This window comes from Sinohyriopsis cumingii, unplaced genomic scaffold (assembly GCF_028554795.1).
Source record: "Sinohyriopsis cumingii isolate HCF-2022 unplaced genomic scaffold, ASM2855479v2 utg002115l, whole genome shotgun sequence".
NCBI lineage: Eukaryota > Metazoa > Mollusca > Bivalvia > Unionida > Unionidae > Sinohyriopsis > Sinohyriopsis cumingii.
The window spans coordinates 140,037-428,394 of NW_028316133.1; the positions used below are offsets into that span (position 1 = coordinate 140,037).

The window sequence follows — 288,358 nt, forward strand, 5'->3', positions numbered from 1 at the left end:
GTGTGTGTGTGTGTGTGTGTGTGTGATTTGGATTTTTAACGTGCTACTTTAACACATTTTCAGTCATATCGCTGTCTGCAGTGTGGCAGTTAATAGTGATGTCTAGCACTGTAGCATCACGCTGCAGACATCTAGCTTCACGTCCCACCCAGTCACATAGTGAGCGCCAACCACTTAGGCCACCTGAGCGGTCCACGCTGGTATATAGCATTGAAGAGTAAAACTTAGAAGAAAAAATAAAAAAAGATTACAAATAATAAAATAAAATCCATGCAAGGATACAATAGCTATAATTACCTCCCTAATTATTATCACTCAAAGGCTAATTGTCAGACCGGGTTCCTTTTGCGGCAGGGCCGCATCCGGGGGGTGGGGGGCAGTCCAGGGCGTCCCACCCCACCCCGCTAAAAAGTATACACAGTTGTAGTCACTTGTCACTTGAAATATGACCATCGTTTTATTCTTGCGCAAGTTTATTGGGTATTATGCACACTTTGAGCAAACAGAAACAGAGGTATTTTAGGGTACCCTTTCGAGGAAAGTCAAGGCCCTTTTTGAAATTTTGGACCCACTAACAAAACTTAACCTGATCTAGACATTGGTGGTGATGGTGATGGTGGTGGTGGTTGAAGGTGTGGTCATTTACTGGTGTAAATTGTTGTTTTGTTTTGTTTTGCTTTTTTTAAATAAAAGGACAAACAAACAATGAAATGGTATTCAATTTTGCTTGTCATTAAAATTTTATTTTCATATGTAAGAATATTGTTCATTACAATGATACAGGAACCGCTCTTGTGGCCTAGTGGTTAGAGCGTCCACCTCGGATGCGGGAGGTCGTTTGTTCGATCCAAAGACTTACAAAAATGGTACAAACAGCTGCCTCGCTTGGCGCTCAGCATTAAGAGGTTAGTGTTAGGACTGGTTGGCCTGGTGTCAGGATAATGTGACTGGGTGGGACATCGTGCTACATGTCTGCGGCATGATGCCTCAGCGCTAGACATTACTATAAACTGCCACTGCAGACATGGTAGCGATATGACTGAAAAATTGTTAAAGCTACATTACAAATCCAAAACACACACAATGATACAGTATACGATTCATCGGAAAAGATGTACACCAATAACCCTAAAGGTCTCTTTTATTTAACGGTCATCTCGTCTGAATTACCATTTCACCTCTCTTTGAAAATCTTCTGTTAAGGTCACATGCTCTCTGTCGCAAAAGGCGGATAGATGTTTGCTAAACAAACACGATTGTTTTACACTGCCGTTACTCGTGAGCATCGACCGTGTCGCCTCCAGGCATGCAACTGAAGCGTTTGTTCTCCCCCAAAAAGGCGTTGTTTTTGGTAAAGACATGTCACGTGAATTGATGTATAAACATGTTTTATCTAGCTCATATTCCCCGCGCTCAAGTCAATCTGTCAAAATAACTTTCAACTGGCTAATCCCTTCGTTGTTATTCTTTGTTGTTGTTGTTGTTGTAGGGTTTAACGCCATTTTTCAGCACACGATAGGCTATACATGGCGGCCAGTATTAATGGTGGAGGAAGAACCCGGGAAAACCCTGGAAAGAACCACCAACCCACGAGTAGCTACTGGCAAGCTTTCTCACATACCCACATTGACCGAATCCGAGAATCGAACCCACGCAGACAGAGGTGAGATGGCTGTGATCCGTAACGGAGAGCGCTTTAGACCACTCGGCCACTCCGAGACCCCGTTGTTATTCTTTTAAGAACGTGAATTACGACACAATGCTGCTTAGAAATTTCGTTGTTGGGGTAAATACTCGTGGTAAATCGTCGGTCCTATACCTACTCCACCGCTTCCCGCTTTAATCAAAACTCATTTCCCTTACCACCACACCCACTCCGTGAGGGTGGGTGGGTGACCATAGCAAATGTATTCATCAAAATATTTTAAGAGAGAACCAATTTATAACCTGAATTTGCTTTAGTTTATCAGATTTTATATATTCAACAGTTTCTTTCACCGTTGGCTGATACTGGTAGTTTATGGTTTCAGATCGCGTTCTTTGTACGTATTGCCTATAATGCGAAATATCATATTCAGCTTTCAAGCACTGCTCATTTCTGTCCGATAGGCACACTAAGATTATTATAGTTAAACAACAAGAACAACGCTAAGGTGATGTAGAGGTATGGAAAAGTCTGCAAAAGCTGTATGCACCAATTAATGCATTGTGGTCGAGTACGTACCAAATCCACATTAAATATCCATCGACGCTATGAAGAAAAAAAATGCAAATATGCATTTAGTCAAAAATATAGATAAAAAGACGAACTCGTACACATTTGATTGAAATACATCATGGACAGTGCTGTAAGCAGATTTAGAACTCTTACCGGTACGGTACGGACAAGCCCGACCCAATCTTTTCGGTACAGCCAGTGGCGTACTAACGAGGGTCAGGGCGGACGGAGTGATTGCCCCAGTCTCCAGAGGTCTTGGGGCGCCAAAACCCTTTGGGCCTTCATCGTCGCCCTGGGCGCCATTTTCCCTTAGTACGCCACTGGGTACGGCGTATCTTTCTGGTACAGCTTATTTGACCGTACCAGCTTATCTGCACTATTGCGGTCATGGCAACACTACTTAAAAGGTACCATACGGTACCATAAGTCATTGATACAAATGTGAAGTGTCAGTCATTGAATTCGATACTTTATATGTTTGGCTTAGTTCTGTAAGATACATCTGCCTATAGGTACACCACAGATTCATCTGGGCAAGCTACATCGGTAACATTTACAGAGAAAGAGAAAGGTGGAAAGCTAGGGAAATATAAGAATGAAGCCCTATTTCGTCAAATTCTGAATGTTCTATTATTCGTTGAATTTGTTAAAAAGAAATCAGGGCCAGATCAGGTCAAGTGTTGGATGGGTGGGAGTGTTTTCCCGAATTTCAAAAGAGTCCCGACCTTCCTCGAAAGGGCACCAAAGCAAAGTCTGTGTGTCTATTAACTCAAAGTGTGCATAATACCTAATAAACGTGCGCGCGAACAAAATGATGATAGAATCTGAAGTGACAAGGGACTGTAGGTTTGTGTGCGTGTATTTTTTTCGCCTGGGTGGAGGTCCAAAAACGCAGCCCACCCCCTCTCCCAATCCCACCCTGGAATGTATGCCAGTTTAAAAAAAATATATATATATAAAAGGAATTTAAAAGAGCTCTGAAAAATTTAAGAATATTTATGGTTGATTGAAGTAATAGTAACAAGAACATCTACAGTAATAAAGATAGGATCTGCTGTGCAATATTGAAATTTAAAAACTATAAAGATATATACATTATTCGTTGATTCAACGTAGTTCATTTTTAATGAATATAAAAGAAAAGTTTGAATAAACCTTACCAGGATATGCAGCACCATTGTTTAAAAGGTGAATTAGTTCAGATTGTGAGAGAGTAAAACATTTGTCTCTTTCATTTTCTCTTCCTTTGACCCGAGCTTTTGTTTTATTACGAATAACCTATATGTTATGAAGAATAATGTTATTGTTCTAAATTCGTATTTTCTCCAAAATTTATTCCACTCTTCGGCCAAAATGTCTAAAATGTTCATAAAGATTTGTTTAACGGCTTGTACAAATAAGTTATATCATATTCTGTTAGATTTCGAGATTTACATTTCCTTAAATTCGTTATAGTGACTTAAAGTTTCATTTTTGTTTTCATGACTATTATCTTCATTTACGTAACTCTTTCAGTTTTGGAGGCTTCATTCGACAGTTCCGAAAGTTCGATTTTCTACTTAAGTTTTGTATTTTTTTATTTTTTTTGTTGCTGTTGTTTTTATATATATATATTTGGCGTTTTTTGTCGCATATTGATAACATTTACGAATAATTACTGACACTTGCGGCTAAAAAATTGTAAAGCATAAATAATTTAATTTTCTCATTACTTCTTTTTAAAAATTATGTCGATGCGTTCCAGGTTTTTTTAAAAGAAAGTTCCGTTGTGTAAATGTGTACTTATGCCTTGATAAGGGATGATTTTGTGAATAAGATTTTTCGAATTAATCATTAGTTCCTTATGCACGAGTACAAATTAACACAACATTTTTAACGATGATCCCAAAACTGTTTCATCATCTTAAGGTCTGCACATAGTAGAAACTTAGGATCGACGTCTTTTTGTCATACTGACTGTTTTAGTTGGTATATTTGCATGTTTGAGGAAGCCCGTTGCCTTACAAAGCTGTTCTAACTTCTCAAGTACTGTTTTGTAAACGGACAAGCGGTGTAATTTGTGATTGCGAAAATGAACGAGCTTAGAGAGAGAGAGAGAGAGCGAGAGTGAGAGTGAGAGAATAATTCCAGCCTTAAACGAGTGAAGAAGTTGTTGTTAACCCCCGCCCCCCCCCCCCCCCCGACCCCGGTAAATGCCCCAACCTCATATTTACAAACCAGTTTATCAAGAATAACAACAAACCGAACTGAGAACCCCCACAACCACCGTACCCCCACCCTTCGCTCTCCTTCTTACCCCGCAGTAGGTGCCCCTGCCGCATATTTACAAGCCAGTTACTACTTCGCTACGTCTCGGCTAGCATAAAACTCTTGACCGGTAAAAGTGGAATTGTTTGTGACAAGTATTGACCTGCTACAACAGCAAATTGATATCTGACAGGATTCATTCGTTTCCATGGTAACCGAAAATATAGATTCAGGTGTTCATCAGGAGAAGCGATTCTCAGGTACATGGACTTACCGTAAATGTTAGGGAACGAGGGAAGGCCATATAATAATAAATACACAGGTCTTAAATTATTCCTAAAGAGTTTTCAACATTCTGATTATTTATAGATTTATTACATTTCTTAATTATCACACCATGTTTATAGATTTTTTTTATTTATTTGTCTTCTGTGTGAGTGAAAGAGAGAGATTATGTCCTCAGAGAGAGAGAGAGAGAGAGAGAGAGACGTCACTTTATACGAGCCGGGAAGAATTGTATTAGTCTGGAACTTAACGATGAGATGACACCAGAACGAGCTTTTTCCCTGACTGTTATCTATTGCGTCAAGCAATGCAGGTTACTTGCATTGTTGTTTTTATTTTATTTGGGTCTATTTATTTTCTGTTCGACAAATGAATGTAAATAAGGCTAATCCAGACGGCTTACTTATTAAAAAAGACTGATACGGAACGGATGAAACTCAACGCTATTTACCTGTTTCATTAATATGTACAGGCATTATACGTATTAAAGTACTTTACATACGCTAACTGGTTTACAATATCCTTGACAAAATCTCATGTCAATTTGACTTTCAAATTACAACATATCTGTATGAACTTGATACATAAAAAATCTATAGTTGATTTAAAAAAAATATATTGCACATCCGGGATAACGAACACTATTCAGGATCAGTAAGAGTACTAACCGTTTTATACTGGATGCGTGGGTCAGGATTGGAATTCGTTTAAAAATCAAAACAAACAATTTCGGCCCTTTCTTCATTCGATAGGTTTTGCTCCCTGTGCCTGCCAGTCTTTAATCAGTTTCGACAAAACAAAATATTGTGACTAAAATGGAATATTCCAAATTCTGTATTTATTCATGAACGTGTGTTGAATTATGTCCCTTTCTACTCTTTAACTGTGAGGGACAATATATATGACAAGTTTGTTCCCGCTAGTCTTGCGTGTGAAATGGTGCGGAACTGTGGATACTAGAGTTTTGTTGCATGGAATAATAGTGGCAGAGAAACGTTATACAAACAAATTAATCATCACGTTTCAATTCAGCGTCTCAGCCCAAATTTAGTGTCGGATCCAGTAAGAGCTGGGGGAGGGGGCGCTAAGTCTGTAAGGGAAAATGGTTGGGAGGTGATATAGTCCTACAACGTAAAGACCAGTCACACGATATTTTTGTTCTGGAGGTGTGTGTGTGTGTGTGTGTGTGTGTGATGGGTCTTACTGCCTAAATAACGGCGCTGTGTAGCGTATTTTGATGTCAACTAACAGTATAACGAAAGTCAAATTTTCAGAAATATCACAACTGGCAGCCAATAACGACGCTTTCCTACAAAGTAAAACTATAATGATTTTGTCAGACTTGACGTACCCAAATGTCTTTTCTCTAATAAATTCAAATTCTCACAAAAGAAATGGACCTGTTTTCAAGTTTCGTTGGCCGACATTTCAGTTGTCTGGAAAGTGATGAAAGCTGGGAATGCTGAAATTGGGTTAAGTTGAAATATTATTCTTCAACGAAATGAATAAAAAATATATTATGCCTATTAGAACTGTAAAGCAACTTTTCATTTCGTTTAAGAAACATATCCGCCACATGAACCTACTTAAACATATTTCAGCATATCTCGACTACCGTTGCATTGCAACAAATTCAAATGTATGTCAGCGGAACATGAAAATGAGTCCATTTGCTAATGTCATATTTTCAGTCTGCCAGGAAACTGCTCCAGTGGCCTAGTGCTTAGAGCATCTGCCTTGGATGCAGGAGGTTGTGGGTTTGATCCCCGGCCAAGTCATACCAGAGACTTACAAAAATGGTACTGACAGCTGCCTCGCTTGGCATTCAGCATTAAGAGGTTAGTGTTAGGACTGGTTGGCCTGGTGTCAGGATAATGTGACTGGGTGGGACATTGTGCTACATGTCTGCGGCATGATGCCCCAGTGCTAGACATCACTATAACCTGTCACATTGCAGACATTGTAGCGATATGACTGAAAAATTGTTAAAGCTACGTTAAAATTCAAAATCACATCACACATCAATCCGCTAGGATGAAGACAGCACAGTAAGTATATTAATTACACATACATTAGTGGAAGAGTATCGATATATGCTGCCAAATGTGTGAGATATTCCTGAAACTTTGACTACTTGTTCTGATGTCAATGACATCGGAACACACTATACAAGGCCATTTTTGGGATTGTAAGACATAGCACTAAAACAAAACCAACATGTGCTATGTCTTACATTGTAAGACTGGGAGGTGATAGGGCTAAAATATGATGCAGGTTATAATGTAAAACAAGAATACATGGGACCTAGGCACAATGGGGTGGCAATATCATCCGCAACCCATAGTAAACTCGTCACTGAATTTGCTTTAATTTACCATTCATAGACTTGCTTTTGAAGAGTTTGCAAACGTCTTTGCATGCACATTCATTCAGTTTTTGTATTGGCAATAAAAAGTGAATTTTTTGTATTGGCAATAAAAAGTGAATGAATCGTGCGGAAAACTCTACTGTCATTGTGTTATGGCATGACTGTGTACTAAATATAAGACAAACGTTGTATAATTTTGATTATTGCAATCTTTGGGGCAGAAATTTAGTGGCAACGATAACAGTCTGGACAACCATATTTTCGTGGCTGGTTGCCCAGATTACAAGTATGGAATTCAGAATTTGACTACAGCTATACTTAAAACAGTTTTAAGACTTCATTTTTGACACTTGTTCTAGTTAAGTGTTTGCTGTGGCATGACCATTAGATGCGAACCATATCTTGTACACTGACCTATTTTGAAGTGTCATTACCAGATGTTGTACATATACTATAGATGCTTCCCAATCAGGTCACTAGCAGATGATATTCTACCCATTTTACCTGGACGATGGGTGACCTGGCAGTTTCTCCTATATGCGATTGCCAAAATTTACTATTTTTAAGAAGGCACACTGAAGGAAAGTCAACTTATAAGTTACAAATATAAATACAAACAGAAAGCATGATTTGTGTTCTGTTTATAAATGTAATTTTAGTAAAATTATCTTGAGATTAAATGAATTTATTTCAGCTTCCAAACTCCGTATAAATTCAATGGGAAATCTGCTTGCTGACCACAAACTGATGATACCCGACACATTAACCCCTGGAGGTTTTTGACGTTTTCGCCTGAAATTCAAGTAGGAAACACATTTTGAAAGCTATTTCTGAATAAATCCTAATAAATCAACTTCCAGGTGATTTTCCAATAACATAATGCCTAGTTGTATTAGAAACATCATTTTTCATTGGCTATTTGGCTCGCGCATGAGCAGAAGGGTAAAAGTTGGATTTTTTATAAAAATATTTTTGCTTAATGGACCCATTATTTTGATATCAAGACCACTCTTTATTCCAAATGCCTGTCTTATCCTACTTTTTGCAAAGGTTCATCTGTCTGTTTGCAGTTTATACCAGTCTGCCTTAGATCTGAGGCCTAAAAGTCTAAAATCCGGACACAAAATCGGATTCCGACCACAGGCGAATTTTGGGTGGAAAAAAATTGGGTCCAAAAAATGAGGTTTTTTTCCTCTGTATTTTATAGTGCAACTAGAACTTCCAGATTATTTGGTATCATTTTAGAGCTACATCTGTCTACCTTTCTATAATACCACCCACTTTAGTGAATCATACATGACCCTGACACTACAGAGCTTGGCAGTAGGCTACTACCTCCTGCCACGTATACTCATCGCCAGAGTTTAATGTGTTAATTACCAGTGTCTCAGTGAAGAGTTAATGTATTAAAGATGTGCACCAAGTATGACATGGTTACTGACTTTTTAATATAAATACTAATATTTGTTGAAACTGTCCATGTTCTGACATTACTCTTTGGAGAAGTTACAAGTGCAATATTTGATCTGAATATCTACAGTGTAGTTATAATTTATAAACGTATGTAGAATTTTTCAACATTTAATTGAGGAAAGATCAATGCAGAAAAGTATGTTTATCGTGTTCTTGAATACAACATTTTCTCTGTGAGACTTGAATTTCCCAAGGCATCTAATTACTGTTTATTCCAGAGGCTTTATTATGTGTTTCTTTATTACACTGTTTAATTGGTTTGATTGAGAAACATTTTTTTATGGTACTGCTCTGGTGGCATAAGTGGTTAGAGCATCTGTGACGTGTGTGAGGTCATGGGTTTGAACCCTGGTAGAGTCATACCAAAAGACATATAAAAATGGTACTAGAATTTGCCTTACTTTTAGGTGCTCTGCATTAAGAGGTTAGTGTTAGGACTGGTCAGCCTGGTGTCAGGATAATATAACTGGGTAGGACATGATGCTACATGTCTGCTATATGATGCCTCAGTGCTAGACATCGCTATAAACAACCACACCGCAGTCATCTTAGTGATATGACTGAAATATTGTTCAAGCTGCGTTAAAAATCCTAATCACACGTGCATTTTGATCACCAAATAAACAATGATTGTCATTAAAATTACAAAAGTACCAGGTGTAACAACAGTGGCTTCTTCATGATAATCACATGTCATTCACAATTGATAAATGACAAAGGCCAAAAATAGATGCCAGTAATAAATGTGTGATAATCACACCTCATTCAGTCATTCATTCATTATTGGTATTTTAGAGCCAAAGGTTGCAATTGAAGCATGAAAAGAAATTCTATTGTAATGTTTTGACTAAATAATTTAGAAATATCCTTCAGCTACCATTCTTTACTTGTATGTTGACAGAGTACCTGCCTCTCGTGTTTATTTTGAATTGAAAATGGCTAAGCTAAACATTTGCTGGTTAAAAGAAGATAAAAATGTCTTGAGTTACAAAGCTACAGATAAAACCTGCTCTGACATGTTCTAATAAAAAAATAAAAAAATACTTTGTGAGTCTGGACAAAGAAAACAAGTGAGCATAAGTAAATGTATTGTCTGGAATCAATACGATTTCTGTTACATGGATGACGCTTCCACAGGGTTGTAGACTGGTTTGCTGCATGGTTTGGTAAAGAATATGCTGATTTTTTAGACTTTATAAATTCTGATAGCAGTATCACACCTCTGATACCAACAACTGAAATTTAAGTTTGAATTAAAATTTAAATTTGAACTGAAATTTAAATTTGATGTACCTTGATGATGTAGTTGAAAAATTAGGAATACAATTTTAAAATTGAAGTTTGAATTGAATTGAAATTTAAGTTGGAATTGAAATTTAAATTTGATGTAACTTGAGGATATTGTTGCAAGACGATTCCAGCAATAACATTTTGAGGCTTCCATCAATAGAATTGGGAAATTTTAATTTTGTGGCTTGTAACCTCCTAAAATGCATCACTCATAACTTTTGTTGCAATCTGGTTAGAGTCTGCCATGGATGTGGGAGGTTGTGGGTTCGAATTCCAGCCAAGTCATACCAATGACTTATGAAAATGATACTAGCAGTTGCCATGCTTGGCCCTAAGCATTAAGAGGTTAGTGTTATGGCTAGTCGGCCTGTTTTCAAGATAATGTGACTGGTGGGACATGTTGCCACATGTCTGCGGCATGATGACACAGTGCTAGGCATCACTATAAACTACCACACTGCAGACATTGTAACAATATGACTCAGATTCTTAAAGCTATGTTAAAAATCCCAAAACACACATACACACCCATTGACTTCATGACATTACCCCTACACCATTTAGTTTCAGTACAGTGCATTATGAATCAAAGTAAAACATTGGCCTTAGTGTCAGTTTTCATTTCAGTTTTCCTTATATAATTAGAAACACTTTGTTTGACTATATCGTGAAAGTGGAAACATAGAAAAAGAAGTTTTAAATTCTGTAGCTGATTTATCACACAGGTGCCTTGAAAATCAAGTAAAAATGATAATTTTTCTTGTCCAATATAAAGCAAGATATGTCTTACTGAATGTATTTGGGTACATTACTAAAAAGATTATTTTATCAAATAATTCATCATGTAATTTTTGCTGTGGAATATATTTCCGGTTTTAGATTATAATCTAATTTTGAGGATGCTAACTGTGTTGAAAAGAAATGAGAAATTTTTGTTTTTCACCAGTTTTGGCTACATGCATGTCCAGTTTTGATGACATGGATAAGTACATAAACATTTTGAAAAATAAAGAATTTGGATAGAAGATTTCTTGATTTATATCGTTCTCAGAATTAGTCCCCATGGAATGTTGTAGACAATCTTTACTGTATAAATGTTGCACGACAAATGTTTTTACATTAATATAGGCCCCATGAAGTGCAAGAAAGGTATTTAGCTTTGTGTACCAAGTAGATTTACGTTCAGCTTTGAGAACTCTTTTACAATATTTTATGTCTCCATGGAAGCTGTTATATGTATAATTTAATAATCAATTGCTTGTATGAAATCAAAAAAAGAAGAAAACAAATATATCTGACTAATTCTGATAAAGCTCCTGGAGGTGATAAAAATGTTGTTTTCATCAATGTATTTTCCATCTTTTCCATGCTTATAAAATGGTACTGGCTATAATCTGGATATGTCATCAACATACTAATGTTCTCTCTGATCGTAAAATCACACTTCTGTTTTTCTAGGGCTGCCAGGAGAAAAGCCCATAAATTCAGACTGATTTTCTGCTGACTTTATGCCCCAGGCTTTGCCCAGCCATGCTTGAACAGCATTATATATCAAAGCAGATGGATGCTGATTTCTTATGGCCCTTGAAACAAAGTCACTGAAGTGTGAAGATGAAGCATGCTGGGAAATTAGGCTGAGGCTGTGAGGCATGAGAGCATGGTAATGGCCCATAGATTTAGCAAGGATACTTCAGTAGTTCAGAGGGTTGGGTAAGAATAGTGTGTTTTAAAGATTTAAAGTTGCCATTCTCATCCCCATTTTAATTTGTTCCCATTTTCATAACTGTATTTACTCACTTATAAGTCAAATCAAATTGCAAACAACAAAGATCCTGATCTGCTGTATGGTCTGTCCAGGTCTGTCTTGTTTGTTTTAATGATTACTCCTAAGAAACTGTACCAACCCAGACCTGCTGGCTCATTATGTGAGAGTAGATCTGGGTCTATACAGATTGCAATTGGAGTTGTCTTATAAGCAAATATATATATATATATATATATATATATATATATATATATATATATATATATATATATATATATATATATATATATCATATAGCATTGGCCCAAAGATTAGGAAAGAGTTTAAAAATTTACCAGCATTATTCCATTTTGATTCATCTTCACTGCCAAATCTGTTCATACATGTTGCCTTTGTTTTCACAGCATGTACTGTGGCTTTAAAAAACCCATGCACATTGATTTACCGTTACAGTCATATTGCATGATTCTTGAGTCTGTACCAGAAATGCAGCCTTAAGACATGCCCATTTCCAGAGATTAAACATTACTCTGTAACTCCAGTTTCAGCACTCCTTCACTATACTGCAATTCATTATACACATTTCCAGTTATAAAGTAGGTGAGGTCTTGGATTCTAATTTTATTAAATACTGAAATTATAAGTATAGTGCCATTCATTTTCACACATTTATTTTTATAATATAAGTGATATGATGGATTGTCATTTTGTTATTAAATACTAAAATTATAAGTATAGTGCCACTTATTATCAGACATTTCCTGTTTTAATGTAAGTGATATGATGGACTGCCATTTTATTATTAAATACTAAAATTATAACTACAATGAATTATTCATTATGACACATTTTCAGTTATAATATAGGTGAGGTCATGGATTCCCAGTTTATCAAATACTGAAACTATAAGTGTAGTGCCATTCATTATCACACATTTCCTGTTATAATGTAAGTGATATGATGGATCCCCATTTTATTAAATACTGAAATTATAAGTATATTGCCCTTCATTGTCACACATTTCCTGTTGTAAGTGGTTTGATGGATTCCAATTTTATTATTAAATACTAAAATTATAAGTATAGTGCCATTCATTATCACACATTTCCTGTTATAATGTAAGTGATATGATGGATTCCCATTTTATTAAATACTGAAATTATAAATATATTGCCCTTCCTTATCACACATTTCCTGTTGTAAGTGGTTTGATGGATTCCAATTTTATTATTAAATACTAAAATTATAAGTATAGTGCCATTCATTATCACACATTTCCTGTTATCAGGTAGGTGAGGTCATGGATTCCCATTTTATTATGCGTGCATCATTCTTATTTTAACATTGTAGCCATATAGTTTTATAAGCTTATCATTATAGTGTTCTTTGGGTTTTGATTCCGAGTCAGATACTTCAAAATGTAATGAGAAGCTGAAATGTACTTTATTATAAGGTACTGTCATTACAGAGAGGGTAAACTACATGGTACTGCCATGTATGGCATTATAATGAGGGAGTGCTTATTCTACTTATAATTTTAGTTGTAAATAATAAAGAATAATAAAGACCAGACAGTGAACATGTTATAAAGTGTTGTTGGTGACCCACTGCCATGTGACAAATGAATTTATGTAAACATTCAAAACTTGCTGCATACTCAGATTAGAATGCATGTTATGTGATAGCTGATTGACCTCTTCCATGCTAAACCTAGAGGTCAAATGAGTGTGCATATAAAAGCAACATAATTGTTTTGCAGTCATATTAGTTGTTTTGATGTATTAAAAATTCAGATAATAAATATTCTGATAATTGATGCTCAGTACGTGGTATATCTCAGACTTTAACATCAATGTCTTTGATTTCACCTGTCTGCATACTGTAGTGCAACAATTTCCTAATGCAGTATTTGTTATTTACCCCATTTGGACAACTAATTTTTACCCCAGAGTGTGGACAACTCATTTTTACCAGCCTAATCCTACTGCACACAACTCATTTTCACACCATTTCAGTCCTAGTGCAGATACACTTTTTGTCACTTCAGTTCAGCCCTAGTGCAAAGGACTCATTTTTATCTCAGTTTAGCCCTAGTGCAGGCAAATCATATTTACCCCAGTTCATTTCCACTGCAGACAACTCACTTTACCCCAGTTCAGTCTAGTGCAGACAACTACTTTTACCCCAGTTTAGTTTTATGCATGTGACTCATTTTAACTCTGATTCAGTCCGAGTACTCCAGTTCATTCCTAGAATGTTTGACCCATTTGACCTCTTTTCATTTCAGTCCAGCTACTAGTGATCTAATTTTATTTTTAGCGCAGGTGACTTAGTTTTATGCTAGTTTAGTCTTAATGGAGAAGACTCATTTGTACCATGGTTCAATCCAGGTGCAGTCAACTCATTTTTACCGCAGTCCAAATTCAATCCTAATGGTAGCAGGGTACAGTTTTGTCAATTGGCCCCAGCAAATTGAATTTCTTAACTTAAGGCTATGGTGTGACTTTTTCAGCTATTATTGTTTACTAATTAAAGATATGGATATACGTGTGAACTAAGTGTTTTCGGTTTGCGTTAGTCTTGAAACTGATGTCAGGCATGTACGCCTTCCATAGTTACTATGCAGTATGTTGATAGTGAAATACCATTAGTTGGCTAAGAAGAAGAGCTAGCCTCCCATAGCAGTAAACAAATGGGTTTGGGGCAAGTAGAATATATAAAAAATGGCTTGATGACAACTATTTTCAATTGCATCAGCCTGTTTAGTACACACTATTGTGCAGAATTGTCATCTAGAAAAAAGGCTTGTGTTTGCACTGTGAGCATCACATGGTCTCAGAAATGACCTTTGGACATGAAAATTGCAGGTATAAATTTGGGATTGGGGTGCATAAACGTCTTTTGTTATGAACTGCCATTGACTTCAGTCTTAGTGCAGGCGACTCATTTTACCCTAGTTCTATTATCATGCAAATGTCTATATTTATTCTTTGATATCATTGAATTAAAAGTTGGGATTTCCTAGGTGTAAAGCGTCAAATTTTGAATAAGTATTAAACCTGAATGCTGAATGCATTGAGCATTAAAACATTATCACATTTAAGCCAGAAAAATCTTTGTGAAGGGTCACTTCGACCTTTCTTCTTCCCCCACCCCATGTCAGTGTTAAACATGAAGAAAGACCAGCACCTACAACTCACTGAGATTTGACCGAGGCATCGTAACACTGTCCTGAGAAAGTAAACATTTGAGCTACCAACGATTAACACTTTATAGGAACCCATGTCAAATAGTCATTTTCTAAGTGAAATTGATATGCAACATAGTCCAGAGATTCTGTGCTGTCCAAAATCTGACAAAAGAAATGATTTTCTTGGGAAAAAATTTAGGAACCGCTATGTACGATTGGTCAGAGTAAATTAAGGTGTACACTTTGGAAGTAATGTGAATTTAAAGTGATGACCTTGGTCGAAATTCTTTTGTCCGAAAATTCCTGAGAGAGGAGAAGTTTGGCTTCAAGAAAGCCTAAAAGATTAGTGCTTTTCTCATTAAACAAGAAAAGGGAACCACGTGGCTGTCTTGTAAGAAAAGACAACTTTTAGTGCTAGGACACACAATTTCTGAAAGAACAGCATCAAGGTACGCAGTTTTTATTTTTCACGTAATTTTCTATTTTTGATTGTTTTATGCCAATGTGTTTGATATGAATAGGATCCATATTATGTATTGTTTATTCAATTTCATGGAAATCTGTTGATGCTGGAGTTGTTATGCAATTTATCTCTTTAATTTTACAGTCACTAGTTCATTGATAGACTTGACGGATTGCATGCTATCCAGGTTTTCCTATGTGTAGGATTTCATAGGGTTATATGAAACAATTTCCTTTGTCTGTTAGGATGATACTGATTATCGTGAGTTAGTGATAATTGCGTATTTATATCTGATTTTGTAATGCTTAAATAATCTTGTAGGTTAGGGATTGCTGTGAGCTAGAATTTTGTGAATTTTATGCAATAGTAATCAAGCATGTGGTAGCATAGGTAAAGGTAGTGTTAGTTACACTGCTGACATGTTAATTTATGGTCAGTTCAAAATTCTTTACTCTGAAAATTCCCGAGAGAGAAGTTTGGCTCTGAGGAAGCCCAAAAAGAATAGTGCTTTCCTCATTAAACAAGAAAGTGACCAGGTGGCTGTCTTTAAAGAAAAGACAGATTTTAGTGCTAGGATGCACAATTTCTGAAAGAGAACAGCATTAAGGAAACAGCTTTCTGGGAGAGACAGGACAGTCCAAAGACGGAAGTCCAGAAAGAGATGATGTGTTAAAAAAAACAAACAAACTAGGAAGTCCAGAAAGAGATGAAGCATTCAGAATAGGAAGACTAGAGAGAATAGGAAGACATGTGATACACTGGTCAAGAGAGGAAGGTGATACAATCAGTTGTGGACATTGCGCTCTTTTTATGACTCGTTATTATGATGAAATAAATCCAAATTAGACACTGCTATTAAATTCTGTTGACATAACTGAGGTTGTACTGGAGTTGCCGCTGTTAATTGTTATTTATTAAATTTTGTTATTTTTCTTGTCTAAGGGGGCTTGTATTGCCTTATTTCTTCCCAATAGTCTTGCTCGAGTTCTCTGTTGATATTCTATCTATCCACTCACACCAGGCCATAAAATCGAGGGAGGTCATCTTCTAGATAACTACCCTTCTTACCAAGAGTGCAACGTTACACTAGGAGCTTTAAGAAGCTTGGATTACTTTTTTGCATTCTTGTTGGTAATTCTGTGGCTATTTTTACAAGCATGTAGAATGATTTCCTTGGATTGTTTAATATTCAGAAGCAGGGCTCACCTTGGACAATCTTGACTTTTTTGCCTTGATGATCTCCATTTCTAAATGATAAAATATCCCAGAATTTTTGCAGTATTGAAAAAACTCAGAGGTCTTGGAAATGCTTAATCATGTGTATTTGGATGCAGATTTTTTTCTGGGATGCAGAAAATCATATATGCAGGAGTTCTCCTTATGCAAGCAATAGCTGGTTGACAAAGTCATATGTTTGCCATTCTGCTTCAACCACCTGCTGAGTGGGAAAATCTTTTGATCAATTGATCATTTTAGCTGTGCTGATATTTACAGTGATTGAATTCTGTGCCTGTTTTCAGCCCCCCAGATGTGCATGTTATCATTGTAAGAGTACATCAAATGAGTTTCCCAGTGTGTCCGTATAAATAGTGCATGTGACCTTGAAATCAAGACTCGTCAAGATTTGGACAAATTGCCATTTGCAAATTTGGATGAGTATTTTGGATTAATTGACAAAGATTGTAATGAGATTCAGAAGAGTGCTAAAGTTGTTAGAACTGATAGCTCAGATGGAACGTTATCCAAGTATAAGAAAGTGCAAGATGTCTTGCCTAGTGTTTGGAATAAGACATTTCCTTGGATTGACAAAATTTGGCCTCACTCTGATGGATAAACAAGAGGTATATGCCAGTAGTGTAAAGAGTTTTGAAAATTGAACTCGGTGGCAACTACTGGTTCTTCTCATCTGTACATTTAGATACTTTGCATATGCCTAATATGCTTGTGGACAGGGACTGCAACTTTTGCTGGTGGGACTCCTATTTTTATCATAGTAGGAGTCCTGAACTCCTTGTTATAAAATCCTTGAGGGGCCTCTGAACTTGGATAAGTTAGGGTATCTTGTGAAAGGTAATCCAAGGTTTTTTGAAGAAAAATATTCTAAGGTAATCCAAAGCTGTATGAAGTCTATTGCCAAAAAAGTATTCCAAGTTAATCCAAGGTTATTTGAAGCTAATTACCACAAAGTATTCTAAGGTAATCCAATGTTATCTGAAGCCAATCCCCAGAAGGTATTCTAAGGTATTCCAAGGTTATCTGAAGCCATTTCCCACAAAGTATTCTAAAGTAATCCAAAGTTATCTGAAGCTATTTCCCACAGAGTATTCTAAGGTAATCCAAAGTTTTCTGAAACCATTTCCTACAGAGTATTCTAATGTAATCCAAAGTTATCTGAAGCCATTTCCCACAAAGTGTTCTAAGGTAATCCAAAGTTATCTGAAGCCATTTCCCACAAAGTATTCTAAGGTAATCCAAAGTTATCTGAAGCCATTTCCCACAAAGTGTTCTAAGGTAATCCAAAGTATTTCATGCTTTAAATCTTAAGGAATCATAAGAAGCCCATATTTCTTTTCTCTTAAGAGTTGCAAATGCAATCTTCACAAAAATGCACCTGCAATTATTAGATTTAACCCCCCCCCCTTTGCATGAGAAAGTCGGGTAAGACAATTTAACAGTCATGAAGATGCCATAGAGATTTAAACAAAGTATGTATTAAATTTAGATGTGGCATTAGTGACATGACATAGATGAGAATTAGATAGCTTCACCGAATTTGCGTTTGCTAATTAAATTTAATAATTCTAAAAATTGCCCTCTCTCACTACATACCTACCTAGCTACCTATTTTTGACAAATTTGTCTTTTTCTCTCTATATCTATCTGTCTGTCTCTGTCTTGGAGTCTCTCAGCGTATATCTGCCCATACATTAATTGACCATTCAGCTATTATCCATCCAGCAGATGTACTGTTAAACCTGCATATATACTTACATATGTACATGCATGCATTCATGCATACCTACCTACCTGCATCCATCCATCCATACATAGAAAGATACATATATACACACATTCATACATTCATATTACAGTGGTTTATGAATGACAGTTACTATAAGAATTATAAACACATTTCAGATGAAAAAGTTCGGATAGGCTGACATTTCTTGTATTCTGTTGTTTTTCTTCCAAGAATCACCCGCAATACAGCTAAATTGTGTAACAACCTGACCCATAAAAGACATTATCTTGTAGATGAATAAAACAAGTTTGTAATGGCTGACTTGTCATAGAATTGTTTGTCATTTTGTTCAGAATGGTTGATTTTCTTTTGATATCAGACAATGTGTAATTAAAACCGTGTTGGCACGTCATTGCTCATGTTATTAAAGCTAATGAGTACTTGGGGTTCAGATCATTGGCTTGTCAAAAGCTGATAATATTCTCATGCTTTGTGGGTATCATTGAAAAAAAATGAACAATAAGTTTAAGGTTCTTGCACAAAGCAGAAAACATTGGTTCATTGAGTACTGTTGGATTTTGTAGTCCAAACATATAGGTAAATTAGGTTACCTTGTCAGTCACCATTAACACCATCTTTATATATGATGAAGCTGACCCAGTTTCAAGCAGCCTTGACCCAGATATGTCACCCTATACTATAATGGCAGATCATTGGTCAGGACAGCTGGAAATAATACGACAGAAAAGCTCATGGACTCTGATTTGATAATGCATTTAATGACCCCAGATCTAGGTCTGTTTTTTTGCTGACTGGTGTGTGTTACACATTGATAAATATATGGTAAATACATGTCTGCATTATATAATTTGAGAAGCAGACAGCTTATAGATTACATTATTTGAAAAGCAGTCAGTTACAATGTTATTTAGTTCAAGAAGCAGCCATTGTTTAGATTATATTACTTGTGAAGCAGTCAGTTTCTAGATTATTTCACTTGAGAAGCAGTTAGTTAATACATTTGGTAAAGAGTGAGAGAATTTTTAATGTTGTGGTGAATCATGAATATCTGACATTTTGTACTGTCTCAGTATCTTAGTCTATTCAGTATGTATTTTATACTGACTCAGTATCATAGTCTGTTCAAAGTGTATTTTATACTGACTCATTATGTTAGTCTATTCAATGTTTATTTTATACTGACTCAATATCTTAGTCTATTCAATGTGTATTTTATACTGACTCAATATCTTAGTCTATTCAATGTGTATTTTATACTGACTCAATATCTTAGTCTATTCAATGTGTATTTTATACTGACTCAATATCATAGTCTATTCAATATGTATTTTACACTGACTCAGTATCATAGTCTGTTCAATATGCATTTTTTATTGACTCAGTGTCTTAGTCTATTCAATGTTTATTTTATACTGACTCAATCTTAGTCTGTTCAATGTGTATTTTATACTGACTCAATATCTTAGTCTATTCAGTGTGTATTTTATACTGACTCAATATCATAATCTATTCAATATGTATTTTACACTGACTCAGTATCATAGTCTGTTCAAGATGCATTTTTTATTGACTCAGTGTCTTAGTCTATTCAGTGTTTATTTTATACTGACTCAATCTTAGACTGTTCAATGTGTATTTTATACTGACTCAATATCTTAGTCTATTCAATGTGTATTTTGGACTGACTCAGTATCTTAGTCTATTCAATTTGTATTTTATACTGACTCAGTATCTTAGTCTATTCAAATTGTATTTTATACTGACTCAGTATCTTAGTCTATTCAAATTGTATTTTATACTACTCAGTATCTTAGTCTATTCAAGGTGTATTTTATACTGACTCAGTATCTTAGTCTATACAGTATGTATTTTATACTCAGTATCTTAGTCTATTTAATATGCATTTTTTATTGACTCAATATCTTAGTCTATTCAATATGTATTTTATACTGACTCAGTCTTCTTGCAATCCATTCAGTATGTATTTTATACTGACTCAGTATCTTAGTCTATTCAATATTTATTTTATACTGACTCAGTATCTTAGTCTATTCAGTATGCATTTTTATTGACTCAATATCTTAGTCTATTCAATATGTATTTTATACTGACTCAATATCTTATTGTATTCAATATGCATTTTTATTGACTCAGTAGCTTACAATCCATTCAATAATAATAATAATAATAATAATACTTTATTTTGAGAAGGTAACTTAATTAGTTACTGAACTAATCTACCTTGAGGTCTTCTATCTGTTATGTACAATATATACAGTATATACAACATTATGTGAAGAATCTGGCTTGACACTAAATAATTAAGTAATTTTAAAATTAAAATTATCAAGCCTGGAACACATGCACAGGCATGTGTGAAAACATAATCATATATAAAACATAAAATATCATCCTGCATTGAAAAATTCAACTATGAAAATGATGCAAAATTACAGAAAAGCAGGCGGTCTTTTTTGTACTAGAACTGTTCAATTTTCTAAAGATTTCATCCATTTAAGACATTGATTATGAAAAGAAGAAATGTTAGGAGCCTGCCTTATGTCACTGGGAATGTTGTTCCGTACCAGTGGACCAGTAAATTGAAAACTTTTTATAAACAATTCCTTCTTTGGCCATGGTATAATGTAATTTTTTCTTCTAATGGACCTTAAATTTGGAGTACCATCAGCATCTCTTTGGTGAAAGATATTTGTTAGATAGACAGGAATGGCTTTTCTGGATACTTTATACATCAATTTGGCCTTTGTAAGAAATATTCTTTCATGTATTGTTAAAACCTTTATATTGTTCATTGCATCCTGAAAATTGTCTATACATTGATCTTGAATTAAATGGCAAGCCCTATTTTGGAGTCTTAAAAGTGTTGTTATGTTTGAATTAGAGGTATTACCCCAAAGTACATTACAGAAGTCCAGATATGGCTGAATACAACTTTTATAAAAGATGACTCAACTTTTATAAAAGATGACTCTGTTCTGAAGAGAATGTATGTTTTGATTTTCCTCAGTAGCCAGAGATAAGAATGAACTTTTTTTGAAACCTGTTTAATGTGAATAGACCAAGTAAGATTGTTATCTACGAATACACCAATAATTCTATCTTGAGAGGTCATGTTAAGGCTCACATTGTCAAATAGAACCTGGAGTTTGTCGCAATCTAGCCTTGCTCATTTTTGTTGTGTTGTAACTAGTAGGGCTTTTGTTTTTTCTATATTTATGATCATAACTGTTTTCCTTGCACCATACTTGAAGTCTTTTGAGAACATCTTGTTAGTTATTTTTGAGTACTGTTTTGGTTTTACCCATCTCAGACAGCGTAGTATCATCTGCATAGAGGTCAGTGGAAGAAATTGAAGTTCCAATCTTAAGAGGTAAATCGTTGATGAATAGAATGAATAACAGAGGTCTCAAGGATAGAGTCCTGTGGTACTTGGCAATTAATATTTTTACTTTCAGAAAGTTGACCATTTAAAGATACTTTTTGCACTCCATCGGTTAAGTAAGAAGTAAACCAGTTTAGGGAGTTTTCACTGCATTGACAGATTTGTAGTTTTTCAAGCAAAATTTCATGGTCTACAAGATCAAAAGCTTTATGAAAATCAATCCCATTTCTCCTTGATCTAATGCTTTCAGCCATTTATCAATCAGAGATACAAGTGCAGTTTCACAGGAGTGATTCTGCCGAAAACCAGACTGATAATCATGAATAAGATCATAAGTGTTCAAATAGTTGAGAAAAGAATCAAGTACATGTTTTTCTAGTAATTTGGAGAGACAGGAAGGATAGAGATGGGTCTATAGTTATTTACATCATCTTTTGTTCCTGGTTTATGCAATGGTATAACCTTGGCAGTTTTCCATGTTTGTGGAAATTTATTAGACCTAATACTTTCAGTGCAAATGAAAGCTATACTCTCTACAATTGCAGGTGCAGTTACCTTTAGTAGCCTTGGTCCAATCATGTCAAGTCCTGTAGCTTTACAATCATCCAATTTTTTAAATATATTTCAACACAAATTCTGGACTCATTTCAGGAATTTCAAACTTTATATTGTTTGGTGGTTTTTTTAGCACAAAAATGTTTAAGTTCCAGATGATTGGATGAAGTTCGGCGTTCTTTAAGTTTTTCAGCAATTTGAAGAAAAAAAATATTTGAGATGTCAGTTGGATTATCAGTATAAATGCTGCCATGATCGAGGATAAATTTCAGTTTTACTCTTATATTTGCCTGTACCAAACCCTGAAAATACTTTCCAGATAGCTTTTGGGTTATTTTGATTTTCATCCAGCACTTTTTTTGTAGTGCGCTTGTTTGGCTTGATGTATCATTTTATTAACTTTATTCCTCCAAACTCTATATTCAGTTTGATTTCCTACAAATTTTATTTGGTCTCTTTGCTTTATTGCTTCTGAAATTTCTGGAGAGATCCATCCTGGCTGGTGGTCTTTTTTCATCCTGTGTGTTTTTAAAGGGGCATGTTTGTTCACTATACTGATGAACAGATCTGCCCACGTATCTAAAACATCATCAATATCTTCAAAGATTTGGACTGTATTCCATGGAATCTGTGTCACATCTTCCAGGAGTATAAGAGTATCAAAGTTTTTAAAAGATCTATAAGTACCAGATTTATGGATATTATTTTTTGTTGATTTGCCATTGACTTTATGTGTTAGAATAATTGCAAAGTGGTCATTTCTACCAATCTTTGGAACCATTACTTCCAAAACATTTTCTTTTGTATTGGTATAAATATGATCTATAAGTGTTTTAGAGGTAGATGTTACTTTGGTGAGTTCATTTACAAGTTGCTCCATACCTAATGAAGCAATAAAATTCATCCAATTCCCTTTTATTTGATCAATGAGAAGGTCTGTATTTATATCGCCTAGAATGTAAAATTCTTGCTCTTCATTTGAAATTTTATCTACTTGAAGTTCAAATTATTCACACCAATCAGTATGTGATGATGGGGGTCTGTACAGAAAACCTATTAAATAGGGCTTAGCTTTTTCTGGAGTGATCTGTAGCCAAATGGATTCTATTTCATGTATTTCTAGGTCTTCCCATCTTTTACAAATAGTATCGGTTCTAACATACACAAAGAGCCCACCACCACCTGCTTTCCTATCCTTTCGATAATGTTTGTCATAGCCATTGATATATAATAAATTTTCATCCTGATTTTTTGTTAAAATTGTTTCTGAGAGTCCAAATAAATGGATATTATTATTTGGAAAGGTTAGCAGTAACTTCACTTGATCAATCTTTCCAAGAAAACCCAGAATATTGAAATGACCTTTGTGTAAACCTTTGCTAGAAAACTCCTAAATTCATGAGATTAATATCAGTGCTATTAGAGGCACTCAAGGAGACCTTAAAAGTATTAAAACTATGTTCACAGTGATCATCATTACAACTATCATTACTGTATAAAAAAATTAGTTTTTCTACAACTGCATTTTCTACTTTCCATTCCATATGCATTTTTTATTGACTCAGTATCTTACAATCCATTCCATATGCATTTTGTACTGACTCAATATCTTATAACCCATTCAGTATGCATTTTTTATTGACTCAGTATCTTACAATCCATTCCATATGCATTTTGTACTGACTCAATATCTTATAACCCATTCAATATGTATTTTTTATTGACTCAGTATCTTACAATCCATTCCATATGCATTTTGTACTGACTCAGTATCTTACAATCCATTCCATATGCATTTTGTACTGACTCAATATCTTATAACCCATTCAATATGTATTTTATACTGACTCAATATCTTACAATCCATTCCATATGCATTTTTTATTGACTCAGTATCTTACAATCCATTCCATATGCATTTTGTACTGACTCAATATCTTATAACCCATTCAGTATGCATTTTTTATTGACTCAGTATCTTACAATCCATTCCATATGCATTTTGTACTGACTCAATATCTTATAACCCATTCAATATGTATTTTTTATTGACTCAGTATCTTACAATCCATTCCATATGCATTTTGTACTGACTCAGTATCTTACAATCCATTCCATATGCATTTTGTACTGACTCAATATCTTATAACCCATTCAGTATGTATTTTATACTGACTCAATATCTTACAATCCATTCCATATGCATTTTGTACTGAGCGAATATCTTATAACCCATTTATTATGCATTTTATATGGCACAATATATTGACAAACCATTATATACGCATGTTGTATGCGATCTCAAATTATTTAAAATATTTCTTTCCATGATAGGACCACATTGCACTAATCAAATAACTGTGTCAGCAGTGTTGGATGTGGTTTATTATCAGACAAAATTATGAATAATAATTTGCTGATATTTTGTACATATGTGGGATTGGTTATTTCGTTGAGCAAGGGTTTTTGATCTGATAAATACGGTAAGTGACAACTACCAGCATTACCATATGTACTCACGTATAAGTCAAGTCCAACTACAAAACGGCACAAACCCAGATCTGTACACTTTGTTAGGAATAATCATGTGGCATGTCGGGGTTGTTATGCTGTCACTGTGGTAGGTGTGGGGTGGGGTGCTTCCAATATTTATTTAAATTATTATAGAAGTCCCACTCAGGCTCAAGTTTGGTTGGAAGTTAACTTAATGAAAGATAGATGTAAAGCTCTGCGCCCCCAGTCAACAATGTCTTAATGATTGAATATACAAAAAAGTGAAATTCAACTAATAACATTTTAATGCCAATTCAATAATCAAATGATTAAAATTCCCAAGTACTCTCCTTCCACTCAAACCTGTGATAGTCTGTTGCATCATTTGATTTGTAGTGTTAGATAGCTTTCCACCGGTCCTTGTATTCTACTCATCTGTATATTCTTCTCTCCTATTCCTCCAATTCCTTCTCCTCTTCCTCCCGACTTTCTCAAAATTCCTTCTGTCCACCGACTCCTCATTACTCCTCCTCCTTCTCCACTTTCTCCTCCTCGACTTCTTTTCCTCCTCCTCCTTGACTTTCTCCACCAAATAGACTTGTCAACTCCAACTGCTGTGCTAGTCTCACTTCTGTCTCCCCTCTTAGAGACTCGGGACTTATCTGAACCAGAAGTTCTGTCCCCCAAAAAGCTTCCTGTGAAAACAAGGATGGTACAATATTTTCCTATTGTTGACACTCCTTAAGCCTTCTTGTCTCACACTACACCCAGCCTATCATCAGATAATGGCTATTAAATTTCTTCGGTCATGCATTCATTCACATCGAAATACTCATACATTCTTGTATGGTAAAACAACGTCATAATAAAATCAAGGTAACAATTACATCTCATACATAAATCAATAAATTGCTATGATGTCATGTAGCGTGATGTCCCATCCAGTCACATTATCCTGACACCAGGCTGACTAGTCCTAACACTAACCTCTTAATGCTGAGTGCCAGGCGAGGCAGCTGTTAGTACCATTTTTATAAGTCTTTGGTATGACTCAGCCAGGGATTGAACCCACAACCTCCTGCATCCAAGGCGAATGCTCTAACCACTAGGCCACCAGAGCCTTGCGTAAGAGATTAACTCTCGCTAGCCTGTGGCATGTTTAGACAGCAACCATGTCTTGTACTAATACTATAGTTTATACATAACTTACAAACGGTTTGAGCAAACATGACAAATCAATTGAACAAAATAGACCTTGATCTGCAGATGCGTTACACTATGACTGATTAGGATCTTTGTTATTTGCAGTGTGACTTATGGGTGAGTATATATGGTAGGCTTTCCTTTAAAATTTTGGACTTCATCTTTTGGCCATCCATTCATTTTAAAAATATGGACAAACTCTTTGTACTTGTGTACTGCTCTGGTGGCTTAGGTAGTTAGAGCGTCCACCTTAGATGTGGGAGGTTGTGGATTCGAACCCTGGCCAAGTCATACAAAAGACTTTTAAAAATGTTACTAACAGCTGCCTTGTTTGGCGCTCAGCATTAAGAGGTTAGTGCTAGGACTGGGCGGCCTGGTGTTAGGATAAGGTGACTTGGTGGGACATCATGCTAAATGTCTGTGTCATGATGCCCAGTGCTAGACATCACTATAAACTGCTACACTCCAGAGATCATAGTGATATGACTGAAAAAGTTTTAAAGCTACATTAAAAATCCAAATCACACACACACACTTACACACACACTTTGTACTTGATTTCAGAGAGACCATAAGTTTTGAAAAAATTATCCAATTCTGTTCTTTTTTTGTTGTTGTGTGGTGTCTTAGAAAAATCTTTTGTCCATGACCCTGTTTGAAACCACTGTGAAATCCATATCAAGTGCATACATAAAAATAGCAGTATGGGGAAAGAAAGCACATATGAGCCTTCTTGTATTTATCACCTAAAAGTAAACACATTTGTATTCTTACCTCTGTACAGTTTAGTTCATAATTCACTGACCAGCATAATTCTATTTATTCATTTCCATTGTTCTAATTGTGTCCTTCAGATTTTTTAAAATAATTTCTTTTATAACATTCTTCGTGCATTGATTTTTCACCTTCATTGGTAAGCATAAATATGGAGGTATAAAAATATTCTTATTGAAAAGATTTTTGCTATTGCTATGTTGAAAATAAGCACATGTACCATCATCAATTTAAAAACATAAGCTGTTATCCCCATCAGTGATAATGCTAAGGAAGATTGACACAAAAGACGGCAAACATATCTTCAGGGGAGGTAAATAAGATCCAAACTTTTACTTATCCTTTCCTTTCATTTCTGCTTCACTTATTTTAAATAGGGAATATTTAATGCTAATTCTGTGACTTTAAAGCCTGTATTTATTGTACTTGAGTTGTCATGCAGGCCTTCATATCCATGTTTGTTTAATTGTCAGCATTTTTTTGGTGTGATTTGTTCTTATCAAAAAGAACTGGCATCCAAAGCTTTGCATATCTGTTGATATCATTGATGGAGAGTGTTGAAATCAATTTAATTTTACTTAATCATACAAAATTACCTATAACATACAATATTTGTGTGTTTAAGATTGTGTCCAGATCTTTAATTCATAAATAATGGGAGTACAGTGGCCCCCATCTTATAAAGTCAAAACATCTACTGCCGCAGGAAGGTGGCCATATAAGAGGGGTGATATTTTTATGGACAATCATTTAGATATGTGTAATAAATACATATAAATATGAAAAACCTAACTAATTTTTAAATATTTAATATTTTCATTTAAAAATCATATGCATATTATGAAATGAATGCGTTAACACATTAACCCCAGGAACTTTTTGTCATTTTCGCCTGAAAATCGAGTAGGAAACACATTTTGAAAGCTATTTTTGAATAGACTCGAAAACACCAAATCCCCAGTCATCTTTCAATAACATACTGCCTAGTTGTGTTAGAAACATCGTTTTTCATTGGCTATTTGAATCGCGCATGAGCAGAAGGATAAAAGTTGGGAGTTCTTTTCTTTTTTTTGCTAAATGGAGCCATTATTTTTGTATGGGGACCACTCTTTATTCCAAATGCCAATCTGATCCTACTTTTTGCAAAGGCTCATCTGTCTGTTTGCAGTTCATACTGGTTTGCCTTAGATCTGAGACCAAAAAGTCTAAAATCCAGACACAAAATCTGATTCCGACCACGAGGGAATTTTGGGTAGAAAAAAGCTGGGTCCAAAACATGAGGTTTTTTAATCTGTATTTTGTGGTGCAACTAGATATTCCGGATTATTTGGTATCATTGTAGAGCTACATCTGTCTACCTTTCTATAATACCACCCACTTTAGTGTATCATGCATGACCACGATGCTACAGAGCTCGGCAGTAGGCTACTACCTCCTGCCCCATTAATCGTCGCTAGAGGTTAAAATGTTAAAATATTAATGTTTGTTTAAAATAATTATGAATAATCATTGCTTATGTTTCAAAACTATTTAAAAACCCTATCAATAAGACACGATACAAACTTCTGGCTGTAACTTTCATTCTCTATCTTCATACTAATATGAATACCCCTACCTCATTTGCAGATGTCTCCTTCCGTTCCATTTTCATGCTGCTGCAGAATATATAAATGATGATGTTTTTGTGAATCTTTCTTTTGGTGCAAAGTGATTCTGTCTATAAAATGCTGGTGGTTGCTGGTCGGCAGTGGGACACATTGAATAGGAGGACCACTGCACTTGAAGTTGTATTGCATTGACTTTGAGTTATAATATGTTAAAACAATGTGACATTTTCACCAGGTCAGATTTTATAGAGCCATGATAAGTTGAGATGATTCAAAACTTCCTTTGAGTGGTAATTTTCTGCATGATTTTAGTTAATAATTTGCAGTCAGTTTGATGATCCAAACGTTTAGCCTCTAGAAAATATAGAGGTTAAAAACAGTTCGTGCCGCCAACTGCTGAAGTTAAACACGCAGGATTTTCAGAACCGTAAATTCTTAAAAAAGTGAAGATCATGGAAATTTCCCAAGACGGTCCTTGCGACATGTCTGGTCTTGGTGGGAGATATAGCATGTTGAGGTGACGAAAGCAAAAGAAATTCAGCTGAGCTTACTGACTTTAAATAAATCCAAAATGTATCCCAATGTCATCATTCTAATGCCGGTATCGTCAGGGATCTAATTAAATTGGTCTAATTTAGTTTAGTTATTGCTACTCAATATATTTTAGTTTTTAGCTCATGAGAATCATTAAGTACTCCATTTTTGTATTTTAATACTCACTCAGGCTGCAGCCTTGTTGAAAATCCCTTACTTGTAATGCCATTAATTTTAATGGCTCCATCAAGAATGTGACAGAGAGGGGGCACTGTCTACCAACCTTGGAGTGGCAAGCTGACCACATGGTTGGTTTTTCTCCATTACATGTCACATGTGCTGATGTTAGGAGCAATAATGCAAAAATTAAAGATGTTTTGGTGTGAATGTACCTTTTCCTTGTAATTTCTGTATCTGTTGCATCCGTCCCCACCCCAAATAAATAAAAAATGATAATTATTCAAATAAGTTCAAGCTTATGAGAGCGTGATTAATTTGGAAAATAATATATACCCAAAATAATAGGTTCGTAGAATTTGTTTTCAATTTCTTCAGATTCCTTTATTTTTTGTTTCTTAAATGCAAATTGTATCCTTAACTGCAGACAAAAATCCAATATTTATTTTTAAAACCCAGGGTCTGGTTTCCACTGCACATGCATATACCAGTGACTGAATCCCAGACTGCAACAGTGCAATGCGTGCATCACATAACTATGCTATCACTTGATGTCTCGTGGATTTTAATCATTCTGGTACATTTTAATTTCCTTGACAAGCAAATATGGCAAGATGCAGTTTCTGAAGCAGGATAAAACCATTTTAAAGAGCAAAACTAGTCAGTTGATGGACAGTATTTTCAACACATTGTTTTATTTCATGCTTTTTTGGCCAATACTTAGAATTACAACTGCATAAATTACATCGGTATTTGTTGAGCTCATGTTATCAGGAAGCAGTGCATACATAGCAGTCACTGTATGGTATCGTTGTTGACAACAATTTATAGTTGTAAGTTTTCATTTCCTGAACTATTGCTAGATTTTTGTCATACTTGCCATGAAGCATTATGATGGTAAAAATTCATTTGATGACATGCTCACTCACTCATTTGATCATGGGGTGAAGGTCATAGTCAGAAAATGTATGTTAAGGTTTTGTGTTGTTTTAACTCTCATGATGGATTTATTTCATACTTTGGAGTAATCCTCGTGAAGCTAAGACAATTCATTAAGCAGCATAATTACTTGCCCTTTTGGCCTCGAGATCAATGTCATTGTTATAAAAAATGTGTTTTGGTTTTGGTAAAAGTTTTTTAAGTTGTTTTTATTTACCTAAACCACATGACATCATGACACTAAAACAGATCTTTATGCGATTTGCTCATTCATTCTTCTGATCATGGGGTCAAGGTCACTTATTTTACAGCATTGCTCTGAGTATAGGCTCGATGTGCACACTGACAACTGTTATCACTGAAAGGTTGATTTGCTTAAAATGTTTGTTTTTGAACTTGTAAAGGATAAATTTTATTATCACCGTCACTGGGTAACAGGTTCATTGCATGGTTGTCAGAGTAGACCTCTGCGTTATTTCTTACAAGGGACAGCACTGTTGTACCTAAATTGTTTTTATTCAGGGTGGCTATATGAGGGCATAGATTTCTGATGCATACATCTCATTGCCATCAAAGTCTTTAGTGGTACTTTGACTTATCAGATTGTAAACATGCCCTACTGAAGTAAGTCCTATAATTAACCCTAAAACCAAACACCGTAAACAATTTATGACTCAAGGGAACAAAAATGTGACTACTCCAAAATACAAGGATTCCATTTATCTCACAAATCTCATTAATTTCCATGAAAAATCATTAAACATTTCCTGAAATTGTCCTGCTTGAAGTAGCTCCTTTGTGCATGAAGGGCGCATAATTGTTCAAGTTCACTGGCTTTTTTGTGGTTTATTGAATAGAGCTCTTGAGACGAGACAATATTGTATGGTTTTACATTTCCTAAACAAGCACTGAGTCGCTGATCTGTGGCAACCATGCACAACAAGCAGCAAATGGATGACTGTGCCCATTTCATCAGAACTTTCATTGTCTGGGCTGCTGTGTAAGAGATCAAGTTCCTGTATAATTGCATAAATATCTGCGTGACAGTAGCTCATATTGCTGCACTGAAGTCCTTTATATATTTTATATTTAGTTTTGAGACAGATTCAGGCTAGAAATTTACACAAGTGCAGCGTATACTGAGCAACCTTTCAAATCTTATGTATGTATGTGTTTGTGTGTGTGTGTATGTATGTATGTATGTATGTATGTATAGTTAAATCATCCTGTGATGTAAAAAGTCCCCGACTCTAGGTCATTTTGAATTGTGTGGCAAACACTGACCTTGTCTGTCTGTTCTTAAGCAAATTTATACTGTAAACATCTTCAAGGTATGTAGGAAACAAATACATATTTTCATGATGTACTTTCAAGTTTACTGTGAAAGAAGAAAATTTCATATTTCATTTCAACAGTTTATCAAAATTAAGCTGTTGGGACTAAACTGAGTATTTCTTTTCTTTGTCATTTGAACATGTCTGTTCATTAGTCTGTCTGTCTCTCTGCCTTTGTCCATTAGTCTGTTTGTCTTTCTGCTAAATTGACAGTTAAGTGGGAGACATTATGATTATACTTCTGAGACTAGGTCTGCATATGCAGAGAGATTATATGAGACATAAATTGGCGTGTCTCTGTCTTTGTGTCTGTCGATGTTGTATAAGTTCCTTGAGATCCATTTATATACCAAGAAATCATTATGCTTTTTTATCCATGGCTACTTTTCATTTTTTTTTTCTTGTACTTTTTAAATACTTTTTACTTTTGGCATCACAGTTTCCATGAGTGTATACCACATGTGTTTGAGAACTTAATTCGGGGTTTTAATGCACATTATCAGGCAGAAAAATTGCATGGTTAAAATCTGGTTGGAATTTTTATGTCAAGAAAATAAATCAAAGAGAACACCACTCAAGGAAAAGTTTGACTTTCATGGATTTAAATCTTTTATAAACATACTTACAGTTGATATTTATTGTAACTGACAATGCTCTGATAGGTCTTTGGTGGTTTTTAGCTCACTCAGGGTCATGAGGCCAAATGGCCCTAAATCCATCATTCGTTCATGAACAATTTTGCTTGTTACCACTCTTGAGTCCATATTTAGGATCTGATTTGCATAAAACTTGGAATATTGGGTTATACCATCAAAATCTTACACATGTTTTATAATGAGCAAGATTCATGCATGTTGACGAGGTGATCTCACACCGGATTGAATAACCTTGTTACCACTCAAAAGGCCATATTTTTGATCCAGTTTTAATCAGACTTGGAATATATGCTTATATAATTAACCTCTTGGATGAATTCGATAATGAGCTAAGTCAGTGCATATTAATTAGGTGAACTAGTATTTGATTGGCTGGGCTTTATACCACTCTGGATGCCCTTTTTCTGATCCAGTTTTAAACAAACTTGGAATAAGTGCATTTATCCTCAAGATCTCATACAAGTTTGATAATGAGCAAGATTCATGCATACTATTGAGGTAATATTGCATGACCTTATTACTCATAAACCATATTTCTGATCCAGTGTTGATAAAACTTGAAATGTGGGTTATAAGATCAAGATTTTGGATGGATTGGATAATGAGCAAGTTTCATGCATAGTAATAATCTTCAGCTTGCTAACTCTCATTTCTGATCTGATTTTGGTCAAACTTGGAATTTATCCTGATCTCTTTAAGATCTCAGAAATGTTCAATAATGAATACTAATGAGATGATCTTGTATCTGATTGGCTGAAGTTGTTACCCATCTGGAAGCCATATTTCTAATCCTCTCTTGACTAAACTTGGAATATATACTTATCTCATAAAGATCTTGTACAGGTTTGATAATGAATGAGATGCACTTATACCTGTCCAGTAGCCTTGTGGTTAGAGTGCCCACCTTGGTTGCAGGAGGTTGCAGGTTCAAACCCTTGCCAAGCCATACCAAAGACATATAAAAATGGTACTAGCAACTGCCTTGCTTAGCACTCAGCATTAAGACTGGTCTGCCTGGTGTCAGAATAATGTGTCTGGGTGGGACATGATGCTGCATGTCTGTGGCATTATGACCCAGTTCTAGACATCAATATAAACTGTTACATTGCAGCCATCATATTTATATGACTGAAAAATTGTTAAAGGTATGTTAAAAATCCAAAACACACACACACACGCAGATGCACACATATTAACATATTAATGTGCTGAATTTGCATCATATAAGCTGAGCTTGTTATCACTCTGGAAGTCAAAGTAATGATGTGACTTTGATCAAACTTGAAATATTAGCTTATATCATCAAGATATTGGATGGGTTTGATAATGAGTGAGATCCACTTGCATTTATGTATGCTTCCATCTGATTTGCTGAGATCAGAGGTTTGATCAGAATTTGATTATTATAATTAGAGACATTAGTGGGATCTATGAATAATAATGAGATAAACTTGCATCTGATTGGCTGGCCTTCTTACTACTCTTAAAACCATTGTTTTGGTCTGTTGGGATTATCGTCATCAACATTTTGGATGACTTAGAAAGAGAACTGTGTACATTAATTAATCCTTCATCTTTAGAACAATTTTTATCGAGATATAGTAAAATTGGTAAAATCATCATGATATAAAGATTGGAAGATAGTTTATATTGTATTTTTTCTCATACTGCTATGTAAGCCTGATTTGTGAAACAGTAAACTGTTAAGTTGAGCATTATCGGGCACACCTGGACCTCTTGTTAGAATTTTGCTATTTGATACTCTCAGAAAATTTACCAGATCTTCCGATTTGTAGTGAAGCTTCACTGCTTATTATTGCTTTTTTTACTCAATTTCTGTTTCTCATTTGCAACAAGAACGGGAAATTCTGTAATATTAAAAGTTCTGAATCTAGGTCTAGGTTTCCTTAACAGTTGAAGAGAATATTTAAAGATGAAATATTTTTCAATTATGGGTAGCATGTCTGCTAATTCATCTGACTTTTGATGAAGTTATATGATTGGACAAAGATATTTTTCATTGAAAATTGACACTATTAAATGTTAAAGATATTGCTTTGCACTTTGTAGTCCAGGGTTTGATACCCGTAGTGTGCTTATGTCTTGTGTTTGTGGGATCCAAGAGTAGTCGTTTTTTTGTTTTCAGGTTTCAGGTTTCCCAAGTTTACCTAACTTCATAAAGTACTGAGCTCCAATATTGCAGTTATCAAGGTATTTTTCTCAAGTATGTATGTATGTATGTATGTATGTATGTATGTATGTATGTATGTATGTATGTATGTATGTATGTATGTATGTATGTATGTATGTATGTATGTATGTATGTATGTATGTATGTATGTATGTATGTATGTATGTATGTATGTATGTATGTATGTATGTATGTATGTATGTATGTATGTATGTATGTATGTATGTATGTATGTATGTATGTATGTATGTATGTATGTATGTATGTATGTATGTATGTATGTATGTATGTATGTATGTATGTATGTATGTATGTATGTATGTATGTATGTATGTATGTATGTATGTATGTATGTATGTATGTATGTATGTATGTATGTATGTATGTATAAGGCTTGAATGCACAAAGATGAATGTAACATATTATATCATATATTATTGTCTCATTATAATGCTTAGAGAGACATTGAGTATACTGCCTTATAGTGAGGCCACCTATTGATAAAGTACATGATTCAGGACTCCCTCATAATGCTGTCCGTGTGTGTGTGATCTGGATTTTTAACATAGCTTTAACCGTTTTTCAGTCATGTTGCTACGATGTATGCAGTGTGGCAGTTTATAGTGATGCCTAGCACTGGGGAATGACGTCGTAGACATGTAGCATGATGTCCTGCCCAGTCACATTATCCTGACACCAGGCTGACCAGTCCTAACACTAACCTCTTAATGCTGAGTGCCAAGCATGGCAGCTGTTAGTACCATTTTTATAAGTGTTTGATATGGCTTAGCTGGGGATTGAACCCACGACCTCCCGCATCTGAGGTGGACACTCTAACCACTAGGCCACCAGAGCGGTCCATAATGCTGTCAATGAGACCCATGCACTGCCTTATAGTGAGACCACCTTATAATAAAGTACAAGATACAGTACTCCCTCATTATAATGTAGTCAATGAGAGCCATCGAGTATACAACCATATAGTGAGGCTACCTTACAATAAAGTGCATAATATAATCTCACAACCACTTTAATAAAATGGATCCATGACATTATTTGCCATATCACATGAACTGTATTATAATGAATGTCTTTATATTGAGGGAGTACTGTATACCTAAGACTGGTAGTTTGACTGGTGCATAATGCTGTAAATGACATAGACTCGCAATGATTTTTTTATGGCTATTTTATTTTCAATATTAATCCTTGAAATACTGTGTTGAATAAATATAATTTTCAAATGCGAAATAAATATATCTGTATGAATAAAAAATAAACCCCGTTCTGTTTACGTAATCAGTTTTGAAAACTCGTATTTGCCTGGTACTAAGTAAAATTCCCAAGCAGCCAATTAATTTAGGTATCAGAGATAGTCTACTTTTGAAGTATTTTTTGGATAACTGATTTTTTTTTTGTTTTGTAAAGAGGAAATAGATAGTAAGGATAATTAGACTTTCACACACACACACACGCACATGCACACACACGGTACATAAAGGCTGACATTTAACTTCAGCCTTGAGCAACTACTATAATTAAAATAAAATCATCCTCTAGGATATTTAGTTTGGTCAGAAATTGCGGTAAACTTCATGCACTGATTAAATTACTGCTGTTAAATTCGAATTCTTTCACCTCTAACGATTTGATGTATGACATTTGCCATCCCATCAGGTAATTATGAATGTTCACTGGGTGTGGAGGATTTTATCATAGATAAAAATTTGAAATCTATTAGTGGCTTACACCGCTAATAGCCATGTCATTGCTTTCATTTCACTAAATTGTGGAAAATTGCTTGCTGCAAGCTGTTCACTCATGCGTGTTATCTATGTACAGAATTAGTCATGCACACCTGGGCTTTAGGGGAACATAGGTGATTCAGAGTAAGTCCATGCTGAGATTTTTCTTCATCTAGCATACACCTTGACTTTGCAACCAGCCTACCGCTCAGGTAAAACAAGAAGCAAACGGTAGAAAAAAAACAGTGGTGAAATATTTAAGCTCAAACAAATCTACATTAACTTTGAAAGAAGAAAGATCAATAATGGCAAGATTATATCATTGAAGAAAATAATATTCTTTGGCACAAAAAGCACACACAGAGAATAGTTTTACTTGTTTTTATAAGCATAAAAACACGTATATGCGCCAAGAAAAGAGCAAAATTGCATTTTCTAATTCTTTAAATTCTGTTCTGTGAAACATATCTATCAGTAGACATTACACTTGGACATAGCATAGCTGAGAAAAGATTTGTGGTTTCTAGTTTTCAGTTCATGAACAAGGCTGCTAATTCTTGTAATAGTTTGTTGTATAACCTGTATGACCATGGTTTTACCATACATGTTATAGCCATTATGACCATGGTCTTACATTACCTGTTATAGCCAGTATGATCATGGTCTTACCATACATGTTATAGCCAGTATGATCATGGTCTTACCATACATGTTATAACCTGTATGACCATGGTTTTACCATACATGTTATAGTCAGTATGATCATAGTCTTACCATACATGTTATAACCTGTATGACCATGGTCTTACATTACCTGTTTTAGTCAGAATGATCATGGTCTTACCATACATGTTATAGCCAGTATGATCATGGTCTTACCATACATGTTATAACCTGTATGACCATGGTTTTACCATACATGTTATAGCCTGTATGACCATGGTTTTACCATACATGTCATAGCCATTATGACCATGGCCTTACATTACATGTTATAGTCAGTATGATCATGGTCTTACCATATATGTCATGGTCAGTACGATCATGGTCTTACCATACATGTTATAGCCTGTATGACCATGGTCTTACCATATCTTTTAGCAAGCATGACCCAGGTCCTAGCATACATTTTATAGCCTGTATGACCATGGTTTTACCATACATGTTATAGCCAGTAATAGATACGAGGAAGTATACATTTCACATTATACATGAAAGTGGTAAGCCCCTCAAAAAATTATATACACACATCCACACAGACACCCACACACACACACCCACACAGGGGTCTCTGGGTGGCTGAGTGGTCTAAAGTACTCACCTTTGCCGATCACTACCATCTCACCTCTTTCCCCATGGGTTTGAGTCTTGGGCTCAGCTGATGTGGGTATGTAAGAATGCTTGCCAGTAGCTTCCTGTGGGTCGGTGGTTCTTACCAGGGTTTTCCTGGGTTCTTCCTCCACCGGTTATTTACTGTTTGCCATGTATAGCCTATCATGCTCAGAAAAATGGTGTTGTACCCAAAAGAACCAAAATACAAAATAAGTACATACCATCCTCTGTTAGTTTGGTATAATATTGACTAGGACTTTAAATGAAAATATTGAAAGTAAAGTCCACAACTGCCATTATTTTAGCCCACATGACTGTAAATCTCAAGTGGGCCTATGATATGGTCCTGCATCTATCATGGTACATATGTTGTTGATCTTGCATCCATAAACAGTACTTGTTACCATTCTGGAGACCATAAAGATCTTGGAAAAGTTGGATAATGAGTGAATTCTACTAGTGAGGTGATCTTGTATGTAATTTTTAGCCTTTGATCACTGTTGAAGGCATGTTTTAGATCTGATTTTGATTAGACTAGGATCTGTCTGCATGGGTTTGAGTATTGGCTAAGCCAGTATGGGTATGTGAGAAAGCTTCCAGTAGCTTCCTGTGGGGTGAGGTTCTTACCTGTGTTTTTCTCATATTCTTCCACTGCCACGTACACTGCTGCCATGTATATCCTATCTTGCACTGAGAATGGTGTTAAACCCCAAAACCAGAGCAATTTAACTTGGAATATAGGCTTGCATAATTAAGATCTCTGGTGAGTTTATTAATGAGTGGGCATCATGCATATTAATGAACTTAACTTCAATCCAATCAGCTGAGCTTGTTTCAAATCTGGAAGCCATATTTTTCATCCAGTCTTGATCAGGCTTGGAATATAGGATTGTCTTGTAAAAATGTTGCATAAATTTGATAAATGAACAACATCCATCGTTATTAATGCAGTTGAATAGTTGAGCTTATTAACACTCTGGGGGATATTTCTGATCTGGTTTTGATCAACTAATGTACTGCTCCAGTGGCCTAGTGGTTAGAGTGTCTGCCTCAGATGTGGGATGTCACAGGTTCAGATCCCAGCCAAGTCATTCCAAAGACTTTTAAAAATGGTACTAAATGGCACCCAGCATTAAGAGATTAGTGTTAGGACTGGTCGGCCTGGTGTCAGGATAATGTGACTGGGTGGGACATGATACTACATGTCTGCGGCGTGATGCCCCAGTGCTAGACATCACTGTCAACTGCCACACTGCAGACATCTTAGAGATATGACTGAATAATAGTTAAAGCTGTTAAAAATCCAATTCACACAGACATGATCAACTTTAGTAAATAGGCTTAAATCATGAAGACCTTTGATGATCACTGTCGTGTGAGATCCACACATAATAATGAGGTGAGTTTGGATCTAATTGGTTGAGCGACTGTTGGTCAGATTTTACTTGGTATGAAGACTTAAATTATTAAAATATCCAATGAGCTTATATTGAATGAGATCTGTGCATCTGCATGACTGAGCTTTTTGCCTCTTAAAAGATGGTGTTTCTGACCTAATTATAATCAGATTTGGTAATTAAGCTAATATCAAAATATTTGATGAACATTAGCAAGGTCGGGGCCCCGAGTGGCTGAGTGGTTTAAAGCGCTCTCCATTATGGATCGCTGCCATCTCACCTCTGTCTGTGTGGGTTTGAGTCTCGGATTCGGCCAATGTGGGTGTGTGAGAAAGCTTGCCAGTAGCTTCTCGTGGGTCGGTGGTTCTTTCAGGGGTTTTCCTGGGTTCTTCCTCCACCATTAATACTGGCCGCCATGTACAGCCTATCGTGTGCTAAAAAATGGCATTAAACCCTAAAACAATAACAACAACATTAGCACGGTCTATGCATACCTGCCATTGCATGATGTTACTTGTGAAAAAAATGTGATTTTTTATTCCCAAACCTCCTGACACAATTGTTTCAAAAGACATGAATTTCAGTAATTTTAGTGGGGAAAAAAAGCAAACAGACCACCACATTATATGTTCGTAGCATATACCGAGCAATCTGTATGAACAGTAAACTATTGCTTAAAGCTTGGTGCAGTTTATACAGCTAATTATCATGGAGTCATTTAAAAGGTAAGAAAATCTGATGTAACGAAACATTTTCCAAATCACTTAATTGGCTGAGAAGAGCTAGGATGATGCAGTGTCAAGTCCTTTGAACACTGCTGCTGGTTGTTGTTGTTTTAGGATGAGTGTTAAGTCAGACAGAGGTGAGATGGCAGTGATCCGTAACGGAGAGCGCTTTAGACCACTCTGCCACTTGGGGGCCCCCACTGCTGCTGGAGCCTGTTGGGATAATTTGCATAGGTAAAGTACACTAGATGAAACTTGTTTCAAGTTAAGTACGATAAGAGAGATTTGTTTCAAAGAGCAAAATTTATTGTATGTCATTGCCTTGAATAGGAATGTTTAAGCCATCATTATTAAAGATTATTGGAAACTTTGTGATTAATGGCATCATTTCTTAGAAGATGGATTTGGACATAAAATTCAAAACACAATTATTTTGGTAGTCAGAATATAATACAAGTATGGTTCATTTTTTATAGGCAACATATCGTAACACAACTCTGACTTTGAAAAAAAACCAGGTTTTGCTATTTTGCTGTGTTTTGGTGAGTTTGACATAAAAGGTAGGTTACTTTGTTTTGGTGAGTATGACATAAAAGGTAGATTACTGTGACCTTATTTTCAAGCTCCTGAGTCTGGTTAAGTTTTATGTTTAGGCCAGTTTCTTGGGCATAGTTGGTCACAGTCATACAACTAGGTATATATGTGTATTAGTACAAGATCATCTTACCAAAATGTAGGTCACTGTGACTTATATTTCATGCTTCAACATCTGGTTACATTTTGCATTTCAGCTAATTTCTCTGGCATTATTGGGCATGGAGGAATGCAATTTTTTACTTGGGGGGTGGGGTGGATGTGCCCGTACCCTACCAAAATGTGGTTGCTGTGATCTACATTTCGTGTTGTTATGCTGTTCAGACAAGAAAACAATTGCTTATGTTCATTCTTCAGGCATCATATGGCACAGAGTCATGCAGCTTGGTACATAGACGTCTCTTACTGATTACAACACATTGCATCGACTTCAGTTAAACTTTGCATTTATGCCCTTTTCTCATGCATTATTGGTCACAGTAGCATTTATATTTGTGTGTACAATAACACCCATCCAAAATCAGGCCACTGTGACTATCAGTTTCATGCTACAGTGACTTTGATTATGTGTGTGATTTGGATTTTTAAGATAGCTTTAACAATTTTTCAGTCATATTGCTTTGATTAAGTTGGGCATTTTGTATTTGTGTAAATGGAGTCATGGTTACTCAGTGGTTAAGGTATTGAACTTGTAACCAAAATAATTTTAGTTTTATTGGTTCAATTGAATCAGTCAGAACTGGTTAACTGGTTACCATGGTTTGTCTCTAGGCAAGGCATGTTTGATCTATTACTTGGCACACTATAACCTTCAAAGTGCTGCTGTGCCATAAAATGCCGCATGAATTGATGTTAGTTTCTCAGGTATTATTTGCCAATGTTATGATGTTTGGTAAGTTGAGATATTAGGTACAACCAAATGATCTTACCAAAAGTAGGTCACAGTAATTTATATTTTTCATTTCAATGGCATCATTTAAATTTTATGTTGAACCAGTTTTCTCATGTATTATTTTTCATAAGCATTCAACATTGTAGATGCATCTTGGTGAGTACATCTCCACCATAACAAAATTAGGTTGGTGTTTTAAATATTTCACACCTCATGTAGTGACACAAATTCAGTTTTCCATTCATTTCAGTTTCTTGGGTACATTTAGCCACAGATTTGTACAAAAAGAAGATGGCAGGACAATTGTATTCTATGTACACATTTCTTGTTCCTATAGACATTCCTAAGAAACATCCAATTTTTATTGGACATTTATCATGCATTTTGGTTTCTTTCAATATTCAGTTGCTTAGAATCATGGCAGCTCCAGGGAAAACTAGGTTACAACAATATTTCATGTGAAAATTGTTTGAATTACTGTAAAATAAAATAAGATTGTCATGTTTAGTGGAATACATTTAGAAATTCTGACTCCCCCAGACTTAATTCTGGATCTCCTTGTCAATAAAAACGGGTTGTTTGATGAAACTTTTGTAGCCCCATGCAGTGCAGGGGCTGCTTGGGTGGTTGTTACACCAGTGGTCACACTGCAATCTGCATCCTGTAGTCTAGGAGTGCAGAACTTAAACTGTTACACTGGCGGAAATGACTTTGATTGGAACTAAGTGGGATGCACTATGAGAGTTATGTATCTATGACAAAAGCATAAACATACTGATTTCTGTAAGGTAAGGACATGGACCACAGGCCGCAAAAAATATGTTGGCAATTGGCCCACAGGCCATGTGTTGTGCACCCATGCTGTAGTCAGATGACCAGGAAGCTGTATCCAGACCTGGTTTTTAGGAATTCCTTTTCTGCATGGGTTCAGGTCTCGGATTCGGCCAATGTGGGTATGTGAGAAAGCTTGCCAGTATCTTCTTGTGGGTTGGTGGTTCTTTCTGGGATTTCCTGGCTTCTTCCTCCACCATTTATACTCGCTGCCTTGTATAGCCTATCTTGTGCTGAAAAATGGTGTTAAACCCTACAACAACTTTTACTCCTTCAAATACTCCCCATTCACCCATCTCGAATTAATAAAGCAAGATAGGAATGAAATTTCCCTAATCAGGGAGTTTTTAACTATGTTGTATTTTACATTTGATTATCAACTGCTGTACATCTGAGACCTCTCTTCCCCTGTCTGCCCCATCCCATCCTATGGCATTGTACACAACACCCCAACTTTTCATTTCATTATTTGCCAATCTTGAGGACTGTTACTCAAGGTACCTGTGTGTATTATAAGTTGCAAACAGATGTGGTTGATAAGTACACAATCCATCATCCTGCATCTCCACCACCCCAGGGCCATGCCCAAACTCTCATTCTAGTAGACCATGCCCTCAACCCCCATTTTTCACTAAACAAATCAGTGGCTTTAATAAATGCATCTGCCTGTATATGCTGTATACATCTCATTACCTGGCATCCACCACCCAGGGGCCATCCTCACCCCTAGGCCTATTACACCACATACCTAACCTTTCATCTTTTGCCCAAATGTAATACTATAATGCATGTACTTCAAATCTGGGAGCCTGCCAGTAAATGTTATACAGTTTCACAAATAACTTATTAGTATGCATGCAAAGCTAGGCAGAGGTAAGAAATGATTTTTCACGCCTGAAAGCAAACCTCATTATCCTGAATGTGGTGGGGTGATTGCATTGTGCAACTTGTAGGTCAGACACACTTACACTATAACAATCCATGTGTTGCTACAGTATTTGTGCTTGACTGGCTGATAACGGTAATGTGAGGGTCTGAAGGGAGACCAGTAAAAATAATAATAATAATATTAATAATAATAATAATAATTACTTTAGTACAGTAAAACTAATAACATTGCATAAACAGTGGTAGTAAGTATATAATACTACCATTATATTATCAACTGTTTCATTAAGGCCACATGCAGATGGGTCTAGGCCTCTTTTGTCATATAGTTATCTATGTTGATGAAAAGCTGACAGCTGGTACAGTATAAATCGAGAAAAAGTTTCTATTTTTCAGAAAGATATACTGAGCCAGAATCAAAACACAAATAATAGTATACACCCCAAGAGGGAGCTAGTTTTCAGCACTTCTATTGATGTATGTTTAATAAATTTTCCTGAGATTTCAGATACTGTATTCACTCATTATAATGCTGTTCATGGGAGCAGTAGAGTGTACCACCTATACTGTTCAATAAAATGTGATCCATGACCTTGCCTGCCTTATAAACAGGAACCATGTTATAATGAATGGCCTTGTAATAGGAACCATGTTATAATGAATATCCTTGTAATAGGAACCATGTTATAATGAATGGCCTTGTAATAAGAACCATGTTATAATGAAGGGCCTTATAAAAGAACCATGTTATAATGAAGGGCCTTGTAATAGGAACCATGTTATAATGAATAAGAACCATGTTATAATGAAGGGCCTTATAAAAGAACCATGTTATAATGAATGGCCTTGTAATAAGAACCATGTTATAATGAATATCCTTTTAATATGAACCATGTTATAATGAACGGCCTTGTAATGAAAACCATGTTATAATGAAGGTCCTTATAAAAGAACCATGTTATAATGAATGGCCTTGTAATAGGAACCATGTTATAATGAATAGCCTTATAATATGAACCATGTTATAATGAATAGCCTTGTAACAGGAACTATATTATAATGAAGGGCCTTATAAAAGGAACCATGTTATTATGAAGGGCCTTATAACAGGAACCATGTTATAAAGAATGGCCTTATATCAAGAACCATGCTAAAATGAAGGCCTAATAGCTGGAACCATGTTATAATGAATGGCCTTATAGTAAAGGAGTGCTGTAATTTATTTTCCTCTGTCATGCTATATATACTTGGCAGAAAACTACCTGAGTAGGCCTTTCGAAAATATATAGGTTTCTACTTCCTGTGCTGTTGCTGAAGGTCTGTTATAATTTTGTACTTATTTGTGCATGCATTTTGAGGGATCCTGGCACATATGTGGAACAAAGAATGGTTACTGAGCTCTATTTCCAGACCTGTGTGATAATATTAAGTTCATGTTTTCAAATGTACATTGCCCATTATCTTGTCTATGTTGTAATGGGGCTTGATGCATGCAGTAATTGAGGTATTAAAATTAGGTTAGCATATCCTACTTTTCTTCCTTCAGCAATAAATTTTAGAATTGAGCTTAAACTCTTAGTTCCACATACTACTGCCTTTTCCTTTACAAAACTTGATATTGTAAAGCTGTGCCAAAATTACGTTTATGTGACCTATTATAAAATGAGCCCATGTACTTTTGAAGGTTTTAAATGACAGGTTTCCATTTCCATACCTTTTTTGTTACTTACATATTAAAAGATGAATAAATTGTCACTTGTTAAATTTGTTATTTATTTATGTTCCTAAAATAAAATGAGTAAATAATTTATTAAAATCGGATAAAATTGTGACATTTGACATTAATAGTTGTCATATGGAGTAGCATCCCTTTGTTGTTGTTGTTGTTGTTGTTGTAGGGTTTAATGCCATTTTTCAGCACAAGATAGGCTATACATGGCGGCCAGTATTAATGGTGGAGGAAGAACCCGGGAATACCCCGGAGAGAACCACCGACCCACGAGAAGCTACCAGCAAGCTTTCTCACATATCCACATTGGCCGAGCCCGAGACTCGAACCCACGCAGACAGAGGTGAGATGGCAGTGATCTGTGACGGAGAGCGCTTTAGACCACTAGGCCACTCGGGGCCCCCCATCCCTTTCTTGTAGTGGAATGCTAATTATGTGCTTTTTATTCTGTATTTGTGCTTCTTTATGCAATGACAAACAAAAAAAGTAAAATATAGAGAAAAGTTAATTTTGGTTAGAAAAAATACTTATTGAAAACATTGAAGACCTTCAAGAACCATTGGAAAACCCTTGTAAAGCAACACACTGAGGCTTTATATAAACAGCTTGTGAAAATAATAAGGCTCTGTATGGAATAGATTTACTGTTGTACCTAGAATCCCATGGGCAATGGATACTGCACTCCTGATCCCCAATTGTAATGATCAAAAGAGTGCACCTATGAAGTTCACAGGAGTCAAGAGCTGTGGGACTTAGGCCCATACATTGCTGGAAACTTAATCCTCTGCTCAAGCTGAAACACTACAGACTACTATTCATGTTCCAGCCAGCTGTGAACTTGTGACATAGTCAGCTGCAGCAACATTTATGAAATGAGTGATATCAGGCTCTCATGAGTCTCCTGCTTACTGCAGAAATGTTTTTTTTTTCTTCTTTCTCTTGTCAGTGAAAAATCGTTTGTTTTATCTTTAGATTGAGTTTTGTCCCCTATTTGTAAAAGAAGGATGTGCATTTTAGTTTTGGAAAACTTGTAATATTGCAGTAGACTTCTAGATAAAGGGAAACATTATGCAAGTGAATAAAGTAAGAAAGTGTTAACTGTGACTCAGGGCTCTATGACAGTAAGATTGATATCAGTGAAAGAAAGAAAAATCTAATGTGATAGTCAAGCTGTTTAATATGCAGGTTACTAGAAGTTTAACAACAAGGAAGGATAACTAGTCATGATTTAGGTGTCCGTAGTATATATAAAGTATTTAGTGTGCATGTACATCCTAATATATTCTTTGTTTACTGTCCTGTGACTGACCACTTAAGAATTGCTGTGACTATTGCTGCTTACTGTCCTGTGACTGACCACTTCAGAATTGCTGTGACTATTGCTGCTTACTGTCCTGTGACTGACCACTTCAGAATTGCTGTGACTATTCTATATGATTTGAGGGATTTATTTTGTATAATTACCTGTCATTTAAAAATTATGTAGCATGCATTTTTTTTAAAAATCCACTTACCTGCCTGCTGTTCTAACATCTGGGTTGGAGAGAGCATACCATTTTTTTTTCTCTTTCTTTTTAGGATGACCTCAGTTTTGTGTGGTTTGTTTATGTCCATTGTCACTACATCTTTCAACAAAAACATGACCCTGGTGTCTGCATAGTTCAAGGTGTTTTCCGTTGCAGATCACTGAGGCATATCACCTCTGTCTGTGTGAGTATGATTCTTGGTATGACCAACATTGGTACTTGAGAATGCTTGCCAGTATCTTCCTATGGGTTGGTGGTTCTTCAGGGGTCTTCCCGGATTCTTCCTTCCCGAAATATACTTGCTGCAATGTATAGCCTATCATGTGCTGAAAAATGACATGAAACCCCACAAAACCATTTGAAATCATACAGGTTTGGAGAGGGGTACATGTGTGGGGGAGAAGAAATGGCAACTTATACCTACAGTGATGAATCCAGGAAGAGATGTTAAGGGTTTGTAATTGATTTCTTTATACTCAAGATGGGCAAATAATAACGGGTTGTCCATCAACATTGGCTTGTTCAGTCAATAATTTTGAAACATCTGCTGAGATAGTCTTGAAACTTTGACAAAATACTGTGTTGCATACAGTAGTTATGCCCCTGTCTCAAGGTCAAGGTCATGGCAAGGGAAAATGCAATTATGTGACTTGTGTCCTTGTCGAGAGAATAAATTTTAAACCTCTAAAGTAAATTTTAAACTTCTAAAAGTTTTAATAAAACTTGATCTAGTTATACAACGTGTATTATGGATGTTCCATACCGTAACCATGCTCCCTACTTCAAGGTCAAGGTTATAGCAAGGCAAAATGGAATCTTTATCTCATGTGTAAATTTTAAACCACTAAAAATATTTGATAAAACCAGTTATATATCATGACTAGACAGAGTCACATACTATAGCCATTTCCTCTACTTCAAGACATGGCCATTACAAGGGAAACTTCCATCCATATATGGGTATATCTTTAGAATCAGTGAAAGTTTTTTTAATAAAATCATAACCTGTTATACATATCATAATTTGGTAGTGTTTTACATATATTTTGTCATACCTGTAGCTTCAAGTTCATGGCCATAATAATGGATCCTGTAAGTTTCCTTACTTGGTCTGTCAGTTTTTACCATTACAGATATTTTGAGATGAAACTTGACCCAGGCCCATACCTTATATGTTTGTCAAATTGATAGCACCAAGGTCAACTTGGAAAATGGTCATGATATTGGTCTGTCAGGTGCTATTTGTGGTATTCGATCTGTGAGTTGCCTGGGTTTACGGTAAGGATTTGGGAAATATATATGATATCTCACAAGATGAGGAAATATCTCAGTGAATTTTGGACGGTCTTAAAGTTTTACCCATGTGAAAAATGTTAATAGAATAATTCATTTTTGTATGCAGAGTATTTCCTTGCAATATTTTTATATGACTCGGGATGTAAAACGCGAAGAACTTAATGACCATACCTTGCTAGCATAAGTTTTAATAAGGTATTAATAAGTATTCTGAGTAGACCTGTAGATGGAGTGAACAAAATGATGATTTATTGCTTGTTCTGTTGAGTCTGTAGTTTAATCAGATACAATTTATGTTTACCCAGAGGAGAGTTTCCACATTTTTGCATCAGTACTACACATTGATACCCTCTGGAAAAACTAGTGGAATGGTCAACAATTTGATCAAATAGTATACCCCCACCCCAACCCAAATCCCACCTTTACCCCATGATTGAGATGAATCCAGTCAAAAGTAAGTGCATAACTTTTGTGAAACTGCAATTATATCAACATGCATGTTCTGGTGATGACCATAGTATGTACTAAGATTCACAGCAATACAATACAAACTGTAAGAGTAGTTCTATTTGTAAAATTCTGTCACAAATTATAGACAGTTGTTATGTCAAAAAGGGGCAGTAACCCTTACAAATAAAAAGGGCAGTCACTCTTACAAAGCTTTGTTAGCACAAAGATTTGTCAGCATGTACATCTTTACAGTGAGATTGTGTCATTAGGCTGCAACACAGAAATGGCAATAACTGACAAAATGTGCAGGAGGAAAGTTGTTATTAGGTATACACATTTTGAGATTATGACAATGTTTACAAATTTTCATGGCAATGCATCAAATAATGTGGGACTTGTTACACTAACTAGATTGTCTCATACACTCTGTTAATTAAGCAACCAGACAAAAGGAGCAATAACTGTTTTCAAGTTTCAAGGCAGTCCATGACAAACTGGTAGACCAGTTGCATTGGTGAGGTTGTGTCATACAGTGCATTAAAGTACAAGGCAAAAAGGGCAATAACTCTAACAGAATTTGCAGTGGCAGAGTGGTTTGTCTCTATTTGCATCTATGGATGATGACCATTATATTTACCAAGTTTCATGGCGATCCATCAGAAACAGGAACTAATTACGCTAATGAGTTTCAGAAAAAAGACTGTTGGATGGACAGACACAGGGTGTGTGTGTGTGTTTGATTTGGATTTTTAACGTAGCTTTAACACTTTTTCAGTCATATCGCTATGATGTCTGCATTGTGACGGTTTATAGTGATGTCTAGCACTGGGGCATCATACCGCAGACATGTAGCATGATGTCCCATCCAGTCACATTATCCTGACACCAGGCCGACCAGTCCTAACACTGACCTCTTAATGCTCAATGCCACGTGAGGTAGCTGTTAGTAAACCATTTTTGTAAGTCGTTGGTATAACTCGGCCGGGGATCAAACCCATGACTTCCCGCATCTGAGGCAGATGCTCAAACCACTAGGCCACCGGAGCGGTCAGACACAAGGTAAGGGATATATTATATATATATATATATATATATATATATATATATATATATATATATATATATATATATCTCTCAAGATTTTAAAGTTTATTCAAATCTAACATATTTTGCTACCATCTACAAGCTTTTGCTCAGAAAAATTAATTGAGATCAAAGCGCCTGGTAATGGCCCAGTTATCATTTTTTTAAGATAACTTTTTGGACGTGATGTGCTTTTTCCATCCCAGCCTAAATCCACCTCTGTTCTACTTGTCACTCTTTCATTTATTGTTCTTTTACATATTTTTTTATCAAGAGTGTAGCTTAAATGAGAAGACTGAACAGTAATGCGTATGGTTTTACATATCTTCATTGAGTCTAATTATTGACCCTTTGTTTTCATTTATTTCGCCTGTTCATGCATTCTTCCCTTCATTGAACCTCTGTTGTCACAGGGTACTAATATTGGTAAAACTAGCAAAGAATTCCAGGTCTTATCGGGACATAAGTACTTCCATTTATCTATAAACCTAGTAAATTATACTTTCAGTTGGCCATTTGTATGATTGTCCCCATATGGAGCCTCAACTGTGACAATTTATCAATTCAGAGTTCACCACCTCATGCGGAACTTCTAGATTAGGGGTTTCCATGTACTGCTCTTCAGTTATTCTATTGGAAAGGCAGGCATGGCTGAATCAAGCAGACTACAAAATAATGTAAGTAATTCTTTTGTATACTTGAGTCTTTTCTGATAATTTCTTTTAATTCCTTTGCAATAGTGAATCACTTTCACCATGTATGTGAGATGCTGGTTCAACCCTGTTGTAATTCAAGCATGGCTGGCTGCAGCTGTAAAACCTAACGGTATATTGAATTCTTTCCAACAGATTGTCATATACATCAATTTTCTTTTATGATGACTATTAAAGTTTTACTTACATATATTGAATATAGATATACTTAACTGTCAGAATATCAAACCTGATCCCTAATTTAGTCTTTCTTTATCTGAAAGATGAATATAACAGTACTGTTATTTGGCACAGTTATGTAGACTGTTTTTTCCATGCATGGATAACTGTGCATGCCAGATAAAATATATCTAGCTTTAGAAGAGGTACAATTAGAAAGTTATTTATTACAGTGGATCTGTAATATTGATTTTCTGGCTTTATCTAAGGTGAGTTGAGTCTTGTGTAGACTTTGCTCCCCATGTTTTGTGGCTGTCATGCATGATTAACAAGTCAGTTATTTGACTGCTGTTGTGTCACAGTGCTTGGTGGTCATATTTATATACCTGCAGAGTTGGGGAGGTTTGGGCATGTGTGCCAGACAACATAAAATCATATCAACAATATTATTTTTATTTTGTATACTTATGATATGACACCCCTTGTGCAGTGATTGCTAATATGGTTGTGGAGAAGGAGTGTGATTCCACACTGATGTACTGTTCTGTCTTTGTCTGTCTCTCTGTCTGTCTGTCTCTTGCATATGAATTTGGATCCAAGCTTTTGGCAGATTTCTGTGTATGTGTAGGTGTTAAAAACTTGACATGTACAAATCCAAAAATGTTGAAGTTTCATTTAAATATTTTATGGCAGTGGAGTGAAAATGCCCCCCCCCCCCCATAGCATTTTTAATAAGGGATTTAATTATTTTTAGGCAGAATTTGAGAAGGACAGATTCTTTATATTTTAGGCTAATTTTCTTAGGCTTCTTTCGAGATAGAACATGAAAAAGTGCATCAGTTATGCTTGTGTCCATTTTGAACAGGAGCACTTTATTGAAAATAATAGGTCACTGTGACCTGCATTACTTGACTTCTTTGCTTTCATTTTTTTAGTTCTTAGTGACATAGTCAAGTTTCATATGTGATTTTGTAACTTCTGTAGTGTTTCCTATGCAGTGATATCCATGAAATTTGAATTTTTGATCACCATCTTCTTGAGAGTGTAAGAAAAGTAGTTTATAGTAATACATTTAAACAGTGCTTTAAATTTCACTAATTTTCCTGGTTTTATTTTTGGACTTGGAATGAAAAGTGAGGTTTGCATGTACTGAATTGAATGCAATACCAGGTTATTTTCTGGAACTGAAGATTTTATGTGATTCAGTGATCTTGTTCAGTCTATATTATATTATATACGAGGTTGTTTTGGTTCTGGTTTCAGATAGAGGTGACAAACTGTGTTTAGATTTGATCATTAATAAAATGTTTTAAGGGGTGCACTGTCTCTATTAAAACTTGTTAGAAAGCATAGAAATAATTGCAGTTTGTATTTTATCCTGCAATTTATTTCTTCTTGGTATGTCAGATTTCTTCCCAGATTAATGTCCAGGCCACATTCCCAATCACCTTGCTACAAAAAATTCCTTTGTAGTCCTCAACTTGAAGCTACCCTTTGTAGGATGGGACTTAAAGAAGTTGTGTGGGAGGAGGCCACCCTTTGTGGGATGGGACTTGAAGAGGTTGGGTGGGAAGAGGCCACCCTTTGTGGGATAGGGCTTAATGAGGTTGGGTGGGAGGAAGTCACCCTATGTAGTATAGGGCTTGAAGAGGTTGGGTGGAAGGAAGCCACCGTTTGTGGGATGGGACTTGATGTTGGTTGGGAGGAAGCCACTCTGGGATGGGTCTTGAAGGGGTTTGGTGGGAGGATGCCACCCTTTGTGGGATAGGGCTTGATGAGGTTGGGTGTGAGGAAGCCACCCTATGTAGTATGAGGCTTGAAGAGGTTGTGTGGGAGGAAGCCACATTTTGTGGGATGGGGCTTGAATAGGTGGGGTGGGAGGAAACCACTCTACGAGGGATGGGGCTTGAAGAAGTTGGATGGTAGGAAGTAGTGAAAAGTGTATGAAAAATATAACTTTAATGCATGTGTTTGAAGTTAGATTTGGATTATTATTCATTTGACATTACCAGGTAGAAACCACTTCTCATCAGTATAAGCAGTCTCCCAGTCTACAGTATAGTACTCCCCTATTACACCACTGACCATGGGAGCCATAGAACAGGGCTTTATAAATTGCTCCCAGTCTGCACTATAGTACTTTATAAATTGTATGAAAGCTGGCTTGCCCAAGGTAGGATGATTGTATAATTGAACTTCCCCTTGGGAGATTTGAGCTTGCTCAAAAAATATCACAAGATATTTTCACACCCAACAAAAATAATTAAAATCAGTTAATAATATGGCATGTTTTTAGGAAATAGCTTTATATTTATTTTACACATTCAGAACTTTTTTTCATTTTTTCTTTGTTGCATCTGTAAATCATATGTTGATAATTCAAGGAATAATTTTTTAAAATGTAAATAATATGTAGTGATTTTTATGTAAATAATACATTTAGGTGGATATGTAGATAATACATGTAAATGGATATGTAAATAATGCATATAGATGGATATTAAATAATGGATAAATATGGATATGTAAATATAGGATATGTAAATAATACATGTAGATGGATATGTAAATAATACCTGTAGATGGATATGTAAATAATACATGTAGATGGATATATAAATAATACCTGTAGATGGATATGTAAATAATATATGTAGATGGATATGTAAATAATACATGTATATGGATATGTAAATAATACATGTAGATGGATATGTAAATAATACCTGTAGATGGATATGTAAATAATACATGTAGATGGATATATAAATAATACCTGTAGATGGATATGTAAATAATATATGTAGATGGATATGTAAATAATACATGTATATGGATATGTAAATAATACATGTAGATGGATATGTAAATAATACATGTAGATGGATATGTCAGTAATATATGTAGATGGATATGTTAATAATACATGTAGATGGATATGTAAATAAGACATAAAAATGGATAAATAATACATGTTGATTTTATTATGTAATTAATACATGTAGATGGATAGGTAAATGATACATACAAGTGGCTATGTTGAGGAGAAAACAAGGGTTAGTTAGGAGTAAAGACAGACATATACCTATATAAAGATGAATAGATAAATGAATAGGCAGATAAGGGTTTTTGTAAATAGAGTTTAAGAGGGAAGAGGATGTTATATGCAAGCCCTTGACCTGAAAAATTGCACAGCATAGAACAGAACATGTGAACAGATTTTTTAATCATGTTTCAGATATATTATTTTTCTTTATTTACTTTCCCATTTAAAGTTCTCTGGAAGCTCTAATTTTAAATGCATGAAGAAAACAAGTTAACACAGTCCATCACTGAAATATTCTAATATTAATGAATTCACTCATTGATTCTTACATGGAAGTGTTGTGTCCACTCATGCCTTTTTCATCTTGTAGGTCACCTTGAAATGCATCCACACATTCTTTTCAAATCAACTTTTGTGAATGATTTGAGAACACTTGTTTTTTATCCATTTAATAATATTCTAGAGTAAGTCTATATTTGGTCTCTTGTTCTTATCACATAGACAATAGAAATGTTCTTATCAATAGAAATTATCATGTATCAATAGAAATTGTCACATATTAATAGAAATTATCAACAATTGATATAAATTATCACGTATCTGTTAGAAATTTTCAAATAAACAATGGCAGATAAATGTCATGTATCAATAGAAATTGTCACATATTAATAGAAATTATCAATAATTAATATAAATTATCACGTATCTGTTAGAAATTTTCAAATAAACAATGGCAGATAAATGTTGTTTGTGGCTGCTAAATGTTCAGTACATGAGTTGCAGTTTTAATGGAATCCAGATGGTTAATTTATTAGGGACAAGTGCTGTTAATTTCCAAATGTACCTGCCAAAGAAATCATACAAGTTATATTAATAAAAATCACCTTGTAACCTTGAAATTGGTGACATCATAAAAATAAATATTTGACAAGCCAGTTGTTTAGAGTCTGTGAGCTTGGCTCATTTCTGTGCTCTTAAAACTGCCATGGTATCAGATGGGACCTAAAGGTAGGCTGATTTCATATATGTACAAATATTATTATTAAAATATAAACATTTTATTCTCTGTTTGTCAACACAAGCTTGAAATAGTTGATATTCATATTATCATGTGTGAGATATTGTGAGACTGACCTTGACATTGCTTACAAGATGGAAATAACTGATTTTGTTATTTGTATATGTATGTAATGGGAAATAAAGGATTGTTTGATGATAAATAAAACAGCATTCATTTATCTATTAGCAAAATTTGGTACATATAAATGCTGAATAAAGGTACTGATACATTTACTATGGCAAGATTGTTGAGTATAAAACTTGCAAAACATAAAGTGTTATGGGCAAGTATTGCCAATTTTGAGCAGTACTAGGTATTCAGTAAGTGCATTTTAAAGCCTTGATTACTGTGAGACCACCTTATAATGAGACTGCCTTATAATGAAATATATGATGCATATAATGTCACTACTACATAATGAAAAAGATCCATGACCCCTCCTGGTTTATATAACAGTAATGGTATTATAATAAAGGGCCATATATTGAATGATTGCTGTATCAGGTTTGTCTTTATATAATAGGAAAAGTGTTATTATGATGGGCTTTATATTCAGGGAATGCTGTATCATGTTATCTTGTACATGGAAAAAGTGTTATAAACGAAGGCCTTGTAATGAGGAAATGCTGTATCGTATGTTATACAGTGACAAACATTTTAATGGAAAGTCTTATATTGGGGGATGCTATATCATTGTTATCTTTATAATTGAAAGTGTTACAATTAAGGGTCTTATAGTGAGGGAATTATATATGTTTAGTTTATATAATGTGGAAAGGTGTTTTATTGAAGGACCTTTGGTGAAAGAATGTTGTTATATTTAACTTTATATAATGGAAAAGTGTTATAATGAAGGCCTCATTGTGAGGGAATACTGTATCATGTTTATTTTATACAAGTGGGAAAAGTATTATAATAAAAGGCCTACAGTGAGGGAAAGTTGTGTTATGTTTACCTTTTATAATGGAAAAGTGTTCTAATGAAGGCCATATAGTGAGGGAATGTTGTTTCATGTATATTTTATGTGGGAAAAAGTATTGTAATGAAGGGCCTGTAGTAAGGGAAGGCTGTGTTATGTTTACATTTATATAATGGAAAAGATGTCTAATGAAGACCTTATTGTGAGGGAATGTTGTATCCTGATTATTTTATACAAGTGGGGAAAAAGTATTATAATTAAGGGTATATGGTGAGGGCAGGCTATTATACTTACTTTATAATGGGAAAGTTTGTAAATGAAGAGATTTTGACCTTGATTTGCAACACTTCATCTTGGTCTTATAATGTTGTTTACAGTTGGAGTTTACATTACACCCAGTAAATAGTCATTTTTTAATATCTTGTGTTTTTATTACATATGCATTAAGTTTGTCATACTTCAAAAGGATTACAAAGTTGAAAGTAAAAGTTATTGATGAAAGCCAGGAAAGCCATTGTTTCATGCTTGACCATTGTTTTCAGTGATTGAAACCACTGTAATCTTATCATTGGCTTATCTGAACAAATAATTAGGATCATGACCTTGCATGATTCATTGGAATTGTCTCTTGTTTCCTGCCTCCTATTGCTGTAATTGTTTATCATTTTCCTCTCCTTCCCAGAGTCTGTCTTCACTTCTTGTATATTGATTTTTTTAAAACCTGGTAATTAGCACCTTGTCTATGCACTGGTGAACTGCCAAGGATAGGAGGTCACCAAGGAGAACTAGGTGATATTGGTGCTAGGGTTGGAAATAAAGTCCATTTTTATCCATGGAATGGTTGTCTGTTATTATGGATGAAGGAATCAGCAAATGGAGATGGGAAGTCATGCATTCAAGATCAGTCTGTATGACATTGACATGTGGCTATACTCTCTATTAAAAGTTAAGAAAGCAGGGCTTTCTGAAGAATTGTCTACTATAGTCTTGGCAAAAGGTTAGGCATTTAATACAGCAAGGCCTTGTGGAATATTATCGGGATTGCACTTGAGAAAGTGGGCTTTTAGTTGCTGCAAAATGTTCAAGTTTTATCTTGAAGATTAATTTTTTTGACTGATAATATTTTCTCAAAAGAAGTTTACAAATTATTAGGTAGACAGTCATGAAATAATCAGGTCATGTGTGCATATCTGCCTTCAAAATTATATAATTTAACGTTTTTAAAAAGAAAGTCATATCTAGAGTGCAGTCATGTGAACTTCAACTTTGTTTGCATTTGAAGTAGTGCTACATGTATTACGGCCAATATAAGTCACTGTGACTCAATTTTTTCTCACAAGATATGAATGCTTAGAAAATTCAGTGAAAAATATTCATAAAGAAGAGCTCATTTAGTTGGTGTCAGCGATTGGATTGAAAATTCATTCTCATCTATGGAAATGGTTGTCTGTCATTATGGAGGAGAGAATCTGCAAATAGGGATGGGAAGTCATGCATTTGACTCTTGATTGAATGATAATGGGCATGCTGCTGTACTGCATAACAAAAGTTTAGACGATTTTAGAAAAATTATCTGATATATTCATAACTTATCATTTTAAAATGGAATCAGAGCTTGTGATCAGTTGTCATGAAAAATTTCTTGTTACCTGTGGAATAAAACTGCAAAAGTTTTATGGTTTATTGTTATCCATGTGATTATTATTTTACCTTTACGTCTGAGTCACATTATATATTAAAATCGGTGTATAGGTATATGTTTGTAAGTGTTAACAAGTGGGCTTCTTTGATTCAGTAACCAGTCCTTTTTATCCCTATGCTTTGGCAGGGCAATATTTTGATATCATCCATCTGTTTGTTGGTCCATTTGAGCAGGATGGGTCCAAATGATCAAACTTGTTACATAGGTTGCCCATGTGATAATAATGGGTAGAGTTTTCAGTCCCTCTCCTGTGGTCAGCTATACAACAGTTACTGTTACAATGGCATTTTAGAATAATTTGTAAAAAAAATAATATCTGTACACGTATTTGTAAGAGGGAAATTTTACAGATTTTGGGTTGTGACCCTTGGGTCAGTCAAGAGAGGGTTTTGGTAGGTTGGGGGATGTAATAAAAAGCATGAGGATATGTAGTGGATACAGCTATATCTTTATTTGTCTCAGTATGTTCTAAATTATTGCACAGTCAGTGTAAAATACAGTAAAACATCAGTTATCCAGATTCATCAGGTGATGTGGGGTCAGGAAGACAGTGCAATACATCAGCTTAAAAATCTTGTTTTGGAAGGACCATGTCATGTTAACAGAGAAACAGTTTATCAAAACATTTTGTTCTCTTGTTCTCTTTCCCACTGCAAGCAAAGATGGCAACAGAAAAAGTGGTCTTCGTTCGCTTTGAAGGTCAGTCTAAACATGTCTTGTTTGTACAACAGTGAAGGCAGGTACTGTGATCCTTTGGCAAGAGCAACTGAAGATTATGCTTATGTGTTGAAAATAATTGCATAAGAGCAGTCTCAATGGCTGGTATTTTTATTTTTACTGATTACTCTGTTTATTAAAACCAAGTATAAATAAAATTGAAAGTAATTTATTAAAAGAATTGAGATTAAGTTTTGAAACATAATTTATGTCCTGGATATAAACATATTTCATAATTTTAAATGTTGTTAGGAAAAATTCTTTAAATTGAGGTTCATATAATAGCTTTTGTGACTCATACTGTTACTTTGATTAAATTAGAATGTGTCAAATAGATAAACATGACATAAGATAGTGTATGGGGGAATATGAGAATGTGTGACACAAGATAATATACTGGAAATAAGGGAACGTATGTCAAAAGATAATATGCTGGGAATATGGGAATGTGTGACAAAATATACTGAACTAAGGGAATAAGTTACAACAGATATTATACTTGGAATATGGGAACGTGTGGCAAAAGATAAAAATATACTGGAAATATGGGAATGTGTGACAAAAGATAATAAATGGGGAATATGGGAATGTGTGACAAACAGTAATATGCTGGAAATAAGGGAATGTGTAACAAAAGATAATATACTACAAAATTCATGGGAAAATTCCTAATATTGAGCTTAAAAAATGTCATCAAACTTATAACTGTATAATCAAGGTCATATTTGACCATAATAAATAATGATTTAATTATTGTAACTGTATCATTACCAATTGGTTAAAAGGCTTTGGCGGCTTTAAAAGTTTTCTAAGTGATACGTTTCGGTGTTTTTGTGTGTTGCTTTTAATAAGACTTTTAGCACATTATATTCTACATCCTGCCATGGAAACAGGAATGAGTTACCTTTAGCAAGTCAGCGGACCTGGACAGGTCTGGGTGGGTATTGAATCCATGACCCCTGGATTACGAGTCCATCAATCTACCAACTGAACCATCATTTTTTCCCCTTGAAATAATGGAGGCAGAAGCATGTCAGGTTCTATAAAAATTATTGAGGATTTAATACAAGAATGCCTTATTTAAATGCAGGCATAACTTTGAGACAGTTCCAAATTTAAAGAACGGTTAATGCTTTGTTGTGTGAAGGATCATTAGGAACATGTCATGTACGTAATAATTGTGATCTCCAAATTATTTCTGCTTTTAAATGTAATCAGTAGTTTAGAAATATCTTCCAATCTTGAAATGTGTGTTATGAGTATGTACCACAAAAAACATAAAAGAAATTTATCAAATGTTATTATGCTTGATGATTGAGATTTAGGTTTTTTCGTCAAAAGTTGCACTTACCTGCTGTATAGCTTTGTTTAATACTTTTATTTCTGGGGTTTTACTGGGTTTTGAGCATTGAGACAAAACTCCCATGTGATCTGTGCGATATAATACCAGAATAATAATGTATATTTTGGACATGCTTAGTATGGTGACCACTTTTCATGTTGCACAAAAGAATAGAAGCACATTTTCCCTTCTAAATGGCATGTTTACGAAAGCAAGATTTACAGCACTCAAGATATTTCAGTTTTTGTTCAGAAAAGGTCCCTAATAATTTCCCAAGCTCCAGATATTGGAAGCATTAATGCTTCCACAAACTGAGTCACATCTTTATGTTCTTTCATTGATAATTCCTATTTTAATATATTGCAAAATCCTCATTTGCTGAAAGTAAGTTGTATTTCTAGGAACAATCATAAAAGGCCCCATTCCTGCTATATATACTGTGAACTATCAGATGAGGGTCATAAGAGGACATTTTCTTTTAATGGCTCATTTGGGGATTCCAGCATACAAGCCAGATGAATTTGCTCATTTTACTAAGGAAGCATCTTTTTATATGAGGGAGAAGTACAGCATACAACAAATGAATCTAACACTTTGTCTCCGATGTTTTTGCTCATACAAGCAGAGTGTACTGCCTACGTTTGCAAGACAATGCTTTGGTTGTTAGATTTGTATTACTTAAAGCCCCACCTTAGATAAGAAATAATACTGTTAGTTGTTGTTGTTGTGGGGTTTAACACCATTTTTCAGCACAAGATAGGCTATACATGGCATCCAGTATTAATGGTGGAGGAAGAACCCGGGAAAACCCTAGAAAGAACCACCAACCCACAAGAAGCTACTGGCAAGCTTTCTCACAGAACCTGAGACTCAAACCCACGCAGACAGAGGTGAGATGGCAGTGATCCGTAATGGTGAGCGCTTTAGACCACTCAGCCACTCGGGGCCCCAACACTGTTAGTACATGTAATGGTAAACATTCACATTTATAAGTTTTCATCATTAATGCAGGTAGTATATATCAGAACCTGTCTTGAAAGACCACCTTTTTTGGCCCAAAAAGTATGGTCTCCCAAGACAGGTGGTCTCTCATAACAAGTCACAATGCAACATAATACAATTGTGCATTGAAAATGTGGTCTCTCAAGACAGGTGGTCTCACATAACATTGGTCTTTCAAGACAGGTTTTACTGTATTATGCAGATATAAAGTTTACTATACACCTACCAAGAGGTACTACATTGGAACAAGGGCAAAATCCAAGGGTAAATCAAATGGCAGTTCATGTTGTACTAAACAGGGGCCTAGATCTTGTTTCAATTTACCATACATAGCATGCTTGTAAGTCAAGTCCAGTTGCAAACTGCACAGACCCTGATCTCCCATTGCATATTGCACCAGTAGATCTAGGTCTATGCAGTTTGTTAGGAGTAATTAATAGAACAAACATTATAGACACTGATTGACAGGGGCATTATGCTACAGCGGATCAGGATCTTTGTTGTTTAAAGTTTGCTTCTGCTTATAAGCAAGTGGAGATGGTATTTGTATGGAATATAAGGCTAGGGCATGGTATTATATACTATGGGTATTTTTTCAAAATGAACTTAACATAAACGTCAGAATCAGTGTTTTGCATTTTATCTTTTTTAATCTTATTAAACTTTAAAATATCAACAAATAATAATAATAATATTTGTAATGGTATACAGCTTTGTAAATTGGTGGTTACTATATTAAGACTTCCTAACACTTCTTTTTGAGCCAGCAAGATGTGACGTCTATATTTTTTAGGGACCCAAGATGGTCTCTGATCATTGGCATTTGTACACATTGGAATTTTTACCTGCAGATGTTATTAATTTCACTTTTATGGACCTATAAGATTGTCACGGTATGTTAAGTTGAAGATTCAGCCATTTTATCCTGTGTTTTATCTTTGCCATAAGCCTCATTGCCTGAAGATTTACAGTCCCAAACACGTCAGAATGCATGTTTACTGCTTAAATTTACATTGCATCTGCCATGGTCTGATGACTTTGTCATATAATGTTCAGGCAAAAGTTCTCTCTCTCTCTCTCTCTCTCTCTCTCTCTCTCTCTCTCTCTCTCTCTCTCTCTCTATATATATATATATATATTAGTCTTTTCATTTAGATACTTGCTGCAAAATATTCAACCCAGTTCTCACCTTTAAGGTTTGCATCTTATGGCCATTCTACTGTATCAGCCAATCAACCTGTCATGCATCAAACCATATGTCCATTTTTACACACTGCCACTAACTTTTTAATTTAAGAGCTATCATATTTTTATACCAATATTTTTACTTATCCCTAGACCGCTGCGGTGGCATAGTGGTTAGAGCGTCCGCTTCAGATGCGGGAGGTCGTGGGTTGAAACCCCGGCCAAGTCATGTCGAAGACTTACAAAAAAATGGTACTAATATCTCCTTACTTGTTGCTCAGCATTAAGAGGTTAGTGTTAGGACTGGTTGGCCTGGTGTCAGGATAATGTGACTGGGTGGGACATCATGCTACATGTCTGCGGGGGGCCCCGAGTGGCCGAGTGGTCTAAAGCGCTGTTCGTTACAGATCACTGCCATCTCACCTCTGTCTGCGGCGGTTCGAGTCTAAGATTCAGCCAATGTGGGCATGTGAGAAAGCTTGCCAGTAGCTTCTCGTGGGTTGGTGGTTCTTTCCGGGGTTTTCCGGGTTCTTCCTCCACCATTAATACTGGCCGCCATGTATAGCCTATCGTGTGTTGAAAAATGGCGTTAAACCCCACAACAGCAACAACAACATGTCTGCGGCATTATGCCCCAGTGCTAGACATCACTAAAAACTGTCACACTGCAAACATTGTAGTGATATGACTGATTTTTTTTAAAAGCTACGTTAAAAATCTAAATCACACACACACACACACACACACTTATCCCCATTAGTAAATACTAATTGGCAGACATTAGTATTTTAGTAGTTGGGTAGGTTTTGGCATGGTTAGTAGTGTTTTTAGAAAACTTAAGATTTCATGTGATATTTTTTCTAAATGACTTGACTTTCATAGTTGCCTTGTGTACATTGGCGTCCATAAGAACTTTTCTGGACGGAGGTATGCAAGCCATAATCAGGGGTGGGTGGGGACAAAGCTAAAATCAAAGGGATATATTTATGTACCTTTGCACCTTTGCACAATGGATATTGAGAAAAAATCTTGGGATGGGGAGAAAGCATTTGGCAGCCCCCTCCCCTCATGGATTCCCATGTGTGCAGGTGAAACATGTTGATGATATAACTGTTGTTCCGAGTTTGCATACAAATAATGTTGAACTTGGAAAAATTCTGCATATCAGTGGTCTTGCCACTGGAATTTTTAAAATGGAAATTCCAAAGCTGTCTTCATGTAAGCAGAAAAAAAGGGGTAAATACCTCTGGGATGAAATATATACAGAAATCTCCCAGAGGAGTATGACCAAAATACTAGAAGTAGGTCACTGGGACAAATTTTCAGTGGTTCATTGACTCTGTTCCACTAATGTTACTAAAATCCTCTCCCTGCTTTGCTGCAGTTCTTGAATTGTGTCATCGACATGGAATACAAAATGTTAGCAAAACATCTGAAAGTAGTAACTATGCCAATCATAAATTGTTTTAAATTTACCAGTACAGCACTCCCTTTATTATAACAATGGTTCCTGTTATAAGGCAGATGTGATTATAGATCATCATTTTATAACGTAATACTGAAATTATGTTTAGTTCACTTCATTAAGGCAGTCTCACTAAAAGGTGTTATGTACGATTCCAAAGAACAACATTATAATGATGGAGTGCTGTATCATGTATTTCATTTTAAGGTGGTCTCATTATAAGATGGTACACTGTAACTTCCATGGACATTGTTATAATGAGGGAGTGCCATATCATGTATGTCATTATAAGGTGGTAGCACTATAAGGTGAAACACTCTGACTTCCATGGATAGCATTATAATGAGGGAGTGCCATATCATGTATGTCATTATAAGGTGGTATCACTATAGGGTGAAACACTCTGACTTCGATGGATAGCATTATAATGAGGGAGTGCCATATGTACTTCATTATAAGGTGGTACACTGATTTCCATGGACAGCATTATAATGAGGGAGTGCTGTATCATGTACTTCATTACAAGGTAGTCTCACTGTATGGTGGTATATTAAGTAACTACCAAAAACAGAATTATTATGAGGAAGTACTGTTAATACAGTGGAGGTTTGTAAAGAAAGGATGGCAGGTTCAGTCTTCATTCAGAAAGCTTAATAGTTGTACTGTGAGCTGAGAATTGTAATGCATATTATTATTACATCCACCTTACCTAAGCCTAATCAGACTGAATGAATAGAGCACACTTTTGCTATAAAAGTAGGAATGAGTGTAATTAAGGTTAAATTGAAAAATTGGTTCTACTTCACTTCATAGGATTGAATATAGTCTGTACCAAAGATTAACACAAGAAAGCAGTTTTCTGAGTAGCGATGGACTACAATCCATGCCAAAGATTAACACAAGAAAGCAGTTTTCTGAGTAGCGATGGACTACAATCCATGCCAAAGATTAACACAAGAAAGCAGTTTTCTGAGTAGCAATGGACTACAATCCATGCCAAAGATTAACACAAGAAAGCAGTTTTCTGAGTAGCGATGGACTACAATCCATGCCAAAGATTAACACAAGAAAGCAGTTTTCTGAGTAGCGATGGACTACAATCCATGCCAAAGATTAACACAAGAAAGCAGTTTTCTGAGTAGCAATGGACTACAGTCCATGCCAAAGATTAACACAAGAAAGCAGTTTTCTGAGTAGCGATGGACTACAATCCATGCCAAAGATTAACACAAGAAAGCAGTTTTCTGAGTAGCGATGGACTACAATCCATGCCAAAGATTAACACAAGAAAGCAGTTTTCTGAGTAGCGATGGACTACAATCCATGCCAAAGATTAACACAAGAAAGCAGTTTTCTGAGTAGCGATGGACTACAATCCATGCCAAAGATTAACACAAGAAAGCAGTTTTCTGAGTAGCAATGGACTACAATCCATGCCAAAGATTAACACAAGAAAGCAGTTTTCTGAGTAGCAATGGACTACAATCCATTCCAAAGATTAACATAAGAAAGCAGTTTTCTGAGTAGCAATGGACTACAATCCATGCCAAAGATTAACATAAGAAAGCAGTTTTCTGAGTAGCGATGGACTACAATCCATGCCAAAGATTAACACAAGAAAGCAGTTTTCTGAGTAGCGATGGACTACAATCCATGCCAAAGATTAACACAAGAAAGCAGTTTTCTGAGTAGCAATGGACTACAATCCATGCCAAAGATTAACACAAGAAAGCAGTTTTCTGAGTAGCAATGGACTACAATCCATGCCAAAGATTAACACAAGAAAGCAGTTTTCTGAGTAGCGATGGACTACAATCCATGCCAAAGATTAACACAAGAAAGCAGTTTTCTGAGTAGCAATGGACTACAATCCATGCCAAAGATTAACATAAGAAAGCAGTTTTCTGAGTAGCAATGGACTACAATCCATGCCAAAGATTAACACAAGAAAGCAGTTTTCTGAGTAGCGATGGACTACAATCCATGCCAAAGATTAACACAAGAAAGCAGTTTTCTGAGTAGCAATGGACTACAATCCATGCCAAAGATTAACATAAGAAAGCAGTTTTCTGAGTAGCGATGGACTACAATCCATGCCAAAGATTAACACAAGAAAGCAGTTTTCTGAGTAGCGATGGACTACAATCCATGCTAAAGATTAACACAAGAAAGCAGTTTTCTGAGTAGCAATGGACTACAATCCATGCCAAAGATTAACACAAGAAAGCAGTTTTCTGAGTAGCGATGGACTACAATCCATGCTAAAGATTAACACAAGAAAGCAGTTTTCTGAGTAGCGATGGACTACAATCCATGTCAAAGATTAACACAAGAAAGCAGTTTTCTGAGTAGCGATGGACTACAATCCATGCCAAAGATTAACACAAGAAAGCAGTTTTCTGAGTAGCGATGGACTACAATCCATGCCAAAGATTAACACAAGAAAGCAGTTTTCTGAGTAGCGATGGACTACAATCCATTCCAAAGATTAACATAAGAAAGCAATTTTCTATGGTCCATGTCAGAGATAACACAACAAAGCAATTTTCTATGGTCCATGCCAGAGATAACAAAGCAATTTTCTATGGTCCATGCCAGAGATAACACAACAAAGCAATTTTCTATGGTCCATGCCAGAGATAACACAACAAAGCAATTTTTTATGGTCCATGCCAAAGATAACACAACAAAACAATTTTCTATGGTCCATGCCAGAGATAACACAACAAAGCAATTTTCTATGGTCCATGCCAAAAATTAACACAACAAAGCAATTTTCTGAGTATTTATGAGGAGGTAAAGCCATTAAAACAACTGCTGGTAAGCAGACCTGTCGGTAAGCATTGTACATATATTTTATATAATTTACAAAAATTTACTAAATACATGTATGCATAAAGAAATTGTTTAATGTGTTCAAATTATGCAGAACAATTTAATTTTAAGTGTTAGTCCCAAGCTAACAGCCTATTGCTGTTGCTGTAAAGAGAGTCCATGTTTTATGATGGTGCATTTGACAAATATAAACTATGCCGTTGGGTCAAGTTCCAGATGTTCTGTGCACATTTGAAATGATAGTACTTGATGAGAACTCTAGATTAAATAGAGTTATATACTCGAATGCACCTTGAATTAACCTTGGTCACTAAGTGATTTTGTGCATTATAAAGGGCATATTTAAGCTCCTGATGATCAAGACTCAGTCTGGTTTTGTGTTTTGCAGTATTCACAACATATCCCATCAAATTCATTGAAAATAAAAGCAAAATTTAGATCCAGACCAGGGAGTAAAATACCCAAGTCATTATATTCTTATCTAGAGCCCCACTTAAGTCTTGTTACGCTTTGGAACATGTTGGGAGCTATATTTTTAAATGAGAAGGAAATGAAATGGAATTATTGTTTAGACATGGGGGATCTTGTTTGCAACATAATTAAAGACTTCTGCATAAATATGAGTGTACAGGACATTTATTCTCATGTGCCTCCACAAGATACATGACAGGGTCATATAGTGATGCCTATATCCATTTCCACATGGCAGGGTCATATAGTGATACCTATATCCATTTCCATGTGGCAGGGTCATATAGTAATACCTATATCCATTTCCACATGGCAGGGTCATATAGCGATACCTATATCCATTTCCACATGGCAGGCTCATATATCGATACCTATATCCATTTCCACATGACAGGGTCATATAGCAATACCTATATCCATTTCCACATGGCAGGGTTATATAGCGATACCTATATCCATTTCCACATGGCAGGCTCATATATCGATGCCTATATCCATTTCCACATGGCAGGGTCATATATCGATGCCTATATCCATTTTCACATGGCAGGGTCATATATCGATGCCTATATCCATTTCCACATGACAGGGTCATATAGCGATGCCTATATCCATTTCCACACGACAGGGTCATATAGTGATACTTACATCCATTTCCACATGGCAGGGTCATATAGTAATACATGTACCTATATTCATTTCAACATGACATGTGACAGGGTCATATAGCGATACCTATATCCATTTCCACAAGATATGCTACAGGTTGATATAGTAATATAGCGATACCTATATTCATTTCCACAAAATACATGGCAGGGTCATATTGTGTTACCTGTATCCATTTCCACATATTGTCAATCAAAAATTTTATTTCCACTTAATACATGTAATTTGAAGGACTTAATTGATTGAAACCAAATTAGGTATGAAGTTCATTTTAGGAAACCTGGGTCAGGTTTGATTTTCGCTATTTTCTGAGAAATTTAAGGCATCTGTGCCTCTTGTTTGACTTACAAATTTGCTTTTCAAATGCATCATAATTGCAAAAGATGTTGCCACAATTCGGACAGATTTCTTGTTTGTGCTTATGTTCTTTCCTGTTCGAAAAGTGATCAGATATAACTATTTTTTAGGTTCTTTGTTCTGAATCTGATTTTAATTATCAAACTGTGAAATAACCAATTGTTTTATTATGACATGTAGACAAGGTTGTCATGGAGACATACTCTTTCAGGTAAACTGTTGAGTCATTTTCATTTATAATTAGCGTTTTAAAGACTTGGGATGGGGAAAAAAAAGATGTATAGGGAACCGTTATTAGTCTCCTTTACAGCAAATAGAATGCGGTAGATCTCCGCCATAGAGTCAGAATATTAAGACAGTGTCATGCAGTTGACATGCATTCAGTGCGTGTAGAAAAACTATGAACTTAATACACGATGTAAAGGATTATGCATGTGAAAAGGATTATCCATGTGAGGACACTTGCCCTCCTGTGATCTGATGTTATGACAACATCAGGTTTTTATTGTTAATACTATTTGGACTTGTTGATGCATTTAAGCTGAATATTGTAACCCACCCACTTACAGTTTTTAGTGTTACTGTTCATGGACCAGAAGAGCTTATTTCATGTCCAATCGACTGTTGTCCATCATTTTATCCATTAGCACAAGTTTTTTAATTGCTGCATCACCTAGTCTACCGTGAGGGTTGCCATGAACCTTTGCACACACATTCATCCAGAGGTCTATTTGATCCAAAATGAAAATGGTGCCAGGAACCATACGGAAAATTTTGCTATTGTTTCTTCCAAATGGATGGCCATATTGACACTAGATTCATTTAAAGCCTTCAACTGAAAATGATTTTGGTTTTGATCGGATATTCAATATGGCCACCATGGTGATTATCTTGAAAATGTTATTGCTACTTCTATTAAATGTTGTTGTTGTTGTGGGGTTTAACGCCATTTTTCAGCACAATAGGCTATACATCATGGCCAGTATTAATGGTGGAGGAAGAACCCAAGAAAACCCCAGAAAGAACCACCGACCCACGGGAAGCTACTAGCAAGCTTTCTCACATACCCACATTGGCAGAATCCGAGACTTGAACCCACGCAGACAGAGGTGAGATGGCAGTGATCCGTAACGGAGAGCGCGTTAGACCACTCGGCCCCGATCTATTGAATGTATGTCCACAGTGATAAAGGTTTTTCACTAAAAGACTTTTTAAATGTCTATTCAGGTCCTGAATGAAAGTAGTACCATTCAGACATCCAATATGGTCACAATGGCATCCATCTGGAACATATTGCTTTTTTTCTGTCCTGAACTAATGGTCATATTGACAATTGGGCTTTCACTAAAAGACATCTTATGATGCCTACTTGCTCCTAAATGAAAATGGTGCCAGTCTAACATCCTATATGGTTCCACAGCAGCAGACATATTGAAAATTTTTTCTTATTACTGCTTCTCCTGAATGGTTCATTGTAAAAACCTGGGGTTTCCACTAAAATACTTACGATATGTAATTGGTACTAAATGAAAAATGACATTCAATATGGCTGTCACAATGGTCGTATTGACATACGATTTAAAAGGCTTCTTCGTCCGTCTAGATGGTCCTAAATCAAAATGGTGCCTGTATTACAAATAGTATTATCACCATACTGGAAGTCGTGAAAATTTTGTTACTGCTACTCCATAAGACTAAACGGTCAAATTTGACATTGAGTTTTCACGAAAAGTATTCTTATTGGGACTCGGTCTGAAATGAAGATGGGTATTTTATAAATGCTACAATAAATATTTCTCTTAAAAAGATGGTCACACTGACCTAATTATTTCTTTGAAAGACTTCAGGTGGTCACACTGACCTAATTTTTCTTTGAAAGACTTATTAAAAGACTTCAGATGGTCATATTGATATAGGATTTTCTCTGAAAGACTTATTAAAAGACTTCAGATGGTCATATTGATATTGGATTTTTTTCTGAAAGACTTAGTAAAAGACTTCTTATGACATTTACTTGGTCCTGAAGCAAAATGGTGCTAATCTGACATCCAATATGGCTGCAAGGAGACCATCTTTGAATGGTCATATTGACATCGAGTTTCACTAAAATACCCGTTATCTTATTCCAAATAAAAAAATTGTTCAAATCCGTTTAATGACCTTGGTGGCCATTTTAAAATCTTGCTGTGGCTTCTTCTTCTGAATTGAGGAACCATGGTAGCTGAGTGGTTAGCATGCAGGACTTGTGACAGAAAGCATGTGGGTTTTAATGCTATAGTTGAATCAACCTATGGCAGCTACCATGACCTGACTTTGGGCAGGGCACTTTATGCCACTTACCTCAGCGCTGAATGACCTACTTATATTGCTGTGCTGTTAAGCACCAAGCCAAGGACAAAACAGTCTCTAGAATTGACAATCATATCGACATGGGAGTTTTCACTAAAATACTTGTTATGATATGTAGTTTGTGGTTGCTCATACCTCCAGTATGTCTGCCAAGGTAGCCATCTTGAAAATCTTGTTATCAGTACTTATCTGAACAGATGGTCATATAGACATAGGATTTTCACTAGAGGACTTACTATTATATTATTATTCCTCAATAAAAATCATGCTGGAAGCGAATGCACCTCCAAATTGGTGAAATCCCAAAAATGACAAGTGGAGGTAACTTTTTTCCTTTTTATTTTTACATTATCTAAGTGCATATGATGAAATTTAGCAACATGGAGTTGGCCAGATGTTAACATTTTTAAGCACTCGTTGGTATTAACATTGAATCATCTGCCATGTTCCAGTGTTGTAGTCATTGTAGCTCACTCACTTGGTAGAGCATCTGACTTATAATCCAAGTGTCCTTGGTTTGATACCCACCCAGACCAACCCGGATCAGGTGCTTAAATGAATCTGTGGGAATGGCATTTGGCTCCCTTTTGCTGTGGATGACAGAACCAATAAAGTTCTGAAAGTGATGTTAAAAATCAATGAATGAAGCAACCAGTACATTAGGGAAAGAGCTTAAATCTTCATGGCAAGCTTTTATGGGTTTCCAAACTTGTATTTTAGGCAATATTGGAACATCTGAAAACCATACGATTTCATATATATTTTAATGCAGGTTTAAACTTGCATTAAACTTGGCATTCTTTTCGTTTCTGTGAATCATGGTAACCTCATGCAGGTAGGTGCTGAATGTTACGATTCACCATTACAGGCAATGAGGTCATCAGCATGAAATTTTTGTCAAAAACTGCATAGTGCAAAACACAGTTTGTGTCAAACTCTTGTTTGACAAGTCTTCCTACAGATGAGTTATCTTTTTCTTCAAAGGCCTATTTGTGGTGACTGTTATCAAATAAGGATAAGTTCACTTAAGCTTAGATGGGAGTCTGGAGTACTTCTCAAGATAAATGTAATAAACAAGATGAATGTTGTTGTTGTACGGTTTAACGCCATTTTTCAGCACACAATAGGCTATACATGGCGGCCAGTATTAATGGTGGAGGAAGAACCCGGAAAACCCTCAGAAAGAACAACTGACCCACGAGAAGCTACTGGCCAAGATAAATGTAATAAACTTTCAGTCAGCTTTATTAGATATTAGACATTTAGTTTTTTATTTTATATTTTGTGCTAAATATCTATGGTTCACAGAAACTTTAAGTTAGAATTCCTTTAATTGTAGCATTGTTGCACAAACTAAGCACATCAGCAGTCCTTATTTTTAACCCTTGTTTCAGCATGTGTAAGGGTAAATGAAAACCCATCCAATGTTGCCACTTTCTTCAGGATTCTCCTTTTCTCTGCACTTCACTGACAACATGACACCAATAACTAGAAGTTGCCAATATTTGTCAGGCAGTCTATTAAAAAAAGAGGAATTTTTACTGGAGGTATACATTATTTGGACTATAATTTTAACTGGATGCATTTGGACCCAACTTTTAATTGAAGGTATTTGGAGCCTATAATTGGTTGGAGGTATATGTACCATAATTTTAACTGGATTTGGACCCTGATTTTAACTGGAAATACAATATTTGGACCTTAATTTTAACTGAATGTTTTTGGGCCCTAATTTTAAATGATTCATCTTGACAGATATATAAAAATAGTCTCATCTGTTTTTATCTTACAGTGAATTCTGACCAATAGAGCTGGTGGCGACACCATTACTGCACCTTGACTTTGTTATCATGAGATGAGGACATAGTCATCATTGTTCATTGTAATTGCTTGTGCATTGTTCAAGTTATGAGCCAGTTCATTTTTACAGATTCATAACTTCCTGGTTTCTGATATAACTTGTACTCAAAAAAAGGACCAGAAATTTTCTGGCTCCATTCATCCATAGCCATGTTGAAATTATGTGCATTTCCAGGACAGAAGTGAAAAATCTGCTACTCACCCATGACTCAAGATTATTAAATGTTGGCACAAAATATGACATATTTACCTCTCTGTGTGTGTGTGTGTGTGTGTGTGTGTGTGAAGCTTATTAAATAACTTGAAATTATTCAATGTTGGTACAAAATGTAATATATTTACCTGTGTGTGTGTGTGTGTGTGTGTGTGTGTGTGTGTGTGTGTGTGTACATGTGTGCGTGCGTGCATGTGTTGACCACCCTTATGAATGACCTTAATGTTTTGAGAGACCATATACTCAGTCTAAGAACTATGTTGTTATATAGAGAAATTACCTCCAATGACAGACCACCACTTTTGAGAGACCATTATTTTAAAAGTTTTTTTTGAGCAGACTTTTGCATAGCCCAGTGAGATCACCATATGACAGTCTGGTAAAATTATTCATTGATTACTTTTACCAGACTGGTATAAGGTTCTTCAGTCAGTCATTGTAAAGTTGAGAATACAAACACATTTTTCACTGTCTCATTACTTATCTTCACATGCTTTCTAAGATGAAGGTAAAAGATTTCTATTAAGAACAATAAAAAATGATGTCACTGAGATTTTTCACCTGGAAATAATTTGCATAGGGTTGTGTTCTTGCATTACTGCATAAGCATAAGCTTCTCGTGGGCCTCTTGTTATGATAGTCAAAACTTGGTGTATTCCCAAAGTTTCTAATTTGAATTGTCTCAGTATGACTTTTTTTTACAATTGCCGATTTTGGCTGCCTTTTATAAGACAGGTGTCACCTTGAACATTGCAAAGGTAAATTTATGGCCACAAAGGTTTTCAATTGCCTGCTGTTATTTGCATAAACATTAATGTATTTTAAACCGAAATTGAAACTTGTTCATTCCAATTGTTTCATGGACAGTGGAACAGATTATTGTTATAAGGCACCACTATGTGAAGTAGAATCATTCTCGGACTTGATCAGAACATGACTCATTCATTTCCATCGGCATCATAAAACCTCAGATAATTTGCATATGTTGGGTACAGAAAAAGGCTGACAATATTCCGACTTGTGACTTTGTTTCCTGTTGCCATATTGCATCATTGGAACAAATGTAGTTACGAATATTGCATCCGAGGTTTCTTTCTTGACTTGACGGAATGATGAGGACGTTCTCATTCATTCAGACTGCAGAAAATCGGCATGCCAGCTCGTCGCTAAACATGTACAAGTAGTTCTTCAATAACAGTAGATGAGGCAAGGAAAACACTTTCAGAGATTGCATATCTTCTTAATTTGTTATTACGAAGCTTGTGGCAGAACTACACTCATATATGAATATATCTGTACCTGTAATCAATACCTTAATGGTAGGTGTATAAAGTGATACATAGCAGACAGGGGGAGGTAAACATTGAAGAACTGTCACACAAAATGTTTATATCTTTGCTGTATCATTTTTAATGGATTTTTTTTTACATGCTGTCGTTTTGGGATTCTTTCTATTTTTTTTTAACTAAAAGAGTACTTCCATGTTCAGCTGTCATTTTCACCTTAATCAGAAATTTTAAACATAATAGCAAAATGGTGTGTCATGCATGTAAGATGTTGATAGAATAGTGTGCCTGGCATTATTAGACTGTCTTACACTTTGATGCATGTCATAATTATGTAATAATAGGAATATAGTGGACCAGTCTCTTGTTTGCTCCATGGTCATCCTTCTTCAGTCATACATGTTATTTTATAGCGTTTGTGCAAATCCATAGGACACTTTATAGGATTGCTGAAAATAGTTTTGTGCAAAATTTTCCTGATTGGGGATGCTATCAATGTCAGCAGCTAGAAGTATGGGCGATACTTCATGGAGCATTGGTTGATAATAAAATATCATCAATTTTAATTTACATTTGTTACTTCTTTCTGATTCAAAATGTTGAAAATTGTGAAATCAAGATCATGTTCAATACAAATATTCTGAAAATCAAATTTAAAGAAGATATAGCTTAGAGACATACATGGGAGATTCCCTTTCTAAATATATATCATGATTATATGTAATATAATCAGGGCCGGCGCTACCATATAGGCAAACTAGGCAACCGCCTAGGGCGCTGATTTCAAGGGGCGCATTTTTTAGAAAAATGTATTGTTTATAAATTTTGAAATTGATATTTTCCAGGGGGGCGGGGGGGCACCAGAATCTAACCTTGCCTAGGGCGCCAGATACTCTTGCTGGGTCTGGCGCTGGCCCTGAATATAATCATATAATACTTTGATGTGTAATATGGTCACATGATGTCTTAATGTGATGTTTGAGATGCAAATAGCAGGAAGACTTTTCGAGATGCTCTCGTGTTAAATTTCAGTGGTAAAAGACTGTTTACTGCTGTTGCCAATTGGATGAAATTGTTTTAGTTCACAGTAATATATTCTCCAAGAAGTAAATAAGTTTTTATCCATTATTTTTATAGTTTCAGATAAAGTAAGTCATTTGTTGTGCATTGGGATCATTGGGGGTGGGTGGGGTGGTATCCTTCATTGAGTTACACAGTGAATGTTTACGATACAAGATTATCTCTTTCTCTGATTTATTGTACTTTAGTATACACAGCGATCATAATTGCTTTGGCAAAGTATGACAGACAATCTTTATCACATAATAGCTGCAGTTCCTAGACACAGTTGCATGTTTGGCCATGCAATATCATGTGTGCATTTACATTTATCACTTGTGTTAACACCAATAGAAAGTAAATTGTTGTAATGCCCTACTTTTTTCCTAAACTATCTATGCTAGGTGTTTTTGATTATGTACTTTGTAGGCAGTGGAGGCAAGACATCATTCAACATAATTTCCCACTGGTTCATAACTTAGAACATAGTCAAATTTGCATCCAAGTATATGCATTAAAAAAAATCTTTCATTTAAATTGAATTTTTGCTGCATTCAGTATAATACTCTCATTCTGTTAAAATTTGTATAGAGTACCAAAATATATTCTTGCTGTCACTTTAGACCAACAGGTAGATCTCTGAGCTCTTTTTACTTCTGACATTACTGGTTCGCTGAAAAAAGTTATCCTCTTATTGGTCTAGCTGTAATTTGATATAAATAAAGTTTAATAAATAAAGGGCCATAGTTACATATTTCAGCTATTTTTAAATAAGCAACCATAGTGACATATTTCAGTTACTTTAAATAAAGGGATGTAATAATATATATTTCACTTATTTACTTATATTTAAATTCTTTTAAATAAAGGGACATAGTTACATATATTTCAATTATCTTAAATAAACACCCATAGTGACATATATTTCAGTTATTTTTAATAATGGGCCAACAGTGACATACATATTTCAATTATTTTAATGTAGTTGACAAACAAAATCTAAATACTTATAGATAAGAGAGAAAAAAAAAGCAGCAATAGACAAAGGGTCTCCCAAACAAAGGCTCTGTCCATGCTTGGCTTATTAGTGGTTCTAATGGTCACACTAAGCCAGAACTGAATGGTTTTTGTTTGAACAGTGCTTCTGTGTTGCCTATGGGAGCCCCCCAATTTCCTGGGCTGATTATAGATTGTGGGTTGGAAAATGTGTGTTTAGCCATGCATTAACTGACTGCCTGCCTGACTGTGTTACTGTGCTGCTTGGCTGGCCCCCATTAATCAGTAGGAACATCACAACAACAGGTCTAGATTTGGGTTTCCACATCAAAAGCAGTTTAATACCTTCTTTTCTGTACCACAGCAGTGTGATGGAAATCATAACATTCTGTGTCTGTGCATATGTCTGTCTGTGAAGGACCTAGCTGATTTCTGAATGAGAACCTTAGCACTTGAGGTAATGTTCTTCTGTTTGCAGAATTGTTTTACATTCCTATTTCTTCATCTGTTTGATCCCTGTTAAATTGTTTCAAGGCTGTTAAGAATATTGCTACCTTTAGCAGTGTCAATCTATATCAAGAATTTTGTTCCTTGTCTCAGTGTTGTTTTTGTTGTTGTTTTTATAAATGAATGGCCGTACATACATACATACATACATACATTTGTGATGCATGGATTTCCTTCCTAGTTTTTGTTTCCAAGCATTTTTAGCAGCACTCATTGCTAAAGTGAAAGTTGAAAACGATAACACACACACACACACACACACACACACATATATATATATATATATATATATATATATATATATATATATATATATATATATATATATATATATATATATATATTCAGAATCTATCTGAATGCTCAGTATATAGTAGTTCAAAAGAACTAATGGATGAATATTTTAATGCCCAATTTAATATACCTGTAGGTTGTTTTTTAATTAGGCAAATGTAGCTGTTAATACTTCACATTTTAAAATAAATTAGTTCCACTTGTTAGTCGGTTCAGTTTAGGAATGAAGATGAGGACGATTTTTGAATTAACCAGTTTAAACACATACACCCACCTCAAAAAAACTTTCATTTGGTAGAGATGATGATTCTTTACTTATTAGGCTGTACAGTTTGTCTATTATACTACAAGGTTTTTCACTATTGTATGACATCACAGTGCTACAGTAGTGATGGGCAAAATGTATTGAGCACAAAAATAAAAATGAAAATGTATTTCACTCCATTACAGATTCAGAGTAAGCAGCACAGCTCTTGTCCACAATAAGCCTGTGTTTTCTTGCCACCCAGGGTCAGATCTGAATGACATGTCACATGACCGTGTTACCATGACATGTCATGTCATGGGCTTATTAAATAGAAAACTCTGTTAGCCCAGCTTAAATTTGGTGGCCCAGAAGAAGCTCTTCAGTATGAAACGTTTTTTCTCGCTTCATTACTTAATAGTATTTGGTGATACCCATTTAGAAAGTTTAGTTTTATAACAAATAAGTCAGGATAGTGCACAGGGCTACCCAACATATGGTAGCCCATATCTATTGTTCTGGATGCCCTGCACTGACACAGATTTTTTGGCCTCATAACATTTATTTTTCTTTCATCTCCTGAGGTAAAAGTCAATACTTCCTGCAGCATAATTGTTAGTATTGATGCCACCCCCCTCCCAAAAAAAAAACAACAAACAGTAGGTGTGCAATGACAGGCTATTTAGTCTTTTTGTACCCAGTTGATTATGTACCATCTATACTTGCTCTTAAGTGGCGTCAAACTGCAAGCTGCACAGACTCAGATCTACTGTCACATAATGTGCGGGTTGTTCTAGGTCTGCGTAATTTATTGGGAGTAATCAGTAGAACAAACATATACCCAAGTTGTCTATAAGAGTTCTTCTTAGATGAACATGCTGGAAACCAACACATAGGCATCTATCTCTGCTTTGACCAGTCACACTTGATAATTGAGAACAATAATTGCAAAATAAAATCACAATCAAAATGAACAGGTGGAGTATGAAAATATGTGATCGTTTATTTGTAACTGATTTAACAGAATGATTTTGGAGATGTTTTGGGGGTCAGATGACTTTGTGAATGGTAATGAAGACAAAATGACCTGGATTTTGCATGTAGCTAATAATTTTTGTTTTAAGATTTATTCCAAAATCTGGTGGCCTTTGTGGTTTAAGTGTCCATCTTGGATGTGGGAGGTTGCAGGTTCGATTCCCGGCCAAGTCATACCAAAAAGTTATAAAAATGGTATTTAGAGGTGTCTCACTAGGTGCTCATCATTAAGAGGTTAGTGTTAGGACTAGTCAGCCTGATGTCAGGATAATGTGACTGGGTGGGATGTGATACTACATGTCTGCGGCATGATGTCCCATTGCTAGACATCACTATAAACTGCCACACTGCAGACATTGTAGCGGTATGGCTGAATTTTTTTCAAGTTATGTTAAAAATCCAAATCTCATACAGGATTCCAAAAGTTGTGAAACAGGAATCAGGCTTGGTTTTAAGTGGTAGTTGGTAGGGCTGTTCGTAGCAATTAATGGCTATCTATACGTCACTCAAACTCTATACATTACTATCACTTGCTAAGGTGTGAGTAGCACTTGATTTACATCCATGCTGGGCTTATATCTTTGAAGCTGAAGAAAAAAATGTGTTGTTCTGGTAACCAGACCTTTATTATTTAATATCTCTGAATCTGGAACTTACCACTTGTGCAGAAAATAAAAATGATAACAGTGTCCAGTTTTTCACGTCTCACTTTTAAATCAGAAACAGTGACTTGTAATAAAAAAGCTTGATAAAAAGTATTAAAAATAAACGAGCACTGAACTTCCTGTCCAATTTTTGTCCACACTATTACAGGAATCGCACATTTTTTATTTTGGTCTCACTTATTTGACTGCCATTTTATATCATATACAAATTCAGGTTGTTGTAACAGGAACATTTTTCAATCATTTTTCATGAATTATCGGTGAGCGCTAAAACAAATGAATGGTGGATGGCACTGGGTAAGTGCTGACCTAAAATACGCTGATTTTATATTACGTTCTTCCAGTATGCTAATGAGTGAGGTGTGGTTATGTCTGCTCTACCGATAGGTTAATTATATGATCTTGTGTGTGCATGTCTGTGCATACATAATCCAGTTAACTTTAATACCGTTCATTTTAGCTGTTTACGAATCCTAATTTGTTTTAAACAAATAAAATTTCTTTTTTTCCCCCACTAAAAATAAATAAATGAATCAACTTGCAATCACATTAACGTGAAATTCGCTTATGTCAGAATCATGTATGTTGGGGGATATGTGCGTCTTTTTAAACTGAAATGATTGTAAAATTTTGGCATTTGAAAAACTTTTATGCTTAAGATATGCCAGCATACTGAATTAGATAGTTTAAAAATACCATGGAATAAAAATTATATCCGAATTTATAATGTTTGTGATTTCAAAATTTGTTCAGCAGGGTGTGGAAACCAATTACAGTGATAAATTTTCCCAGCTTTACTTAATACAGGGCGCCTCTGTTTGACCAGTTGTTAATGTTGTTATTGAGTCTAATAAAGTTATGTTATTATAATGTGTAACAATTCTTTTGTTTAATAAGAGATCAGAACTTGTAAAAGCAATTCCTGTTTGACTATCATTATAGCTTGTGACAGCTTAGTTTGTAGAATCTCTGAGTTTAATCTACTGGTTTTATTTTTAATACAATCCACTGTCTGAGTCTACTGCCTTGGTGTTCCCTTGGGAAAGACACTTGCTCTTTATTTATATACTCGTGTATGAGTTGGCTTCCCCTACATAGATACAGATTTGCTGGCACATTATGCAACATCAGATCTAGGTCTGTGTAGTTTGTAGATGGACCTGACTTATTATTATATGCAGTAGCTTCCTTTGGTCGGTGGTTCTTGGGGGATTTCCGGGTTCTCCCTCCACCAGTTACACTGGCTGCTGTGTATACCCTATTATGTGCTGAAAAATATTAACCAATGAATGAACCAATTATATGTGTATATATCAGCATATTAAACAAGACAACAGTACATTTGTAGAGCCGGTAGGGGTAGTCATCTCATGCATTATTGATATCATTATTGACAAAGTTATAAATGACATTACGTGGTAGAGATGGGTGTAATTTGTATGTCCATTAAATCCCAGCAGTGTTCATTGTCACTGGTGATTTTAAAAAATTGCTTTATGTGATTTAGTTTGGTTTCATTTGGTTGGGTGCTATGTGATTTGGTTCGGTTGGGTGCTTTGGTTTGTCCAGCACCTTAGCCGCTGCAGCTCCCTTAAATTCCAAGGTTTTGCTTCAAGAACAGGGCTTTACAGAATTTAGGACAGATACAAGAATCCATGCCAAATGAACAGGGCTCTACAGAATTCAGGACAGATACAAAATCCATGCCAACATCACAGATTAATTCCCTTTGTAAGGCCAAGCTAGTTTAGAGTGAGTGAGTGAGTGATTTGGATTTTTAACGCAGCTGTAATAATTTTTCAGTCATATCGCTATGATATTTGCAGTGTGGCAGTTTATAGTGATGTCTGGCACTGGGGCATCATGCCACAGGATGTCCCACCCAGTCACATTATCCTGACACCAGGCTGACCAGTCCTAACACTAACCTCTTAATGCTGAACACTAAGCAAGGCAGCTGTAAGTACCATTTTTATGTCTTTGGTATAACTCAGCTGGGGATTGAACCCATGTCCGAGGCGGACGCTCTAACCACTAGGCCACCGGAATGGTCAGCTAGTTTAGACATTTTAATGGTGTAGCTATGAACAGTTTCTAAATTATGAATCAGACTCGGACTCCGATGATCAGGGAGAGATAAAGTGATCATTGCCGGTTGTGTAAATGTCTTGTCCTTGTTCTGCACAGAACGTAATCACACACACACACAATGATGTGGCACTGTGGCTCAAAGTTCTCTTTTTTTCCTCTGCAGTATGTGTTGCAATTTCATTAAGGGGATATGTTACCTGCTTGGGCCTCTTGTTGTAATATGGTTATAGTTACATATACCTTAAATGAAGACAATTACTTGACCACTCTTAAATTGGAAATGTGAACTTTGTTCTGCATATAATTAGAACAATTGAAAGACATATTCAGAGACGCATATTTAATCCAGTGCAAGTTGGAATGTAATGCAGTTAGACCTAATTTAGATATGATCTGGAGGCAGCTTTACAGCTGTGATAATAGAAAAGTCTCAGCATATTTTTTTTAGCATGTTTACAATCTGGTTTGCTAGAAGCAGCTAATTAGCAGATTTTATGAGGTATGTCATGCAGTCAATAAGCAGAACTGGTTTCCATGGTTATCAGAATTCCAGTAATCAGTGGTATTAGAAATCTGGCTGTTTAACAGACCATGAACACACAGATGTATGGCAGTGTGCCTTTTGTTATGAAAACAGCTTGTAAAATTCCTGACATACATACACTAACTACTATGGATTAAAACTGAGTAATGTGTTTTAATCTCTATCTCTGTCTCTCTCTGTCTGTCTGTATCTCTGTCTGTCTGTCTATCTCTCTCTCTGTGACCCCCATCATGGCCTCTGCACTAAACTTTGGAGTGTTTCTATCTTGTACCAAACTAAGCCAACATACTACACTGTGCCCTTGAAAATGTACCCTCTCCCCATCAAAAATAGAGAGAATAAAATCCATCTACATCCTTTAAATTTTTCTTTTATTCACATGTATAATTTGCCAGCAAAAGAATAAAACTTTTTATGTTGCAAAGAAAGTGAAAATCTGTGTAAATAAAAAAAATATAAATGGATAGATAAGACATGATTTTTTTCAGTTGACAACATTTGGTTCAAGAGTGAAAACATTGTACAGATATACTTCACCTAATGTCAGGGATGCATGCATCAAAAGTATAATGTACCATACATACAGTTTTTGATGCAAACTGAACAGACCCAGATCTGCAGTCTCATAATACGCCCAGCAGATCTGGGTCTGTGCACTTTGGAGTAATCAGTAGAACAAACAATATAGACCCAGATCTGCGGGCACATAATGCTTTGGCTGATCAGGATTTTTGTTGTTTGTGGCTTGACTTATAAGAGAGTGTATACAGTGTGGTAATAATGCATATCGTAAAGCAGTTATCCCATAGTAATTAATATATTAGTCAGGGGATATGTGAACAAATGCAAGAATAAAATCAACAAGGTACAAGGTTTAACAAAAACTTAGATACATTCTATTTATTTAATTGGGGTTGAATACATAGAGTACTAGAGAAAAAATTATACACAGCTAATAACATTTTTTAACGATTGTCCTCTCCGATGTAGTACATATATTCAACAACATTAGAAGCTTGTTGAATTTTAACTTCTATAGTCACACTCATCCATGTCATGCAGCCATCTGCAGAGGTTAGAGCATCCTTTAAAGAGGGCTTTGGAAAATGATGGCTATTGATTACGGAGATATTTTGATGAGAATAGCAAGCATGGAGATGTGACCTGGTTGCTGCAACTGGAGAACAATAACTAGGGTAATTCCGTTCAGTAACAGCTAGCAGCATGTGAGATGTTCAGTAAAGCTGTGCATATCACTTGTGACAGCATGTGAGATGTTCAGTAAAGCTGTTCATTTTACTTGTGACAGCATGTGAGATGTTCAGTAAAGCTGTGCATATCACTTGTGACAGCACGGGAGAGGTTCAGTAAAGCTGTGCATATCACTTGTGACAGCACAGGAGAGGTTCAGTAAAGCTGTGCATATCACTTGTGACAGCACGGGAGAGGTTCAGTAAAGCTGTGCATATCACTTGTGACAGTACGGGAGAGGTTCAGTAAAGCTGTGCATATCACTTGTGACAGCACGGGAGAGGTTCAGTAAAGCTGTGCATATTACTTGTGACAGCATCAGAGATGTTAGGTAAAACTGTGTCTATCACTTTTGACAGCATTGGAGATGTTCAGTAAAGCTGTGCATATTGCTTGTGGCTTGCTGCATGTAGCAAACATGGTCTAAATTGTTTGACATTGTAAAACGAAATGTTGAGCGAATCATCGTAGAGCAGAATGTACCTGTATGAATTAAAATGTTATTATGAGATGATAATAGTATGATCAGTTGGTTATTTTAAAACTCGTAACATTTTGTATTAAATTACAGTGTAAGTAATCTGTTTGGTTGGCAGAATGAATAAATTTGATTTCATCATTAATGATACGAAACATAGGAAATAATTACTAGTAATTTTATTTACATCAGAATGGATGGCTAAATTTATCTAAGCTTTTTTGCTAGAATTGGCCCATTCTAAAACTGAAAATTTAGAAGAGAAATTGTACCCACCATTTTAAAGAAAGGGGACAATTTTAGAAAAGTTGAAGGCATCTAATGAAATAAAAATGTTGGGCTGCAAAATAAGAGGTGACCTTTTCATTCATTTTGATGTTTTTTTATATTTGTTGGTCTGCATGTCATAGACCAGAAGAGCTTATTGGATGGTTTATCGTCCAACAACTCTTTGTCCACCAGCACAAGTTTGCATTCACTATTCCTCCTAAACTACTTGGAGGATTGCCGTGAAACTTTACACACATGCATTCATGGTCTGGCTGTGCCTGAATGAAAATTGTACCACTTGGACATCCAGTGTGGCCATCAAAGTAGCCATCTTGAAAATCTTGTTATTGCTACTCCACCTGAATGGAAAGTCATATTGACATGGAGTTATTACTGAAAGACTTCTAATGATGTCTGGTTGCGCCTTCTTGAAAATTGTGCAAAGATGACATCTATTATGGTCAGAACCTTGAAAATCTTGTTATTACTACTGCAGAATGGAAACTCGTGTTGACATGGGATCTTCGCCAGAAGGTTTTATGATGTCTATTTTGTCCTAAACAAAAATGGTGCCACTTGCACATTCAATATGGCTGCCACAGAAACCATGTTAAAAATCTTGTTACATGTATTGCGACTCCATCTGAATGGAAACTCACATTGACATGGGATTTTCGCCAGAAGAATTTATGGTATCTATTTTGTCCTAAATGAAAACGATGCTGCTCAGATATCCAATATGGCCACAAAAGTGGCCATCTTGAAAATCTTGTTTTCACTTATACATCTGATATAGCTGCCACAGTATCCCTCTTCAGAAACTTGTTTTCATTTCTCCTGAATGGATGGACATATCAACATGAGGGTTTTGCTAAAAGACTTTTTAATGATGTCTAGTCAGTCCCATTTTAAATGCTGCTGCTCTGACATCTAATTTGGCCACCAAATTGCCTATCTTGAAACCATGTTATTTCTACTCCAGAATGAATTGTTATATGGGATTTTTTTACTGAGAGACCTCATATTCTGTCTAGCTGGTCATAAATGAAAATGGTGCTAATCTGAATTCAAGTATGTGTGACCCAGTGGCCAGCTTGAAAATCTTAGTATAGGTACATCTAGATGGCTGGTCTTTTTGAGATTGTGCTTTCATACAATAAAATAAAAACTTCTTGCAATGTCTTTTTGGTCCTACATTCAAATAGTAACAATCTGATGACCAATATGGCCACCATAGCAGCCATCTTGAAAATGTTATTGTTGTTGCACCGAGTTTGAAAGGCATATCAACATCACGTTCAAACAGAAGACTTCTTATGATGTCTTGTTGGTCCTAAATGTAGATATTACTTATCTGCCATGTTATTGCTAAAGAATATCAGAGATGTTTACAAACTGTTCCAGTGGCCTAGTGGTTAGAGCGTCCGCCTCGGATGTGGGAGGTCGTAAGTTCGATCCACGGCTGAGTCATACCAAAGACTTGCAGAAATGGTACTAACAGCTGCCTCGCTTGGCGCTCAGCATTAAGAGGTTAGTATTAGGACTGGCCGGCCTGGTGTCAGGATAATGTGACTGGGTGGGACATCATGCTACATGTCTGCGGCATTATGCCCCAGTGCTAGACATCACTATAAACTGCCACACTGCAGACATCGTAGCGATATGACTGAAAAATTATTAAAGCTTCATTAAAAATCCAAATCACACACACACACAAAGATGTTGACAACACTGAGTAGTTACAAGAAAGAAAAATATTGGTCTTATCATTTTGATTTCATCTAAGTTTACTGTGGCTACAAAAGCACACTTTGCTTCAAGGGACTTTTGCATATAAATTAGATCAGAATTTGCAATCATGCATCCCAGAATAAATCATGCTAAATGAAACTAACGGCTTGTCTTTATTTTAGATAATTTTACATGGAAAAAAAGAGCATATCCCTTGATAAAATCTTAATTATTGATATGTATTAATAATCTTAATATAGATCCACTGAACAGTTTCAAAATCCTGAAGTTTCAGGGATTATGTGATATCACTTACAGATAATAGATTATACAGGCTGTTGTGGTGGCAATTCTCTGCTCTTGCTTGACTGACCATGTTGAGGTGTCACCATGTTGATTCATGCTTTTGATCTCCATGTAGCATGATGGAGAGATTAATTCTTATCTTAAGCATAAAACCAAGAAAATGCTTGTTTCTTTTGTTCAAGTAGTTTTGTGAGCCCTCCACATTAATTTATCAACTAGGTTTAGTGGGGGATATGAAGGAGATAAGATAACCTGGTCTGGTAGACTGCCTGTCCTGCTTGCTGGATATACTTTTTTGACTGAATTTTTACAAATGGAAATAAATTACTATAGTAGACATCTGCTTGTATTTGTCATTTTTTAACATCATTTTAAATAATTGAAAATTGTGAAAATTAATCTGATTGTTTTAATTAGACCTTATTTAAGGGTATCTTTAATTCAGAAAACCATTGGGCCAACATCATAGTGATCGGCCCACTTTATTGCATAATATAAAATAAATTTGCAGAATTATGAAATGCAATGAAAGTATGAAGGGCTGCATACAATTTTTATTTGTTGAGTGCCACATAAAATGGTTCTCTGGTGCAAAAAAATGTTACATATGAATTGGTAATATAGAAGCCCTATCAAAAATGCTTTCACTTTAACTGTATCTGCTATACTGATTGATGATGGGCTATTTCATGGAGGCCCCTAACACCATTCTGCCATATAAACTGATTTTAAAAAAATAACTTAATCTCTGATATATTAATTTTTAAAGAATAGAACAAGGCAACAGTGTTATAAAGAACACATTTTTTTTCTCTTCTTCTCCCCGTTAAAATAATACATGTTGCATGTTCTTCTGTTTTTATTAAAGACTATTTTTTTTTAACTCCGGCTTTTTAAGTTTACATGCTTGTTAAGTTTACATGCTTTTTTTTATAGGTGTTGAGAAACAATTGCTTTGTTTTGTTGTTGTTTTCCTCCTTTAAATATTCACCTGCTAAACATCATAGATACTGTACCATTCAGTGATTATGTTCTGTGTACTGATGATGATGGGTGTGTTCTTCTCAACATAAACATAGCTTTGTATTAGTTTTCCTTTTACTCCTTTATCTCATTTTTCTGACTTAATTTAAATTTAGATCAATTTTTGCTGTAATCTTCCTAGTTGTGTTGTTAGATGTTTAATACCATTTTTTCAGCGCATGATAGGCAACACATGGTGGCCATTATAACTGGTGGACTCAGTCAGGGAAAACCTGGCAAGAACCACTGATACAGAGGGAGATACTGGCAAGCTTTCTCGCTTTGGCCGAGCCTGAGACTTGAACCCACGTGGACAGAGGTGAGGTGGCAGTGATCAGTGAAAGGTGAGCCTTTTGGACCACTAGTACCCCCTTCCCACCCACTATACACATAGATTACTACATCGCTACAAGCCATAGGCGATAATCTGCTATGCTCATTTATCACCCCTATGGCCGCCTGTGAAGTGATTTCTTTGTATCACTGAGAGTAAAATTTATTGCCATTGCGATGAAAATGTGACCTTTCAGGCTCTTTGATAGAGCCAATCAAAATTTGTCTTGCAAGCACAGTCACATATCGACCAATAAAATAGGCATGTTCTTTGATGTGTAGGAGTTTGTTATGGTATATTGTTGATGATATATTTTTTTAAAATGCATATCTATGAAAGACAAGGAAATCTCAGCACAGGCAGCCATGGGTCATAAAGGAGTGTATCAGATTATCGACCATGGCTTGTGAAGATGAGGTTACATGTAAATGCAGTTCTTTTGCACACCATGTAAACAGTCTCAGCTTAACTGGTTCTGTCATTTGCCATAAAGGCATTACTAATTATTAATTAGGGACTAATTGATGAATCCCAGGCTCTGCTACTACAAAATTTTATCCGATGAAAACATTCACTTGTACTGTGCAGAGTGACTTGACATTTGCAACAAGCCAGTGCAGGTGAAGGCTGCCAAGCTACCCGCCAGTGGTGATTTGTGGAGAACAGATTTTTATTGCCTCATTTTATTCCATGGATATAAATGAAAAATTATATTTATGAGTTATTTGAGATAAGAAATTTTCAAAGAATATAGGATTACATTTATGTAATTAATTTTGAAGCAATAAAGTCGATAATGAAAAAAAACCCCCCAGGATAGTTAGTAAAATAGTCATTTCTTGTCATGATATAGCGGCTGGCCCAGGCAGGTAGACCTGGGTTGGTTTTTCTTGGTGTGTTCTTGAGATAAGCAGTTAGATTCCGCTTCATGGCATGATACAGCCAGTACTGTAGTATGTTAAAAGAGCTGTTAAACCCAAGAAAGAAAAAAATACATGCCTTTCTCACCCCTGTTTCTTCTACCAATCACAAAGATAACAAGTTTGCAGTTTAACAGTACTCACATCACATCTCCTCTGGGGATGCAAAATGAAAAACAGTTGGGATGAATGGGAAAAGTTTGATTTCGAATTTATGTTTTATTGCACACCAACACTATGAAGGTCATATTATGCCGATGTAAATAGAGTAAGTTTCCTTGCAGGATCTGATGGTGGAAATCCAACTTCACATACTTGTAGGCACAAGGCTTATCCACTGACCCACCATCACTCTGGAATTTGAGGTTATCATGGCGAGATTGTAACATTATCAAATAATTTTATTTGGGGGACTTGTTGAAGGGGAAGAAGTTTAAGGAAATTCAGTCAGTATTGTTATTGAATGATACAGCATTTAGTTAAATTGAATGGATGTTGTTAATAGGTTCTCAGAATGCATTGTTCTGTAGTTGAAGGGATCATGTGTGGAGGGGAAGACACTCACTCACTTGTTATTTGCAACCAACTGCAAACTGCTGTTGCATTATTTGATGGCATATCAGGGTCTGTGTTGTTTGTTGTACAGATTACTCTGAACAAACTGCATAGACCCATATCTGGCAGTATGTTATGTGACAACTGATCTGGGTCTATGAAGCTTGTAGTTGGTCTCGACTTAAGAGTATTTACAGTAGCCCCAGGGTGTCAACAAGATGCAGGGGCCTTAGACCAAACCCATTTTTTCCTTCAAATTTAAACACTGGTATGTATCCATCTTAAACTGCTACACTTATCTAAAGACAAAAATATTTGAGAAACAATCTCTATTTTTATATCTAACAGCTGACATATTTCTTGATACACCTATACGTTGGTACTTAATGCAGAATGTGGTCACAAAATAAAATAGAAGTAGTATGAGTGGTAGAATACTTGATTAATAAATATGTTAAGTTCCTTTGGGCAAGTGGTTCCTTTTTCTTGGTGGGGGGGTCCCAGGTTCTTCGTCTACTGGTTATACTGGCTGCCATGTATAGTTTATCATGCGCTGAAAAATGATATTAAACCCCACAGCAAGAACAACAACAACTGCTCATTCATGGTCAACCACGGAGTACCAGTTTAAGAATATTAAGTTCACTATAAACTTTGGAACTCACTTTTCCATAATAAATTATAATGTGAAACAGCTTTTCATGCCCCTAGTACACTTTTCACTTGGTTCCTTTGTTATTGTTGATCACTTCTGTGAATAAGTATGATAAATCACTGATTAATGTTGGATACTTTAATAAATTTATATGTACTTAGTGTTGTCAGTGATCATTTAGTCAGTTGAAATGAGCTGACTTACTGCATGGCTTTCGCTGCTAGCTCTTTGCATGCCTTGCAACTATTTTTGTTCTACCCCATTTACTTGATTTGATAGGAAAGACTTAGTTAACACATAACCCCTGGTGATGAGTTTAAGTGGCAGGAGGTAGTAGCCTACTGCCGAGCTCTGTAGCGTCATGGTCATGTATGGTACACAAAAGTGGGTGGTATTATAGAAAGGTAGACAGATGTAGCTCTACAATGATACCAAATAATCTGTAATTTCTAGTTGGACTACAAAATAGAGAGGGAAAAACCTCATTTTTTGGACCCAGTTTTTTTCTACCCAAACTTTGCCCGTGGTTGGAATCCGATTTTGTGTCTGGATTTTAGACTATTTGGTCCCTGATCTAATGCAAACCAGTATGAACTACAAACAGACAGACGAACCTTTGCAAAAGGTAGGATAAGATGGGCATTTGAATAAAGAGTGGTCTCTGTATGAAAATAATGGGACCGTTAAGCCAAAAAATAAATGAAAAAGAATTCCAACTTTTACCCTTCTGCTCATCTTTGAGACAAATAGCCAATGAAAAACAATGTTTCTAACACAACTAGGCAGTTTGTTATTGGAAGATCACCTGGAAGTTGGTGTTTTTGGATGTATTCAGAAATAGCTTTCAAAATGTGTTTCCTACTCGAATTTCAGACAAAAACGACAAAAACCTCCAGGGGTTCATGTGTTAATATGACAAGACCATGCAAGTTAACTATTAATTGATGTAGCAATGAAACCAAGACTTCCCAAGTCTGAGACCAAAACAAATTTGGTACTTAATTAGGTTCACATGGAAACACTCATAGGCATTACTCTGACAATCATTGGACACTTGACACATTTGAATACCAGAGGGCATATTGCATTTATGATGATTACAACTGAAACCAAATTTAAAGACAAAAATAAAATAATCTGTTTTATTTAGCTTGCAAAATTTATTAACTGGTACAGTATTTTTTCTTAAAGTTCTGCCACCTGTATTTATTGCTAATGTTTTAAGGTTTTGAAATTTCCCTGTACCGGTATATTGTTATTTACATTGTACTGAGAATGTTTGTGTGAAGAAAATATAACAAATATATGATTTCTTATTTAAAGTTGCAAATTTCAAGATGTTTATTCAGATTTTTGTACACTCACTGACATTTTCAACTACAAAATGAGCAATATACCAATTTTGTTTTTGATTTTATTTGTGTTAAGTAGACAGGCCTATTTTGGGGGTTATTTTCATTTGTAAGATTCAGATCAGCACCTGCCACCACATTGCAAGCATGTCTGTGAGTTATTTGGATAATTTTATCTGCATTAATTTTATTTCAGATGCGGGAGGTCGTGGGTTCAATCCTCGGCCGAGTCATACCAAAGACTTACAAAAATGGTACTAACAGGTGCCTTGCTTGGTGCTCAGCAGTGAGAGGTTAGTGTTAGGACTGGTTGGCCTGGTGTCAGGATAATGTGACTGGGTGGGACATCCTGCTGCATGCCTGCGGCATGATGTCCCAGTGCTAGACATCACTATAAACTGTCACACTGCAGACATCATAGCAATATAACTGAAAATTTTTTAAAGCTACATTAAAAATCCAAATTGCACACACATTAATTTTATTTCTCAGCACAAATGTGGTAGGGCTATCTGTTTATCTGTCCGGCCATCACTATTATTTCTTTCTTTGGTTGTTTTCGGGCACTTTGGTGTGGTATTCTTGTGTGAACACAATTTTACTTTGTATGACTGATTCATTTCAGCGACTCGTATGTCCGCAGCAGGGTCCATGGACAGTTAAGCGACAACAGAAAAGAAAGTATTTTCAATAACTAAATTTTTGTTACAATTATTTGTTTTCCAGTTTAAAGAACAGTGGTAGCTCAGTGGTAAATGTGTTATACTTGTGACTAGAAGTAGATGGTTTGGTTGTCACCATCACATCGGCCAGGATGAGCACCTGTTGTGCGTCTTTGTGCAGGGCACTTTACTTTGCTTATCTTGGCATGATATAAACTTTAGATTGTTGTGTGCTATATCATACCAGATCAAACCTCTTTAGAGATTATGGTAAATATATAACCACAAAATGCCTTGTGCATACATATGAATCTTCTGCATGGGAGGGTTTATCTCCCGAGTTTAGAGAGCCTCCCATTGCTCACTGAAATCTTCTGTGTCTGCCAAATAATTATCGACAGAATTGAAATATTTTCATTTCTGTTCACATTCTAGTCCCGGAGTAGTACATGTATAATACACATATTGTGATCATGTGACTCGGCTGGCTTAAGCAGGGTAAGACAATGTAGTTGTTAATTTCACCCTTTGATTCTGTCAGCATCCGTCGGCTGGTTTCGTTATTTGAAGTTTGTCAATGTGAATTATACTGTTGGTGAGCAGAAGTAATTTGGAAAGGATTAATGACATTAGTTGATTATGGTTGGGTAACTAAAGATATCAGTCCACATAAAACAATACAGATTACATTGAACCTCTCAGCAAGGTATGTTCTGCTTCGGTGTCTTTACTGTTTATGATGAAAAGTAATTTGGGCACGATTAAAGATATTAATTGTTTATGGTTGGATTACTCAGAAGTTCAAGTAACATAATTTAACTTGGTCAGTTTGACTTTTGTGTTTAATGTTGTCAAGATGTCTAAGCAAACGCTAAAACCTGAGGAACTGAAATACGACAAAATTCAGTGATGATTGGTAGAGTGGTTGCAGTCACGTTCAGAAGGACATGAATATGCATTCTGCACTTCCAGTGAAGCTGATTTTATAGTCTACTGTGGTGGCAAGAATGATATCTTGCGTCACACAGAATATGGATAAAAGCATAATAACAGCGACAACAATTATGCCATCACTGAATCAATGTTCACTGAATTGGCATAAGATGTGGATAAAGTTAAATGTGTCAAGACACCATTTGCCAACTTTATTACCAAAGATAATCACTCGTGGGTGACCATCTCTATAATGTAACCAGCGATAATGATTTTTAAGAAAAATATGCATTCAACACTAATATGAATGACAACATTTGCAAAAACATAGACTGCTTCAGTGACCTAGTCGTTAGAGCTTGCGCCTCGGATGCGGGAGGTCATGGGTTTGATAACCGGCCGAGTCATACCAAAGACTTAGACAAAATGGTACTAACATATGCCTCGCTTGGCACTCAGCATTATGAGGTTAGTGTTAGGACTGTTTGGCCTGGTGTCAGGATAATGTGACTGGGTGGGACATCATTCTACATGTCTGCAGCATGATGCCCCAGTGCTAGGCAATCACTGTAGACAGCGTAGCAATATGACTGAAAAATTGTTAATGTTAAAAATCCAAATCACACACACACACACACACACACACACACGCAAAAACACATAAGTACCACTGTCCTAGATTTAATCCTTTGTAGACATGAATGTAAAAAAAAGTACATGTCACTAACTGCCATTGTAATCTGAAATGCATGGGATTAATGGGTTTTTTGTGTCAGTTTATAATGGTAGTAAGTGATAAACTTTTTCCAGATTTGATTGTCAGTATTAAGGAATGCATGGTGATAGTGATGATAGTGTTAGAAATGAAGGTGTCTGTGATGGCATAATACATGCATTTGTACTTGATGTGAAGAATATTTCTGACATTAAAACAGTATTTGAAATAGACCCAGACAGCACCAATCGTGAGCAGTTCTGGCAGGTAGTCAGCAGTCTGAATCTACCAACAGGCAGGAAACATTTTAACCTTTTTCTTGGAATCGGTTGAATTTTACTGACGTTGATGCATTGCAATGCTGACATTAAAAAGAACTTTTTGTCCATTCTGAGAAAAAAATTCAGGATGACTCCATAACAGTTGGTTCTTAACCCATGGGTCATGATCCAAGAAAGGGTTGCATGATACTTCAAGTACCTTAATAATTTGAAATTTCTTACTCCATTTTTTTTTATTTTTAAAAAGCATTTGATGGGTGGCAAGACTAATACCACAAACCTAATTAGGGTCACCACACAAAAAGGTTTTGAACCCAGCTCTGCTCTATGAGGAAACCTGGATCTAGTAATGGTACAACTTCATCTCCTATTAGTGTTCACAATAACAATGATAAAGACTGCCACCAATATAACTGAGCAATGATCTAAGAAGAATACAAATGACAGCAAGTTAATATGAAAGACTGACTTTATGAGACGATGTGCATATTTTAATATTTTAAACAAATGTGAATTTGTTACAGTGTTGTGATTTTTATTCATTTGCATGTTATAAAATCGTTTGATGAACAATCTTCCCTCATTTGAGGTCAGAACTCTTCACCAGCTTTTGGGAAATCTCTTGATCTGTCTTTTCTGTCAGATATATAGTTCTGATGGAAACCAACAGATTAAGATGAAAGGAATTAGTCATTAGATTAAAAATCTGATGCTGTATATTCCTGTTGAAAGCTGTGCTAGCACAGTTAGCTGGTAGAGTGCCTGACTTGTAATCAAAGGATTGTGGGTTCAGTACCTGAGCAGACCAACTGCCTTGGTATATTCTTTGGATAGGTTCTTTGCTTCCATTTCCTGGGCATCATTATAGACAGTAATATGTTAAAATGCTGTTAAAAGCAACAGAGAACAAAAAACAGCATTTATTCTTGTTAAAAAGTCCAACCAAAGTAAAATGGTCTACTGATGATAGGCCTGGTGGACCATGAGGGGACCAAAAAATGCTCTGGTAAACTATTGCTAAACTTTTTGATTTTCCAGGGACAAAGCTGGACTCAAATTTTATGGCGAAGTGACTTATCTTCCACACCAGAATAAACAAGGTGAGTAGTGATGAAAATACATGAGAGTGAGTGGACAGGTAAACATTTGAAACAATTGATATGGTTGTGTAAAATTTATGTTTTACTTTTACATTTGAGACAATTGAAATGGTTGTGTAAAATTTATGTTTTACTTCACATTTGAGACATCAAAATGATTGTGTAAAATTTGTGTGTTACTTCACATTTGAGACAATCAAAATGCTTGTGTAAAATTTGTTTTGTTTCACATTGGAGACAATCAAAATGATTGTGTAAAATTTTTGTTTTACTCCACATTTGAGACAATTGAAATGGTTGTGTAAAATTTTGTGTTTTACTACACATTTGAGACAAATCATATAAACTATGAAAATATTATAATTAGGAAAATTGTGGTTCAACTTTTGTTCTTGTTCAAACTAGAAATCTTGAAAATATGTTCATTATTAAATATAGGTGACAGATATCAATGTTAAAGTTCAAACTTTTTATTTTTACATGATTAATTATGAAAGATTTATGTTTCCCTCGAATAGCTGAATCAGCCTAAATGCCTCCATAGGGTAATAATTTTCTCATGATGGTGCTACCAATTTTCACATCCGAGTTTCATACATCAATTTTCAACAAGAGATTCATAGATTGAACATAACAGAATATGTTATTGACAGAATGTTGATGTTTAAATGGTTTTACAATTTTAACACATTTTGATGAAAAGAAAAGCACTAGATATTGTACTCAAAATACAGTACTTTTAATGGCCTGAAAGGGGTGGGGACTGGTGTTGTCAGTTTGAGAAACAGCAAAGTATGCTTTACCTACACATTTGAGTGAAATACAGGCACTGGCATGGCAATTTTGCCAGAATTTTTCACCAGCAGATCGCTGATTTTCAGAAAAATGATGTGATAAAGTTTGTGAAAGTACATACTGCACTGAACATAATAATCATAGTATCAGACAAACGAAATTGGCTTGATGATGATCTGGAGTTTTTCCAAGAAAATGGGACACAGTATGATGATGTTCGTAACTGTTTTTGAGTTTACATCCTTCACAAGGATGTAACGAAGCACATTCATGTGGTTATACGTGTACATTGATGCCAATATTTAGCATCTTAATTTATGCCATCTTCACATACACATAAATTACAAGTACCCCAGCTACGCCACTGTTTCCTGCCTCCCTCGGCCACAGCTGGCATACAAGGATGAGAATAGGGAGATACAGGAAATGAATAAGCGACTTGCAATTTATGTCTCGAAGGGTGAGGGTGAGGGACCTTTGATTGTTTGAGAACAAAAATTCCAATCCAAGAGAGAATCTAATATGACTGTTATATTGAAAATAAATTATCTTGAAATGAAAGGATGGAAAAAACCTGGTTCTGAAGAAAATCAATTCAGAGAAAAGGTCTGCAGTAATTTGCATCTAACCTTAAAGTGTGTTCATGGGCATTTAACTCATGCTTACATATAGGCACAGATTTTCTGCAAATCAAATATGATGCATGTCCTGTTATCAATTTTTAAAAGGATTCCTAGGGGCAAAAATTGAAGTATGTTCAATGCCCTCTTCTTAAATTTAAACTTGTCTAACTCGCACAGAATTTCAAAATTTTAACAATATATTACTACATTCCCAATTGTTGACAATTTTTCCACAATCATTTACATTATGCGATAGTTAGATTTTTAGAGGCAGTTTGAAGAAGAAGAAAAACCTTTCTTTGTCTCTATTGACCTACTCTCAGCTCAGTCTTTTTCAGACACAGGATGTGCATTTTGATAACACTCAGCCATCAGTCCCTGATCTGATAGAGGGAAACCCCAAATATTCAAGATGTACTGTCATTTACCCGGGGCTAATATAGGCGAACCCAATAATACAGACATGCTGTTATTTACCCAGATTATATATAAAAAATTGTTCCGTTTAGGTTGGCAAAGGTTTTATATCATTTGTTTGGAATTTCCTTTGATGAGAAAACCTAGTTCCCTATACGAAGTGTAGAATGTCTTCAGTCTTTGAATGGCATGTTTCTGGGCAAATTTCACCAATTATTTTGATATAAATGATAGAAATAATGCTAATATTATGTATAAAATTGAGTCATTAATTAACTAACGTACTTTTGAAATATGAAAAAAATTATGCCAATAAAATTATCACTAATAATGAACCTTTGCACATTATTAGCACAAAAAGGGTGAATTTTCAGTGTAAGTGAAGTTCTTTCTTCAGAATAAGTACATGTTGTTTCACAAAATGTATATTGTACTTCAGTATACATGTACAGTATGTACACCTTGATGTCTGTTTGTGGTCAAAGGGTGGGATTTACAGGTTAGTGATACAAACATGAAAATAAATAAAACTGTGACCTTCACAATCTCGTTTGTATAAGGTGTTCTGAATGACTTCATCACTTGAAAGCTGTCACATGCAATTTGTACACTTTTGCACCATTTGGGTGGCAAGAAATGAAATTTCCCAAGGGAGCCCCTTGTAAAGCAGGAAGCTCGTACCCACTAGTTACAGGTGAGAGATTAGCTCCCACCTGTACCTCATTGACTTGTCACGCGCTAACTGAAGTCAGCAGGGAGGCTAGGACAAACCGTAAAGATAACGGTTGACCATGACATTTATTCTACCAGGCACAGAGGGAGAAAAGAGCAAATCTAGGGCAATTGATTTTAGTTTTGTATTGTAAATGGTCTAGTAAGTAAGAAGATTCAGGTGTAAAAGAAAGAAAGAGAGAGAGAGAGAGAGAGAGAGAGAGGTGTATTTGCCTGGCAAGAATGATATTTGCATGCTTCTTATTGTTTGTTTTCTGTCCGTTGAAACACAGACACCTATTAAATAACTGTCTTTTTAAATGGTTTCTGTTGACAATAAGTTTTCATGTAAAAATTGTTAGAGTTACATTAAAAGAAAACCTGTTTTGTTGAGCCATATTTCTTTTAATGTGGAAGAATCCTTCACTCAGTGTTGTAGACTTTCAGGACAACATATGACTGATTTACTTACAATACATGTATTTATCCTTGAATCACCTATAATTTATATTTATTCTTGAATAAGTCCATATTTTATCATATTTATCCTTGCAAGTCCATATTTTATCATGTGTATATTTGAATAAGTCCATAGATTGTACCATTTGTATCTTTGAATAAGTCCATAAACTGTACCCTATTTATTTTGGAATAAATGCATAGGGTATACCATATTTATCCTTGAATAAGCCCATAGATTATACCATATTTATTCTTGAATAAGTCCATACATTTTATCATATTTATCTGTGAATAAATACAGATTGTACCAAATTTATCATAGAATAGGTAGATTGTACCATATTTATCCTTGAATAAGTCCATAGATTGTATCATATTTATCCTTGAATAATCATTGAGAACTACATGAGCCACATGCATGACTTAATATGGTTGTCCCTGTACAAAGATTTCCCACAATCCCTCATTTTATGATTATTGTCAACCATCCAGCCAGTCTTATGATGCTTTAGACAGGTTCTATTTTTCCCCTAAAAAATACCCTATCAAAAAGTATGCCTGTATTTGCTGAAAATGAGTAAAACACAGTTGAAATTGGTAAACTAAACTCTGATGACTCACTCATTTTTTTGTTTGAAAACATTGGTTAGTGGCCAGAAATTTGAATCAACATCAAAAAATTTGCAGCTTTAAATAAGAAGTCACATATTTTGTTAATGTTCCATTTTAAAAGATTCTTAGTACACTGACTAATAAATATACAACAAAAAAAGTCAGTAAATTACAAATGCTAATAATTCCTGCTGGTAACAACACTTCAATTTATACCAGTTATTTGAAGTGATATTCATGTTTCTGTTTTGTTTTTGTATTCAGCTTCAGTGTAATTATCAAAAATGTGATACTCCAACTTGTAGCAAAATGTTTCAATTGACCAGCACAGCGATAACCTCAAGTGTTTCTGCATAAACCTAATTAAGTGCTGACTGTGTTTTGATTTCCAGTTTATGGAAGTCTTTGTTGCACTGCTACAGTTAAAAGTATACCTGCTTGATATTATCACGTTACATGTATTTATGTCTTATGTATCAAATCATGTAAAGGGGGTGGACTAATAAAAATTCAGTAAGCATGCAAATCCTCAGTGCATAAGAGTTAATGGTCACTATCATGTGTTTGTTAAACTCATTTCTTTTGAGCAATCAAGTATTGTTTTAAATATTATTATGTTAGTAATGTAATTAATGTATGAATTATTAATCAGTGGTTTATCCTACTTGTTTACAAATGCAAAGGAAAAGCATACTTGGTGAAGGAAATCTTAGTTTCACTGATAGTATTCAATATGGTGAAGCGATTTTTAAAGTTTGTAGTGAACTTGAAATCACTGAATCTGCATTTGGTGGTTTGATCGAGAATAAATAGAAATTTAATTTGCGTTGAAATCACTGTATCAACAGTTTATTAACAGATGAATAAAAACTCAAATTTCAGTGGTGCTTCTCAAAATAAATGTCCGTCATTTAAAAATATATAATTCCTGTTTTGTTTTGAATCAATAACAACACTAGAATGGATCCATATTCACATGCAAAATGCAGTGACATAATACACAATGTTTTTTGCAGGTACTACTTTGATGTGTCTTAAAACCTTTCAGTGTAATGTTAAAAATGATATTTCATGGATTGGTTAATGTTTTAATGATCTTTCATGGATTGGTTAATGCTTTTAATGATCTTTCATGGATTGGTTAATGTTTTAATGATCTTTCATGGATTGGTTAATGCTTTTAATGATCTTTCATGGATTGGTTAATGTTTTAATGATCTTTCATGGATTGGTTAATGCTTTTAATGATCTTTTATGGATTGGTTAATGTTTTAATGATCTTTTTATGGATTGGTTAATGCTTTTAATGATCTTTTATGGATTGGTTAATGTTTTAATGATCTTTTATGGATTGGTTAATGCTTTTAATGATCTTTCATGGATTGGTTAATGCTTTTAATGATCTTTCATGGATCGGTTAATGTTTTAATGATCTTTTATGGATTGGTTAATGTTTTAATGATCTTTTATAGATTGGTTAATGTTTTAATGATCATTAATGGATTGGTTAATGCTTTTAATGATCTTTTTTAGATTGGTTAATGCTTTTAATGATCATTCATGGATTGGTTAATGTTTTAATGATCTTTCATGGATCGGTTAATGTTTTAATGATCTTTTATAGATTGGTTAATGTTTTAATGATCATTAATGGATTGGTTAATGCTTTTAATGATCTTTTATGGATTGGTTAATGTTTTAATGATCTTTTATGGATTGGTTAATATTTTTAATGATCTTTTATGGATTGGTTAATATTTTTAATGATCTTTCATGGATTGGTTAATGTTTTTATTGATCTTTTATAGATTGGTTATCTTTAAAATAAAATTAATTTATACAGAAAAGCAAACAACTTGATAAGAAAAAACACATTATTGAGAATGATTCCCAATACAGTTATGAAGCAAAATATGAAACCATAATATACCACCCCTTTTTCACTTAAGTCATATATGCCCATCCCATTCTTGATTTTTTTCAGAGGAACTTCTGTAACTCGCACCATCGCTTATTCTTCAGTATATTTTTTTAAAACCCCATTGTGTGCAAATTATCGAGGGAGAGATATATATATGTAGCCCCATTTAATAATGTTCAGGGAAGTCATAATCGACCCCCCTCCTCAATCATTTTTTCAGGTTTTTTTATGGAAGAAAAAATCATGTCTGCAATATAGAGGAGAAAATACCTTATAATAGGTTGCATTACAGTATTTGCTTGTTTTGGTCAGTGCATGGTGGATACATTGGTACCTCATTATGATGCAATAGAGGCATAAAACTGTACTGTGATACAGGTGAGGTCACTTTATACTAGGATACTACTTGTATGAGACATAAAACTGTACTGTGATACAGGTGAGGTCACTTTGTACTAGGATACTACTTGTATGAGACATAAAACTGTACTGTGATACAGGTGAGGTCACTTTATACTAGGATACTACTTGTATGAGACATAAAACTGTACTGTGATACACGTGAGGTCACTTTCTACTTGGATACTACTTGTATGAGACATAAAACTGTATTGTGATACAGGTGAGGTCACTTTATACTACGATACTACTTGTATGAGACATAAAACTGTACTATGCTATTGGCGAGGTCACTTTATACTAGGATACTACTCGTATGAGACATTCTTCATCAGTCATTGAGTCTGCCGGGGGCCCAGAGTATCCGATTGGTCTAAAGCGCTCACCGTTACGGATCACTACCATCTCACCTCTGTATGTGTGAGTTCGAGTCTCAGGCTCGGCTAACGTGGGTACATGAGAAAGCCTGCCAGTAGCTTCTCGTGGGTCAGTGGTTCTTCCCAGGGTTTTCTTGGGTTCTTCCTCCACCAATTATACTTGCCGCCATGTATTGCCTATATTGTGCTGAAAAATGGCATTAAATCCTACAACATCACTGAGTCTGCCAACACAACCTTACTGATTGGCTACGTTTTGTGTACCCTAGATCAATTTATACAGTACTGAATTGTGTGTACCCCAGACCATTTTATACAATATTGTCAACATTGAAGTTTGTGTACTCTACATCAATTTCTACACATGAAATTTGTGTTACCTATATCTATTTATACACTATTGAAATTTGCGTACCCTAGATTAATTTATACAGTATTGTCAGTATTGAAATTTATGCATCCTAGATCAATTTATACATTTTTGAAATTTGTGTACCCTAGATCAGTTTATACATTATTAAAATCTGTGTATCCTAGATCAATATATACAGTATTGAAATTTGTGTACCCCAGATCATTTTTATACAGTATTGTCAACATTGAAATTTGTGTGCCCTTGATCAGTTTATACACTATTGAAATTTGTGTAACCTAGATCAATTTATTCTTTATTAAAATCTGTGTATCATATATCAATATATACAGTATTGAAATTTGTGTACCCCAGATCATTTTATACAGTACTGTCAACATTGAAATTTTGTGTACCCTTGATCAGTTTATACACTATTGAAATTTGTGTACCTTAGATCAATTTATACACTATTGAAAAATGTGTACCCTAGATCAATTTATAATGTATTGAAATTTCTGTACCCTAGATCAATTTATGCAGTATTGAAATTTGTGTTTCCTAGCTCAATCTATACAGCATTGCCAGTATTGAAATTTGTAAGCTTAGACCATTTTTTACAGTATTATCAGTATTGAAATTTGTACATTGGAATACTAGGATACCAGGCTAGTTCAGTGAGCTTGTAGATTGTTGTAACAGCCAGTATCTGTATTTACTTTTAATATGTGCAAGAACTCATGACCGTTTCTGCTGCAGGCTTTCATTGTACCTCATCAAGTACAAAGTCTTGACAGTTGCTTAGTTAACACAATAAATTATCAGTTGACCATGAAAGGAATGGCGTCCCATGTTTTAGTACATACATGAAAGGAAAGACCACTTGAGATAGCAACAAGCAGAAACTGGACATGTCTAGTGAATATATTTGGGTTAGTGTTGTAGCAATCCATATGTAAAATTGAAATTTTTTGGATTAGTGGTAATAGTTAATTTTGAAACCTCAAAAACATTTAAACATTTGGTTCTTTTCTTTATTGCATTATGCTTTGCAAGTGAACCATAAAAAAGTGAGGTCACCTTATGCTGGAGTACAGTAGAAAAAATTCACTCAGTATTATAGGGTCTTTGATCATAACTGTTAGTTTGCATAATTGGCCATGTTACACTAAGGTGCTTTATATTGAATGACCACTGTAATTTTGTTGTTGATGTTGCAGGTTTTATCGCCATATTTCAGCACAAGATAATGCTAAACATGCAGACCTGCCAACTCTTACGATTTTGCTGTAAGTCTTACAAAAATGATCCTTAAGATATGGACTTACGGCATATTAGCAAAATTTACGGAAAAATGATCGTTGTCGAAAAATCCTGATAATTGGTTCATCTGTGTTTTATTTGGATCTGGGTTTCATTTTAGAATTAATGACATTAGTCAGGGAACCAGACTAACTTTACAGCAGCACCCCAGACGCTTGAAACTGCACCTATTTGTTCATGTGGTTCGAGCATCTGCCTAGGATGCAGGAGGTCATGGGTTTGATCCCCGGCTAAGTCATACCAAAGACTTACAAAAATGGTACTAACAGCTGCCTCACTTGGCACTCAGCATTAAGAGGTTAGTGTTAGGACTGGTCAGCCTGGTGTCAGGATAATGTGACTGGGTGGGACATGCTACATGTCTGCAGAATGATGCCCCAGTGCTAGACATCACCATAAACTGCCACACTGCAGACATCGTAGTGATATGACTGAAAAATTGTTAAAGCTACATTAAAAATCCAAATCACACACACACACACATAATATTTGGCCATAGTAAGATGACCTGATCAGATCATCAGCCATTATTACAATATTGTAATTTAATAATGGCCATAGTGAGATGACCTGATTAGGTCATCAGCCATTATAACAATATTGGAATTTAATAATGACCATAGTAAGATGACCTGATTAGATCATCAGCCATTATTACAATATTGTAATTTAATAATGGCCATAGTAAGATGACCTGATTAGGTCATCATCCCTTATTACAATATTGTAATTTAATAATGGCCATAGTAAGATGACCTGATTAGGTCATCATCCCTTATTACAATATTGTAATTTAATAATGGCCATAGTAAGATGACCTGATCAGATCATCATCCCTTATTACAATATTGTAATTTAATAATGGCCATAGTAAGATGACCTGATCAGATCATCAGCCATTATTACAATATTGTAATTTAATAATGACCATAGTAAGATGACCTGATTAGGTCATCAGCCATTATTACAACATTGCAATTTAATAATGACCATAGTAAGATGACCTGATTAGATCATCAGCCATTATTACAGTATTGGAATTTAATAATGGCCATAGTAAGATGACCTGATTAGATCATCAGGCTATGTTAGAAGCTTTAAAATTGTTATAAAATAGTAATTTTTATCTCTACTGGTCACAGACCAGAAAAGCCTATGAGATGGTCTGTTGCCTGTCATCTGTCATCCATTGTCCATCTGTTACTGCATGATTTTAACCTGACTCTTCCTAGGAATGCCTACACACATTCTTCCCATGGTCCAGTTGGTCATAATGAAAATGGTGCTGCTTGGACATCCAGTATGGCTACAACAGTGGCCATTTTGAAAATCTTGTTATCACTGCTTCTGAATAGTCATATCAAGGTGGAGATTTTCACTAAAAGACTTCTGATATCTAGCAGGTCTTAAATGAAAATGATGCTGATCTGATGTCCAATAAGGCTGCCATGGTACCCTTCTTGAAAAATCTTGTCTCATGCTATATGTGATGAAGAATATCATAGTTTCAAACTTGACAGATAAAAGAACTGGTCTTATCTTCAATTCCAAGGAAAAGCTGGTCTTGTCTTCAATTTGTAGAAATTCTTTTCTCCCATTAGAGCATCAATCCCTTCAAGGAACACTTTTTTAACCCCTCTCCCAACTGTAAACGAAGTTCAATAGGGTCATACTGGAGTCTGCTTCTCTGTCCATCCCACTTTTGTTTACTCAGTGTCGACCTTAACCCAGTGAGATATCTTCATGTAACTTTGTATACTTTAGTATCATGACTAGACATTGTGTTCTGTCAAAATAAAAAGGGACTCGATCAGTATTTTCAATTAGAATCCCCATCATTATGATACACTTGCAATAAAGTGGAGTGAATTATGTTGTGATGTTGTCCATCCATCCATATGTTCCTGGTATCTTTCAATAAAATAAGTTTTGAGGATGATTTTCACTTGCAGTAAGAAAGAAGCATTTGAATTTTAGGGTGAAAACAACAACGGTCAAGGTCACTGTGACCAGTGAAAATGTATATTTATTATTATAACACATCATATATGGATGGCTTGTTCTTGTGATAAGGAATAAACCTATTGACATTTGAATCAAAAGGTCATGGTTAATGTGCCAGAAAGAATAGAGATGTCTTTTTATAGAACTAAAATGTTAAAGGTCAAGGTCACATTGGCTGACGGAAGAAAATCTTTTCCCATGATGGTTTTTGTTGTAAACTATGTACTGACTAATGGTGGATGGCTTACAGTAAAGGTATGGAAGGATGCTACTGATTTTGGAATCAAAAGGTCAAAGGTCAGGGTCATTGTGACTGGAGGTGGGTGGGGGAAAATGGTTGTTCTTGAGTTCTTGACTAGACTGTTTAGCTTGATTGCACTGATGATACAAATTAAACCTACAGGTTCATTGTCTATGGTTCATAGGCAGTGGTAAATCTAATAAGAAGATAATGGTTACTGCACAGTAAATTTGAGACCAAAGGTCAAGGTCATTGGGACCTGTTGGCCAGTAATCTTCCAGATTCAGCCATGTCTGACTAGTATCTACATAGAGGGCCTTTTAAACATGGGGCAGTCCTGTACTGTGACGTATGCGGTACTCTTAAAATTTTTGTTCATCTGTCCATAACACTTCTCTTTGGCATCTCTTGAATCACTACCAATATCCTCATTAAACTTATTATACATTTGTATCAAGACAGGAGTGTGTGTCCCATGTAATACTTGACTACAGTAGATCAGTAATAGTTATTATGGTCATAGATCAGAATAGCTTATAGGATTGTCTGTTGTCCATAATCTGTTAGAACAGTTTTGTTATTGCTGCCCTTCTTAAACTACTTGGAGTATTGTTGCGAAACTTTTAACACACATTCATTCCATGGTTTAGTTGGTCCAGAATGAAAATGTTGGCCATCTTGAAAATAGTATCACTACTTCTCAATGCATGGTTTTATTGACATGGGGTTATTTACTGAATAACATCTTGCGATGTCTGGTTTGTACCATTCATATATTGAACATCATGCTGGAGGCCATCTTGAAAATTTTGGTTTCACTATTTCGCCTGAATGAATAGTAATACCATCACTGAAAGACTTTTATGAAGTCTAGTTGGTCTTGAATGAAAATGGTAGATTTTATTCTTCTTCAACTTTTAATATAACTGCCACAATAAGCTATCTTGAAAATCTTATCACTATTTCAAGATGGCTGCCCAGTCATATTGACATTGTGCTTTCACCGCAAGAGTTCTTCTGATGTCTAGTTGATACTAAATAGAAATAGTGCTGATTTGATATCAAATAGGACCACCATGACATTCAATTTGATAATCTTGTTCTTGTTGCTCTCCAAAATGGCAAGTAATATTAACATGGAGTGTCCACTTATGATGCTTTGTTGGCCCTAAATGAAAATGATGCAAAGTTCAGCATGTCCACAACAGTGGCTTTTCTGAAAATCATGTTGGTCTTAAATGGAAGTGATGCCAAGTTGACATTCTGTATGTCCACAATTGCTGATAGTTTGAAAACTTGTTTTGCTGAATGATAGCAAAGATGATTTCAAGACTGGACAGATAAGAGGAAGAAATGGTCTTATCTTTAATTCCTGTAAATTCTTTTGAGCCTGTAGAGCATGTCTCTTGGAGGTACTCTTGTTTTGTTTTGTTTTTACAAAAATGGACTTTCTCAGATTAGTAATTTTTTGTGGACTTTTACAAAACCTTTGTAGTTTACGTAGACAACTTACCAGCTTATACTCGCTTATAAGTTGAGTCAGACTGCAGACAACAATGATCCTGATCTGTTTATCACAGTGATCCTGATCTGTTTATCACAATGATCCTGATCTGTTTTGTCACAATGATCCCGATATGTTTTATCACAATGATCTTGATCTTTTTTATCACAGTGATCTTGATCTGTTTTATCACAATGATCTTGATCTGTTTTATCACAATGATCCCGATATGTTTTATCACAATGATCCTGATCTGTTTTATCACAGTGATCCTGATCTGTTTTATTACAGTGATCCCGATCTGTTTATCACAATGATCTCAATGTTTTATCACAGTGATCCTGATCTGTTTTATCACAATGATCCTGATCTGTTTTATCACAGTGATCTTGATCAGTTTTATCACCGTGATCTTGATCTGTTTTATCACAATGATCCTGATCTGTTTTATCACAATGATCCCAGTCTATTTTATCACAGCGATCCTGATCTTTTTTATCACAATGATCCTGATCTTTTTTGTCACAATGATCTGATCTGTTTTATCACAATGATCCTGATCTGTTTTATCACAATGATCCTGATTGGTTTTATCACAGTGCGCCTGCAGATCAGAGTCTGTTATTTTATCTACTGGTTACTCCCAACAAACTGCTCAGACCCAAATCTTCTGGTGTATTATGTGACGGCAGGTCTGGGTATGCGCAATTTGCATTTGGACTTGTCTTATAAGTGAGTATTACATCAAATTTATTTGTATTTTTATGTAGATGATGTGATTAGATCTTCAGGCCATTATGACCGTTATTTAAGAATTCAAACATTTTCATGCTATCTTGGTTTTTGATTTCTTTGACAAAATGTTCTTCTTGGCATGATTTAACAGAAAAAACATGGTGTTTGACCAAAGAAGTTTTTTGTGTATATTTGTATGCAAATACAGTTGAGCTGATTAAAGATTAGGAATAATTCCTGCCATTACAGTAGTGTTTAAAATTGGTCTTCATTTTTTTTAAGATTAAAAACGTTTTAGGTATGTATGGGGGGGGGGCATGTGTGTTTTACAAACACAAATCTAGATTAGTGTGTTCTAAGTTAGGATAAATTTGGTAATATATTGGCACAGTAGGTGTTACAGTTTTTCATAACCACAAAGTAGATAAGAAATTTACAAGTGTAGTTCTTGTCCTTAGTTTACAGTGAGAGGGCCACCATGTTTTGTCATTTGGTCTTTTCTCTATCATTTAAGTTGATTTACTCTTATCTTGCACTATTATGTCCAAAGTAATTTATTATACATTTCCTACAGGTCTGTATATAACCAGACATGGGTAGTATTTGCCCCAGTTCCCTGAAAACCCTCCTTTACAGTCTTGCTTTAAACTGGTACTAGGGTATAAATCAAGCATGGCTACCAAGGCATGCATCACTTAAGACTCTTATCTCTGTCTAAACCAGCTGGTGTACAAGCCATCCACTTCTAATCAGCTGGCATAAGTTGAGGCTCCATAGGGAATATGAGATTAATTCATTCCATGTGCAGCTTCCCAACTACCTTAATATAATCATCATCATCATCACCAGGAAACCAGGAAACATTTTCTCAAAAATAATTGTTAAAATTCATGTCAATTTTGGTGCTGATCCAGCATTTTTTTAAATGGTCTAATGGGGGTGGGTGTTGGTACTTTGTGAGAAGGAGTTGAGCTTATTTTGCTTCTAATTGGGAAGATTTCTGTTTTTGTTTTTTTTTTGTGCTAAAATGTGCTATTTTAATAAAGGGGCACTCAGTTCAAACTTCTGAATCCTTCATGAATTGATTCTGCTCATGACAGTGAAAGGCACGGATTCTGTTTGTGATGCTTTCTCTAGCCTGAATGTTCACTTGGATATATTCTCAGTTATATCACATTTCTTTTCAATATGTTAGATATAACACTGAAATCATGTAGTTTAATGCTGAAGTTACTTAATTTGTTGTACATCAGGTATCTCTTAAAAGGCAGAAAAAAATGTGTTTCCGTTTGGCTGACCATCCCTGTTTTTTCATCGCCATCCCCAATACTTTTTTCCCTCTAGGGTTACCACACAAAAAAATCAAAAGAAAATTTTAAAAAAAGTTTCCCAAAATTTATTTGTGCATTTAATTGAGCCAGTTCAGCCCAGAATATGAAGTGCTTAGTACATTATATATATATATTAATCATTATCATCTATATGGGGGCCGAGTGGTCTAAAGTGCTCTCCGTTACGGATCACTGTCATCTCACCTCTGTCTGCGTGGGTTCGAGTCTCGGATTCAACTAATGTGGGTATGTGAGAAAGCTTGCCAGTAGCTTCTCGTGGGTCAGTGGTTCTTTTTCCTGGGTTCTTCCTCCACTATTAATTCTGGCCGCCATGTATAGCCTATCGTGTGCTGAAAAATGGTGTTAAACCCTACAACAACAATCATTTATATAATGTTACTTACCTACCCTAATTTTTCAGCCAGTAATATAGGAAACAAATTTTTGGGGCATAATTTAGAAATGACAAAAAAATTATCAACAGAATGCGTATATGTGTTTGATTTGGATTTGTAACATAGTTTAAAATTTTTTTTTGTCATATTGCTATGATATCTGCAGTGTGGCAGTTTTATAGCTATGTCTAACTCTGGAGCATCATGCCACAGACATGTAGCATCATGACCAGTCCTAACACTAATGTCTTGATGGGAATCGCATAAGGGCATTTTCGATGTCCCAAGAGCTGCACCACCTTTGTTATCTCTCATGACACCTTGTGAGACCAATGATTTTTGACAGGATGCATGCGGCCTGTGTGCCACATGTTTGAGACCCCAGTGCCGTATTTGAAATGCAACTAGGTGTTGGGGGGGGGGGCAGGTTGATGTTGGTTTATTTGTTGGTTTGTATTACATTGTAGTAAAAATTTTACATAATACCTCAGATGGCTTGGAGGGAAGAAACATTCATACACATTACATATTTATGTTTACAAGAACACACACACACACACACATCTTATTTCCATTAAGCATATTTCGGGCATTAAATTAGGTCATGCACACAAACACAGCTATCATCAAAAGTACCTCTTTAGCTGCAGCTTGTTGCAGTCTTCATAAAAAATTAAATGAAGTAAAATATCTGGATAGATTTAGGAATAAATTGAAATATATGTTAATAACATGTGCATTAAAAAATTAAAAGACATTTACTGTAGTATTTTCATTTCACAAAAAAGTGCCACAAGCATATAGAAACCATCACATCCTGAGGTCGGAAATTCGTTTAACAATTTCAATTTAAGATATTTCCTTTGTCATATATATTAAGTGTTCATTCAAAATATCTAGGTCACTCTTATAGTCTTGCCTTCATGCTATTTAGTGTGGTCATTGTCATCTTCTGTTCTTAATGCATGCCCATATTTTCAGTCTTGAAAATTGTTCATGGCAAGCTTTAGACAAAGAATTGGATGATGATGATGATTGTTGTTGTTGTTCCACAGCTGCATCTAGAGGGTAAAATTAAGGGATTAAAATAATGCATCTGTCACACCCTGACTGAGAAACTGAGTCAATAGGGGGTAGTGATTATCAACAATAAGGTGAACTTTTGGGTTTATTTTGGGTGTGGGATACTCTAATAGGGAGTGCTGCCAATGTGAAGAATGAGTCACAACAATTTTAACACTCTGAAAACTTATTCTGGCTGACCATTTGGGAGCGGCCTTGGGTCTCTAGTGCCTCCCTCTGGTAAATTCCCATTTGGTCTTGTGTGTTTTATACTGAAATCTTTAGTACATAATAAATCTTTAAATATCTGTTTACATAAGAGTGAGATTAATATGGATGCTATTTATTTTAACCTTTGGTTATTTGTATTTTTAAATAATAAAATACCTAGAGTCCAACAAAATATTAAAATATATTTTTTCGTCTCATGTCTACAAGACTCAGTTTAAGGAAGCTTCATTAGTTGTTTATTTATGGAAAGAGAAAAGTATATATAAAAAAATCTAGGACACAATTAGTAGCACACTTACATTCCAATTAAGTGGCATTACCACGGCAGAGAGGTGTTACTGTTAATAGTATCACAGTGGGTGAGCATGATCTTTGACAAATTGTTATATCCTGTTCTTTCTTGTTAATGGCACTCTCTAGTGCCATGAAACCACTTCTAGCCCTTATCCTGTTAGGAAAATGTGCATGTCAACATCTGTATCTCATAACTGTAGCCTGTTTATTGCAGTCTGGAAAAAATCCTTCCAAAATCATCAGGTCATTCACCATATATATTAGTTTATTTGTCAAATCCGATTGCAAGCTGCACAGACCCAGATCTACATGTGCAGTATGCAGTGGGTGAGCAGTATCTATGTAGTTTGCAGTTGGACATGACTTATAAGCGTGTATATACAGTTTTCTTCATACTTGGACTTTTTGGGTACATTGGTGATATTTTCTTGATGTTTTGGATGTGTTAAAATGTACTTATCAAATCATTGTTAACATACACTACTGTCAATTTGAGTCAAATTTGTTTCCAAAACATTTACTTCACATATATACATTTTATAAAAAATTAATATTTTTTTAAAACCAAAATCATCATACACAGGGCAATTAAATCGGTGTAAATTATAAAATATTAGCAAACTTTCAGTTTTTCAAGAATGTTCTGTGAAGAAACCATGTTTGTATAAACAGTTTTCATGGAAAATGATGTAACAAAGTACTGTATATAGTTGCTTATAAGACAAGTCCAACTGCAAAGTGCAGACCGAGATCTGCCAATTCGCATAATGTGCTGGCAGGTCAGGGTCTGTTCAGTTTGTAAGGAGTAATCAGTAGAACAGCATAGACCCTGATATACAAGCATTTTATGCTACAGCAGATCAGGATCTGTGTTTGCAGTTTGACTCAACTTGTAAGTGAGTATATATGTTAATAAGTGGCACTACATTGTGGAAAATGCATTATGTATCACATTAAAAATGCATTGTTTTGGTCAAAATTTTCACTTTTTGTTTTACTAGACCTTTTAAGACATTGGTTATATCATGCAAAGAAAGTGGGAGCTAAGTGCTGTTTGCATGGATACACTGAGGCAGTCGACATGGGCTGTCTTCAGTGTGTATCGAACCATTGATCCTTGGATTACGAGTTTGATGCCCTATGAACATTTGCAACCTCAGTGTCAATCCTACATATCATACCTCAAATATATGCCCAATTTGGACCACCTCAGCTATTTCTGAAACAAAAATTTACTGAGAAGTTGTAAATGCATAAAACTTTATCTAATTTATGCACAGCTTCTTTCCATCCTGTGATAAGTCTAGTCGTAGAAATAGATATAGGTGGAATAGATTGTGGTTTCTTTTTGTGATGTAATTTCCAATGAAATGTTTTATTATTTTTCTATAAATTGCTGCATCTATGTAAATCCAAGGTATATTGTTTTTGTCCCACTGGAATAGCTGAGGTGATCCAGATGACTCCTAGAATGTAATGATGCATCAGTCATTTGATATACAGCATGACCTCTTTTTTCTGTATTAAGATGATACTTGGTCATATTGCCTGAGATACTGAGACTACTGTCAGAGGTACTTAGTGTCTGAGGTACTGAGACATAGTGTCTGAGGTGCTGAAACAGTCTGAGGTATTGAGATTACTGTCACAGGTACTTAGACGCAGTGTCTGAGGTATTGAGACATAGTGTCTTAGGTAATCAAACAGTGTCAGAGGTACTGAGACAGTGTCTGAAGTAATCAGTGTCAGAGATACTGAGACAGTGTCTGAGGTACTGAGACAGTGTCTGAGGTAATCAAACAGTGTCAGAAGTACTGAGACATAGTGTTAGAGATGCTGAGACGTAATGTCTGGGGTAATGAAACATTGTCAGAGGTACTGTGACATAGTGTCTAAGGTATACACCATTTGATACAGCTGTAGATAACACCTCTCTGCCAGTTAAAACTAATTAAGACCAAAATCATGGTAAACAGGCATGGGACATTTTAAATCAAGTTCAAACAAATGGCTGGATTGGCAGACAGACAAACATTGTTCAGCATTATTCATGCAGATTTCTCTCCTCTTTAGCATAAAGAATGAAAGGAAAAAAATGTAAAGAGCACCTAACATATGATGATTTGTGTATTTTCCATTTCTTACATTACACATCTTAAGTGAGGCATAATGATATAGCTGCTGCTTTGGAGAATGCTTGCCTGCCTGATGGAAAGAAATGATTAGCACCAGTAATGTGAGTGGAGCCCACTCATGCTTGAAGCATGGCAGAAATATTCCAGCTACAAAGGAACTCTGTGTAATGGTATACTACTATATTGAAGAATTGTAGGTGGAAATTCTGGGGGGGGGTTTCTTACCAAAATTTCTGCCAAGCTATTGCATTTATTTATTTTTCCATTGATCCTTCTTTCTATCTACCATGCTATATTTACCTTAAGGTACACTTCTATTTTTTTTTCATTTACCTTGATAAGAGGGCCATCTAGTGTCGAGCATCTTTTCTTTTTCTTTTTTTTTTAAAAGTTAGGCAATTTTTTTATAGCTCAGTTGTGGTGACTTGATGTTGATCCACTGCTAGTCTTCTGTCCACACTACTTGGATGATTACATTGAAGCATTAAAATCACATTTATCCCAAGATTGCATTGGTCAAGCATGAAAATATGTTGTCAATCTTACATTCAGTACGCCATTTTGAAAATCTTAGAAAAATTTTGCGCAGATCGTTTTTACATTTGTGAACTTGACCTTTTGTTGACAGTTCATGGCCACTTTTTGTACTGAGGTGTCATAAAATACTACTGCATACATGCATCTCTTGAATGGACGGCCATAGCAACATAGGGTTTTCACTAAGAGACTTTGCATCATTTGTGGTTAAGATGTCCAGTATTGTTGAAAATCTTATAATTGCTGCTTCTTTAAAATTGAAAGCCATAGAAACTTTGGATTCTTACTCCGAGACTGCAAATGATGTCTATAGTATTAGCACACCATCCTGTTTGCACCCCCTACTGATTTCAGAAATGAAAAGCATCAAAGTTATAAAAAAATGCACAGGACTTGGTCATTTCATTCACTGATGTATAATTTCTAACCTGATTGGCGCCAAAGGGTTACTAAACTCTGTCGAATTATTGGCATTTCAACACAAATGGAAGCTCCCGGTCTAAACAAGCAAATAGACTGCTCGCTGTCCAATTCTGGCTTCTAGAATAGTCTATTTCAGTCCGAACTATTGACTGCATCCAATCTTTGCATCATCTAGTTTTAATATGTCTAAAATAAATTGAACAAAGAAATAGGATGAACTCTTGTTTACATGTGTTCAAAGTGGGTGAATGCACAAAATTTACAGAATTATTATTGAGATTTTCAAAGATGGTGAACCACATCTCATCTGTTGCTTGAAAACATAGACTGGCTCAAGCAAATATGGCTAGTGTGTTGCTAAAGAAACTCCCATTTGATTTGAAAATGCCAACAAGTTGACATTGTTTGGAACCACTTGATGACAATGAGTTTAGAATTTATAAATCAGCGAATTAAGTTTTGTGCATTTTTATTTCCTTTATTGCTTCTTTTTTTAAAATCAGAAGTGAGGATAAAACAGACTGGATGGCGGGATATTACTATAATTGGCCCACATGTCAGTGGTGCCTGTCAGACATCCAATGTGGCCACCATTGTGGCCATCTTGAAAATCTTGTTACTGCTACACTTTGTGAATTGATGGTTGTATTGACATCGGGTTTTCAAATGAAAACTTATTTTGATATGTTCTTGATCCCAAATGAAAATGGTGTGAATCAGAGAGCTTCAACATAAATGTCGCATTGACTATCTTGAAATTCTTGATATCATTACATCACCGAAACAGGTGGTTAATATTGACACCAGGTTATCACTAAAAAGCTTATTAAAATATGTGGTAAGTCCAGAATGAAAAAATGGTGATGATTTGACTGCCATTTCAGCAGCCATCTTTAAAAGCTTGCTAATTGCTCCTTTTCTAAATGGAGTTATCACTAAAAGACTTAATATTATATTTTGTTGATGATAAATAAAACTTGTATGATTAGGCCACCAATATGGCCATCATAGGAGGTATCTTTAAAATCTTGTTATTGCTTTTTCATCTTAACAGGTGGTCATGTAGAGTAAGGTTTTCTCCTAAAACTTATTTTTACTATCTTGCTGGTCATAAATAAAAATTGTGCTGATCAGACCTCCAATTAAATGGCTATGATATCCATTATAAAGATCATGTTATAACTACTTCTATGCTTTATGGTGACATGGTGATTTTACTACAAGAGTTTTTATGATATATTGTTGGTCCTAAATGAAATATATGTTGATCAAACCTCCAGTATGGCTGCCATGTTATTAATTCTGAAGATCATGTACTTTTTATACTAACAGTGACATGTACATACTCAAATGAATTTTTACCAGACTTTGTGTTCAGTTGCATTTGCTATGTATATTTGATTTAATTTATATTTGATTTAATTTATTTGTTTGTTTGTTAGTTTTATTTTTTTAAAAATTCCATTGCATGTTATTATAATATAATTTTATTTGCTGGAATTGATAATGTCCAGAAATATAATTCAGTGGTAAACAACTAATAATAGAAACTTTGTATCTAATTTTGACCTAGTTCCTGACCTTATTCAGAACTAGTAAGAGCTGTGGCAAAGAAGTCTCTTTTTTTTATTTTTATTCTTTCTCAGAGTAACATTCGTAAGTGATTCAAGGCCATACTTGGAGTATGTGACAGATAACATGTATCAATTAGGTTTTTCCCTGGGATTGACCCACATCCGGGCATCTGATTTGCATTGTAGCTAGATTTATTATTGATGTTTTGAGAAAGAATAGTAATCAGTGCATTAACACTTGAGAAGTTAAATTGTTTTATGTTGTGACCAGTTTTGGGCAATTATTTTGTTTTATTTAATTTATTCGAATTACAAGTTTGTTTTTCCTGGAAATACTAGTGCTGTAAATTAATTCTTGGACAAGGACAGTTTCAAACACTGGAATATTATTTTCTTTGATTCAACAAAGAACTGTTGACACATCAGGATGACACTGACCACAGCATATGTCATCACCTTCCATTTTGGATTTCATTGGGATTGGAACTCAGTTTCATTAGAACTTTTTATTACTAGGACTTCTATTTTTTTTAATTTATGGATTTAATTTGTAGAACCGTAAGTTCTAATTCTCATTTTTACCTTGTTTTTCTAGGGAAATAAATTATTTGTTAAATTATACAAAGCTTGTTGTCTTCACTCTTTTCTTAATACATTTTGTAAGAGCCTAAACGCATAAAACATTCCAGTGAAAAAGTTGATTATCAGTTCTCAGTGATCTTTACTCGGGTATTTAGCTGTACTGTGGTTTGAGAATGATCACACAAACAAGTATGAATTGACTTTTATTAAATGCAGTTGTTGATATATGATCAGAAAATTATGTTCAATTATATCACTTGCATAATTTCTTCTTTTTTCACCCAAAAATATTAATTACAGATTTATTCAAACATAATATGTGGGTATATCTTGACATTGAGACAAGTTGATGGATCCTCTAGCAGTGATAGGGACATGTTCATGGAACAGTGATAGAGACATGTTCATGGATCTTTTTGCAATGATATAGAGAAGTTCATGGATCTTCTAGCAGTGATAGAGACAAGTTCATGGATCTTTTAGCAATGATAGAGACAAATTCATGGATCTTCTGGCAATGATAAAGAGACAAGTTCATGGATCTTTTAGCAATGATAGAAACAAGTTCATCGATCTTCTGGCAATGATAAAGAGACAAGTTCATGGATCTTCTAACAGTGATAGAAACAAGTTCATGGATCTTCCAGCAGTGATAGAAACAAGCCCATGCATCTTTTGTTTGAGATCTTTTTTTTTTTATAGCAATATTAGGGACAAGTTGACAGATCTTCTAAGAATGATTGAGACAAGTTTATGGATCTTTCAGGAGTTATATTACGTTCACTTACATGGAATATTCAACCTGAACATGTAGAAAATATTTTTGTTTCAGAATTTGGTATGTTACAGTGTCATAAGACGTAAATGAAATGATAGAGCAGAAGAAATAGAAATTCATGGAAACCCTTTTTTTGGATGTAGAGTTTTTGATTGATTTATATAGAGTTTTTGTTACAATTTTATTCCTAAGTAAACACAGGTAGTTTCAACAGTTTTTTTTATAGCAATAACATGGGTTGAAATTCTGACTGATTTTATTCAGTTTATAAGATTATATCCACTGGAGACACGAAGCTAACAATGCTATTATTGACAAAAATTGGATAGGGTATGTAAAGCTGCACCATGTTTAATGCAGAGTTTTGCATGCTCATAATCACTTATCAGTATTTTGTGTTACAGTCAGTGATTTTCTTTGCAAATACCAAAATAAAAAGTGTTATTTGAAATTGTAGTGCATGATCCTGACTTCCTTGTTTCAGGTGTTAAGTACACGGATGCACAGGTAGCTGGAGGAATCTATACCTGTATTTTGTTTAAGATTTTGTGTAGTTGCAAAAAAAAGAGAGTTTAGAATGGAAAAAGAATGATAACTCAGTGTCTGATCGTCCTTACAAAGTTCCCCTTGTTACTTGTTCCGTTTCATTGATCTCCAGTTGTACTGTATTACAGTATTGAAGTGTACAGTATTAAAGAATAGTGCTAAAGTATTCTTTGATTTGTTTGTGTTTACTGTTCATTATAATGAATTTGCCTGCTAGTGGTCTGAATTTTTAATGAATGTAGTCATTTTCACACTCAACCTAATTGTTCCTAGCTTTATAATTACTGGTATTATTATCGTTGGTTCCCATTTCATCATGATGGTAATGGGTTGTTATCTGTCATGATGCTTTTGCAGAAATATTGATATTTTCGTCTCTGTTGACCACTCATGCGTGAAGCTTGCCTGCCACGTCAGAACAATTTCATCCTGTCCATTGAGCAAGCAGACCAATTTTCTAATCAGTATCAACTTTAATATGCAGTTGACTGTCATTCAAACATGTTCCTTCAAAATAGGGAACTCAGTTTTCTTTCTTGAACCAATTAAAAGAAGATCCTAACATGGATTTTACAACACAGCTTTACTTGTAAAGAATTGTAAGTAAATTTAAAATATTGTTGTATTGCTTGCAATATAAGATGCTGAATTTCTTTTAAAAACATTTTATTGTTTATTTTCCAAGAAGTTATTCCATACTTATTCTTTAGAGTAGCGTCAAATTTACTTAATCTACATTGATGTTTGACATTGGAGGAATAATTTAAACCTTTGTATAACAGTGATGTGTTTTTTTTACCATAAAGTATTGTAATGTATGGTTATGATGATAGCATGTTTTAGAAAAGATTGAAATACATGCATAATCAAACCGCCAGCAGCATACATCTTTATTTTGTTCAAGTCTTTTTTGCATCAGTATATCACTGCTAATGGAGCAAGGAAATCTGAATTGAATTCATTCAGTACATTATACATGAGATGTATTCTGATGTTGACTGTTAGAGAAACTATATGAGGATGTATCGCCCAAGAAATTATTAGACTGGTTTTTTTTTCTGTCCAAAGTTTTAGGGATTTTGATTTCTCTTTTAATTGCCCCCTTGCCCCCAAACAAATTTTGTTGGAAAAATTGACAAGAATCTTTCACTCTGTTGTTATGTGTATATATATATATGTTTTGTTACTCCTGGTACATGATTTAATTTTTTGTAATTTTTTATATATAGCTGTAAATTGTACAGAATATCTTTAGTTAGATTTTGTCTATGTGGACTTGAGTCTTTTATGAGCGTAAAATTACATAGTATCTGTAAATAGATGCTTACGTGTGTGTTTACAGTTGCTAATAATAATGTTAATAATAAGAATTAATGATGACTCTGGGTTAATTTTTCATTGGCTGATGGACTTTGGACAGTTTTAGAAGAATTCAGTAACTTCCCGTTGCTTGGGCTAGGTCACTTGAATTGCCAATTTTGAGATATATGAGAAGTAAGATATGTCACGTGGGATATGTTGTGATATATAGTCATAATAGAAGGTGTATATAAGGAGAGAACTGAGTAGTCAGATTTGCTCCTGTTTCTGGAGTGATTCTTGTTTCTTGTGTTCCTGTTGCAAGTCTGCAGACATGTTCTGTCTTGTGCAGTACTAAGATATTATTCGAGAGGGAAAACATTTGTTTGGATTGTTCGGTGGAAATAGAAAGTGCTCATTATTTGGAGTATAATATTATTCTGGAACTGTTGCAAATTATTTTAAGGAATTCTGGACAATGCCATCTTAATAATGTTTAAATCTGGACAGACCAGTAAATTTCTGGTTTTGAAATTTATACAGAACTTCTCATTCGTTTGGACTTTCACAGAACTTCATCAGGATTATTTTTGATTCATTTCATAATGCTGTAAGTTCCTCTCAGATTTTCATTTATAACTTTGATAATTAAATTATTTGTTAAGCTTTACAAAACTTGTTGCTTTCTCTTCTTTCTGTTACTTAGTTTATGACCAAAGAGTCATAACGCTAGATGCTTGACAGTTATTAAAATGTCCAGACATTGAGATTCATGAGGGTATGAGAAAATAAGTGATTCAGTGGGTTTTATGGTCATTTTGCCCACATTTTTTCAAAGAAAAGGTTGGGATGCAGTGATGCAGCTTGTTGATAATATGTGTTTGCATTAGTATGTACATGAATGATGTTACACACACAGTCTAGTCATAGTTTGAGACTTTAAGAACCTAATTGTGACAAAGCCCCCCCCTTTTTTTTTTTTTTAGTTAAGTTAGAAACTTTAAAGGTGTTATTCTAGGCAATAGATGGACAGGCACAGATGCCATTTTGATCACTTAGTTGAGCTTCCACTTAGGCGAACTCTACAACTGGAGCAAGTCTGTTGTAAATTGTTCATGATTTTGTTGGTTTCACCTTCATGTTCAAAAGAGTGACCTCCCCTTGTTTAAAAAAATCATCTACCATGAATCTTATATAGGAAATCTTTGCTTCTATAACTTAAAAGCTTCTTGTGTCACTGTATCTTTTGAAAAGTAATCTCCCTTGTCTAGGACATGATAATAATGTATAGACATATAAATGTACATGATTTCTTTCATTTCTTACAGCTGTTATGAATTGATTTTTTTCTCTGCATCAGCAGCTGAAACCATGATTGTGACTTCAGCATTTTGTTGTTTAACAGTTGAGTTAATTATTTATGAGAGCTTTGTGATTTACCAGCAGCTAATTAGAGTAGCTCTTCAGCCACCTGTGGATATGCACAAGTAATGAAAGCTTGAGGTTGGAGGACATAGGGGCTCGTTAGGGGAGAAAGAAGGACATCATGTAACCAATTTTGTATGGCTTAACACATCAGGGAATATTGTGGCATAAGTACCACTTGCTTTTAAATGCAAGTATAACTGCAAACAGCATTGACCTTGATCTGCCATCACATAATGGACTGAACTTATAAGTGATTATGTGTGGTAGTTAAAAATAACTTTAGTATTATGATGGGCATAAGTGTAGCATCAGTAATGAGCATAAATGTGATAATACCATAATTGAATGGCCACCTCTGGAAGCAGGCAAGGCAACAAATTAAGACTGGTTCCTGTTCATGAGATTTTATTAATTTCTTCTTAATTATCTTTAAATGTTATTAATCAAGTTGATTCTAAGAAGTCCACAATTTATACATTTGTCTTAAACTGAAAATTACCTCCTTTTCCTGTAGGCGAAGAACATGAATGGTTTACTTGGGTCTTATCGTTGATCTTGCCTTAAAATTGACTGCCAGTTCTGAAAATTAAATTTGCAATAAATGTTAACCTGATCATAAAGCAAAATATTTACATCCATCAAAGGTGATAAGAGGTAAATAACTAAGTGTGTCACCTATTGTAGGTTGTAATCCCATCAAAGGTCATAAGAAATAAATAACTATCACCTATTGAAGGATTATACTTCCATCAAAGGTCATAAGAGATAAATAACTCTATCACCTGTTGAAGGATTGTATTCCCATCAAAGTTAAAGGTTATAAGAGACAAATAACTGTGTGTGTCACCAGTTGAAAGATTGTACTCCCATCAAAGGTCAAAAGAGATAAATAACTGTGTCTATCACCTATTGAAGGATTGTACTTCAAAATTAAAGGTCATAAGAGATAAATAGCTGCTTCTATCACCTATTAAAATATTGTACTCCCATCAAAGGTCATAAGAGATAAATAACTGTGTCTATCACCTATTGAAGGAATGTACTCCCATCAAAGTCAAAGGTCATAAGGAGATAAATAACTCTATCACATAATGAAGGATTGTACTCCCATCAAAGGTAAAGGTCATAAGAGATAAATAACTATCACCTATTGAAAAGCACCAGTTATCAGGGGTTTTTTTTATTGGGTCATTGCAAGTGGTGATGTAATAATAAAATTATCACTAGGTTTTGTTTGTAAAAACTGATAGTGCAGTTAAGATGACCTATGGTAGACTCCAAGCCTTCTAATGTCTCATTTCTTCCTAAATCCAATCTTCTTTTCATCCATTTATCCTGTCATCATACACCTGCAGCACTATTGTATATTTTCTTTATCCTTGAACCTTAAAAGTAATTATTTAAGAGACATGTAGCTGACATGTAGATTGAATATACATTGAAACTTGTCAATAACTGACACAAAAATTGGTAGTGGAACAAGTAAAAGATTATTGTCAGGCTCTTCACCAATGAAAACAAACAACTTCATCAACAAAGCAAAGACTGAACACAAAAGACAAGAGAAAACCTTGACTGTTACGTGTCTTAAATGATAGGGAATCTGCAAATGAGTTAAATATTGGGAAAAAAAGAAAGAACAAAGAATTTTAAAAAATGGTCTTAAAATAAGTAACTACATGTCTCTATACAAGTCTGAAGTAGCTACCTGCTAATCACCAAAGTTCAGTGCACAACAATCTTTTGTTCCAATTGAACTGATTTGAGACTTCAAAGCAGCATGTCATTTTTGATCATAATCTAGCTGTTGTACAAAAGACTGACATTTTCCACAACAGAGAGCACAACAGTAATGGGGGTCAGAGGTGAAAGTCAGACACAATTGTGATTTGTTCAAGTGAATCTATACAGAGATTCAGCATGGTTATTCAGTGTAATTCTCCATCCAATGGTTGACTGGTTCTGTTAAGCTTGTCAGGCGGCTCCGCTCTAGTCTTTATTTACAAGGACAATAGCACAGTTTAGGCCTAGTGGGATTTGCTCCACAATTATGGAAGTTAACAGAAAAGATTGCACGCACTTATTGATACCACTTATTGATAGCAAATGGACTGGAACCAGCAATCATTTTTACCTGAGGGGTTCATGCAGGGAGAGCATGTGGAGGAATTTTTTACAGGTTTATTTGCCTGTGAAATGACTTCATTTACCTGCATGCAGGTGTGAATCACTCAGCTCTCTTTAATACTTTATGAAGACATTTTCAGTTCAACTTGAAATCAGTTAGCAGCCATCTCTTATATATGACCAATGTCTACATTCCCAACTGTTACTTTACAGTTTTATTTTGCCTCACATAAACTCCTTACTTTACAGTACAGCCCAAATTGTTAAAATAGAAGGAAAAAGCGAGAAAGTGTGTATGTGTTCTCCTGTGCATTTTTGTTTCTTGCGTATTGGCGTGCTCTCCATGCTGAAAACTGCCCAGAACTAATTTTGAATGGTAATGTTTGAATGATGGATTACCGAAGCAAAAAAGTATATTAACTTTATTAAGTCAGTTTGCATTTCATTTGCTTATACTAATCAGAACATATGAAACATAAAATTACTTGTTAATGAGTGTCTGAGTGGTTGGCATATCAGATTCACAACTGAAAGTTTGTGAGTTCGAATCCTACCATGGGATCAGCCTGGGTCAGCTACCATGGTGTGTTCTTAGGCAAGGCTGCATTGGGACTAGATAACCTACCTGTGTTGGTAAACAGCTATTTATCTCTTATGACCTTTATAAGCATCAAACCAAACCAAACCAAAATTACTTGAAAACAAAATGATCATACATGAAAAAGACGTGTATAGCTGACACATAAACTTCTATAAGACACTCACTGGACCATAGAATGATAAGTGTCCTTAATATAGATGTTCAGTATACAGTATTCCCTCATTATAATGCCATCCATGGGGTATGCTGCCTTATAGTGAGACTGACTTATAATGAAGTACATGATTTAAAAAATCCCTCATTATGACACTGTCAGTGGCAGTCAGAATATGTGGTCTTATAGTGAGACTGGCTTATAACGAAGTACATGATTCAAATACACATAATCCCATATTATAACACTGTCTATGGCAGTCAGAATATGTGGTCTTATAGTGAGACTGGCTTAATATGAAGTACATGATTCAGATAATACCTTATTATAACACTGTCTATGGCAGTCATAATATTTGGTCTTATAGTGAGACTGGCTTTTAATGATTATTTAGACCGCTCAGCCACTTGGGGCCCTGGCTTATAATGAAGTACATGATTCAAATAATACCTTTTTATAACACTGTCTCTGGCAGTCAGAGTATCTTGCTTTATAGTAAGACTATCTTATAATGAAGTGTATAATCTAGTACTACCTTATTATAAAGGTGTCCATGGAAGCCATTGAGTATACTGCCTGATAGCGAGGATGCCTTATGAAGTAGCATTTCACGTATATCATTCTACTATTAAATAATTAAATTTGATCTTTGACCGTAAACCCATTATTGAGGGAGTAATGCATATGCTGGTTATAAAGGGATTTTTTTATAGTTAAGAGCCAATTTCATTACAATGAGGTGTCTAGTAAGAGAGGTATCATTATTTGTTTTCTTCAGCATTTGCACCAGCAAACATTTTTGTGTGATACTTATTTGTTTTCAGCACTTGCACTAACAAATATTTTTGTATGATACAAGACAGACAAAGCATATAATCAAATATTGTGGAGATTGGCATACAGACAAACAGACAGAGCTTTGATAGTGCTCTACTGCAAATGCATGCATTATTTTTGTTTCCACTTCATAACATAAAAGGTATAGTCTCTTTATGCAGTACTTGACTGATTACATTCCGACAATGAATTTTATGACACGTGGTCAAGATATACTTCCTAAATGGCCCCCCTTTCTGGATGAATGGTTTTTGTCCCGGAAAAGGCAGATTAGTGCTAGGTTTTCAATAAAGTATTTAGCTTGTTATTCTACACACGACTACCTTGTTTGAACAATTTGTTATGCTTGCAGAATATTTTATACCTGCTGTGATGACTGTGTCGAGGCTTATTTGTGGTCATGGGAGAAATTATCATGGAATTTGTTATTGATTTATGGATCTAATAATTTTGCTGGATTCAGTCAGGCAGGACCGGGGTATTCGCATCTTCATTCAGTGTGACATTAGGAAGGTTTAGATTGACAGAATGATTATAGCCATAACAAGGTGAGGAGCTTGAACCCTTTTCTTTATTTAAATTGTACAGAGTTTTACAATTAACAACTCACGTACTTCAGTATATGGAATGAAATTTGCAGGCTTATTCAGTTTGTATATTTAGCAGATAATTGCATAGTCACCAGACATTTTGAGATGAGTGTTAAGCAGTAAGCCCTCTCCTCTCACCCCCAAGCATTATATCTTCATACAAAATACTACAAATTTATTATGTCGTGTTCTGTATACTGTATATATTGTAAATAAAAGCTACAAAGTCTAAAGCAAGATTTGTTCTGTGACTGAGTTCATTTCTCTAAGTAAAGTCTCGATTATTATTATTAAGTCTGCCATCACTTAACATCTAGTGTATTTACCTTATATTAAAAGTATGATCAGGATGGATCTAAATATATAAGCTACTCCTTGCGCCCCCACCCCCTACCCTATCCCAATGGTCTCAAACATGCAGCCCATAGGTCCTGTGGAGTTTTTTTACTGTGACCTGCAATGAGACCAGAAATTTGTAAAATAATTAATGTTGCAAATATTTTCTTTATAGCCGTTCAGTTTTTATAAAGATATGGTTGTTACATCATTCGCTTCTTGCTTCCAAAATTTCAACTGGCTACATTTTATATGAGCCACATACATTGTATAGAAAGGTTTCAGTGATGTACTAGTTCTCATATGGCCTTCATGGTGATTTGAGTTTGAGATGCCTGCCCCTGCTCTTCTCCTGCCCTGCCTAAAGAGGTTATCTTCATAGAAAAAATGTTCACTTTTATATGAGATAGACAATTCTCTCTTTTATATGAGATAGAAAATGCTCTCTTTTATATGAGATATTAAAATCTGCCATCACTTATTGTCTGCTGCATTAACACAAGTGTAAAATTGTGAATGGCATAGATGCTGATATATAGGTTCTCCTCCCTGCTACTACCACCATCACAACAAGCCATCATCATACAATTATGCTACAATTTATACCAAATGATAAAAGCTAGACTAAAATACATAAGGAGTGCAGTATTGCTCAGGATAAACACTGCTCCATAGTTACCTATTCAGATGTAGTGATATAATTTCCTTTTTAATAAAGGACTGGTTCTAATATGAATTCATTCCATCTTCATACACATTCTGTCATCACTGTTGCAAATTGTAAAATCCAAAGTTATTTATCAATTGAAGTACTGGTAGATACTTTTTTTTATTAATTATTTTTTAAATTAAAATATTTAGAATTGCAAAATCCAAACAGTTTTTTTTATCAATTGAACTAGATACTGTATCATTTTTGTAAATTTATTAAATTATGAAAAGGAAGCACTGCTCAAAAGTAATTGTTTCATGGCTGTTATTTCTTGGGGATACACAAACGTATGCAAGTCAGCCACAAACCATAAAACAGTATTGAGTCTAGCACCACAATGTGGCATGTTGTGCACCATTATGCAGTGCAACATATAAAAATGCTGCACAGTTTGAATGGTGTTGAATTAAAGGAGAGAAAAAAAATGTAGCATATAATAACAACCTTTACAAAATAATCCAGCATATCAGGGGCAGTGCTTTTCACTGATGCCATAAATAGAACATACAACATATACCTAGATCTGGGTCAACATTTATAGTTAGGTCTATATTATATACAAGTATATACGACATCAGTGCTCTGTGATTATTAAAATGCAGTTCAGCCCCTCAGTAACAGCTATATAATGAAGTAAATAATGTATGAAATAGGATACCATGCCCACATTATTTTGGAACCATGTTACAATGATGGGCTTTGTAACAGGAACCATGTTATAATGAAGGGCCTTATAACAGGAACCATGTTATAATAAAGGGCCTTATAACAGGAATTATGTTATAATAAAGTGCCTTATAACAGGAACCATGTTATAATAAAGTGCCTTATAACAGGAACCATGTATAATGAAGGGCCTTATAACAGGAACCAAGTTATAAAGAAGGGCTTTATAACAGGAACAATGTTATAATGAAGGGCTTTATAACAGGAACAGTGTTAAAAAGAAGGGCCTAATAATAGGAACCATGTTATAATGAAGGGCCTTATAACAGGAACCATATTATAATGAAGGGCCTTATAACAGGAATCATGTTATAATGAAGGGCCTTACAACAGGAACCATGTTATAATGAAGGGCCTTATAACAGGAACCATGTATAATGAAGGGCCTTATAACAGGAATCATGATAAAATGAAGGGCCTTATAAAAGGAACGATGTTATTATGAAGGGCCTTGTAGCAGGGACCATGTTGCAATGACGGATCTTAAAAGTGAGGGAGTGATGTATTTCTGAAAATCAGATATTGTCTGAAAGAGAGGTTCAGTTGTTCGGTCTAGCTGTGTTTGGACAATAAATGTTACATAGTAAAAGTAGATCTGTGTTAATTCTGTCACCTGTTACAAGGAAGACAATGTAATGTTTGTTTTACATTTAGAGATATGCATTCAGAATAGAAGTATAGTTTCTACTGTGTTTTCTGGATTATCATCCCTTAGGAACCAACCATTTAATTTTCTGTGGGGGAATGGGATGGTGTACAAGGCCAGCCTGCAATCTTTTGAAGAATAATTTCCAGTCCCCAAAAATCTTTGGAAAATACTCTTGATGTCATTGGTGGAAATAGAGAGAATTTTGTTTCAATCCAACAGAATTTGTTATCTTCAAATAAAAGAAAGAAAATATATCCTGGTTGGAAGGAAAATCCGAGTCCCCCTCCAAAAATTACATGGTTTGTCCCAATTGTGTCATCAACATGGAGTTACACTTTATGTCATATCTTGAATGTAACATTGATTAGTTTTCATGAGTTTGATAAACTGTCAGAAGCTGTAGAAGAGATTCACATGAAATTAGAAAGAGTTTTTAACATTAAATCACCTTCATGGAAATACAACAATTGTAACATATACAGCACCATACAGTAGGGTTTGTTTTGCTGCACATTTTTTTTTCAATTGAAAATATCAGTTGTGCAAAGGTACACCAATACAGAGTGGCCCATTGAATGAAAAAATGTAGATATTTATTGAAGTACAGATAAGGTTTCCAGAAAGTTAGAAAGAGTTACTTAAAGGTAGATGCATGAAATACATTAGTATATCTTCTTTTTAAGTTGTAATAATAATACACTACAGTCAAGTAGTTTTATTTCTGAGGCTTCAGAAAGGAGAACTGTGACTATTTACACAAGTTTCAATGAGGTTTTAATAAATACAGATGTATTACTCTGTATTACATCAGACAGCAGACAAATAATGTTATTGCAAATTACAGTAAAACCTGTCTTAAAAGACCACTGCCATGTGAAATTTCCTGTCTTGAAAGACTATATCCTCAATGTACAGATTTATTGTGGGCCCCGAGTGGTCGAAAGTGCTATCCGTTACAGATCATTGCCATCTCACCTCTGTCTGCATGGGTTCGAGTCTCAGATTCAGCCAATGTGGGTATGTGAGAAAGCTTGCCATTAGCTTCTTGTGGGTCGGTGGTTCTATCCGGGGTTTTCCCGGGTTCTTCCTCCACCATTAATACTGGCCGCCATGTGTAGCCTATCGTGTACTGAAAAATGGCATTAAACCTTACAACAACGACAACAGATTTATTGGTTATATAGTGGTATGACCTGTTATGAGAGACCATCTGTCTTGAGAGACCCTAATGTTTTAGCAGAAGGGATGGTCTTTCAAGAGAGTTTCTACTGTATTAATGATACATTTATTCAAGAGAGTTTCTACTGTATTAATGATACATTTAAACAAGCTCATCTTTACATGCTTAAAATAAAATTGATTTGATCTTTTGTATCATTTGTAAAGGTACACTTGTCAAGCTGCTACAAGTTACAGACTACCTCACTTTAGAGTGTTAGTCCCTTAATAGGACCAGAATGATCATGGATCCCATTTTATTATTTAGTTGTAATATTGAGTATGAAATACCTCATTATAAGGCATAATCAACTTTAAGGTGGTTATCTTTGATGGCTCCATGAATGGTGATGTAGTGAGAACTGTGGGAAAAAAAATTAATTGTGCTTGCTTCCCCATTGATTCTGTGTTAGGATACATCCTCTCAGCATCGATTCTTCCTGTAAGTGCTATTTTTAAAACATGCTTGATAAAATTAAGATTTATTGAAATTGTGCAGAAAAGAGATATAATGTAAAGGATTTTGTACTTGAATTTGTCGTTAATATAATTTCTGCTATCGCTACATAAACAGATGTCTTAGTGGACAATCTTATGTTATCAAAAACCTGAGAACTGAATTAATGATACAGCCAGTCTCAACATTCCTTATCAGAAGCATTTGGATGACTTCAGTTTTTTCTGTGTTAATTTTAAATATCTCTTTCTCTGCCTGTTTGTCTGTCTGCCTGTCTCACACACACACATCAATATGTGCATACATATATACATACATGCGTGCATGTACATACACACCACACACATACACCATACACACACACACACACACACACACATGCTCTGGTGACCTACTGGTTAGAACATCCACCTTGGATGTGGGAGGTCGTGGGTTTGATCCCGGGCCAAGTCATACCAAAGACTTACAAAAATGGTACTAACAGCTGCCTCGCTTGGCGCACAGCATTAAGAGGTTAGTGTTAGGACTGGTCGGCCTGGTGTCAGGATAATGTGACTGGGTGGGACATCATGCTACATGTCTGCGGCATGATGCCCCAGTGCTTATACATCACTATAAACTATCTCACTGCAGACATTGTAGCGATATGACTGAAATCTTTTTAAGGCTATGTTAAACATCCAAATCACACACACGCACGCACACACACACACACACACACATACATACATACACTGGTTGGCAGGAGCTATGTGTTGATATTTGGCACTATTGTTTAACATCATTGTTGGAAAATAGAGTTAAATAGGAGCAGGCATGTGTTTTATGGTCATCACTTGTGAAATGATGCAATATTTAACATTTTTGTTATTTTAAAAAATTTATATTATTACATAAGTAGTCCAAGAAATTCAAATTGATATTATTTCACATCTATTACAAAAAATCCAGATTGATAGTATTATACATCTATTACAAGAAATCTAAATTGATAGTATTACACATCTATTACAAGAAATAAAAATTTATGTTATTACACATCTATTACAAGAATAAAAATTGATATTATTACATATCTGTTCCAAGAAATCCAAATTGATATTATTATGTAATTGTTCTGAAATAAAATTAATAGGTTGGTGTGTATTTTCTTATGCTGATTTTTATTGAAAATCTATTTATATCTAAATATCATTACAAAAAAGGTACAGGAAAAAGCAACTAAGTACTTATTGTCTGTATAATAATAGCTGAATGACTTTTAAAAAAATAATCACTTTACAATTTGAAGATAATGGACTTCTCTTTTCCAGATACACTTAGAATCATACAAAAGGGTAAACTGAATTGTAAAATAATTTAGTGTGGCACATTTGCTCAGGTCACATCTCCAGTAACTTCCAGTGAGTTGGTGGTTCTTTCCTGTTTTTCCTGTTTTTTCCTCCACCAATTATATTGGCAGCCATGTATAAGCCTATCTTGCACTGAGACATGGTGTTAAATGCAAAACAACAACAGCAACAACAGGTCACATTAGTGTCAGCCACAAATAGCCTATACCGCTAATTTATGTAAATGTTCAAAGATTTCCCAAGGCCTTGTATGACGTTTACTCCCTTATAAGATGAGTCCAACTGCAAACAACACAGACCTTGAGTACTACTAAGAAACTGCATAGACCCAGATCTTTTGGTGCATTATGCGATGGCTGATCTGGATCTTTGCAGTTGGATTTGACTTATCATTGACTTACAAGCAAGCACTATGGTACTTTTCATTGACTTATAAGCAAGCACTATGGTATTTTCATTGACTTACAAGCAAGCACTATGGTACTTTTCATTGACTTACAAGCAAGCACTATGGTACTTTTCATTGACTTACAAGCAAGCACTATGGTACTTTTCATTGACTATCATTTTCTTTCATGGATCAGTTATTGAATAAAACTTCATAACAGTTTTGTATTGTCATTGTTTAATAAAACACAGAGGTCGCAACGCTATCATTTTGTTTCCACTCTCTACAGAGATAAAAAGTGATGTCAGAACATTTTAAAAGGGGACAAACAAAACTTCAGGTACATAGTGCAACAGATGTGATACAAAACAAGATAATAATTTTGTTTCGACAGTTTTAAAATTGTCATATTTCTCTTGGACAGATGCATTCTGTAATTAATGTTTTATCATGTGATCATGTACCTCATGAAAACATTAACATGTTTAAATATCTGGCTGCCCTGAAATGAGATGCACCATGGAATTTTCCATTACAGATCTTGCTCAATTAAAATTTAATGTTCATTCCTTGTCAACCAGCTTTTATTAAAATAAATGCCCAGGCTTTCTCAATTACATTACTCTTCCAGATTAATAAATCATTAAGTGACAAATTGTTTATTTGCGTAAATTGCCTAATTCTTGATTATTTCATCCTCTGAATGGATTAAATTTTTGCCATAGGTCACATAGGTATGGCCTTGACCTTGAAAATATGTTACACACTTGCTCTTAAAGACTTGAGCAACTTAGGCGGCTAGCACTAATCTTAAATGCTTTCTTTGCCATATAATTTGTTTTGCATTCATTGCTAACATCTGCATATAAGTGGATGGTTATCGGCCAAAGGAAAGCTGTTGGTGTAAAGAGACAAAAAATGTATTTATACGTGAGAGCCCCCACTCTCTGTGCAACACTGTAAGGTCAGTACAATGAAGGTGACAGAAGGTCAATACAGTCGACATGAGGATAAGGTCAGTATAGTTGACAGCAGATGTAAGGTCAATACAGTTGAGAGGTGACATAAGGTCAACTAGTTGACATCTAAAAGAAGAAATAAACTAGGTATGCAATAGTAATAGTCATGATGTACATTATATACTCGCTTATAGGTCAAGTCAAACTGCAAACAGTGAAGATCCAGTTCTGCTGTAGCATAATGCACCTTCAGATCAGAGTCTGTTTTGTTTGTTGTACTGATTGATACTAACAAACATGACAGACCCAGATCTGCTTGTACATTATGCGATAGCAGACCTGGATCTGTGCACTATGCAGTTGGACTCATCGTATAAGCAAGTATATATGGTGTTAATTTTATGTGCAGCATTTGCACCACCCTTTTACAGCTGTTGTCCGTGATAAGAAAATTGGCCTAAGTTTGGATATTCATACAAAAGAATCCAGGTTTTAGTTAATGCTGTATTAATTTTTTAAGAAAAGTGCAAGGGTGGAAATAAATGCTGTTTTTAAAATACTGAAAAGATTGTTTTTAATAGCATTACCTGCTGTCACTGCATTGCATTACAAAAACTACTTTGCAGCTAATAAAAAGTACATTTAAGCTTCCATAACTTAGAAGTGAGAAAATTGTCCTTAGTATACTGGTTTTCACTTAACACATTAACCCTTGGAGGTTTTTGCCATTTTTGCCTGAAAATTGAGTAGGAAACACATTTTGAAAGCTATTTCTGAATAGACTCGAAAACACAAAATCCCCGGTCATCTTTCAATAACATACTGCCTAGTTGTGTTAGAAACATCATTTTTCATTGACTATTGGACTCGCGCATGAGCAGAAGGGTAAAAGTTGGATTTTTTAAAAATTTTTTCTTTCTGCTAAACAGAGCCATTATTTTTGTATGGAGACCACTCTTTATTCCAAATGCCCATCTTATCCTACATTTTGCAAAGGCTCATCTGTCTGTTTGCAGTTCATACCGGTTTGTCTTCGATCTGAGACCAAAAAGTCTAAAATCGAGACACAAATTGGGATTCCGACCACGGGCGAATTTTGCGTGAAAAAAAAAGTCGGGACCAAAAAAGGAGGTTTTTCCATCTGTATTTTGTAGTGCAACTAGATATTCCAGATTATCTGATATCATTGTAGAGCTACATCTGTCTACCTTTCTATAATACCACCCACTTTAGTGTATCATGCCTGACCATGACGCTACAGAGCTCGGCAGTAGGCTACTACCTCCTGCCCCGTAAAGTCATCGCTAGGGGTTAATGTGTTAACAGAGGTTCATTTCTGTAACAGTTAACAGGACTTGAAAAACTGAGGATTTCAGTATGGCGCCTTTATTGAAATGTCACAGTGGGTATTTTATATCCTCCTGTCTCCCTATACTGTCAAGGAGGTATTTTATGTCCACCTATCTCCCTATACTGTAAAGGGAGTATTTTGACCCCTTGTCTCCCTGTACTGTCAAGGGGTATTTTATATCTCATGTCTGCCTATACAGTCATGGGGTTATTTTTTTCGTCCTCTTGTCTTCCTATACTGTCAAAGGGTTATTTTATGTCCTCTTGTCTTCCTGTACTGTCAAGGGGGTCATTTTTTATGTCATGTCTCCCTATACTGACAAGGGGGTATTTTATGTCCTCGTGTCTCCCTATACTGTCAAGAGGGTTACTTTTTATGTCCTTATGTTGCCCTACGCTGTCAAGAGGGTATTTTATGTCCTCATGTCTCCCTGTACTGTCAAGGGAGCATTGTATGTCCTCATGTCTCCCTATACTGTCAAGGAGGTTACTTTTTATGTCATGTCTCCCTATAATGTCAAGAGGGTATTTTATGTCCTCGTGTCTCCCTGAACTGCCGAGAGGGTTAGTTTTTATGTCCTCAGGCCTGCACTGTCAAGGGGGCATTTTATGTCCTGATGTCTCCCTGTACTGTCAAGAGGGTATTTAATGTAACATGTCTCACTATACTGTCAAGTGGTTTTTTAATATTTGTCCTCATGTCTCCCTATACTATCAAGGGGTTATTTTTTTGTTCTTCATGTCTCCCTAGACTATCAGGGGGGTATTTTTTTGTCCTCATGTCTCCCTATACTGTTAAAGAGGTATTTTATGTCCTCATGTTTGCCCATACTTATCAAGACATGGGTATTTGCAAAATTTAAAGTGACACTGGCAGTTTGGGTGGGAAAATGTTCCCTTAACTTGATTAATATGAATCTTTGGGTAATTAAGACAGGTGATCACTTAATACAGGTAAGTAATAAGGTAGGTTCAACAATAAAGCATATTTTGTTTTGGATTGATCCAGAGGTTAATATTATTCAGTATAAATAATCACTGGACTGCATATTATTGCATATCCCGACAACCTCATGTTTCACTCACCATACTTGCTGGCATAAGATATAATAGCTGATTAGATGTAATTGGGGATATGATTGTGTCGTAAATGTCGGTCATAATTTGTCCTACCTGTTAACTGGCTTGATGTGGGTGCATCACCTGATGTGTGACACTGCTGTTAAACACAAGTGGGTTGTTGGGTTATTATTGAGAAGATTGTAAAATGGGAGTTAAGTGTTAGAAGATAATTATCAAAGGATGAAGGTACACAGGTTGGACACTTATGAGCTATGTGAGGAAACAGATAGGAGTTAGTTTGGGTTATTAATCTCCTATTACTTTCTGTCAGTCTGTCATATTGTGAAACATCAAGGAAACACAATGTAGTTCCATATGAAGAGGTGACCCATATAGATAGGTATAATATGTAAGTACAGAAAAGAGGTTGATAAATGTCCTTTATTTACATGTGTTCCTAATGTAGAGGTGTCTGCTAAGACAGGTATCACTGAAAATACAATGCAAAATGTGAGAAAGCTTGCCATTAGCTTCTTGTGGGTTGGTGGTTCTTTCCGGTGTTTTCCCGGGTTCTTCCTCCACCATTAATACTGGCTGCCATGTATAGCCTATTGAGTGCTGAAAAATGGCGTTAAACACCACCACAACAACAACAATGCAAAATAAGTTGGCAATTAGCATCTAAATATCATTGGTTTATATGTATATAAATAAGTTATACTCATGGTAGGAATACATAGTTTTGTCAGTTTTTCCATCTGTCCATCACACCCAAGTTAAGGATTGGATTTAGGTCATTTAAGGTACTATGCTGAGGTCAACTTAACATATTTTCCATTAACCAGCAGGCCAGCTTTCATGAAATTCAACTGACTCAGTGGAAAAGCAAGTGACCATCAAAATCAAATAAAATTTTCATTAACATGTTAAAAATTGCATTATTCCAAAATTGTGTGACAGAACAATGGAACGTTCATGGCATCAGAAAATATTTTCAGATGAAATTTCATGATTTAATAGAATTTATTTAATAATGACCTAGGAATATTTAGCTGGAGCTGTAGGCCTTCAGCTGTCAGTATTGACTGGCCCTCCTCAAAATGTACTAGTCAATGGCTAAATCGACCCCCAGCTATGGTGGGGCATCTCGTTGCCATGGATACATTGATATCTGTAACCCCTGATGGCCATAATTCCTTAATTTTCTAATTTACTCAGATGCTTAGCTGATAACCAGATATGTGTGGTGTTGTACCTGGTTTGACCTGGGGGGAGAGACATTTTGAGGAGCATTGCCTTGCCACCCACCCCCTCAAACAGGCCTTGATCAATGTGCAGTTTTGTACTTTGTTTGATTGACCTGATGGAGGGAGGGGTGAAAAGTGATCATTATACAAGCCTTGATTAATGTGCAAGTCTGTGGGTCGATGTAAATGAAGGAAAACAATATGTATAATAGCTACTTGTGTAAATTCATTTATGAAGTTTTTTAAAAGTAAGCATTAATTATTATTGTTACAGTAAATTATTTAAAAAAATATTGTTTATATTTGTCCATCCTCTACTTTCCAGCTTTTCTTGATTACTTTTTGGAGTTTCTTTTTATAGTTGTACATACACACATGTACAGCATTTTGATTATGATGCAATGTTTGTAGTATGTACTATCTGAGTATGTAATGTTTGTAGTATGTACTATCTGAGTATGTAATGTTTGTAGTATGTACTCTTTGAGTATGTACATGTTTATGAGAATATACTTTGAAAATTTGAAAAGCAACTGAAAATGTCATAAACAACTTTCTTTTCACAGTCATTGTAAATATAAGTGTTAGCATAATTAGGTCAAAGCATCTTGCAAACATGAAATGAATAATAATTTAAACTCTCAGATGTTCAGCAAAACAAATCGTAGACGTACTAGTTCGCTGTTTTTTTTTTCTTTTTCTAGGTAAACAGATTTTGTTGCATTGGATTAGGATATTGTTCAATAACTGCTTTATGACAGTTAAGTCTGTTTAATGGGTTTTATGGGAATGCTTACTGACAGCTAGTTCAGTCTGTTTAATGGGTTTTATGGGAATGCTTACTGACAGCTAAATCTTTTATGACAGTTCAGTCTGTTTAATGGGTTTAATGGGAATGCTTACTAATGACTTTATGACATTAAGATGCACGCTTGCTGCTACATATGCATGATTGTTTATCTTCAGATTTTCCAAAACAAACCTTTTACTAACCTGGTTTTGATGATGATGATGATGATAATAATGATGATAATGATATTGATAATTTTTCATATATCAAGGTTTTAAATATGCTTCTAGTTTGAAGGTTCTATAAAGAGATCCTAAACTAATCCTTCTTATCTGCCTACCTACCTTCCTACCTATCTACCTACCTACGTCAGATAGTCACAATATTATATCAGTTGTGTTGTGTGTACCCATTATTCTTTGATGTTGTGATGAATGCAGTTTGGTTGTGGCAGCTCCAAAAAATATGGTGAAAAATAAATATATAGAAAAGTCAGGAAATAGGCTTTCTTTTAGTGTTTATGTTATTGCACAGTTTAATTTGATGAATTACTATCTCACAAGGATATGAAAGATGCATCCAAATGTGACAAAATAATCAGAGCAAATTTTGCATGTCTCCACACCTGTCAGCTTTATGGATATGTTTAGCCCATTACCTGTGAAGTGCATTATATAAATGTGCATTTAACTTTCAGGGACTCATGGTTTAGGATGACTGGTTTCACTGCCTTATATCTGCAAATTTCTATTTAACATGGTGATAAATGACGTCACATGCAAGCAGACATCTTCACTAGAGTTTTTGCAGAAAATCACCCAGAGGAATAAATTAGTGATTCCTCAAACCAAAATTGTTTAAATGAAGCTTCCCTCTTTTCACCCAGTCCACAATAAGAGATGAATGAAATACAATTTGGGGATGAAATTTGAATGGAAGTAAAATTAGCCATACACACACCATGGCTTGCTAAAGCCCAAGGTGAGATCATTGGCGATGTCCAAACTGGTTTCTCTGACTCTCAGGATAAGGACAGGGTGACAAAGTTGTGGCAATATTAAAACGATTGCATCTCCTTTGCTGCATCAAATCATTATATGTTGCCTTTGAGAAATTTGTTTAGGTTGCTATTTAAAATTAAACCCATTGTATATGTAAAAGAAAACATCAGCCATTGGTGATGATTGCATCATATTAGCTGGCAAAAGAATAAAATATGTTATATAAATATAATTCCATAAATAAAAATTGAAAAGCCATTTAGACTTCCATATTTGGCTCAACTATCATTCACAGGCATTACAATGCATCATGCATGAACATCAAGTTTATTTTTATTTGAATTACTGGTACAGTGTAAGTCTTGGATAGCTCATTTCATGCTTCAGCGAATATCGGAAGAGTGCAGATCATGCTGCATAAAGATTTGACTCTGATTAAGAAATTGTTAGCATTGATTTATTTGTATACAGGTTTGTGAATTGTAGTGTTCTATTTCTGAAGAATCATTCTATCGATTCAACTCTTTTTACCAACAAACTTGTTTCCCCAACAAACTTGTTTCCCCAAAATCATGCACCAATATTGGCCTGCATAAATCTGACTAAAGGTCTCTTTAGAAAATATCATGAAGCCATTGGCTCCAGGTCACTGAATTTTTTCGAGGTTGAACCATTTAGAAAACATAGCATTGCCAGCAAGCGTGTACTGAAATGATAACACTGCATCACACCAGCATGATTTTGGGATTTTCTTTAAATTGATTTTTTGTTATCAGGATAGTAGTAAGGGTGCATGTATTTTACAAACGGAAATCTTGTTCTTGGGTAAGTTTGTCTATAAATTGTACGTCTGTTTTTCAAACTATAAGCCGCAGTGTTAAAAACATGCCTGTGTTTAGAACACATTCAGTGTGGTCATTTGCACACATTTCCAGAAAAACTAAGGCACAGACAGCAAAATAAATAAAAATGTGATTGCCTTCCAACAGTTAAAATTTGAGAACTTTTGTTTGCTGTAGGACCCAGTTTTTTAAAATATAAAGTCTTTGGTAGATTTGAGTTTTCTGAGGTTCCAGACAAGAGAATTCTTTATACAGTTAGAGCAACAGTGAAAATTGGGTGATGAGTTAATGATTTTTTTTTAAAAATCTTCTCTGCAAACTTTTGAGAATGAATAATATTTTTTTACAATATTCTTGAATCTAGTGCTAAGGATCCACAGTGGTGGCTCGGTGGCAAATTCTGACTTGTGATCAGAATGGTTTGCGTTTTACTATTGGATCAGCTGGGTTGGCTACTGTAATGTTTCCGTAGGCAAAACATTTTACTCCTTTTTCACTGACAATGAATAACCTACCTGTGTTACAGCCAGATAATGCTTTGATACTATGATGGTATCTCTATAGTCATAATATGTAACCAAGGAAACGATCCGGGTTTTGCAGTTGCATCAATATGTTATGCCATTCTGTTAAAGAAATAACTGAAGTTGATGACAATTTTACTCGTGCAATTTTTGCTTCATGACAAATTAAGTGTACTTTGTGACCAGAATGTTGAATATATTGAAATTAGAAGAAAATTGAGAACATTAAAACATTATCATTTCATTTTCTTTCAGCATTCCTGCCAAACTTTGATGTGTGTCACAGACATTTCAGCATCAGCGTTCATCAGCATTACTTGACATCCTGATGGAGGTCGAAGAATTCTGAGCCAGCTGCTATGTTACAATGACAGCAGAGGTTCTGAATGTAAAGATAAAAAAGGAGATAGATAAAGGAGAGTACGATGAAATGACAGAAGAAAAGATGGAGGAATCTTCAGTGACAGTAGTTGGAACCATTCAGGATGTATCCATTGTAGAGAAACAGAGAAAGGGGGAACAATCTAAACAGACTGGGGATGGGGAAACAACTAGGCTGGTAGTGGGTAGTGCGGCACAACCAGAAACAATCACCATATCGCCCATAAGTGTGATGACGCCTATTGTTACCTCGGCAACTGCTTTACCTGCAAATTATCAACTTTTGCTTCAGCAGCAGTATATCAATTTTCTTCATCTTCAGCAATCCATGCTACAGGTATCAAAGCTTAGAAGTCACAGCTCAGTCAATACCTAATGTATCTACATCATGTATACCCAGCTGTAAATATCATAGACCCAGATCTGCTTTTTCATATGGTGCTGGCAGATCAGGATCAGCATAAGCTTTTTGAGGATTCTTTAAACCAAATTATTGTTTAAAAAAACAATGCTCTCATAGAAAACCTACATGCTTAAGAAGTCATATTTTTCACTTATTCCATGTCATAGATAATCTCAGGATTACTATTTTGCATTGCTTCAATTTCACTAGTCTGTCTGCAGTTTAACCAAAAGTCCAAGTTGTCTTATCTGTCTGCTATTTAACCACGAGTCCAAGTTTACACTGAAACTAGTTTACAACAAAGTTTAAAGTGTCAACTAATTAATATTTACTGTCTCTAAATATAGAGAAGAACTTGATGAATATTTTGTCCCTTTTTATGCTTTATCTGTGCCGTCTGGGTACCATTTTATTTACAATGAATGTATGCTTTGTAGCCATATTATGCGTTGGTGTTGGATAGGAAAACTACATTTGGCCATTATATACATGTGGTTTTTATGTGCCGATAAATATGTCCTTATTATTATGTAAGTGTGACCTATGGAACTTGGCCCTTATACACAAGTGGTTTTTATGTGCAGGTAAATAAGTACTTATCAGTGTGTAAATGTGACCTATGGAACTTGGCCTTTATATACAGGTGTTTTTTATGTGCAGGTAAATACATACTTATTGTGTAAATTTGACCAATGCATTTTGGCCTTTAGATACAAGTGGTTTTTATGTGCAGGTAATATATATATATATATATATATATATATATATATATATATATATATATATATACACACACACACACACACACACACACACACACACACAATTGTGTAAGTGTGACCTATGGAACTTGACCTTTATTTACAAGTTGTTTTTTGTTCAGGTAAATGTTTAATTATTGTGTAAATATGACCTTTGGATATTGGCCTTTGTATATAAGAGATTTTTCTGTGCAGGTAAATAATATAGTTATTACTGTGTAAATGTGACATGTGCAACTTGGCCTTGGTATGCAAGTGTTTTTTCTATGTCCAGGTGCATATGTACTTATTATTGTGCAAATTTGAACTTGGCCTTTCTATACAAGTGGTTTTTATGTGCAGGTGAAAATCTACTTAATCTTGTGTAAATTTGAGCTGTAGAACTTGACCTTTATATACAAGTGGTTTTTATATGCAGGTAAATATGTACTTATTGTGTAAATGTGACATATGGAACTTGACTTTTACATACAAGTGGTTTTTATATGCAGGTAAATATGTACCTTTGTGTAAATGTGACATATGGAACTTGACTTTTACATGCAAGTGGTTTTTATATGCAGGTGAATTTGTACTTATTACTGTGTAAATGTGACCAATGGGACTTGGCCTTTCTATAAAGTGGTTTTTATATGCAGCTAATTATGTACTTATTGTGTTAATTTGACCAACAGAACTTGCCTTTTTTTTAAAGATGGCCTATTATTTGCAGGTAAAATATGTACTTAAATTTTAGTTGAAATGTGACATGGATAAAGTGTCCTTTATATACAGGTGGTCTTTATGTGCAGGTAAATATGTACTTATTATGGAAATGTGACTTGTGGACCTTGGCTTTTATGTACAGGTGACATCATGTACAGGTAAATATGTACTTATTATTGTGTGTCAATTTGACCTGGAAAACTTGTTCCATATATAGAGGTGGTCTTGTTTTTGCAGATAAATATGTTGTTGTTGTTGTTGTAGGGTTTAACGCCATTTTTCAGCACGCGATAGGCTATACATGGCGGCCAGTATTAATGGTGGAGGAAGAACCCAGGAAAACCCCGGAAAGAACCACCGACCCACGAGAAGCTACTGGCAAGCTTTCTCACATGTCCACATTAGCCGAATCCGAGACTCGAACCAACGCAGACAGAGGTGAGATGGCAGTGATCCGTAACGAAGAGCGCTTTAGACCACTCGGCCACTCGGGGCCCCGATAAATATGTACTTATTATTGTGTAAATGGACCTATGGAACTTGATCTTGATATACATCTGTGAACGTCTAGCTTATTATAACACCCTTTATACATATTGGAGGATATAGTAATCCACATACCCATCTGTCCTTCTGTCTGATACATGTTAGCACAACTAGTCCCACAGGAATAAATATGTTTATTTAATGCTAAAGGTTCCATACAGAATCAGAGATGGATTAAACACTCAGCAGCTAAAAAGAAGAAATTGTCTTGTATTTATTTTTGGCCAATAGAGCATCAGTCCATTTGAAGGACTCCTGTTTTTAGAGTTACTGCCCTTTATGTCTTGCAACTTCATGCAGTGTATGGCACAGTCTCATTCGCACCACTAGTTCCATAATTTTTTATGAATTGCCATGAACCTTGGTGAAAGTCATCATCATCAACTGAAGAAGCTCATGTCAACATTTTTGCATAGAGGACTATTTAACACGTTGTGAGTGGATATGTAGTTCTTTTTTTGTATTATCACTTTATTAATTGTTTGACTCATTTCATTAACACATTAACCCCTAGCGACGACTTTACGGGGCAGGAGGTAGTAGCCTACTGCCGAGCTCTGTAGCATCATGGTCATGCATGATACACTAAAGTGGATGGTTTTATAGAAGGGTAGACAGATGTAGCTCTACAATGATACCAAATAATCTGGAATATCTAGTTGCACTACAAAATACAGATTTAAAAAACCTCATTTTTTGGACCAGACTTTTTTACGCAAAATTTGAACGTGGTCGGAATCCGATTTTGTGTCTGGATTTTAGACTTTTTGGTCTCAGATCTAAGGCAAACCGGTATGAACTGCAAACAGACAGATGAGCCTTTGCAAAAAGTAGGATAAGATGGGCATTTGGAATAAAGAGTGGTCTCCATACAAAAATAATGGCTTCGTTTGGCAAAAAAAAACAACAACAAAAAAAAGTCAAGTCCAACTTTTACCCATCTGCTCATGCGCGAGTCAAATAGCCAACGAAAAATGATGTTTCTAACACAACTAGGCAGTATGTTATTGAAAGATGACCGGGGATTTGGTGTTTTCGAGTCTATTCAGAAATAGCTTTAAAAATGTGTTTCCTACTCGATTTTCAGGCAAAAATGGCAAAAACCTCCAGGGGTTAATGTGTTAAAACAAGTATTTCTGCAGTTTTTGATGGATGGCCTTTAATCTTGGTAAATATTATGTTAAATGATCTTATCTTGGATTCCTTGAGATTGGGCAGTAGAGCACCAGTCTCATTGTTGTTTTCCTATAGACTCATTTCCTTCATGGGTTAGGATGCAAGACAGGCAGGCAGTTATATTTAAATGAGAAAATTGGTCATCATTCTTGTTTTTTGCAAGGATGTTACCTTTTCCAAATTGTCCAAGTTCATGCATTTAAAATAAACGAGTTACTTACTCTTTCCAGGGTATAAATGTGAACCTGAAAAGAACCGAAGACAGTTCTTTAGCGTGAATGTGAAATTTAAACAGTGTTGGAGTTAAGGAAACAATTCAGCCATTATTTATCCTCATCTCTGCTATTCTGTCTTCTTTAGGGTCAGGCATTACAACAACAGCATCAGCAACTTCTAAGTGTTCTTAACCTCAAAAAGGAGATGGGAGAAGAGGGGGACATAGAAGGTAGGGAGGGACAATCTGCAGCAGGAGGAGGTAAAGAGGAGAGGTCCAAACTGGAAAGTCTGGATGGCCTCGGGGAGGGAATGTCAGATGATGATAGCATGGAACTGGAGGAAAACTTGTTTGTGGAGGATGATGGCTCAGGTGATGGGGAGACGAAATCCTCTGGTGGAGGGAGTAGCAGACGTCATTCCTCCACAGGACCAGGTGAGACAACATACTATAATCGACTTAATACTGGCATATCTTTAAAAGTGCACCTCCTTTTTCTTTTTCTTTGTTTAAAAATTGTAGGAAAAAAGTAGGGCTACAGTCTTTATCTTAGCGTGACTTGGTGAAGGGAGACAACCACTGGAGTCTGCTTATATTATGGGATGGGGAATATTTTTTTAAGGATGAGACTGCTTTAAATCAGTTTATTCTGCATTTCCTCAAACTTCTGGTTTACCATATAGACTTTGAAAAGGAATTTTTAACATAGTAAAGTCTGTGATGCTAAGTATAGAAAAAGGAGACAAAATCAACACATTAAAATAGTAGCTCATCCAGAATCTCTATTATAAAGACAGTTGATAGCTGAAATTCAAATTGTTGATCTTAGAATTTGCCCAGACTGTTGACGCTATAGTTTACATTTATTTTAACCCTTTGTTTCTCATTTAAAAATCAAACCTTATTTCCAGTGCTTCCCATATGACGTTCACAATGTCACAGTCTGGTTCTCAATTTAAAAAAAACAGCCTGTAAGGTAATGTCATCGTGAGGAAATCATATTCTTGCATTGCTGGAAGAGTCTCAAAATAAGCTTTTCATTTCCACCACAAACTAGTATTTATCATTGTTGGATTTCCGCAAGTTATTATTTGTCAACATTATGTGATGAAAATATACTTTAGAAGTACAAGTTGGTATGTTTTAAACAAAGCAACTTGAGTTTCGAAACTTAAAATAACAATATATAAGTAACAGTATGTATTTAATGAGCATACTTGGTGAATGCATTCTTTAAAATATTTTAGCGAAAATTTTCACTGCTGTGCTTGCATTATAGTCTTCTGAAGCCACAAGTAAATCGGTTGACCAGCAGATAGGTAATAATGGTGGACATTGTGGTGTCTAGGCAATACCTCTTTGTTAAGATTGGCTGTATTCGTAATCCGTTGGACACATACATCAAGGATAATATTGAATTTATATGAAACATATTATAAACCTTCTGTTGCTTGAATATTTCGCTATTTTTAAGAAGCTATGTTCCAAAATATATTGGACAATGCAGAGTTGGAGAATTCAATGCGCTATGCAAGGTCAAGGTTGTTTTCTTACATCACTTATTTTGCGATAATAAAATGAAGCAAATCATGTCTAACGAGGAAGCAGCAATATTACAAATACATACTACAGTGTGACCCCGCTATAACAGCAATATTACAAATACATACTACAGTGTGACCCCGCTATAACAGCAATATTACAAATACATACTACAGTGTGACCCCGCTATAACAGCAATATTACAAATACATACTACAGTGTGACCCCGCTATAACAGCAATATTACAAATACATACTACAGTGTGACCCCGCTATAACAGCAATATTACAAATACATACTACAGTGTGACCCCGCTATAACAGCAATATTACAAATACATACTACAGTGTGACCCCGCTATAACAGCAATATTACAAATACATACTACAGTGTGACCCCGCAGTTACATACTAACTATAAAAACCTATAACTTGCAGTCATTTTTTTAATGAAATTCAGCGTGTGTAGTCATATTTAAAGAAATCCTTGTTTCTGAACATGATGCACACATATGGCATGCGTGGCGCCATTTCACTCTTGGTTGTAGTGTGATTCATTGGAGATTGGGATCTGTTTAATTCAAGGGTGGACTTTAATGCTTCATTTTGTTGTCGAAGAATAGCTTAGTTAATGTTTTCTTGACAACAATGAAATTAAACATCAAAGTTTTTGAGGTTATCATATATTTGGAGCCTGAAAATATTCTTACTTTAAGTGTTACTAATTATAGATTCTTCACGTGCAGTTAAATCACTTTCATTAAAACCTATTTTCTCAAGTTCATTCACTTGGCCTCTTTTCCATACTTGGGCATATTAAAGGTTATTTCAGACATATTTTAAGGTGTGTTTTTGTTGTTTGTCATTAATGACGTGATTAAATCTGTCTAGTCATACTGGTTTATATAAAATGTAAAAAATGCCTAATGATATATCATTTCATTGAAGAGCTGATCACGAATATAAATATCAACTATTTAGGATATCTCTTGTTTTCGGACTTTCATGTGGAGGAAAAATACACAGGTATGACAATAACAAAAACTTTCTATGATTGTATTGGAGCACATCATAATTACTCCTCTACAATGAAAATGCTTTGATGAAACAGGCCGAGACATTCTAAGCTGTAGAGATGGAAGTTGCAAATGACACAGCCAAATTTGGTTTCTTTTTGTCACTTTTCTCCATGCTTGGTGCAGTATTTGAGAGATCATCATGCCTAGCAAGACAGACATCTCAGGCACACTGGTGTCTGTCCAGTTTGAATCAGTGGTGTCATGATCTGGCTGTTGTTCAGCTGCAAATTTATTTGTTTCAGTTACAATCTTTAAAAAAATTCCAACTGGAAAATATAAATGGAAATGGTGTAGTTCTAGAGCTGTTTCATGTAAATTATATGATGGTCCTGACTGCTGGGTAAATGAACTTGGGTCATTATCTTGCACGTCTGTAAACCAATTTGGCTGATCATCATCAGTGTCACTCAAGTCTGATGACATTTTAGTGTAGATATATGACGTGAGCTTATATTATCAAGGTCCTGGTTGAGTTTGATAATGAGCACAATCTTACGCTTTCCAATGAGGTAAGATTGCATCGGATTGGCTGACCTTGTTATCCCTCCGGAGTCCATGGAAATAATTGAAATTTTCAGTGATTATAGATGTAAAGTGTAGTGGCCATGTATACTGCAGGTACATCCAGAGTTCCAGAATTAGAAGAGTTGGTGTGTGCAATTAAGTAACAAGAGGAAATACCATAAGAGTCACTTCCCTTTCCACTCTATTGATGTTAAGCAGGGGTGGGCAAACTACGGCTCGCGGGCCAAGTGATTTCATGTGGCATGCCAAGGGTTTTCATGTGGCCTAGGAACAAGTCATCATTCGCACTGACTCTGTTTATGTTACTCTGTTTATCAAATGAATGTGCTTCTTTTGAAGTTGAAGTTTTCAAATATTAATAACATATTAAGAATTGAAAATTAATTACGATGTTATTTAGAAAAACCTTTTGTTTTTGCTATTCAAAATTAATTATTTTACTTAATGAATTATGCGGCCCGCGACAAGGTGTAAATTTGTGTATGCGACACTTGCACTGGAAAGTTTGCACACCTCTGATGTAGAGCAAGATGCACATACAGTTCTGACCGAAACCAAGGTTCCACAGAACAAACCATGGTTCAAAGAAACTTGAAAAATCATTGTACTTGAGAGATTGACTTGAAAACAACTGAATTTTGTTTTCATGAAAGTCTTTGAACTTGGTGAAAATCTTGAATTTTTTTCCCCAAATCTCATTGAATTTCCCAGGTGAAATACAAAACATTAAAACTGAAAAAAAGACCTCACTTTTTAAATGCAGAAAATTTGTTTTATGTTTTCCAAAATGAAGAATAATAAATAAACAGAGATAAGATTGGGTGGATCACATGATCCATAACATGGATGGTTATCAGATAGTGTAGCTTCCCTTTGCTCTAGTGGCATGCTACTTAGTTACATGTTTCCATCAAATTTTGTACCTATTTATACAGTAATAAACAAAGCAACATATGGGCAGAAGTTTACCAAAAAAAACACTCCTTGATTACAGTCACAAGACCTTCTAAACTCCTTGAATACTGTGAGAAGTCTGTATAAACTATTTTAATGCTGTTAGAAGTCCTTACAAACCAATTGAAAAGTCCTTGAAAACCAAGTCTCTTGTTCCATATATAAGCCATGCAAAGAAGTGAAATTCAAAAGTAGGGTTTTGTCCTCTTGCAGTTAAGGAGAATTTATGAGTTACATTTTGGAAAGAGTTTGGATTGGTTATTTTGGAAGTTACATTTTTGGAAAGAGTTTGGATTGGTTATTTTGGAAGTTACATTTTTGGAAAGAGTTTGGATTGGTTATTTTGGAAGTTACATTTTTGGAAAGAGTTTGGATTGGTTATTTTGGAAGTTACATTTTTGGAAAGAGTTTGGATTGGTTATTTTGGAATGTTCTCACCATAGGTACTGTTTTTGCCCATGTGTAAGGCCTTCCAGCAATGAAGATTGTAGACACAGTTTAATCATGACATTATGTGTTATCAAATCAGGGTCCATGCTGTTGTCTAGCAAACTATCTAGACTTTGATCTGCCTTTTACTGGTGCATTATTGTCATGGAAGATCCAGGTCTATCCTGGTTGCAAATTGTTGCATGTTATACATGGACATATAGGTGGGGTTTTCCTTAAAATGATCAGCCAGGATACAGTTGTGAGTCATTACATTCCACTTAAAACTTGACACTTAGAATGTCATGGCTATTGAATTTTATCCTGTTCATGGTTGAATAAATTTACAACAAATTTCAACAGGTTTAGTTTATTGCATTCAACTTGATAACTTACAAGGAACAGGTTCTGATTCTATGAAATATTTGGGGAAAAAAACAACAAATGCATAGCATGGAATAAGGAAGATATAAAACTATATATCGGGGTGGATAAATCTAATCACTATCTGGTTCACATTCTCACCATGTCACGTTTGGTACTGCTGTGGTTAGTTCTAAATTTAGAATTTAAGGACCACAGCACTCAAAATTGTGATTGCTAATGTCATACATCTCTGATCACATCTTCCAATGTTTGAAAATTGTGTCCAAACTTAGGATATGATCCATCCAGAATAAAAGCACTAATTTTGCAAAGGTTGTGACTAATTCCATTTTGGCAGACTTCTAATTTGTATTGTATTTGTAGCCAATTTGCCTGCTGTCACTGCAACAAAACCTTGATTTAAAAATGAAAAATTAATTTTGTAAGGTGTAACTTAAAAGAAATTTTTACAGGGGATAATTCCAAAAAATGCAGAATGCTGTTAAAAATGACAGATACCAGACACGTATTTATATTAATTTACATGTCTTATGTTACTTGTTTAGGCTCTAATAAACAGTAACAAAAGAGAAAGTAAAAACAACAAGCTGTGAAAAATTTAACAAATAATTTATTTCCCTGTAAAACACTGTAAAAATGAAAAAATAAGAACTTAATGGTTTTAAGAATAAAATCCAAAAATAATTCAAGAATAATCCACAAATTAAATTTTAGAAGTCCTTGTAATGAAATGTTCTAATGAATTCAAGTTTGAGCCCCGATGAAAAATCCAAGATGGAAGGCAATGACGTATACTGTAGCCTTATTGTACAGATGTGTCTAGAGTTCTTTTTTGATTCACAAACACTAGTCCGGTGTTTGAATTTCCAAATGAAATTTAAATAAATGTCTTTGTCCAAGAATTCTATATGACCACTCAGATATTTCCAGGAAAAACAATTAATCTTTTTAGAAATCCAAATGATTTGAATAAAAATTAAAATATAGCTCCAAACTGGTCAAAAACACACTTTCCAGTGTAAAAGCCTAACTGAGAAAAATCTCTATAAACAAAGGTTATACAGTAACTTGAGATGCAAAACAGATTCGCTAATGAGGGTCACGCGATCACATTCTAGAATGATTTAGAAGGTATCTACAAGTCTAATGGCACGTAGTCTGGTACAGCCTTGATTTCACCACCACCATTCACATGCCAAAAATGAATATATAAAAAAAGAAGTTGTTTACTTGTTTCTCAGTGATTTCTGAATCAAGGTTGGAAACTAAGTCAAAAATAGAAACAGTATTTCTGTTATTACGTATTTATGAAAAGATTCTGGTCAAACTGAATTTTCTGGAAAATATCAAATTCCTAGTAAACAGAATTACATTACATTGATATATAATGAAATTAAAAATAAAAAAAAGTAAAACTTGCAAACAGACAATTAAATTAAATCAAATATAAATTAAATGAAATATACATAACATATGGTATGTAAATTTTTTTATTTGTTTAAAAATGTAACTGTTTCTCAAGATCTGTAAGAGGACAAGAAAAAACAATTTCTGCCGAAAATAAATGATTAAACATCTGAGAGTTTTTTTTATGTTAGTTGAATTATCATCAAGATGTCCTTTATCTCTGAACATTTATGATTAGTTCGCATTAATTTTCATCAGCGACATCTTTGAGATGGACTGTATCATCCAGTGTCAATGAATGTTAAGTTAGTTTTTTACTCAGGATTTAAAAAAGAAGAAATGGCCTTACTTTGGATTCCAGGAAAGTATTTTTGGCCAAAAGAGCACCGGTCCCATCCAGGAACTCTTGATAAGCTTTGTTACTTTAGGATAAAACACTGGGATATGACAAAAATGTATCTTTGCATTCTATTAGGAAAGATTTTCTTAAGTAAAGGAGTAAGATTTCACACAAATAGTAGAATATAACTTGATTCTCAATAATAAAAAAAACATAGTAAGCATCAGTGATCTCCATTTATTTGCAGTACAGTCTGTATGTAGTTCCCTGTCATGAGGCAGTTAAGTCTATAATGAAAAGGTAACCTTTTAGAAGAGGTGGCTGTCATTAGGAAAACAAAATAGTACAAACACACTGATAAAGGACTTCATTGTAGTCCGTATAAAGAGGCAAGCTATTAATCCAATTATTATTACTGATACAGGTTCTTTAGTTGTCGGTTTTTGTTGCTTTGATAATTACTAGCCATCATTATGCCAGTAATTTTCTAGACGACAAAAGCTAACTGGAAATGCAGTATTGTTCAGCTGAAATCAGCACAACAGTGTCAGATTTGCTTCAAAGTAAAAATGATATGATAGCCTTTCTGCCCTCTTCTGCATAGATTATGAAATACATTAAGTCAACCACATGACACACACACTTTCTTTGTAAAAACAGAATATTTTCATGTAAAAGCATCACCTTAATTTGACATTGGTAATGCTATAGTGGTAATTGGGGGAAAAAGCTGCTGCAAACCTGCAAAATGTCATCTGTGAGAAAGACAGAGATTCTTCATTTAGAAGGAAACATTTAAGTAATTTCATGAAAAGAAGAGTTCTAAAGAATCTTTGCTGAGAAATCTGACATCACTGACTTAAATAAACAACATTGTCAAAAATAAAGAAATCTAACAAATGAAAGACTCAAATATACAATATAAACAAATACGTAGAAATCGGACATATGAAAGACTCAAACAACGGCATAAAAAATATCTAGAAATCGGACATATGAAAGACTGAAGCAACATCATAAAAAATATTTAGAAATCTGACATGAAAGACTCAAATTTAAAAGCATTGTCAAAAATATAGAAATCTGACATATCCAAGACACAAATAAATAGTGTTGTCAAAAATATAGAAATCTGACATAAGAAAGACTCAGATGAACAACAGTGACAAAAATGTAGAAATCTGACATATCAAAAACTCAAATTAAGAAACCATGTCAAAAATGGAGAAATCTGATATATCAAATACTCAAATTAAGAAACCTTGTCAAAAATATAGAAATCTGCCATATCAAAGACTCAGATAAACAACATTATCAAAATATAGAAATCTGACACATGAAAGTCTTGAATAAACAACATTATCAAAAATATAGAAATCTGACATGAAAGCCTTGAATAAACAACATTATCAAAAATATAGAAATCTGACATGAAAGTCTTGAATAAACAACATTATCAAAAATTTAGAAATCTGACATGAAAGTCTTGAATAAAGAACATTATCAAAAATATAGAAATCTGACATATGAAAGTCTTGAATAAACAACATTATCAAAAATATAGAAATCTGACATAAAAGTCCTGAATAAAAAACATCAGAAATGCAGAAATCTGACATCAGAAACACTAATAAACAACACTGTCAAAAATATAGACAATATTCTGCATCAGTGGGAAAAAGAAATCGATGGAGAAAGAAAGATTGTTACAGCTGATGTCTGTATCATGAATTTACTGACAAGGTGCATGATCATTGTTGGTCATTGTTCATAATTAATTAAAGGAAATAATAGAAGTATTTTCACACTGATAACATGCATTTGATGTTTAAATGAAAATATTAAATATTTCAAAGTTAGATTGTCATTCTTTATATGTGACTATTATTCTCATTTTTACGACCCCTCTCTATAAAGGCCACACATCTTATAAGATTACTTCACTGATGCAGAAAGAGTGACTAAGAAGATGGGGACCACAGTAGAAATGCACTACTTTGCTGGACAAGTGGCCTCATGTTAAGGTTTGGCCTTTATTGAATGGGGGCATCCAAAGGCAAATGGGAGGTGTATGACTCTTGTTATTTAGTATAATTTCAATTTGCAGGCCTGGTTACGGTCATGTCAACATTAATAGGGTTATGTAGGTTAGTGGAAGTGAAAGAAAAGAAAGTTTAATTGCAAAGTAGAAATACAACAAAGTTAATTACAAATCAGAAGCTATTGGCTTTTGACCACTGAATTAAAGTAGATCTATTAATTCACAGTTCTGATGCAATGTCTATTCTAACCTTGACTCTTCCTTTATTTTAGGTGGCAGAAATATTAACCAGTATGGTCGTGAGTTTACAAATGGCCGACCCCTTCCTGATCACCTCAGGGTTCAGATTCTGCAGCTAGCGCTACAGGGCATTCGGCCATGTGAGATCAGTCGTCAGCTTCAGGTGTCTCATGGCTGTGTCAGCAAAATCCTTAACAGGTAGGATCTCGGTTCTAAATTATTCCTGTTTTTTCCTTCCCAATTTGACTTCTCTGATGGTCTAAGTGATTCTATTACAGAGGTGGGCAAACTTTACAGTGCAAGTGCCGCATACACAAATTTATACCTTGTCGCGGGCTGCATAGTTTATTAAGTAAAATAATTAATATTTGAAATATCAAAAACAAAAGGTTTTTCTAAATAATATCATAATTAATTTTCAGTTGTTAATATGTTGTTAATATTTGAAAATTTAAACTTCATAAGAAGCACATTTATTTGATAAACAGAGTAACATAAACAGAGTCAGTACAAATGATGACTTGTTCCTAGGCCGCATGAAAACCCTTGGCGGGCCGCATGCAGCCCACGGGCTGTAGTTTGCCCACCCCTGGGTTATAGTGTCCTTAACAGATGGGACCTCAGTTCCAAATGATTCCTGTCTTTCCTTTCCTGATTTACCTAGGTACAGTATGCAATTGAAGGTAAATTTCTGTTGTATTTATCAATTTTAATTTTGAAATTTTCCAGTATAATCTCATAATCTCAATTGTCAAATCAATGAATTTGATTTTTGTTTTGGTTTTGGTCAATTTAGTAACAGTCATGTCTTTGGTGTCGATATATTGCTTGAGATCTTTTAAAATGAACGTAATTTATTAAGTATGAATCTGTGCCGACTCAAGCATGCAAGAGTAGGTCGGTAAATTGGAATAGCATATGGTACCGGTAATTATATCCTTTTGGGGTAAATTTATGTTAAAGTGTGTGCATGTGTGTGTGCAAAAATATCATTCATTTATTTAAGTTTAAAAAGTTCAGTTAAATAGCATTTAAACGGGGTAAGTTTGTTTTAGTTAAATATTTCTAGTACAGTTTGTATCTGCCTATTTCATGTCAGTTTTTACTCATAATTTTGAGAACGTTAATTTGTCACTTCTTAAAAGACCAGGAAGTTATCAGGTTAGGAGAAGGGTGTTCCCAGTATGAAAGAGATTCCTTTCTTATGTTTTTTCTGTTTTCTCTTTTAAGTGTATATTATCAAATATTTACTCTAACTTTTTGGGCAATGAATACAACTCACACAGTTGAACAAAAATTAGTTTCCAAATTTCAGCAAAGCATATTTTTGTTGCAAATTTGTTTGATGACCTGAATCTCTGTAAAATAACTAATCTCTCATCATACAATATTCCCCATAAAATGTGTGTTTATTGTGGTTGGTAGGTCCACTGATCATGCACAAGTAGATATTATGGGATGGTCTATTGTCCATTGTCTGTCTATCTGTAAGCACAAGTGTGTTATCCCTACTCCTTCTAAACTACTTGTAGGATTGCCATGAAACTTAACACACACTGATCCCACGCTCGACTTGGTTTTAAATGAAAATGGTGCTGTTCAGACTTTATGGTTACCATAGTGACTGTCTTGAAAGATCTTGTTATCACTAGTTCTCCTGAATGGATGGTTGTCATATCAACATGAGGTTTTCACTGAAAAGACTTCATATGATGTTGTCCTAAATGAAAATAGTGCTGATCTGTCATTAAAGATGCCAACGGGTACCTGGGTGCTCAGGTACATGCCTATTGATAACAATCCGGGTAATAAAATGAACAACCAGGTACCCGTTTAAAAAAAACGTTTTCCAAGTTCAGATCGAGACACAGAATAATGATTACATTTTGAGGTTTGTGTTGTGTGCACATTTATTCATCATCACAGGGGCCCTTATGGCTGCTTACAATTTTCTTGTCACACATGTACTGTATAATAATACAAGGAAGGGCACTTCTCTCCTTTCTCACACAACCTATTTAAGAATCAACACTGATATTTCAAGCTAGACCATCTTAACTTCGTGCCCATCCATGGTTCATGCGTTATTTTTCTTGCAACTTAAACATGTTTGTTTTGAGATCATGATAACAAGTACTGATTACAAAATATTCAATGAAATAAAATTAAAATACTTACTACAATTCAGATAAAAGAAAGCACAATAGAAACATCCAGTTTAACTAATGCCCTTTTGCCTTTAAGTTTGTGCTCCTGGAGTGAGTGTTAACTGTTCAAGTCAGGGCATTGTTCACATGTTTGTTTACTGGACCTTGTTTTTAGCAGGAAACCGAAGACATATATTTTTGTCATGGCAAAGGCAACATAAAAACTTTGTTACCATAAGATGCACCACAGCAGTCTCAAACACGCAGCCTACAGGCAGCATGTGGTCTGCCAAGCTGTATCCTATGGCCTGCAAAATGATTGGTGTCGCAAGGTGTCAAGAGAGATAACAAAGGTGGTGTGGCCCTTGGGCCATTGAAAATGCCCTCATGCAGCCCTCAGGGTGGCTTGAGTTTGAGACCCAATTTATACCTTATTAGGAAAAATTAACAAAATAGACAACTATATAGAATGAAATTTTTCACAGAAATATTTAAATAAAAGGGAAAATTCTTTATTATTTAATAACACTGAAAAAATCTAATTAAAATACACCATGTTTGTAAATATGGTAATTTTTGCCTGAATTTTAAATGAAAAAGTTCAGAGAAAACAGAAAAGATTTTTGAATGTGAAACCGCTTGTCATAGATTCATTCTTATTTGAAAATAAATGGCACCAGATATCATAAAAAAAACAGGCTGTATCGATGTGACCGATGGAAGATATATGACTGATAAATGTTAATAACTATGATTATACCTCTCTAGTGGGTTGGCATGTGTGAACCCACAACAAAGCAGTTCCGGTTCACATTTAATACAATTTACCTTTGATCAGGTACCTGGGTAACTGTTAGGATTGATGGTTACCCAGTATAAATTTCCCAAAATTTTGACATCTCTATCTGACACCCAATATGGCCACCATATCAGTGATCTTGAGGGTCATATTAGGTACTCCTCCTGAATGAAATGTCATATTCACATTCAATTTTCACCAGATATCTTATGATTTCTAGTTGGTCCTAAATGAATATGGTGCTGCTCACACATCCATTATGGGTGCCACAGCAGACATTTTGAAAATACTGTTAGAAGTATTAATCCTGAATGGATGGTTTTATGAGCATTTTTACTGAAAGACTTCTTATAAAGTCTTGTTGGTCATAAGTGAAAATAGTACCAATCAAACATCCAGTATGACCACCACAGTAGTTATGTTGAAAATCATCTCATCATTGTGTTAAGGTCACTTCAGGCAACACAGCAGTTGTAGTGTTCCTTGTGCTTCCTCTCTTTTTTGGAAGTCTGGGTCTTCCTCTGGTTTTATAATTATATTTATATAACGGTTTTAAACTTTTATATGTTTACATTTTCTGAAAGATATTAAATAGCCATAATTCAGCCATGATGACCAAATCGGTTATTTGTTGGTTGGTGGCATATCAGCACTTTAATGACTATTTAATGCCAAGGTAGTAAGTTTAAAGAAGTTCCTTGCTCTTTGACACACTACAGCAGCTGACCCTGGTATTTATGGGTCAGTTTTAAACCTGCAATTTTTTTAAATTACAAGTCAAGGTTGAAAGTCAGATCAATATGGAATTTTCACCATTTTTCATCAAATGAATATGGAGTTGTTCCAAGTAAAATTGGTGCCAATCTTGCATGCATTATGGCAACCATGAGGAGCATCATGATTAATCTTTTTTTGTGTTTGTTGTTTCCATATCAACAAGCAAGGGATTTTCACCAAAAGACTCATTATGATGTCTAGTTGGTTTTAAATGAAATTCAAAATATGGTCTCCATGGCAGCCATCTTGAAAATTTTGTTATTGCTTAGAAATATCACAAATTGTTTTTACTCCTGACAGTTAAAAAGATGAAACAGTTTTACCCAGAAAATTATTTTTGGACTTTAGCATGTTAGTTACTTGGAAGGACTCTTGTTTGAGGGACTCTTGCTTTCCTGTGCTGAGATATCATTTATTGCTACACACAATCTAGTTTTAGTTTTGAACATCTTAATTCTTGTTGAAATAACAGAAAATTACATCTCCATCTCTTCATATCAAATGGGGTTTTCACCTAAAGACTTCCTGTGATATCTAGTTGGACCTAAATGAAAATGTTGCTGCCTGTACATCCAAGATGGCCACTACAGTGTAAATCTTTAAAACCTTCCTGTTTCTACTCCATCTTATTATATGGTCATATCAACATCGTGCCATGTCTACCACAGCAGCCATCATTAAAATCTTGCAGTTGCTTATCTTGAATGGAAAATCATTTTGACATGGATAAACACAGCACTAACTTTGTGTTCAGGTTGACGGTCTATTTGACTGAGCCGCAAATGTATGTAATTTTTCAGTGTCAAGCAGATGACTGACTCTTCCAGTAAGTAACTGACCTTAATCCCATAGCTTGTTTTAACACATGACAACCCATGGATTTTGCAGCAAGTGTGGTACAGTGGCAAGTAACAGAGGGTGGTTATTTGACCTTGCGGCACAATGGACATGTGTTCAGTTGCAATCTTTAAAAGATTTCACAAGTTGTATGATGAAAACTTTTCTTACAAAGCTCAAGCTCTGTTTCTAAATAAGCATCCACATGTCAGTGAGGCCCAATAAAGGGAGTTATGTGATATTTATGTTGACTAGACAATGACGATTTACTAGATGACATTGGAAGATTTCAGAACTTTTAGACAATAAGGATGAATTCTTGGACTTTGTAGTAGAAGACTTTAGGTAGTGATATTTATCAGACATTGTGAATTTAAAAGAATGCAGACTTAACTTCAGGTTTGTACAGATTTAATACTAATTTCATTTGATCAGGTATCCTGGTAACCATTTGTGATCCATGGGTACCCTGTAGAAGTTTTCAAAAAATTTGATGGCTTTAGCTGTCACAAGGAACATCTTTCAAATCTTGTTATCATTACTACTCCTGAATGGATGCTCATATCAACATGGGGTTTTCACCAGAGCACATCTAATGATGTCTGGATTTTCATGAATAAAAATGTTGCCAATCTTACATCCAATATACAGGCCACAGTGACTAATTTCAGTATTTTGTTATTATTTAAATATATCAGAGATGGTTTCAACACACAGAAGTTAAATAAGAAATGGTCTTATCTAGAATTCTTGAAAATATTTTTGGCCAGTTGAGTGTTGGTCTTATCTTCAATTTTTGGAAATTCATTTCAGCCAGAAGAGCAAAAGTCCTTTCAAGGTACTCTTGTTTCTTGAAGAGTTCAGATAAACTCTTCAGACTCCAGTACTTGTGATTGAACCTATTTTCAGCCCATGAGGATCAAAAGATGCAGTTTCAGTATTGCACCTTGAGTTGATGCATCTGCGTCTCCCACTCTCACCCCAAATTTAAAACAAATTGCACATCATGACTGTACGTATAGCATCCCTGACAGCCCAGCTAAGGTATAGCACTGTAATTTTAAACAAACAAAAAAAGATATATGAAAGGGAAGTATGGTTGTGTTACTTTTTCACTCCAGTCATTGACTTAAAATAAACTACTACACTGCCAAGACCTTGACAAGGCTTGTCGGCTAAGTGCAGGCAGAGTGAATTATTGATTTTGTTTCGGTTCAGCAAATCATAATTACAAGCTGTCTTTGTTGCAAATCAAATAAAGATCAAATGTGTGACTAATTGAAGTTTGCCGAGACAAGCCAAGATCTATGAATGTCATGGGGTAAATTTCACACCTGAATGAGTGTATATCTTAATCTAGGCTTTATATGTTCCACCTGGAAATAGTTTATGCAGGGTATGAAAGGAGCTCATGGTGAACATAATAATTGGAACCAGTGGGTTTTCGTCTCCTATTGACTTAATTTTACCAGCAACAACAATGCAGATCGTTCCAGATCATTTGGCGTAAATAGCAAGCATTTTGTACATCAGAAAGAGGACTTGTACTCGCACAGTTAGAGTCGGTTATTCCAGTGATTTTTATTATGGGCTGACTCCTCTGTGTAATTTTGTTTTGTTGGTCAAACATGAGCAGCATTATCCGAGTACCTAATGAGGCAGGTTTATGACAAATTAAATAGGGAAATTGCAAGCGGTGCATCACTTTTGTGGAAATTATATTACAAAAGCAAGCATAAATTGAATAATGCTGCCTTAAATGTATGAAAGGTTCTCAAAGAAAATGCAATCTGGACTGAAACCTTTGCACATACTGTGAAGAAAGAAAAAAATATTGATCTTTTTCACTACTGTGTTTCTGTCTGACTGCTGTCAATATCTTTCTATGTAAGCCATCCAGGGGAAGAAAAAATTTCAAAGTCCATTTATATCCCTGGGCCACAGCTTTGAAAATCTGGTTGCCTGACAGATTTTTCTTGTTGCCCAGTAAATTACTGTGGATACCACCAGATTGTTGTAATCCAAAATTGTAATTATTGCTGCTGGACATTGTTTACCCAGAAATGTATGTGGTAGCCAGATATTTGTGAAATTTAATGTTAAAAAGTTTAAAGGAGGTATATAATTTTTTATGTGCTGAATTGTTTAATATGCTGAGAAATAGGTTAAATTTATTTCATTAAATTTATTTCATTTTAGTGTTCTAGATTATATTTATTTCATTTTTTGTGTTCTAGGTTATATTTATTTCATTTTAGTGTTCTATGTTATATTTATTTCATGTTAGTGTTCTAGGTTATATTTATTTCATGTTAGTGTTCTATGTTATATTTATTTCATGTTAGTGTTCTAGGTTATATTTGTTTCATTTTAGTGTTCTAGGTTATATTTGTTTCATTTTAGTGTTCCATGTTATATTTATTTCATTTTAGTGTTATAGGTTATATGTATTTCATTTTAGTGTTCTAGGTTATATTTATTTCATTTTAGTGTTCTAGGTTATATTTTTTTCATTTTAGTGTTCTTGGTTATATTTATTTCATTTTAGTGTTCTAGGTTATATTTCATTTTAGTGTTCTAGATTATATTTATTTCATTTTAGTGTTCTAGGTTATATTTATTTCATGTTAGTGTTCAAGGTTATATTTATTTAATTTTAGTGTTCTTGGTTATATTGATTTCATTTTAGTTTTCTAGGTTATATTTATTTCATTTTAGTGTTCTATGTTATATTTATTTCATTTTAGTGTTCTAGGTTATATTTCATTTTAGTGTTATAGGTTATATTTCATGTTAGTGTTTTAGGTTATATTTCATTTTAGTGTTCTAGGTTATATTTAGTTCATTTTAGTGGTCTAGGTTATATTTCATTTCAGTGTTCTAGGTTATATTTATTTCATTTTAATGTTCTAGGTTATATTTCATTTTAGTGTTCTATGTTATATTTGTTTCATTTTAGTGTTCTATGTTATATTTGTTTCATTTTATGTTCTATGTTATATTTATTTCATTTTAGTGTTCTAGGTTATATTTCATTTTAGTGTTCTAGGTTATATTTCATGTTAGTGTTTTAGGTTATATTTCATTTTAGTGTTCTAGGTTATATTTATTTCATTTTAGTGTTCTAGGTTATATTTCATTTTAGTGTTCTAGGTTATATTTATTTCATTTCAGTGTTCTAGGTTATATGTATTTCATTTTAGTGTTCTAGGTTATATTTGTTTCATTTTAGTGTTCTATGTTATATTTGTTTCATTTTAGTGTTCTATGTTATATTTGTTTCATTTTAGTGTTCTATGTTATATTTATTTCATTTTAGTGTTCTAGGTTATATTTGTTTCATTTTAGTGTTCTATGTTATATTTGTTTCATTTTAGTGTTCTATGTTATATTTGTTTCATTTCAGTGTTCTAGGTTATATTTATTTGATTTCTGTGTTCTATGTTATATTTGTTTTATTTTAGTGTTCTGTGTTATATTTATTTCATTTTAGTGTTCTATGTTATAATTGTTTCATTTTAGTGTTCTAGGTTATATTCGTTTCATTTTAGTGTTCTATGTTATATTTGTTTCATTTTAGTGTTCTAGGTTATATTTCATTTTAGTGTTCTATGTTATATTTGTTTCATTTTAGTGTTCTATGTTATATTTGTTTCATTTTAGTGTTCTATGTTATATTTGTTTCATTTTAGTGTTCTATGTTATATTTATTTCATTTTAGTGTTCTAGGTTATATTTCATTTTAGTGTTCTAGGTTATATTTATTTCATTTCAGTGTTCTAGGTTATATTTATTTCATTTTAATGTTCTAGGTTATATTTCATTTTAGTGTTCTATGTTATATTTGTTTCATTTTAGTGTTCTATGTTATATTTGTTTCATTTTAGTGTTCTACTTCATTCTTAACTAGTTTTCTCTCAAACTAAATGTATTTATTTATAAAAATGATTTGTTTTGTTGTTACAAAATTTGTTAAAGAATTTCACCCAAAAAATACTTTTATTTTTGTTTTTATGCCAGTGTGCTTTAAAACACATAGCACTAAGCAGGCATTTCTGGTCAGGCCTGAGGGTAAAGTTTTATTTGACTAGGTCTTCAAACAAATGTTGGAGGATGATAAACAGGGTTAGTTGTGGTTGCTTGTGTATTTTATCGTTTTAGTTTTATCAAGGCCTTGGCTATGGATATTTTGTTTTAAAGGTCTTGTACATGACAATGCACCAACACGTGATACAGTTAAAAAGAATACGATGCCTGACAATGATGTAATGCCTATAGTATAGACCTGGAGGCAGTCATTCAATTATTAGGTTTTTATGAATCTGGGAGAGAATGTAGATGTCTTTGTCAGTGAACCAGTCAAGGGAGGTAGCTTTCACACTGTCTGTCTTGTGCTTTGTGGCTTTAGATTGTTCAAACAGCTAGGAGGATATGACAAAAAAATAATATCATGGGATAATTGAGGGCACCTTACATCCAATGTCTGATGTAAAGTTAGAAAATGGTCATTTGAAATGATGCATTTATTGGCAATTTTAGGATTCTGATTGTCCTGATTGTGATTATTTTGATGTTACAATCATGCAACATCAGCTTCTACAGACCGCTCTGGTGGCCTAGTGGTTAGAGCATCCGCCTTGGATGCGGGAGGTCATGGGTTTGATCCCTGGCCGAGTCATACCAGAGACTTAAAAAATGGTACTAACAGCTGCCTCGCTTGGCGTTCAGCATTAAGAGGTTAGTGTTAGGACTGGTCGGCCTGGTGTCAGGATAATGTGACTGGGTGGGACATCATGCTACATGTCTGCGGCATGATGCCCCACTGCTAGACATCACTATAAACTGCCACATTGCAGACATCATAGCGATATGACTGAAAAATTTTTAAAGCTACGTTAAAAATCAAAATCACATCACACATCACATCAGCTTCTACAACGGACTTGTTTTTAATAAAAATGTGAGCATGTTAATTTTTAAAAGGTATCACTGTGGTTTTCTGAAGATTCAGAATAATATTTGTGATAAAGAATTCTCGTCTTTGCTCTTCTAAAGGAAATTTTTTTTAAAAAATTGTAACTGTCAGTTTGTATGAAAGGTATCAGATATATTTAGATAAGGGCTGTCTTTATGGTGATGATGGTTCGAGTTATCTCACAGATTCACTCAAGCAGAGTTTTATCATTTCTTCAGTAGCTCATGCAAAATAACAGCTCATGTTTTGCACTAGATTTGTGCCATAAGATAGCATTTCAATAGACATAAAGCTGAAGCCATTTACTTCTTTTGCTGTACTATGCAATTCATGCAGAATTATTTCACCATACAATTATATTTAAGTACCATTCAAAATTTAGTTTGTAAATTTATGGCTAACACAATCATTAAGCTGCTGTTTCCTTTCTTTAAACTCTCTATACTGATATTGTATTTCTTTTAAGCAAATAATGGAATGGGCAGCAGTTTGTATGTGTTGGTTTTGTGTATTTATGATTACACAGATCTTGTCAGAAGTTAAAACCTTGAGGAGAAATCTTCAGAAATAGTTTTGATTGATTTCTTCACTGAATTGTGATTTGCTATTGAAATTTAATTGGAATTCAAAATAATAATCTTTACAGTGGTCTTTGGTCCAAAATGAGCTTTCATATTCATTATTTGAGACCTAATTTTTTTAAATAAAAAATTGACAAATATGTGTTCAAATTTTACATACTGTTATTGCTTCCAGAATGTAATATGTGTTACAAGTGTTCATTGTGATTTATTGGAGATCTCAGAAATAACATTGTGTCACACACAGAATAATGTTCAGTTATACCTACCGAAAGAACTCAATGACTTTAAGTTGACTGAAACTTAATTGGGTTTTGGGAGATTTTTTTTTTGTAACGTCGGTGATATTTCTTCACAGCATAGTCTTTAAAGCTTCTGTGTCCTGGCTTTCCAGCCACATCAAAGCTTCTGTGTCCTGGCTTGCCAGCCACATCAAAGACTTGGTGTCCTGGCTTTCCAGCCACATCAAAGTTTTGTTGTCCTGGCTTTCCAGCCACATCAAAGACTCAGTGTCTTGGCTTTCCAGCAACATCAAAGACTCAGTGTCCTGGCTTTCCAGCAACATCAAAGCCTCTGTGTCTTGGCTTTCCAGCAACATCAAAGCCTCAGTGTCCTGGCTTTCCAGACACATCAAAGCCTTGGTGTCCTGGATTTCCAGCCACATCAAAGATTTTTGGTGTTCTGGCTTTCCAGCCACATCAAAGACTTGGTGTTCTGGCTTTCCAGCCACATCAAAGCCTCAGTGTCCTGGCTTTCCAGACACATCAAAGCCTCGGTGTCCTGGCTTTCCACCCACATCAAAGACATGGTGTTCTGGCTTTCCACCCACATCAAAGACTTAGTGTTCTGGCTTTCCAGCAACATCAAAGCCTCTGTGTCCTTGCTTTCCAGCAACATCAAAGACTCGGTGTCCTGGCTTTTCTAGCCACTTCAAAGACTATGTGTCCTGGCTTTCCAGCCACATCAAAGACTCACTGTTCTGGCTTTCCAGCCACATCAAAGACTTGGTGTTCTGGCTTTCTGGCCGCATCAAAGCCTCAGTGTTCTGGCTTTCCACCCACATCAAAGCCTTAATATCATGGCTTTCCAGTCACATCAAAGACTTTGTGTTCTGGCTTTCCAGCAGCATTAAAGACTTGGTGTCCTGGCTTTCCAGCCACATCATAGCCTCTGTGTCTTGGCTTTCCAGTCACATTAAAGTCTCTGTCACCTGACTTCCCAGCCACATCAAAGACTCGGTCTACTGGCAGTCCAGCCACATTAAAGCCTCTGTCACCTGACTTCCCAGCCACATCAAAGACTCGGTGTACTGGCAGTCCAGCCACATTAAAGCCTCTGTCACCTGACTTCCCAGCCACATCAAAGACTCGGTCTACTGGCAGTCCAGCCACATTAAAGCCTCTGTCACCTGACTTTCCATGCACATAAAGACTCGTCCTGACTTTCCAGTGATGTAAAAGCCTGAGTGTCTGGCTTCCTAGTGATGTCAAAGCCTCACTGTTCTGACTTTCCAGTGACATCAAATCCTCATTACTTTGACATGTTGGATTTTTCAGATGTTTCCTTTTTTTCCAGGAACAGATGAGAGAAAGCAGCACCAACTACGTCCTTCATATAACACATAGTACCTGAAAAGATTGATGTTTGTGTTGACAAAATTTATGCAGAATATTCCAACTGTTCTAGATCTGCAAATCGTCTGTATAAATTAAAAGGTTCTCAGTTTAAAAAAAAGTCTTAGCCAGCAGACAAAATTCACAGTCTTAACCAGCAGACAGAATTCGCAAACTTCAGTCTCAACCAGCAGACAAAATTCAGTCTTAACCATTAGACAAAATTCAGTCTTAAACAGCAGACAAAATTCAATCTTAGCCAGCAGACAAAATTCAATCTAACCCAGCTGAAAAAATTCAGTCTTAACCACAGACAAATTTCAGTCTTAGCCAGCAGACAAAATTCACAATCTTAACCAGCAGACAAAAATCAATCTAACCCAGCTGAAAAAATTCATTCTTAACCAGCAGACAAAATTCAGTTTTAACCAGCAGACAAAATTCAGTCTTAACCAGCAGACAAAATTCAGTCTTAGCCAGTAGACAAAATTCAATCTAACCCAGCTGAAAAAATTCATTCTTAACCAGCAGACAAAATTCAGTCTTAACCAGCAGACAAAATTCAGTCTTAGCCAGCAGACAAAATTCAGTTTTAACCAGCAGACAAAATTCAGTCTTAACCAGCAGACAAAATTCAGTCTTAGCCAGCAGACAAAATTCACAATCTTAACCAGCAGACAAAATTCAGTTTTAACCAGCAGACAAAATTCAGTCTTAGCCAGTAGACAAAATTCAATCTAACCCAGCTGAAAAAATTCATTCTTAACCAGCAGACAAAATTCAGTCTTAACCAGCAGACAAAATTCAGTCTTAGCCAGCAAACAAAATTCACAATCTTAACCAGCAGACAAAATTCAATCTAACCCAGCTGAAAAAATTCATTCTTAACCAGCAGACAAAATTCAGTTTTAACCAGCAGACAAAATTCAGTTTTAACCAGCAGACAAAATTCACATTCTTAACCAGCAGACAAAAGTTCATTCTTAACCAGCAGACAAAATTCAGTCTTAGCCAGCAGACAGAATTCACATAAAATAAATACAAAATTTTAGCACTCTATAATATTATGCACTGATTTTGTCCTGTTTTAAAGAATTTTCTTAAAATACTGTTTGCTCATGTTGTACTTACTGTGGCTTTTCTAACTTTCATCTTTATAAAACTATGACATCTTGATATAGTGGTTTCATATTGTTGTATTATATATTTTCAGGTATCGTAAGACAGGGAGCATAAACCCTGGGCAGATAGGTGGCAGCAAGCCAAAGGTCACGACTCCAGATGTGGTCAACAAAGTACGAGTCTACAAAGCTGAAAATCCACAAATGTTTGCTTGGGAAATAAGACAAAAGTAGGTGATTAGTTTGATAATGAACACTAAATCATTTCTTCCTCATTTTTTCTTCTGTGCTCTATTTTTCCCATGAAAAACCTATGCTTGATAAGGCAATCCCTAGATTGTACTGTATTTCAGCACAGCTTTATCCTTTGATTAATTGGGCCCAACCACCACCAACACCATGCCACCCTCTCTCACTTTGCTTGACAATGTTAAAGCAGGCCCTTTCAGTCTTTAATGGGTAAAATATTTCTTGACTATACGATCTAGTTAGAAATGGCAGGGCAGTTGGCCAAGAAATAGAGATTGGTATGATGCTTTCTGATATGCAGAGGTTTCTTTTAGTATTGAAAGCCATACTGCCTGGGAGACAGGCATAATTTGGGCATATTTAAAGACTGTGTGCAAGGCAGGGTTCGCGTGGGTCCTATAATCCTGGAGAAGTTTTGGAATTTAAAAAAATAATGTCTCTCAGGTAACTTGAAAAGTCATAGAATTCACACAATTTTTGAAAAGTCATGGAAAATCCTGACAGTAGAGTTTTAAAAAAAATTGATAGCTGCGAATTTCATAGAACGCTGAGCATGGATGGAAAAAATTTGTTTCAAACATGACACAATTATGATCAATAATGCTAGATACTCTGGTCCTTGAGTTTTGTGAAATGGACCTGAAAAGGTTTTGGAAAAGTCATTGAATTTGTGTTTAATTTTACAGGAACCCGGACAAGGATACTTTCTGTGAAATTATGTCAGCTTTTATTCTTATTTGATTAGAAGAAATCATTTTAAAGAGTTTATAGTTTTAGTAACAGCAAAAGTTGAGAACGGAGTGACATCATTTATAAAAACTGAAACGGCTTTTTTGCAAGATTGCTTTGTGTGTATTTTGGTCAGTTATGTAAAATTGAATATTCTGCTCTGATCTTTTGGAGAAGTTGTTTAAAGATTGGCATCATTTGTTTCACTGTGAAAGGCTCTCTTGCAAGGATGACTTCTGTAAAATGTTAGGTAAATTTTGTTCAGAAGTCATTTCAAACTATTTGTTTTAAGTAATGACAGCCCATATTTGATGGTCAATTGGCATCATTTAAATAAATTTAAAAGGCCTTGATGCCAGGAAGCGTCCTGTCAGATCTGATCAAATTATGCTTGCTGCTTTGGGAGAAAGTCATTAACAAGTATTTTTCTGTTTCTAGTAATGGTGGACATATTTGATGCCCAGATCGGCATCATTTGTACAAAACTGAGAGACCATAATGCTCCCTGCCAAATTTGGTTGAAATTGATACAGTGTCTTTTGAGAAGTTGAAATAGCAAAAGTTGATGGACACATGACAGACGATGTACAATGTACGCCTTACCATAAGCTCACGTGGCCTTATGGCCAGGTAAGCTACAGAGAAAAAAATGAATCATATCATATATACCATTTAGTCTGTATGGGTATTTTTTTAAAATAGCGAAACAAAAAGTGCATATACATTGATGAAAAAAGTGTTTGTAAGCCTAGAAGTTAAATTTAAAAATGTGTTGACATTGAAATTGGACTTTACTAAATTATTGTTGCAGTAATATTAAATAAGCATTGGAAGCATCATAAAGAATGCTAAAAGAAAATGTATAAAACACCTAGGTGGAAAATATTTGCATACATGGAAAAGAGTCACAACTGAGACCAATTAAAAATAATGTCACAAATGAGACCAGTTCATAGCGATTAAATTATTAGGTTTGAAAATGGACAAAAGTATTCACAAAAGTACATGCCATATATATTTGCGAAGAAGACCTGTCCTGATGCAGTGTGGGTAGTGGAAACTCCCACCCTCCAAATTCAGGGGATACACAGCATTTTAGAGGGACAAGGTCTGCTCAGTACTGTCATATATTCCTTGGACATGTACATTACTGCAATAAAAGTTCTATTATTGGCTAAAGTAAGTTCTGCAGACATCAGCATGTTTTAATATCTGGTTAATTGGAAATGAGCTGAACCATGGAACTATCTGTTCTAGATCTTGCTTTTATTTACTGTAAACTTATAATATACCAGCATTTATTATAATATGATAAATACCCATGTTTTCTGAATTACTTTTCTTTCCAAACTAACAAAATCATTAATTTAATGACATTTTGTGTATTTGCATAAATTTAATCGCTTTGTCATTATTTCAGCTCAAAACAGTTTAACTTTTACATGCCATAGGGGAGACTTTAACCTGAAAAACACATTCCACTAATGGCCATCAAACACTTTTCATTACAGTTTATTTGACTATCACAAACGTTAAATGTTTTCATTGCCAGATACGTTATTTTAAAATAGATATCTGTAGATATTTGACTGGGTTCTTCCCCCACCTTTTGCAAAAATTGCAGAAAACCATCAAGCCTATGTTCAGCATTCAGCACTGCAGTTGCAAATTGCACATACCCTTTGCATAATGTGGGTCAATGCAGTTTATTAGGAGTATTCAGTACAATAAACAATGTAGACCCTGGTTTGCTGGCACATTATGTAACAGGTGATCACAGTCTTTGTTGTTTGCAGTTGGACTCAGCTCATAAGTAAGTATATATGCAGTGCATTTTTATGTAAACTGATTAAGCCCTGAAAAAGAAAATCAAGAGTGACTGAAATAACAAGACAAAATGAGTTCCCCTCTCCACCCGTTTTCTCTGTATTGAGGGGTTTGATGAAGGCTTTTATAATGTATGATTTTCATGCATTCTTCAGGTTTTTGGCACATTTATTAGACATTAGTGTGAATACCACAACCACATGTGATGTGATGTGAATTTGATTTTTAATGTAGCTTTAAAACATTTTCAGTCATATCGCTACGATGTCTGCAGTGTGGCAGTTTATAGTGATGTCTAGCACAGGGGCATCATGCCGCAGACATGTAGCATGATGTCCCACCCAGTCACATTATTCTGACACCAGGCCGACCAGTCCTAACACTAACCTCTTAACGCTGAACGCCAAGCGAGGCAGCTGTTAGTACCATTTTTGTAAGTCTCTGGTATGACTCAGCCTGGGATCAAACCCACGACCTCCAGCATCCAAGGCGGACACTAACCACTAGGCCAGCTTGTACACTTGGAAGTTTCATCCTTTGTATATTATGAATATACTATTTTTTTTGTGGGGTACCCATTTTTATTAAAGACCAGTTTTCATACATTTCATGGTTTCTACACACCATGAATCTAATCACCCAGTGAATAACAATTGTTTTGTGGAAACAATAAGACCCTTCCATAGACAACATTTTTAGAATGGATAAAAAATGTCTTTGTTTTGCCTACTATGAAGTAGATATCCACAAAACTAAATGAATTCACAGTATTACAGGTCTTCCTCATTGTAGCAGCCTCATTATAGCATGATTCCATAAATAATGTGGTAACGATGCAGACCTTGTGATGAAAATTAAGCCATTTTATTTTAAACAGTGCAGATCGATATTTTTCAATGTGCCCATGTGATCATATTAATGTAAACGGTCCAGATAGCAATTTTTCAGTGTACCCATGTGATGATATTAATGTAAACAGTCCAGATAGCGATTTTTCAGTGTACCCATGTGATGTTAATGTAACTGGTCCAGATAGCAATTTTTCAATGTATCCATGTGATGTTAATGTAAATGGTCCAGATAGCAATTTTTCAGTGTATCTTTGTGATGTTAATGTAAATGCTCCAGATAGCAATTTTTCAGTGTACCCATGTGATGTTAATGTAAATGGTCCAGATAGCAATTTTTCAGTGTATCCATGTGATGTTAATGTAAATGGTCCAGATAGCAATTTTTCAGTGTATCCATGTGATGTTAATGTAAATGGTCCAGATAGCAATTTTTCAGTGTATCCATGTGATGTTAATGTAAATGGTCCAGATAGCAATTTTTCACTGTACCCATATGATGTTAATGTAAATGGTCCAGATAGCAATTTTATAGTGTATCCATGTGATGTTAATGTAAATGGTCCAGATAGCAATTTTTCAGTGTATCCATGTGATGTTAATGTAAATGGTCCAGATAGCAATTTTATAGTGTATCCATGTGATGTTAATGTAAATGGTCCAGATAGCAATTTTTCAGTGTATCCATGTGATGTTAATGTAAATGGTCCAGATAGCGATTTTTCACTGTACCCATGTGATAATAATGTAAATGGTCCAGATAGCGATTTTTCAGTGTTCCCATATGTTGTAAATGTTACCAGGTTGAAAGTGTTAATCTGTTTCTTGCTTAAAATAATATTGGACAAAATAGAAAACACAAAGTGAAAAAAAATATTTAATTTACATGAACTAAAATTATGATGATTCATTTGACTGTTGTATTATTTATTTTTGCCCAAGACACATGGAATCGTCACATTTTTTATCATTGGTGCTATACCATGTTCAGTACATAATGAATTTTTGTTTATTATTTCCGCCTACACATAATGATAATCAATGCCTAGATCAGAGGTCGACAACCTGTGGCATGCATACCACAGGGTGGCACATCAAGAGCTTTTGTGTGACATGCGAATGGCAGCCAAAAATCTAAATTGTAACAGTGCTACTCTGTTATTGGTGGCACACACTCATTCATTTTGTATTAATCTGGAATAAAGTTGCATGCTATGTATAATAGGTTGATGAACCCATGCCTAGATTGTGCTATTTTACAGTTCAGTTCAGTACATGTTTGGCAATTAGGGGACTAAAAATACAGCACTATTTCCAAACATTTTACTGGCATTTTGTTAAGTTCTCTCCCAATACATGCCGTCATCGATTTTTCGATCATTCACACAGAGCTCCAGTTCTGTACATGATGCAGTCGGCAGTTATGGACCCCAACACATGGTTTTTACAGGTCTTCAAAAACTCTTACATTTAATGTTTGATTAGAAAAGTGGAAATACCCTTGAAAGTCCTTAAATTTGCTTTGGTAAATTTTTCAAGCCCATGACTTTAAATTTACTAATATTTGATTTGTTGTTATTTAAGTGTTTCATTTTGACCTTATTTTTTTTTGGGGGGGGGGAGGATTTACTGAGTGTTATTAATCATTCTAATCATTTATTTTATGACACATTATCTTTATTCTGATACTTTTTGGTAATATCCCTGTCCTTATGGCCAGGCTGTGATAATGTTTTGTACTCATACTTCCCAAAGCTAAGTTTAGATATCTTGATCAGTGAACCAGTCCAAGCAAATGGTGGATGAAGCATGTTGCACACTGACATTGTAATCTAATTTAGCAATGGGAAGGTCATGCTCAATCACAAATCGATCACAAATCCCAGATATTCATTGAATAGAAAATTCAAAGGGGTTGAGTCGATTGTAATATGTGCATTGCATAATAAGTCGATAGTTTGGGGGGAAAATGGGGTGTATGCCTGTTTTTTATGCACATGAAAAGTTCAATATACATATAGTATTGAGCACTTTGGAGTCCTCTGAACAGTCATAGATTCAAAAACAGATTTGGGGAGAATAATGTCACTCAGCTTTTAAGTCTCCCTCCCCAATGCCATGTTTACTTCATATCTCTTTCTTAAGCAATCACAATTAAAGTCCACAGCCTCAGTGAGAAAGTAGAAGCCATAGGGCAGTTATCATTTACCATTCATTCAAACTGTCTTAGGAAAGGATCTTGAACGATCTCAAGAAAAGGAAAAAGAAAAATTGATATGGTCAACTTTTCCTGAAGAAGAAACATGTAGAGATTACACACATACTGTGCAATGACAAAAAGTGCACATGCAGCTGGAAAATTAGTTATGATATTTAGTTGACAGTGCCATTATTGTATATATTTTGATGTTTATATTTCAGAACAAACTTTTCTCATTTCATCTAAAATTTTGAAGATAAATGCAGTAAAAGAGGTTTCAGAATTCAGATGAGTAAGCCCTTGAAAATATAACAAGCCCTTAAAAATACTATAATTTGCCCTTGAAAATATTATTACAAGCCCTTGAAAATATAACAAGTCCTTAAAAATACTATAACTTGCCCTTGAAAATATTATAACAAGCCCTTGAAAATATAACAAACCCTTGAAAATATTATAACTTGCCCTTGAAAATTGTATAACTTGCCCTAGAAAATATTATAAAAAACCCTTGAAAATAGTATAACTTGCCCTTGAAAATATTAAAATATGCCCCAGAAAATGTTATAACAATCCCATGAAAATATTATAACAAGCCCTTTAAAATCTACAGAAAAGTTCTTAAATTTGTTCCTGAGATTTTTTTGTATGAACCATACCAACAAGCAAGGAGAACATTATATGAAATTGTTGTCATTTAACATGAAATATAACTTGCCCAGCAAATCTTTGTACATGTCTCATACTGCCAGGCAAGAAAATTTTTGTGGTTAATTGATTGATTTGTCCACAAGAAAATTACTAATGTGGACAAATTCCATAATAAGCACTAGACCAAAAAAACAAAGCTTTTATTCTCAGTTGGAATATACAATTAAAAACATGGCTTGATATTAAAGGTATCTTGTATTTCCTCATTATGGGCCCTCAGGTGGGATTCACCTAGGTAAAAGCATTTGAACATTGAAAACTGTTTAATTGAATGTTGTCCCTTAAGACTGGATGCATTTTCCATGCTCCATTAAAAGCATAATGTCCTTGAGTGTCAGATTTCCCATGGCAAGAATACTAATCACTCATCTGGGAAAGATAATATCTCAATCTTTTATTTATCCTTGCGCTCTGGCAATTTGTCACTCAGACAATTATTTATAATAGCATGATTTCATGTGGAACATTTACGCACCATAACTTCCAAACAGGTAGCTGTTTATCCTTCGGAAAGATAATATTTACAGGTAATTGAGACTGAATTCAGAGACAGCGTTTGACACGGTTATTTGCACAGTGATGACTAATTGATGGTGGCAGTATGACAACAACAAAAATAAGTGTACTGTTGTTTGTTGAATTCTTTGTAAATAGAGAATGTGTAAAAATGGGAGCTTACCTGTTTTGGCACAAATTTGAGTACCTGATATACTGGATTCAGAACAAAACACCGCCTAATATTTTCCAACATGCTGGGGTTTCTCCAAAGGTCAGGCTAACCTTTAGGGCTACAGATTGTTTGGTCATGGGTCAGGCAAAACTTTGGGGCTACCAGAATGTTTGGTCATGGTTATCATTTTTTTTAACTTTCAGTTGCCCATGTTACTGCATAAAATGTTGACTTTGTCTTCATTTATTCCAGAATATCAAAAATTCAGAAATCATCCACACATGAGAACTATTATGATTTACCTGTGACAACGAAAAATGCAGGCATTACAACTAACACTTTTTTATTCAGTTGCCTTCTCAGGTCTCCTACATTCCAACTACCAGGTTCATTGAATGTCTACTTGGTCCTAAAAAACATGGTGCCAATCAGATTTGTTGACCACATCAGCTAGTTTGAAAATCATTTTACCATTGAAGAATATCAGAGATGGTTTCAACACTCAGCAGTTAATGTGAAGCAATAGTCTTATCTTGAATTCCTGGAAATTCTTTTTGCCCAGGAGAGTGTCAGTCCCTTCAAGGGACTCCTGTCAGTTTTGGTGGACCCTGCTTTCCCATTCTGATTTGTAATGGTAACATTGTTACTTTCTTGTAAGCAAATAGTCATTTAAATCTGCAGATAAGGTACATGTATATAAAAATGTACAGTATGCCTTGCTCATCATATTGCATTTAGGCATCTTTTATTCTGTGAAAACATGTCATATTTTATTTAGGTATCTTTATTATATAAAAACATGTCATATTGCATTTAGGTATATTTTGTTATATGGAAACATGTCATATTGCATTTAAGCATCTTTTATTGTATGAAAACATATCACACTGCATTTAGGCATCTTTTATTGTATGAAAACATCACATTGCATTTAGGCATTTTTTATTGTATAAAAACATGTCATATTGCATTTAAGCATCTTTTATTGTGTGAAAACATATCACATTGCATTTAGGCATCTTTTATTGTATGAAAACATGTCATACTGCATTCACACATCTTTTATTATATGAAAACATGTCTTATTGATTTTGAGGATATTTTATTGTGTGAAAACACTTATGTTGTTGATATTATATATGATAACAATACAGTATTTTACATAGAATAACCTTCTTCTTCTGGATGGACTTTTTTCTGTTACAGATATATGCATACATTTTTTTTTTTATATCTGTTGTTTGTCCCAGGTTGTAGATTTGAAGCCGGAATTAGATAATAAATACATTCCTGGATTCCGGGGGGGGGGGTGTGTGTGTGTGTGTACATGTGGATCACACAAAGATCACATTGAATAGGTTTTTTTTGCATTATGCATTGTACTAAACAAATGTGTTGGACAGCTGTTGCTGCTGTCACACTTGAAGGAAATATTGATTATGTGTACATGACTTCTCCATGTTTATTCATCACATGGACCAATCAAGTACCTACGCAGTTGGATACATTGGATACACTTTATCAGTTATCCCTACAATCAATGATCCTGACAAATCCCCCTGGTTTTTCCTTCACCATTTATTCTGGCCACCATGTATAGCCTATCTTATGCTGAAAACTGGTGTTAAACCCTACAACAGCAACAACAACCAGACAAATCCAGGTGTCATAATAGGTTTGGGTTACTGTATATACTAGCTTATAATTGAAGTCCATCTGCAAGCTCCATGGACCCAGATCTACTGATATGAGTCTCAGCTGTTTTGTTAGGAGTAATCAGTGGAAAAAGCAATGACCCTGATCTGCAGGAAAAAATTTTGATGGCAGATTGGAGTCTATCCTGCTGGCAGCTGGACTCGATTTACACAAGTAGAATGGAATTCGTACCCTTTTTTTTGCCATTGCATAACGAATTCTTTGATTCTGATTCATCATTGATCAGGATATGAAACTCAGTATTTCTGTTAAAAATTAGTCTAGCACAGGTGTAAGAACTTGAACAAGGCCGTAACTTGATTGTGTTACTTGCAAACTGGGTGTAGGTAAGTACATGTAATGTGATGACTGGCAATATGCAACTGGGTAAGACAAAATGGCCAGCTATCTCTGCTTCAATCTTTTATATGCATTATATGTAAACTTTATGATCCAAATATAAGAAATGGTTGTATTTTATATAGAAGAGGTTAACGGTATTATTAGTGGAAATTATCCAACAAAAGAAGTGCTTGATTTTAACTAAACAACAGCAATTCTTCATGCCACAGGATTTGCCCCCCCCCCCCCATGTGTATTTCCTCTTTGCATTGGTTTTAAAATTTGGTTAGGTAGATATATTTTTGTAGTAAATATAACATATATATTATAATGAGTAATATATATAATGTACTAAGCACTTCAAGTATTGACAAAACTGGCTCAGTTAGATGCACAAATCAATTTCGGGAATATTTTTAAAAAATTTATGGAAGGATGGGGAATGCTTGAGTCAGCAACAAAAAGGCAGGGTTGGTTCACCAGCCAGAAACAAATATTTTTTTTTGTTTTAGCCTTTTCTTTATTTGTTTCTGGTCTAAGGGAGGTAACAGCAACTGAACTATTTCACTCTAAACAATCATATGCATGGCAACAATGGTAGCTAAGAAATAGTTACATGTTATTCTTTCAAAAAATAAATTTATGTAAGATTTACGAAGTAATAAATTAAATACATGCATTTATTTTCCTTCTATTATTCAGGGGAAAAAGCATAACAACCACAAGTCTAGCATAACGTGAATTACATACAATTTACATAAATGATCCACTGTATATATACTCGCTTACATGTCGAGTCCAACTGCAAATTGCACAGACCCAGATCTACCATCACATAATATGCCAGAAGATCTGTCTCTGTGCATTTTTTCAGGAGTAATCGGTAGCAATACAGACCCTGATCTTTAAGCACATTATGCTATGGCAGATCACAGTCTTTGTTGTTTGACTTGACTTATAAGCGAGTATATATGGTGGTTTCTCTTGTACCATATTGGAAGTTAAGACTTAGTTTATTGGTTGTACATTTCAGTCTATCCAAATATTTATTTGTAAAATGCATACTTATGGTTTCAGATTGCTTTCTGAAGGGATCTGTACAGAAAAGAACATCCCCAGTATTAGCTCTATTAACAGAATCATTCGAGACAAGGCTATTATGCACAAGCGAGGCCTTGCCGATTACAGCATGACGGATCAGGATGAAGTAAGACATAGAATAAATGTTTCTATTTTAAATGCATCTTTATTTCAAATGCATATATTCATGTTCTGTCTATCTGTTTGTCTATTCATCTGCTGGTCTGTATGTACTTTTGTCCAAGAGAATCCTGTTGGCAAGGTTCGCACATAAACCAATTCATGTAGACAAGTTAAATTTTGTATGTGTATAATTATTTTGTGTCAGTATTTTAAATGCCAGTTATTATTCAGGCCATTACAGCATATTTGCAATATTTTTACAAATTTTAAAATGTTTTAGGCTTTAACTCTTTTGATGAGACTTTGTTAGCAGGATTAAGCAAAGACCAAGGGGCTGAAGAATGAAATATTGTGGAATGTTTGTATGCATCTGCAGATGACCTAATTAGATCTTCATTTCATTATGGCAACTGTTAGCATTAGTCTTGGCCTTTTTCAATACTTCTGGAACATTGGTTAGTAGTGCAGGCATATGTGTTCTACAGACACTTTTGTCAGCAGTACAGGTGAATGTATTTTACAAACTGTCAAATCTGCCCTATGCCAGGACACTGTCAAATCTGCCTTATGCCAGGACACTCAAATCTGGCCAAATTCTGTTCAGTTTGTACAAACAATTCCATTTTGCCCTTACTAAAAGTAGAAAACATACAACTTTATACAAAAACCCCACTGAACAGAATTTGGCCAGATTTGACAGTGTCCTGGCATAGGGCAGATTTGACAGTGTCCTGGCATAGGGCAGATTTGACAGTGTCCTGGCATAGGCCAGATTTGACACTGTCTTGGCATAGGTCAGATTTGACAGTGTCCTGGCATAGGCCAGCTTTGACAGTTTCCTGGCATAGGGCCAGATTTGACAGTGCCCTGGCATAGGGCAGATTTGACAGTGTCCTGGCATAGACCAGATTTGACAGTGTCCTGGCATAGGGCAGATTTGACAGTGTCTTGGCATAGGCCAGATTTGACAGTGTCCTGGCATAGGCCAGATTTGACAGTGTCCTGGCATAGGCCAGATTTGACAGTGTCCTAGCACAGGGCCTTTCAGTATAAAAAATGCTGATGTGCTATTAAACATTGATGAAAATACAAAAACTAGAGAAACCTTGAAACAGTGTTTTTATACATACGCGATCAAAAGCATTTGAAAAAATTCAAACAGAATGCATCCTACTGACAGATTTCTTGGATAGCTGCTCCAGCAATTAGACAGATATCAGGTGAGTAATCTCAGGTTCACTTGGGTCTCTTGTTTCATAGTGTGCCACAAAGCCTAGAATGATGCTTGGTGCTTGCAGAATTGTTCAGGCATAGGCAGATGTTTCCACTGTTCTACTGTGGCACAGGTATTTGGCAGGCTATTAACTGATGGATGTGGATTTGTTCACAGTAGAAGAGTTACTTTTTGTACCATATATATATACATGCAGTTTTAATAATGATCCATTTCAGGCGGGTACAACAACTTTACAGTACTGTACAAGTTATGCTTTTATCCCTGCCATTTTTTGATGCTAAGGAAAGATCATCAAATTGAGACCAGAAGAGCTTGTAGGATGGCATGTTGTCTGTTGTAGATCATCTGTCATCCATCATCTGATGTCCATCTGTCCATTAGCAGAAGCTGATTTTCACTAAAACTCCTAAACAGCTAGGTGGATAGCCACTACACTTTGCACATACATGTATCCTAAGGTAAAGTTGACCCTAAATGAAAACGGTGCTTCTCAGACATCCACTATGGCCATCATAGCAGCCATCTTGAAAACCTTGTTATTGCTGCTCCTCCTGAATGGATGGTCATATCAGCATGGTGTTAACGAAATGACTTCTTGTGCTGTTTAGTTCTTGAATGAAAGTGGTGTCAATGTGATATCTAATATGACCACTTTTGGTAGCCATCTTGAAAATCTTAATGCTTTACCTGAATGGAATCTTATATTGACATCTGGTTTCACTGGAAGATATTTTATGAAGTCAGGATAGTTCTGCATGAAAATGGTGCCACTTGGACATCCTTTACAATCTTGTTTTTGCTTTTTTTCACCTGAAAGGGTGATAATATTAGCATGTAGCTTTATCTGAATTGGAGCCTATCTTACATCCACTGTAGCCACTACTGCAGTCATCTTGAGAATCTTGTTATTGTTACTCCTGCTGAATGCAAAAGTGATATCAGTAGGCGGTTTTCACCTAAAGAATTCTTATGGTATCTAGTTTGTCTTAAATAAAACTTGGGACAACCTGATGTGCAACATGGCCACCACAATGGTTATCTGAAAATCATATTTTTTGACAGTCATATCAACCACCGTGGTTTTTCACCAGAAGACATTTGTGCTATGTATAGTTAGTACTTATAAAAATTGTGCACTGCAGCCACTCTGGCAGCTATCTTGAAAATCTTGTTATTGTGGCTTCTCCTGTAGGGATAGTCGTATGAGTTTTCACAAGAAGACTAATTGTGGCAACTGCTTGTGCCTCTGAATGAAAGTTGAGTTGATCTGACTTCAAATATGGCTGCCACATTGAAAAATGATTCCAGATCTTGTCTTTGATTTTCCTGAAATTATGGTCATACCAATGTGGGGGTTTTCACCAGAAGTCTTCTAATAGTGTATATTTTCTTCTAAATGAAAATGGTGCTGATCTTAAATTGAATTTAGCTGCCACCATGGCTAATTTGAAAATTGTATCCCTCAAGAATATCAGTAATGGTTATAACACTCACTGAATTAAAATAAAAATAAAATGGTCTTATCTTGAATTCCTGAAATTTCTTTTTGCACTAAAGAGCACCAATCTTCTCAAAATGACTGTTGTATAATTTGTAATTGACTTGTATTGTAACATATAGTGAATTCAACATGAGGGGGCCCCGAGTGGCCTAAAGTACTCACCATTATGGATCACTGACATCTCAGCTCTGCATGGGTTCGAGTCTCAGGCTCAGCCAGTGTAGGTACGTGAGAAAGCTGGCCAGTAGCTTCTCGTGGGTCGGTGATTCTTTCCGGGGTTTTCCCTAGTTCTTCCTCCACCATTTATACAGGCCACCACTTTTGTTCTTTAATTTTATGTTGAAAATCATTTACACACACCACATGAATGGCCAAATTCAGGTATAGTCTGTGGGATACAGAGCTGGTTGTTTAAGATTTATGTGCATTTTTGGTCATTTTTAATGTATTTGCCACCGTATGACTTCAAATAAGTACAGCAAAATCTTGACATTGTAATTATTAGAACTGATAGAAATACTGATATTATGTTATTGTAATTATTAATAGGCACAAATATTTCATCAACTTACTTTACAATGAGCTTTTTTTTATTTTTTTAATTATTTTTTTAACATCATTAAAAAATATGAAGTCCACAACATAGTTAAGAATTTTTTGAACAACCCCTGTAAAATGGACATGACAGCACATGCACAGATGTCTTCCCTCCATAATAGGCATCTATTTAAACTAGTCACTAATGTTACAGGGCATTAACCTCCACTTTAAAACTTTAAAACTACAATTTTAATATGAATAATTCAAAACTGAAAGTGAATCTTTTGAATTTTATTAGTTTTTGGTGAAGTGGTGGAAACTTATAAGAATTTAATTGCTTGTTCTAGTGGCAGTCATTAAATATTTTTACCTATTTGTAATTACAATAATGTAATCTAGGTACTTCAGTGAGTAACAGTTAGTTATGATTTCTAGTTTCCTCTGTGCACATTAGAATTCATTTGGCAGACATAAATGGTGTCATGGCCAAAATGAGCACATAAACCTTAAAACATGGAGGCAACCTGGACTAAAGAGACAGCTGGTATTTGAGTAAGGGGCAACTATTATATGAATGAGAAGACAACTAGTATGTAAAAGAGAGAGAGCTAGTATGCAATTAAGACAGTATGTGAATAGGACAGCTAGTATGTGTTTAAGAGAACTTGCATGTAAGATGGCTAGACTCTTACATCCAGTTAGTAGGTGAAGAAGAGAGCTAGTATGTGAATAAGAGACAGCTAGTACAAGAGACAGCTAGTATGTGAGTAAGAGACAGCTAGTACAAGAGACAGCTAGTATGTGAGTAAGAGACAGCTAGTACAAGTAAGAGACAACTAGTATGTGAGTAAGAGACAGCTAGTACAAGAGACAGCTAGTATGTGAGTAAGAGACAGCTAGTACAAGTAAGAGACAGCTAGTATGTGAGTAAGAGACAGCTAGTACAAGAGACAACTAGTATGTGAGTAAGAGACAGCTAGTACAAGAGACAGCTAGTATGTGAGTAAGAGACAGCTAGTACAAGTAAGAGACAGCTAGTATGTGAGTAAGAGAGCTTGCATGTAAGATGGCTCGACTCTTACATCCAGTTAGTAGGTGAAGAAAGCCAGTATGTAAGAGACAGTTAGTATGTGAGTAGGAGACAGTATGTAAGAGATAGTAAGAGAGCTAGTATGTAAGAGACAGCTGGTGTGTGAGTAGGAGACAGTATGTAAGAGAGCTAAGATGTAAGAGACAGCTAGCAAACTAATATGTAAGAGACAGCTAGTACAAGTAAGAGACAGATGGTATGTGAGTAGGAGACAGCTAGTATGTAATAGACAGCTAGTTTGTGAGTAAAAGAGCTAGTAAGAGACATTTCAAGAGGCAGTATGTGAGTAAGAGAGCTAGTATGTAAGAGACAGTATGTGAGTAAGAGAGCTAGTATGTAAGAGACAGTATGTGAGTAAGAGAGCTAGTATGTAAGAGGCAGCTGGTATGTGAGCAGGTGACAGTATGTAATAGACAGTATGTGAGGAAGAGAGCCAGTATGTAAGAGAAAGCTAGAATGTAAGATCCAGTTAGTATGTGAGAAACAGCTAGTATGTGAGGTCGAGACAGTACGCAAGAGAAATCTAACATGTATAAAAAAGCTAGTATGTAAGTAAGATGGCAATGTGAGTGAAAGCTGTTGAAGTTTGCAAAGTTAAGGAAAGGTATTTTTCAGTAAATTACATACATTTCTTGTGATTTTTTTAAAAATAAAATTGCCATTTTCTCCTACCTTTTCTGTATATAAAAAAATGTAAGTAGCCTACTTTATCTTACATTTGCTGGAAAGACTGATCTTAATTTTAAGCATCTGAAGGAGGATAGGTTTTATTTTTTTCTCATGCATTATCACCTTATTTTGCATAACTAACTTCATGTAATTTTAAAATGGTGCCTTTAAAGGAGTTTATTTTATTTAATTTTTTGTTTCAAAATTATTTAAAACTTAGAACCTTAATTCAAAGCCTGCCTTCATATTGCTGGATATTGTATGCAAATACTTTTGCACACATGCATGCTCAGCATCCAGAAAATGTCCTTAATGTGACATCACGTAAAGCTGTGTTGTATTTTATATAATTTACTTGCTTTATTTACCAAGTATTAATCAACTTGCATGAATACACACACATGTGCAGTGTCATATCACCACAGATAAATAAGTACAAAGTTGATATGTCTGATTATGACAGATTGCTACATGTTGGTTATCTTTTTTTAATTGTGATAACAGAATCATTCAGGTTCCATTTTTGTATTATGAAAGATTTGAAATTGTTAAATTATTTGCAATCTTTTGCTGACCTAAGCAAGCAAAATATAAAAATTATTCCTTTGTCATATGAAATGAACACTTGCAGAAGATCACCATCTCATATTATATTATTCCACTATCATATGAAATGAACACTTGGGAAGATATAACACCTAATATGTTATTCCACTGTCCAATGAAATGAACACTTGGGGAAGGTTAAACACATTCTGATATGTTATTCCACTGTCCAATGAAATGAACACTTCGGGAAGGTCAAACACATTCTGATATGTTATCCCACTGTCCAATGAAATGAACACTTGGGGAAGGTCAAACACATTCTGATATGTTATCCCTCTGTCATATGAAATGAACACTTGGGGAAGATCAAACACATTCTATCATATCATTCCACTGTCATATGAAATGAACAATTGGGGAAGGTCCAACACATTGTGATATGTTATGAATTTTATTTACTTTCAGGGTATTGACGACATGCAGTTAGACAGCGAGATGATGATGAAGCAAATAATGCTAAGTCAGCTTTCTCAAGCGGCAGCACAGGACTCACCCACAATGGTCCCCCATCAGCACCCCCAGATCTCTTTCACAGGGGGAAGTAACTCTACCAGCCAGCCAATAATCCAGGTTCCAAATCATAGTCAAATCCTGGGGCAGATCTCACTGGGGACTGTTGCTGAGACAAAACAGGAGCAGAGTGTTAAAATCCATGAGACAAAAGAAAATGAGAGTAAAATTCAAGAGGTTACAGGAAATTGTGTTGAGCCAGCAGCAGCTTTAAATAAATCAGTTAGTCCTAAAACACATGGAGAGAAGAATTCAAAGGCATGGAATGCTAATGTTGAAGGGAGTTTGAGTCCCTCATCAGGAGCCAAGACAGAAGTGTCAAGGCCAACATTGCAGACAGTAATTTCACAGCTCATCACAGCTCAGACAAATGCTCTAAATCAGAATGAGACTGACAAAAATGGAACCAAAGACATTGTAGATAAAGATAAATCCAACTATTTAGAAATCCCATCTGTATCTCCTAGCGTCTCTGAAGTCCATCCCAAGTATACAGAAGCACAACAAAATAGCCCATCATTTCTGGGCTCACAGGCTGGAATTGAGAGAAAAGTGACAAGTCTGTCCCCAGAAGCCAGTCACACCTCATCTCGATCCTCATCAGCTCACAGTGACACAGGTTCCTTGACTCCTACTGGATCCTCGCCCAATGTAGGGAAGGCACTATCCATTCCAAAGGCTGGACGGAGCAATTCAGGGGGCAAGTCTCGTAAAGAACAGCGTGGAGACCATCATAACATGTCCCCAAAATATGCAAGCTACAATTCCACCACAGTGAGCCCAGTACCAGGCAGCTTTGATAAATATGGCTCTGTACTTTACGACTATAGCCTTCCAGACCGTGGTCTTGGGACTGGTGTCACAGCACAGGCTTCAGTTACAATGGCAGCTGTTCCCCGATTTCCTGTCAGCACTTCACCTTCTACCCAGGGGATCTCTGTCATTGGGTCCAGTTGGCACATGCCCCAGTCATCTCCCATCAAAGGTAATCCATCTTTGAGTCAGAGCCCAGTAACCTCCACCCCACTTGATCTGTCAAGCCAAAAGGAAGTCCAGTTGGGAAAGAATTTGAAAGTGAAAGATAAGGAAGTGATGCAGCAGAATGGTCAAGTGGTCAGTCCTCCACAGGCTAATAAATCCCAGGAAAAACTGAAGATGGAAAAAGAGGCTACAGCAGTGGTACAAAACAAAGAAAAGAAGGAGGAAGCAAAACAGTCAAAAATTCCATATGAGAAACATGTGCTTTATGTGTTTGATGGTAAGGAACTGGAAATAATTTCTGTAGGGCCAAATAAGTGGGTTGTGAGAAATGAAAATGAGTTGTGCCAAGTCGTAGAGGAGACAATAATGGGAAAGAAATCCACCCAGTACCCACTCAAATGTGGTTGTTCTAGTAATCATTTGCAAACCTCTGCAGGTAAAAGACACATTCAAGATGGTGGATTCTCTCCACTCAGGACACAAAATTTGGAAAAAGAAGAAGATGAAGATTCACCTTTTGGCTCCATTGTTGGAGGAAAATCCAAAATTTCAAAGCTTCCTGGAAAAAATATTGAACCAGGAAAACGAGTGAGCGATTTGTCTGGTGATGAAGATGTGCCATCAAGGTCAAAGGTTGCTAAACTGACTAATGGTGACTCCCATATGGAGAGTGCTCCTTCACCTCACATGGCAGCAGAAAATGGATCTGTGGTTGTGAATAAGCAATCTACAGAAGCATTGCACAATTCGTCTCATTCTGATGCAAGTTTTGCAACAAATCTTTAGATTTTGTGGAGTAAACAAAAGATGGACATTGAGAGGACTTGTCCTGTTTTGCAGGACATTTTGAATTTATCGCCAAATGTATTGTAAGATAATCAGCATTGATTGACAGATGTTGACATATGAGAGTTATTTCATGTCTCAGTTTTATTACATTTCTGTTGTAGTGGACTATCGATATATTGAACTGTGAATGGTTTCATATTTTTCATTTTTTCATCTTCATAGTTGCCATGTTTTATTTCAAGTAAGTCTTTTCTGTTTGGCCACATATTGTAGAAATGATTATCTGCTATGAGTTTTTATTATTTTCATTTTTTCCTGTTATTGTTATTTGAGGGAAGATATATCGTAAATTTCAAGGAAATTGTAGAATGAAAATGCTTTGCATATTTCATTTGAAAGGTTCACTTGCAGTACAACTTGTCTTAAAGGAAACCTGTCTGAAAGACACCTGTTCCTATGGGACATTCTCATAATTCTCCCACACAATTCTTTATGAAATTTTACCGGCCCAAATTCACATAACTAAATGTTTTCTTGCTTTCTTGTGTTCATTCCAGAAATGGAAAAAAAGAAGAAGTTTAAAATGATTTCAATATTTAGGTACAGATTGCCAGCTAAATAAACACATTTATTTAATAACAATTTTAAAAACATAGTACTTAGGACAGAGGAGTCTGGTTGTACACTCAAGTTTGAGTGCTTCATGAAAGCTGGGTCAGGCCATTTGTCAATTGTCACAAGAGAGCACTGTTTATTTCAGACCTTTATTTTCAATGCCTTCTGACTTTGTTATGTATAATTTAGAAGGCAGATTTATAAGTACACCTGGACAAGAAGGACACATTTTTTCAGTCTCCCAGCTGGCCTTTTTAAGCCGCTTGTATAGTCGTATGGAACTGTTGTCACCAGACAGATATAAAAAATTGACATAGTTTAAATATGGTTGGCTCATTTAGATCAGATCGTTACAAAGGTATGAAAGGTGTAAGAAAACATGAAAAATTACACAGACATATTTTGCATTGGAACTTTCTGTAATAGATACCTGTTGTGAACATTGAAGACCTAGGTCTGCTGAGTTTCTCTAATAGATACCCATTGTGAACATTGAAGACCTAGGTCTGCTGAGTTTCTCTAATATATACCCATTGCTGAGTTTCTCTAATAGATACCTATTGTGAACATTGAAGACCTAGGTCTGCTGAGTTTCTCTAATAGATACCTATTGTGAACATTGAAGACCTAGGTCTGCTGAGTTTCTCTAATATATACCCATTGCTGAGTTTCTCTAATAGATACCTATTGTGAACATTGAAGTCCTAGGTCTGCTGAGTTAGGTAATATGCTGGCAGATCTGCATTTATACCTGGATAACCTGACTGACTTAAGCTTTAATTATCATGCACTGGAAATCCAAATCAGGACTTGGGGGGGGGGGAATGAAACAAAAACGAGGCATCGATTTATGGCACTCTTTTGATGGCACTGTGACTGTTGGCAAAGCAGGTAACTAGTGAAAAACGAAGCATACCAAATCATACTTTTACAATAAACAAATTTAGATCATTCTGGATGAATGTTGTAAGATCGATGTCGTTGTGTGTTAGCCTAAGGGGCCATCCATTTAGTACATACGCAGAAATCTGGCAAACTTGACTCCTCCCCTCCCTGTACACATGCATACTTTTTTACATACACCCCACCTGCGTGCATACGCTTGATGCACCCACCCACCCACCCCAAATTCTATAGATTGGCCTATATTTAATCAATGCAGAAACGATCAAGGATTAATAATATTAACATGTTTAATATAACAGATAGTCCACCGATGTTGAATGTCTGGCTGCATCAAAGAAATAGGCTGCCTAACTTTAAAACGTTTGTCTAGTGTCTGCGAAAATTCAAATGCCGACTGAACCCAGCCAAACAGGTTACATATTAGACAAATTATTATCGAGGTTTCACACGCACACATTTCCTATGCATACATACATTATGAGAAGACTCACCCCCCCCCATACACAAGCGTATGCATTTGGGTTAAAAAAAGAAACAAACATACATACATACTAAATGGATGGCCCCTAATGTCATATGCAGTTAGGAGTGATCAGCAGAAGAAACAAATAGACCCTGATCTGCCTGTGCATCAGAATCTGTGTTGTTTGAGGATGGACAAAACTTATAAGCGAGTATAGATGGAACTTTTTGAGTTAGAAAAGCTCGAAGATACTATATACGCTTTATTTTAATCTGTTACATGTAGTTTTTACCTTGCCAGTTTTTGCTTCCAGTTTGTTATCTTTGTTACTCTGCAGTCAGTATTACCAGGCAACAGTTCGTGGCATGGGTCATATGCCGAGAGATTAGAAGTTGCTATGTAATGGCAGATCTTAGTCTATGATGTTCATAGTTGAATACGAATTACAAAGGAGCAGATGTGTTACTGGTATAGAGAAATGTGCAAGGAAGTATTTATGAATTTATATTAATGATGATCTTTCATTAACTGTTGGTGTTTAATTGTCCTCAAGTAAGTGTTAATTGATATGGAAGAGTGTCTCGAATTGTTGATGTTGAAAATTTTGGTTTTAGCTTGACCCAGTTTTATACATTAAAAAAATCTGCATGACCAGTCTACAGCAGGTCATAAGTTGCTGAAGATTTCCCATAGTCTTCAAAACTTTTCATCTATTTTATCATTTTCTTTCATGGGATTGTTATTGCGATTAATAAAATTGCATAATAAGTTTTCTTTATTGATATTTTTTTTTAAAAGATCAAAGTTGCAACATTATTTTACAGCCAGTTTCTCTCTTTGCTGCAATACACATTGATAAAAGCTATGTCATATTGACATAGAATGTAAAGATCACATCAGTGTGCAGTATACATTTATTTTACTTAAGTGAACTTCCTTAAGCCCATGAAAAAATTAAGTTGCTATATTTTTAATTTATTATCTGTTTAATTATGTTTTTCGATATCAAAATAATTAGAAGTAAACTGATAATTTTTAGCTTCTTTTGTTTGAAAAATTGTTTGAGAAGAGATGAACCGCTTGAGTCAAAATGAGAACAAAAATGTTAATACTGTTGAATGGTCTTCAGTTCTGTTATCACCTTAATTTTGTCATTCAAGTAACCTTTGGTGACATAAATTGAGGGGTTCCATTCATGTCTTTAAAGAAAACCTGAGAAATGTCAAGTAAACCATGTCCACTTATTAGAATTTTCAGTTTCATTTGTCTTGTTTCTTTCATTGAAAAACAGTCAAACAGTCAGATCCTGTTTTTAGTTGGCATTGGATTAAAAAAAAAATGTATATTTTTTTTATTTCATTGCTTTATTGTTTTAGCAGTTGTTAATGAGATCATGTACTAATTGATGTTTTTGCTAATTCCAAAACGAATTGTCTGTCTTGTTTTTCATATGATTTGTCAGAATGTCTGTACTTTTGGACTGATGGTGACTAATGACCTTTTTGATAGGTGACATTGACCTTTGACCCCATGGTCTTTTCTTTTATATTGAATTCATTTCAACTTAACTGATGTTGGATTTTAGAAAGGAAATATATTGTTGTTCAATTTAAACATGAATTAATAATAACAGGAGCATTAAGTTCAGATGATCTTATTATAATTCATTTCCAGTGTAAAAGATTAGAAGACAGTCTAGTAGTACCATTGGCCCCTTACTTTCAAAGATGCACAGAATATTGGGATACACTCTGTCCAATTGTATGTACATATCACATGGCATAACTCTACTAATGACATATGCCCTGGGGTCCATCTTTATCTTCCAATGGATTTGGACCCTAAGTCATAGCTGGAAACTATTGGGATCCACACCCAATGACTAACTAAATACTTTCTTCAGATAAAAATGTTGAATGCACATACACAACTGACAGTTTTCCGTAGGGGCAATCCATACCACCAGGGACATGCCCAAGAAAGGTGCAGACTTGGGGGTGGAAGTTAAAACAGAGATGTGCAAAGAGACTATGATTTCTATTTTTCAGGAATGTACAGATATGTAATAAAAGGTTACATTAGTAAATTGCAAAGATAATATTTTATTAGGGACTGACCTTTTAATTGGGGGAGGGGAGTTGGGATTTTCTTTTGAATGGGGATATATTTTTCTTGCACCTTAAAATAACTAATTTTTTCAACAAATATATGGATATAATAAGGGTTAATTTTAAATATTTCTCATTATAAATAAGAGCAAAAATATTTTTTTCAAGCTGTTTGAGAGTCTGAATTTTTTAAAATAATTCCCAGGCCTCCCCCCCCCCCCCGAAAATTCTCTTCTACTATTTGTAATTGTAGCTTATCAAAATAATGAAATATTTCTTATGAATACATGTATTTTGGTCTTTGAAAATATATATGAGATAAATCAAATATGTTATGCTTCTCATTCTTCTGTAACTTGTAGGTGTCAAAGGTCAAGGTCATCCTATCATGAGAAACCAAATAGGTTATATGGCCACCATTAGTTTTTTCTCATTAATACCAGCATGGATAATTCAATACAGCTTGATACCAAAGAAATTTGTTGACAATCATTGTATATAATAATTTAGATGAGTCAGCATTGTGAATCATGTGAGACTCGATAGTGAATGCTCTGATTAAGATTGATTATGTAATGAGTCTATGTGTAGTCCATTTTCTGCGATGTGATCAACCTTTTGGGGCAGCTCTTATGTCTAGACACATTTTAGCGTATTCTGAATTCAGTTTTACTAATATGTCGTAGAATTAGAGTCAAAATTAAAAACATTTGGATGTTTAAACTTTAATCAGACTTCATCTGTTTTCTGGTATTTAGCCTTGGTTTAGTTTTAGAAAATTATATATTGGTGAAATCCATGTCAGGCAGCTCTTTTGTAACAGTACAAATTACTGTTGTTCTTTTGAAACATATTTTACTGCCAAATCAGCAAATCTATTTTTATTCTGTTTGTTCCTCAGTCATTCTATCTATGTAGTCAAATGGCTCAGCATAATTTAAGTATTTTCATTCTCTCAAATACTTATACGATGAATCTGATTATTTGTCTGTGTTTGATTTTGTGGCATTGGTTGTACGTAGTTAGCATGCAACAATTACATAATTCTGACAGACAATGTATAAATATCCATTACTTTTATGTTCCATAATGTAAGACTTTGTGAAAGATAATTTATAAATATTCATTAACTCTGTTTTTGATAATTAAGAATATAGTGTTTGTACACATTTGGATGTGTATAAATATTTACCAGTGCAAGAGGGAAAAAGTTTTGAGTGAAGGGGTTCATAGTTGAGTACTCTGACAAATGTTTGCACACAGCAGACCAAGCATAAAACAGGATTCTCAGTTGGGTTTTTTGAGTCACTTCGACCTTTTACTCAAAATCATGGGAATAATTTTCAAGAATCAATATTTTTCTTAGGTGCATGATATTACTACACCATGACTGTAGTTGGTTTCAACTTGAATTAGACTAATCATTTAAGAAATTAATCATCTACATACTGTTACCATTAAATAAACCATTAATTAGTGTTTTATTTACCAGTAGATATAATAATTAAAAGATAATTAATTTGGCTGCTTTTATTTTTAAGGTTATATCAAGCACCACCATTTTTGTTTCTAGTCACATTGCAACCATAAACAGCTATTCATACGGTGGTTTTACTACAATCCAGTAGCCAAAATTAGATTAAGAAGGCACGTGACAATATCTTATTTATATATAAATTAAAAGAAATCACTAATTAGCCAGTTATTGTGAGTGACTTCCTTATCAAAACAATTTCAACATTCATATTCTAACCGGCTATTTAGTCATTGAAGTAAGTCCACCAACATTCTCAGTTGTGTATCTGCTAAACTAAATTTTTTGTTGCTGTAATCAGATTTTTATAAACCAACACTTGTCTTGATAAAAGTTAAACATATTTTACTTTCGGATGCAAATTTGGTTAATCAGAGAAACACAGTGGAATTAAATGTGTCAAAAACTAGTAAAGTCAGTAATTTGTGCATTAAAAAACCCATGGGTATGCATCATTGGATTAATATTATTTTAGGATTAATTACCATTCACATAAATTGTATATCAGTTAAGCACATAAAGGAATTTTTGGACACATGCAAACAGTCGTGTGTACAGTGCATGTTTTTCCAGCGTTAAAGTATAGCTTTCGTCAGAAGACTCCTAAAGGACAATGTACAACCATCCCACTCTCATAAACCCAGTTCTGTAAGAGTGATACAACCCTACCCATTGTGCTTTGTATCAACATCTGCTACAACAATCAAGGAAAGGAAAGACTTTGATTCATGGGGCTCTGACCTTAGGACTAGACTTGACACTTGTGTTAAATGTCAGCATAGCAACATGTGTACATTGGGATTGTTATTTGCTTGGAAAATTTCTTGCCTGTATAATATTGCACAAAATTTTATAAATTAGTATGCCATTAATTTTTTGTTGATTTAGATATATTAAAATTTAATGAATGGATAGAGCTGCCCCAAAAGGGTTCCTTATAGAGATGTCCCAAGAGGGTTCCTTGTAGAGCTGCCCCATAAGGGTTCCTTCCTATCAGCTTTGCATATGTCTTGTCTCCTTGACTTGCTTGAATATGCTGGCCCCATGCAGATCATTAAAGTCTGTTGAAATAAATACATGGTACTAGGCTTAGCATTGTCTAAAATTGTGTGTGCTGTTGTTTTCACATTAGGTGTGCTATTGTTTTCACATTATGTGTGCTATTGGTTTCACATTGAACTGTTAAAGAAATTCTTATTTTCCATTTCAGATGTTACGTTAATTAGACCAGAACCCACATATTCATGAAACAACTTAATTTTGATTGCAAACAAAAGTTCAAAATTATTTTGTCAGAAGTCTTGTACAGTATTTGTAAAGTGTTACATTACAATTTTTGTATTTAATAGGCACATGTTTTTGTATGTATTGTAAAATCTCATGTATTTCAGATAGTTTATTTATTGTAAGATATCAGTTTTAGAGTTGAATTGTGCATTCAGGCTGAGAAGTCATGTTTTACTGTAGTTTTCTTGGTGTATATACTCTATTTTCTGATTCATGCCAGTGATATGTGCCCAACTGGAAACAACTCCATTGCTGTCCTTACTTGCTGGTTAAGTCAAGTCCATCTGCAGATCTGGGTCTATACAGTTTGTTAGAAGTAAAGAGTTGAACAAACAACATAGACTTTGATCTTCCCGTGCATTATGCAGTGGAAGATCAAGGTTTGCATTATTTGCAGTTGGACTCGCCTTGTAAGCGAGTATTTATGGTACATAATGCATCAGAAAATCAGAGTCTGCACTGTTATTCCGATGATTTCTGGTGAACAGTACAGAATTTGCTCTTGGTTTCATGAATTGTTTTTTAAAAAAATTCTCCCGGAAATTGAGATTTTACATTATACTTCAGTCAGTACCTTATTTTTGTCCAAGGTTAAGATAGTGAAAAAAATGCAAAATCATGTTTTAATTTTAAAATTGAATGCATCAACACATTTTTATTATTTAAAAATGTTTTTGTAATTTCTCAGATTTGAGGATAAACCTCAGTTTCTACTGGGATAAAGATCCTCTGAATTTCCACCGAGATACGGCAAGAATCTTTTTCGTAAGAATTTGGAATATTATGACCTTATTTTAGGCCGTGATGCCTGGTAAATGTTCTCGGAATGATTCATGCTTTCCAACCAAGCAATAAGAACATTTAAAAAATCTCAAACTGAGGAAGACATTTTTAGATGATTACTGAAACATGACATATAGATCCGTATCATGTTGTTCAGTGCTGTTGGCATTTGTCTGTATGTTATACATGGGGAAATCCGGTATCTGCTAATGGAAAGTGGACAATGCTTGTACATTCACACACAGTCAGTATTAATAATTTTGTTTTTATATATCTATATTCTTATATCATACATGCTGTTACCCATGTGTAATGTCATACCTAATTAGGATTGTTTATTTTGCTCTGTTTGAATATCTGTTTGAATATCAAATCGGATTGATAGATCCATTAATATACATGTTATCTTGTTTAAAACATGCAGATAACCGTGCTTCTGTAAATTATAAAGCACAGTTTTAGTTCAGCCAGAGTGACATGGCATTTTGACCTTTCATTTTATTCACTCCCTGCAGGCTTATGTATGTAGAACAGACTTAATGTGATCTACTGCATGTTGGAGGCAACAGCCTGCAACAGCTTAGTAATTAGCATGATGGACTTGGGATCAAAAAGGGTTTTGATTGATATCCTACATTAGATTAACCAATGTTGGCTTCTTTAGCGTGTCCTTTGGCAAGGCAGTTCTCTCCAGTTGCCTTGGCACTAAATAAAATTCATTGCTGTGCTTGTAAGACCATTTTATTGGAATGTAAATAAGGGAGCTGCACACTTCAGAAATAGCTATTGTGATATGCATGCATTTTTCATGCTTGGCTATGTTGAACTAACTTTTTATTGTAAAGGGTAAACTGCTCACCAGTGCTGTACAATACTAATGCCTGCACAGACTATTTTGTTTGTGTGTCTATGTCAGTTTTGACTGTCATTTCATTTTTTTTTATTTTTTGAATTACATTTTGGTTTAAAGAATAAAGATTTAAAACGTGAGAATAACAATACTGGAGTTGCTGCCTTATTGCTTCAGATATTGTTATTTTCCATTGTAACATTTGAAAAATGAAATAAAAACATAAGTATACATAAGTGCCATAACTTGACAAATTTCATTTGGTGGTGGAATTACTGTTTCAAAAGAAGCAAGAGCGCCACCTGGTGAACAGTTTGTGTAAATCAGTCTCAGTAACCTTGATTGATTTGAATGGTGAAGAATGAATGATTAACATGGAGACCAAGCCATTCACTCAGAATTATATTTTTTGACTTAATTCAAAGAATTAAACATGTATGTTGGAACATTATGACATGGCCAGTTGCCTATCACACATTCCCCACCATTTGGCTTTCTCTGAGAGATGAGGTATTTTTAAAATGAATAGTTAAATCTTTTTTTATACCATAGAATGCCAGTTATTCTGATGTCCATTATCTGGATTGTTTGTTAATATGGACTCGAACCAATTGCTAATTGTCAAACCTTTGCTGACATTCAGTATGATGATCAGTTTGGCATTTATGTATGTCTTTGTGCATCGACATCTCTCCATGCCCTTGATTAAGGTCAGGATTAAGATTTTATGATGAAACTTGATGTTAAAGTGACTGAATTTCAAGCTAAATAAAAGGCAGATGCAAGAAAAGGAGGGACCAGGGGCTGCCAGATGATGGGTCTGGATTTAGCACATGTTGAATTCAAGTAGCCACGTGGGCTTCCTCATGTAATGGCTTTATTTTACATTTTTCACAAATAAAATTTTGAAATATTGTCAAAATATTTACAAAGTTTTAAGTGCTGCAGATGTAGCTGTTTGGTTAAAGTTGTTGCTCCATTTCTGAGGTCACAGGCATGAGAGAATGTCCTTCAAACTGTGTTAGGTATTTGAGTGGCTGGTACCAACATTCTACTGTATTTCACAAAGTAGAATGACTGTAGTAGCTTGATGAAGAAGAATGAAAATATTAAACCATTTTCATATTCAAGTTTTTTCTTTGTGTTTGGGATTTGAATTTGAGCTGGCTGCCAGATTCTTTTAATGATTGCCATTTCGGGTTATTGTCTGATTCAGAGGTTTTTCAGAAGTTTCCATTGGACAACAGGTCCATCTCACATGAAAGTCAACTATCACTGCAGAAAATCAACTAGCCCTCCCAATCAAATAAAAAATAACTATTGCAATCTTTACTAGTCCCATGTTCCCATGGTTGTCTGTACTAGCTGGCCTTCTGCAAACCCACAGTCCATGCGTCAGCAGCTAAATCGACCCATTTTCAAACCCATCTTATTACCAGTAGTGCAATGACTCTGGCACCAAAGAGTCAGACTGACATTCATGTGTTCCTTTATGCTCTGAAGATGCATTGAATAATTTTGTTTTCATTTGCAGACATTTTTTTTAAAAGGAGCTCGGACTTGCATATATATAGGATAAATTTTGTCCCAGTTAATATATTTACACATTTTATTCAAGAGCTTGACAATTGTCATTGCGTGTTGCAAAAAAATATTCTGCTGCCAAAAATAATCAAACAATTCAACTGAATTATAATTTGTGCAAAATTAACTTTTGTTGTGATAAATCCCGTGTTATTGATTTCTTAATATTTTGTGATTTGAATATAGTAGATAGTGTAAATTTTTGTGATTATTAAGGTGTCATAGTTTTAGCTACTAGATTTTTTGTCATGGTTTTTTTTGCATACAGTTCTGTTGTCTTCATCAGAAAGGTTTTTGCCAGAAGAAAAATATACCAGAAGCCATGTTTGTTGCCATACATTTATAGAAATTTGAGTATTTTGTTTTTATTGTTTGTTTTCTATGCATGTATTGCAGTTTTTAGATTACATCTCTATCCCAAACATTTGTGCTAGATCTGGAATGTAAAAGAAAATTGTTGTTGTTTTTATATGATTATATTTGCAAACAAAAAACAAAAAAGTTATGACAAAAATTAATGTAATATGATGTGGCATCTGTATTTCAAATGTTAGAGTTGACATTTTTTTCTCTTGTTCAAAGTATAAAGCCTTGGTTACAGCTAAGAAAGGTGTTTGGGCTACTTCCCTTAATGGGTTATTTCCCTTAATGAGTTATTTCCCTTAAAGCTCTTCTCATCTTTAGGCATCAAATTTTGCATGTTACATGAAAAACTGTATCATGCAAACATCCTAGGCAGCCTGTTAGCCTTTGTAAACCGACACTCTTCTAATCACTGGAACAGGTCACTATCCATTGAACCATCACAGCTCCATAACAACTAGTGATTAAATAATTTGGATAGAGTTTTTAATTTGATAATAGTTCTTTGTGAATTGCTAATGACACACACAAATATGCAACTAAGATCTACATTCAGGGAGATTCCCTTCAGTGTCATGAGAGATTTTTCTCCATACATTGTTATCTTTTCTTCTAAATTGCACTGATGTCAGCTCATGGCACTAAATTACATGTAACACTGATATCATACCATGGCAGTAAATGACATGTAATACTGATATCATCTCATGGCACTAAATGACATGTAACACTGATATCATCTCATGGTACTAAATGACATGTAACACTGATATCATCTCATGGCACTAAATGACATGTAACACTGATATCATCTCATAACACTAAATGACATGTAACACTGATATCATCCCATGGCACTAAATGACATGTTGCGCTGTTATTTCATGGCAATAAATGAAGTATTCCTACAATATAATTAGTAGTTTCTTCAAATCTTCAGATGACTTGTCACATGACTAGCACTACCAAAGTCTTGTGACTACAATTGTGCATAATTATGATTAATAAAAAAAATAAGTAGGTTTTGATAAAATGATTTATTTTTTATTATTTTTTTCTTCAATTATAGCTGGGGAACAAAATGGCAGAAACAAAAACATTAATTTTCTTGATGGTTTGGTGTCTGTGATCAGTAATTGATGACATTATTTTGTCTGGTGTAAAAGGACAGGTATCCATCAATTTTAAATCCATTTTTCAATCTTTTCTCAATCTGTTATTTAAAAAGGGTACAAAATGCGCATTCCTGATGCACCTTTTGGTAAATCTGAAATTAACTGTGAAATGTTTTTGAAAAAAATTCAAGAATTAGGTACTGTTAAGTGAAAACTTAACTTTGAAATCAGATTGATTTTGCCAGTACTGTGAAGTCTGGTTGATAAGCCCGGAAATGGAAGTCAAAACTTGTTTCCTCCAGTTTAAATAATGCAAAATTGTTTTTAGTTCTTTGACTTTGCATTCAATTTGCACGGTGCATGAAGTATTTGTTAAAAATTGCACGTTGTACATTTTGAATTTATCCCAACTTGTATCTAGGTGACTTAAAAATTACATGTTGTACAGTTTGAATTTATCTGAACTTGTATTTAGCTCATTCTTTGTGAAACTTTGAAGATACATTTTGTTCTTCTTGTGTTTGGAAGGTAAAGTGCTATATTTTGTCACATGCTAATTTTCATGTAATCAGCATTATTGAAGAATGTGGAAACATTCCTAGATTGTTAGAATTATTTATATATAGGTGTACATTTCCAGCAAAAACAATGGCATAACATTCTGTCATAGAAACATTTGAATAGCATCATGGATTTTCTTTCAAACACATACCAGGTAATACATAGTCTCATATTGCTGACTTTTGTGTATCTAGTCTTTGCGTAAAAGTTAAGTACATAAATTTTGCAGTTTAATTCTTTAACTCGTACAAAATACAGAAAGAATACCAGGAAGTTATATTTTATTGCTATTATAATCGCTGTGTTTACAGTATTAAAAGTAACCTGTTGTAAATTCTACCATACTAATATAATACAGTTTAAAACTTTTGAATATAAATTGTAAGTGATGTAGTTAAAACAATGTGGAGAAGAGATGCGTTTGTCTTAGAATTTCAGATTTATTTGTTAGCAATATCAGTGTCTGTCATTGATTTAAAAATTTAAATTAAAAAAAATTAGGGAAATCAGTGAAAATGTTTGAATATTAATGAGCTAGAATAGTTTTGAAATTCTTTTTAGTAAAAATGAATCTTTCAAACTTAATTTATTAAGAAATAAAAAATTTGAAATAATTTCCAGAAGTCACGGATGGAAACTGTCCATGGAAAGTAGACAGTCAAGATACGCATAGTACTTTCCAATTTATATGGATAGTTTACAAAGAATGTGGTATGGACATTTAGTGTTACCATGGTCCACCTGTTAGTCCACTTGGTTAAGTACTGTATTTTTGTTACATGAAGACATTTCTGGCAAATGTGCCACCTATTATCTGCCTTCTTTTTAAACAAAAAATAATTAAATTCATTGGTTCCCCACCCTCTTAAAAGGTCACTTCTTTTGCAGTAAAAGGATGGCTTCTCATGATTCTCATGAGAGGGTTACAGTGGTTAAAATATATATATTTTGGTGTCAGGAATGGTGGCCTTATAAAAGGGGTAGCCTGTCTTGAGAGGGTACTCTTGGGAGAGGGACCACTATTCAGCATTTGCTTGCAATTTCTATAACACTAACTTGCCTTTTGAATTTTCTGGTAGAGAGTTTGTTCAGTTGGTGGCAGTATTCATTTAGTCCAGCATATATTCATATTCATAGCAAATAACAGAGCTGTTTGGCTTTACTTCAGCATTTTCTTGAAATAAAATAATATGAATTTATATTTTATGAAGATATTTTTGAATGAAGTATTGATATCATTGCAGATATAAAGAAAGTATTCAGTGTTTTAAGAAACTAAACAGCAAAATATGGTTGTGTAAAAATTTATATATATATATATATATATAAAGCTCTATGTTGTTGTCATTGCATTGGTTACCATGGAAACCCAGATTTTGATGTGCCATTTGTATGTAGATGATTATTTTAAGTTCTTATGTCACGTAGATATCTATCCAGATGTTATTGCAATGATTTTGTCTCATGTAAATTGTGTGTAATAATCTGTAAAACACAGATTGATTACATGTTAAAATAAAAGACAATCAAATCCAATTAAGATGTGGTTTCCATGGTTCTTTTTTCCCCCCGTGATTTTCACTTGTGTCAATACAAATCTACCAAAAGAAATCTCTAATCTTTTGATTGCTACTCCCCCACTTCACTGAAAGACTTTTTTATGATGTCTGGTTGGTCCTAAATGTAGATGGAACCAACATAATAACCAATATGGCCACCATAGTAAGTCATCTTGAAAAATCTTATTGCCACTCCTCCAGAATGGATGGCGATATCAGCTTGGAGTTTTACTAAGTCTTCTTATGTTGTTTAGTTCGTCATAAGTTAAAAAGGGTGCCGATCTGACGTCCAATCTTGAAAATCCTATTATTGTTATTCTTCCTACATGGATGGTCATATCAACATTTGGTTTTCACTAAAATACTTCTTATGATGTCTGGTTGGTCCTAAATGAGACTTATTTTGATTTGATGTTCTGTGTGGCCACCATTTTGAAAATCATGTTACTCATCTTGAATGGAAAGGCACATGGACGTGGGGATTTTCACCGTAAATCTTGCCATGATGCCTAGTTGGCCCTAAATGAAAATGGTTCAGATCTGACATCCAGAATGGCTACAATGGAGGCAATCTTGAAAAGTTCGTTATCACTACTGTTCCTGAATGGATAGCCATATCAAAATGAGGTTTTCACCAAAAGACTTCTTATGATATCTCATTGGTTCTAAATGAAAATTGTGCTGAACTGCAAATCTGAGTCCAATATGGCCACCACAGCAGCCATCTTAAAAATCTTCTTATCGCTATTCATCCAGAATGAATGGTCTTGTCAACATGGGTTTTTCACTAGAAGACTTCTCATGATGTCTTGCTGGACCTAAATAAAAATGGTACTAATCTAACCTCCAGTAAAAAAAAATAATCTTATCATAACTCAACTTGAACAGAAGGTCATACTGATATGGGGTTTTCAGCAGAATTTTTACAATGTCTAGTTGGTCTTAAAATGGTTCCAATTTGATGTCCACTATGGCTGCCACAGCAGACATCTTGAAAATCTTGTCATTGCAACTCCTGAATGGAAAGTCATATCTTGAAAATACTGTTATCCCTACTCCTCTCCGAAGTAATGGTTCTATCAACATGGGTTCTCACCTGTAGGCTTATTATGATAATAAGTTGGTCCTGAATTGAAAATGGTGCATTTCATAATCCATTATGGCTGTCACAGCGACTGTCGTACAAATCTTGTTATCACTACTCCCCCTGAATGAGTGATCATTATGACATTGGGTTTTATCCAAGGGATTTCAAATGATGTCTTCTTTGTCCTCAATAAAATGGGCCCAAGCTGACATCCAATATGTCTACCACAACAGCTAATTCAAAAATCTTGTTATCGCTGAACAATATCAGAAGTGAATGAAAACGGTGCCAAGTTGACAACCAGTATGTCCACTACAGCAACTAATTAGAAAATTCTTATCACTTAAGAATATCAAACGGAGAAAAAGGATGCCTAGAGAGTATCAGTCCCTTCAAGGAACTCTTGCTGGGATATGTATTGCCTAGAGAGTATCAGTCCCTTCAAGGAACTCTTGCTGTGATATGTATTGCCTAGAGAGTATCAGTCCTTTCAGTGAACTCTTGCTGGGATATGTATTGCCTAGAGAGTATCAGTCCCTTCAAGGAACCCTTGCTGGGATATGTATTGCCTGGAGAGTATCAGTTCCTTAAAGGAACTTGCTGGGATATGTATTGCCTGGAGAGTATCAATCCTTTCAAGGAACCCTTGCTGGGATATGTATTGCCTAGAGAGTATCAGTCCCTTCAATGAACTCTTGCTGGGACATGTATTGCCTAGAGAGTATCAGTCCCTTCAATGAACTCTTGCTGGGATATGTATTGCCTAGAGAGATTCAGTTCCTTCAAGGAACTCTTGCTGGGATATTTATTGCCTAAAGAGTATCAGTCCCTTCAAGGAACTCTTGCTGGGATATGTATTGCCTAGAGAGTATCAGTTCCTTCAAGGAACTCTTGCTGGGATATGTATTGCCTAGAGAGTATCAGTTCCTTCTAGGAACTCTTGCTGTGATATGTATTGCCTAGAGAGTATCAGTCCTTTCAATGAACTCTTGCTGGGATATGTATTGCCTAGAGAGTATCAGTCCCTTCAAGGAACCCTTGCTGGGATATGTATTGCCTTGAGAGTATCAGTCCCTTCAATGAACTCTTGCTGGGATATGTATTGCCTAGAGAGATTCAGTTCCTTCAAGGAACTCTTGCTGGGATATTTATTGCCTAAAGAGTATCAGTCCCTTCAAGGAACTCTTGCTGGGATATGTATTGCCTAGAGAGTATCAGTCCCTTCAATGAACTCTTGCTGGGATATGTTTTGCTTAGAGAGTATCAGTCCCTTCAAGGAACTCTTGCTGGGATATGTATTGCCTAGAGGGTATCAGTTCCTTCTAGGAACTCTTGCTGTGATATGTATTGCCTAGAGAGTATCAGTCCTTTCAATGAACTCTTGCTGGGATATGTATTGCCTAGAGAGTATCAGTCCCTTCAAGGAACCCTTGCTGGGATATGTATTGCCTTGAGAGTATCAGTTAGTTCAAGGAACTTGCTGGGATATGTATTGCCTGGAGAGTATCAATTCCTTCAAGGAACCCTTGCTGGGATATATATTGCCTAGAGAGTATCAGTCCCTTCAATGAACTCTTGCTGGGATATGTATTGCCTAGAGAGATTCAGTTCCTTCAAGGAACTCTTGCTGGGATATTTTTTGCCTAGAGAGTATCAGTCCCTTCAAGGAACTCTTGCTGGGATATGCATTGCTTAGAGAGTATCAGTCCTTTCAATGAACTCTTGCTGGGATATGTATTGCTTAGAGAGTATCAGTCCCTTCAAGGAACCCTTGCTAGGATATGTATTGCCTAGAGAGTATCAGTTCCTTCAAGGAACTCTTGCTGGGATATTTATTGGCTAGAGAGTATCAGTCCCTTCAGGGAACTCTTACTGGGATATTTATTGCCCATGTTTTATGTACTGATAATATACTTAACTGGAATTTTGGGATTTTTTTTCCAGACAGTTAAGAGAATTTTGTTGATAAACAACTTCTTATGCTGTCTAGCAGGTCCTAGTGCTGACATTCAGACACTCACCATGTATGCCACAGTTGCAATCAAGATCTTTTTATCACTATTTCTCCTGAATGTGTGGACATATCAGCATAGGGGTTTTCATTGAAGGACTTCTTATGATGTCTAGCTGGTCGTCAATAAAACTGGTGCCGATCCTACTTCTAATGTGACTGCCACAATCGCCATCTTGACAACATTGTTATGAATACGTCTCCTGAATGGCTTGTCACATCGACATTATACTTTCACGAATAGACTTCTTATGATATCGAATTGGCAGTAAATAGAAATGGCACCAGTGTGATATCGAATATGGACTAAGATCACAATTGTTACTTCCCAGTCAGTACCCATGAATGTAGTCCCAGTATGTCATTTTAGAGCATTCTTCCTATCATTTTGATAATGATACATGACTTAGATTTGTTGGTATTGATTTCAAGGAAATTTTTATTCTTTAGAATATGAGCATTATGCACAGTAAGTAATGAAACAATTCCGAAAGTCAAATATGTGACCTAATGAACCTTTGTTTTGTTTAAAGTCCAGCCTCTCCCCAAAAAATGATGGAAAAACCTATTACAATAACTTTGCCCTCTTAATAGTTTCATTTTGAATTCTTGGAAATTCTTTTCAGTCAGTAGAGCATCTCTCCCTTCAAGGGGCTCTTGTTTATACAAATGATGCATCTACTCCATTACATGTAGCCACCATTACTAAAAATAGATTTAGAAAAAACTTAAATGACAGTGATAGATCTGGCATAAAATACGACCACTGTTACTAAATATAGAAAAGCATTTGAACAATCTCTTCTCCAAAATCACAGAACACAATTTGACGGAAAGCATCCAGGCTAGAAGAGTTTCAGAATCTTTAAAATGATGCCAATCCATCAGATATTGTCATTGCAACAACAACAATGATACTAACAACTGCTTCGCTAAGCTCTGCATTAAGAGGTTAGTGTTAGGACTGGATGGCCTGGTGTCATGATAATGTGACTGGGTGGAACATCATGCTACATGTCTGCGGCATGATGCCCCAGTGCTGGACATCACTATAAAATGCCACACTGCAGACATTGTAGCGATATGACTGAAAAATTGTTAAAGCTACGTTAAAATCCAACACACACACACAGTGAGGGGCTTTCAGATTATGCAAATGCCAATTCACCATCAAATACTTACATCCTTACCGATAATGGAAAACACTTAAAAAAATCATTGGTACTTTTGTCAGTATTTTGTTTTCCTCGCTTGTATATCACAATGTCTGAAAAACGTGATGGACACACATGTCAATAAAAGAAAAAAATGGGGTTTATTGTTGCTTCTTTTAATTTTTTTAGAAAGTACCTTTTGGCGTAATTTCCATTCTGTAAATATTTGCATGTATTCTTGTTCTTTTGTGTATGCAAACTTTTTTTACATGTACCAACTTTTATGTTGCATATTTACCTGAGTGTCCATTGAAGAAGTACTTTATTCTGCAGGAACTCAGACATATACCAGGAAATATTTAATTCCCAGGTTAATAGAAGGTACTCTTCAACACGGGGGCATGAAGTGATATCTAAAACTTTATTTCCATTTTTCTGTCATATTTTTTTAAATCTTTATTGCCAACCTAATATATACTATTTGAATTATTATTATTATTATTATTATTATTATTATTATTATTATTATTATTATTTTAACTTGTGATGGACATAATTCCATTTCTATTTAAATAGTCTTGTATGTTTCTTTTCATTATCTTCCCTTATGACTCTATAGTACTAAACTAAGTAAAAGAAAAGAGCAAAAACCAACAAGTTTTGTAAAATTCAACAAATAATTTATTTTCTTAGAATACAAAGTGAATATTTAAAAATAACTTACAGTATTGTGAATTAAATGCCAAATAGTCCTAAAAGTTCTATTACAAGTCCAAATGTATGATTGAATTGCAATAGTATTCCAAAGAAGTTCTAATATTGAATGTGTTGATGTCCATGTAGTCTCGAACGTACTAATGTGCTAGCCGCCTGGAGTGTGGCGATGTGCTAAAAGTCTTTTGATGTATCACAATAATATAATCCAAAATGTCCTTGTCTGAATTCACTATAATTCCAATTTAATGTTCCAATCCAAGAATATTACTGATAAGCACTTTGTGATTCCAGTGAATAATAATTGGAATAAATAAATACACCTAATGAAAAGCAGAACACAACAATAAGATTGATTCTGATTCAGATCTTAAGATAAATAATGAGTCATTTTTCAAGTAAATAACATTATATATATATATATATATATATATATATATATATATATATATATATATATATATATATATATATATATATATATATATATATATATATATATATATATATATATATATAAACTGACACATTAATCACTTCCCTGGCTTTAAATCTGCCTCCTCCACCACCTAATATTTTGGCGGACGTTCAAATTCTTGCCTGTTAAATGACTCAGAAATTTAATCTATTTAGTCGATACATTTTTCTGCTGTGATCTGAGTTATTTGAATATATTTTATGCATTTATTAAACAACCACGTGCTTATAGAAATTACATTGAATTCACTGTATAACATTCTAAACAGAATTCACAATATTTCTTGATATATGTTTATTAGATTTTTATATTTATTATAAGTATATGTTGTATTTTCCTGCAGCTGCATGATTTGACAGATTCTGACAGAAAGTATCGTAGCAAGAATGGATTTAATTTATGTACAATTATGTAATTTATTTTAATTTATGTACCATTCATGTAATTAAATTTATGTACGAATAATGTAATTTATGTACCAATAATGAAATTCAAGGTATGTGCCAATAATGTTATTTATTTATGCACGAATAATGTAATTTAATTTATGTGCCAATAATGTAATTTAACTTATATACCAATAATGTAATTTCATTTAATTTATATACCAATAGAATGGATGTAATTTATGTACCAATAGAATGGATTTAATTTATATACCAATAGAATGGATTTAATTTATGTACCAATAGATTGGATTTATGTAAAAATGATGCCAATCTGCTATCAGACCTTAACTTAAAACAACTGCTGAGGAGAATTTAACCAAATTTGATGTAAAGTATCGTAGTACAATGGTTTTCCTGTAACTGACAAATGATGATGATGCATCGCCAAATATGTATCATATTATATAGTTAAAGAAAATACATATATGATATATATGTATGTGTGCGTGGGGTGTGTGTGTGTGGTGCATGTTTGTGTGTGTGTGTGTGTGTGTGTGTGTGTGTGTGTGTTAGATAAACTTTGAAACACTTAATAAACAATTGTTTTCATAACATTTGCAGCAGCAAGCATTCTGCTGACCCATATTTTGGGGGGCTAACTATTCTTGCTTTAGGCTTGTTAGACAGATGCCAACATGTAAAAGAGTACTCAGGCCACTTTGGTCTCTTAATGTATAATTATTTTTTTAAACTGCAGTATTTAAGACAAGTATTTCTTAAAATACCTCTTTTTAAGCCGTTATTTATTAACTTGATTTATATCAAAATACTATTGTAAGAATAACTTTTGTTCTCAGCTGTGGTTAGAGACCAATCATTATTACATTTGTTTTGCTTCAAGATAATTTATTTTTCAGCTAATATAATGAATATAACATGTTCTTGTATTTTGTGCACTGAGGTAAGAATGCTGTTTTTCAAGCTGTTTTAGGGCTGGAAAAATTCACATTGCAGAGCCAGTTTCCAAAGTCACGCATAAAGAAAAGCACACAAACATTATTTCACTTTAGGAAATTAAATTTCTTAATATTTTAATGACTCGAAGATGAAAGTCTGTTTATCTTTCTATTCACAATAAACAACTGCATACACTGATATATAGAAAATATCTTTCCAGTTAGATATCGCCTACCATCTGAAGGTGTCGTGTAGTTCATCGTCTTCAACAATTTCTGTAACTTAGTGCGTTACATTCCTTTCAAACCTAAGTTATTTAGAGTTTTACTACTTGTCATTTTTATTTTGTTCATTTCGTTAAATTTTATTTTATTATTTATTTTAGACATATTAAAACTAGATATTTCAAATACTAAATGCAGAAGACATGGTTGACACCTTCCAAATATTACTGAAAATAGACTTTTCCAGGAACCGGAAAAAAATGGCAGCAAGCAGGTTGGATTTTTGCTCTGAAAACTTCAGTTTGGTTTGAAACACTAACAATATGACATTATAAGAGACACCAGGTGACAATCAGGTTAGAAATTATAAATGGGTAAATGAAATGACTACATTTTGTACATTTATATCTTTGATGCTTTTCGTGGTAATAAAAGAGAAAATTTGTTGATCTTGTTTTCTTTCTTTTTCTACGGATATTCTGAAGTTTTCTTATTACAGTCATAGAATTTTAAAGTCGTGTGAATTCACCAGTACGGATGTTTGGCCTAGGTTGATACTTTCCTTGAGCCTGCGGGAACACTAGAATCATTTATTGAGATTGAAGATGCCATTGCCTATTGTATTCACCTACCACTCAAGCAATGTGTACAACTCCCACCCCTTGTTATTTTAAAAGCGAAAAGCATCAAGGATATAAAAAAGTGCACAAAACTTAGTCGTTTCATTCATTCATTTATAATTTCTAATCTGATTGTTGCCAGGGGTCCCTAACACTGTCATCTTGTTCGTGTTTCAAACCAAATGGAATTTGGAAGGGTAAACAGCAAGCCTAGTGGTTGGTGGCTGTGAGATGTGTCTTCCACAATCATTAAATTTGTACACGGGACTTTACCATACTTTAGCAAAGACTGGTAGAACTTGAAGAACTTTTTATTTAGGGTATTCATATTCATAAAAGTATTAGGAAAATGGTGGGTTTTGTATTTTTATACGTATCTAGGTCAAAATCTTCTCCCCTCCCCGTTGACTTTGTCCTCACATCACTTCTTCAACCAACCTTCCACTATTATTAGGATTGTATTACAAACAACCTATGCATATGAGTGTAGCATCATAAGTGCATCTGTTGATAGGTGACTGCTGGCAATCCAGTCGATATGGATATACATATATCATGTACCTCTCCGTTGTCTGTTAGTAAAACAGTGCAGACTCTTATATAAAGATGTATTAAATCCAATTTCATGTGTGCTGTTCAATTCTCAAAAGAGAAACAGTAATTTCTTGACTTAACCAGTGCGTTATTGTACAATATTATCTTTCCTTATAGAAGAGTCGGTCAAACTGATAATTGTCAGTGTGAAAAAACTAATCAAATTATTTGTGATATCAATATTTGATGGTTAGAATTATTATTCCATGATATGTATACTTTCCATTACACTGATATGTATACTTTCCATTATACTGATATGTATACTTTCCATTACACTGATATGTATACTTTCCATTACACTGATATGTATACTTTCCATTACACTGATATGTATACTTTCCATTACACTGATATGTATACTTTCTATTACACTGAAGCATGTATAGATATGTGTATAATAAGTCATGGAATAGTAATTCAAAATGGGACTGTTTCTCAAATTGACGTTATCATGGATACGTGTGAGTACCTTTCTTCCACCAGCTTTCTAATTTCAAGTATGAGTTCGTTCACTTGTTAAGTGTTCTTGGTAGGTCAGTCAGTCACTGTGTTATACTTCTGATCAAGATTATGCAAGTTTGAATGACAGTTGCTGAAAATAATATTTTTTAAGTAACTAGGGGAAATATCAAAACTTTGGTTGTACTTGAAACTGAGATTTAATGTGATATGTAAGGTTGCTGTCAATTAGAATTACGAAACATGCATTATTCTTTGAGATGTAATTTAGCTTTGAAACAACCTCTGAGTCTGTCTAGTTCGTCATTTGGCATGCTAGTGGCTTATCTGGGTTGAAAATTCATAATGCTGCAATTTTTAGACTACACACATCTGTTGATGGTAAGAAATTCATATATAACAGCTTAAATCTGCAGTGAGTTTACATTGTCAAAGGAATAATAATTTACAAGCACATAAAATGGCGAAAAGTTTTCAGATTGATTTATATTTGTAAAAGAGGCTCAAACGATGTATGATTTTTCAACACATATCTGGAGCTTTTTCATAATTAATTGACTTTGGGATTTAATTTGAATCAAAACGACGTAGACATAGCAAAAAATGCAAAATGGCATGGATAGTCATTGTATGATATTTATGCAAATTGTTGACACCGAGTGACGAAGACAGTGAATATGTAACCAGTGACAGTGAATATAATAATGAGCAAATTAATTTGTAAAGACACTATGACAATAATATAGCAATAATATCAGCACTCGATTTGCATGAGGTATATTAGCATTTTGAACAGAAGCGTGGAGCAGGGAAAGCACTGGGATAAATTCTCTGAAGCTATTGCTATGGCCAAAACAACAGAAATAAAATCTGTCCAGTATATTTACATGTACTCCATGATATCTGACATAGTTGGATATACGCGTGCAAAGTGTGATTGTGTTCGAATTGGCATAATACTCGCTGATGGTTAATTGGGGGATCATTTGGGCTTAAACCGATTTGATTGCACGGGAATTTTAAGATGATTAAAAAAGAACAACCCTTTTGGTTGCAAAAGTCTGAATGAAAATTTATAATTACCATAATAAAAATATGATTGGTCCTTTGATGGACACTGCATGAAATTTTAATCCATCGTTTGGATTATGACCTCATTGTTGATATACCACTGTATCTACAGGAGATCGAATGGCGGCGACAGGAAAATCAGTCACTTTTATAAAGTTTTAGCATGTATAAAAAGTTAAATGGCATTAGAACGCAATCACTGTAAAGGTGAATGTCTTTGAAAATATGAATTCTGCGGTAGAACATGCCATTAGGAAAAATGATGGTCACATTTGTTAACATTACGTGTTGATCTCGATGCACTTTCATATCAGTGTGGTATCGGAGTAATGTCACATAAGCCGCTTTGCCGACCATTTGGATCTGTTCGCGAGTAATATCGCGTGCGCAGGCAACGCATTACTGAACCAGTGATTGTAAAAATACTGGACAACGTCAACTTTGTTGAAAAAACTAAATACAGAAGTCAATGAAATAACAACCACGATTAAAGCTACTGCACTTTCTGATCCTGGTAAAGTCAAATAAAGAATACACGTTTCTCAAAAAGACAACTATTTTCTTTGTATATAAGCGTGCCAACTGTGATTCAACTTAGACATTTTGCGCGTATGAGAAAAGCCGACATATTTGGATTGTTATGACTTTCTCCAGAAGCGTCACAGATGACTGTGAAGCAACGTCATGAAATGCCAGCGTAGCATTAGATCGAGATTCCTAACGGGCAAAGCAGGCTGAAAAACAAAGATGGTTGGTGACGAACAAGAGCGTCGCTGTTGTTTAGCGCATACCATAGATACTGGGGTTCCTGTAAAAGCACAACAGTTGCAAGTCCCCGGGTCTGAGTTACAATAACGTCTTGGTGATTTATTTGTTTCCCTCAAGGTGTGTATGTTTGTATTCTTTTTATAAAAAGAATTTCGGAAAAAAAATTATTTAATAAGAAATGTTTGATGCGGTATTTTTCTCTAGTGTTATCTAAAGGGTGGTTCCACCGATCTAGATTTTATTCCCAGTCGAAATCCCCTATCCTTGTTTTTATAATGACCTTTGCCAAGGGTCCCCTACGTCCTATGTATGCTGTATGTGTTGTGCTATAGTGTTTGTATGATATAGATTTGTGTGTTAGGACGGCAAGTATATCAAATTTTCCCTCGAGTTCTCTGCATCTTGGTGTTATTTTTTTATAAATTGTTTTTATCTTTTTAATTTAATTAAGCATTTCGATGTGAAAGAGAAACGGTTGCAATTCTACGTTTTGAAAATAAATCTTATTATTTTAAATGCGTGATCATGGTGATACGTTTCCCGTATTTATTTTTGTGGTGGACACCCATGCCCTGTATTAGGATCCGCATTTTCTTTATTACTCCCATGCTTCTCCTAAACAGGGCACGAGCCTATCCACGATTTTTTTTGTGGCCGAAAATTGTCTATTCATAAGAGATAATTAAAAAGAGAAGAAAACAGAGAGAGAGAGAGAGAGAGAGAGAGAGAGAGAGAACAATGCTATAAGGATCTACTTTAAATGTTTCCCCTGTGTCAGTGTCCTGTTTGTTCATGTCCTACGCGTGGGTTTTTCAAAGGCTGTTTCACAGGCCTGTCTATTTCGCATAGCGCCATGTGACTTAGCCCTGTGACGTCTACGCCTCGTGCTTCACCCATGCGTAGGTTCCCTGTCCCTTTGTGTATCAGAAGACTCTGTGTACTTGGACTTAATGTCTAAATGGCCCCTGAGTCTGTTTTACTAGTTTGGTCTGTTACTTTTAGGCATCGGAGGACTCGCTTTCTAACATGGCTAGGTTAATACATGAGAGATGGGGGCAGAGCTCCAGCCCGCGCACTGGCTGGCAGCATGCCCTAATGGGATGTAAACCGGAGCCATTCCCCCATATCCCCCTCCCCCGGTTATGATGTCCCGCTAGTCAGGCTATTTCCCAATGGTGATTACCTGTCCACATGACATCATTTTATTTGTAATATGATCTGTTATTTGGACTACCAGATCTTTTTAATCAAAATTCCCATCTAAAAATAATATATGATACCTCTCTTTCTTGCTCATGTCCATAATGAGCTTTATTCTATCTTGTTTTCGTTTTTCACATTGTACCATTGTATGATATTTAGTGAAGTCAGCTTGTTTGCGGAATGGGCATCTTAGTACAGTTCTTATCATACAGCTACTTCACCCGTTAACCAGCAGTTAAGCAGATACTTAAACATTATGCTCTGTACTTTTACAGAGTCAGTTTTACTCCAGTGCCCCCATGCTCTATCCCAGTTAATTGAGATGTGTTCTTGCTCTATCTTACTTCGTATTCTTTTTGTAATTTCTTCCCTTAACCATTCGTATGCTTTGTCTTTATCTATTTCCCATAGTTCTTTTTGGTCCCTATGTTTGACTATAACATTTTTTTTATATATCAAAACTTCCGGGGGGTGGGGGTGGGCTTCCAGTACTTCTATTAGTCGATTATTTTTGTATATATCCTCCCTGTTTCTTATTTTAAAACCAAACTAGTAGATGTTTAAACCCTCGTATGGTGTTTGGGGTTCCGACTTCATCATTTTTATCCTATTAAGAATGTTTGCACGTTTAATTAAAATTGGGCTAGGTAGAGCCAGCCCTCCTCTTGTGCGTGCCCTATATAGTGTTTTCTTTTTTATATAGTGTGTCTTGTAGCCCCAGATGTATTTAATAATTTCTTTATCTAATTTGTCTATTTTGTAATTTTCTATGTCTATTGATTTTAGCGTATAATTTATATTGGAATATATGTAAGTTTTGGACACTTGGACCCGCTCCATTATGCACAGTGGCGTGAGTGCCCAGATTTCAATGTTTTCTATTATTGTTTTTTATGTGGTTTTATAGTTTTCCTGTTCTTCTCCTTTTCCAAAGAATATTCTTAGATCTTTTGCTCTATCTTTTATTAGATGTGTGTAGCCCTGGGTGATTTCCCCGCCAGTTTCCTATTTTTAAGATTTCAGTTTTATCGTGATTTAGTTTCGACCCCGAGGCCTTGCCAAAGGAATCGAATTCCTTTTCCAAGTGTTTAAAGGAATTAGGGTCTTTTATAAAGTTTGTACAATCGTCTGCATCTTGGAGCATCTTCAGTACTTCAAATTTGGGATTTTTTAAAATCCCTTCTATTTCTTTGTTTTGTCGTAATTTAATACTCAAGATTTCAATTGCTATCACGTATAACAGCAATGACAGTGGTCACCCTTGCCGCACTGATCTTTGTATATCAAATTGACCTGTACTTGCCCCATTTACCTGTACTCTCGAGGTTATTTTGTTGTACAGGATTTTAGTCCAGTTTTGGAAATTTGTTCCAAATCCAATTTTTTCCAGTACTTTCTGTATGTTGTTATGTTCTAATCTATCAAAGGCTTTTTCTTGGTCGAAAAGTACCATGGCACCTTTCTGATCAGTTTCTTGTATATAATCTATTACTGTTCTTATGTAAGAAGACTGTTCTGAATGTCTCGCCCTTTTACCCCGCATGTTTGATTTAAATTTATCATTGTATCCATTCCTTGTTTAACCCTATTTGCTAGTATCCTGCTTAGAATTTTACAGTCTAAATTAAGGAGGGAGATGGGCCTCCAGTTTCTTAAATCTTCCCTATCTCCCTTCTCTTTATAAATTAGAGTGTTTAACCCTTCCCTCATTATGTTTGACATTGTCTCATTTCTTAAATTACTATTATTATATAGACATTACAGATTCGGCGTTAACTCACCTTGGAATTTTTGATAGAATTCTGCGGTGAGTCCATCTCTACCTGGGGATTTCCCTTTTGGCAGTTGATTGATTGTGTTTCTTATTTCCTCCATGGAGATAAAATCACCACATAAGCCTTTATGTTCTGACGTTATTTTCTCACATGGAGTTTTGACTAAATATTTATATACAATCATTGGGTCTATATTCCGTGTTGTATAAAAATCTGCATAATATTTCTTAATGTGTTCCATAATCTCCCCATTCCATATTATTTCTCTATTATTGCTGTCTCTTAATAATTCTATATGCACCCCCCCCCCTTAATTCTTCCTTTTTATACAGCCCCTCTGCTTTCTTATAAATATATCATTGTGAATTTCCAAGCTTTTATTTTCCTTCCTTTATTTTCTTCATCTAATATATTTTTAGCCTGTCTCTGAGTGTTTTGTTTCTTTCCTCTGTGTTTGTTTTTTTTCAACTGTTTTTATTGCCTGTCTCCATTTTTTAAAATTCTTTTCTTGCAAAATATTTGATAGCTCTTTTCTTGAATTTATTTTTTAGAATATCCCACTCCATTATAATATTTTTATTTCCATTATTATTAAAGTCCCTTATGTCTTTATTTATTATTTCAGTAAACTGATTTTCTTCAAGGATTTTGTCGTTGTTTTTACATCTCCCTTTCCCCCATTTTATCCTACTATTTATGCAAATTTAAATGTTGATAAGTTTATGGTCCGATATTTTAACTTCCTTAATTTCAGCGTTTTTATATAATTTGTTTTGGTCGTAATTTGTGCCATAAAATCTTTCTCGTCTACTCGCTTGTTTGTTTTTGTATTCATATGTGAATTATTTCTTTAAAATATTCATATATCTACCAACTTGTGTTTATTAATAAAGTTTCCCATCTCCTGTTTAAATCTTTTATCATCCTGTGTTAGATCTCCTACTCTGTCTATATTTCCCCCCACCCAGTTAAAATCCCCTCCTATTACGAGATCTTCCATTGAAACAATTTTCAGATGTTTATATAAGTTTTCTTTAAATTGTTGTTTTTCTATATCTGTTCGCGGGAAAGCATATATTTATTATAAGTAGTTTTTCTATTAATAAGTGTATCATTCTACCAGCGAAGAACTCCCCCCCCCTCCCCATTTAACCTTTCCCAATTAAAATTTCTTCTATTTTTTTAAATAATATTTGCTACCCCTCCTCTTATGTCATCTTATTTATAATCATTAAAATAACTATTGCATCCATTTTTTCCTCAATAGCTGCAATTAGTTCTTTTGAAAATTTATTATGAGTTTCTGGAAATAAAGTCATGTCGTATTCTGTTTCCTTAGTTAGTTTTAGTATTTTTTCCCTATCTATCCCACATGTATTTGTAGAAGCTATTCGGAAGTTTTTTCCTTCCATTTCTTTACTTGTTCTTACAATCCATTATTTCTTAATATCATTAAAATATTTATTTGGTTTGTATGTATTTTAAGTCTAAGTTGCTGGGGGCACTGACCTCCTCCCCCCCCCCCTTCACTTTCGCTGTTTTGGGTTTCATTTACTTCGTTTAATTATCATTATCTGTATTGTCATATGTCTCATTTCCTACATCCAATTCCGTTTCAAATTCCATGTCACTGTCCGTATTGTCATTGTCATTATTTTTGTTGTTGTTGTTGTTGTTGTAGGGTTTAACGCCATTTTTCAGCACAAGATAGGCTATACGTGGCGGCCAGTATAATGGTGGAGGAAGAACCCTGGAAAACCCAGGGAAGAACCACCGACCCACGAGAAGCCATTATTTTTGTCTTCATCTGTACGTTCCTTGTCTTCGTGACTGTCCGTTTCATTGTCTTGTATTGATTGCCCGTTTTGAGGTTTTACTTATTCTTTTCTTGTTTTTTTTTTTTTGTTTTTTTTTTTGGGGGGGGGGGGTTTCTGTGGTAGTCCTACAACATAAGACAAATTACCCGATATTTTTGTTTTGGGAGGTGATGTGTCTTACCGCCTAACTAAAGGCGCTGTGTAGCGTGTTTTGATGTCGACTAACATTATAACGAAAGTCAAATTTTCAAAAATATCACAAACAACTGGGGCACCAATAACGACACTTTCCTACAAAGTAAAGTTATAATGATTTTGTCACACTTTACTTATCCGGATGTCTTTACTCTAATAAATACAAATTCTCATAAAAGAAATGAACCTGTTTTCAAGTTTCGTATGCTGCCAAATGTGTGAAATATTCCTGAAACTTTGACTACTCGTTTCGATGTCAACGACATCGGAACACGCTACACAAACCCGTTATTTGGATAGAAAGACAGCACTTAAACAAAAATAGCAAGTGCTATGTCTAACATTGTAGGACTTGGCCTGTGGCAGCATTTCCCGTCGTTGCCATTTGTGACGTTTTGCCTTCTGGCATGGTAATGTCACTGCCCTGTGAAGAGTTTGTGACGTCGATGGTATTTTTCCCCTTGTTTTTAGTCTAAGTTTGGGGACGTTAATGGTTTGATACCACAATAAGGTCTACCGGGCTGTGCTCAATTACGTGGGGGGGGGGGGGGCTCTCCTTCCAAGGAGCTTTCTTCTTCCTCTAAGAGGGCAAATCAATTTTTGAGCCATCTTTCCCGTTTTAGTCGGGCTCAGGAAGTTTTCCTATTCCGGACTTATCTGGGAGTTTTCATCCCTCGTTATAGCAGTCACATCAATATTTGGGATATTTGTTGTTGTTGTTGTTGTTGGGTTTAACGCCATTTTTCAGCACGATAGGCTATACATGGCGGCCAGTATTAATGGTGGAGGAAGAACCCGGAAAACCCCGGAAAGAACCACCGACCCACGAGAAGCTACTGGCAAGCTTTCTCACATGCCCACATTGGCTGAATCTTAGACTTGAACCGCCGCAGACAGAGGTGATATGGCAGTGATCCGTAACGAAGAGCGCTTTAGACCACTCGGCCACTCGGGGCCCCTTGGGATATTTGTAATATGCGTGGTAACGTCTTCATTTCTGACCAGCGCATCTCCCTTCTCTTTAGTTTTCTTCGTCTATTTCGTACTGGTAACTTGTTTGTCATTAGGTGTACTCTCCTGTCTTATTTTTATTATCATATTCCTTATCTCTGTTTGAATTTCTGCCTGTTCTTTTTCGTTTAAGTTTACTACATTGCTTGCTACTTTGTTAGCGTAAGTAGGTGCTGCCAGTATGTTTTTGCAATCTTCAGGGCAGTGTCTGGTTTGCCGACAGCGTGGACAAACCCTGTCATTCTCGCATTCCCTGTACCACGTTTTAAGTAAAACTCCCATCACAAAAAAATACGTTGGGATTTTTTGGCATCATCCTTTGGTACCGTCATGATTCTAACCCCGGATTTTACCTCCCGAAATCCCCATATTGTGGCCATCTTATCGTTTTCAACTTGGGTTTTTAACTTCCTCTCAATTTTCTCAACTATTTCCCAGTTCTCAATCTCTAGGGGGAGGCCCGAGACAAAAACATCTATGACTCTTGTCTCAACCTCTCTTACTATCGGCGATGTCTGGCTCACTTTCGCCTTAACTTCGATTTGCTGAGTGTCTAATAATGGGGTTTCTGGGTGTTTGGGATATAAGATGTACTTATTATTCCCGGCATTTTGTAACCCGTCAATCCCCTCTATCTAAATTCCCTGCCATCAATATTTCCGATTGCCCCGGGCAGTTTTGGATGTCCCCAAAGTCAATTGTTTGACAACCTGAGGAGTGGAACGCCAAAAGTCTTTACCTCCCTAAACACTCCTCCAGTTTTGTGTGAAAGTACATACTCAACTTAGTTCTAGTTGGTTGTACATGTCCTATGTTTGGCACATCAGTGTCCATTGTGGTATGAAATTAGTTCACTAGAATAGAGCTCGCTAGTATTGAAAACGAATTTCATTCTTGGTCTCACACCACTGTAAATGTATATGCTTTCGAGAAACAGTCTGCTCAACTTAGCAGAATGAATTAATGAATTGAAATCAAGTAAAAATCTAGTTTGAAGCCTTGTCAAACAAAAAGACTTTCAAACATGCGAGTGAAAATACCCACTACAATTAAATGGAAAAAATGAAACATGAAAAAACAAAGAAAAATTAAAAAATGAAAGAAAAGGACAAAAAAGAAAAAATAGCACAAATAATAGCACTAGAGATGTAGTGTGCAAAACTTACTACTCTTCTCCGGTTGACTTTCTCGCTGTTTGCTTTGTACTTGCCATTGCCAATGATAAAGTAAGACTTTACTTCTCAAGGAGTATCAGAATGGTAATTTGCAAGATAATCTGGCATTTAACCCGATGGCACACGAGCCAGGTAAAGACCGAATGAAACTGCTTTCAAAGATGCGTCTATGAACCGTATCGACGTTCCAATGCACGGGCTCCTCCGCATTAAGATGGAAAGTGTTCTTTATGTGAATTTTATTGTGCCGCTTAACCGTGACAGTGATGATGCGTTTGAAACGGCAAGCCTGTGGATTCATAAAGGTACTCGTGTGATGCTGAACCGTAAAGGCACGGATAACATTGGTTATGAAATAGATGAAGCTTTCGCAAGGATTCTTCAGACGCTGGAAAAAATTCACCAACGCAGTGACAGGATAGAATATGGACAGATGTGTGGAAGTTCAACTGCAGTTTTGCTTTTTTAATCCTAGCCATGGGTCGAGTTACATTCCAACGCTAGATCTTATTCCGCTGCTAGACGTAATTAGTGTGAACAAAATGATGATGGTTCCTGTTTTCATAATCATGTCACTCGGTAACAAAGGATACCGGTACCGCCAACATCATAGTCCAATTTTGGTTTGGAACATGCTATTTAATGTTAGGATTTTGCTATGATGCTTTTAAATGTGCCGTAACCATGCTTTCCACGAATTTAGTTTCGTCAGCTTTTTAACGTTGTCGGAATCTGCTCAAAAAATGACTGCTTAATAGATACTCTGTTTGTTTTTTTGTGCACCAGTGCATCTAAAATACATATTTAAAAAAAAAAATTAATACAAAATAAATATATATACCACTTCCCGATCTTTAAATTAAAGTAATTTTCTACTAAAATAAATTGCCTTTTTGCTCATAAGGACGCAATCTTTATTAAATAGTATATATTTGTAATACCGAAGTCTCAGTATATTTTAGTAGAAAATTACTTTCAATATAATTTAATGAAAAATTACTTTTAATACAATTTAGAGAAAATTTCAATCTTATTACTTTTACTAAAAAAATTATGTCCTAAATATTAGTATTGTGTTATAATGCTAAAGTCATTGAATATTCTATTACCACTTTGAAAAATGAAGACTTTATTAAGTTTGTTTTGTGTCATTATTTACGTTGTGAAAATAACTGCAAACTATTCTGCGCTTCCACTAAATCTCTCAATTGGTAGACTGTGTCACCTTTGCTGCATGCATCTAGATCTTTTGGTTTGGTTCTTTGACATCGGCATGGTACTTTCTCTTTTTTCTGCTGTTACTCTTTATGTTCTACTTTGAAATGTCTTCCTGCTCGTATTTTGTGTGCAATAGTGCAAAAATAATGGTTAAACAGGACTAGACAACCAATAACAACCCAGTAGACTGGATATTTCATTGGATTTTATATTTTGATTTGATGCGCGTGGTCGACGGCCACGCCAGAAAGATCGCACCATTTTTATCGTCCTTCCAGCCTAGGACTGACATTTCTTATCTACTATAATTACTGCCATTTAGAACATAAGTTTGCTGCGATATAAAATATTGTTTTCATCGATGGTTTGCATAAATATATCCTTTCTTTTAAATTAATATCCGTCAGATGGTTCATTTTTAAAATAATTGAATTTTAAGTTCGTAATAAAACATTTAATTCCAACCCTCGTAAGAAAGAGTGAAGAAGCATACAACTGTATAAATATTATCGGAATGAATATATTATATGGATAAATTTATAAATTATTATTTCTCGTGTATTTCTCATATATTTACAGATTCTGACAAGAACGCATGACGACACAAAGATGTATTGTGGGTAATATATGTGACACGAATCTTTAAAAACAACGTCTTTGTAATGATCTTTTCAATTTTACAAACCAATGATAAAATTGTATCAATCCAAATATCCAATCCTTTCAGTACCCTTTTACGACTGTAATTTATTTGCAAAAAGTGTTTTCTTCGTATATATTTGCAAGTTGTATCGTGATGTTTTTTTTATTTCTCACGAAAAAAAAATCACCACTTTCATCTCTGCCAAAAACACACCGACACACACACACACACACACACACACACACACACACAGAGTTATATTTTCACAACCTTCTCTACTATAAATGATTTTCTTCCAATCCCATTTTTGTACGTGTTATCTGTTTCTTATTGTATTTATGCAATTAATTATTTTTTCTCCTCATGTTTGTCACTTTATTGTGAATATGTAATTGAAACACATCGTTCTTTTCTAAGAGTACAACTACAGTTAAAATTTCGTCAGATTTAATTTATGTTTATTTCTAATAACTGTTGTGAAGTTAAAATACGCAAGATGTATGCATTTATCTTCCAGCTACTTTAACATTTGTATCCAAACAAGTTATAAATATAGTGCAGTCATGCCATAAACGAAAAAGTGGGGTTATTTTTAATGCGTAACTTGTTTAATTCTCGTGAGAGAAAATGTGATGGTACATTTCTTTGAAAATTTATCTATTTGAACAATTTAAGACAAGTATCCTGTGTAAACGTATGTACAAATAACAATTTTCGTCTTCTAAGTTTAAATCACGTATCCAGTTCTCATGTACATTTGGATATAAATTATTTTTGAAATAAAATCAATAAATAATTTGAAAAACATTTTTGTTTTGTTGATTGATTAACTGAATCAGAAATGACTTGATTCATCTTAGTAAGCTTCCGCATATCATTTTCAGATACTATTTTTAGCTGGCCAAACCTATCCCATAGCCGCATCCGGTACGGTCATGCGCATTTGACGTAGGGCAACTCGAGTGACCTACACTTCTTACCTGAATAGAACTTTCATCCCAGAAGACGACGAATACCTCGAATAGTTCCATCAAATATTTAATTTAAAAATAAAAAAATTAAAAACAATATTATTAAAAGATACAATAACTGAAACAGGAAAAACATATTAAATGAATCCCAAAATTGCTTATGAGACATTTAATTGGCTAAGAAATTTATTCTCTCTTTCCTAAGTTTGCTAACTCCATGAAAAAATATGGATAATAAAGACGAGTTAGCTCATCCTGCCATACATTTGCAATGGCCAATTGCTACAGTACTATCAGCTATGTGTAACTAGTGTGGCTTCTCGGATTGGGCTTGGGATCTGACTACGTTGGCATTGATGATGTTGTGCTCACCTGTATGCATCCATCCATTATGAAATTAATTATATGCAACAAAGAGATTTCTAAGTCCTCATGTTTTCATGAGTATATAGTCTTGAAGAGTCTTCTAAATACACGTAGATTTGTATAAATTGTAATTCTGGTCACAAACGAAAATCGTCCACCCACCCCGTTCCTTGCAGAAATGGATCATACAACTTTCTAAGTCCTATCCAGTACCGCGGACAGAGTAAGACAAATTACTCGGGACCACAACGGTCAGTCGGTCCACCGTTGTTTCGATTTGTGATTCATTTGGGCCTATTGGATAATTTTTCATAGGGCCCACTAATCCTGTCCGCTGACATGGTCATCTCTGATGCTTTTTGTGCTCATATCTACTTTTCTGTTTTAGACAGGTTACTGAACTATGTACTCGTGATTTTTAAACACACTATTTCTGTGAAGGGTGTACATATATAAAATCTTTAAAAATTGTTTGAAACTTTCTTCACGAACATACACTATGTTCATGACAACTGCTTAAAAGTTGCCCTACGTTGATTGTGCATGCGTTAAATATTGGAGTGGAAAAACCCAAATTCGACCTCCAGAAAAAAAGGTCTATATGATGCTTCTAATAAAAGTCAAACAGTTTTTGATACTAATATAGGGTAAACCTAGACAGTCTTGATGGCACATATGACACCCTCATATGTAAAAGGTTTATTCCACATGAATGAATCTTTACAACACGAATACAAACTAATAAACTGTTACATATAAACGTCCCAATTGCATTTACTGATTCCCAATAGCTAATATTATACTGACGTGCTGTTAAACCTACCTACCTACCTACGCACGCACACATACATACACACACACACACACATACATACATCCATCTGAAAGTTGTCTTTCTTGTTAACTCTAATCTATGCCTACTCTGCCATCGTTGAATTAACAGTCTTCGTCTGACTCAGTGTCCTGTCGATCCCAGGATAACCCAGAGTGTTATAAACAAAAGCAAACAAAACAATACGAATTTATTAGGCTACAGCTATTTGTTATATTTGTACTTCTCACCAGGTGCTTAGTGAAATAAATTATCACCGTTTATGGTATCAGCACATTGAAAAGTTCAAAGCCCTAATGTTTATGTAAGTTTTCATTTACTTTCAACGGGGATTTTTTAAATCTTGTAAATAGTTGCAGTGGATCTGTTTACATACACAAATTTGTTTACGACCATCCCAACTTCGAGGTCAACTGTACTGGTCATATTATTTGGTCGCAGAGAAAATAGCCGAGGGGTCCAAATAGTTTGCACAACATTCGGAATACTACCGTATCTTTACGAATCTATTGGAACATCAATCGGCTAATTTCGTTACAACGTGACATAACCTCTGAAGTGGTTGTAGGAATATACATTAATTTGGATGTGTTTAATGATTCGCCTCTAGCTGAGTGCAACACATAAGTTACAACAGCAAAAGCCAAAAATGTCCGATTGTGACTTTGCTTCCTTCCTCCTCCATAATGTTGTGTATGAACGAAAGTAGTTCAGAATATAGACGAGGCATTTCATCAGATTTCGTTCTCGATTTGTGGAAAAAGGCCGTGGATATCCTATTGTAATCTATCAAAGGTCGTATTTGGTCTAAGGGAAACAACTCAACTAAAAATGTATCCGAGAAGGACCGAATATTTGTAGGGGAAGTAACATATTATCGATTTCCTCTTGTACTCATTTCAATATTGACAGTATGGCGAATGAAATGTATGAACGGGTTCATTGCGTCAAAAACACCGTCCATGTGTACAAGATCCCTCCTCGCCCATCAAACAGGGGCTATAGGTAATATACAGGGGTAAAAGGTTAACATAGTTCACTTACTTGTTAGATGAAAAATCTCTACTTTCATCGAATTAGATGGTGAGGGGAAGGGGCGTACACACACACACACACACACACACACAGACAACCGTTGCCGGTAACTGGGAGATACAAGAAATTTTATTTAATGTCGGTAGTCTGAGTAGTATAAAGACAATGAAGTCTGTGTCAACGTAGTCATATAATCGTATTTACTCATCTTAAATGATTAATTCTTCTTCGAAAGTTTGATGCTATATAGTGTATGTATATGTGGTCACGTAGGCACATTTACTCATCTTAAAATTACCACCATGTCGGCCAATTCTGCGCGTTGGGTAATTCTGCGCAACGATACGTCATTTCTGTAAATTTTGGATCACGTGTTTTGTGTCAAAAATCCATTTTGTATCAAGAAAGAACGATCACAATTTAATTAAGAAAAGTGATATTCATAAAGTGTACAGAGATATCCGGCATTTCGACCCAAAATGCATATGAAAATGTGATTTCTAAATGTCAACTTGAAGACCCACTCCATGACCATCTTGAACCTGTAACCCAGAAAATCCGATTTACAATGTATTTTTAGAATTATACAAATAAATACATTATATAAAAGATGGAAATATATACCTTAAAACAATTTAATCCAAGTTTCCATTTCTGCAAGAAGTTGTCCCACATGTACAAAATCGTCTGCTACCCAATGTGTCAGCTTGCCGCTAGAATATAAATTCTTAAGAAATTCACCGGTGGATAGTCTGTTTGTAAATTCTTTAGTAATTTTTCCCCATCAGCAAGGCATTGTAAACACATTACATTCTATTCATTGTTGTTTCTCTTCCACATAATAGATTATTTTTTTTTAAATATAAAATGTTGAACTTTACTCACTTTATTACAAGATCGGTTTTGTTTGTTTAATATATCTTGCCATTTATTAGCATTATTACATTGAATGTTGTTGTTGTTGTAGGGTTTATCACCATTTTTCAGTACACGATAGGCTATACATGGCGGCCAGTATTAATGGTGGAGGAAGAACCTGGGAAATCCCCAGAAAGAACCACCAACCCTCAAGAAGCAACTGGCAAGCTTTCTCACATACCCACATTAGCCGAATCCGAGCCTCGAACCTATGCAGACAGAGGTGAGATGGCCGTGATCCGTAATGGAGAGCGCTTTAGACCACTTGGCCACTCGGGGCCTCTTTAAATTTTGTAAAACTAGCTATAAACCTGACCTAATTACTCGACTGAAATGCTGACAAAAACAGTCCAAAGTAATGCATTTCATTTCTATTGCCAGATTAATAAATATTACATCTTTTCAACGCTGTGTGAAGAATAGGCCGACATATCATGAGTTAGGAAAACACAGGGGTGGTATCCCCTGTGTCCAAAGTTAATATTATTTTAAACAGAATAATCTGGTGACAATTGCCTCTTTTCAAATGGTAAGCATTGCTGTATTTTTTTTGTTGTTGGTCAATTGGTCAAATTCGGTATGTGTTTTGCTTCAGTATTGGTGACTGAATCCTTAAGTGTGCAGAAATGCCTGACAGCATTGTAAATATTAATTGCTGGTTAAGAATTTAATACTAATATAGTTTAAACAAAGTTTGTTCGTTCTGATTATTTAATGATTTGCACCTTAACTGTCATCAAGAAACTTAGTCCTACATGTAAGACCTCGGTGCTGGTATTTATGTTTTGGGTGTCTGGGTCTCAGTCCAACTAAACACCCCAAGACTACTCCAAGACACCCCAAGACTGTCCCAAAACACTCTCACCAACTCAGCATACATATATACAATTAAATAAAGTCCGATAAAATGTAGTCAGTATAATTATGCATTATATAATTATTGTTTAACATCAGTAGAGTTTTTACCCTTTTCAGTCATTGCCAAAGGAAAGACCCCAAGACACCCAAAGACTCTTGTAAACACCCCAAGACACCTAAAAGTCATGTTTTACAGTTGAAATTCTTTATCACTTGACCAAAAAATAGTTTAATTTAATCTTAGATACCCCAAAATTGAAAATTAAAAATCCAAGAAATGTTTTAAGCTGACCTAGTCCACCACAGTGGTGAAGACTTATCGTTCATGCATGTGATTCTAAGTACTGAATAAGAGCGTTCTGTTACATATGGATAAAGGAATAACAAATGCAGCACAAAGTAATTGAATGCTCATTTTATTTTCATTTATCCATATGTACCCAGGCCACACCACAGGAAGTGCTCTTTCCATTACCCATTTTTATAATATTCTTTCGTTTTTTTGTTGTTTTTTTTTCCCCTTTCTGTTAGATTTTGAGTACATTTCTCATTGTTGATTTTGTTTTTTGCCCTTTCGTTCATGGGATGCCGTCGCTGTCCCAGTTTGCGTGCAATTCCTTTCGTCTTATTAATGATTGAAAATTACCTTTTTTCTTTATCTTTTGATTTTATGAATTTTGAATTTTGCCTATGTTTTGAGTCCACGAGAAAATTATGTTCGAGTTTTCTTTTTTTTCTTCTTCAGACAAGCAACACTAGACTGCATCATGAATATGGTAGTTTTGCTCTTCATTAGTCAGTTGATAATTTTCTGTGTCATGCAGAGAACTTCTGTAATCCATAAAATGCAAGCCTGTAACACTGTAAAGTTTATTAAATCTCTTGTATGTTTAGGCTTCCAGTCAACTGAATTTTTTAAAATATTATTGATGCATTGTTATTGGTCCAGTGTTTGTTTTCTTTGTTCTGTTGATTTGTTTCAAACACAAATTTTCTAAGTCTTGGTTTTAGATTTTTTGACATGGTATTGTTCAAAGTTGTCAAACTTTTCTTTTATTAATTGCTTAAGTTTTTCTGAGTGGCTTTTTAACTCCATGGTAGTATTGGCGTCCACGATACCTTCGCTACCAAACAGAGACCTCATGACTATATCACACTTGACCTTGTCAATTTCTACCTTGTTTTGTAGGTAAAACTTAATATTGTCTTTTAGGTGTTTTGTGCACAATTTCGTCTTGCAGAAGGAAACACGTGTTCGATAGCCTTGGTCAGCGCTTTCTCGTCATCCATGCCTAATTCCATATTCTCTGATATTCGCATTTCAGTAGTCTCCACATCATTATCAGGTTCTGTTGCCATGTTCCAGAAATGCTTTATACATTTTATATGATGCATCTTTGTGCAGAAGCAGAGGACCAAGAAAGATAGGATGGTCATTTGTATTTTTCCTCACAACTCTCTGATTTTTGTACACCAACAATGTCACATAAAAGTTTCCAAGGCCGAATATTCGGTCAGTGCCAATCAGTCGGTTCTTTGTGTTTGTTAAGAAGTGTTTCAGATCCTTTATTTTTTTTATTGTAGCAGATAATTAATGGCACTTGAAATTTGTTGTGTATCACATTTTGTACATAAGGGTATTCATTTAACATTCCCAACACATCTAAAAATCTCATCTGCTACATTGGTATTTCTTGTGCAGCTGCTTTTGTCTCTTTTCCTGGCATTATACTTCTGGTTTCGTATCACTCTCTGAACTTCTGAAGTCATGTGCACAATTCATGGAGGCTTTTTTTTCAAGTAACAATAGATTTCTCTTGATTGCTGCTTGTTCAAATTTTTGTTCATTTTTTCTCTGTTTTTTGGGCTTGTTCTTGTGAATGTTTGTCCAGAATGCACGTTTCCATGCGATTGTGAAGTTACTGGTTGAATTCCTTGGTATTCGAGCAGCGCAACATTCCTCAAGGTTTGATCAACATTATTTACGAAGTATGAGACCCTTTTTTTTAAAAGTTGGATATATTTTGAGAGTAGCATAGTACCTGCTTAAGATGACAATGCTCTCCTCGGCAGGTTGTGGTTCGAGAGGTGCCCAGTATGCCTGACCTTTGAATCTTTTCTGAAGGCAGTACTTCTGATTTTTGTGCTTAACATTTATCAAGTGTCCATTTTTAACCCCAAATATTGATTTAACTGTGTTGCCCTTTGCATTATCCTATATCCCCACAATCATCGTAAAACTTTTTTTGTGCTTAATTCCAATTGACTTACATCCCTCAAATTATCCACTAACAGAAAACAATTAGATTTATTACCAGGTGGCAACTGACTATGTACATATTCTTTTTCCTAATCAGTTTGTATGCTTCGTGACCAGAATGCCACTGTCCTGATATTGTTTCATGTTCATGCATACCGGGTAGGTGAGAGTGTTTTGGGACAATCTTGGGGTCTTTTGGTGTAGTTTTTGGGTAGTCTTTGGGTGTCTTGGGGTCTTTCCTTTGGCAAAGACCCACAAGGGAAAATATCTACTGATGTTACTCGATAATTGTGCAATACATAATTATAGTGATTGCTTTTTTATTTGATTCTTTTAATTGTATATATGCATACCGGGTAGGTGAGAGTGCTTCGGGACAATATTGGGGTCTCGGTGTAGTTTTTCGTAGTCTTGGGGTCTTTCCTTTGGTGATGACCGACAAGGGAAAAACTCTACTGATGTTACTTGATAATTATTCAGTGCAATGCATAATTATACTGATTACTTTGTTATCTGATTTTTTTAATTGTAAATATGTATACTGGGTAGGTGAGAGTGCTTCGGGACAATATTGGGGTCTCGGTGTAGTTTTTCATAGTCTTGGGGTCTTTCCTTTGGTGATGACCGACAAGGGAAAAACTCTACTGATATTACTCAGTAATTATGCAATGCAATGCATAATTATACTGATTACTTTTTTTATCTTGGAGCAGTATTAATTCAAGAAGATAAAAATGGTACTGATCATCTAATATGCTAGTTTTCTAAGAAATTAAATAAGCACCAGAGAAATTATTCAACAATCAAGAAGGAATGTTTTGCTTTGACATTGGCGTTACAACACTTTGAAGTTTACATTAGTTCAGCTCCTTTTCCGTTTATTGTGTTTAGTGATCACAGCCCCCTTACTTTCATTGGCAAGATGAAAAACAAAAATCAGATTATTAAGGTAGAGGTTATTGTTACAGGAATATAATATTGACATCAGGCACATCAGTGGAAAAGACAATTTAATAGCAGATGCACTTTCACATGTATATAAATATATTGTTTCATGTATACTTTGTGTCATTCATAAGATTTAATCTTTTTTTACCACATGTGTATTTGAATAATTGTAAAAAGAAAGCTTTATTGTGTAAATCTTTTTATGAGGGGAAGTGTTATGTATATTTAATTTAAATGTTTTGTCTGTTTTAAATTTATTTTATTTCATTACTTGTTATTGTAAGGTCACATTGTTTGCTGGACTTGTCTTTGTCCAAAATTGAATCCAGTTCTGTTTGACCTGTTTGACTTTTGAAAAATAATAATTTATATTTCATTTATGTAAACAACTAAAAATAGCTTCATTATTCTGTATGTGTATCAGCTAATTAACCAAATTATTATTCAGGTAAACATGTTGATTTGGGTCAGGGTTTTGGAGAATCCAGAGTGAATTTTATAGGTTATTACGTTTTAAATAAATAAGGCTCATTAAATCATGCTGGAAAGTTTTTTCCATTAGGTAATGGTTGTTTTTAGAAATTGCTAATTTGTGACCTGAGGTCAAACAGAGAACTATATTATCTTCTGACTGTGAAGATTTTACCAGTTGTGCTTTAACATCTGGCACTTTAAGTTCTATTATGTTGTGTCCAGTTTGGGCTGAATTTTATTTTCTTCAAATTTTTGAATTCAAGTGATTATTTTCTCTGGAAATACAAAAGTGCTCTGACAAAATTCTTGGATAAAGACATTCATTGGAATTTATACTGAATTCAGACCTGGAATAATATTTCTGTAATTCAACAAGAGGCTGTTGACACAGCAGCACTTCACTGACCATAACAGACACTTCATCGCCTTCAGTTTTGGATCTCATTGAGAATTGAGTTTTATTCAGGACTTTTTATTACCAGGACTTGTGTTTTTAATTCTTGGATCATTTTTGGATTTAATTCGCAATACCGTAAGTTCTTTTTTCTCATTTTTCCCTTTGTATTCTAGGGAAAAAATTATTTGTTAAATTATACAAAGCTTGTTGTCTTCACTCTTTTCTGTTATTTATTTTAAAAGCATAGACTCATAATGGTACTGGATAACACTTTTAGGTTAACCTCATCCAAAAATGGCCACATATTTTAGCATTTAGTTTTGCTGTCTGTGTTTATCAGGGCATGTGAATAATTACCTTCCAAACGAACATGGATATACAAGGATCCAAATAAAGTGAATAATTGCCATTAAAAGGTATGTTAATCAGATTCTAAAGAATGAAACACGTTAATGAAATGGCGGGTACTGAATACATGTTTGACCGATATGATGTTTACTCTGCTATATAGTCTATTCAGTTCTGATTGTTGACTGCTCTACACCTTAAATGTCATTAGAAAGATTATAGATGAAAAGTATCGATTGCTATGGATGTTTGCAAGAGTGGCCAGTTACTAAGCTGGTTCAAGAAAAGAGCACATCAGTTCTAATCAAAATAGATATTAGGTGGTGCATTTTTTGGGGTAACATGCACAGTGTTCAAAATGATATAACAGTGCATTACATTCAAATTGGTTTTGACTAGATCTCACCTTTCACCAGAAATGTCCACATACTTGAGTACTAATTTTGTCAGATATGTATTTCTCTTGTATATGATAAACTTCCAAGAAATAAGGGTATATGAGGGTCTGCATAATTGCTATTTAAAGACGTGTGTAATCAGAGCTAAAAAATGACAGACATTAGTGACTTTGCCAGTACTGAAAACCTACATGACAATATGACTTTTACTGTAGCTCTGGATGAGCTATTTTACTGACATGATATAATTCATATTTCAGCAGACAGGCACACTTTTTGTTTGTTATGAGCCTTTTTTTGACCGAATGATTTGATTGAAGATCATAAAGAACATTTCAGACTTGTTTCTAATGTATTCACCAGTTGCTGTGTAGACAGTCTTTGCAGCATTGGGCACTGCCATCTGAATAGTTTTTGCAAAATTCAGTTCACTGCCGCCGTGTGAATAGAGACTTTTTGTTTATTAATTAAGATGTCAGGAAAGGAGGGTGATATAAGTTAAAATTAAAGCTTAATAGAATCTAAGAAAGTAAGTAATTAAGGTATGCATTATTGCAGTAGGATTTAAATCAGAGAAACTGTGTGAAATTGAATTGCTGCTGACCATTAATTAGAATGACAAAGCACATTTATAGTGAGGTACTGAACGTGTCAGAATCAGCTTGCCAAATTCTTTGAAATCAGGGATTGTTCTCATTTCATTGGGTAGGCTGTTTTAGACTTTGCTGGCATTAAATTTGAAAGAGAGCCTCTGGTCTGTATCGTTGGTAAAGTTGCCAAAGTTTGGCGTCTAAATTACAGCTGCAATTTTTAATGTAACCAGATTACTCAGGTAAGTAGGTGTTTTCTTATAAAGTATCTTATATACGTCATTTGTCGCAATCTGTTAAGGCCAGATAAAAAATGTGTTTCTGGTTGGCTGACCATACCTGTTTCTCATTGCTTACCCTAGCACATTTTCCCCCCGTAGTTAAAAAAAATCACGATATATAATGTTTAGAGGAAAAGACCTTCCTGACCTAATCATTAGGAAACATATATTTTGTTTTTCCTAATATGTTCAGTTGGAAGATTTGCTTTATTTAGCAGAGTCAGCTATATGATTGTCTTGCAGCTTTTTGAAGACCTTAGGTGTATAATTAGGAGTCAATATCTCTTTAAGGGGATCATCACTGTGTATTTCATGGTTTTCAGTGGGGAAATTGGATAAATCTGGCAAACGTTTGCCACAAATAATGGCTAGAAATTTCTAAATGTTTACTTTCATGCCATTGGCTGCAAACCAGTCAGTCACTTTCTTGCTCTCGTTTTGCTCATTAAATTATTTGGATCTTTAAGTATGTACATGTTTTTGCCATGAGCATAATTGTATTGTTTGTTTAATGAAGTAGAAAGTGCCATTTGTAATGTTATTAATGTTATTAAATGTGAAAGGTCTCAGTATTGAGCCTTGTAGTACTCCTTTGGAAGCTTTATCGCAGTTACTATATGAGAATTTCAGTTTGATGCTTTCTTTTTGGATGCTGCTTTGATGGCATAAGTGGTCTGCTCTTCGTATGTGGGATGTCACTGGTTTGAACCCCGACCGAGTCATACCAGAGACTTATAAAAATGGTACTTGCAGATGCCTTGCTTGGCACACAGCATAAGGAGGTTAGTGTTAGGACTGGTCGGCCTGGTGTCAGGGTAATGTGACTGGGTGGGACATGATGCCAAATGTCTGCATCATGATGCCCCAGTGCTAGATATCATGATAGACTACCACACTAAAGATAACTTAGTGATATGACTGGAAAAGTGTTAAAGCTATGTTTAAAATCCAAATTACACCCACTCTACACTTTCTTTTTGGTTATACAAGTAGTTTTCAGTTGGTTTGATTGAGTTTGAATAAGTGTTATAGAGTTTCATCTTTTCACTAATTAGGCTGTAGGGAAGACTGTCATAGGCCTTTGACAGGTCCATACTGCATTCCAGTCCTTCACCAGTTTTATTAGTGTGGTGTGACATGTTTCTACAAGGAGATGGAAATTTATGAGCTGCAGTGTTGCACATTTAGAGCTTACTTGCAGATTTCCTGCAATTTTTGATCCTATATTGACTAAATCTTGGCCCAGAGCGTTTCCCTGGGTGTGTTTTGTGTCAGAATATGGATGTCCTTCACAGTCTCTATTGGTGCTAGCGGTGACCAGAGTCGCAAAAGACGATAAAAACTGTAAGATGGTTGTGACTATCTATTTTTAAACAGTATATCTTGCAATGAAAACATTCAAGGTGTGTTGTACTTGGCTAGGTTACATTGTGAAAAGTGCTTGTTGACCATTAGTGTAACCTTTTCGGAGGTTAAATTTGTCCTTACAGCAAAGGTTTAATTAACATGTATTTTGAATTTGAAATAATGACAAAAGTATGAAATACGCTATTTGTCATTTATGCAATAACTTATGCTTTTTATAATGAATGCTGGTAGATAATGAGTGTACACTAATGTTAAATGAGAAAATGGTCTGGAACAGAAAATTCCATGCTGCAGCTCATTTCAAGTTAACCAGATATTCAGACATGTTAATTTTTTCATGAATTACTTTAGGACATGATAAAACTTTCATCTTTAATATAATTGTCCAAGGGAAATCTGGTATTACAGTGCAAACCATTAAGTTGCTGTGGCAAAAGCAAACAAGAATACCTCATTTTTAGCAGAGTGGTCTAAAGCGCTCTCCGTTACGGATCACTGCCATCTCACCTGTCTGCGCCGGTTCGAGTCTCAGATTCAGCCAATGTGGGTATGTGAGAAAGCTTGCCAGTAGCTTCTCATGGGTCGATGGTTCTTTCTGGGGTTTTCCCAGGTTCTTCCTCCACCATTAATACTGGTCGCCATGTATAGCCTATCATATGCTGAAAAATGGCGTAAAACCCCACAACAACAACAACCACCTCATTTTTATAACAGTGCTAGTGCATTATGTACATTTCTTTTCTTTTGTCCCTCTGAAATGTTGTGTGTCCTTTAAATTTTTAGAGTTGGGGACACAGTGTCCCCTGTTTTTGGGATCCTACCATATTTACTCCCTTGTAAGATGAGTCCAACTGCAAACTGCACAATCCTAGATCTGCTTTTGCATAATTTTGCTGGTAGATTTGGGTCTGTGCAGTTTGTTAGGAGTAATCTATAGAACAAACATCATAGACCCTTATCTGCAGGCACATTATGCTACAGCAGATCAGGATCTTTGTTGTTTGAGGTTTGAGACTTATGAGTGAGTATATATGGTTTTTGTAAATGCTGCACATGATTACATATGTCTTCAAAGATGTTGGAAATGCAAGGTAATCTGCTGACTCATCAGTATTTACCCTTATCTGTAGGATCAGAATTTGTGTACATTGGGGTAACCAGTGTTTAAAGACGATGTGGAAATTCACCTTGGTCAATACAGGTATTAAAAAGCATGCTAATTTCTGACCATATAGTTGGCAACGTTAATGATTGAAGTATGAAATATTGATCTAACGGGCTTGACTGTTCACCATATTTGGGACATAATATACTTAAGATGACTTTTTTATACATACATTTTCGTACTTGGTAAAAATAGTATTTGATTTGATATCATTGTCAGCCACAGAGAAAGGGTTTGCTAAGCTTGGTGATCTGTAGGTACTGTACATAGAAAACACCAGACTCATTTAGTGAGACAGAATTCCTTGAATGTTGATTCAGTTTCATTACAAAACACCAGACTCATTTAGTGAGACAGAATTCCTTGAATGTTGATTCAGTTTCATTACAATGTAAGCCCTTAATTCATTAGAAAGGTAGGTTAAACCTGTAGTAAACAAGTACACTTCCATCTTTCAGTCCTTCCTTTCAGGATTGAAACCTTTCATCTTAAATAAATCCAAACTAAAAGAAGTGTAAATTTTAGTGTCTGATATCACAAACACATCTAGAATGTCCCATAATACTGAAACAGGGGGCCCCGAGTGGCTGATTGGTCTAAAGCGCATACCGTTACAGATCACTGCCATCTTACCTCTGTCTGCGTGGGTTCTTATTTCAGGCTCGGCCAGTGTGGGTATGTAAGCTTGCTGGTAGCTTCTCGTGGGTCAGTGGTTCTTTCTGGGTTTTTCCTGGGTTCTTCCTCCACCATTTATACTGGCCGCTATGTATAGCCTATCTTGTGCTGAAAAATGGCATTAAACCCTATAACAACAACAATAACAGTGAAACAGTGTCATTAAAGTTACATCTAATACTGTTTATATTCAGGTGACCTATTATTGGTTATCTTAGGCTTGAATTATGAAGAGATCTGAGGTCTGATAGTTTGTTCCTGTTTATATCATTGCTTGTATGCTCCTCCATGATAGAAAACTCCAGTGAAATGGAATAACTCTTAGAATCCCAACTGTAACACATCGCTGAACAATGTAGAGTGAAGCCCATTAGTTACAAGCTCAATAATAATCTTGAGTTCTCCGACATATCACTATGATCTTTGCAAACACATTGCTGGTCTCCAGAAATGTGCAAAAGTGGAAAAAGTTATTTTTTTGGTATGGCTTCTTTTGTACATATTCAGGAATTTGAATCGCAAATTTGTGCATATCCAGGGCTTTTGTGCATTTTCCAGGGCTTTTTTTTCCCAGCTAAGCAATTATAAAATGTGTTGGACATCGGTGCACATTTAGCATTGTACCATAGGTCACACATGTTACATGCAGTGCCATTTTTAGATATTGGATTTGTCCAGGATTTACTGGTAACATTTCCACAATACATTATTAATGCAGAAATAAGTGTGTAAATTTGTAACAGGAACACCCGAGTTCCTTTCTTTGGTGTATGGCAGGAAATGAGTATTACTTTATCAGTGTTTGAAAAGTATAAAAGTCCACATAAATGAATTTATATTTTCTCAGGTTCTACTTAGAGAATATTAAGAGAAATGGGCAAGTTCTTGTAAAAGTACGTAACGCTGATGAGGGAAATTGGCATGCACTTTTAAAGGTAGTACATAAAAGTGGTAAAAGTGAAAAATTGGTAAGAGCCCGTGTCAGGCTGATACCTGCTGTCGTGACGTTATAGAAGAGTTTAAGGACTTTTTTGAAATCTTATTGTTGAGGTCATTGATCATTGATAGTCATCATTTTTCCTGTGGTTTATATTTGAAAGTGTTATGAAAAATATATGTGCATAAATTTTACTACTGCTCTTTATCATTATAAGATTATGTCACAAACTCACAGGGGCTTGAAGTAAATGTCTTAATATTATTATCCTATAAAAAAGTAAAAATGGGGGTTTCTGTTTGCAGGCTGGTTGGATGGTTAGTTCCAAAATTGGCTTATCTAACTGGATTGGGTAATATATAATGTCCATCTTGTCGGCATGTCGATGATTTTTTCGTGACAGAGAACTATCATGTGTTGCTTCCCTTTCCATGATGGCTTCATTCGATGCAGTGAATGAACTGGTCTTGGACAGATTAAATAACCATTGATAATGAGAGATAATTCAGTCACATGTTTAATTATTCTCCTTGAGTGTATTGCAATTTTTGCAGACAATACCTTTAATAAAACCTTTGCAACATAATTTAGGTGACTGTATAATATGGTGAGTAAAAAAAAGGGCCCAATATTTCAGAACTGCTTGATGGTAAAGACCAAGTTGTGTCCTCAGTTCAGTGAGGGATCACTTCAGAATGTCATGATATTTAAGCTCACCTACATTACACGAATATTTGTTTTGACTGAGTTATAAGTCTGATATTATGTCCTCGTATCAATTTTTGTTTTTATTTGAGTTGTCCTTCTTGGCAGATAATGAATTCCTATCACAGTTACATAAATATTTCAAATTATGCAGAGTTCAAAATTTTGGAAACTTATCCAGAAAACATTGTTTCCAGATGGTCATATTTTCTCCCAAAATAATGGGTGAGGTCTGCTTCCCTGAGGACGCTCAAAAAATGTGATGGCAGATCTGGGTTTATGCTGTTTGTTTTTAAAACATAGACTGGTTCCTGGCCTATTAATAGTCATAACATGTATATCTCTCATTGATCTTTTATTGACTGGTTCCTGGCCTGCGAATGGAAAAATGTAATGGCAGATCTGAGTTTTTATGCTGTATCACATTTAAACTCAGTTTAAAGTTTTAATGCCAGAAATGAATGTAAAACCACGTGGACATCATGTCATGCATGGTCAATGTTTATGTTCTTAACTAAGAAAGTACTTGGTGTAAAACTTGTCCATATGGTCAGCTTTAATAACAATTACCTGGTCACAATGGCCATTAATCCAACCCTTGCCAGGAGGAAACTTTCTATATAAAAATATTGTACATAATGGTTTTCTGCTTTCTGCAGTCACTGGCTAATTGTTTCCTGACCAAATAATGGTTTCTCCCTGGTGCATTAAGCAGTCACAGGAGTATATTGGCAGTGCGCATTCTGTGCATGCAAATTAAACATTTGTTTGATGACGATAGTATTTTGTAGATAAAGGAATATTTTGTGAATTGATGTGTAAACATTTCTCTTCACACTTTTTGTTGTGGGCTTAATGCCATTTTTCAGCATATGATAGACATGGTGGCCAGTATAACTGGTGGAGGAAGAACCTGGAAAAATCCTAGGAAGAACCACTGACCCACAGGAAGCTGCCTTCAGGATGTCTTACTTACCCATATAGACCGAGCCATTGACTTGAATATTCTCACTTGTACTACTTCAGTCACACTGTCAGTGGAACTCAAACTAGTTTGTGGGTCATATTTGAAAAGGAGGTGGTTTTTATCATTAGAGGGAGAGGGAGAGGGAGAGGGTTGAAGCAGTTAGTTTTCTCAGTGGGGAGAAAAGTTATATAGTCACAGCAGTAAAGAGACCTTTGTTGATAACGTGACAGGTATTGTTTGAAATCTAACATTGAATAAAAACAATTTGACTGTCAAAGCTTTATCTGATGAAAAAAAGCTAATGTATGAAAAGAGTCATTTCCTTTCATCAAGGTCAGGGGTCATTCAGTATTGATAAAACTTGTCTGTATAGGCTGGTGAAGTTATGTGTTATAAAAATAGCCATATTAAGCTTCTTTTCATTCCAAGCCTTTCACACAAGTTGACCCTTTTGATTTCAGTGAGTTTAGCAACATGTAAATCCAGATATTGTTTGCAGTTTGAACGGCAGTTCTTAAGCTTAATTGTACAAGTTGGCCAAACAAAGAGTCAGTTGTTAGTTTCACAGTCATATGCAGTTAGACAGTTGGTAGTGAAATTAGTGTTTTGTCATGATCACAATACAAACTAAGATCAGTGACTTTTAGAAGAAGAAAAAAAATTGTTGATTGATTTAATTGATAGGATAGATTATAGTTAGCAAGATACACTAATCTTGTGTGAACTCGACAGACACAAAACATCAGTAATATCTTTATCTGAAAGTGGATTTAACCCATTAAAATGCTCAGTGGTATGCATTATACCATGTAAGTGATTTCATCATAAAAAATATGGTTTAGTGGAAAACACGTCTTAATACTCATCATACTATGGATATAACCATTGGATAATCCCACACACGCACACCACACACTGCCTCAGAAAACAAACTGTGGCAAATTGAAAATATCCCTGCAAGGGTTTCAGCCAAATTAGCAACCTCTGCATCCAAAATTTAGTGGCCTAAAGAAACTTGTTTCCTTTCACCTATTCAGTATGGCTATCAAACAGTGTCATTAATGTAATCTTGTGGCATCTTTAATCTCCATTCACAAGTTAGTGCAAACTTGAAACAATGGGCTTTTACGGTCAAGAGGTTCAAAATGATTGGCATTAATTCATTATAGTACATCTGACATTAATTTTAAGAAAGAGTATTTTGTTTCCTTAATTTACATGTAAGATTATTTCATGAAATTGTAACCAGTTTCCTTATGGCACATGTAACATTATTTCATGAAACTGTAATCAATTTCCTTACGGCACATGAAACATTAATTCAAGAAGAATGTGCATTTCCTTGTGGTATGTGTAACATTAATTCAAGAATGAATAATAAACTTCTTTATGGCAGATCAAACATTAATTCTGGAAAGAGGAATCTATCTCCTCATGGTTGTTGTTGTTTTTTGTTGTGGGGTTTAACGCCATTTTTCAGCACATGATAGGCTATGCATGGCGGCCAGTATTAATGGTGGAGGAAGAATCTGGGAAAACCCCGAGAAAGAACCACCAACCCACGAGAAGCTACTGGCAAGCTTTCTCACATACCCACATTGGCAGAATCCTGGACTCGAACCCACGCAGACAGAGGTGAGATGGCAGTGATCCATAACGGAGAGCACTTTAGACCACTCGGCCACTCAGGGCCCCCTCTCCTCATGGTAGATGTAACATTAATTCATGAGAAAGTATTCAGTTTCCTTATGGCACATGTAACATTAATTCGTGAGAAAGTATTCAATTTCCTTTATGGCACATGGAACTGTAACTAAGTTTTAAAAACTTTGAAAAGCCATTGCATTAGATCTAAATGAATTATGATATCGTGATAAAATGACATGGTACACAATAATAATAATAATAATAATAATAATAATGATAATAATAATAATAATAATTTTATCCTTTGTAATGTAGAATACTGGATCACTAAGGATTTAATGTCAGTCCTATAATGCCTATTATCATTGTTTGGGGTTAATGAAGTTTGAAATGGCATTTTTTTGGCAAGGCTTTCTTGATAATGTGCATTAAAGAAATCCTTTCTTAGTGTTGATATTGAATTAGTCAAGACAAGTTAATATTCAATTAGTCGAGACAAGTTAATATTGAATTAGTCGAGACAGGTTAATATTGAATTAGTCGAGACAGGTTCATGCTCTGGAATTAATCGTGTAAATTTAAAAGTTGCTATTTTTAGCTTTACTGGTTCCTGACCAGAAGAGCTTTTGGGATGGTCTACTTATCGTCCATCTATTAGCAGCTTTTTTAAATTTATTATTGATACAGCTCCTAAACTACATGAAGGATTGCCATGAAACTTTACATTCATATTCATCCTATTGGTTAGCCAGTATGGGTGGAGGGCATAAAAAAAAATTGTTTTTCGAGAGACATGCCATGATCTGACAGGCACTGGCAAACCTTCTAAACAGTAATAATAAAGCAAACTTTGTACATTACAGTTTTAAATCTTATGTCATCTCCTGCAGCCTTACAAGAAATGAATAACATGACATGTAGCTAATTCTGCTTAATGTATATAAAAAGAAATTTGTTTTACAAGGGTATTCGATCTATCTTGATAATGAAAAAGGAAAAACAATGTGATCTTTTTTAACAAAGCTATTATGAATGATCGACATCCTTACAAAAATTTACTTTGCCTCATTTGTTCTATTTTGTTGAGTTTGATATTAATGCAGAGACATTTCTAAGCACTTGCCGAGAAGTGCCTTGCCCTTGTTAAAGTTATGGGGTACTTTACATTGGACTTTGAATACAGTCAATTATCAACATGAGCTGAACCAATTATCAACTTGTCTGAATCAATTATCAACTAAGCAAAGGAGATTTGCTCGCCATGAAATGGATTTTAAACCAGAGGGTGATTTCCTACTCTACATCATTATATAATCAAGTTTTTCCATAAGTAGTTTGAGGTAGACTGTTAATGTTATGTTCCATTCAGGCTTGAGGTAGACTTAAATGGTGTGTTCCGTTCAAACTTGAGGTAGACTGCAATCTGATTAAATTTCCATTATCCTACATGAAGATGTGATAGTGACTGCTTTGGTGTCATGTTCTGGTGACCTATGAATTCGCCAGTGGTAATTCAGCTTTCAAAAAAACTGAAAGTGAATCAGATAGTTTGGCACGTACACATTCATGCTTTTGAGCCATACAGTTCAGTATCACAAACGTCAAGATGTAAGACTTCATCTGATTGCCTGATAAAATGAGCAATTATGGTAACAACATAGGTCACCAGAACATAATCCCTAATCAGTCACTGTTAGGTCATCAAGCAGGACTGTGGAGATCTGATTTTAATTAGATTGGGGAGACTGTTATGTTGTGATCTATACAAGCATGAGGTTGACTGTCAGTGGCGTGATCCATTCAAGGTTGAGGTTGACTGTCAGTGGTGTGATCTTTTCAAGGTTGAGGTTGACTGTCAGTGGTGTGATCCATTCAAGGCTGAGGTTGAATGTAAATGGTGTTATCCATTCATAGTTGAGGTTGACTGTCAGTGGTGTGATCCATTTGAGGTTGAGGTTGACTGTCAGTGGTGTGATCCATTCAAGGTTGAGGTTGAATGTAAATAGTGTTATCCATTCATGGTTGAGGTTAACTGTCGGTGGTGTGATCCATTCAAGGTTGAGATAGGCTGACTGGTGTGATCCATTCAAAGTTGAGGTAGGCTGTCAGTGGTGTGATCCTTTCAAGGTTGAGGTTGAATGTAAAAGATGTTATCCATTCAAGGTTCAGGATGAATGTCAGTGGTGTTATTCATTCATGGTTGAGGTTGACTGTCACTGGTGTGATCCATTCAATCTCTTGATGATATACTGTTTGCGTTTCATTACATTGTGTGTTTTTACTCCAGTCTTGATTGAAATTGCCCTTAGAATGGAGGGATCTCATATCCAGACAAGACAATGCAAGATGGGGAACAAAGACAATGAGAAAAAAAATGGGATAAAAACCATGACTTTATTTGAGTATCAGTTCATTCACACTATCTCATAAAGCATCTGTACTTAGGTTAGTGCATCAAATAATATACTGCAGACATTGTAGCAATATGACTGAAAAATTGTTAAAGCTTCGTTAAAAAATCCAAATCACACTCACACACACACCTTTGCTTTTAGACCATGCATTATTCTTTATGGTCTATGTATGACATGTCTCTTGTAGACCATGCATTATCCTTCATGGTATATGTATGACATGTCCCTTGTAGACCATGCATTATCCTTTATGGTCTATGTATGACATGTCCCTTGTAGACCATGCATTATTCTTTATGCTCTATGTATGACATGTCCCTTGTAGACCATGCATTAGACCATGCATTATCCTTTATGGTCTATGTATGACATGTCCCTTGTAGACCATGCATTATCCTTTATGGTCTATATATGACGTGTCCCTTGTAGACCATGCATTATCCTTTATGGTCTATGTATGACATGTCCCTAGTAGACCATCCATTATCCTTTATGGTCTATGTATGACATGTCCCTTGTAGACCATGCATTATCCTTTATGGTCTATGTATGACTTGTCCCTTGTAGACCATGCATTATCCTTTATGGTCTATGTATGAGATGTCCCTAGTAGACCATGCATTATCCTTTATGGTCTATGTATGACATGTCCCTAGTAGACCATCCATTATCCTTTATGCTCTATGTATGACATGTCCCTTGTAGACCATGCATTAGACCATGCATTATCCTTTATGGTCTATGTATGACATGTCCCTTGTAGACCATGCATTATCCTTTATGGTCTATATATGACGTGTCCCTTGTAGACCATGCATTATCCTTTATGGTCTATGTATGACGTGTCCCTTGTAGACCATGCATTATCCGTTATGGTCTATGTATGACATGTCCCTTGTAGACCATGCATTATCCTTTATGGTCTATGTATGACATGTCCCTAGTAGACCATCCATTATCCTTTATGGTCTATGTATGACATGTCCCTTGTAGACCATGCATTATCCTTTATGGTCTATGTATGACTTGTCCCTTGTAGACCATGCATTATCCTTTATGGTCTATGTATGAGATGTCCCTAGTAGACCATGCATTATCCTATATGGTCTATGTATGACATGTCCCTTGTAGACCATGCATTATCCTTTATGGTCTATGTATGACTTGTCCCTTGTAGACCATGCATTATCTTTTATGGTCTATGTATGACATGTCCCTAGTAGACCATGCATTATCCTTTATGGTCTATGTATGACATGTCCCTTGTAGACCATGCGTTATCCTTTATGGTCTATGTATGACATGTCCCTTGTAGACCATGCATTATCCTTTATGGTCTATGTATGACATGTCTCTTGTAGACCATGCATTATCCTTTATGGTCTATGTATGACATGTCCCTTGTAGACCATGCATTATCCTTTATGGTCTATGTATGACATGTCCCTTGTAGACCATGCATTATCCTTTATGGTCTATGTATGACATGTCCCTTGTAGACCATGCATTATCCTTTATGGTCTATGTATGACATGTCCCTTGTAGACCATGCGTTATCCTTTATGGTCTATGTATGACATGTCCCTTGTAGACCATGCGTTATCCTTTATGGTCTATGTATGACATGTCCCTTGTAGACCATGCGTTATCCTTTATGGTCTATGTATGACATGTCCCTTGTAGACCATGCATTATCCTTTATGGTCTATGTATGACATGTCTCTTGTAGACCATGCATTATCCTTTATGGTCTATGTATGACATGTCCCTTGTAGACCATGCATTATCCTTTATGGTCTATGTATGACATGTCCCTTGTAGACCATGCATTATCCTTTATGGTCTATGTATGACATGTCCCTTGTAGACCATGCATTATCCTTTATGGTCTATGTATGACATGTCCCTTGTAGACCATGCATTATCCTTTATGGTCTATGTATGACATGTCCCTTGTAGACCATGCATTATCCTTTATGGTCTATGTATGACATGTCCCTTGTAGACCATGCATTATCCTTTATGGTCTATGTATGACATGTCTCTTGTAGACCATGTATTATCTTTTATAGTATTTGTATAGGTTATAAAGGTTCTAAAGGTAAATTTCCATAATCAGGGGAAAGTCAACACATGCTTGGCAATCACCATTTCCTGAACTTTTGTAGCTCCTTCTCTTTAACTGATACCCAAATTTTTTTGCGATGTTTTAGCATGTTCTCTGGTTGGCTAACACATCACCAGTGATTTTAATGCTTTTATTACTCAACTTATGAGACGTGTACACTGGTGTATTATCATTCTGGAAGATGTACTGATCAATGGCAAAATGCCATGCTATTAACAAACATTGTGCTCAATTAATTGAAAATATTTTTAGGCAATTATGTTTCCATTTACAACCAATACTATTGCCACTCATGATAGGCTATTCAACTCCATAATATCAAACTTTATTGTTGGTTTGGCTGGGTGGGATGCCAAGACACTGTGGTGGCTGGGTGGGATGCCAAAACACTGTGGTGGCTGGGTGGGATGCCAAGACACTGTGGTGGCTGGGTGGGATGCCAAGACACTGTGGTGGCTGGGGTGGGATGCCAAGACACTGTGGTGGCTGGGTGAAATGCCAAGACACTGTGGTGGCTGGGTGAGATGCCAAGACTCTGTGGTGGCTGGGTGGGATGCCAAGACACTGTGGTGGTTGGGTGGGATGCCTAAACACTTGGTGGCTGGATGAAATGCCTAGACACTGGCGTGGCTGGTTGGAATGCCATCACACTGAGGTGGTGGGGTGGTATGCCTAGACACTGGTGGGGCTGGGTGGGATGCCTAGACACTGGGGTGACTGGGTGGGATGTCAAGACAGTGGAGTGACTGGGTGGGATGCCTTGACACTGGGTGTCTGGATAGTATGCCAAAACACGGAGTGGCTGGGTGGGATGCCCATAGAAAGAGGTGGCTGGGTGGGATGCCTAAACAATGAGGTGTCTGGGTGGGATGCCTGGACACTGGGTGGCTGGGTGGGATTCCTAGATATTGGAGTGACTGGGTGGGATGCCTAGGCACTGGGGTGTCCATTTCTCTCCATATTTTATGCTTATAAGAATTTATTAATTGTTCTCTTTCATAATCTTACTTAAGCATTTTCTTCCTCAATACCTGTTGGTTATAGCCTTCCTTAGTTAATTTTTTTCTAAATGGTTTCTTTTGATGTGACCTTTCTCTATTCTGATTTAAAAAAATGCCGGTAATATCAGAAATATTTCTGCATATTTTTCGTTAATCACATAAAACAACTGGCATGAATCTTGTTAGGAGAGTAGACATAGTTGTACATTTCTAAGGTATTCTTATAATCCCATCTGGATTATCCTCACATGTATCTCAGATTAGCTCCTCGTAACAAAACCCTAACATTACTTAGTGTATTCATACTTAGTCTCAACTGACTTATGGAATATCTAGCTGCATTCCTGACTTTTTGCTATATGACTTTATCCCATATTACCATTAAGTAGTTTCATCCTGATGCAAGCAATTAGTGACTTGACAAGGAAATTGCTGACATATTTTACAGTGTATGTTAGGCTCAACTTAGGCCAAGAATAAAATATGTGTGTTTCAGGTCAGCTGCTTGTCCCTATTTTTGTTTAGCCAACCCTAGCACTTTCTTCATACAGGAAAAAAAATAATTAAAAAAAACAAAAAAAAATTAATTTGTGCATCTAATTGAACTGCTTTAAATTTGTTCAATACTTGAAATGCTTAGTACATTATATATACTTATCATTATAATATATATATAATGTAAAAAAAATACCTATACTAATTTTAAAAGCAGTGCAATAAAAAAGACATGTTTTGTTTTTTGGCCTTGTAAGTAATAAGCTAGTGACTAATAAAAATAATCATCAAGGAAGCCTGGTCTCTTAAGTTGATTGAATGAAAAGTCATTGATGATAGAAATAATGAGCATTTATGATAGAAATAATGAGCATCTTTGAACATGACCATTCATTCAAGAGGAGTAACAAATAACAAGATTTTCAAGCGGGTTGAAATGGTGGCCATATTGAATATTAGCTCATTACTGTTTTTATTTAGGACCGTGCCAGTGGTCTAATTATTAGATCATCTGCCTCGGATGCAATAGGTCATGGGATGGAACCCAGGCCGAGTCATACCAAAGACTTATTAAAATGGTGCTAACAGCTGCCTTGCTAGGCACTCAGCATCAAGAAGTTAGTGTAACGACTGCTCAGCTTGATGTCAGGATACTATGACTGGGTGGGACATCATGCTGCATGTCTTGGGCATGATGCCTCAGTGCTAGACAACATTATAAACTGCCAAACTGCAGACATTGTAGTGATATCACTGAAATTTTTTATAAAGCTATGTTAAAAATCCAAACCTCACGTCACAATTTTGATTTAGGACCAACTAAATATCCTAAGAAGTGCATACATCTAGGAAGACTAGAATTAAAATTTTCAAAACAAAATGGCCACCATGGCAGCCATATTAGAGGTCAGATCAGCTATGTTTTAATTAGATATGATAAGGAGTCTTCTGGTAGAAACCACATATTGATACATGTATGACTTTCCACTGATGAGAAGCAACAGTAACATGATTTTCAGGATGGGTTCCATGGTTTACATTTTGGACATTAGATCAGTACCATTACTTTACAACCAACTAGACATTTTAGGAAGTCTTCTGGTGAAAATCCCTTGCTGATATGACTTTCCATTTTGGGAGGAGTAGTGATGACAAGATTTTTAAGATTGCTGACATGGTGGCCATATTGGATGTCAGATGGGCATCGTTTGCATACAATACCAACTTGACATTGTAACAGATGATTTAGTGAACCCCACATTATTATGACTCTCTCCTTAAGAGGAGTAGTGATAGGAGTTTCAAGATGGCTGTAGTGGTAGCCATATTGGACATCAGATTTGCACTGTTTTCACTTTGGAGCAACTAGGCACCATGGAAAGTCTTTACTGAATGTTCATGTCATGATGACTCTCCATTCGGGAAGTATAGCAGTAACAAGATTCTCATGTTGGCTGCCATAGTGGCCATATTGATATCAGATCAGCACCATTTTCATTTAGAACCAACAAGACGTGATAAGAAGTCTTCTGGTAAAACTCCCATATCAAAAAGTCTTTCGTTTCCATCTTGTAGTGAATGTCAAGGTCATTTCCTTGCAAAGACATAATAGATCAGTTTTGGATATTAAAATACGTTATTGCATTTGACTGGTCAGAACTCTCACGTTTTAGATGTGTACACAAGATCATACTTGTGTACACTCGTCACAGTTCAGAAAGTTGAGTCAAATCTGGGAGTTATCTGAGTAATTTGTAACATAGGGAATAAATGTTTATTTCAGCTGTGATGTATGTATACAGGATTAAACTACTTTCAAGTCCTAACCTAGCCAAGGGCAGCTTGAAGTGAGCCAAGCTTGCCAATTCAAAATAATCAGCTTATCAAAGATATATATATATATATATATATATATATATATATATATATATATATATATATATATATATATATATATATATATATATATATATATATATGTGCATGTTGCTGATTTAAAGGTAGCTACAGTAGGTAATAATGTTAAGAAATAATTTGTCAGAATTCTTTGAAAGGTCTGTTAAAAAATAAAACACTCATCTCTATTGATTAGCCACCTGGATTTCATTAATAACGTAAATGACGTACTGACAATATAGAATCCACAAGTAATGTTTATCATCTAGTTGTTTATGTTTATTTTTTGTGTGACAGTTATTTGAGACTGATGCATACTTACTCTATGACAAATAGTTGCATGGATAAATATAAGTGTTTTTACGCTAGTACCAAAAATCAGCTTGTTGAAGATTGTCTTGATGCATGTCACTCATTTCAAGGGCACATGTTTACACAATACTTTCCTAAAAAAAGAAAATCGTGATTTCATTGATATTATATTTCATTGATAGATTCAGTTTTACCTTGTTACCTTACTGGATTGATATTTAAAAATCTGGAAAAGTAAATAAAGAAAATTTTTAAGATATGTTAGAATCTTTAATTAAAATTTATTGAACACAGTTCTGCTCTTTGTTCTTTAATATTTTTTAGTTCAAGGTCTTTTAGGATAACATGTTATGCATGCAATGGCTTTGGCAGCTTTTCATGAATTTTATGGAAGCATGGAGGACACATTGTTATGACCCTCAGAAGTTAAATAAGAAGCAGAAGAAAATATTTTTATATTATTATTAAATATTTTTATATTATTATTAAATATTTTTATATTATTAAATATTTTTATATTATTATTAAATATTAGTTTTGTAACTTGGGAAGAATATTATGCAAATTATGGAAGAAAATTCAGATATTTTTGAAAGAGTCATTATGTCATAATTGTACAGCATGTGGAACAATTATATTGTTCGTCTATTTGTAACCATTTATTTTTATGATTGGCTAGTTTTTATGCCCACTGGAAGAGGCTTAAGGGGCTTTCCATGTCCATCTGTCACATTATTCTAGTTCCATGTACATTGTTAATTTTGTTTCCTCCCAGAAACTGCTGGCTGGTATCTATTAATAATTGAAACCAGATTTTGTGTGAGTCTTTACATTAAGGATACCTAGGTCAAATTCAGTTTTCACCATTTTTTTTGTAATAAAAGCTAATAGAATTATGTTAAATGCTTGACTTAGATCTCTGCTCTTCATTTTCATTATCTTGGCTTTCTGGTTATTTGCCCATTCGACAAATTATAAGTTGCAGGGGAATCTGTTTGGTAAAGATACCTTTTTTATTCTCGTCTTTGATTTTATTATTAATCAGGGCTGCCGACTGGAAGCTGGACCAACCAGACTGGACGGGTCGCATGCGTGTGGTGTCGCTTGGAAAAGATCTCTACATAAAGCTGGAAGACAGAAATTCAGGTACCATAAATATTTTAGGAAGCATGAAAGTTGAGTGATTTTAAGGAGTCCACTAAGTTTTGCTAAAAAGTTACACTTGCTAAAGTTAATTGATAAAATCTTATGCATGTTAGAATATGAACAGTTCTGACACTATGCAGCCAATGATGTATCCCAGTGACCACATTTAGGACATAAAAAATTATAATAAGGCTGTAGTACCAACAGATCATTTAGTTGATATTAATTTGAATAAATGCTCTTATTGATGTTTTGTATATAATTTTGTTTTTAAAATCCTGCATCATTGTCTACAGTTCATTGTATGTTCATCTTGATTTTGTCTGGTAACCAAACTGATTTTCCGCCATTTTGACAACAATGGTTGAGTGACACTGCTGTATCAACTTAACATTGCATGCAGGCACACATTGCTGTTTATTAGGCGGGTAAAACAAGTTATGTATTTATCCATATGCTGGTGTTTTTTATCACTACTATACTAATGACTCTTTTCTGGCTAGCCAATGAAATTGTTAAATTTATGGTACCTTTGGTGAGGTGTACACTCTATTCAGTCAGTCTTCATTGGGTGCACTCTATTCAGTCAGTTTTCATGGGGTGCACTCTATTCAGTCAGTCTGGAATCAGTTTTTGAAGTACATGTATATTCATAAATAGATGGATTTTTCTGGAAGGTTGTATGATATCAGAAACAAAAACAGAAAAATAACAACTTTGATTTCTTTTGACTTCTAAGTTTCATATAAAAACAAATTGATGTGTCTTTTGAAAGTAGGAAATCGCAGTTTGAAACTTATTGGTTTTCATTCCTAAATCTAAATATTGCTTGATCAGATTGGGATTTGCATGAAAAAAAATTTTAGTCACATTTTTACTTTGTATAAAGGCAAAGTGTTGCTCGTGCCCTAAAAGTTTTTGGAATTTATTTTAAAAAATCTAATAGAAAAGTGCCAGTGACATAGTTTTTCACGATTACTACGAGTTGCTCAGAAAGTTCCATATTAATAGAATGTAAACTTATATAACAAATTAGATAATGATTCTACATATTTTTGCATTTTTGCACACAAGGAAAGGTCCTTGCAGAATATATTAATATAAAATTTAATTTGCTGAATACGTTGCCTTGAGAAGATTGCATTTAAGAACATTATCACGATAAGGAGAGCACAAGGTCACAGTTTACACATTCAAATATTTTGTGCCGTTTTTACGCTTGTTGATGATGAGTCAGACCAAAATTACAGCAACAACAATTATTTGAGAACTGTTTCGATGCACAAATAGTATTTCATCTCTAAACAATGTTTATTAATTGTGAATTTTGAATTCCGTTGTTTTTCACATACTAGAACTAGTTGCTATTCGAAAAATGATGCATAATGCTTCAGCAGATCAGGGTCTGTATTGTTTGTGCACTTTTTTAATAGTAATTAACATAACAAGCAAACAAACTACTAAAAGACTTTGCAGACTTAGATCTGCTGGCACATTATGGAAAAAACAGATCTGAGTCTGTGCAGTTTGCAGTTGGACTCGACTTATAAGTGAGTACTTACGGTACTTTTTTCTGTGTAAATGCTGAATTGTGTACAGTTCTTTCCCTGATTGACAATGCAAGTTTATATTTATTAATCTGGGACATTCTCAGACACTGGAGGTAGTCCTCATTAAGTAACAATGTCACAAGCACTTTTCTGTAAGGTCACAAATAAAAAAGTTAATAGAAAAAAATACATGTGCAAAAACATCTTTTGACAGAGCTTAATATGATTGTACTGTATGTTTCTGTACAGGTGATCTGTTTGCCCAGTGTCCAGTGGACCAGTACCCAGGTGTGGCTGTGGAGGCAGTTACAGACTCCAGTAGATACTTTGTAATCAGGATTAAAGACCCTAGTGGTAAATATGCTTTATAAATACCGATAATCTTTCCTTCCTAAAGCATGTAGGGTACATGACAAATTGAAGGACTGTAAACATAAGGGAAATTCCTTTATTTTTGTGGGTATGAGTTTATTTGTTTTTGGAAAAATTACCGTATCTATTTACTTACAAGTCAAGTCCAACTTTAAACTACACAGACACAGATCTGTTGTCACATAACGCCCTGACAGATCTGGGTCCATGCAGATATTTTTAAAGAATTATTTAGTAGGACAAATAACACAGACTTTGATCTGCCAGCACATTATATGACATCAGATCAGGTTTGATGTTGTTTGCAGCTGGACTCGATTTACAAGTGAGAATATGTGTTAATATTTCATAGGTATTTAAATTCATGCATTTGAGAAGGAATCCTATTATTTCCATAGGATCATTGTTTCATCCTATTATTTCCATAGGATCATTGTTTCATCCTATTATTTCCATAGGATCATTGTTTCATCCTATTATTTCCATAGGATCATTGTTTCATCCTATTATTTCCATTGTTTCATTTTTTCAGTTTGTGGTTTGTAGCAACCACAAGTATCTATCCATCATAATTGCAGCAATACACAAAACTAGTCAATTCCTATTATGATGACTTAACACTGACATATGGCTTAAGCATGGTTTTCAAACATTTTTGTGAATGAATGAAAATTTTTAATGCAAAGCTTGATTGTTTTTAAATTTTAAATGTTTTGGCAATTTCTGATTATGTTTGTAAAGAAAAACCGCATACAAAAACAAAACTGTTTTCAATTTGACATAGCTTCTTTATCTTCACAGATTATTGACAGACAGACAGACATGGTACAAACATTGCCATTTAAACACCTCTGCATTGAAGTTCAACTGTCAAACTTCATTTTTGAACAAATCTGATCCACTATTATTATTATAATTATTATTACTGCTTCTATGATTTTTATCTTTGTTACTGTGACTTTATTGAATTTTATTCTAATTTAAATCTTCAATCTGTATTCTTAAACCACTGCCAAAAGTGGTGGTGGCTGTACGGTAATCTTTGTGATTGTCCATCCATCACACTCTCTGTCATTCCATCCATCAAAGTGGACAATTTGAAAATCTTGTTATCTATACTCCTTCTCAATGAATGGTCATATCAACATTTGGTTTTCACTAAAATACTTCTTAAAATGTCTGGTTGGTCCTAAATGAAACTTATCTTGATTTGATGTTCTGTGTGGCCACCATTTTGAAAATCATGTTTCTTTTACTCCTCATGTATAGAAAGGCACATGGACATGGGGATTTTCACCGTAAATCTTCCCATGATGCCTAGTTGGCCCTAAATAAAAACAGTTCAGATCTGACATCCAGAATGGCTACAATGGAGGCAATCTTGAAAAGTTCATTATCACTGCTGTTCCTGAATGGATAGCCATATCAGAATGGGGTTTTCATGAAAAGACTTGTTATGATATCTCATTGTCCTAACTGAAAACTGTGCTGAACTGATATTCAGTATGGCTGCCATTTCAGCCATCTTGAAAATCTCGTTAACTACTCCTATACTAAATGTCATATCAAGGTGAGGTTTTCAACAAAAAAGTATTAATAAGCTGTATATTAGGTCTGTGATTCAAATATTGTCAATCTTACGATATATGTGACCGCTCTGATGCCTACTGGTTAGAGCGTCTGCCTTGGACATATGAGGTTGCGGGTTCAAAGCCCGGCCAAGTCATACCAAAGACATAAAAATGGTACTAACAGCTGCCTTGCTTGGTGATCAGCATTAAGAGGTTAGTGTTAGGACTGGTCGGCCTGGTGTCAGGATATTGTCACTGAGTGGGAGATGATGATTGTTAAAAATCCAAGTCACATCACATCCAATCTTACGTCAGTATGGCTGCCACAATCTTGAAAACCTTGTTATTGCTGCTCCTTCTAAAATATTTATCTTTCTCCACAAAAATGACTTATAATTTCATGTTGGTTTTAGATGAGAATATTGCCAACCTTTCATCCAGTTTGGCTGCCCTAACAGCCATCATCTTGTAAATCTTTCTATTTCTACTCCATCAGAATGGGTTTTCTCCAAAAGACTAGACAAAATAATATTTGTGAGTTCTCTTTTTTCTTCCTCCACGTACTTGAACATTTGGTCACACAAAGTGGTGACAAATTTAGCCATTTTGTCTTTATGCAATAATATATGTGTTGAACTTCTGCCAGGTTTGTCTTCAGCAGGGCACGTTGTAAATATGATATTCACTATGATTTTATACCACTCAGCAGGTTCTAATTAGTAAAATTTCACTATATTCCTATTCATCTTTGTTACCCCTATTTTTTTGCCTGATCTGATATTAAAAATAAAAATAATTTTTCTTTATGTACTTTATGCTGTTATAACAATTCTTCAACACACTACATTCCTCATTGTTTTCTTCTTTCTGAGTTTGTGTGAGTTTCTCTAAGGCAGACTGTTTGGCTTTGGCTAATGTAGACCCCATCAAATTCATCAGAGTACATAATTTCAGGTATGATTAATTATTTGCCCTATGAAAATCCTATTAAGAGTCATGAAGTGTCTAACCAATGTTTGCAAATTTTCTTTCTCTATTTTGTAAATGATCTTAATTTTATCATGGACTCCTGTACTTTTACAGGTATGGCCTACAATATTCCATATATGCCTTTATGAAATATATTAATGGTGTCAGCGTTCAAGGGGCAGATAATCAGGTGACAGTGCTTACCATTAAATTTGCAAAGTTAATCATCATCACCTTGAAACCAAATCATGAGACTTGCATTAATGGTTCACTTTAAGATGCTGATTGGATTTTTTGCAGTGCTCAGATAACTCATTTATTTTTTTCCAGCTGCATGGACCAATTGATGATAGGGATAACTCATTTGTTTTCCTGTTGCAAGGACCATTTAATAATAGGGATAACTCATTTTTGTTTTCCTGCTGCATGCACCATTTGATGATAGAAATAACTCATTTATATTTTACTGCTGCATGGAGCATTTAATAATAGGGATAACTTATTTTTGTTTTCCTGTTGCATGGACCATTTAATAATAGGATTAACTCATTTTTGTTTTCCTGTTGCATGGACCATTTAATAATAGGGATAACTCATTTATGTTTTCCAGTTGCATGGACCAGTTGATGATAGGGATAACTCATTTTTGTTTTCCTGTTGCAAGGACCATTTAATAATATGGATAGCTCATTTATATTTTCCTGCTACATGGATCATTTAATAATAGGGATAACTCATTTATGTTTTCCAGTTGCATGGACCAATCGAGGATATGAATAACTCATTTGTTTTCCTGTTGCAAGGACCATTTAATAATATGGATAACTCATTTATGTTTTCTTGCTACACGGACCATTTGATGATAGAAATAACTCATTTATATTTTACTGCTGCATGGACCATTTGATGATAGGGATAACTCATTTATGTTTTTCTGTTGCATGGACCATTTGATGATAGGGATAACTCATTTATGTTTTCCTGTTGCATGGACCATTTGATGATAGGGATAACTCATATATGTTTTCCTGTTGCATGGACCATTTGATGATAGGGATAACTCATTTATGTTTTCCTGTTGCATGGGCCAATTAATAATAGGGGTAACTCATTTTATGTTTTCCTGTTGCAAGGACCATTTAATAATAGGGATAGTATTGACAGTTAAACCTTGATTATAGATGTACTCCAATTCAGTATATTTGTTGAATAGTGTACCATCCTTATGGATTAATACCTCTCTATTGTCTGCCTTTTTTCATGGTCATTGGCATTGAGCTGTTTGGTTGGAGAATGCCTTTATTTCTTTGACTTTATTTTATGGTATAATCACTGTCGGCATAGGATTCATCTTGGCTATTTTGGTGTTTTCACAAATCTTGCCACTTGCTCTAGTCTTGCCACTTGCTCAAGTCTTGCCACTTGCTCTAGTATTTTAGTGGTATCTCCATGCCTGTAAAATGTCCTTCTAGTTTATTGCAGCATTACCTAAAGCAGATTGCAAATTTCTGTGTGTTGTGTTGATTCAATGTCATTTGCAGTCCTATTTTATGCCTATAAAATGTCCTTCAAGTTTATTGCATCATCACCTAAAGCAGATTGTAAATTTATGTGTGCTGTGTTGATTCAGTGTCAGTTTCCATCCTATTTCATGCCTGTAAAATGTCCTAAAGAAGATTGTAAATTTCTGTGTGTTGGTGTTGATTCAATGTCAGTTTTATTCCTGTTTCATGCCTGTAAAATGTCATAAAGCAGATTGTAAATTGTTGTGTGTTGGTGTTCATTCAATGTCAATTTCAGTCCTATTTCATGCCTGTAAAATGTCCTTCTAGCTATTGCAGCATCACCCAGTGCTAAACTGTCAATTTGATTCTGTAATCTGGTTAATTGTTGATTCATTCAGTGCTTGCAGACCTGCCATATGAGCAAGGACTACTATTTTATTATTATTTCAGCGTATTAATATCGTCTATAACAGTCTTCATTTGAGTTCTTAAAATTCCTGTTTTATTTTCTCTACTGCTCACATTTTTATATGATATTAATGTTTCGTCAAATGTTTTTACTTCATCCCTTAACTTGTTTAGATTTGTATTGTCTATATCACAGTGATATCTGTTTTTACTGGTGCTTTTTAAACTGATTGTGGCAGTACTCACTGTCGCTGGACAGGTTGAGTTTGATCAGGTTTAGATTGTTCACCTTCTGTAACTAAGTGTATAAAATCTGAAATATCCAGATCTCTGTTATTAATTTTCATTTTCCGTTGTTATTCTCTCATGTACATTCCGTCATTTGGTACCCCAACATCATTGATAAATCTTGGTATAGTCTGAACTGTATGTGTCATACCAATAACTCTACCTATATAAGTTTTATTTGGTTGATGTGTCATACCAATAACTCTACCTATATAATTTTTATTTGGTTGATGTGTCATACCATTAACTCTACCTATATAAGGTTTATTTGGTTGATGTGTCATATCAATAACTCTACCTATATAAGGTTTGTTTAGTTGATGTGTCATGCCAATAACTCTACCTATATAAGGTTTATTTAGTTGATGTGTCATACCAATAACTCTACCTATATAAGGTTTATTTAGTTGATGTGTCATACCAATAACTCTACCTATATAAGGTTTATTTGGTTGATGTGTCATACCAATAACTCTACCTATATAAGGTTTATTTAGTTGATGTGTCATACCAATAACTCTACCTATATAAGGTTTATTTGGTTGATGTGTCATACCAATAACTCTACCTATATAAGGTTTATTTGGTTGATGTGTCATACCAATAACTCTACCTATATAAGGTTTATTTGGTTGACCTGGGGGGGGGGCAAGCTTTTAATTTTATGAGCAATAAGTTTATGGACATCCATTATTTCACTTTGGGAGTTGTAAGTCAAGCATTTTTGGGTAATAGCTTGTTTTGTCATCATTCCATTTTAATATCATGTTATCTCTGACCCATGCATATAATTCTGCTAACATTGCATGATTCTGTGTTGCGCTGAAAGGTTTATTTACTTCAGCTGACCAAGCAAGTGATTTTGATCCACCAACACCTGGTGGTGCTCTCCCATCTATACCATCATCTGTGCGAGAACCGGTTGTTGAAGTAACAGATGCCAAGATTTTTTGTATGTCATTCGCATTCTGTTCCAAGATTTGAGTTTGATTCTTTGATTCTGAGTTGGTCTTAAATGAAAATGGTGCCAATCTTACATCCAATTTGGCTGAAACAGCAGCCAATCAGAAAATCTGGTTATCGTTAAAAGATACCCATGCTGGTTTCAGCACTCAGCCGTTACAAAGAAGCAGTCTCATCAAGGATTGCTCTAAATTCTTTACAGTCAGGTAGCATCGGTCTCTTGGAGGGTTTCTTGTCTAATACATGTTGTGGTTTAATTCAGATTCCTTAAATAACACTGGAGACATTAAACAATTGAAACGTACACTGACAAATAGAAATTAAGGTCAATTTATATAAACAAGATAAGACACGTTTATATATCAATTCAGATGACATGTATTTACATAAACAATGCCTTTCTTGTGAAGACAGATGCTTCATTTCACTACATTGAGTTGTTAAATACATATGACTGCTTCAGGTAGTTAAAAAGAATTGTTTTGGTTAGGAAACACCTGACATTTGACCATGGAAACTGGGCAACCATTCAATAGATTACTTTTATAGTGGAAATTCCTTACAAGGAAGTGCTAATGGCATTTGAAACCACTTGACCATCAAATGAAGGTGACCATTACAGCAGGTTCAATTGTATTGGTTGACGGAAACTCAAGAAAATGACTGTTTGATTCTGTATTTGAGTTCTGAGATTTAGACTCTTGTATACTGACACACACAAAAATCAAGTTCCACATAAATTCATTCATACAGCACAACTCATGTTGGACTGAATTCTTATTTTACCCCAATGGACATCCATGCATGTTTCAATAGTTTGTTGTAATTTTATAAATAGTGTACTGTAATATGTTATCCGATTCCCACAGACATTGGAGTGCTAGGTCAGGTGCCATTTTCATCATGTTTCATTTAATTTCATTTTGGTATTTTTGTAAAATGTAGTCAATTTCATTGAAATTTACAGTTTCATTTGATTAATGTAAATAAATATATAGGCATTCATCCTGAGTCAAACTGGTATCATTACCATACATACTGACTTACAAGTCCAATTTAAATGCAAATTACACAGACCCAGATCTGCCAGTAGATACAGCACTGGCAGATCTGGGTCTGTGTAAGGTTTTAAGTGTAGTCATTATGTGATGGCAGATTAGGGTATATATTGTTTGCAGTTGGACTTAACTTATATGTCGTATAAAAACAATTCCATTTTAAAACTTTGAATTATATTTTGTACATACACTGGCCACTTACAATAACACAGATACTCTGTAGAGTCTCCCATGCTAGCCATACAACCAAGATTACTTGGACATAAATATATACTCAATATTATTAATTTGCTTAAGTACCATATCTGTTCACTTGTAAGTCAAATGCAACTGCAAACAGTGTAGATCTATATCTGCCAGTGCATTATGCAGTGTCAGAACAGTGTCTGTGCAGTTTTGCTGTTGAACTCAACTTATAAGTGCATACATATGGTAATAATAAGTTGAATATATGTTTGGCATGTATGATACCTTAAACACATGACATTACACTATAGTCGATGAAAGAGACCATATATTTAACCTTAAATTGTATTGTCCAGAGATCCACCCCCACCCCCATTTCAGCCCATTTATTTTAGTACAACAGTAACTAGAGGAGGATTAATTGCCTGAGGGCACAGTCACATTCTGTTACATTTTGAATATCAGGTACTTTGTACTGATAATTGTTCTCTAATCTTTATTTACACTAAGTATTGGCTGGTTTCTATTGCATGGAAAATGTATGATGATGAAATAGTCACAGCTTGCAAGTCACAATTAAATGACAGATAATGTAAGTACAGTATATATGGATGCATTAGCAGATATTACTGCCCCCCCCCCTTAACAAGTGTTCATGGCTTGATCATTGCAAAAGCACATAAGACCAAGGTATATCACTGCTTATGTGATCACACATCCAAAGAATAATCCCTTTGAAATAGCCACCAGTATTTCAGCACTATTCCTATTCTTGTGTTTTGTGAAATTTTTTGGGTCGGGATTATTTCATATGCTGCCCAGTTGGATAAGAATTACTTTAGTACACAGTGTATGTTTTTCCAGAATCACTATAGTACATACAGATTTTTCAGAATTATCTGAGTACACATTGTGTGTTTTTCTAAAATTACTGGAGTACACAATGTGTGTTGTTCTAAATTGCCTGTGTACACACTGTGTTTTTCTAAAATTACCTGAGTACACATTGTTTTTCTCAAATTACCTGAGTACATGTGTTTTTCTAAAATTACCTGAGTACACGTTGTGTTTTTCTAAAATTACTTGAGTACGCACAGTGTTTTTCCAGAATTACTTGAGCATGCATTGTATGTTTTTTCAGAATTAATTGAGTACACTGTTTTTCCAGAATTACCCAAGTACACACTGTGTTTTTCCAGAATTACCTGAGAACACAGTTTTTTACCTAATTGCTTTAGTAAGTTTATGTTTTCCAGAATTAATTGAGTTCACAGTGTAGCACTAATGTGTTTTTCCAGAAATTATGATTTCTTAAGTAAAGCTGTCATATTTTCATGACAGATACCAATGTGTCAGAAATCCTGTCACTCAGATAACCAAAATAGGGGCTTTTTTTTACATCACCTTTTAAACTGTAACTGTACAGAAATAACTTGCCAAGAAATTTAGATCTTGAAATGTATTCATAGGTTTCCAATATATGATGTGACATTTTACTGTGTAATAAACTGTGGGTGCTAACTCCACAATTGAAAATTTCAGCTTCTGGAGAACATACAGTTGTCACTACAGTGTATGCTATAGAAGAAAACAAAGAAAAAAAGAAAGAACACTGACAAGGACAGTCATAGTAAACTAGAAAAATGCATTATGCCTAAACTAATTACATATAGGTTTGGTTCTCTACTTGGAAAAATGAGAGCTCAGGCACATGAATTTTTCCAAATGTTAGAAAATACAGTTTAAATAATACAAATAAAAACTGGAGGTCCACACTTGAAGAGATTTGTATAAGCAAAGTTGTGTTATTGTTGAATAATTAGCATATTTATTGTAGTGCTTATATGCATGAGAGTGCAACCAGTGACTTTGAGATATAGTTGGTAATGGCTTGAATTGAAATAAAAATAGCTAATAAGAACAGTAGTTTAGAAAACTGATGGTAAGTATTTTATGTAGAAACTTTACTATAAGCAAACAGTATGCTTGACTCTCAAAAGTCTGATGACTTCACCTCTAGTGTTCCTTTATCCAACCAATCATGAACAAGATCATGGAATAATCACTATCAGTTTGCTTCTAGCCAACCAATCATAAAGAAGATAGAATAATCAAGAGTTTATTGACAGAATATTGAATACTTAAGTAAACTTTGAATAAGAGTAGCAACACGTTGCGGTTGGGCAGGATATTAATTAATAGGTCTGTTTAGGTAAGCGTTGAGTGTAGGATAAAATGAAACCAACGGGCATTAAGTCCAACAATGTATGACAGTGATACTATGGGTATAATGTCCCCACCCCATTATAACTCAGAGTCAGTATCTCATATTGTGTAACTACACCAAAGTACACCTGGGTGATATGGTGCTGGAGATTACCATGGCTATCAGAGGTAATACCATAATTAAGGTTTTCTTCCTGTGTGATTCAATCCCCACAGAGACACATGGGAATCACTGTATTGCACATTCCTTGACATAGTTTTGACAGACAGACACCCAAACATATTTTTAGTTGAAACATTGTCGTCCTGTATTCATAGGGTGATGAACATGCTCTACACCTTAGGTCAACTGAAAGAAGTTAAATTACCATTACTTTTTAAAATTTTGATGGCTTATTCTTGTTATGCCCAATTTGTTGTTCCTTATATCAATGCCAAATTTGATGTTCCTTATATCAATGCCCAATTTGTTTCTGATATCAATATCCAATTTGTTGTTCCTTATATTAATATCCTGTTTATCATTCCTTATATCAATGCCCAATTTGTTGTTCCTTATATCAATGCCCAATTTGTTTCTGATATCAATACCCAGTTTGTTGTTCCTTATATTAATATCCTGTTTATCATTCCTTATGTCAATGCCCAATTTGTTGTTCCTTATATCAATGCCCAATTTGTTTCTGATGTCAGTGCCCAATATGTTTCTGATATCAATACCCAATTTGTTGTTCCTTATATCAATGCCCAATTTGTTTCTGATATCAATACCCAATTTGTTGTTGATTCTATTAATATCCTGTTTATCATTCCTTATATCAATGCCCAATTTGTTTCTGATATCAATGCCCAATTTGTTTCTGATATCAATGCCCAATTTGTTGTTCCTTATATAAATGCCCAATTTGTTCCTGATATCAATGCCCAATTTGTTGTTCCTGATATCAATGCCCAATTAGTTTTTGATATCAATGCCCAGTTTGTTGTTCCTTATATCAATGCCCAATTTGTTTCTCCTTATATCAATGCCCAATTCGTTCCTGATATCAATGCCCAATTTGTAGTTCTTTTATCAATGCCCATTTTGTTGTTCCAGGGAGAAGTGCATTTATAGGCATTGGTTTTGAGGACAGAGGGGATTCCTTTGATCTGAATGTTGCTTTACAGGATTACTTCAAGTAAGTGAGGCTTTTTACCCATTGATGCATCATGAGTGAGTCCAGGGGACATGTTCCCCATCCCAAGCTATCAGTGTCCCCTTAATTTAACAAATCCCCATATCTTGATTATCGTATGAGGACAGAGATACATTAAATGTCCACTTGACAGCTCAACCAGTGTGCAGCACTGCTTACTGCTAAAGACGTGTTCATCGTTGTTCTGGAGCATCCAACAGGACTGATTTTTTACAAATTTGAAGATGTCTAAATTGGACATTGGTAGATTGTGGTTATAAACATATATTCAGACTTATTAAAATCATTGTAACTTGCACATAGTTATTAGTCATCACTTTATAGTTGTGATGGCTTGAAGTATATGGTGCTGTATACTTGTCCACAACATTGTAGAATTCCTTTAGAACTCCTTAGTGCTATTGAAGTGAACCTCTACCAAGATTGTGGAATTGCTTCTTTAGAACTCCTTAAGGACACACGGTACTAATTATACGGAAGAACTGTGAACCAGTCTAGAGATGGGTGAAGAAATAATAGAGTATTTACAGGTTTGGTGGTCCATAATTGGTTAATAATGAAAATTAAAATTTTAGGACAAATATCTTTTGAGAGCTTATCCTATATGTAATGTAAAAAAAATATTGACAAATTTCTACTGATGCAATTTTAGCATTTTTACAGGCTTGACTCAGGAGTACTCAATACTGAAAGTAGCACCTGATTCATTTGGTGCAGAATCAATAACACGTGTTTCATGCACATGTATGTAAACAAATTGCCGCGGGTCATATGGTGTTCTCCACACATAAGCTTGCACCAAGGTTAGATGTGCACGAAAAATTATAGGTGTCATTATCAGCACCCATAAATTTTAAGTTATTGAATTTTGAATATGATAGTGTTTCCATATATTTACCATTGGAGTGGAATTAGTACTGTGAGTCCTATATGCGATCTGTACCATAATAGGAACTTGTTGTTTCCATGGTTACCATGTGCATACAGGGTATCAATTTGGTGGTTTTTACATATGACAATCATAATGGAGTCTTTTTATCATGGTTTGCATGTGATTTTGGAGAAAAATTCTATACAAAAGACAGATGGGGATGGTTTTATACACTGGAGAGTGGAAGTAGATAGCTCAGGCCATAGGGAAAAGAGCATAGTATGGCCTGATGGCAGAATTTCATATGATGGTACCCATAGATTGGCCTATATGGTTAAATACCATTTAACACATGCAACAATTCCCCAAAAGGGGGTGGGGGTGGGGGAGATTTTATATGTAAGCCACTTATGTCACAATCACTTATGTATCAGTACTGATCATTTAACTTTAGAGACACACTCAGCAGATCAAAGCAGAGAACATTGTAAAAATAAGGACTGTGCACAAAACTGCACATGCTGCATTGCCTCAACCTGTAAATTTAATTATTATATGTCGAGTCACATTGAATATCAATTATACCGGTCTTATTTCTTATCCTAGAATTAAACTCCTTGACACCTATTCTATGTTCAGCATGTTTCTCATATTGGTACATTACATTTGTGGGCAAACAGTATTGGAACTTTTCTGCATTCCTTTTGTTGAGGGAGCAGGGAGGGATATTTTCACTTAAAATAATAGTTTTCAACCCTTCATTCCCAATATGTCTGCAAAAGTCCTATCTGTATTACATTCTTTACACAGGCAGTTTTTCTTCCCCAACCTCTCTTCATACAGTTGAAACATTCTTGATGTATAACTGCATGGTGAACATACTGCTCTCTCCCACCAAACCAGATCTCTTTTTTCTTCATGTACCAAGTCCCATGATAGAAAACCTTTATACTCAGGGTGTTGCAACTTGTGGTCTCAGAACACATTATTCCAAATCTCAGCATTTAATTACTGTGTGCACTAAGCGATATGTGTTTTGTTCACCATATATGTTGTTGTGAATAAATGAAAACAAGCTTCATGTCAGAAATATGGTTTCATATTTAAAACAAAAGCTATTTATAAAACCTACATTGCTCTGTTCTTACCATCAAGTAATATTAAGGAATCATTTAGCTGTAAATTAGAGCTTGCTATTTGGTTTGCCAAATCAAGGTGTATTACCTCCCCTTTGACTGTAATTGAGTGATTGCAATGTTTGCTTTGTTTCTCTTTTGTTCAATAATGTATGCATTTTTTCAGCTTTATATTGAAAAGTAAGTAGTTTAACACTGCTTATAGTGGAAAGTAGCCACAGTAATGATTTTGAGACTTTTTCTTAACTTTTTATGAGCTTTGGGTAAATGTAGGTATATATTTATGTATTAGACAACTTCAATATGCAATTCAATTCTATTACTTAAATTTAACAAGTAGTGTATTCAGTGACAATTGTTATCTGTGTCAGCATATTGCATAGAGACATGAACTTGTCTTGGCATAGCAAAGTTTTTCACACATTTCTCCACCTTCAGCATACTTAATAGCTTGAGTCATAACAGTTTGTGCATACACTTTCTGTCTCCAACACCAATGTCAGCATTATAGGAACTTTGCATAGCTTTTTCAAATTTGTCTCTTGTTGTCCTTATGTAACATACCTCATGTTGACATGTTATTTGGGTTGATACACATTCCCCCCCCACCTTGTTTTGGAGAACATTACCAGGCTTGAAGAAATTACTCTGTCTATTCTTTGCTTATTCACCCTTCCCCATAGTTTTATACCAAAAAGTAGCACTATGTTATTTAATTATTCAGTATAATAAAGCTTATGGAACTCTTCCTTGGCTTTTATACCTTTTTATTAACATTTGGGGGTCATGAATCACATGTGATGATAGTTTAAATAAGTTTGGAATGTCAGCATCTCTTGATGCTTCATGGGTGTGTGTATTTGTTTTAGTCACAAAAGGGCAATGGCCTCTTATCATTTTGACCTGTCATGTGGCACACTTATTTGTTTTGTTTGATTGATGTGAATAGGGATGCACTGTATCTTATTTCTGTGAGAGTCAGCAAGAAAAGAAATGCAATTTTGAAATTTAAAACATTTAAAACTTGTCTTATAGCCAGTGAGAGATGAAAATACAATGAGTTATGTAATTTGATACCCTGTGATGTCATACTTGCTGATGTCAGCATGCTTGTGTTTCTTTTGTGCAGCATGCATGCCATAGAAAGATAACATGAAGATACAAAGGCAGAAAACAATTATTTTAATAACAAGAATAAGCCATTAATAAGTACAATACAACACAGCAACATGTAATGCGGATGCAATTTAACTATAGATATTGGTATCACATAAAATGCTATTGCACTATTATCCATGCACAAGCATGGCCAATTCTTTCTTACAATTATGCTCTAATATCAAGGAGTAAAATACAACTTTTTCAAAAAAAATTAAATCTGGTTATAGGACACACGGTACTAATTATATGGAAGAACTGTGAACCAGTCTAGAAATGGGTGAAGAAATAATAGAGTATTTACAGGTTTGGTGGTCCATAATTGGTTAATAATGAAAATTAAAATTTTAGGAAAAATATCTTTTGAGAGCTTATCCTATATGTAATGTAAAAAAAATATTGACAAATTGCTACTGATGCAATTTTAGCATTTTTACAGGCTTGACTCAGGAGTACTCAATACTGAAAGTAGCACCTGATTCGTTTGGTGCAGAATCAATAACACGTGTTTCATGCACATGTATGTAAACAAATTGCCGTGGGTCATATAGCGTTCTCCACACATAAGCTTGCACCAAGGTTAGATGTGCACGAAAAATTATAGGTGTCATTATCAGCACCCATAAATTTTAAGTTATTGAATTTTGAATATGATATTGTTTCCATATGTTTACCATTGGAGTGCTATTGAAGTGAACCTCTACCAAGATTGTGGAATTGCTTCTTTAGAACTCCATAATGCTATTGAAGCGAACCTCTACTAAGATTGTTAAATTGCTTCTTTAGAACTCCTTAATGCTATTGATGTGAATCTCTATTAAGATTGTGGAATTGCTTCTTTAGAACTCCTTAGTGCTATTGAAGTGAACCTCTATTAAGATTGTGGAATTGCTTCTTTGGAACTCCTTAATGCTATTGAAGTGAACCTCTACCAAGATTGTGGAATTGCTTCTTTAGAACTCCATAATGCTATTGAAGTGAACCTCTACTAAGATTGTTAAATTGCTTCTTTAGAACTCCATAATGCTATTGAAGCGAACCTCTACTAAGATTGTTAAATTGCTTCTTTAGAACTCCTTAATGCTATTGAAGTGAACCTCTATTAAGATTGTGGAATTGCTTCTTTAGAACTCCTTAGTGCTATTGAAGTGAACCTCTGTTAAGATTGTGGAATTGCTTCTTTGGAACTCCTTAATGCAATTGAAGTGAACCTCTACCAAGATTGTGGAATTGCTTTAGAACTCCTTAGTGCTATTGAAGTGAACCTCTATTAAGATTGTGGAATTGCTTCTTTAGAACTCCCTAATGCTATTGAAGTGAACCTCTACCAAGATTGTGGAATTGCTTCTTTAGAACTCCTTAATGCTATTGAAGTGAACCTCTACCAGGTTTGAAGAATTACTTTAGAAGTCCATGAAGCTACTGAAGTTAACCTCTTCCAGGTTTGTGGAATTTAGAACATCTTAATGCTATTGAAGGGAATGTCTACCAAGTTTATATAATTACTTTAGAACTCCTTAATGCTATTGAAGTTAACATCTATTAGATTTTGGCTTACTACCCAGTCCATCTGTCTGCTATTTACTGTCAGTAGTAATGATGGTACATTGGGCCTGGGCACAGTCCATACTAAACTTGGAAGTAGACTGTTCAGTTTCATTGGTGGGGATTGCTGTTCAGTAAATAGTTCTGTCATTTGCAGCAACATAAAGGTTATGAAAAATGATAAATGCCTTTTATCAGTTGAAAAAGAGGCTTATAACTATGGTTTGGTAATTTTTTTATTTTAAATTTGATTAAATGATTTAACTTTTGGGTCCAGAACCATGAGAAATAGGCAACAGCGGAGTCATTGGGGATATCTGTATTTCTGACTTCATTGTTAGAAAAATTATATTTAAAGTATATTTATATTTTATATGATTAATAATATCAACTGTTACATGAAAGACAACAGGTGAAAATACATGAGATTAAATTGGATGGTCACATTGACCGAGGGTTTTCACTAAAGGATTTCTTATGATGTCTAGTCGGTCATGAATGGGAAGTCACATTTACATATAGTTTTCAATTAAAGATTTCTTATAATGTCTAGTTGTTCATGAATGGCAAGTCCCATTGGCATAGAGTTTTCACTAGAAGACATAATGTCTAATTCATCCAAATTGAAAATGATGCTGATTTGAGCTTCAATAATGATCTCCATGGTGTTCATCTTGAAAATTTTGCTGTGGCTCTTCCACATGGATGGATGGATGGTCAAATTGAGGTGGGTTTTCATCCGATAATTTCAAGTCATGTGTATGGGGCCCTAAATGAAAATGTGCTTATCATGGTCAGTATGGCTAGCATGGCAGTCATGTTGAAAATCTTGCTACTTCTTCTAAATGTAAAGTCATACCAGCACGGAGTTTTCACCAGATTTATTAGGATGTCTGTTTGGTTCTAAATGAAAATATTGTTCATCTAATATATGAGCATCTGGAAAATCTTGTTATTGCTTCTTCACCTGAATATATGGTCTTATGATTAAGTGGTTTTCACCAGAAGACCCCATATGATATCTGATTTGTCCTAAATGAAAATGGTGCCAGTCTTAATCTAATATGGCTGCCACACTAGCCATCATGAAAATCTTGTTATAGCTCAAGAACATCAGAAATGGTCTTATCTTGGATTCTTGGAAATTCTTGTCAACTGGTAGAGTATCAGTCCCTTTGAGGGACGCTTCTTTGAAGATTGGAACAAGTAATTTCAAAGTGTTTGCTTATACAAGTATTTGTAGAATCGCTAATGGATTTTTGTGGCATAATTATACAGTTAACATTCATTTTACACTGTTTGGCCTTTAATTGATTTAACTTACTTTGACCACTATATTGCTCTCTGCTGTCCTTAAGTTGACATTTCCACTCACTGAGATTCACACTTCAGAGCAGTCTAAGCATAGTTCTATGATGCTGCTGGCTGCATAGGGATGAGTAAATCTTCTTTCCACCACTGTGGATATGGAAAGCTGCCACTGAGGCTTAAACCTAGGATTTCTTGCACATAGGTCAAATGTATATGCCACTAGATTAAAAAGTCCACACCATCTAGTTAGGGGAGATAAGTTGTATTACTTAACATCAACCAATTAAATTCAGTTTTTTAGGCCAGAGTTAGTTGGGTGAACAGTCTAAGTCCCACTTGTGCCTCTTGTTTCACAAGGTTTCAGATTCAGGTTTCATGCCATTGTTTCTTGTTTTGCAGACATTTGAAGCAGGAAGAGGAGGCAGCCAAAGCGGTGGGGGATTTGCAGAAAGGACCCAAACTGGACCTGGGCTTCAAAGAGGGACAGACAATCAAGATCAACATCCAGGTAAAAGTGCTTTTAGTTTTTTGTTTTGCATGGTGACAGTGTTGTCATTGTTGTTGGCAGATGCATAAACATTAAGTTTTTGTCCAGATTCCTGCTTGTGAATTGATGATGTCCATCTGTCTGTATGTCTCAGACACTGTTGTTTGTAGAGTCACATGACTCGGTATATAACTATTTCATTAGGAGTGGTACAAACTAGGTAACTGCAAAGCTGTACTAGGCTACGTGTTGTGTTTAGCTCACTGTCTCTGATGCTATAACTTGTCGAGTCTTGCATCTTGGAATAAAGATGCATCATGAAGAGTACTATACCCTTTAGTCAACACTCAGTGGTTGTGACCTGTATTTCCCACTGTGTTGGCCTCCGTTGACCTTTGCAGTTTTCTTTGTATCACATACATTACTGCCTTTGAGTCATGTAACCTAATATGTAGATGTGCCAAGAAGATTAATACACCAATAGTCAAAGCTAAGTTGGTGTCATGTATTTTTCACAGTCCTGTGGCCTGCATTAACCTTGGTGTTTTGCATAGTTTTATAGTATTGCCTGCAGTCATGTAAATTTGTATTTAGATGTTTCACTAAGTCATTGCAACCTACATTTCATAATCCAGATGAGTGTGAACCTTTGTGTGCTAGCCAATTTGCTTTCATGCTGTTAATGATGAGTGATTTAACTTTAAACATAAGATAAATCAAAAGAAGTGCTCCACCATTTAGACAAAACAAAACTTTGTGATTCATCCCTAATATCATGGAAGGTACTGCTAATGTTAAAAAGGAAGTCACAGTAACCTAGTTTTCAGACTCCATTGTTAACATTAACTTTTTGCATCTAGCTCATTTTCTTTGGCACCATTGCATGTCATGAAACGTATTGGGTATATTTCTGTTGGAGGTTGCTACTCACAAAAGACAAGTGTAAGTCACAGTGATCTACCTTTCCTACTTTAGTGAATATCTTTTTACAGTTAGCTTCATTTCAATGACACAGTTTGATTTACAGTTATGCTACTTGATGGATGTATTCATTTTAGTGAGTACTGCTCATTTTAATGCTCCATTTATAATAATTTTGCTTCATCTCAGTTTCTCTGATACTGTTATATGTACTTTCATCAGATTTCATCATTTATTCATGGGGGTAGATACTTCTAACTATTGGCAAAAGTATGTAACTGTGACCTACTTTTCCTTCTCCAGTGAAAAATGACGTGTTTCCATTTAGCTCTATTTCACACACACATACACATACACACACACACACACACACACACACACACACACACACACATATATAGTCCTAAGTGAATGAGGAGTGCTGCTTGTTTGGTTGTCTTGCTTCTTTTTGTGCTCCACTGATAATATTATAATTATTTTATTGTATGATAGTTCCTCAAAATTAGTTTGAGTTTTTCCAACATAAATAATTTTGATAATTCATTGGAGTGAAATATGAGAAATATTGTTTTACTTATGGTAAGTTTGTCCACCTGTGTGCAAAAATACCAGGTTCAAATCATGCAAAATGTTTATTTTTGTTTTCTTCATTTTTTTGTTCATGTGTTTTTTGCCTTCAATTTGAAAAGAGATTTATGTTACTACTGATATTTTCAAAACACAGTAGAACATGTTTGCTTAAGATACTGCAAGAAATATGTTACTTCAGTCTGCTATACATCTTGTCAATATGTTTGAATATAAAATACAAAGAAAGTTTGCTTGTTCCAAGTGATTAATAAATATATTCCATCTCATGGGTGAAGAACTCATTGTAGTTTCATTCATGACTTTGCATCTCATGAAACAGAGTATTTCTTCCACTAAATGAAATATATGTTATTACTGCATTGCAAACAAATATCCTTTCCATATTTAACCAGATTTTACTGATGGGTTTGCTGGGGCAATCCCCATCATGAAAGCTCTTGCTTGTTTTTCTTGTTTTTATTAATGTGCAGACTTGTTAAATGTATGTTACAGTAACCTGCCTTTTCTTGCTTTAATAACTTGACATGGTATTGGGAGTAATCCCTGGAAAACTAGGTGAGAGAATGCATTCATCGGAGTTCTTGTTTTCTCAGGTGTACTATACAGTCTTGTTAGTCTGACATGCCGTATATACACACTTATAAGTCAAGTCAAACTGCAAACTGCACAGACCCACATCCGCCTTCACATAATGCACCAGCAGATCAGGGTCTGTGCAGTTTTTTTAGCAGTGATCAGTAGAATAAAAATTTTATACTGGTCTGCAGCTGCATTATGCTATGGCAGAACAGGATCTTTGTTGTTGCAGTTTGACTAAACTTATAAGGAAGTATATACAGTAACAATATCTGGTATAAATGTATGATTTACCTATTGGATTATAGATCTTGTTATGTTGAAATGAATTAATGTCATGGCATGGTATACTCAAGAACAGTAAACTATCTGGCTATGTATTCCTTATTTCATTACATTTGCAATATTAAATTATTACTGAACAAACTAAGTCCAAAAAGTTAGAAATGACGTACAAAGTGAAACTTGTTTAGAAACCATTAAACTTATTTCTGAAATTACTTAAGTGTTGTAGTGCAAAAGGAAGGTTACTCCTGAGCAGCACAAATAATTGGCTGTAAGGAACCCTTTATTTATTTGTAGTGAAGAAAGACAGCTAAATTTACAAAAGACTCTGGAAATAATGCAGTTTCTATCATAAGAGACAAAATCATTGTGTCGTACTTAGATGAAGGAAGGAAAACTATACTTTTGGATAATTTCATTCCATTGGAAACAGCTCTGATAGACATGCTGGCCTGTTACTGTCCCAAAGTCTGGTTTTCTCTTGCCCCATCTCAAAGCATCATGAGGAAATTGTCTGTTCTGTAAGAAATTCTGTGGTTTGTAGATGTTTTTCAGTTTTGTTGCTTTTGTTCAGTATGTACACACATGTATTTATTAGTGTATGATGGCATATGAGCACAGTTAATGGCTGTATGGTGCAAACTATAGGTAGCATTTTTTTTAAAAAAATGTAAAGATGTAGAATTGCCCCAATTTTTTTTCAATATTAATGAATGAACGATTCCTCTACAAATAGGATTAATTTAGGAATGCAGTTGAAAACCAAACTTTACCTTTCACTTTCCTTGTCCCAGTAACAGTTTAAGGTTTATGCATCTGTCTTGATTATTACACCGTGTATTTATCAAATTAGAAAGGAAGAAAGCATACATTTTAATTATTTCTAACTGATAGGAGTACATAGATTACATTATTTTAATTATAAATAGGTAAAAACATTTCCTCAACTTCCTGTAAAATAAGCGATTTAATGTTTTCAGAATTTTAGGAATAAATCTCAATATAATTCATGTTCAATTTTGAATTAATCCCTTAAACATACAGTTGTAAAGTTTTAAACTCACCTGCAACATCAGTGACAGTTATAGTTCAACTACATAGCCACTGTGGTATAACAACACCTGCAATATCAGTGACAGTTATAGTTCAACTACATAGCCACTGTGGTATAACAACACCTGCAATATCAGTGACAGTTATAGTTCAACTACATAGCCACTGTGGTATAACAACACCTGCAATATCAGTGACAGTTATAGTTCAACTACATAGCCACTGTGGTATAACAACACCAGCAACATCAGTGACAGTTATAGTTCAACTACATAGCCACTGTGGTATAACAACACCTGCAACATCAGTGACAGTTATAGTTCAACTACATAGCCACTGTGGTATAACAACACCTGCAATATCAGTGACAGTTATAGTTCAACTACATAGCCACTGTGCTATAACAACACCTGTATGTATTCTCATGTAGGAATTGTTTTAAAATAGCTTTGAAATGTTACGTACTTTTGGGATTGTTAATTGTCCATCATCAATCCATCTGTCAGTTAGCACAGGTTTTGTTATTTGTTACTCCTCCTAAACTACTTGGACGATTGCCATGAAACTTTAAACACACACATTAATCTGAAGGTCCAGTTGGTCCTAAATGAAAATGGACCACTCCAGTGGCCTTGTGGTTAGCGTGTCCACCTCAGATGCAGGAAGTCACGGGTTGGAAACCCGGCCGAGTCATACCAAAGACTTATACAAATGGTACTAACAGTTGCCTTGCTTGGCACTCAGCATTAAGAGGTTAGTGTTATGACTGATCAGTCTGGTGTCAGGGTAATGTGACTGGGTGGGACATCATGCTACATGTCTGCAGCATGATGCCCCAGTGCTAGCCATCACTATAAACTGCCACACTGCAGACATTGTAGTGACATGACTGAAATTTTTTAGAGCTAGGTTAAAAATACAACTCACAAATACACTCACATCCCTACAGCAGCCATCTTGAAAATCTTGTTATCATAATTCTTCCTGAACGGATGGTCATATCAGCATTGGGTTTCCCTAAAAGACTTGTTGTGATGTTTACTTTGTTAAAAATGATAATGGTGCTGATAAGATAGCCAATATGGCTGCCATGATAGTCATCTTGAAACTATTGTTATTGCTCGATCACCTGAACAGAAAGTCATATTGACATTAGGTTTTCATCACAAGACTTCTTATGATATCTGGTTTGTCCAAATAGAAATTAAATGGCTTGTAAAATAAGTGATAAGTTATTAAATGTGTTCAGTATATAAAAGCAATTTTTATTATTATAAAGTACATTTGATCAATAGGATGGCATATCACAGCAGTATATAATAAAGGTGAATCATGCGTAGGTGGGAAATAGTTACCCATAATGCTGAGAGAAAGAAAGGCATAAATGATCCTGTATTTTAATGGATTTTTTTTTTACATGCTCTGGTCATAATTCAGTAAATTCAGTAAAAGTCAATGAATATTATTCATACTTTCATAAATAATAATTTTAAGTAAAAAAATTAAATCAGATTTGTGCTCCTCATGTAAGTTCTTTATATAAATTGTATCTACCATTCTTTTCTTAAATCTTTTGTCCTGTCTTTTGTTCCAGACAAAGAAGGGTGATGAATCAGGAACACATAAGCCTAGACATCGGACACAGGGACAAGGAAGAGGTGGAAGTGGGTTTGGTCTCTTACCCCCACCCCCAGGGGGATTCAAGATTAACCCACCCACAGGTGGCATGTCAACCCCACAGCAAACAAACACTACTCCACAGCATTATGTGTCTCACACGAACTCTGCTTGTAATGTAGATCTGTTTGATTTTGACTTTTCATCTAGCAGTCAGAGTTCTAATGGCCAGTCTATGAGTCAGTCTACGAGTCAGTCTACAAGCCAGGTGGAGAATTTAGTGGGATTCGATGAGGATTTTGGTGGGTTTAATAATGCTCAGTCACAGTCAAAAGGAGCTTCTCAGTCTTCAGATCCATGGGGCGATTTTGCTAGTGCTAATAACAGCAGTAGTGCAAGGTAATTATTGTATGTGGAAAGTCTGACAGACAGACATTAATAACATCTATACTGGTAACTGAGACCACTGCTTCATGATGCAGATAGCAGATAGCAAAATAGTGATGAGAAGTACTTTTGACTTAAAGAAACAGACTGTTCAGGTTACAAAACAGACTGGTCAGGTTACAAATCAATCTGGTCAGGTTACAAATCAGTCTGTTCAGTTTATAAATCAATCTGTTCAGGTTACAAATCAGGCTCTTCAGGTTACAAATCAGTGTTCAGGTTATAAATCAGTCTATTCAGGTTACAAAACAGACTGTTTAGGTGACAAATTGGGCAGGGCCCCGAGTGGCTGGGTGGTCTAAAGCACTCACCATTATGGATTACTGCCATCTCACCTCTGTCTGTGTGAGTTCGAGTCTCGGGCTTGGCTAATGTGGGTATGTGAGAAAGCTTGCCAGTAGCTTCTTGTGGGTCGGTGGTTCTTTCCAGGGTTTTCCCCAGTTCTTCCTCCACCATTAATACTGGCTGCCATGTATAGCCTATCTTGTGCTGAAAAATGGTATTAAACCCCAATACAACAACAACAACAACAAATTGGGCTGTTCAGGTTACAAATCAGGATGTTCAGGTTACAATTAATACATTCAGGTTACAAAAATAGCCTCTTCAGGTTACAAAAATTATTTCATATCAAATTTATTTGAAAGAATTAACCTTAAAGTATTTATAAGTTGCTATATATATTTATTATTTTCAGTTGTAATAATATGGCAGGTATAGATTTAGCTTGACAAAAGTGGCAAGGCAATTTGACCTTTTATAGACCAATCATTTGAAATTGGTGAAGTGTTGTGCATGCATATTATGTGCTTATGATAAATGCGTTCATTCACTATGCATACTAAAGTAACTTTAAAAAAAAGATTAATAAATAGGACTAGCTTTAATACTTTTTCACATTGAACTTTTAAGTCAAGTTGAAAAAAAAGAAGACACATACCTTGTAATTCCATGTCTGCCATTCAACAATGTTTCACCTGACAAATGAGTCATATATAATGCCCAAATAAAAATGCACTTTTCTTTCATAGGATTATGTATAATTCATCATTTATAATGATACTAATGCTAATATTAAATTCTAATACTACTAAGAATAGCGTAAGTATTTACAAAAGGTAACTCAACTTATGTCCCTTGAAACTCTCTGTGACCAATCTCCTTGAAGCTCTATAATCATCTCCACACACACACACACACACACACACACACACACATATATATATATTTATATGGCTTCTTTTATTAAAAATATAAATTCTATTATCCAAAAACCCCACAAATCTGGCTGCCATTATTAAAAATGAAAAAAAATATTTAAACAACTTTATCTAAAAGGAACTGCTAAAAAGAATTTGACCAGTTTTCATAGAAAATGTTCTGCATAATGGATTTGGAGCATTGTGCAAATGATACTGCCATTAAATAGGATGAAGATGTAAAAACTACAGATACCTTGAAACAATTGTTTTGATAACATATGCAGCCAACATCATTGGAAGAAATTTAAACAGGATTCTATAGACCCCGAAGTCTTGGCCAGCCACTGTTGAATTTATTTGATAGGTCATTCTATAGACCCCGATGTCTTGGCCAGCTGCTGTTGAATTTATTTGATAGGTCATTCTATAGACCCGATGTCTTGGCCAGCTGCTGTTGAATTTATTTGATAGGTCATTCTATAGACCCCGATGTCTTGGCCAGCCGCTGTTGAATTTATTTGATAGGTCATTCTATAGACCCGATGTCTTGGCCAGCCGCTGTTGAATTTATTTGATAGGTCATTCTATAGACCCCGATGTCTTGGCCAGCCGCTGTTGAATTTATTTGATAGGTCATTCTATAGACCCCGATGTCTTGGCCAGCCGCTGTTGAATTTATTTGATAGGCCAATGTCAGCCAGATGAGTTGATCTTGGACCTCATCATGTGAGGAAATAGCGTGATTGATGTTTTTGTCCATTCTTTGTGTGAACATATTTCTTACCATAAGCAGTTTCACTTTTTTAAGCATTAATAATACCCATGTGTTTGAATAAAGAATTCACAATTTAGTTTGATAATATCCATCAGTTGGAATAAAGCAATCACACTTTGTTCAGATTGTTGATAATACTGTTATGTACATTTGAGTTAATTTATATTTGAGTTAATTTAATCGTCTGTTCGTAAGTTTTAAATTTTTGTATTTTTAATTTTATTACATGTGAATGTAATGTAATTTTGTTTACTAGGAATTTTATATTTTCCAGAAAATTCAGTTTGACCTGAATCTTTTTATAAATACCTAATAATAGAAAAACTGTTTCTATTTCTTAGTTCCCAACCTTGATTCAGAAATCACTGAGACAAGTAAACAACTATTTATTTTAATTTTATTCTTGGGGTAAAATTATTGGTTTTTATCAAGGTCATACTAGGAGTATGTGACTTTTATATGTAAACAGCCTCTATTTTGCAATTCTGGGTTTTCCAAAATTGCACAGTAGTCAGGTTTTATACCTTTATCTATAGAGATATTTCTCAGTTGGGCTCTTTTCTTTACACTGAAAAGTGTCTGTTGTGGCAGTTTGGAGTTGTATGTTAATTTTTATTCAAAGTGTTTTTCCGGGGAAATAAATTATTTGTTAAATTTGTCAAAGCTTGTTTTTTTCACTCTTTTTTTGTTACTGTTTATTAGAGCCTAAACAAGTAACATAAGAATACCCTTGTGTTTGAATAAAGCATTCACACTTTATTTTAGTTTGTTGATAATGCCCTTATGATTGGTTGCTAAAATTTAATGACATTTAAATATTTTTATTTATTGTATTCTGATGGACTTTCCCATTGAACATCCTTAATATTTTTTAGTATGTTATCAATTGAAGCCTAATAGGGTATATTCTTTAATTATTTTGTTTGCAGTAAACCAGAATATGTTGAATATCTTGTCTTGTTTGGCTAAAAAAAAACAACATTTCAACCAGAAGTTGAGGGAAAATTAAATATTTGTGAAATCTATTTTTATAGTTTTTAACAATCATTATTTGTTATAGAACATTACAGTTTATAAACATATACCAAGAATTAAAATATTTGTTTGCCAGCTTGGCTTAAAAACTATTTTTCTCTTTTCAGCAATTTCGCATCCCAAGGGGCCAGTACTGATTGGGTTCAGTTTTAGGTCAAGCTTACAGGTGACATGGAACAGGAAGAAGATAATGTCATTAAGCTGCTTCATTCTTGATCTAGTTCTTGATAAATTATTCCTTTTCTGCATACAAGTAAATAGTAAACTCATTGATTGGACTGTAGAATGTCTAAATGAATTTGTTTATCACATTATTAGATTGATAATTTGTCTTTTCAGATCATTGCATAACTTTGATATTTCACTTTTAAAATATCATATTATGTCAAGTATGGTAAATGTACAAAGTCATGACATCAGAAAAGATATATATATATATAATGTTTGAAGCGTTTGATATTATCACACACTATTGCACTTTCTGTTTTAGTTAAATGAACTAAATTGATGTACCATATATGCTCACCTGTAATTAGGATCCAGCTACAAACTGTACAGACCCAGATCTGCTATTGCATAATGCACTAACACATCTGGGTATATGGAATTTGTCAGGCCTAATCAGTAGAACAAACAGTTTAGATCCTTGTCTACTGGTGCTTTTTGTGATAACAGATCAGGATCTGTACAGTATGCATCAGGACACAGTATGTGAGTAGATACGATACAATTTCATGCAATAATAGAATCGTATATTTGTTTTTTTCATATGCAATTTGTGAAAAACACATAATTATATGGTAATAATTATTATCAATTAATTATCATTTATTTCCAGTGAGACTCAGGAGTTCTTTTAAAAAAATATCAAATCTTAATATTGGTATATTGCTTAATGACCTTTTTCCTAGAAGTGGATAAAATTCATTACGTTAGTAATATTTAAGTAATATTCTAGTAATTATCAGTTGCATCCAGTAATTACCAGTTAAGACTGGTAATTTATTTTTTTGAAATAAGTAACATTTTATTACTTGCAAATTACTTATTAAATTCTTCTTATGGGCATATATAATGAAATTATATTTAATTTGGCCTCTGCAACAACATGTACTTTACTGACAGGTTGCCTGTTTGGTTCTCCCAGAAAAGACCATTCTATTACTAATTGCCACCCCTCCTCCACCTGCAACCCCTCCCACCAAAACGAAATGGTTGTGATGTTGGTCTATACAGTTTTCTGTTTTGGAGGGCTTCCACTCTATTAGAAACAGTAGTCCCTCTTTATGATCCTGTTCAGAGAAGTCATAAAACTGTATCATGATAGAGATGATGATATTCATTATAATAGTATTTGTTTGTTTTGGTCAGTGCATGGTGGATACATCAGTCCCACTTTTTGACTCGATTAAAGTGAGTCGTGCAACTGTTCCATGACATGATATAGGTGAGGATACCTCACACATGGTCTATTACAGTATTTGATTGTTTTGGTCAGTGTATGGTGGACACATTGGTACCTCTTCATGATGCAATTGAGGCATAAAACTGCACTGTGATACAGCTGAGGTCACTTTATGCTGGCATACTATTCATATGAGAAATAAAACTGTACTGTGATACAGCTGAGGTCACTTTATGCTGGGATGCTATTCATATGAGACATAAAACTGTACTGTGATACAGCTGAGGTCACTTTATGCTGGGATACTATTCATATGAGACATAAAACTGTACTGTAATACAGCTGAGGTCACTTTATGTTGGGATACTATTCATATGAGAAATAAAACTGTACTGTGATACAGCTGAGGTCACTTTATGTTGGGATACTATTCATATGAGACATCAAGCTTAACCATGATAAAGGTGAGATTATCATATTTTGGGATATTGTAGAGAGAGGCCTTAAAATTACCATAATCTAGATGAGGTCACCTTATACTAAAATAATACTCAGAGGAACTGTACAACTGTACTGGAATATAGGTGAGATCACCTTTTACTTGGTTACTATCCAAAGGAGCCATACAACTGTACTGGAATATAGGTAAGGTCACATTTTACTGGGATACTATCCAGTGGAGCCATAGAACTTTACCATGAAGTCACATTAGACATAAATTCTATTCTGTGGAGCCTTACAACTGTACTGGGATAAAGGTGAGGTCACCTTAATACTGGGATACTATTCAGAGGGAATTCTGTACTACAATTGTTGATGACTTTTTTTTTTAGGTTTATGTGACCTTTAGGTGGAGAAAATAAGAGAACCTATCAGAACACCACAACTTTGATTAATAATTTATTACGTTACACGTTACTAAACAGAAAATCAAACCTGGAAACATAGGAATGAAAGCAAATGTACTGCCACAGTGCTGTGATCAGATCTTTTGTAATTTCAAAAATTATATTTGTTAGTTTAAGTAAAAATGTAAACAATTTTACTTGAAATTAAAACAAAATAAAGGAAAATTATCAACCATAATCACGCACTTTATGGTTTTAATGTGAATATATGCTTTATTCCTTGGAAGTATGAAGTAAGATGAGTTCATTAAAAAAAATACATGTTTAGGTGTTTTTGGATTTGCAATATTGCATAATTTCCTGTACTTTAGTCAGCTCCAGTAGGTTTTCATTTTTTCTTGTGATAGCACTTGGTAAGAGTTTTGCTAGCATCAGTTTTAGACAAAGAGGTCAGAGTGACTGTTTATGATATCAAGGAGATATTGTTTAAATTGGAAATAGGTTGTAATCTCCCAGCAAGGTTGTTTTTTTGTTTTTTTTCTGTTGTTTTAAAAATGAAATATTTTATAATTTTACTATCACAGTTGACAGATATCTTTTGCCACCAGTTGAGCTGAGTAATCCAAATATGCGTTTGTCTCCATAACGTGGATGACTTAAATAGAAGGGAATAAAGTTTTCTAGATTTATGCACGTTTCTCAGAAAGTCTGAAAACCATCTTGAAAGGAAGTATTGAATGTTTGCTAGATTAAATTCTGTTCATTAAGTTGGAATAAACTGTTGTATTCTGTTTTATTTCAAGTAAATGAAAAGCTTGATGCTGCTGTTTCTTCAGGGGACCTAAAAATAGTTTCTGTAAATGCGAAAATATTTGTAAATGTTTGGCAGATGTTTGTTGGTTTGTAGGAATACCCAAATGTAAATAGCATGTACTCAAATATGCCATCCAATACGGTGACATTTTATCTCATCATATATTTAGAATTGAAATCAATAGGTTGGACAAACTGTGAAGAGTCTGGTTAGCTGGCATATAATATGATCACAAATCTGGGTCTGCCCTTTGGACGATGCATGATAAAGTATGGATAATCAAGGTTCGCTTGGTTGACCCACAGCTGCAGGTGGCGTCTGTCAATCATTTATTGCCCAGGTCTATTCTGGAACTAAATGGAGATTTAATAGCAAGTAATGACAGGTCTTGTAAATACTATACTCAAGATTGTATGCATTCATTTGATTTTTATTTTTTTTTGCATTATATTTTAAAAATTAGTAATTTTTGCAGTTCATCCAAGAACAGACCCTATGCCACAGATTTGAGCCAATTGCTGACAGATTCAGTCATGTGCTATGTGTGAGCCCTCCCTTACAAATTGGGTAATCAGACAAGAACATGCCCAGCCAAGTTAGGATTTTATTTATAATGTGTACATTTTCAAAACTTTATAACCTCACCAGTTTTGAACCAGTTTTCACAAAATATTCACAGTATAGTTATGGGTCTCATTCTGATTACTTAGAAATTTTTCAAAACAAAAAATGTTGATTTCAAAGAAATATCTAGATATATTGTTAAGTAGATTGAGCAATGTGTTTTTCGGTTAAGTGAAACACTACTGTATTCTATAAACATGCAACAACATGAACTAAGGGGTGAATATTGACGTTAATTTTTAATTGATTTTGTGCAGTTCTTTATAAATGTATATATCCTTGGCAGTTTTTATTTAATAAGTAATATGTGAACCATTCTACATTCCATTACAGATGCATGTCATGTGTGAATGGAATTTAGTTGTAATGGGAATAAAGACATCTTTTTTCTCATGTAAACATCAGTACCAAGTAGTACTTTATTGGTATTTATGTTTGCATATTCAGTTTGAAAGTTTATATCATTCCAGTTATAAGTTTAAAAAATAAAAATAAATTGTCAAGCCTTTGTAACGAGCATTGTGATTGGTTAAAGTCACATCATGTGATTCAGAAAATTAGTAATTGGTTCATAACATCAGAAAGGTTCTTGTTTGATTTGACATTATTTGCAAACAGTTTATAGCTTATAACTCTGGAGAATATATTTTTCATCCAACTTTAATCAGACTTGTAATATGGATTTATATCATCAAAGTCTTGAATGACATCAGTAATGAATGAGATCCACATGTACTAATGACATGATCCAGCATCTGACTTACCAAACTTGTTTCAACATGAGAGGCCATATTTATAATCTGATTTTGATCAGACTTGGAACATATGCTTATATCATCAAGATGTTGGACCAGTTTGATGCTGAGCAAGATTCACACGTGGTGATCTTGCATCTGATTGGTTGAGCTTGTCACATTTCTGGAAACCGTATTTGTGATTTAGTTTTGATTAAACTTGAAATAGGGGCTCATATCATTAAGATGTTGGATGGGTTTAATAATTAGTGAAATTATCCATATTATTGAGGTAATTTTGCATCTGTTAGGCTGAACTTGTTATTACATGGGAGATTAGATTTCTGATCCAGTTTTGATCAGACTTGGAAAATATGCCTTTAGCATTACAATCTCAGATAAGCTCAATAATGGGCAAGATCCACACATACTTGGATGTGTATTGGCTAAGCTTGTCACCAATCCGGAAGCCATAATTCTGTTCTGATTTTGATTTAGGCTTTATATCATCAAGAGCTTTGAGTTAGTACTTTCTGAGGTCCATGCATATTAATGATGCAATCTTGAATCTGATTGGCTTGTATCATGGAGGGCTTTCATGAATTCAGTACTTCCTGAGGTCCATGCATATTATTGATGCAATCTTGAATCTGATTGGCTTGTATCATTAAGAGCTTTCATGAATTCAGTACTTCCTGAGATCCACGCATAGTATTGATGCAATCTTGAATCTGATTGGCTTGTATCAAACGCTTTCAGGAATTCAGTACTTTCTGAGGTCCACGCATATTATTGATGCAATCTTGAATCTGATTGGCTTTTATCATCGAGGGCTTTCATGAATTCAGTACTTCCTGAGATCCACGCATAGTATTGATGCAGTCTTAAATCTGGTTGGCTTGTATCAAATGCTTTCAGGAATTCAGTACTTCCTGAGGACCATGCATATTATTGATGCAATCTTGAATCTGATTGGCTTGTATCAAAAGCTTTCATGAATTCAGTACTTCCTGAGATCCACGCATAGTATTGATGCAATCTTGAATCTGATTGGCTTGTATCAAACACTTTCAGGAATTCAGTACTTTCTGAGGTCCACGCATATTATTGATGCAATCTTGAATCTGATTGGCTTTTATCATCGAGGGCTTTCATGAATTCAGTACTTCCTGAGATCCACGCATAGTATTGATGCAATCTTGAATCTGGTTGGCTTGTATCAAAAGCTTTCATGAATTCAATACTTCCTGAGGTCCACGCCTATTAATGATGCAGTCTTGAATCTGATTGGCTGAACTTGTTACCACTCTTCAGAAGATATTTGTCATCCAATTTTGATCAGAATTGGAATGTTTGCTTATATTATCAAGATCTTGAAGAATTTCAATAATGAGTGAGATCCATGAATGAATGAAATCCATGAATGATAATGAGGTGAGCTAGCATGGGATTGACTGAGTTTGTTAACCACTTCGGAAACCATGCTTCTGATAACATTTTATTCAGACTTCTTAAATAGTCTTTATATTTCCAAGATTGTGGATGACTGATTATGAGCAAGATCTCTGCATATTAATGAGGTAAACTTGCATCTGATTGGCTGATCATGTTAGCATCCTGAAGACTGAACTCCAGTTGGATTTTGCTCCACCTTAAACTTATCTTATCATCGTCATAGACAGTTTGCATAATAAGCTCCGAGCATGTTAATGAGATACCTTGCATTTGATTGGCTGAAATTGTTACCTCTCTAGATCTAGAGACCATATTGCTAATTCAGTTTCCATCAAACTTGGTAAGTGGGTTTATATCATCAGCTTAGACTGAGTATGTAAAACCTTTTCTACAGTGGAACCTGTCTTGAAAGACCACCTCTTCTGCCAAAACATAATGGTCTCTCATGACAGGTGGTCTCTCATAACAGGTTATAACACTATATAATCTTTAAATCTGTACATGGAGAACCTGGTCTCAAGACAGGTGGTCTCTCATAGCAGTGGTCTCTCAAGACAGGTTTTACTGTATTATTCATTCCATATGAAGTTTTAATTAAAGTATTCTTTGTTGTTAAGTAATTTATAATTTTCTTGAAAATGGTACATTTTTATTAAATAAGGGTTCTTCTTAGGAGTCAGGATAGCTCAGTTGATGGTGCTTCCTTGGAGTGTCTTTGGGTGTCTTCACTTCATTTCTTCAGCATGATATAGCTAATAATGTATTAACAGCGCCATTACCCCATCCCAGCCCAAATGCATAGATTCTTTTATCAACTTTGGAATTAAGGGAACTAAAGCAATATTACAGGAATCTGAGTCCTATTTCAGAAAATTTATTTAATGCTTTAATTGTGATACTTGAAGGGGACATATTGTTCTACTACATTCTCTTCATACATTCATATGTCAATTTTAAGTCCAATTTAGCATAATAGAACAAGAACTACTAAATTTAGGGCAGGGACATTTTATGCCCTTTATTATGGTCATCAGTAGTTGAGCTATATACAGATGATCAGGCCAGAACTGCAGTTTTCAGTATTCTATGCTTGTTATAACTTTTGGGATTGAATACACATGCAAGCAAGATCAAATTGAGGTAGACAGTTGAAATTTGGTAGGATTATTTTCATTCATATGTAGATGACCTCATTAGATTTTCAGGCCAATCCATAGTTGTTTTTCATGGGGGGGGGGCTAGTTTAGAATTCCATTCATATTATACAGTTAAAAAATATTTGGGAGCATAAAAGAGGTGTTATGTAATAAATATAAAACCACATTAGTGTTTTTTTCCAAGGTGAAGGAGAGAATTAATTTGATATGGTGTGTAAATATGTCTCAGCCTGTTATCCACAGCGTATCCTTATGCTGTATCAAACTCTTTCTGTCTGCTGACATGGAATAAACACATATGTAGCTGTGTGTATATACCCAGTTTAGCTGTGCATAATGCCCATCCAGCAATGATCATAATAGACCCAGATCTCCCATTGTATAATGAGCCAGCAAGTAGAATAGGATCTACAGCACTGGATGGCTGAGTAGTCTAAAGCACACCTGTATCAATCACTGCCATCTCACCTATGGTATGTCTGGGCTCAGCCAGTGTATGTGAGAAATCTTGCCAGAAGCTCATGTGGGTCGTTGGGTCTTCCCTTGGTTTTCCCAGGTTCTTCCTCCATTAGTTCAACTGACTGCCATGTATCACCTAGTTTGTGCCAAAAGATGGCATTAAACTCACAATAACATCAACAGATCAGGATTCATACATTTCATTTGATATCATACAGTAAAATGGAGAATGTAGACCCAGATCTGCCAGCTCTTTATGCATTGGTAGATTTGGAACTATGCTATTCACAGTTGGGCTTGCATTATACAATGGATAGGGAACTAGTCTGAGTTTACTTTACTAATTAATAGTAACAGAAGTGGGCAGGGAACCAGTCTGAGAGTTAATATGGCTAACAGAAAGTGATATTTCATTGTGTTATATATTTGTAGATTTGTAAATAGGCTATGCACTTTAATTATATACTGTAATTAATCTTGTAATATAATGTTATCCTAGTGAGGATGTGTATATCTTCACATCTCTGGATATGCTGATTTATTGTCATTATAATGTGCAGTATAGCATTTTGATTGTATGTTACATCATATATGTCATGTAAATACATAATAAATGTTGAGATATCAGAAATGTATATGCTTTATTAGCATTCCGTGCCATAGACTAGAAGCCCTGATGGGATGGCGTTTTGTCCATTCCCCATTATCTGTCCATTGATTTGCAGATGTTTGTTATTGCTGCTCATCCTAAACTATTTGAGAGATTGCCATTCAACTTTACATGCGCATATTCATCAGAAGGTCTGTTAGGTCCTAAATGAAAATAGTGCCACTTGAACATTCAATATGGCCACCACAGCAGCGATCTTGAAAATCTTATTATTGCTACTCCTGAAGGATATTGGTTTGTTGTGATGTCTATTTGGTCATACATGGAAATGGTGCCGATCTGACTTCCGATATGGCCACTGGCCTTCTTGATAGTCTTGTTATCACCACTCCTCCTGAATAGAAAGTCATATCAAGATGAGGTTCTTGATAGCCTTGATAATCTTCTTATCACCACTTCTCGTGAATAGAAAGTCATATCAAGATGAGGCTCTTGATAGTCTTGATAATCTTGTTATCACCACTCCTCTGGAATAGAAAGTCATATCAAGATGAGGTTCTTGATAGTCTTGATAATCTTGTCATCACCACTACTCCTGAATAGAAAGTCATATCAAGATGAGGCTCTTGATAGTCTTGATAATCTTGTTATCACCACTCCTCCTGAATAGAAAGTCATATCAAGATGAGGTTCTTGATAGTATTGATAATCTTGTTATCACCACTCCTCCTGAATAGAAAGTCATATCAAGATGAGGCTGTTGATAGTCTTGATAATCTTGTTATCACCACTTCTCCTGAATAGAAAGTCATATGAAGATGAGGTTCTTGATTGTCTTAATAATCTTGTTATCACCACTCCTCCTGAATAGAAAGTCATATCAACATGAGGTTCTTGATAGTCTTGATAATCTTGTCATCACCACTCCTCCTGCATAGAAAGTCATATCAAGATGAGGTTTTTGATAGTCTTGATAATCTTGTCTTTACCACTACTCCTGAATAGAAAGTCATATGAAGATGAGGTTCTTGATTGTCTTGATGATCTTGTTATCACCACTCCTTCTGAATAGAAAGTCATATGAACATGAGGTTCTTGATAGTCTTGATAATCTTGTTATCACCACTCCTCTGGAATAGAAAGTCATATCAAGATGAGGTTCTTGATAGTCTTGATAATCTTGTCATCACCACTCCACCTGCATATAAAGTCATATCAAGATGAGGTTCTTGATAGTCTTGATAATCTTGTCATCACCACTCCTCCTGCATAGAAAGCCATATCAAGATGAAGTTTTTGATAGTCTTGATAATCTTGTCTTTACCACTCCTCCTGAATAGAAAGTCATATCAAGATGAGGTTCTTGATAGTCTTGATAATCTTGTTATCACCACTCCTCTGGAATAGAAAGTCATATCAAGATGAGGCTCTTGATAGTCTTGATAATCTTGTTATCACCACTCATCCTGAATAGAAATCATATCAAGATGAGGTTCTTGATAGTTTTGATAATCTTGTTATCACCACTCCTCTGGAATAGAAAGTCATATCAAGACGAGGCTCTTGATAGTCTTGATAATCTTGTTATCACCACTCGTCCTGAATAGAAATCATATCAAGATGAGGTTCTTGATAGTCTTGATAATCTTGTCATCACCACTCCTCCTGAATAGAAAGTCATATCAAGATGAGGTTCTTGATAGTCTTGATAATCTTGTCATCACCACTCCTCCTGAATAGAAAGTCATATCAAGATGAGGTTCTTGATAGTCTTGATAATCTTGTTATCACCACTTCTCGTGAATAGAAAGTCATATCAAGATGAGGTTCTTGATAGTATTGATAATCTAGTCTTCACTGCTCCTGAATAGAAAGTCATATCAAGATGAGGTTCTTGATAGTCTTGATAATCTTGTTATAACCATTCCTCTGGAATAGAAAGTCATATCAAGATGAGGTTTTTGATAGTCTTGATAATCTTGTTATCACCACTTCTCCTGAATAGAAAGTCATATGAAGATGAGGTTCTTGATTGTCTTGATAATCTTGTTATCACCAGTTCTTGTGAATAGAAAGTCATATCAAGATGAGGTTCTTGATTGTCTTGATAATCTTGTTATCACCATTCCTCCTGAATAGAAAGTCATATCAAGATGAGACTTGATAGTCTTGATAATCTTGTTATCACCACTCCTCCTGAATAGAAAGTCATATGAAGATGAGGTTCTTGATAGTCTTGATAATCATCTTATCACCACTCCTCCTGAATAGAAAGTCATATCAAGATGAGGCTCTTGATAGTCTTGATAATCTTGTCATCACCACTCCTCCTGAATAGAAAGTCTTATCAAGATGAAGTTTTTGATAGTCTTGATAATCTTGTCTTTACCACTCCTCCTGAATAGAAAGTCATATCAAGATGAGGTTCTTGATAGTCTTGATAATCTTGTTATCACCACTCCTCTGGAATAGAAAGTCATATCAAAATGAGGCTCTTGATAGTCTTGATAATCTTGTTATCACCACTCGTCCTGAATAGAAATCATATCAAGATGAGGTTCTTGATAGTCTTGATAATCTTGTCATCACCACTCCTCCTGAATAGAAAGTCATATCAAGATGAGGTTCTTGATAGTCTTGATAATCTTGTTATCACCACTCCTCTGGAATAGAAAGTCATATCAAGATGAGGTTTTTGAGTCTTGATAATCTTGTCTTCACCGCTCCTGATGAATAGAAAGTCATACCAAAATGAGGTTCTTGATAGTCTTGATAATCTTGTTATCACCACTTCTCCTGAATAGAAAGTCATATGAAGATGAGGTTCTTGATTGTCTTGATAATCTTGTTATCACCACTCCTCCTGAATAGAAAGTCATATGAAGATGAGGTTCTTGATAGTCTTGATAATCATCTTATCACCACTCCTCCTGAATAGAAAGTCATATGAAGATGAGGTTCTTGATAGTCTTGATAATCTTGTCATCACCACTCCTCCTGCATAGAAAGTCATATCAAGATGAAGTTTTTGATAGTCTTGATAATCTTGTCTTTACCACTTCTCCTGAATAGAAAGTCATATCAAGATGAGGTTCTTGATAGTCTTGATAATCTTCTTATCACCACTTCTCGTGAATAGAAAGTCATATCAAGATGAGGTTCTTGATAGTCTTGATAATCTTGTTATCACCACTCCTCCTGAATAGAAAGTCATATCAAGATGAGGCTCTTGATAGTCTTGATAATCTTGTTATCACCACTCCTCCTGAATAGAAAGTCATATCAAGATGAGGTTCTTGATAGTATTGATAATCTTGTCTTCACCACTACTCCTGAATAGAAAGTCATATCAAGATGAGGTTTTTGATAGTCTTGATAATGTTGTCTTCACCACTCCTCCTGAATAGAAAGTCATATGAAGATGAGGTTCTTGATAGTCTTGATAATCTTGTTATCACCACTCCTCCTGAATAGAAAGTCACATGAAGATGAGGTTCTTGATAGTCTTGATAATCTTGTCATCACCACTTCTCCTGAATAGAAAGTCTCTGTTGGTCTGAAATGAAAATGATGCTGATCTAAGAGACAATATTTTCACCATGGTATCCAGCTTATAGCTCTCAAGTGTCCCATTTTTGTCCCGTGTTAAAAATTATTTTTCTTTAAAATGAAACAAAACTAAATTTAAAAAATTCCTTGCAATTTGCTGTTTAGAATGTTCACCTGGATCCTTTCTGAGAATAAATGTATCACATGTATATAAGGATATAGAGTTCTAGAATATGATTGGTTCATTCAAAATCGAGGCTACCATGCCTGGCTTTAACCACCACTTGATTGTGCAAAGTGGTTGCCACTATCACTGTATCTCATCTTCATAGTACTTAATTTCTAGCCATGTTGAAAACGAAAGTAGAAGAATCGGAGTTTTCTCCAGCAAAGAAGTGGAAATAGAACTGGAAGGACAATTATGCCATCATGTTTAGATCTGAGAAACTTTGCATCTTGCAAATTGTGTAATTGTGAGTTTTTGTTATTGGGCATGGAGGTGCCCATGACATGGAGGTGTCCATGACATAAAAGAGCATGAAAAAGCTAATAAACATCAGCTTGCTGCTTCATTATCAAGAACACTGCCTGAACTTAAAACATTTATAAATACCAGAGAGAACCTTGATGTAATTCGATCAGAAATTTTTAAAACTTAATTTCTTTTACAAATTAAATGAACCTCCGTCTTTCAGTTGCCAGTGTTGCTGGCGATTTATTTCACACACTTTTTCCAGACAGTAAGGTCGCAAAGGATTACTTGTATGCAAGGACATAAACAGTTCAGTAACAAACGTTGTACGTTGTACAGAATTCAGATCATCAATGAAAGATGGTACATTGAAATCTATAATGATTGAAAAAACAGGGTGTGGATAAGGCTTCTATAAACAGCCTTTGTCTGAGTGTTAGTCTGTTGTATGCTTGTACCTTCTGAATGGGCATCCATATGGAGCAAGGTGTGGATAAGGCTCCTATAAACAGCCTTTGTCTGAGTGTTTGTTTGTTGTACGATTGCACCTTCTGAATGGGCATCCACATGGAGCAAGGTGTGGATAAGGCTTCTATAAACAGCCTTTCTCTGAGTGTTAGTTTGTTGTATGCTTGCACCTTCTGAATGGGCATCCACATGGAGCAAGGTGTGGATAAGGCTCCCATAAACAGCCTTTCTCTGAGTGTTAGTTTGTTGCATGTTTGCATCTTCTGAATGGGCATCCACATGGAGCAAGGTGTGGATAAGGCTTCTGTAAACAGCCTTGGGCTGAGTGTTAATTTGTTGTACACTTGCACCTTCTGAATGAGCATCCACATGGAGCAAGGTGTGGATAAGGCTTCTATAAACAGCCTTTGTATGAGTGTTAGTTTGTTGTACGCTTGCACCTTCTGAATGGGCATCCACATGGAGCAAGGTGTGGATAAGACTCCTATAAACAGCCACTGTCTGAGTGTTAGTGTGTTGTACGCTTGCACCTTCTGAATGGGCATCCACATGGAGCAAGGTGTGGATAAGGCTTATATATGTTGTTGTTGTTGTTGTTGTAGGGTTTAACGCCATTTTTCAGCACACGATAGGCTATACATGGCGGCTAGTATTAATGGTGGAGGAAGAACCCGGAAAACCCGCGGAAAGAACCACTGACCCACGAGAAGCTACTGGCAAGCTTTCTCACGTACCCACATTAGCCGAATCCGCGACTCGAACCTATGCAGACAGAGGTGAGATGGCAGTGATCCGTAACGTAGAGCGCTTTAGACCACTCGGCTACTCGGGGCCCCAGGCTTATATAAACAGCCTTTGTCTGAGTGTTAGTTTGTTGTACGCTTGCACCTTCTGAATGGGCATTTACATGGAGCAAGGTGTGGATAAGGCTTCTATAAACAGCCTTTTGCTGAGTGTTAGTTTGTTGCACTCTTGCACCTTCTGAATGTGCATCCACATGGAGCAAGGTGTGGATAAGGCTTCTATAAACAACCTTTGGCTGAGTGTTAGTTTGTTGTACGCTTGCACCTTCTGAATGTGCATCCACATGGAGCAAGGTGTGGATAAGGCTTCTATAAACAGCCTTTTGCTGAGTGTTAGTTTGTTGCATGCTTGCACCTTCTGAATGGGCATCTACATGGAGCAAGGTGTGGATAAGGCTTCTATAAACAACCTTTGGCTGAGTGTTAGTCTGTTGCACTCTTGCACTTTCTGAATGGGCTTCCACATGGAACAGGGTGCCCCATTCAGAAGGTGCAAGAGTTCAACACATGAATCTTTGACGTTAAATAATTGTCACTCTCCTACTTTACTGATAGTTGTAGTTGTAAATACTTACACGTGCATTTAAGTGTTAAAAATCAGTACTTGTTCCTGAAAATCAGTGTCTTTGGTACAAGCAGTCAGTATTTTTGTCATAAGCAGTAGCGTACTTAGTTCCCTTAGGAAGACTTAACAGATTCGTGGGTGAGTGGGGGTGCGGGTTACAGAGCTTGACGGTAGAGTCCGGCATGGTCAGTGTATTTGAGAAGAAGCTTCCCTGCACATCAACAATCTCGAAAAGTGGGCTGGGTTTTTTAAGCTCTTCAAGTGTCTGTTGAGTGCCTAAGGCATAACTGTGTCCTGGTCACTACAGATAACACGTCGATCGCGCTACTCCGACAGCTAGGGTGCACTGTGCTTCTACTTTCTGGTTGGATGTTTTGGAACCTTCTTTGTCGGACAGTTTTGTAGGAGATTACTCAAATAGTGCGCCACAATCCTGGCAAGATGAATGTTCTGGCGGACAGCTCATCGAGACAGATGTGGGATCTACTATACACCTATGCATTTCGACCGTTCATAATAATCTATCAAGTTCTTCACACAGTTAGGACTTCAAGTTATGGCTCGTCCTGAATAGCTCCAAAGAGATCGTGATTCAAATATCTCTTCGATCTTTTGGTCAACGATCAAAGATAATTATCGCTGTGGAGGGATCTTCTGTCGCAGCACACATGGCCCTCGTGCTCAGCACTCGTCAAAACTCCACCATGATGACTGGCCTAATATCAAACTATATATCTGCCAAGTCTTCTTTTCAATCAAGGTTGCCAAATACATCATTTAGGTCAGTAACAAACTCCACCCCCATAAAGGCGCTTATTTATGAATACATAATTGCCTTGTCCCTTGTTAGACACATATCAGTTTGTTTCCTATTATTAAACATAATGCAATTTTTCTCATAAGGAAATAATTCAGAGGCGTCTCCAGAATTTTATATATGGGGTTTCTATTAAGTGGAGTGTGTGTGTGTGATCTGGATTTTTAACGTAACTTTAAAACTTTTTTAGTCTGCAGTGTAGAAGTTTATAGTAATGCCTAGCACTGGGGCATCATGCCGAAGACATGTAGCACGATGTCCCACCCAGTCACATTACACCAAGCCAAACAGTCCTGACACTAGCCTCTTAACGCTGAGCGCCAAGCGAGGCAGCTGCTAGTACCATTTTTTTGTAAGTGTTTGGCATGACTCTGCGGGTGTTCGAACCTTCAACCTTCAGCATCTGAGGCGGACGATCTAACCACAAGACCACCGGAGTGGTCATTAAGGGGAGGGAGTAATTTACTTTCCGTAGCATATTTTTTCATTGAAAAAGGGAATAGTATATAGAAACAAAAACAGGTATTATGTGACTGAGCCCCTCCTGGGTCTGCCACTGTAGTTTCTTGCTCTTTTTTTTATAAATGATGTAAGGTATATTTGTATCTTGACTTTGCATGGTACGGTATATTTATCATTCTTTTATATTGACTATTGCTGATGGTATTTATGTTAAGGCCAAATGTTTAAGTTCTTGAAAGTCTTCTACATATGTTGCCGTATTTATCTGAAACTTGAGGATAAACCATTTTATATGTGGAACGTCTACCAGATATGCTAGATATTCCTTCCTTCTCAGCGCTCTTCGTTACGGATCACTGCCATCTCACCTCTGTCTGCGGCGGTTCGAGTCTAAGATACAGCCAATGTGGGCATGTGAGAAAGCTTGCCAGTAGCTTCTCGTGGGTCGGTGGTTCTTTCCGGGGTTTTCCGGGTTCTTCCTCCACCATTAATACTGGCCGCCATGTATAGCCTATCGTGTGCTGAAAAATGGCGTTAAACCCCACAACAACAACAACCTTCCTTCTCAGCTTATGCAGAAATCTTTTTCATCAAGAAGATGGTATCAGGCAGGACTCTATATTTTGTGAAACCTTAGTTTTGGTTTACCCAGCCAAATTCGCTAGTACTTTAATTATATAGCTGTGGTTTCCATATTTATGTCAGTATTCAGTTAGTGGCTTTTTTGGTTATTACTTCAAAGCGTATCAATCTCAAACCAACTCCTTATCAGGGATGCTGTGAAAGATGACACACTGGAAGTCTACTCATCTTACCCGTAGGCTTCAAGAGAAACACTCCCTTTAGTATAAGGCCCTTCATTATACATGTAATATGTATCCCGTTATAAAGCAAGCATGCTCACTGATGCCGTTTCATTAAGTTGTAGAAATACATTCAGCAATACATCTATTTGCTCCTTCCACCCTAAGGGGCCAAATTCACAGTCATACAATTTGTATTAAGAGGCTGGTTGATGGTTTTTCAATAGCTTATATTTCCTAAATTCCTTGATGGATTTTGTTCATATATGAACGATTCATTATCAAGCTAAGAGAACTAAAATAGGTGACAATTTCCTTTTCTCATTGGACCTTGGGTCAAGGTCACAGTTGTATAAAATTGTCCACAAGACCAAATATTGTACGTTCCTTTTTTTCGTTGTGTGTAGGGAGGTCGCGGGTTCGAACCCTGAACGAGCCATACCAAAGACTTATAAAAATCGTACTAATAGCTGCCTCGTTAGGCGTTCAGCATTAAGAGGTTAGTGTTAGGACTGGTCGGCCTGGTGTCAGGATACTATGACTGGGTATGGCATCATGTTACATGTCTGCGGCATGATGTCCCAGTGTTTGTCGTTACTATAAACTGCCACAATGCAGACATCGTAGCGATATGACTGAAACATTTGTAAAGCTACGTTAGAAATCCAAATCGCGCGCGCGCGCACACACACACACACACACACACTGTATGGAGGGCGTATAAAACAAAATGTGACCAAATGCAACAAAAATTGTTACATTATGAGGGGCTTTCAGTTTTGTACAAATAGCGCCAATCAGTAATGAAATATGTCCACCATTGCTAAAATAGAAAATACCTTCTCAATAACTACCCAGGAGAATTTGACAAAATTGTATTTGATAGAAAGCTTTCCGACATGAAATATAACTACCATTACTAACATGAGACCCAATATGGCCTAAGATCGCTCACGTTGCTGGCATGTACCCAACGTCAGATAACAAGAGCAGTTGGTCATGAAATCTGGGTCAGCAGAAAGCTTGCTGATGAAAATTTCCAGTGATGTTGGTTACATATGTTTTGAAAACTAACTTTGGTATTTTCATCCATATTGTTTGGCAGGTCGGTATCAATAGCCCAGTACTGAAAAGCACCATGTAAGAATGCTTGGTGCGAAAATTGGTCAAAATGTGTTCATTTTTATTTAAAAAAATTGTGTGTGTATATTTCTGTTTGTGGACACTGCAGCCATATTTGATATATATATTTGATGTGAATTTGAAAGGTATTCCAGCTTTTATACTTTCTGTAAATTTGTTTATTCTGTTAAGCAGTTATTCAGACGATATAATTGAAAGTTTTCAGTGGTAGAAACAGCATGCATATTTGACGGCAGATTAACATAATTTACATACACGTGAAATGTATGCTTTCTGTTATGTTTGCTCAAGTTACATTGGTGGGAAAGTCGTTTATTTAATGGTGGACTGACATCAATAACGGACAATTTTAGAGATCACATCAGGATCTTTTCTTACAAATTAGATCTAAGTCTGTTCATCGGTATTTGAAAAGTCATTTAAAAGTTTTTCTATATTTGGTTATGGCGGTCATATTTTGGTGGCATATCGATATTATTTATAGAAACTTAGATCTCCATGAGAGAACGTTTTCTGACACGTTTGGTCAACTTTTAGCAGTGATTTTGGCCACACAAAAATTGACGATTATTTTCTTTATTTTGATTTACGATGGTTATAAAGAAGTTATTTGCAAAAGTTGAAGGACTTTTCATAGCAGGACGCTATATACATAATTTGATCAATATATGTTTAGCGGGTTTTTATGTCTTTTTAAGGTTGAACAGTTCTTAGTAATTGTAGCCATAATTTGGTCGTGGAATGGTATTATTTTTACAAACTTATAAGACCTTTATGACACGATTTAAGCCACGATGCTCTGTGAAACTGGTCAGCTGGGCTTTGTGTAGAAGTTACCAATTATTGATTGACAACGGAGTATTTTTTTCTATTTATTGGTAATGGATGTCAAATTCGACAGCAGATCCACAGCATTTCTACAAACGTGAAAGGGCTTTATAATAGAATGCTTTCAGGTTTGAGTAAAACCTGTTCAGCGGTTTCGGAGATGTCATATAAAAGTGTTTTGTTTTTGTTTTTGTTTTTTGTTTTTTTGGTAACGGTGGCCGAATCCAATGGCATATCAGCATCATCGGTACAGTCTTAAAAGGCCTTTATGCCAGGATACTTGATGCTCAGTTTGGTTGAAAATGGTCTGGGGGATTTGTAGAAACTGAAAACATCAGTTGTTGACGGACACCAATTGGATGATGGATGACGCACATCAGAATGGCCCCATCATAGGTTCAGCTGGTCTTATGGTCACGTGAGCAAAGAATAGAAAATCCTTAATATTACTTCCCAAAAATCAGTGAACAAAATTTGACTGACCGACAGAAAGCATCCAGACACGAGAGGCCTTTCGTTTTTTGTATAAAATGACTGCCACCAAATATGGCTGTTGTTCCTCAAAACAGAAAAACTGTATATAATTCCTTCTAAAAGGCCGCTGAACAAAATTTGACTACATTTGACAGAAAGCCATTGCACTTACTAAAAATATAGAAACACTTACAAAACTTTATCAAGCAACGCAAAACATAATGTGAGGAACTTTAGCAAAAAGAGTCCAGTAATAGAGGTTTTTCAATATCGTATCAGTGATGCAGTTGTTACGTAAACTATGGAGAAACTAGCGCTATTTTAAGCAAATGTTTTCATGCAGTCTGCAGTCTTGGATAAAATTAAACAGAAAACATCCAAGTAGCCAAAATATTTTGGCCAAATGCTCTTGTCTATTAAGTTGTCAGCCATATTATTGACTGAAGGTGATTTTGACCTTTTGTTGGTAATTTTATCTTTTCTTCTTCCTCTACGTTTGTTCATATTTCCTAAATTACTTTATGGATTTTGCAAATACATGGGAAGATTTATCATAAAGGTAAAACAATTCTGCAACATGCTCGCTAGTCTCCATCCGATTCGGATTAAATATGACAGTCATACAAAATTTGGCTTACACTATTGGTTGAAGTTTTTCCGGTTTTGATATTTCCTACACTTCTTGATGGATTTTGTTCACATATGGAATGAGTCCTTAATATGTGAAGACTGTTCTTTCCGCGATACAATTACTAACCGCTGTAACAATGAGGTCAATACCATATAATACAATATTTATGTTACGGTTTTGGATAATGTTTTTCCGTTTGCTTATATTTCCATAACCCTCGGATAGATTTTGCTTACTTTGGATGAATACTTATGAAGCTAAGAATCTGTAAATTGTTCGCTCAACGTTTTGATGTGTTTTACAGTAATTATTTTAAATGAGCTCCATCTGCAGACTTGAGGAAATAGACCTGATTCATCCAGCCCCGTGTCGCAAAAGTAGATTAGCGCATGCAAACTTGTTACCTCTGATACATCCCATCACTGTGTTCATCCTGCAAAGGCGTTGGACTTGCTTTTTTATTTTCACTTTCTTGCAAAACAAGAATATTTACGTTTATTTAAAAGAAAGAATTAGTAATGTCACATCGTATTTTTAGGATTTAATTTTTGCTAAATATTTGTTGTTGCTATAAGGCAGATGAAAACTATTTGTTTGAAGCTATCTGAGAGCCAGAATTGTAATGGTCGGTCACTAAACCTCCTTGACACGATATAGACAGGATTTAGCTAATATATTACTGAACCATTTAGTTTGTGCGTATATATATATATATATATATATATATATATATATATATATATATATATATATATATATATATATATATATATATATATTCGATTGTGGGATTGACATGCAGGTCCTGGCCTTGTTATGGATATATAGAATCTGTGTTTGGTTTGGGACCGAGACAAGGAAATCCCAGTCAAGGGGTTACATTATTTGTCTCCCACGAGACTTGCCGAATGGGGAGATATATAATGTAACCACGCGACTGGGATTTCCTTGTCTCGGTCCAAACCCCATCCTAGATTATTTTTCTCACCTAATATTTTCCTTTAAAGTAAAAAGAACTCTTCACTAGTGTAATATAGTTCACGTGCAAATGTTTACATGTGTCTCATTAATACAAATATGTTAATGAGGACTGTGGTGTGACTGTTGCATCCAAAGTATACAGTTTATACGCGTGAGCAAAGAAGAAAAAAATACAACATACAACGTCGCATAATAATGAGGTATTATTACATTTAACATATAGATGTTATATGAAATTGACAATAAATAATTTAATATTTATTACAAATTTTAAAAGTTATATTGTAAATAATGAGACGATACTGGTACTCAGCTCTACTGTAGTTATACTTAGTACAAGCTGTAACGAAGAGTAACATATTACATTAGATTATTTACGGGTAATTAGAGATCTGTGTCACTATCGTATATAACTCTCCTTTTCTTTGGAGGAAGTGAAACTGTTTGTGACATACTTGTGTTGTCCTAAATATTGATTGTAAAATTACATCCGTGTATAAAAGACCCTCCAAATACGGACCCTAGCGGATAACCATCTGGTAAACTTTCAAGTTCACGGATTCTTTGAAAATTTATTTTTCTGTCTTGGACATATGGCAAGTGCTACGGTGAAATTTGCTTATGGCTTGATGTGTTGACGGATAAATGATTCCTTCTGGCTGGTAAGTGCATTATTTGTCATTAAATATTGTAGGTATGTTTTCTGAGTAGTTAAGTGGGACACCCTAGGGACTAGGGGACTTCCAT

General features: G+C 35.1%; 3 protein-coding genes across 6 annotated transcripts; 2 read left to right on the top strand and 1 right to left on the bottom strand.

Annotated features, from left to right (window-relative positions):
* Nucleotides 1-24,922: 24,922 nt before the first annotated feature.
* Nucleotides 24,923-42,639, bottom strand: LOC149771128 (uncharacterized). Of its 2 annotated transcripts, none has more exons than XM_089948835.1 (2): nt 42,571-42,639; nt 24,923-25,428 (listed from the first exon to the last, which is right to left on the bottom strand). In XM_089948835.1, exons 1-2 carry the CDS (start codon nt 42,601-42,603, stop codon nt 25,255-25,257), a joined length of 207 nt encoding a protein of 68 aa, XP_089804961.1. In that variant the 5' UTR covers nt 42,604-42,639; the 3' UTR covers nt 24,923-25,254. The 2 variants fall into 2 exon arrangements, with proteins under 2 accessions (XP_089804961.1, XP_089804960.1); XM_089948834.1 differs by lacking the exon at nt 42,571-42,639 and adding an exon at nt 37,853-37,971 and having other exon boundaries at nt 24,947-25,428.
* Nucleotides 42,640-49,225: 6,586 nt separating this feature from the next.
* LOC149771129 (uncharacterized) lies at nt 49,226-193,090 on the top strand. Of its 3 annotated transcripts, none has more exons than XM_089948836.1 (8): nt 49,226-49,313; nt 91,927-91,988; nt 135,257-135,719; nt 139,334-139,622; nt 148,164-148,329; nt 161,074-161,211; nt 171,330-171,459; nt 177,507-193,090. In XM_089948836.1, exons 3-8 carry the CDS (start codon nt 135,369-135,371, stop codon nt 179,376-179,378), a joined length of 2,946 nt encoding a protein of 981 aa, XP_089804962.1. In that variant the 5' UTR covers nt 49,226-49,313; nt 91,927-91,988; nt 135,257-135,368; the 3' UTR covers nt 179,379-193,090. The 3 variants fall into 3 exon arrangements, with proteins under 3 accessions (XP_089804962.1, XP_089804964.1, XP_089804963.1); XM_089948837.1 differs by lacking the exon at nt 49,226-49,313 and adding an exon at nt 84,699-84,825; XM_089948838.1 differs by lacking the exon at nt 91,927-91,988 and having other exon boundaries at nt 49,229-49,313.
* A 22,608-nt stretch (nt 193,091-215,698) lies between these two features.
* On the top strand, nt 215,699-275,638 carry LOC149771130 (adaptin ear-binding coat-associated protein 2-like). The gene is made up of 7 exons (XM_089948842.1): nt 215,699-215,849; nt 240,107-240,207; nt 242,007-242,111; nt 252,400-252,481; nt 258,920-259,028; nt 264,028-264,449; nt 267,617-275,638. The coding sequence occupies exons 1-7, from the start codon at nt 215,758-215,760 to the stop codon at nt 267,660-267,662; spliced, it is 957 nt and encodes a 318-aa protein (XP_089804968.1). The 5' UTR covers nt 215,699-215,757; the 3' UTR covers nt 267,663-275,638.
* Nucleotides 275,639-288,358: the final 12,720 nt, after the last annotated feature.

Bases quoted from the DNA above. Each gene is read 5' to 3' on its own strand.
- LOC149771128 (XM_089948834.1), bottom strand. From the start codon at position 37,898: ATGGCAGCAGTGTACGTGGCAGTGGAAGAATATGAGAAAAACACAG. The intron at 25,429-37,852 runs GTAAGAACCTCA...TTGTTTTCACAG, and splicing joins AGAATATGAGAAAAACACAG to GAAGCTTTTTGGGGGACAGA.
- LOC149771129 (XM_089948836.1), top strand. From the start codon at position 135,369: ATGACAGCAGAGGTTCTGAATGTAAAGATAAAAAAGGAGATAGATAAA. The intron at 135,720-139,333 runs GTATCAAAGCTT...TGTCTTCTTTAG, and splicing joins TTCAGCAATCCATGCTACAG to GGTCAGGCATTACAACAACA. The intron at 161,212-171,329 runs GTAGGTGATTAG...TTATGGTTTCAG, and splicing joins GCTTGGGAAATAAGACAAAA to ATTGCTTTCTGAAGGGATCT.
- LOC149771130 (XM_089948842.1), top strand. From the start codon at position 215,758: ATGGCGAATGAAATGTATGAACGGGTTCATTGCGTCAAAAACACCGTC. The intron at 252,482-258,919 runs GTAAGTGAGGCT...CTTGTTTTGCAG, and splicing joins GCTTTACAGGATTACTTCAA to ACATTTGAAGCAGGAAGAGG. The intron at 259,029-264,027 runs GTAAAAGTGCTT...CTTTTGTTCCAG, and splicing joins CAATCAAGATCAACATCCAG to ACAAAGAAGGGTGATGAATC.